The sequence below is a fragment of the Neofelis nebulosa genome, chromosome 12 (genome assembly GCF_028018385.1).
Source record: "Neofelis nebulosa isolate mNeoNeb1 chromosome 12, mNeoNeb1.pri, whole genome shotgun sequence".
NCBI classification, from domain to species: domain Eukaryota; kingdom Metazoa; phylum Chordata; class Mammalia; order Carnivora; family Felidae; genus Neofelis; species Neofelis nebulosa.
In genome coordinates, this window is record NC_080793.1 from 19,400,925 (window position 1) to 19,689,282 (window position 288,358).

At 40.2% G+C, this 288,358-nt stretch overlaps 1 long non-coding RNA gene and 1 pseudogene across 1 annotated transcript; one reads left to right on the forward strand and one right to left on the reverse strand.

Annotated features, from left to right (window-relative positions):
* The first annotated feature begins 13,178 nt into the window (after nt 1-13,178).
* LOC131491436 (uncharacterized) lies at nt 13,179-136,132 on the forward strand. The gene is made up of 3 exons (XR_009251454.1): nt 13,179-13,366; nt 31,165-31,276; nt 134,566-136,132. It is a non-coding gene; the product is annotated as an uncharacterized LOC131491436 (long non-coding RNA).
* A 131,409-nt stretch (nt 136,133-267,541) lies between these two features.
* On the reverse strand, nt 267,542-267,623 carry LOC131492309 (U4 spliceosomal RNA; annotated as a pseudogene).
* Between the last annotated feature and the right edge of the window lie 20,735 nt (nt 267,624-288,358).

The window sequence follows — 288,358 nt, forward strand, 5'->3', positions numbered from 1 at the left end:
GCATTTTTTCATGTGTCGGTTGGCCATCTGGATGTCTTCTTTGGAGAAGTGTCTATTCATGTCTTTTGCCCAATATTTATTTATTGTTAATGTTTAATTTTGAGAGAGAGAGAGAGAGAGAGAGAGAGAGAGAGAGATAGCATGTGAGCAGGAGAGGGTCAGAGAGAGAGAGGGAGACACAGAATCCAAAGCAGGCTCCAGGCTCTGAGCTGTCAGCACAGAGCTCAATGCAGGGCTTGATCTCACGAACTGTGAGATCATGACCTGAGCCTAAGTCTGATGCTTAATCAGCTGAGCCACCCAGGTGCCCCCAAATCTGAAATCTTTAATATGCCACACAATGCCATGTTTGATGTCCCTGCTTGGGGAAAAAAAAAAAAAAAGTCAGTCTAATTCTAAGCTACCCTTTACTATCTCAATCCCAGTGACTTAGATTTTATATGTAGTTTCTGGTTATTTGATTAATATTTGTCTCCTTCATAGGGGCACCTGGGTGGCTCGGTCAGGTAAGTGTCTGACTTTGGCTCAGGTCATGATCTCACAGCTTGTAAGTTCGAGTACCATGTTGGGCTCTGTGCTGACAGCTCAGAACTTAGAGCCTGCTTTGGATTTTGTGTCTCCCTCTCTCTGCCCCTCCGCTTCTCGTGCTGTGTCTCTCCCTCTTAAAAATAAATAAATATTAAAAAAAATAAAAATAAATATTTGTCTCTTTCACTAGATCTGAGCTCTATTTGTGTAGGAAGTCTTATATGTTTTACCTGCCACTGTGAACCTAAAACTGAACAGAATTGCTGACAGCTAGAAGGCAGCCAATAAACAGGTTTTAAATAAGTGGAAGAATGAAGGATAGTTGTGACCATCATGGTAGATATTGCTGTCCCATGCAGTGGGAGCACTGAGAGGGAAATGGCAAAGTCTGTTTTGGGCGGAAGAGGCAGGGAAGACTTACGAATAAATAGGACAAGCAAACTTGGCTGTAAAGCAACCACCAAAGAGTTATCCAAGCAGAGAAGGTTTGGTGAGAAAAAATCCCAGGAGCTACTAATTGCTCAGGCCTCATTTTTTTTTCCATCTGTAAAATAAAATTGTTGATACCTATCTTAATAGAGAAAGGTTATGAGTATCGACTGAGATAACATGATGTGAAATTCTCCAGCAAATGTACATAATGTACTATGATCAGTACCTACCTTGCTTAGGGATCCTGTTTTACATTGTGAGGATCTCAAAAATGGAAAAGCTAAATAAAATAATAATAATAATAATAATAATAATAATAATAATAACAACAACAAAAACAGTAATTGCTCTTAGTTGTCTATTGTGTACCTAGCACTTGATGTACATTATTTTGATTCTACCACTGTCCCTCAACTGTATGCCCTTCATTTTGCAGATGGAAAAACATGTCCAGAGAGTTTAAGTGGCCTATCCAATATCAGAGTAGTAAGGAATACACCTTATGATGAAATTTTTTTTTTAATTTTTTTTTCAACGTTTTTTATTTATTTTTGGGACAGAGAGAGACAGAGCATGAACGGGGGAGGGGCAGAGAGAGAGGGAGACACAGAATCGGAAACAGGCTCCAGGCTCCGAGCCATCAGCCCAGAGCCTGACGCGGGGCTCGAACTCACGGACCGCGAGATCGTGACCTGGCTGAAGTCGGACGCTTAACCGACTGCGCCACCCAGGCGCCCCGGTGAAATTTTAATACAATGGCCAGAGATAGTTATTCATCAAGTGTTTATTGAGCATCTACCGTGAAGCAGTCCATTGTTCTATGTGCTGGGGATGCAATGTGGATAAAAAAGACAAACATTCTGCTTCCATGGGGCACACAGTCCATTATGACAAAGCATATTGCAGAGGTCTGGCTGGTGGTGATTGAAACCACACTGGGAAGTAGGGCACCACTTTTCTGCACTTAGGGGTACTATTCTGGATAGATGGCCACTCGTTTTGTACTCCATGAATGTCTTGCTATTTCACCTTGGGACTTGATACCCTCATGTCATGAAGCCTGAGTCAGTAGGAAAAAGGAGGAATCCAAGACTAACATGGCCAGTAGGTGAAACCATTAGCAGGGTGACATTAGCCATCCTCCGGTTCTGCTGTCCAGGTAAGAATGCAGAAGAGAGCTGGAGATGGACTCAGGCACTTCAGCTCTTCTTCAGATCAGTCCAGGACACGTTGGTACTCAATATGAACTTGTGAGATGTCACTGCAAGACATTAGACTAGTGATGTGCTCCATTGTGCACATTTCTTCCCAACTCCACTTTCAATAAAATAGGCATGGAAATTAGCAAATATTACAAGTCAGCCTGTTGCCACCACCACCCTGAGCTGCTTGTTAAACACTTACCAGTACACCACGGGACAAATAGCATCTCTCTGAGTCAATTTCTCCACCTATAAAAGGGATAGAAGGATAAAATGATTTAAAACCCTAGAAGCATGGGTTGTGTATTAGGAGAAGCCATAATTAGGAGCAGTACAGACTTGGATTAAATTTGTTAACCATGGAATATTCAGCTGATTACTCACCTCTGAGCCTTAGTTTCCTTCTGTGTAGAATAAGACTACTAATTTCTACATCCTGAGGTTTTTCTGTGCATTAAATGTAATAAAACATATAAAACATCGATCATATAGAAGCCAATTAGTGATAGATTTGCCCAATTTTTTCACCTCCATGAGATATGAATAAAAGAAGAGATGAATATATGAATATTCGTTCTTTTTTCATAGTTGCTTTACCTCTCTCCTGATTGGATCACTTCTAATTTCTTGGGGTTGATTAATAAATGCTATTATATACTGTTGAATTTGTTATTATTACATGTTCTAAATTCTTCTTATGCAAACATAATATTTTTAAAAGCTCTTCTAAACCCACAAATTGAGACCAATATCTTTTGGAAGGGACAAGTGCGTATGCATTTATTCAACAGCTATTTGATAGCTGGCTATTTGTTGGCACGTTACATATTTTGTTCATTAATCCTTCCAATAAGATAGGAGTGGGATCTACATCTCAGAGATGTTTTCTTTGGATATCTGTAGAAACCTCCTTGAACCACCAGGGAGCAGTAAATAGCCACTCTTCAAGATTTTGAAAACCAAGTACCCACTATCAGATAACTGCATTTCTCTTGGGATACAGCATGCTGGCAAATATTGAGTAAGAATCCCCTGGCCAAGTCGTCACCTGAGGGTATATGGTGAAGGGAAGGACCTGTGAGTCAGAACAACACAGGTCACCTTTAATTGTAGGCATGAAGCCTTTACGAGCTTCAAGGAATTGAGTGAACAGGGATATAATTTTCCAAATGAGCATGGAGATAGTCTGTTCATGCCACTGCCTTTCAGAAGAGGGGAGACTGAGGCTGAAAGAGAGACAGAGATGTGTCCAGGGTCACCCAGTGAAGTGGTAGTAGAGCCAGGGCCAGAACCTGTGGACACCAGGTGCACATGAACTCACTCATTGACAAGAAGATACGGATGTGTGAAAGGTTTTTATATCACTCTTATCCCATATGGTCTAAGAGGAGACTGTGACTTTTCTTCATGGTGGGTCTTTCCACCCTCTTGTAGAAGGCTTTGCTCATGGTACTTCCATTTTTATTGTTGTTAGCCAATCCTGAGTTTATTGCTTCTCTATAGAAGATAGCCAGAAAGCCAGATAACATGTAAGTGGATTTATCAAAAGAAAAGTCAGATGTCTTTTTCAGGAATATAATTCTGGTGGCCACAGATAAAGGGCCTTTTTGATTTCGAACATGGTTCCCAGAGAGGACTCTAGCAGGGGGCTGTTGCATTCATTCATTCTTAATTCTTTCATTAAATAATAAGTAAATCATTAGATTCCAACTCTGCATCAGCTTCTATCTTAGAAATAGTGGACATAGATAGAAATAAGATATAATACCTAATGGACGTAAGCGGGATATAAATCCTGCTCTGAACAAATCCACGGGCTAGTGACAGGTCCTGACATAGAACTGGATGGTTGCAATGCAGAATCGTATATTTTACTATGGTGTGATACATGCCAGAGATTAAATTTTCTTTCCTCCTCCTCCTCTTCCTCCTTCTCCACCTCCTCCACCTCCTCCTCCCCACCTCCTTCTCCCCACCTCCTTCTCCTCCTCCTTCTCCTCCTCCTCCTTCTTCTTCTTCAGCAATCCACTTTCCACTCACCAGGAGCAGTCTTTTTAGCCGGGAGGTGGGGACAGAGTAGAGTACCTTGAAAATATGGATGCATACGTAGATACATTGGAATCACTTGATCATTGGAAAAGTAGACCACTCTTGAGTTGCTGAGGGAGTTGAGAAGCAAGGAGCATGTCTCTTGGGAGGATGAGCATGTAACTTCATCATACAGGGAAGGGACAGTCCGATGCTATGTGCATGAAAAACTGCCTTTTCTCCTAAGTAGATTTCCAGGAAGAGAAGGGAAGAAGGATTCTAAATTGGAGATATATCAGATTTCATCATCACTTTGACCAGAATTCTCAAATCTGGCTGATAGCCTAAGGGAAGGCTGGGTATGTACTTGAAAGAACTGAGCAGGAGGACTTTCTAATGGGGAGCCAGTGGTGGGGGCCTCTTGGCCTAGCTTGGTTCAGAGGATGTGAACTTACTTTCCCTTGAAGAACCATAGAGGGTGGCACAGCAATTGGACAAGTGAGACTCTGGGGAAAGTTGAGCCTATGTGGCCCGTCAGAGCGGCAGTGAGGAATTTCCACTGTAATAGACTTGGTAGTTAAAGACAATGGTAGACAGAGTGGGTGGGAGAAATAGGTGATGGGGATTAAGGAGTGCAGTTGTGATGAGCACCAGGTGATGTATAGAAGTGTTGAATCACTATATTGTATGCCTGAAACTAACATTACACTGTATGTTAGCTAACTGGAGTTTAAATAGAAACTTAAAGTAATGGCAGAAATTTTTCTCTCTGATACCATTCCTCTTTACTTTTGGATTTCATAAGCTCATATTGTTGTTGTTTTACTTGTTTATTTTTAACAGTTTTTTGGGGGAAAGAGTACTCTAAAAAAATTGATCCTGTATAGTAATGAAATAATATAATGGAATAATACACAGTAAGGAAGAAAATGGGGATCTGAGAGATTAAGAAAATAAAACACATGACCATATTTTAACTCCAAGTTCAAGAAGAGATTCATAGAGGTTACAGTGATGTTGGAGATACAGTCTGCTGTGGACACAAAGAGGAGGAATCCCAACTACAGCTGCACCAGGTGTCAGGAAAGGCTTCCTTTCCCAGGGGAGGGAGGCCTGCAAATGAGTGCAGGAATATGTCAGGAATAGGATCAGAAACATGAAGTGTACACAGTGGGAACAGCCAGTGCAAAGGCACAGATGCCTGAAACCATATTCAAGTCTCAGGTCTTTCTCATTAACCTTGTGTTAGTGGTCGTAGGGCTGGCGTGGTGACCAAATTTACAGACAAGTAGAGGGAATCATGTTATTTTGTTTGCTTTGTTTATTTGACTTCATTTTGTTTTTCCCAAGCCAGATTTGGAATTCTGCATGGCCATAGTATCAGGTTCATGATCACAATGAATAGAAGAGCCTAGTGACCTTGCCCAATGAGTTAAAGACTCAGAATATTCCGAGGGGAACCCTGTCAGGAAAAGAATCTCTTGGCTTCTGAAGAGTAAAGCCTCCAGGTATTGAGGCACTGAGGGGCTCTCCATCCTGAGCTGGAGACTTCCAAGGGGGGAGTGGAGCAGGAAGGGCACAGCCATTTCCCAGACACTGAGGATTTGATCTTCATGACTATGAGGTGCACAGGCAGGGCTGTTATCCATTTACAGCTGAGGAAGTGAGCTCCCAAACAGGGGATGCCTGTCAGTGAGGAATAGAAGCCAAATGCACACCAGCACCCACAGGTGAGAAAAGCAAATTGTGTTCTCCTCATGCTTTCCATCATTTCCCCCTCTTTTCTCCTTATTGCTTCTTGAGCCAAACTTTGTTATAGACCGTGGCTTTAATCAGTTTGCTGAATTGGCTTCAAACAATTTCCCCCATACATCACCTCCTGATACTCATGACATGCTGCCCCACCCTGATGTCTTACCTAAGTCACACTTGAATTCTTTGCAATTGTCTTGAGCATTCTGAGATGTAGCCCTCCAACCTCTGCACATTTTCAGTTTATCCAGAAAACTGTTCTTTCCATTCTCATCTCTATTACTATAGAATTCGTTTCCTCAGGTCTTGGCTTAGATATCACCTCCTCCAGAAGGCCTTCCTGGACTCACATGCAATGGCATTTGTTGCTGTGTCCATCCTGTGCCTCCACAGCACACTTCCCTTCTTCCGTTACACCTATCGCAATGTGTTGTCATTGCCTGGCTATTTTCCTGTGTTCCTCACCAGAGAAAGAGACTTTAGTGACTGGTAAGCAGGGTTTTCTTATTCTCCATCATCTCTCTGGCGTGATGCGTGACATTTGACAAATGATGCATGCTCAGGAAATATGTTGATTGGATGAGTTAAATTATGCAAATTATCTACACTGGTTTGCTCAACGAATCCTGGGAGAGATCAGAAAAGGTGTAACAATTCTCCAGTGGAACACCTTCCCATGTTTCCATGGCAGCTTGGGGCACCTCGGTTCTGTCTCTCTTAGCCATATTCCCACATTCTGCCCCTGCTCAAGAGGTCAAGCAAGGTCTGCTCAAGCAGGGAGCCCATTTTCCTCTGGAAAATATTCACTGCTTCTATTTTGCATTCTTTTGACTCTGATGTTGTCCGTGAAGCCAGGAGCTTCTGGAATCTCTATTAGCACCAGGCTGTGTGAACAAACTCCAGGCCAGAGCTGCAGCTGGGAAGAATGCCCCTGGTGTGAACAGAGTTGATCTGAGTGTGTGTGTGTGGAGAGAGTAGGCAGCATTTGTTTTTGCTGTGAGTGGCCAGGGTGGTCAGGTGTAAAGCAGAATGAATGAGTCAAATACGTGTTGAGTCCCTCAAAGGCATTGGGACACTGTAGAAAAGTGAGCTTGAACTTTGGAGGCACACATCCCATAATTAGAATGCAGATCTGCCACTGTCTATAAACTTGGACAAGGAATTTAATTTTCCTACCTCCAGCTTCTCATTGTCAAATTAGATGAGTATCAGTACCTAAGGCAGGCATGTTCTAAGGATGAGATGAAGTGATTCTGTTGGGCCTCTTAGATGAGTTCTGAGTATTTAGGCCCTGTCACTCTCTCTCTGAGTCAGAGTTCTCTGGAAAAATAGAACAAATAAGAAGGAGAGAGAGAGAGAGAGAGAGAGAGAGAGAGAGAGAGAGAGAGAGAGATTTTTAAGGAATTGGCTCCCTGTGATTGTAGAGGCTGGCAAGACTAAAATCTGAAGAGTGGGCTGGCAGGCTGGAGACCCAGGGAAGAGTTGATGTTGCAGCTTGAGTCCAAATGCAGTCTGCTGATGGAGTTCCCTCTTCCTCGGGAAAGGTTAGTCTTTTTCTGACAGCCTTCAACTGATTTGATGAGGCCCACCCTCATTCTGGCTCTTACTCTGTTTTACTCAAATTCTAATGATTTTAATGCTAATCTCATCTGAAGAATATTTTCACAGAAACATCTAGAATAACGTTTGACAAAATATCTGGGTACTGTGACCCAGCCACGTTAACACATAAAGTAAACAATGACACTATCTATCACATTAGATATGTGAATGAATGGGGATTCCTCATCTTTCAAATATAGTGTGATTCCACAATTCTTAAAATTAGCACAGCAGCAGGGGCTTCCATTCTATTTTAATCTTCCACTATAAATATCCAGGAGACAGTGACTTAAGTCTCCAAGCCAGTACCAAGAACACTCTGTTAAAGGGGTCGACATATTACTAGGTCTCTGTATCTAGAAGATGCACAACAGTATCCTTGGAAAGAAAAGCTAATCTGGTTATCTGAAAACGTGGACAAATAGCAGCCTGTGCAATAATTGTACCAGTGAAGGACTGTCTACTACCAGCAATGGTAATGCCAGAGAAACTCTGATTATTCTTCCTTCTCATCCCACCTTCATTCATCCAATCAAGGCTGTCATCTCCCAGAGATAGCACTCTGATGAGGTGGGGTACTTAGACAAGTATACAGGTAGCACTCTGCCAGCTGGAAAGCCTGGATGCATGTCTCAGTAGGCAAGCCCAGGCCTCCACTCTTATTGGCACATGGGTATCCAGGGAAGCTGTCCATGCCTTGAGCCTCCTCCAGGGCCAAGGCTGGGGGTGCTGCCCTGGGCTAGCTAGCTAATCTACTTGGGTTTCAGTCCTGCAGCACACGGCCCATCCCCTTTCCTTCCTTGGATGTAATGCTGCCAAGGTTGACTTCCTAGCAACTGAATTTGAGTCATGCCAAGCTTTCTGTAAATCCTGCTAAAAATGTATTTGTATTAAACAAGAGACATCCCTCAGATCTAGACATTAGGTGTGGAACTGACTAAAAGTCTCCATTTCTAACTCATTCAGTTGTTGTAGGGACACAAACTAAGACATAATTTCTACATTAGCGACGATGCACCCTGAGCCTGGCACCCTGTGGTGACCATATTTTTCTCTTGTCCATTCTGATTGTACAACCCCCTTTGTCTGGTAATAGCACCCCCTTTCCTATGGTAAAATTGTTCCTCAGTCTATATGATCCTGATGGGAGAAGGAAGCTTGTCCTTCTGGCTTCCAGTTACCCAACTATAGGGAGATCCAGGGTGAACCATTCATAATCCTGGATCTCACTGAACACAGAATGGCCCAAGGAGTATGGTGGGGAGAGAAAGAGAGAGAAGGAGGAGGAAGAGGAGGTCATTTAAAACTTAGAACCTGTAGAATAGAACACAACTGAAGTCAGTTACACTCCCTGGGCAGAACAGTAGAGTGTGTATGTATGTGTGTGTATTGGGATTATAGATGATTTATGTTTTCTGTGGTTTTGAATTTTTTAAATAAAAAGAAAAATGCAAACAGAAAAAAGATAAATATATTCCAACATAAGGAATTCAATGTTTCAATTCAATATATGCTATTTATACTATGAAGCTAATATTAAATAATACTGATGATACACAGTAAGCAAAAAAAAAGGAAGGAAGAATCTCACAAACATAATGTTGAGCTAAGGAAGCCAGACCCCAAAGAGGACATGCCACATGATTCCATCAATATAAAGGTTAACAACAGGCAAAATCAGTTTACCAGAAGCTGTTTATCAGAAGTGAGGAGAATGATTACCCTTGGAGCATACTGGAAGGGCATAAGAGGAAGGCTTCTGGGTGGATGGAAATATTCTCTCAGCTGGCTGCTGGTTATGGGTACATACGCAGTTTGTGAAGGGAGATCAAGCTGTGCACGGGTGATTTGTACACTTTCCTGTTTGTTTTACTTCAGTGGAATGTTAACTTTTTTTTTTTTTTTTTTTTTTTTTTTTTTTTTTTTTTTTTTTTTTACAAACCTTGTCCTGTATCACCTACATCAGTCGTTCAGGAATGATGGCAAGGTTGTTCTGGTATACTTAAGGGGATGTGTCCCATAAGTTTGTTGTATTTCACATCATCTTTTTCAAATTCCAGACTAGTTCTTACTGGTTTGAAAATTAATGACTTTTGCACTTGCACTTCTTCAGTGCTTCCTTGATTTTGCAATTCTCAGCAAAATGCTCTGCATCTGCCCTTCTCACAATTTACTGTGGCATTGAAGGTGTGGTTTTCTGGACCTTGTCTGTGATTCACGTTCTGAAAGGGTAAAGAGAAGCCAGCCCTCTCTGCTTTCTCCAGATGATAATGTAGGCATGCCCAGTGGTTTATGGAAGAATAGAGCGGCAATTACTGAGCTGCACATACGTAAACATTCCTAGATTTTAGATGTAGTATATGTAAATGTAATTAGTCTGGCAAAATATTATGGTTTTAACAACCAGCACCAGTTTCCTCTTTGAGAGTAAGTTATCTTTTATTGGACAAAAGTTCCCTAATACATCTCTGTGATGGAAATAAAGATCCCAAGGACCTGGCCTGGGTGTTGGTTGATTTCAGGGTTTCAGAGAAAAACAGGCAAAGTGGGTCTTCATAAAAATGGGGAAGGAATGGATTCTTTGGTGTAAAGGAAGCTAAGAGAACAAAGGCATTTCAGGAAAGATGAGTGGAAGTCCTTAGTGTGGTGAGGATATTTTAAAAATGGAGATACTAGCATATTTTATTTCATTTATTGAATTAATCTGGTACAAATCCTAACTGTAAACTCCACTGATTCAGTGGTTGCCTTGTGTGAACGAGATTTTAAAATGGCACCTGAAGACAGGGCCGAGTTTCTCATTGAGATTGACATCATGCATGTTATCAGAGAAACAGAGACCAGGGAAAGAAGGAGCTCAAGGAGGCAGATGAGGCCCCAAGGAATGAGCCTCTGGGTGTGTGTTGAATATTGTCGTTAGGCCTTTGATTTCCATAGCCATGGAAATGCACAGGTCAAGGGACTGGGGAAGGAGGAGGACATTCAGGCAGGGAACCCAAATGATAACTAAGTTACATAAATGTAAAAGTGAGTTATCTTGAAATCATTCTTCCTACCACATTGTAAGTGGAATTTTACAGTACTTTTATTTATTTTTTTTTTTAAATATTTATTTCCTTTGAGAGAGAGAGTGAGAAAGCAGGGGAGAAACAGAGAGGAGAGAGAATCTCAGGCAGGTTCCCCGCTGTCAGCACAGAGTCTGATGTGGGGGTCAAACTCACAAACTGTGAAATCTTGACCTGAGCTGAAACCAAGAGCCAGTCACTTAACTGACTGAGCCACCCAGGCACCTCAGTACATTTAAATATATGCAACAGCTCAATAGTCCTCAACACTTTTGTAGAAGAGTAAGTTGTGCTTTGTTTTACAAAGCAATAACTTATCACAGATTTGAGAGTTTATGACATGCACCACCCCTTGTGCTATATGCGTTGAGCAAAGCAGACATGGCCATGGCTTGTGTTTAGACTTACGGTCTAGCAGAGGCAGCAGAAATAAACAAATTATTATAAAAGCATTGTGTCCAGTGCAGGAAGTCAAGATCCTATGGGAGTCTATAATAAGAAGTGCAAACTCATCTGGGGAAAAAAAAAAAAATATCTCAAGGATGAGGATCAAGAAGGCAGGCTATGTCAAGTTGCCTTAAAGATCAATAAAAAAATGGTATAAAAAGATAGAGGCACCCAACTGATATACAAACCTGGCTCATGTCAACCCATTTCAGCTAGCTATTTAATATTCCTGATAGCCCATCAGATTTCCCAGTAAACCTATCTGTATGGAAAATACAGAGGGAAGTATATTGAATTTGAGTGTTACATTTAATTAGTTTAAAAGTGCTCTCGAGTTTTATACATGATCCCTTTGAAAAGTTATTCAAACCATTAACTTTTTCTTTCTAGAAACAAAATGTCATTTAAAGAGTGGTTAAGAGTGCCTCTGCTTTAATATAAAGGCCAAAGAACTGAAATTCTGTGATTCTACACCTTAAGCATCAAATCTTATCAACAGATAACACAAATGTGATCTTTAACATTAGAAAGTCTATGTGTTTAAAGAACTAAACATAAAACCGTAGAATGATTTTCCCCATTAAAATAGAAATATTTAAAAAATATAAAAAATAACCAGTCATGGCAAGATAATTTCCAAAGAGAAACACTGGTTGAGAATTTAAATCAGTAGCCTTTTTTTTGGTGGGGGGAGGGAGTAGGAAAGAATTTGTAAAAAAGTTAAATTGTATCTTTCCTTTACTTCAAAAATCTTATTTTTAGGGGAATGCTCAGATTTATTTTCACATTTACATACACATTATGTATAAGAAAGTTCTTATATGGTAGCAGTGTTGGTAGTTATTAAAAATAGGAGCACCTGGGTGGCTTAGTCAGTTAAGCATCTGACTCTTAGTTTTGGCTCAGGTTATGATCTCATGGTTCCTGAATTTGAGCCCCGAGTTGGCTCTGCACTGAGCAAGGAGCCTGCTTGGGCTTCTCTCTCATGTCTCTGTCATATCTCTCTCTCTCTCTCTCTCTCTCTCTCTCTCTCTCTCTCTCTGCCCCTGCCCCACTCATGCTCTTTCTCTCTTTCTCAAAATAAACAAATAAACTAAAAAAAAAAAAAAACCTGGAAACAGTCGAAATGCCTATCATTTGGGGAACTAGTATAATATAAAGCATAGTTTATCCAAATAACCAAAGATGGGATAGCAGGCAGCTATCAAAAGCTATCATTTTATAAGAACAGTGGATAACCTGATAAGATGTTCAGAATATATTATGTAATGAGTAGAAGCTCCCAGTTGCGATGTAGAGCAGGTACTCGAGTTGGTTGCTAGAAGAGGGAATCTTTCCCCTTCTTCCATTCCACCATCGACCTGTAAACATTCTCAACTTGGAGAATGCCAACAGGAGCACTTTCAACCATTTTAGGAGGAAAAGCGGCTATTTTGTTTTCTGAGTGTAATGAAATATCTGACTCCATTTTTTGATGTTTGGTAATGGCTCTTAAGTCTCAGCCTTCCCTCTTTCCCATCTGCTCCACATCTAAGCAAGCTGGTAAGAAAGCTGATGCTGCCTCCTGTGGGTACACTGGCAGATTCCAACCAATCAAAGCCCTGCTCACATAGGGTAGCCCTCACCCCGGCCTATTCCTGGGCCACAATAACAAACCCACACCAGTCGCCTTTTACTGTACTCTGGAGCTCATTTCCAGACCAGCTGGGGAGCCTACCTTGCTCTCCCCAGAAAATTAAGTACATGAGTAATAAGTCTTTTCAAAGCTTCTCAGTGTGTGCAAGTAGTGTATCTTGTGTCGTCAGTCTCTACATCCCAGCCACATTTTGGGTGGGGGGGTCCATCTTGTTTCTGCAGAGTGGCTACATCGCTGACTTTCATGTCCATTTGGCTGTGTCCCAATCTCTTAGTGAGTCTTCACTCCAAAGCACCTATCTATGCTCCGTACTGTGATTCTGGGGACTAGGCTTTGCAAACCACATCCCTCCTTTGCCACTTCTCCTCCCATTAGGTTCTAGAAATAGCCTTGGTCTGGAGGAGAGTGAAGGGGCTTATTCCTCTGGATTACTTACTTTTCTCACCAGCCTGGCTTGAGGAGTGACTCCTCCCCATGTAGTGGCAGTTAGCTCTAGCTTCCAGACTCTTCCCAGCACGAAGAACCAGTTCTGTCACGAACCCTTAGAAAGACCAGCTCCAGCCAGACTGTACTTCTTGGAGATCTAAGTCATAGCTCTATGAAATTCCTTTTGCAAGCTCCTGATATCCCAATATCTGCTGGCTGGTACCCACAGGACCACTTTATGCTTGGAGGTATGGATAATCCCAACCTCCTTTCTTTGTTCCTTAGACCTTGTTACCTGCTTCTCGAAGTTACTCCTTTATAACCTATTTCTTTTTGTTTTCCTTTTTCCTTCTCAATTCCCTCTATTAAATTCTCTCTGCTAAACTTATGGGTATGGTTTCTGTTTCTCTGATTTGATCCTTCCTACTACAAACAGAAACTTGTACTAATGGGTGAAGCTACTTTACCTCTGCCTTGTAGATTTGAAAGAAGAGCTTGGGTTTCTCTTTGTTTTTCCTGCTTCCAGTTGCTAAGAACACCTACAGAAGTGCTTAGGGTCAACCTCCTAGAGCTGAGCCCAGATTTCCATGATTCACTCTTTTTCCTCTGCTTTACATTCTTTGTTTGTGAGGTAGGCATATTTTCCATAGAGCTGACTAGGTGAGTACAGTCCGACATAATTCTCCCCACAGTAGATCTGAGGGCATAGGTTTGGCAAATGGGTTATTAAGAGGACCTCTTTTTAACATGAGATGTCAGCTACATTCTCTAATCTTGCCCTAGAAAAGACACCCACAAGTTTGAAATTATTAAGCCTCTGTTATTATTACCTCCACATTTGACACCTTGTTTCTCTTTCCAGTGCTTGTTATAACCTGGAAAGGGGGAATATTAAATGAGTGGTACCCTTAATTTCCAACAGGCAGAAATCAAACAGAAGGAGACTAAAATAGTATTCCCCCAAATACGTGTAACAACTGTTATCTCTGGATGGTTTTTATAGTTTTATATCTTTTATATCTCTCTGAATTTCACCTATACTGAACTTGTATCATATTTTTATTAAAGAATGATTATAATAAAATTTTTAAAAAGAAACTAAATCTAGAGAGAAATTACACTATGAGAGGAAAAATTGAACTCTCAAAAGCATGAGATTTATAATCAAGTCATGTTGTCTCAGCCATGCCCCCAGTTTCTTGTGTATCCTCCCAGCCAAGAGGAGAAACAATGGTCCAAAGAGTGCAAGAAGAAACTAACCCAAGCAGAGGCACATAAAGGGCTCATTTTAGAAGCATAAGCGAAAGAGAGTGATTAGGTAGGGGATGAAAGTAGATGTGCAGTGGACAAATAAGGGTAAAGTGGAGGGAAGAAAGAGCCCAGGGTTTGCACACAGTGGCATCTGATCTACCACCATCTATGGAGATTTCCTCAGAAAAGGAGGTTGGCTCCTGGCCCCAGCTGGCAGCTTCTCCAATCTCGCTCTCATGTTAGACATCTGTCAGCACTCTGTGAGGACCATTGGAAATCAAGGCCATTCACAGTTTGTCTTGGACCTCTTCAAGTCTTCCCACCCCTACTGGCTACTGAAAAGGAAAGGGGAAAAAAGTTATAAAGTTTCTCTAGCCACAGTGAGAATAGCCAAAAAAAGAAAAGAGAACAAGACAGTCTTAACAAAGGAGAAGTGTTCCCAGGACGCCTCATTGTCAAAGGCTCCATTCATTCATTCATTCCCCCAAATGTTTATTGAGCATAACTATGTGCCAAGCATGGCAGTCAGCACTGGTGACACATTATTAATGTCAACCTGAGCTAGGCGTCCTTTATCTTGCCCTATGTTCTTCCGTCAAACAAACTAGAGCTCCTCCAGCCTCAACTCACTTCCACCCCTCTTAAGATGTTCTCTTTCCCCTGAGAGCAGAATATAGATTGTACCTATCACATGCCTAGATATCTGGGAAAGGGGAAACAAGACAGGGGAGCTCATCTTCAGTTGAATACCCCAAAGGGGCACATATCTAACCAGTGATGGCTTCATCTGCTTTCAGTTGACTCTGAAACTTTAAGCTCAAGAATATATACTTGTACTAGGTGTCAGTCTTCAAAAGTACAAACATACATAAATGCTTTTTACATGTTGATACCTTTGTTCATGCTACTTTTTCTGGATTTTCCTTTATCATTTTTCTATTTGCTGTCAAGTTCCTACATAATTTTTTGTTTTTTTTCTTATGAAATATTCTATGTCATGTATACAAGATGTATATCTAATGTGTGTTGTAGATAGATGATAGATAATATAGAGAAGATAGATAGGTAGAATAGATAAAGGATGGGGCACCTGGGTCCGACTTCAGCTCAGGTCATGATCTCATGGTTCATGAGTTTGAGCCCCAAGTCAGGCTCTGTGCTGATAGCTCAGAGTCTGGAGCCTGCTTCAAATTCTGTGTCTCCCTCTCTCTCTGCTTCTCCCCTGCTCACACTTTGTCTCTCTCTATCTCTAAAATAAATAATAAAAAATTAAAAAAATAGATAAAGGAGCACTAAGAAAACAACCGTGTATACTCCATTCGACTTCAAAATTAGAACATTACAGAACCATTCAAGCTGCCTGTGTGCCTTTCCCTGTATGCATTCCATTATCCCACTCTCAGCTTCCAGAGGTTAACCACTATTCTGAATTTTGGTTTTATTATTAACAAATCCCTTGTTAACTGTCCCTTATTTTTATTTATTAACTATCCCTTGTTCTTCTGTACTGAATTCTCTACAAATTTATGCCTCTGTTTACCGTATCTGTTTTATACCTTTATATAAATGGAATCATACTATATGTATTTCCTCATGAATTACTACTTTCAATCAATCTTATGGTTTTAAATTAATCTATGTTAAATTTTGCACTACTTTTTTCTTTCTGCTGTATAATATTCCACATAATGACTGTACTGCAATGTATCGATTCTACTGATTACAGGAATTGGAAATGTTCATGGTTTATTGCTAGTAAAATCAGTGTTGCTGGAAACATCTGAATAGATTGAGTAGGAATGTCTCCTACTCTATATGCACAAGTTTCTCCTAGGCAATATTCCTAGAAATATAATTGCTGAATTTAGGGCTTTTAAAATTTGGGAGTTAATACCAGTGTACTTTCACTGTGTTTGGATCAATTTACATTCAATTGGCATGATATGAGAGTTGCTGTCGCTCTATGCCCTTTACAACAATCAATATTATTAGACATTTCCAATGCAAATTGTTATCTTATGCTGTATTATTTGGCATTTCCTTTTTAAATGGGCATTTTTAAAAATGTTTATTGGTTCTTATGTTTCTGCTTCCATGAAATATCTGCCCACAACTTTGTTCATTATTACATGTAGCTACATGCTCTATAATCAATATATTTTATTTTTTAATTAAATTTTAATGTTTATTTTTGAGAGAGGCAGAGTGCAAGCATGGGAAGAGGCAGAGAGAGACAGAGACACAGAATCTGAAGCAGGCTCCAGGCTCTGAGCTGTCAGCACAGAGCCCGACGCGGGCTAGAACTCGCGAACCGCAAGATCGTGACTTGACACTTTAGTTAGACACTTAACCGACTGAGCTTGGTGCCCCTAATCAATATATTTTAGATACTAATGCTTTTTATTGTTGTTAAATGCCTCAGATACCTTTTCCAAATGTGTGGCAAGCTGTAGTTTCACTTTCTTTATGCTATTGATGAACATAGCTTCTTAATTTAAAAAATGTAATTAGCTTTATCAGTCTTTCCCTTTTTGATTTGTACTTATTTATCTTTTTTCATATTTTTTACACTTCGAAGTCACATATATAATCCCTTTCTAAAATTTAAATTTTAAATTAATTTTTACATGTAGTATAAGGAAACATGTTCTTTTATTTTTCCAATGGCAGGTTCCATGTATTTATCCATTCTTTCCATCTTTGCTCTGCAGTGTCATTTTTGTTGTCTATTGCTTATATAAATGCCTATCCCATCATTTAACTTTCTGTTTGGTTCCATTAGTTTGCCTATAGCTGCAGCAATCTAAAGAGCCTTAATTAGTAGAACTTCAAACAAGTCCTACTCTGTCCCTAGGCAAATTCCCCTGTCGTGTTTGTTTTTCAGGAGTATCTTAGTTTCTTTTTGTCTTTTAATATAAATTTCAGAATTAGCTTGTCAATTACACACACACACACACACACACAAACACACACACACACACACAAATCTTACAGAGATGTTGATTGATATTGCATTAAATCTATCAATTTAGGGAGAATCAATATCTTTAATAGATTGAGTATTTGTGTCTATGAATATTTCATGTTTCTCTACCAATTAAGTATGTAAATTGATAGTCATTATGGAAAAGAGTATGGACATTCTTCAAATAACTAACCATAGAACTATATTATCCAGCAATCCTGCTTCTGGATGTGTATCTGAAGGAAACAAAATCAGAAAGAAATATCTGCACTCTCATGTTTATTGCAGTATTATTTACTATAGCCAAGATATACAAACAATCTAAGTGTACATGGATGGATGAATGGATAAGGAAAATGTGATATATTACATATATAATATAGTATATATATAATTATATATTTATATAACATAATAATATAATATCATAAAATACATCATATCTATTATATATAATAGAATATAATTCAGCCATGAGAAAGGATGACATCTTCCCATTTGTGACCACATGGACAAACCTGAGAAGACATCATGCTCAGAGAAATAAACCAGAGAGAAAAAGACAAATACTGTATGATCTCACTTACATATGGGATCTAAAAAACAAATACAAAACAGTTGAACTCAAAGAAATAGAGAGGGATGCCTGGCTGGCTCAGTCTGTGGAGCATGCAACTCTTGATCTCAGCGTTGTGAGTTTAAGACCCGCGTTGGGTGTTGAACCTACTTAAAATTAAAAAATAAAAATAAAAGAGGGATGCCTGGCTGGCTCAGTCTGTGGAGCATGCAACTCTTGATCTCAGCGTTGTGAGTTTAAGACCCGCGTTGGGTGTTGAACCTACTTAAAATTAAAAAATAAAAATAAAATAGGGGTGCCTGGGTGGCTCAGTCGGTTGAACATCTGACTCCAGCTCAGGTCATGATTTCACAGTTTGTGAGTTTGAGCCCTGCGTTGGGCTCTGTGCTGACAGCTTGGATCCTGGAGCCTGCTTCGGATTCTGTGTCTCCTTCCCTCTCTGCCCATTCCCTGCTTGCGCTCTGTCTCTGTTTCTCAAAAATAAATAAATAAATGTAAGAAAAAAATTAAAAAAATAAATAAATAAAAGAAATAGTAGATTGGTGGTTGCCAGGGGTGGGAGGTGGGGGAAATGGGGCGATGTTGGTCACAGAGTACACACTTCCAGTTACCAGATGATTAAGTTCTAGGCATCTAATGTACAGCATGGTGACTATAGTTAATACTATATTGTATACTTGAAATTAATTAAGAGAGTAGCTTTACCTGTTCTTACCACACACACACAAAAAGAATAACTATACAAAGTAATAGATGTGTTAGTTAACTTGATTGTTGTAATCATTTAACAATGTATATGTATATCAAATCATCACTCTTTACACTTTAAATATGTAGAGTTTTATTTATAAAATAAATAGTTATAAAATAGTTATACCTTACTAAAGCTGAAATGTGTGTTAGAAAAAAAAAAAGTTACTGTCCTCTTAAGAATTGGCATTGTTACTCACAAATAGAGGTTAAACTGTACTGGATATTTTTTCCTGCATCTATTGAGATTACTTTTATCCTTAAATATGACAATATGATAAAATATCTTAATAGATTTTATAATGTTGAATCAACTTTTCCATCTAGATTACAGTGATAATGGAATAACACTGGGTTTAGATTATGACTCTATCACACTATATGGTTGAATGTTTACCTACTAATTTTTTAAGTTTATTGTTTTACCTCCCAAATCCCCTTGTATTCCACTAGTAGTACACATACTTCACTTTATGAAGTGTTGGGCTAGATGATCTTCCAAACCAATCTAGAATTCAAGGGTCCAGGGAGTGGTACAGATGAATGCTGAGCTCAAAAATTAGAGGGCTTCCTGGTAGCATTGGGAATTCTTAAGGAAGTCATGTGTGGGAATAGTAAAGAGGTGAGATTTAGATTTTCTGGGACTTTCTAGCTGAATTCTAGCACACGGGCTGGCATGACACTAACTTAAAAACTATTTATATGATGGTTAAGTTCGCCAGGAGGCTTGATCTGAGTTAGGTACACCCGAGGTTCACTCTATAAATGATAGGCTACTAGATACAACCAAGTAATCAGTTTCTACATTCATAGCATTAGTTGGCATCTGATAAGAAACTCAACATGAACTTACCGTGTGCCTGCAGTTACCATCTCACTAGTATCAATGTTGTTTATGAGAATGCAGTCTGAGTTTTATGGTAGAGTCATTAGGACGAGGGCATTTCTCCAAATAGTGGAGTACCTAAAAAGCACACTAAATATATCCTAAACATCCCCAGTGCTTGCTTACCTAATAGACAAAATATGCAGAAATCCAATGGGCCACTCTTTATGTGGACCTATACAGTCTCTTGTGGGTGGGTAGCTGTTTGCATGGCTAGCTTTGCTCAGGAACAGGGGATAGCTTGCTTTTTGCAGTTCCTGTTTATTTTGCAGCAATTGAAGTCCTTCCAAATAGCAGTTAATGAGAATTACAGAGATATTGCGCTGTCTTGAGAAAGTTGTACAATTCCACAGGCTATCTGAGTCAAGATTTCAAGCAAGCAAGTGCACATTACAGTTTTTGAAGGGTACCTACCCCACCTGAGCTCACCCAGGCAGCATCTTTCCACGTCGCGGAGTAAGAGACATACAACGGGAGACCTGGTCTTCTTACAGTCTTGGCTATTAGGTGCAGTAGAAGTTTTTAAAGTGGTTATTAGTTAATCCAAAAACATCTGACCCTTGAAGAATCTGTTTTACTAATCAAAGAAGAGTTGTTCTAGATATTGACTGTTCACTTTTTACAAGTCTCATGTTTCTAGTTTAAGATATTTGAATTAGATTTGCCAGTAATTTACTGTATGGCTTTGGCTACTTATTTATTCACCTGGATCTCAACATACCTATGATAAAACATTATTAAAATGAAATAAAACAAAACTACAAAACAAAATTTGGATTGAGTAATCACCAGAATTACTTCTGTTTAAAAGATGTGTAGTTCTAGAGTGTGACTGACATCCAGCAAGGATTTTATCAGCTGTAACTACCTGAGAGTCTACTCCCAGGAGTGTCTTCTGTAGGTATTGATTCTCAAAGACAATCTGATTCATGCTTAAGACACAAGAGGGACTGGTTGACATGAATAGATACCTTGGGAAATCAGTGAGCAAGGTGAAAATAGGATATTGAGATATTACCCAACTCAGCCATCAATGCAGTTCCAAAGCCTTTACCAATAAGTTACAGAGAGGGAGGGAGGGAAACTATAAGAGACTCTTAAATACTGAGAACAAACTGAGAGTTGATGGGGGTGAAGGAGAAGGGAAAGTGGGTGATGGGCATTGAGGAAGGCACCTGTTGGGATGAGCACTGGGTGTTGTATGGAAACCAATTTGACAATATATTATATTTAATTTTTAAAAAGTCAAATTTAGAATACTCAAAGAGCCTTTAGTCAAAACAAGGACAGTCTTTTTTCAACATTTTTTTTTTTTTTTGGGACAGAGAGAGACAGAGCATGAACGGGGGAGGGGCAGAGAGAGAGGGAGACACAGAATCAGAAACAGGCTCCAGGCTCCGAGCCATCAGCCCAGAGCCTGACGCGGGGCTCGAACTCACGGACCGCGAGATCGTGACCTGGCTGAAGTCGGACGCTCAACCGACTGCGCCACCCAGGCGCCCCAGAAACAAGGACAGTCTTTATGGCTAAATAAATGGGGTGGCAAGGGCCATTTCAGAGTTGAGAATTTTAGAGAAGCAGAAATCGTGGCTTTTATTTTAGATGGCTGAATACTAACATTTGACTCTATTAGTTACTGGTTTTGTGACACTGGGTGAGTTGCTTAACCAGAGCCAGCTTCTTAAGCATGTGACCTGTGCAGTCACATAAGACCCTACACTTAAAAAGGTCTCATGATTGGCTTAATATTTTGCTGCTGCCATCTTGAAATTCCCGGTAACTTTTGAACAAGGAGCCATGCATTTTTACATTTCACTGGGTCCTGAAATTATTTAACTAGTCTTGAGCTTAACCTTTCTGAAACTTGGCTTTTCTGTCTATGAAATGACAATAGTAATGCTTGTTCAGAATCACGGTGAGGACTGAGTGAGATAATTATGAAAGTTTCCAACAAGCTCAATGTATGTGTTTGCTAAATAAATGATAAGTCTTGGTCCATTTCTAAACCCAAATCTAACTGTTCTTTAAAAGGAGACACAAGACTCAGTTTTGTTCATTTGTTTTGTTTTGTTTTTTAATTTTTTCCTTACTTTACATTCACAGACTGGTGCAGTTCAAAAGTGGAAGCATAAAACCATCTTGAATAAAAGCTATTTTTGGCCAGCTTAGAGATATTAAATATAATAAAATTTCTCATGTGTTTATAGTTGGTTCTGGGGCTTCCCATGGATTGATAGTTCTGATAAGGCTTTTGAGAATGTCAACAGTATACTGCATTTCAAACAGTACAGTGTGTCCATATCAACAATTAACATGGAGTTTGACCCCTTACATGTCTTCTCTGGACAAATACGCCCTTAAATGGCCAATATCTTACTTCAGTAGATCTTAAGTTGTGGGGACAATGTGAGTTGTTACTATGGAGAAGTTATGTCATTTATCTCCCTTGAACTCTCCGTTCTGAACACATTATTAGTTTTTAAAGAATATGAATTCTTCAGTTTCAAAAGAGGTCTTCTCCTTTCACCTCTTGCTGAAGAGATTTTGATGAATATCTTTTGTTGTTTGATTTTGTTTCCATTTACACATTTTTTCTGTATTTTAAAAGAATTTGATGTGATAGTCATAGACTTGCAATTTTACCTAGAATGGAATGGAACAGAGAGTCAAGGGATTTCTAACAAAATAAATAATAAAATTGTAATGATAGCTCACATTTAATGAACTACATACCGGTAGTCTCAAGAACTTATCACATCTGTTATTTTATCTTCATAACAGCCTTATGAGATATGTATTTCCCCATATGTAAATATAGAAAGTGGGGTTTAACACAATGAAGTAATTTGATGAGTCACATTAGTTGTAACCCTAGACTCAGATCCATGTCTGCTGAATTCCAAAACATGCATATTTAACCTTTATGGTATCCAAAGCAAAAATATCAGATAAGTAAAGAACTTACCATAAGGGAGGAGAAAGTCAGTTGGTATTCATTCATTCATTCACTCGTTCATTCAGAGGGAGGCAAACCATAAGAGAGTCTTAAATACAGAGAACAAACTGAAGGTTGATCGTCGGGGGTGGGGCGAAGGGGAAAATGGGAGATGGGCATTGAGGGGGCATTTGTTAGGATGAGAACTGGGTGTTATATGTAAGCGATGAATCACAGGAATCTACCCCCAAAACCAAGAGCACACTGTATGTTAGCCAACTTGACAATAAATTATATTAAAAATAAAATAATTAAAAAAACCAGAAATCCAATATATATTCATTGACCATATGATGAGTCAAACACTATTCTAGGCAATGGGGATATAATGCCTACAATAAATATAAGGGGCTTAAAAAATGAAAGGCAGAGCCATCCAAATAAATTCATTATTTGAATTGTGCTAAATGGTACGAAGGAGAAGTGTAGGATATTTGGTGAGTGTGTAATAAGAGAATGGATCCCAATCTTGTATGGCCAAAAAAAAAAAAATAAGTCTGCTTGAGGAAGTGATAATATGATAACATATATTATCATTGAATTATATAAATATTGTACATAAGTAAACAGTCCAGAGGAGAAAAGTAACCTGCTCAAGATCACACAAAGTCAGTGGAACATTTGGTAACCCTAGTTTGTATTCTACGGTTCTTTCCTATGTAGGGGGCTCTGCACAATCATAATGGATTCCAGTTTCTCTTAGTAGGATCACAGGACTATATGCAGGTGCAAAATATCCTTTTCACTGATGAGAACTCACATCTAGAGAAGCACTCTCTTGAATGTCTGAATCTTCTTTCATAATCTCTGGATACTTCAAAGAATACCGCTACCTTGACCGAAGCACATACACTCACATCTCCTTCCTTAAATGTTCACATGTCTCTGGACATTCCTATCCTGTTTATCATAAAACCAAACAACTTTCAAGATCTAAATATGTGTAACTTCTTTAAAGGTTAAACATGTTTCTTCCTCTTGAGATTTATGTGTGTGTACACTCAGGGTTTCCAAGCCTTGCCATTGCCTCAGGGAATAAGACAGCTTGTTTTGGCTATAGTTTGGGAAGAGCTCAACTGAAATGTTGCTCAGATAAATGACACAACCCCCATCCCTGATGTCATGGCTTTGCTATGGAGCTGGTGCAAAGAAGTCCACTGAGGTTATTGAAAAGGAATAAAGAGTCACTCGTTATCTTGGGTTTTTGAGAATTGAACCTTTATTATATAATCTCATTATTTTAGATAACTTGACTATGACTGTAGTTCAGATCACTTTCAGAAATACACAGTGTCCACCAGGCATGGTGTTTGGTGCTAATAATTTCGGAATGAATAAAACATTACCTGTGATATCCCTCCTTTCTCTCCTTCTCTTTTTATTTGCTTCGCTACTTCATCCTTAATTTTTTTTGCTGCTTTTAGTCACTGAAAGACAGTATATAATTTGGAGGAAATACCCCTTAATTACTAGATTTCATGAACTCCAAGAAAGTTCCATTTCAGTTCTAAACTTTTATGAAGATAGTAAGTGGAAAGCTGGGTGCAAAAGGTAATTACAAGATAATATTTTTAAGATCTTGTGACAAAAATAGATTTAAAGTATATTTTAATTGGGTGGTAATTAATTGGATGACTATTGTCTCAATGCCTTTTTTAATGTCTAGAGTACTTTATAGTGTTGTGATAAAGGTAATAGTAACAAAGCAGTATGAGGGCCTAAAGAAGAGTTCTTGATTCAAAATGGAACAGAGAGTGTGGGTGAGGATGTCTGAAAGGGAAGCGTTCCTTAAGAAGGCAATGCCTGAACAATCAGAAAGATGACTTTAAAGAGGAATGAAGAAGAGTAACATTCCAGGCAGAGAGAATCCTTTGGATAAATGCATGATGGTGTAAAACAACAGAGTGTTTTTAAGTTTCTCCAAGGCCAACCCTACCATTTTATAGAATTCATAGCCTCTGGAAAGACAAGGTTTGTGTGGAGCACTTGTCTGATGTGTTAGTGTCAGAGCAGGTACCAGAACACCAGCTTCCTGACTCCAAATCACTGGTTTCTATGCCAGTGTGAGATCTTTGTTCTGTATGTTTAGACTACATTCCAAGACCTCACTGTTGGTCAAAGTTCCTATAAACATTCTGGTTATCCCAAGCAAAATTCCTCAGCACAGGTTGCATGAGAGTGAGTCCAAGATCACCCTCTTTGCTAGATGAAAGATTATTGGAGTTTGTTATGAGATGAACAAATTGTGGAATGTCTCTAACTTTCTGACAGGGATGGGTCTTACTTAATGTTACTTTGAAAAATTCTCTCAAGCGACTTTGTTTTGACCCAAGTGGGAATTCGAATGCACCTACTCTCCTCCTCCTCCTCTCTTTCCTTTTCTTTTTTCCTCCTCCACTACCTCATTCTCAAAATTTTGTTTCTCTAGTCACTGAAAGACAATTTATGTTTTGAGGGAATCATATAATTTAATTAGCATATTTCAAGAAGCTCAGGAGAGTTTGAATTCTAACCTTTTGAATTCTAACCTTTGAGACCAGGTTAGGAATGCAGAAGATAAGCTGTTTGACCTTGAGCAAACCACTTCTTCTGTCTCCTTCTTCTTATCTGTCCACTGAGAGGGATTGGACTGGCTGGCTTTTCACATTCCTCTCAGCCCTAAAGTTTAACATTTTGTTTTTCTATGTTGCTGGCAGAAATACTGAGTTTCTTGCAACTTGTTTCCAAAAATTGTTTTCCAGGAGTTTGATGAAAAGGAGAGCTAATTTCCCAAGCATGAGTCTGCTAATGGCTTGCACAATCTCCCCCTAGTTCTTTTAGCCAAAAATCATCACTGACTTTTCCTACCTCTTGAAGCTCTTTCCGTTTTTCTAGCATAGCTTCCTATTATGATTCTTGGATGATTTTCCATGTTTCTCCTGTGGCCAAACAAAAATAAAACAAAACCAAAAACAGCATTTCTACAAACTTGTGGAAAGAAGTCATCTGAAACACAACTATTAATGTTTCGGTGATCTAAAACAATTAAATTCTCAAAGAACAGTTTGCCATGTCCCCCCATGCCCTGCCTTTTCTAGCATCTGAGGAAAAGTGTCCCAAGTAAATGCAAGGCTAAGATGTAAGGGTGGAATTAATTTCCTCTTCCGGGATTGCTATAAAATGGGATTTTTTTTCTTCTCTCATCTATAAATGTGGAAATAATGTTCTAACAAAGCTAGGTGGAAAAAATGTTGACATCTCTTCATTCCTTAGTTATAAGATCACCAACACCCTTTGGAGAACTGATAACACACATAAATTAGTTCCCTCACACTAAAAGAGAGCCTGGTTCCCCAGTGGAACAGTGAAGAAGGTCTGGGAAAATGCTTACAGAAAGCTGTTATACATGCATGCTATAGTATAGTTGTGACTGGTTTCCTCATATCATTGCCTATGAGTTCTTACCTTTTCCTTATGTTCCTATAACATTCTGCTTGGGGTTTCCCAAAGACCTACAATATGCCATGGCTTGTCCAAATTTTTCCGTCTATGAGAGATGCCCCTTTTACCACCTATTCATTCTGGCACACCCTGGAAGAGCTCCTCAGATCACTCTTCCTGAGAATCCTATCCTAACATCCATGAGTTGGATTCTCATCCTACAATTACACTTCCATCATGACAGTTCTTATATTACACTCCAATTACTTTTAAGCATCTACCATGCCTGGAGGATAGGGTCTCCATTTGATTTACCTCAAAATACTCAGCACATGGGCAGCTAGGTTCTGAAGAGTACTGGATAGCACTGAACTAAGCTAGTGAAGTAAACTCTGATAAATATATCTTCCAAACACAGAGATAAACACACGGTGGGCTTCAAACATGTGTTGAAATGATTAATAAACTAATTTTAAGTAGAAGAAGAGAAAATCCATTGTTTTGTAAGGGTGTGACATTTTTGTTGGGTACTTTAAGAAAATGTTGACTTACGTCCATTCAAGATTGTCAGGGTTTTTATTTCAGAGCCATTTGGAGTCTCTCTAATTAAGGATGGTTTTTTCAATGGATGTAAAGTTTCTGTTATACATGATGATTAAGTTCTAAAGATCTGCTGTTCAACAGCAGTGTGTGTTCTCACCAAGAAACACATACATATACGCAGACACCAGAATACAAGTAAAGTTTTGGAAGTGATGGGTATATTTAGTACCTTGGTTGTGGTGATGGTATCATAGGTATATGCGTATGTCCAAACCCATAGATATATGCATTAAATGTGTGCGTTTGGGGGGATATCAATTGTACCTCAGTAAAGCTAATTTAAATGTAGGTTTCAGGGTAAAGAAGGAAGCATAATTTCCTCTTGATTTTTCCAAGATTTGATTTCCTATACTGAATGGGAGAAAGAGCTCTGGAGCAAGGGTCGGCCACCTGAATTCAAATCCTAGCTCTACCACTTAATACTGTATGCAACTTAACTTCCTCACTAGTAGAAAGGAAATAAATCACCTGAGAGTGTTCTGACAACTGAGCAAGGTAACACTTATGAAAATATTTTGTAAATATTAAAGCAATTTACAAATATTAAGTCAAAGTGGCACTCCCCTTTTCCTACTGAGCTACCTAATCTATTAGTATTTTTCTTAACCAAAGGAAAATTGAAGGATGTGACCAGCAGAAAAGTACCACTTTCCTCTGTCCCTTTCATTCCAAAGCTCTGCCTATGGCTAACTTTTCTTTAGCTTTATTGAGATATAATTGACAAATAAAGCTGTATATATTTAAAGTGTACAATGTGATGATTTGACATCCATATATTTTGTGAAACAGTTACATTACTCAGGTTAATTAACACATTCATCACTGTACAAAGTTAACTTTTTTTTTTAATGTGGTGAGAACACTAACGTCTGCACTCCTAACACATTTTTCTATGCCTAAATTTTTAGATGTAAAAGATGGTTATAATGAGCAGTTGGCTCACCATTGCATTGCAAGGCTTTGGCACATTGTTGGGTGTTTTGGAAATTATTAATTAGAATTTGATTTAAACCAATTATTAATTGGGATTCCAAGCATTAACTGTAATTGATAGATTTGCTCTCTAGTTACATGAATTCCATTTATTAATTGCAATAAGCAGATTTGCTTTGTAGTTACCCAGGAACATTTGATCTTGTTTCTTTCTTTGTGACATGGATGAAATACCATCTTACACATCCCTCCCTGTATATTTCCTCATGATTCACAGTTCTCAAACGCTGTATATTGAAAATGGACTGTTAAATTGCAGCTATTTCCCAAATTGTTTATATGCCTGCATGTGTTAGTGTTTTTATGTTAGCATTGAATAGTGGAAGGCAGAGGACCTAAGTATGAGTCCTGACTCCCTGACTTTCTGGCTGTGTGACAGTAGTGAAGAAGTTTCAACTCCTTAGATGAAAATAATACTTGCGCTGATCCAAATATTGAGGCAAAGGAGAAAAATAATACTCTACAACATCTTCAAGTCAGCCTATTAATCACTTATTGACATATTCTTTCATTAAGCAAATATTTATTAAGGGGTCAAGTCCTATATTGGGTATACTGTCATGAGCAAAGCAGATATGGTCCCTGGAATATACTTAAGGCCCACCTTATATCTTGGTCACTGGACAGGGTCCCAGATTAAAAGTAGTGTGTGACTTGATGGGGGGTGGGGGAGAGGGGAAAGTGGGCGATGGGCATTGAGGAGGGCACCTGTTGGGATGAACACTGGGTGTTGTATGGAAACCAATTTGACAATAAATTATATTTAATATAAAAAAAACAAAGTAGCCCTTCCAATGGTGGAGCAAGATCTGCCTAAATTCTTTCAGTGATGAGTAACCCTATCCTTCATATTTCTCAAGGAACCAGAGTGTTTTAGATAGCCCTTTCATTTTGTGAAATCAGTCTCCTAGGGACTATCTTCATTTTGTGGAAACGTTAGCGCCTGGTGTCCCACAGAACAGTTTCCGCCTGGCCATATACCATGTATCTTTTAATTTTTAGGAAAATTTGAGACAAAGGAAACACGATCCTGGAAGTCAGTCAAGATTCTGACACAAAACAGGTTTGTTTTCAAAAATATCCTGTGATGGTTAATTTTATATGTCAACTTGACTGGACCACAGGAAGTCCAGAAATTTGGTCAAACGTTATTCTGGGTATGTTTGTGAGTGTATGTCTGGATGACATTAACATTTGAATTGGCAGAGTAAAGCACATTGCCCTCTTTAATGTGGATGAGCCTCATCCAATCAGTTGAAAGCCTGAATGGAACCAAAAGGCTGAGTAAGAAGGAACTCCTTGTGCTGACCTCATTGAGCTGGGACGTCATTCTTTCTTGCCTGAACATCAGCTCTTCTTGGGTCTCAAGCTCGCTGACTTTCGGACTGAAGCTTGCAACATCTGCTCTCTTGGTTCTCAGACCTTCAGACTCAAACTGAAACTATACCACCTGCTTATCTGCTTCCCTCAATCTCCAGCTTGCCCACCGTAGATCTTGAGTCTTCTTAACCTCCATAGTTGTGTGACTCAATTCCTTATAATAAATATCTCTGTGTATATAAATATTTTCATATATATATGCAAGACAAGATTGGGAGTGAACCAGTGCCCTGGTATTTATGAGGAGTGTGACAATGCAGCAATGTCCATACTGGGCAGGGGAAGGTCTGTTTGGATAGGAAAGTTATGGGCTTGATATTAGGCTAAGACATCTGGACTGTCTTCTCAGGAGCATGGAAGCCTTTGGAAGGTTTTAATCAAGGAATAGACGTGTCTGCTTTGCATTTAGAGACATCATTCTGGCAATTATGTGGGTTATGGATTGGAGGGGACCAGACCAGAGGCATTGGATATTCTACCTTAAATACACTGATTGATTGGATATATCCTGAACACCGGTTATGTGACTGGCATGTTGCTGAGTGCTAAGGTTAGGCCAAGGACAAAGAATGGGGACACAAGAATAAATCAAATGATTTTCGTATTTCCCATGGATCTCACAGTCCAATGTGGTATCATAATGGTGATGTTTTCAGGAAAGATTTTGATGTTCTTTCCAGGCTTAATTCCAGACTCTATAGCAGTTCTTCAGTAACATGTGTGAACTAAGTGATTAAGCAAATGACTGAGTAAATGAACGCGTAGCTACCAGTCACAGTCCAAACTGTTAAGTGAATCAAAATTTTAACTGACAATCTTAAAACCTCGTTCTATTTACAAAGAATTTTCTCATCCTCTACCTTATATAATTCTCACAAAGCACTGCAAAATAAGTGATCTTTTTGATCATACACATATATTACATGAGGTAATTGAAGCTTTAAAGAAGTTCTATTATTTATTCATTACATAGCCAAGAAGTGTAGACTTGAAATCACATCCTCTAATTTCGAATCCGTTTTTATTTTCATTAGTCTCTCTGTAGCAGTTAGTAATACACATCCTCAGAAGGTAATTTGTAGAGAGATTCGAGCCCTGTGATAGTCTCCCAAGGAGACACAAAGCAAAAATTAGTAGAAGAATTCACTAGTCAGTGAGATAACCCACATGCAAGTTGCTGAATCACCCTGGCACCAAGTGGGGAGGTAAGTGATGCATCTTGCAGGAGTGTATATGGCTTCTTGACATAGACTCTGTTCATGGATTCCCATGGAGTCATTCACTTGTTCGTTTATGTGTTCCTACATTCAGGATGTCTTCCAGCATATTAAAGCAGGCCAGGTCTGAAAGGATGATCTCACCCTGTCTGGGGAGCTCAGACCCTGGAATGGGATCTGGCAGGGATTTTCTCTCCTGTAAATGTGGGTCAGGAGGCCTGGGAGGCAGCAAATCAGAGGGCTACAGGCCAAATAGCCCCTCCTGGGGGCAGGATGGCTCTTTCTGAGGCAAACATCTGCATCATGTGTCTGTCTGTCCCAAGCCTCCTCTGGCCCAGGGAACTGTGCCTGTCTGTTTTAAATTCTAGAAATAGGAAAATCAACTCAGATTCCACCTTCCCTGCACTGAACAGAGAAATTTCACATAATATATAAATTCAATCCAATCTCCAAAAAGATCCACTGCTTTCCAATCCAGTTATGTGAGCCCAAAAGTGACATGTTAATAATGAAGGAAATTGGGCTTTCAAGTAAGAGAAAACAGGCTTCAAATCCCATACTAAACTTGCTGTGTGAACTTTACCAAATGAATTAGCTTCTCCAAACTTCAGTTTTCCCATTTGAAAGATGGAGAAAATATTAACCTCACAGGATAGCTGGTAATATTAAGTGGAAAAAATTAAAAGGATATTAAGAACAGAGTCATTTGTTGCGTATGAGGCCCTGTCCTACTTAGAATTTCTGACTCATCACAGAAATCCTGTAACTGATGAACCAGAGCCTGAAGGCTGATACATGTCTTTCCTGAAGGTGGAAATACCACATAAGTGGTAGAATCCAGAGTTCAGAGTCAAGCCCAGTGTGTCTGACTCTGCATTCCTGCCTATCAGCTTGATGATATATCATCTCTGTGATCTTCTCTTTTGACATTGGGTATCCTTCTCCCAGATCCCTTTCTCGACCTTTGCTTTCTTCATCAGTGAAAATAATCAATTTGGCTTATTTACAGATAAAGACACCTAGACTTGTCATCTGAACCCAGTACAGCCCAACACCAGTGTTCTGTGGTCCTTCTACTCATGAGTCACCTAACTCAAGTCCTGTCACATATTCAGTGCACAGTAAGTGTTCATTTTTATTTCTTTACAATTGGCTCCAAAGTAAAAGCACCTCCGTGACTTTCCGTGGGATACCAGTAGCTATGACTTGGTGCAGATGGGAAGACCTTCTCTCCCTGCGATGGAGCACGTGGCTGCAGGTTAAGTGGTATCTGAATGCTCACTGCAGGTTGCATGTGTGTTTCTGGGGGTGGTATTTTCCACCTGCTCTCTCGTCTCCAGGTTTGGTTCACAGCCAGCAGAGGTCTGGGCAGGTACCAATACCAGTCTCTCCTCTCATGCACTATAAACTAAAAGAGAATGGAGACCCAGCCTCCACCCCCACCCACACTTAAGGAAGCAATTAGAGACCTGCTGGAGAAGGTGAACTCTTTGGGTAGTTTCTTCAGCAAAGAGATTGGGATGACACTTCACATCTGTTGTAACTCTGCTGCCAAACCCTGAGAACTGCACTCCCTAATCCTTTATCAACGTCCCTGGCTCTCCAGGGAAGCCTTTTTCAGAGTGTGAACAACCGGTCTTCAGCACGTTCTCTTCCCATCTGGTAGACGGGTCTTAACCGATTTTATCATTATTCCCTGCGTCCAGACTTACAGTGTCATTGGAGAGTGAGACTGAAGAATGAATATGGGTGCCCTAGCAATAGGCAATGGCCTGCCAGGGACTGAGTGTGGAGTCAATTAGAACCAGGCTACCTGGGGTTGACAGTTCCATCCTATAGGCCTATATGATGCTTCCAATGTCTGGAATGCTATTTATTTCCTTTTCGTTGACTAATTGTATGGATCCATCTGCCTTTTGCATTTAGGGTGTTTGGATGAAATGTAATTACAATCTAATCATTGCTAGGTTAGTTTCCAACATAAGCTGAAGGGCCGTCCCTTACACAGCTGTATGCTGGGAGTTCTGTGTCATTCACTATGTGTCATATGATGGTACTACCTGCCACAAGGTTAAAATGCCAAAATTCAAGATAGCAGAACCGTGATTGTTGCTTATGTGGCCCAAGTCCATTTAAAATTCTACTTTGAAGTGGAAACTGTCTAAGAGGTGTGAAACTTTAGGGACAGAAATTTTAGCCTGGGCCAGCAATTTCAGTTTTAGAATCCTCAGGAGGCACTGTGGATAACTCTCTCCCCTTTTTAGAGGGCAAGTGTGTATCAATTTATCTCCCTTGGAAATATTTTGTAATATTCACAGTAAATAAATATGGGAGCTAGTGAAAATATGTATATTATAGAAAGGGTAAAATAACTAATTGCTTTGTAAAACACTGAGTCAGGTGTTTGTAACCACAATCTAATTTTACTTTCATGATGATGCATGAGAAAGATGTTTCCTCCATCAATGTAGAAACAGTCTCAAGAAAACTAACTTATTTGCTTGATTTACCGCTAGTCTAGAATGTCTCTGAAAACCTATGCTCCTGCCATTTCATAATATTCCGTATTGATGGTGGCTTTTCTCAAGGCCCTGTGCCTTTTCAAGACCCTTGAATTTGTAGCTCCTTGTACAGAACGGTAGGGAGGCAGAGAATTGGGCTGCTTTCCAGATGAATACTCTCAAACAAAGAAGTTGCCAGCCAGTTTGGAAGTAGATATCTCCTTGTATCAAGTGGCCCCACCTCTTGGACAGAATCCAGAAGTCTGGTCCGTTCTCTTCTGTGATGGTTTCCACCCCCTTGATGACTGGGTATGTCCTACCTTGTCAAAAAGACATCTGGGCACAATGAGTGCTAGACGTGCTTGTCTCTAGAGCCTGAAATTAGTAGCCATCCGGTGAACAGCACGCCTCAGTGGCTACTCTGAAAGGAGCTCCAGAGGCAGGGGAAGTGGGGTAGGTCTTACTGGACTGCAAAGAAGACAATGCATCTCACGTCATCCTGTCACACTGCGCCTCCATGTTAGCCAGCATGCTCGTGTACCCGCTCGCCCTTGGCTTTAGTGGGACCCTGAATGGTAGCCTTCTGAGGTGCTTGGCAGGTCTCTCCCCCTGTGCTTGGTTGCTAGGAAGTTGAATCCTGTCCCTCCACAACCATGTGGTCTCTCTCTCCCTGGATTTTGGAAACAACACTATTAACCTTAAACTGTTTTTGTTTTGTTTTGTTTTGTTTTTGCCTTCCCAAAGATTCATTAGCTTGAGCAGTTTGTTGGATAATGCTTGTAGCCCTGTTCAGAGCCAAATGACTCCAGAGGTTTTATGTGTGGCCCAGATTTTTAATTTGGGTTTTGAAAGCTGTTCTTGTCTGGACCCTGTATACTAGAGGGAAAGTAGAAAGAATTTTAAGTATGATTTTCTGTTGGAAGAGACCTACTATAGGCAGACAAGGTGGGGGGGGGGGCAGCAGAAGGCAGTACTATGTGTTGTTATGTGACAGAAGAACAGGGTCAGAAGACACCCTTACTCAGGACAGCTGGCATCATGCCTGTTTCTGACTCTAGCAGCGGAACCAGTTTTTGCTGGCATCAGGAGCTCACTGTCTTACTAGGGAGAAGAACAAGATCAAGTTCACATGTGTATTAGCTGTGGAAGCAAAGGGTCAGGAGTATTGTGAGAACTCTCTCTGGGGACCTAGGGACAAAGCAGATTCAGTATCCGTAGTTTACAGGTGAAACAACTAAGGATCTACACCAAGAAACAAACAAACAAACAAAAAAATGGTCTTTAAAAGCTGTGCACTCATATATGAGGATTGAATAAGCCTCTCCCATATTTAACTTATTCATTCACCCAACTTATTAGATACCAGTGCCCCAATACTAATACAGGTAGTGCTGAGATCCAACAGTGAGCAAGACAGATGCATTTCTTAGAGTCCAGTATGGGAAACGGGCAAATAAAAATGAACAAATGAATAATAATCTCTTATTATAGTAATTATTATGAAGGAACAATAAAAAACAGGGTTTGAGAGAGAATATTGGCGATGAAGGAAATATTCCAGACTGAAGTTTTAATGGAAAGTCTCTTTGAGGTTTAAAAGATGAGAAAAAAAGACCCATGTGAATCTCAGAGCAATAAACATGCCTGAAAGAGGAAACATTTTGTACAAAAGCCCCAAGGGAGAAAGAACTAGGAAAGTTCTAGGATCTTGGTGGAAAAATACCATCTGGCTGGTGTGGTTGGAGTGTGCTGCATCACAAGGCAGTTGGGGGGAAATGAGATAGTGGAACCAGAGGTGTGATCAATCGTGGCCTTGAAGATGATGCATGCTAGTTAGGATTGTACACTAAGGGTTGTAAGTCTTTGGATGTTTACCTTATCTTTGAGTAATATGTACATTCATGTGGCTCACACATTTAGAAATTTAAGAAAGTATACAATGTAAAGATTCTCTTCCATTTCTACCTCATCTGCAATGTTCCTATCCCCCAACTGGCCCTTCGTAGATAACTGTTGTCATTAATTTTTTAGGGATCTTGGGCATAAAGAAAACAGGCACACATGCTTCCTAGGTATGCTTCTAATTTACACACGAAGTAGAATACCCTATACCCTACACCCTATACCGCTGCTTGCTTTTATCAGTTAGCATATCTTGGAATTCTTTCACTATAAGTGTAAAGAGATCTTGATTTTTTTTTTTGTATAGGTAGAAAGCACTTTATCTTGTAGATATGCCATAATGTGTTTAACCAGTGGTTTGGGGGTTATTTTTAATCACTAACTGTTACAAACAATGCCAAAATTAATAACTGTGGGAGGACATCATTTTGCCATGTACACAGTACATTGGTGGTATAGACTCTTAAAAGAGAAATTTGTGAATCAAGAGGTATATGTTTTTGAGAATATCATGAGAAATGGCAGAATAAGGAGTTCCAAGAATTGATCCTTGTACTGAGTGAACATAAGCTGGTGAAAACTGACAGAAAAATTTTTTTTTCAGAACTTGGAAATTTAATAAAAATCTTACAGCAACCAGGGGTGTGCTTAATGAAGGAAAAGGCTGCTAAGTTTTGGTAAGAAGGTCTTGTGGTACGTTTGCTTACCTGTCTACCATCCCCCATCCCCCAACTTGGTGGCAGCCATGGAGGGTGGCCCACATTTCTGGTGCAACTGCTAATGCTAGGACAATGGGAAACAAGCAATACAGACTTTCTCCCTCCACAAACGGTGTATTTTGACTTATATAGCATTTCTCTGAAGGACCATTTCAGAAGCTTGCCCTTATTTCACCCCCTTGAGTCTTGTTGGCATCTGTTGAAAGCATTAAAGATATATTAGCCATGGCTGCCTGGGGCAAGGGATGACATAATGGGGTAAGCTGCAGACCGACCCAAAAGCCTGAGAAAGAGGAAACTGAGAAGGAAGATTCTTGGTGTGTGTAATGATTTGAAAGTCTGCTGTATAGGTCAGGGAATTGAGAGCACAATGTGCACACTTGGGACTGGATACATACTCTGAAATGTCCTGAGAGGACTGTGAGTGTGCATCTCTGGCTGACGTTTCGGCTCTCCACAAGCAAAAGGTGAAGGCTGAGGCAGAGTTGTAGGCACACTGGCAAAGCATTGAAGGAATGTTCCAGTTTAGAGCCAGTCTGCAAAGGAAGACCAAAACAGTATTTTTGACTGTTGGCTTTTGGTTCCAATCATTTTAGGAAATCTCTGACCACTAAGGCAATGAAACAGGGACTTTAGAGACCACACATAACAAGGAAAATAGTCTTTACAAAAATAGTTTAGAATAGTCACTAAACAGATGGATGACTGCAGCCCTCGCCAGGTAACAACAGCAAACCCTAAGGAGGGGGAGAAAGATTGGATTTCCAGAGTGACCACATTATAATACTCAGAATGTTGAGTTTGTAACAACAACAACAACAATTACAAGGTATACAAAGAAACAAGAAACTGTAGCTCCTTTACAGAATTGAAAATAGAAACTGACCAACTCTGGGGGCACCTTGTTGACTCAGTCGGAAGAGGATGTAATTCTTGATCTTGGGGCCATGAGTTTGAGCCCCACGTTGGGTGTAGAGATTACTTAAATAAATAAACTTAAAAAAAGAAAAGAAATTGAGAAAAAAAACTCTGAAGAAACCCTCATATTGGACTTGACTATGCTGTGTATTTAGCCATGTGATTATTTTTACCAGCTCTTTCTATGTTTGAGTTACTGTCTAGTGCTTTCTTATTTTTGCCTGAAGAACTCCACTTAGCATTTCTTGTAAGGAGAACCTCTTAGTGAAAGACTCATTCAGCTTTTCTTTATCTGGAAATGGCTTCATTTCTCCTTTCATTTTGAAGGATAGTTTTGTCAGATATAGAATTCCTGGTTAACAGGATTTTCTGTTTTGTTTTATTTTGTTTACTTTCAATGCCTTAACTATCTCTTCTGGTCTCTGCAGCTTCTGCTGAGATATTGTCTGTTAATCATATTGAGGATCCCTTGTACACAATGATTCACTTTTCTCTCTGCTTTCAAGATTCTCTGTCTTTTGATAGTTTTATTATAATGTGCTTCTCTTTTGATTTACCCTTTTTGGAGTCTGTTGAACTTCTTAAGTGTGTGAATTTGAGAGGTTTTAGGCTCTTATTTCCTCAAATATCTTTCTGTTCCTTTGTCTCCTCTCCTAGAGCTCCCATTTGCATGGTTGTACATTTGATGGTGTCCCACAGGTGTCTCCAAAACTTCAAACATTCTCCAATCTTTACAAATACATTGTGTGGAAGACTCTTCCCTGCAACTGACAAAATGACTAAGATCTGTAGCTAGAATGAGGTGTGCATCAGGATGCCACATATGGGGATATAGGAGTGCCACATGGGAGACTAGTCCCCTAGAAGTTAACAAACTGGGACAAGAGCTCTGGGCCTCAAAAGCTATGGTGCTATCAGGGTGTTCTTCTGAAGTCCTCTGGTACTCTGAACGACGGAGGGCTCTTTCTAATAACTGAGCCTTGGTGGATGCTCCAAATAAAGTTGTGAATGAATGAGAACCACCTAAAAAGTCTGCTCAATAAAGTAGACAGCAGATGAGTTCAAAAAGGAGGAGGAGTCTCAGGTCTGCTGAAATCTAGTACTAAAATGACTTATTGAAAATGGCCAAGGGGTGCCTGGGTGGCTCAGTCGGTTGAGCGTCCGACTTCAGCTCGGGTCATGATCTCACAGTCTGTGACTTCGAGTCCCGCGTCAGGCTCTGTGCTGACAGCTCAGAGCCCGGGGCCTGTTTCAGATTCTGTGTCTCCCTCTCTCTCTCTAACCCTCCCCCATGCATGCTCTGTCTCTCTCTGTCTCAGAAATAAATAAACGTTAAAAAAAAAAAATTAAAAAAAAAAAAGAAAAGAAAATGGCCGAAGCCCACGCGTAATTTCCAAAGCCCTGGAATAAGCCTGGGGGAGAGGAACTAGACCACTTTAGGTGATTTTGGTCACCCCAGTACCTTTTCATTGTCTTGTCTGTTTCTGTGTGTTCTCCTCTGTCTTCCTTACCACAGTACTGCCTGTCTGTTCACTGACAGCTTAAGTCTCTTTGCCTGTATTCCCAGATGTGCCAGAAAGATGGATACTCTCATTAGCAAACATGAACTGACTGAAGTTACTCTAGGCTAGGCTCCATGCTGGGTACTGAAGATGCAGAAATGACTGGGGTATAGTCCTCACCATGATGAAACTGAATTATAGTGAGAAAAATCTCATAAGGATACACAGAATGTATACAAATTTAAGGCTTCCTTGAGGAATTCGAAAATGTTATTCATTCTTCAAAGCTTTATTGGACACCTAAAGGGGAACAGGCTCTGTTCTAGGACAAGAAATTCACTGAAGGACAAAACAAGCAAAATCCTTGCATTTAGGGAGCTTTCTTGTTTTGTATGTTTTAGGAGGTGAAGGAGCATACACAAATCAAGTAAGTGGGTAAATAAAGCAATGTTAGGTTATGTGAGGATTATGAAGGGGATGTATTATGTGTTTTTTTTTTATTTTTATTTTTTTAACGTTTATTTATTTTTGAGACAGACACAGAGCATGAACAGGGGAGGGGCAGAGAGAGAGGGAGACACAGAATCTGAAACAGGCTCCAGGCTCTGAGCTGTCAGCACAGAGCCCAACGCGGGGCTCAAACTCATGGACTGTGAGATCATGACCTGAGCCGAAGTCGGATGCTTAACCGACCGAGCCACCCAGGCGCCCCGGATGTATTATGTTTTAATATAGCTAGAGAATAGCATTAGTCTGATGGAAAAAGAGCTACTTAATGTAAGAGGGTTAAGTCAAGTTTCAAATGGAGTCTTAGCAGGAGGTGGCTGTAGATAAGTCCTTATGCTTGTGTTGACAAAATAATTCAGAGCTATCATTTACTGTTTGTAAAACAATATAGTCCCTTTTCCAAACCATGTCAGCTCCATTATTTCCATTTGATCCCCACAGCTAACACATTATAGTAGTTCCATTATGGAACTTTGATTATTTACCTGAGTAATTTGGATTTTTTAAAATAATCATCACTTCCCCTTCTGGAAATGAAAAAGGTCAGTGACTTCTCACCTCACAAAATTGTTTGAGGATTCAAATTAGTAGGATGCAACATACAAGTGCTTACCATTGGAATATAATTTATTTCAATAAGTGAGGGTTTACTCTTTTTTTTTTTTTTTTTTTCAACATTTTTTTATTTTATTTTTGGGACAGAGAGAGACAGAGCATGAACGGGGGAGGGGCAGAGAGAGAGGGAGACACAGAATCGGAAACAGGCTCCAGGCTCCGAGCCATCAGCCCAGAGCCTGACACGGGGCTCGAACTCACGGACCGCGAGATCGTGACCTGGCTGAAGTCGGACGCTTAACCGACTGCGCCACCCAGGCGCCCCAATGAGGGTTTACTCTTAATCAGAAGAAGGTTACTGAGGGTCAACTGTGTGTTGGAAATTATGGTAAGTGTTGGACCTTAGTTTCCAGAAATACCCAAATGGATGTAGGATATCCCCATATCAGAAATACTACAAAAGAGATTCCTATGTTGGGTTGGGTCACTAGATTGAAAGTTCTAAGGCAAGTATCCACCTGACTTTTCTCTTACATCATTTTCAGGACCCAAGTTAGATGCCTAACTATGGATATTTATAGTAGATAATCAATCATGATGGATAGAATGAGTGGGTGTGTTCAATAACTTTGAACTTATTTGATGCCTCTGACTTCCCTACCACTATTACTCTAAAATATGATTGCTAGATTCTTCAACATTTTTCTCGAGCCTAGCATTTGGCAAAATCAGTGATTCTTCACTTTTGAAATCAGGTAGTACCTATGCTAAGGTTTACTCTGAGGGAAGTGCTCTGGGACACCCACTGCCTCTCAACACAGTGAAGTATAGAGAATGTATATGTCTCAATCAAGATACTTCTAGCTTCTGAAGGCCTCTAGAAGATTAGATACTGATTAAAATGTACCCAAAGAGTTTTTAAGAGCTCTTGCCAAGCACGCCTAGGAGCATATGAAAATAATTAATAGAATATATACCAAATCTGACCTACTCTAGGGATTAGGTGTTCTCCAAGAAAGAATTCCAGGATAGTTGGTTTGGGATAGTTTTTGTTCACTTTCTGTAGAGGAGCACTGTTTGTAGTGTTATTTGTTCTGTGAGAGGCAAGGGCTTGCCAAGCAGGACTCAGAGAGGAGAATTATGCACACTTAAAGCACCAAAACTGCAAAATAATCTTCAGTCACCATATATTTCAGTCTCCTGATGCTCACAGCTTTCTTGTATATTTTCTTAACCAAAAAAAAAAAAAAAATATTAAGTGGTAGTCTTTGAGCAAAAATAGAATCATTTTCTTACCCTAAACTTCACACTGCTTTTCATAAAGTTCACATCAGAATAGCAGAGCTATTCCAAACATTCAGGTGGCCTTCTGGAAGGACTTGCTGGAGGATGAATTTATTTATTCCTACTTTTATCATCCCTACAGAAGCAATGTTGTGTGGATAGAGAAGCTCTAGGCATATTTTGCCAGGATCTCTCCCTGGGGCACAATGTCGGGTTTTTTGTTTCTTTGTTTTTTCAAAGTCTTTGTTTACATTGAGAGTGTATTGGATGATTGAAACCAGAACTTGCGATGGCTACTTGCTGTTTGAAGAGGCCAGACACCTGGAAACTGAAGGCTTGGGCTCTTGCCCTGGGCTCACCACTCCCAGCTGTTAGATCCTGGATACAACTCATCTCTCACAGCTGTTGTGCCCCCTTAACCATTAGCATGATACTACCCACCTCACAGAAATAACTGATTAATAATCATGGAGGAGCTTTAATAAAGCTGAAACAAAAGTCAAAGCTACTCATTCTGTTATTTAAGAATTTTGAATTAATGGCTCACACCTAGTTTGTTTTATGCTCAGGATTCAAGATTTTAATCCAATCAGTCTGCATGCCATTGTTCTCTCTCTCTTCCATACTTTGCACATAAATGAGACTCATCCTAATCTTTGAACCTGCTGTTTCTTCTATCCTGAACCTGCCTCTACACAAGCCCTACATGTGCTTTGAATCTTAGTTTAAATCCCAGATTTTCATGACAATTTGGGATTTAAATCTAGAATAGAGAAATAATTTGCCCAGTCTAAACAAGTGATTTAGCCACATGTGTTGTTGCATATACTTGCGATTTTCTTTGAATTTTCTGAATGCAATGGCTCCATATGACATTTTGAAAATTAGAAATCCAGTGGCAATGAAAATCTTTGGAAGTTTATGGATTTTGCTTGTCAGTGAACCTCTGTAAAACAGTTAAACACTGATATTCCTCAAAATACTAACTAATCTTCAATATGGGATGATGTTTTAGGGAATTGTATACGAGTTCTTTTGAAAAACATTTTGCTACAGATATCCACCAGTATAATTTCTCTTAATATTTAGGAGTCATTTTTAGTCCATACCTCAAAAGTGAACCCTCAGCCTTGGGATGAGGATGTGTCCCCAAAGAACAACTGAAACACAAAACTCATTTTGCATAAGTATCATAAAATGATGCTATCAGGGATTGTCTCTGCAAGGAACTCAACTAGGGCTGATGTGAGGACAGTGACAACACTCTCCACAAGAGGACAGCCAGTGTAGGGGCGCCTGGGTGGCGCAGTCGGTTAAGCGGCCGACTTCAGCCAGGTCACGATCTCGCGGTCCGTGAGTTCGAGCCCCGCGTCGGGCTCTGTGCTGACAGCTCGGAGCCTGGAGCCTGTTTCCGATTCTGTGTCTCCCTCTCTCTCTGCCCCTCCCCCGTTCATGCTCTGTCTCTCTCTGTCCCAAAAATAAATTAAAAACGTTGAAAAAAAAATTAAAAAAAAAAAAAAAAGAGGACAGCCAGTGTAGAGCTGGCTCTCTGGGCCTGGTTAATCCAAATGCAAGGTGACTTGTAGCACTTCAGACATTGCTTTTTGTCCTGATGCCTGGCAAGATTCCAGGTGGAGAAGAAGGGAGTCACTTACTTCTGCATTGTCCTGACCACTACAGAGACTATATCCTGTGTTGATTTTGTCCTAAAAAGAGTCAAAGTCCAAAACTTCTCATTTCAGACTAAAGTCTGCAGAGGGGAAGTGAGGAAGTGACCTGGCTAAGGACCCACCATTTGTTAAAGTAACAGGACTGAAATCTACATTTTTAAAATATCCATTTTAAGACTGGAGATATGAAATGTATTTCTTTTTTCCCCTAAAATGTAATATGAATTATATGTGTTCAAAAATTCCCAGAGGCTTCCTTTTCCTCATCACATTCCTGCCTCCACAAAATCTTAAGTTCTTAATGAGTACCGTCACAACAATGACATCCTACCTCCAGATCACAACTTCCCCCAAAGTTTCTAACTATGTCCTTGCCTCTGTTCTTTTGATTTTGTCCTTCTCTTGGCCTGGATGACCTTACTGGACAATATCCTTTAATTATCAGCTCTGTTACCTTACCGAGTTTTTCATAGCTCCTTTAGTTGATTGGGTTATTATCCTTCAATGATGGTTTATATTTTGCTTCTGGCGATAATCCTATTTCTCTTTTCCTTCCCCCTAAAATAGGATCATCCAGAATCTGAGAACGCTGTTTTCTTCATCTTAAAAACTCCTGGCACCAATAAGCTTCCTATAAATGTGTGTTTAATTTGAATCTGCCATTGCCCAAAGTCATAGATAAACTAGTAAAAAAAAGAAGTAGAGCCCAGATCTTCTGAGCCCCAGTTCCTGTTCTCTTTCCATTCTAGCTTAAAAGGTGACTTTGACTTTAATTTTGACCTTGAATGAGGACATCTCTCCTGTCCCTCGCTTCACACTGGATACTCCAAGCCAGCAGTGTATGCTGGATGTATAGTAAAGGGTGAAATCATCCTGTGCTCGTCCTGGAATCTTGGGAGGTCTCACATCCAGCAGTCCCAACTATGAAGTCCAGACGCTCCATCTGCGAGTCCGTCTGGTGTTCTGAAATCCGTAAATGTCTTTGTCAGCCCAAACTTCTGCTGGACTAAACATAGTTTCTGCGCCAAGTTGCCCCTGTAATCCCACCCATCAAGTCCTCAGAACAGTCGTGGAGCAATAATGGTTTCACCCACTGCGTCAGCATCTGAGATTTAATCATGCCCAGGTGGCAGGAGCATGCAGAGCAAGACGCAAGGGCAAGAAGAAGACACGAGGACCTGCCCCAAGGTCCGGTCCCTGCAACTCCAATGCCTAAACGTCAGAAACTCTAATCAGTTTCTGCCTTCCCTTCCAGGGGGTCATGAGGTATTGACATGAATCACTTGCATTTTGAAATCCAAAGTTCTGCAGTTTCCAGTGGGAACCGTTTCACTTGCCTGAGAGCAACAGGAGCGTCATAGACCTCATGCTGGAGCTTCCTGGACTTTGCTGGCTGGCTAAAAGACAGGTTTGAAAAGATTTGTGTAGGGTCCTTAGAATTTTCTACCTAAACTGGGGCTTCTTGGCAAACCTGGAGGAAGCTTTTCCACTCTCTAATACCCGGCTCCCCAGAAGGACCTGTGGAGAATACTACTCTGTGGAATAATAATAGGTGTTTTGAAGAGAAAGCTAATACTGCTAAATAAGTTTGGGAAACACTAGATTAAACCAGATAACTCTCTCTGTTGCTACTTTTTAACTGAGGAAAACCTTCATGTTCATAATATACTTCCTAATTGCCCCAGAAGACAGACTGTGCGGCTCATTTGACCATTGAAACACTTTTTCCACCAACACTGTGGTAGAACTAATGGTAACTGGAATTCATTTAAAAATAAGCAAAACAAAATAAAACAAACAAAAAACCCCTAAAGAGACCAAAAAAGTCTGATCTAGTCCTGCTATTCTTTTCTTTTCATACCAGCCGTGTGTAGCCACCTCTTTTACATTTTCTTCTCTGTTTTACTTCCCTTTAGTTTATTTATTAATTTTATTAGTTTATTTATAGAAACTATCTGCCAGTTTCTTCTTTTAAAAAAAAAATCTATTTTTAACATTGCCTCCATGTGTTTGGAGTGGAAAGAGCAGGGGGCTTGAATTTAACCAAATATGATTTTGAGTCTTTGCTCTGAGTCTTAATTGTGTGACCTGGAACAGATCTCTTTATTTTTAGTGCCTTTAACTTACTCCTCTGTAAAATGAAGAAGAGAATATACTCAGCTCCCAGGATTATTTCAAGACTGAGATAGATAGATAGATAGATAGATAGATAGATAGACAGATTGATAGATAATAGATGAAGCACAACAGATGCTTATAAGTATAGGTGAGGCACCATATATTATTGCTATCGTATTGACATCAATATTTGCAATAGAAACAGAACTCAGATGTCTTTGAAACACCTTACCACATACATGTAATAAGATTTATCAGTGCTATTTTAAGTCACAAGACAGAATCAGAAGGTTTTATACTCTCCACCTGTCCTCCTAAAAAGTTATTCTAATTGTTGTTGATTATTTAATGCCAAATTCCCCATCTGGGGGGCTGTAGTTACAAGTCATGTGGGGGTACTCTTGAACCCCTAAATTTTTTGTGCTGGCCAGAGCCCTGGACTTGTCACTTCTGTCCTCAAGGCAGCCTCTCAGTTAACTTTGTGTTTTGCATAAATATGACAGTTATTAACTCAAGGCACCAAGATATAAAGCCATGTTATGAAATGTACTGGTTGTTGTCATGATGTCACAAACACAGTCATGATGGTACAACCAATTCTTGACAAGTGATCAATTTAAATACTTACATTTTATTCACAATCAACCAAGGTTCAAGCCAGGACAGGGACACTGCTTGTTTGGGGTGTGCTATATTAGGGAAGAAGGTTAGAATAGTCGTAAAGACCCTTTAGACAATGAGATAACTGGATTTTGTAAATTGACTCCAACACCTGGCTAACTGCTTGACCCTGAATTTTGCAGTCTCTCCTTGTTCTACTTTATTACTTAGAAACAAAGGCTAGAGCCTCTTCCACTAGCATCAGTTTCCCCCTCAGAGGGAGTTGGAGGTCCAGCAGGCAAACTGTGAAGAAAGTTAACGTCTCAAGGGCACAGGGAAGTGGCTGAAGGGCTCTCTAGTTCCTGTGACTCTGTTTCAAGGGTTTTAGAACCAGAAAGGTTTAAATTAAAATCCCAACTCTGGGTCTGTCCCTGAGCCCTGGTGATCCATTCACTAAATTGAGACAGTGAAAGGAAGGAGTCTGATGATAAATGCGGAAAAACATTTTACAAATGGTAAAGTGCTGTGAACATGTGAATTGTTGTATTCTACTGGTCTGGATCTGGAGGGCTGGTTTGGGCAAATGGAGACTGAGCCAAAAAGGCAGCATTTCCAACTCAGGCCTTACTTCTGGCCCCCTGCCTTTCCCATTTTCACATTCGCACGTCGGGGCTCAGACTGAGGGGAACGTGCCCTAGAGACTGGTGGTTTCCATTAGAATACAAGCTCTACGTTCCACGGCAGGATTTCCAGCCTCAGCACATGTTGGCCCAGACTCTGCAACCCCCCTGCCCCACTCCCCCACATTGCTATCAGTCCCCCTGGGGACAGCTTCTTGCAACGTGTTGTTTTGTCTGTCCCCTGTTGCTACAGCAATCCAAAAAAGATTTGTGTTTCCAATTCCCTGAAATGGAGACATCTGCATGCAATTTTGAAAATCCTTGTCAGGGTCCTCGTTTACTGTTTTGATCAGCTCTCTCTGACATGTGGGCAGAGTCTCCAGAGAAGTTCAAAGGGAAAAGACCCTCCAGGCAAACAAGTGCTTCCCATAAGGGGAGCCTTCCTATGGATTCCTTTCCCCTGTGGAATAAAAGCATGAGGCAAAACCATGAACGCTCAGAAGCTAACTCCAACCCCCACTCTCCCTGCCCAGGCCATAAGGAATAGGGGTCAAATTAAAAGGCCCAGATTAGAACCCCCTTGAAGTTCATTTTTGTGAAGCAGGTTGTGTCCTGAATTTCCACGTAAACCCATAGAGTCCTAAAATTCTGCCGTTTACACATGCCCTAGTTTGAGAGGTGACAGACGTGATGTTTAGTACTGGACAACAGAAATCCTGGGTTTTGCTCCTCATTCCAATTAACCATGTCATCTAAAGTGTCAGAATTTCATCTGGGCTTCAGTTCTCTTGTAAGTTGAGTTGGTTGGATGTTCATGGCCTTTTTCAAGTCTAAAATAGGTCAAGATGGGCCATGAGAGGGGCTCCTATATACCTGTTGACTCTGGGCAGAAATAATTTATCATTTTAATCACTGGACTATCTCTGGGATAAGGTGGGGAAGGAATATTGTTTTTTAGCTCCACAATGGAGTGGAAGATTCATCTAGATCTGAGAGTCAAATAGACCTAAATTCGAGCCCTGGTATGCCACTTTTGGGGAGTGGGAGCTGGGCTAATTTATGTAAGGCCTCTAGGATATTGGCAGCAACTTCACAGATACCGTGACAAATAGGTAAAGTAATGTATGCAAACTATAATGCATGGTACATAGAACAAGCAACATTTATATAATTTCCCATTCCTCTACTTTTTGCAATCTATCAGCTTTCTTCCCTCAAAGCTATTCCAAATCCAAGCATAAACAGTCATCTAAAGCCCTTAATGCATATCTACACACAAGCATATATGCATATTACATCTGGAAAGTCACCCATAGCATACCCATACTATGACTTCTTAGTTAATTAGTGTTAAAACTTGTGAGAAACAAGGTAGGTTTGTTTTTTAAATGTAATTTAACCTCCCCCCACTGCCACCCCGGGGACCTTATGAAATATATTCAGTTCTTTCTTGAGTACCTGAGCATTCCAAATTCCTGTTTTCTTCTTGGATCTTCAGAAACAGCATTTATAGTATTTTATTACTTTTAATATGTGTAACATATGGATGCTCTTGTCCATCCTCTATGGAATATTCCATATGAATGAGCTCCGGGAGATGTTCTTCCATATCCCTCCACTTCACCCAACTGAGGCAGAGGGCTGTTACGCCTTTCACTGCTGTCAAATATTTTTCCATGAGAAGCCCTTCCCCCTATTCCTAACATGATGCCTCATGTTTATGGCAGTCCAGGTTGGTGGAATTTTTGTTAAGACAGCAGTTCATGGACTGTGGCACCAGATAAGTTTGGGGGCTTTAGTTTAGTTTATAAATACCATTTGCTTGAATGGCTCTGAAGCCTTTTGTTTCTTTTCTCCTTTGCCATATCCCAGATTTGTGAGATTACTAGAGAACAGAGTCCTGGGTGGGTTCATTTTCACCATATTTATGGCTCAAAGCCCATGAGTTTTAAGGGCTACAGTGTTTCCCATTGCTGCTGTGACAAATGACCACAAACTAAGTAGCTTGAAATAACACACATTTGTTATACTATAGTTCCAGAGCTCAGAAGTTTAGAATGGGTCTCAGTGGGCTAAAATCAAGATGTCAGCAGGACTGGGTTCCTTTAGGAAGGTCTAGAAGAATCTGTGTCCTTGCCTTTCCCAGCTTCTGGAGGCTGCTGCCCTCCTTGGCTCAAGACATCCTCCTCTATATTCGAAGCTAGCCACATGTGTATTCAAACCTCTTACTTTCTGCTTGTCACCGCAGCTTCTGTCTTCATATCAGGTTCTGTGACTGACTCTAGCCTCCTTTGTATAATGGCCCTTGTGATTAAACTGGGCCTGCCAGCATGAACAACCTTCCCATTTTGACCCTTAACTTAATCACATCTGCAAAGTTCTTTTTGCCAATTAGATACCGTAGTCATAGATTTTGAGGATGAGGGCACGGACATCATTAGACAGCCTTTATTCCCCACCAATGCAGTTATGAAGGTAGGATTGTCCTGAGTGATCTCTATTCCAGTGCACTCCCTCTTGTCCACCCAACCAACTTAGCATCCTGGGGACTGACCTTTGGGAGACTTACCTAACTAGACTGGTGTTTCTACTGGGCCAGCCAAGAAGACACTTCTGCCTCTCCAGCCATAACAGTGTGGGTGCCTGACTTCTTTGGCTCAGCATCCTAAATTTGAATCTACTCCTTCCAGTTCTTGTAGAAAACTAAGCAGTTTTTCCCATTGACATCCATACCAGGCATGTCTAGATATGGCATCTAGATTTGGTACCTGGCTCTGTGGCTGGCCCAGAGTGGGCAGACAAAAATACTACCTTTTCCCAAACTGGAAAAAAAAAATGGACAAACACCCCAGAATTGGAGACTTTGCTACTGGTGACTGATCCAGTAAGACACCTATAACTGGGGAGAATAATCCAATAGCTAATCTTTACTAGGTTGTTAGTTTTTTGCCAGTTACTGTCTTGGGTGTGGATACATATTATCCTTTTACTTCTATCCACTCCATGAAGTTTTTACTATCATTAGTCCCCTTTTATATGTAATGAAACAGAGGCTTAAAGAAAAGAGTTGACCAGGTTCAGACAACTAGAAAGATTTGCTTCTAAGATCCTCCAGTACTTCCTAATCTTTCAGAAGATTGACTACATCTGGTCTTTGTCCACATACCTGTTCTTTATGCTCACTCCCTAGGTGATGGCACCAGGTCCAATCACTTTAAAAACTATTTATATATTAAATATTCTTAAACTTAAGTCTCCAGCCTGAATCTCTCCAAGGAACTCCAGACTCATGTCCAACCACTCATTTATCACCTTGATTTCAAGGTCCATTAGACATCCTCAACATATGACCAAAACCATGGGGCACCTGGGTGGTTCAGTCAGTTAAGCGTCTGACTTCAGCTCAAGTCATGATCTCACAGTCTGTGAGTTCGAGCCCCACATCAGGCTCTGTGCTGACAGCTCAGAGCCTGGAGCCTGCTTCCGATTCTGTGTCTCCCTCTCTCTCTGCCCCTCCCCTGCTCATGCTCTGTCTCTTTCTGTCTCAAAAACAAATATAAACATTAAAAAAAGTTTAAAAAAAAACATATGACCAAAACCAAATGCCATTTCTTATTCTCCCCCATATGCTCCCCACCCCAAGTGGCTTTCATCTTAGAAAAATGTGACCATCATCCAGTGGTCACTTTTTACACCCTTACATACCATCCATCAGCAAATTCTATCCTATCTACTTTTGTAATATCTACAGAAGCTGAGCACTTTTGACCATCTGGGTCTAAACTGGGATGTCCAGGGGCGCCTGGGTGGCGCAGTCGGTTAAGCGTCCGACTTTAGCCAGGTCACGATCTCGCGGTCCGTGAGTTCGAGCCCCGCGTCAGGCTCTGGGCTGATGGCTCAGAGCCTGGAGCCTGTTTCCGATTCTGTGTCTCCCTCTCTCTCTGCCCCTCCCCCGTTCATGCTCTGTCTCTGTCCCAAAAATAAATAAAAAACGTTGAAAAAAAATTTTTTTTAAAAATAAAAAAAAAATAAATAAATAAACTGGGATGTCCAATAGAGATATAATGTGAGACACACATGTGATTGTAAATTTTCCAGTAGCCACATTAAAAATGTAAAAAAACAAAACAAACAAAAAAAAAACAACCCCATTCAATAACATATTTTAATAACACTAACACATTTACTAATGTTTCATTTGAGCAATTTTTAAAGTTTATTTATTTTTGGGAGAGAGAACAGGGAGAGGCAGAGAAAGCGAGAGAGAGAGAAACAGAGACAGAGACAGAATCCCAAGCAGACTCCACTCTGTCAGCACAGAGCCCAACATGGGGCTTGGACTCAGGAACTGTGAGATTATGACGTGAGTCAAGACCAAGAGTCAGATGCTTAACCGACTGAGCCACCCAGACACCCCTGAGCAATTATTTGAAGAAAACATTATTTCCTCCACATGTGATCAATACAATATAAATATTATTGAGGCATTTTACATTGTTTATTTTCTATGAAGCCTTTGAAGTTTGATGTACACTTTACACTTACAGCGCATGTCAGTTTGAATGAACCCTGTTCCAAGTGCTCAGTAACCATATTTGGCCAGTGGCTTCTGTGTTGAACAGTGCAGATCCAAGATCATAATCCCCCTAGAATTCTGTCACAACCTCCTGACAGTCTTTGGTGCTTCTGCTTGAATTCCCAAGTGTATGATTCACACAGCAGCTTAGTTGATCCCTTTAAAATGTAAATCACATTATGCCACTCTTTTGCACAAAGTATCTCCAAAGGCTTCCCATTACCAATAAAGTAAAATTCCGCAGTCCTTCCATGACTGGTCCCTGGCCACCTCCTTGACAGTTTTCACACCCTGCTCTTTCTTACTCTGCTCTAGTTCGCTGGCTTTACCAGGCACAGCTGATGCTCCATCCGTATCCCTTTGAGCCCCTCTGTTGGTTCTCTGTGCTCATCTTCCACCCTTGGAGAGCCATTTCCTTTAAAAGATGACCCTGGAGACCTTTTTTAGAGGGCTGCCTTTGTGTGCCTGGAACTAGCCCTCTTGCCTGTGCAGCCAGAGGCCAGGGGAGTTTACTTTCTCCCTGGCTCCTTGGCGTGTATAGTATAATCTCCACAAAAGATCAAGCTGAGGCTGGGGCTTGGCCTGAATTCTCAAACTTTCCTCCCCTACCTTCCTGACTCCCTTGCAGGTTACTCCTGAGAACACTTCCTTAATGAATCATTTATAAGGAAACCAGAGCAACCCAACCTAAGCTGCTGGCTGCAGACCCTCTGCTACATCAGGGCTGCCTTTGTACTTGCTGCTCCTCAGCCTGCACCTCTCTTCTCCCGGAGAGAAACATGGCTCGCTGCTCTCACTTCATCTGGGTCTCCGCTCAAACATTGCTGCCTCTACAGAAGACTTCTCTGGCACACCTGTGTGTTTCTCCCTGTCTCCTCCCGGCTTCCCTTTCACATAACATTCATCACCATCTGTCATATATTATATAAGTGGGGTTTGTTCTTGTTGCTTGGGGTTTGCCTGTTTCTCTCACTAGAATATAAACTTCATGAAAGAAACAACTTTGTTTTGTTCGCATACCAGCCCCAATATTCAGCGGCTTGTGTGCTCACCAACAGTGATAAATATGTATTGAGTTTGGGGCGCCTGGGTGGCGCAGTCGGTTAAGCGTCCGACTTCAGCCAGGTCACGATCTCGCGGTCCGTGAGTTCGAGCCCCGCGTCAGGCTCTGGGCCGATGGCTCGGAGCCTGGAGCCTGTTTCCGATTCTGTGTCTCCCTCTCTCTCTGCCCCTCCCCCGTTCATGCTCTGTCTCTCTCTGTCCCAAAAATAAAAATAAAAAAACGTTGAAAAAAAAAATTAAAAAAAAAATATGTATTGAGTTAATAAATGAATGCATGAGCGACTGAACTAGTGGAGACAGGACCACACTGGACAGTATAATTCTAGAGTTCACACCCATGTGTTTAAAAAGCCTAATCTACAAAGAGTGTTCAAACTATTAGGTACATATGTTCCTCAATCAGCATTTGGCATCACTCATTATCTGTGCCAACTGCGGCACCTTCTCCTGTCTCTGTACCAAGGGAGATGGCCCTATTTCTTAGGGCAGTGAGAGAAGAAGCATACATTATTCTCCTGAAACACTACCAGCTCTTAGGAATCTTAGCTTCTTACTTTCCAAGCCCAATTTTGGCTCTAACCAGTAGTGCAAACAACATTAACCAATGTCAGACTGAATCCATGAAAAGTCAGGTTGAATAAATGAAATAAATGTGACATGCCCAGCACAGTTCCTGGCACATAGGATGCTCTTTAGTCCGAGTGGCTATAATTATCATGGCAATTATCTGCACCCTGACATTTTACTTCAAATCTGAGTCTGTAACTCGGTTACATCAATGTGAAAGAATGAGGTCTGGTAGGGAACAGAACGGAGACTCAGGAGGGGGAAGCAGATAAAATATGCAGTGCCACGTTTCTAGGACTTTGCGTGCTAAGCATTGACCCCTGGAACCTGCACAGCAGAGGCGAGAAGTAACAATGAAGGGGAACATATGATTTCCCTGGAGGAAAAGAATTATCATCTCTGTGGCTTTAGGAACAACGCTGCTCAGTAAACTTTGCTGGTAGTTTGCAGCCTGTCTGAAAAGACTAGCACATTCTTCCAGTGCCCCAGCCAATATTGCTTTTGGAATAGAGATTATTGGCAGATGTGAAAAGACAACTAAAATAGCTTAGAAATGAGCTTACTCCTGCACGAATCACCCCAACCTTTTCCTGTTTCAGTACATCAATGCAGGGAGCACGTTCTCTGTCTTTAAATGTCAATGAGATTAGGAGTCATTTGATTCACCAAGAAAATGCAGTCAAATGATAAATGATGATCACATTAAAATCATTCATATTAATATCAAAACTGCAAGCAACATAGCAAAATGCCATGACATTCCTGAGAAATGAATATCAACCATGTTCCTGCTCTACCAAGAAACTGTGCTCCTGGGAATGAGTTCCAGAATACGCACTTTCCTTCAGTCCCCTGATGTCACAGTCCTCAGGATGTGGTGCTAGGGCTTGGAGGGAGTGGTGAAATGGGCAGCTCGAGGCTCATGTGTATTGTCTGGTATTGTCCTATTGCTGACGTAACAAATGGCCACAAACACAAACAAGTTTTAGTGGCTGATACCAACAAAAATTAATTATCTGACTCTTCTGGATGACAGAAGTTTCAAATGAGTCTTGCAGAGCTAAAATCTACGTGTCAGCAGGGCTGTGTCCCTTCTGCAGGTTGTAGGGGAGAATCCATTTCCATGCCTAATCCATCTTCTGGAGGTTACACTCATGTCTTTGCCCTGGCCCCTTCCCCATCATCAAGGTCAGCAGCATCTTAGGATCTCTCTCTCTCTCTCTCTCTTTCTGCCTCTGTCATCACACTTCCCCTAACTTTGGCATTCCCTTTTATAAGGCCCAGCTAGATAATCTAAGATGATCTACTCATCTTAAAGTCTTTAACTTAATCATATGTACAAAGTCCTGTTTTCCCAGTAAGGTAACATATTCACAAGAAATAGGATATTTATTCCCAGGTTCCAGGAAATAGTATGTGGACATCTCTAGGGACCATTCTGCCAACCATACTCCCCACTATAATACCTCCCTTATTTATTCTGTGTTTTCTGCTCCTTCTTCTGCAAATTGTGAACTCTCCTACACCACAAAGGAGTTGCCCAAGCACTGTGTTAAGATATTTGACCAAATTTTAACTTGGCTTCCACCTGCACTAGGCTGTGTCCGTAAAAATGATCCCAGCTCTCATGCTGAGCCTTAGCTCAAGAAAAGCAAGACTGCCAAAAATGTAAGATGTACATTGTCCAAACCCTCTGTCAAGCCATTTTCAGTAATTCTGTACTGACCCACCTTTCACTTTCCATTTCCATATATGTCCCTTGTCCCCCCCCCTTTTTTTTTTTGCCCCTGTCCTTTTTTGATTTTGCTTTTCATGTCTCCATAGTCCTCTTTTCCCTATCTATTCTCCTTTTTAAAAACCTTAGTTACCTTTGTCTTAGTTGGAGTTAGGCTCGGTCTGTACTGCAGTCTGTCTCCTCTACTACAGTAGTCTGGATAAAATCTGTCCTTCCACCTTCAACAAGTGTCCAGCTCTGTTCCCGCCCCCCTTTGGCACCTCTATCACAGCAAATATCAGAAAGAGATGTAACATAGGCCTTTTGCACTTCTGTGTGATATAGAAGAATCACATAGAAACTGTATTTTCACATAGAAACTTGGGTCTGAGGTTTTGAGCTGCTGAGAAATCAAGCAAGCTTACCAAGGAAGAAGGAGTTTTCAGGGGGATAAAACCACACCACATGACTGATATGCCAGGAAGGGGGATGATGTGTATTGAAGTCTATGGAATATTATCAGAGAAACTTTGTGGAAGAGATGGGTTTGAGTTAACACTAGAAAAATTATCAAAATCTCCTGATGGGGGAGTGAAAACAAAGGAATGGAGGAATGGAAGGGCAAGAGAGCTCTTCATAGTGCATCTGTTATTCTTCAGTATTAAAATTCAAGAGATTCAGGAAGCACATGATAACCTTCTATATGAGGATACCTGAAAAACTCATTTTTTTCAATTGCCATTTTCTTTGCTAGTCAGTCACTTTTAGAACCCACCCTTATTCTCCATTGTTCTATTGCTCATTCCTTCTTTATTTCATCTTTGCAAGGCTTCCACAAGCGATTGCTTATACTCTTCACCAATATACAGTGTCTAGTGGCCTTGCCACTATAGGGACAGTAGTCCAGTTTTCCATTACCTGTGCTGTCTTCCTCCCAGTGTGAGTGATCAAAGTCCCCAGACACCAATAACCTGTAGTTAAAGGTCCAAAGCAGCTTTGTTTCTACTGTTAATAGTATTTGCTACACCTGGGATTTCAGAGCTAGAACGGATGATGAACTCTTTGCCTGATTTCTTCTGGATATCTATATTTCTGTCAAAATATTCCTTCCATGCTCACAAGCAGAGTGGAATGCTAAATGTTACAAAAGTAGGCATGACTCCTTCCTTGAAGGCTAATCCGCTTCAATCAGGACTTTATATAGGAGCAAGGCTTACTAACAACCCAAACCCATGGGTAACATGGAATCAACCTTCAGATGAATCCTTTACAGCTTCTTACAGCTTTACAGTCTGGCCACCAACAAAGACCCCAGTCATGCATTGTTAATTTCTTAAAAAGCCAAAGTGTCTTCTCTAAAAATGCTCTCACATCTGAATAACAGCTAGTTATCCACAAAGAAATACATATTGATTAAATTGTTAACACATTAGCTAGCAAAGAACCAAATCTGCACACAAAAAGAGAAATGATAGTATTAATTTCCTTCTCTCCATAGTCTGTAAGGGAATAGTGGTAAAATAAATATAATGCCATACTTTTATAAAAGCACAATGAGAAAACAGGAAGAAAATCACCTAGGTAATCAAGGAAGGTATAACAGAAGAAGTTCGAGTTAAAGCAGTTCTTCATGGTGAAATGGTATGAGTTTGCTTAGTATGGGATTTTGAGGGGAAGGGCATGATGAGACAAGTGAATAGAATTACAAAAGCCCAGAAAAATAAAAGAGTATGATGTATTGATGAAATGCCAGTAGTTCAGTGCTTTGGACTTTGGGTACAAAGACGCTCTTGGTGAGAAGCAAAATTGGCAAAGGAGAACAGGATAGATCATGAGAAACTGCATATGCTGCATAGGCGATAAGAAGGTACTTAAAAGACTTCACTGAGCCACTGTGCTGCTTGTGCTGGGCACAAAGGATGACTGTACCTGGATTTGTAACTGAAATGATGGCCTTGGCAAGCAGTGTGAAGGATGATGAAGAACACAGTGAGACTGAACAGTGAAGCCAAGAGACTGAATTCCAGGCTTGTAAAATAGCCTCAGCAATAGTCTAAACACTGGAAGTGTTCATAGTGAAGAGGAACTGAATATTCAAAAAAAGAAAAACAAATTTAGAAAGTAGAATAGACTGGACATGGAGACCAGTTGATGGTGAGGAATGAAAGAGTGGGGAAAATTTTCGGTTTGAGTTACTGGGAAACATTGGTGTTGTCCACTGAAGGAGAGGCAACAGAAGTAAAGTTTTCTCCAAAGATGTGTTCCACCATTGACTTACAGAGTTGGTTGGAAGTAGCTCTTACAACTAGGTATATCTCATAGCCATTGGAAGGCTGTGACTTCTTGCAAAGCTCCCCTGTAGGAAGCAGGCACCTCTTTGATGCCTACAGTACTTAAATGGATGGAAATGCTCAGATTGTCTGGAAAATATTTCATCATGAGAAGTGATCTAAGTGTGAAAGTGTCTATTGGGAACCAGCCCCAATTCCCAAACTCCTTGAAGCCTTTTCCTCTCAAGAGGAAAGTGAAATAAGTAGTATTTACTTCTCCCCCGCAGGGTCAGGAATTTTGCAAGAAGAAATGCTGGGAATAGTTAATTCATCTAAGAAAGTGAATCCCAACAAGGACGGCAGTGGGCCATGAATCACTGCTTCTAAAACTGAAAGAAAATTGGAATGGAATCTGGCTGGAGTATAGGCTTCCACTGCCCTGATAATGTGAATCCCCCTGATTGGTGACTCTGAACCAGACAATGGGAAGAAAAGAGCTCGGCCAATTGAGTGCTGCATTTTTTTCTGACCCTTCTAAGGTATGTGGATTCATTTCAAAGTGAGAAATAACCAAGCCCCAGGGCAAGGTCAAAGCTTAGAGATGATCTCTAAATCTTACTTCGTAAAAGAGAAAGTTTGGAATTTATGAGATATTAAGAGGCTTGCCAAAGATCGAACAGTAATTTGGAGGTAGAATCCAATTGATTCACATGATTGACAAATTTTGAAGGACTTGAATTAGCATATAACTGGACACCTATGAATGAGTAGCACTCATTTTGTACTTGCCCTATGTGAGGGTGTATTCCAAATGCAAGACATCTCAAGTAACAATGATAAGTTCAGGTCTGTTCTAGAATACAAAATTATTCAACAATAGGTGGGGTATAATAAAATTTTCACTTCTTACATCTATTTTTATTATTGAAGACTCTATTCATCAGTTCTTCAATGTGTCTCTCTGCAACAAAAACGGGAGCCCTTCAAAGAGCCTACAGTATCCTTGGAACCCACAAAATTACCACCAGCACCACCACCACCACCATCATCATCATCATAATCACTGGTAATGATTATTTCGTGTTTTCTGCATGGCAGGAGCAGCACTAAACATTTTACGTCCACCATCTCATCTAATCATCTAATTCTCACAATTATCCTGTGAAGCTTGTATGATTATTATCTCCATTCTACAAAAGAGAAAATTAAACTTAGAAACAAGTAATGTCCAGTGTCACATAGCAAGGCCTGCATTAAAGGTTGTAAGAGAGAGGACTTTGAGGTCATATTCGCCAAACCTCTGCATACTTTTCAGCCACAGGATATTAATCCAGTTCCTGCTTGAACTCAGTTTGGGATGGGGGTTCGTTGCCACCATATACAATTTATCTTCATTTCAGACATCTGTAACTATTTTTCTTATAATTAAGCAGAACTCAGGATCCTTGCAACATTTAAGCATTAGTCCTGCTCATTTTCTCTTGATACCCACAGAAGAGTTCAAATGTGTGTTCCATCTGGAAGTTGTTCAGATGTGTGAAGACACAGTCTTTTCTCTCCAATATTTAGTTTCTTTCAGTTATCTTGTATGTGTCCTGACTCCTGGATCTCTTACCATTTCTCTTATTCTCTCTCAGAATTTCTCTTTCAATCATCAGGAATTCCAGAAACTCCAGAGGTAGACCAACGGTCCTGTGTAGAGCAAAATTAATAGCATGACTTTAAATTTGTATTAATGTTTATTTATTTTTGAGAGAGACAGAGACAGAGCATGAGTGGGGGAGGGGCAGAGAGAGAGAGAGAGAGAGGGAGACACAGAATCTGAAACAGGCTCCAGTCTCTCAGCTGTCAGCACCAAGCCCGAAGCAGGGCTCCAACTAGGACCAGTGAGATCATGACCTAGGCCAAAGTCGGATGCTTAACCCACTGAGCCACGTAGGCATTGCGTGACTTTAAAAGAGTCTGCTTAGAAGAGAAAAGGTATTAGGGTTAAATCTTGATTTTGTGTTTTGCTTATGTGAGTTCTTTACCCTCTCTGAACCTCAGTCCTCACCTGTTAAATAGAGATAATGATATTTCACCCATTGTATAATAGGAACAAAATAAAATAATGTATACAAAGAATATCATGTTGCCTAAAACTGCTCCAAACAAATCAAGTCTAAGAAAGAAGAATATCGTATTGTGTTTGGAGGTAATAAAAATTTCAAAAAAAATAATGGTTTAAAATTATTGATAAAGGACTTCACCTGCAGCAAGATAGACTAGACCTAATTTTCTCCTAATAAGTACAACTAAAAATTCTAGACATTATACATAAGACAAACATAACATTCTGAAAGTTGAAGATGAGAAGGCAGGCAAACCAGGGACCTCAGGACTCAAAGGAACAATAGGATGATGAATACGCTGGATTTTCTTTTTGCCTCCTCTATATGAAACTGGAAGATGAAGAAACCAGCAACCTGGAAATGCCAATGGACACAGACCAGACAGCCCCAACAGAAGCTTATTCTCTCAGTCAAGGGACCAGGAAAGGGACAGGAAAGCAAGATGTAAAGATTTTCGGCAATAACAAATCTACAGCCAAACACCACAGAAAAACTATGGCACACCGACACCCACACCAACAAATGCCAAGCAAGGAGCAGCCTAGATTTCCATCCTCATAGTACTGTAACAAAACACCCCCATCTAAGTCTGGGGTGATATCAGAGAAGGCCTTTCATCCCCCACCATCCAATTAAGAGCCATCCTACTTATGTCTCTTGGGACCATGCAGGAAGCCTGAATTTCTCCACCAACTCACCATTCTCCTCCCTACCAGGATAATGCTAGAGGAAGCCTAGTGGGGGGGAGTCAGGATTTTCATCACCCAGCATAGTGAAGGCACCCCCACTGAAGTTACTATGGAAATAGCATAAGGAGCCAAATTTATGCCTAGCAATAATGATGAACCTCTCAAATCTTGGTTATCAACAGAGACCAAGTGGGGAACCTGGACTTTTACCTCCATCTGGCAGTAACAAAGTTGTTACTCCTCTCCCTCCCTGGCCAGAACAGTATCAGATAAATCCAGTTATTATTTAAATAAGACCCAAATTTTACAATGTAATCTCCAGATTTCAATTGAAAATCCTCTTCATACCAAGAACCAAGATGATTTTAACTTGAATGAGAAATGACAATCAATAGATGCCAAAATTGAAGTGACAGAGATGTTAACATTATCTGCCAAAGATTTTAATGCAGCCCTAATAGAAATACAGTAATGGGAAATTAAAAATAGTCTTTAAACAAATGACAAAAGAGAAAGACTTAGAAAAGGAATAGAAGTAAAGAAACAAATGATAATCCTAGAACTGAAAAATATAATCCTGAAATGGGAAGATCAGGGGATAGATTCAAAAGCAGAATGGAGAACACAAAGGAAAGAATCAGTAAATGGGAGATAGAACAGTAGAAATTTCCTAGTCTAAACAGCAATCTAAAAGGAAGGAAGGAAGGAAGGAAGGAAGGAAGGAAGGAAGGAAGGAAGGAAGGAAGGAAGGAAGGAAAGAAGGAAAGAAGGAAAGAAGGAAAGAAGGAAAGAAGGAAAGAAGGAAAGAAGGAAGGTGAATAGAGCCTTACGGACTGATGGCACTGAAAAGAAAAATAGACAAATTTGTAACTAAAACTGAAGACTCAACACTTCTTTTGCAACAAGTGATTGGTCAAATAGAAAATCAGGAAGCATATAGAAGAATTCACATAATCAAACAATAATATCTAATCAACATTTAGAGAAAACTCCAACCAACAACAGCAGAATAGGTATTATATTCAAGTACCCAAGAAATATATACCAAGATAGACCATCTCCTGGGACAAAAACCAAACCCCAACAAATTTAAAATAATTGAAATCATTCAATTTTCTCTTACCAGGGCAGAATCAAACTAAAAATAAAAAGCAGAAAGAGAACTGGAAAATCTCTAAAGACCTGGAAAATGAATGATACACATCTAAATATTTCATGGGCCAAATAAGGAGGTCTCATGAATATTAAAAAATATACATTGAACTGAATGAAAATGAAAATATAGTATATCAAAATTTGTGGGACACAGCTACAAAAAGGCTAAAAAGGAAATTTATAACATTAAATGAATACATTAGAAAAGAGAAAAGGCCAAACTGAACCCAAAGGAAACAGAAAGAAGGGGAAAAAATAAGAACATATCAATGAAGTTGAAAACTTCAAAAATCAAATATATGAATGAAGTTGAAAACAGAAAAATAGTATAGAGATCAATTAAAAATCTTTAAAAAAAAAGTCCAATAAAATTAGCAGGACTTTAGCAAGATTGACAAAAAGAGAGAGAGAGAGAGAGAGAGAGAGAGAAGACAAATTACAAATACCAGAAATGAAATGGGGGATAACACCACAGAACAAGACAGAACAGACATCAAAAAGATAATATAATAAAGGAAGGCTATAAACAACTCTAGACACATAAATTAGTATCCAAATTATTATCCATTGTGAAATAGATAATTTGTGGAGCCTTATAAACATTCAGAAAGTTAAATTTGTGCATGAAAAAATCAGTATCATTAGCAACCAGGGAAATGCAAACTAAAATCACAATGAGGTATCACTACATATCTATCAGAATAGCTTGAGTAAAAATAATGACAATATCAAATGCTGGCTAGGATAAGGAACTAAATTGCTTATGTATCGCTATTGGAAATATAAAATGGCTTAGTTATTCTGGAAAACATTTTGGCAGTTTCCTAAACAAACAAACAAACAAACAAACAAACAAAAAACAAGCCTTAAAACCCTAAGCATTTAACTACCATTTTGCCCACCCATTTCACTCCTGGGCATTTAACCCAAAGATGTGAAGACTTAAATTTATGAGAAAAAGAAAAGAAAAACCCTGCATACTAATGTTTATAGCATCTTTATTCATAATAGCCTAAAACTGGAAACAATCCAGATGTCCTACAACAGGTGTATGTGTAAACAAATTGTGGTATGGCCACATAATGGATATTCATCAGCAAAAAAAAGGAACACACTATTAATACATGAAACAATCTGACTACAGTTAAATTATGCTGAGTTTAAAATAGTCAATCTCAAAATATTATATACTGTATTATTCCATTTTGTTATGACAAAATTATAGAAATAGAAAACAGATTAGTTGCCAGGGATTAAGAAGGCAGAGGTGACTTTTTATCTTTGCTGTATCAATGTCAATATCTTAGAGGTGATATTGTCCTATAGTTTTGCAAGATGGTATCGTTGAGAGAAACTAGGTAAAGTGTACATGTGTCTATTATTTCCTACAATTTCATGTTATAACTGTAATTATCTCAGTATAAAGCAGTTTATTAAAATTTATTGATAAGAATAAATTATATCATAATTCCTTGAAAATTGATTATCTGTGACATGTGTTCGATGTTAATATGAACAGGTGTTTCCCACTGTGATCTGGAGGGTATTTGTAGCTATTGTATAGGAGAAGGAATTTGTCATCATATGAATTTGGAAAGTGTTGGCTTATATATACTTCTCTTTTTCAAGAATTTTCAGAACCTTTATTATACTTTTCTGTCTTGTGGATTTTCAAGATATTGGTAGAATAAACAACATTCTTCCTAATATCTTGATCACTGAGACTTAGTTCCTCTTCCCCTTCTCTCAAAAACACATGCTCAACACATCAGAAAAGCATTTATGAGACTGGTGTTCCATGGAATGCACTTTAAAAATGCCAGTGTCTACAGAATACACTATTTGTTACTCTGACTTAATAACAGAAGTAAGGAAATTTTAAGAAGAAGCAATAACTTATAAGAAGTCATAAAAGCATAAAAGAATATAGACTTTTAGAGTCAAGACTGAGGACATAGGAATGTGCAGAGAGCTTGCAGGAGGTATGTCTGGAGGGGTGTCAACTGGCCAGATCATGAAGGGACTTGAGTGCCAAGCGAGGGAGTTTTTTTTTTTAATTTTTTTTTCAACGTTTTTTATTTATTTTTGGGACAGAGAGAGACAGAGCATGAACGGGGGAGGGGCAGAGAGAGAGGGAGACACAGAATCTGAAACAGGCTCCAGGCTCCAAGCCATCAGCCCAGAGCCTGACGCGGGGCTCGAACTCACGGACCGCGAGATCGTGACCTGGCTGAAGTCGGACGCTTAACCGACTGCGCCACCCAGGCGCCCCGCGAGGGAGTTTTTACTTTGTCCTGGAAGCCATAGAGTCTCTGCCAAGACCCCTAGGCCCATCCTTTTGTTCTATAAACAAGGGCACTGAGACAGAATTGCCTGAATGGCCCATTTAACTATAGCTGTTTAGATTTGACTATACAAATTCTAAAACTGTGAGTAGAACATACAGACTATGATTAGTCTTTGACTTGGGTAATTACAAAGTACATATAGATAAGCTTAAATTCAAAACATCTCTGCATATATTCACAATACTCTGTATATAACCAGTAACTGTGAAGTCATTCTTTCTTAAGTGCCCTTATTTCACTGATGGGGCAACAACCCCAGAATAACAGAAATGAGATAAAACCCACTCTTCTGTCTCCCAGGACAAATATCTGTATTCTCTATCCTTTTTTTTCTGAGAGGGTGTTTTAGCCTGCACTTAAACATAACCCTTCAAGAATGTGACCTTGCACCTGAACTTCTGGGAGAAGGAGCAACCCTGGGATTAATTAAAATCCTACACACTGATTAAAAGCATCCTAGCACTTCAGGCTCAGTTATGAAAGCTTTTCATCTTGCAACCTCAGTTAGAAAAATTCAGTAAACAGCCCTATTTCCAACCTGTATTTTGAGAACAAAAGAACAGATCCATCAGGAGGGAGGAAGAATGGGGGCTGGCAGTGGGGATTGTTTTTCTGTGGCTTCAGTATTAAATAATCTGGTTTGAATTGTTGTAAAGTACAAAAACAAATGGCATTCAGTCATGGATCTTAACTCACAATATCAGTATGAAAAAATGTTATTTTCCCTTACAACTCAATGGAGCATCGTGTTTGGCAGCTGGGCCCCATTACTGGGGTCCCCACAAGGGAAATGTCAGGTCAGGCATTATTTACAATCCCAAGTTTATTTTCTCGCTAAGGCCTCTGATGGTTCTATCCACATTTCAAGTGACAGGCATCCCATCCAAAATCATTTATGCTCTGTTCTGTCATGTCATGAGCTTTCAAATCTTAACATCTTTAATACCAGAGACTATGAGAAGTTTTCTCAAACAAAATTCTAATTAGATTCCTGAAGATTTCTATTGATTTATGTCCTGGCAAGGAACAAAGTGCACGGGCTAATATTCATTTACCCAACGTTATTATAAATGTTCAAAACACAAATACAAATGATTGCAAATGGGTTCCTGCCATATAACTGGTGCCAGATGATACAAGTGTATGCCATGGCATTCCTATGTCTGCACACAAGACCATCTGAACATACTAAGTGTGGAAATGTCCACTGCTCTGTTCCTATCCAAGTTTGGCCTCTTTGGATAATGAGCTAGATTGATCAGCTTCCACTAGAAGATTGATCAGCTTCCACCAAGCCTCTGGTACAAGGCTGTGTCTTTATGAGAACGTGAGAATCAGGTTTCCTTGAATGCCACTTCTTTCTCTGAGATATTTTTAATTCCACATAGCCTGGAAAGGGTCGAGAAAACATGATTATGTAACCAGAAATGCCTACTACAAGTCCTTACCTTTAGCAATGGCTATCTTTGGGCAGGTTACTCTAACTTCTGTTTTATCTCCTCACATGTAAATGGAGACAAGGATGTCTGTTTTGGTGAGTCATGAAGAATGTGACTATATTTGTAAAATTGGCTTTATAGTGGATGGTCAGTAATATTCAGCCCTTTCCTTCCATCCAAATTACTCTGAATGAAACTCTTACAAAAATTTTTTTGTCTGTAATTCTCCTTATGTTTCTGTTGTTCGTATACATTATTTAGGCAGTACCCCATGAGCTTCTTGAAGACAGGTGGTTCATTGGTAAATGATGCAGTAGATACAAAGGTTGTTCTTCCTTACTTCAACCACATTAGGTCTCATACAATAGAAACTCAACAAATGGCATAAGTAATGGAAGGAATTGGAACCATTCCATCACTTCTATTCTGTGCCTTGAGTTCTAAGATTCCTGGAGATAGGGGCAGTATCTTACTCATCTTTGTACCCTCTATGCCTGGCATAATGGTCTGCATAGTCTTGGAGATCAATAAATGTGTTGCCTTGAATAAAACTTACTTGGTATTTCTTAGCCCCAACCGCTGAATCTGTGCTGGGTGTATAGGAAAGTACTCAGTATAACTCAGCAAATCATTTTATTTAATTCACTACCAGAAGCTCCCTGGGAAACCACAAATCTTATCACCTGAGTAGTGTGCCATTTGAGTTATATGAACACACCACATTTATTTCTCCTATCTTCAAACACACCCAGTTTCTGTTGCTTTATTTTATAGGTTAGAAGACAGACCAAAATACACACTCAGAGTCACAAGTAAAACCTTCCTATGGCCTGCTATGCTCTTCGTGATTGTTCCCCTTACTGCCTCCTCACCCATCTGCTCTGTGTTCTGTCTGTGCTTTACTCTCCTGTGTCTGTGAACTTGTAGAGCAATTTCAGTTGCTTGCAGTTCCTCATGCTCTGTCTGTAGAGAGCCCTGTTCCTCCTGCAAAATATGACATGAGTTGCACTTCTGTGAAATAGTCCCCCAAATTGCTAAGCAGAGTTAGGTTCTCCTCTACTCATCATGTCTCTCACATCACAGGTCACAGCACTTGTCCTGTTGTTTCATAACTTCCTCTTTAGTACAGTGATAAGCCGTCATAGACTCTGGGTCTGGAGTTCTTTCTTGTCCAGCAAGAAAGCGGGATGCAGGATTAAAAATGCGAGAGAGGCTAATGTTTGGGGAAGACAAGAGCCCAGAATAAAGGTCCTTGTTCTGTTTTTATTAGTATCAGAAGGCTTACAAACCAGCACAAAGAGACAGTGAAATCGTGAACATTAACTCATGGGCCTGAGGGAAAGAGGGTTTTGAAGATAGGCGGTGTTAGGGGTTTGGGTTAATACAAACCAAAAAAAAAAAAAAGGTTGTTTATAGCAGACATGAGGCCCCACCTCTGTTTACCTAAACTGGTTTAGGGGACAAGAAAGACAGAGCTTGCTACCTCAGGGTCAACAAGGCACCTTTCTTTTGCTAATTAGCTCTGTTATGGGCAACTTTGCCCTGCTGAGGTCTATAGCCCTATTTAACTATTTACCTAATTTGGTCCTTCCTTCTTGTGACAGAAGCTTTCTGCTATAGTACTAAGTTGGAGTATGTGTGTGGGGGGGGGGGGGGATGCTTCCGCCCTGAATACATAATCTTGTTTACCTCATCTTGGATGTTTTCATACTGAGATCCCTATTCCTATACCTTTGTCCTGTACTGGGACCTTTGCCCTACTTTACCTATTCTCATTTACTTAATCTTGTATACCCAAATTTGTGTACATCCTATGGCTTTCTAATTCTTTATGCCTTGTTAACCCATCAGTGCAGGCTCAGGGAATTCCTAAGCTTATTCCCCACAGTAAGCTACTTGAGAACTTTAATTCTGGAGCACGAAAGAATTCTTCAATTCTCTGTGCCTGGCGCATAAAAGATGGCTGGTAAGAATTTTCCAGATTCAGTGAGAAAGCATGAGGGAGTAGCCAGGAAGAGGAGGAAGAGAAATTGGCTCAGTAAAGAAAAGAACATGTAAATGAGGGGATGTATTTTAAAACTAATTTCCCAAATGCCTTGTGTGATACATAGTTTCCTCACTGATTTGAAATAATGAAATAAACATATACCATTTACAAATAGATAAACTCCTTGGTTAAGGGAGAAAAAAATCTTTACCTACTAGCAAATTTCACCTTTTGAAATAAAAACTTTCTAGAAAAGATTTTTAGCCTACTTGTAAATAGTTTAATCATGGCAAGGTGGAAATAAGAAAGCTAACAAACAAAACAACGCTATGTAAAAAGTGTCTATCAGACCAAAAAAACAAAACAAAACAAAAAACAAAAAGAACACTTATGTCTGCAGTTTATTTTTACTTCTGTACATGTTTCAAGAAACTTTCAAAACCACCGAAGGAGAACTCAAATCTCAATTAGTCCACATATTCTGGTTGCGATTTCCAAGTTTCTAGTTCTAGTAATTTGTCAATGATCTGGAGATAATAAACACGCATACATACACACACAACCACTCATGAGTCATCCTCAGCTGGAGCACAGTAGCCATGGGGATAACACTTTTTTCCTGTCTTTGACATTTTAGTTCTTGACTTTAGAAATCTGACTGCAGTTGGATTAACTTTATTTTCCACCACTTCATGCAAGAAACATGTCTCTCCTGAGTTTGAGTAAGTCTGATTGTACTTAACTCTTGTGTTCATTCGGGGAATTCTCGCATTCCTTGGCAGAGACGGGGAAGGAGAAGTGTCCTACCTGAGATACGAGTTGGAGGGCAGGGTGGGAGATGGGTCAGCCAGCAGCACTACTTCTTCATGAGTGAATTAAGGTACATTAAGGTAGAAAGAGCTGAATGGGAGATTTTAGAGATGTTGTAGACAGCATTTTCCGGTGAAAAAATGGAAGGGCGGTCATTTCATTGGGCATTGTATCTTTAGCGCCTAAATTCCTCCACATACCAATTGCTCAAAAAACATTTGTTGGAAAAAATAAGTGATGGGTGATACTGCCTCACCAGGTAGAGGTTAATATATGCAAACGGCAGGAACTTCAAGAAAAAGAAATCTTTGCACAATGGTGGGAGCTATCCTTTTATTTTTCCACCAAAACATGCTTTTGAAGAGTACAAAAGTGAACTGTATCTCTTCTTCCATAACATGAAACAACCCTAGAATTGCTGAGGAGGACTTAGTCCAAAGGTCATTGCCCTCCTTGCCTTCCCTTCCTCTGCTTGTAAACATCATCATCCCTGCACCAGCCACACCAAACAGCTCTGAGACCTTAGGCAAATTCCTTCAAACCACAGAATCTTACCTCTCTTTTTGTAGGTGGGGAGGTAGGCCTTTTTCTGTCTTTGTACCATTTATTTCCTCCTGTCCTTTCTGATTGTGAGACTTTTTTTAAGTTAATGACACACCAGGGTTATGCTTATGGGAGGTTATTAATATAGCACTAGAGAGTTTCATTTATATTGTCGGTAAGCCAGTCTAAAGAAAAGAATTGAGGACCTAGGCTAAACCTGAATGAGAAGCCTGAAAACAGATGTTGTTGATAAAATGTTTTGGGGATGCTGAAGGAAAAAGAAAGAGGAAGAAGAAGAAAGAGGAAAGACAAAGAAGGTGAGATTTACCAATGCCCAACTCAGGATGATCTACAGAGAATAAATAACTATAGTACCTACACTTGCTTGTGAATGACCATCCATAGGACTGGACTCTTTCTGATACTGAGCAATGCAGACATTTCAAGGAGGCATAGAGGTATGCAAAATGGAAAATAAAAAGGTACAAGCTTGCTATAAAAGAAATTACTAATGTTTACCATATCTGATTTTCTTCTTTCTGAGAATGCAGGAAGATTTTTCAGATTCTCTTACAGTTAGGCTGTCATGTGATTAATATTGGCCAATGGGCTGAGATATTTACTCTGTCATTTACAAACTTGGGATTAAATTAAATTAATTTAATCTCCTAGGCTTCAGATTTTTCATCTGTAAGATGTGGTGGCAAGAGGTGTGGAGGAAGGGACAAAAAAATTGCCTTGATTGGATCAGTGTAATAATAAAAATTAAATTGCATGTGCCTAAAAAATTCTAGGCCCTCTGTATAGATCAAAGTACTAACAGTGAGTAGTATCCAATTAACATTAAAATTTTTCTGATTACTATAAATCAGTGTGAAGGATGAAAATAAATAACTAGTAAGTATATTGTTTTTGTATTATCCTATGGAAAACAAAGAGGAGAAAAAAGTGAGAACCAAAGTCAATAGAAGGTTCTGGTTATGATCCACGTTACAAGAAGTTTAAGAAGGAGGGTTGCTGTCTTTCCATTGATGTTTCATTGGCCAAGTCCAATGTTGACATTTCCTAGTTAAGAATATACTCTGAAAATTGAATTATATTTAGGCAATTAAAAGCAGTCTAGCTGAGTGATGTGAATAAAGATTGTCCTTTAGGGCCAAGATGTAGCTGTCATCAATCATAAACAGACATGAGCCCAGGATGGAGTGGATCTTTGCAGAAAATATTTATGTCGGTTACTATGCACTTGGGTTTTGTGGGATATGTCTATTTTTCCAACAGTTAATGACATGTGGTATTTAAAGTGCTCAGGTTAGCTCTTGAATGTTTTCGCTCTCCCCTTTTTTTCTTCCCTTTCATATTCTCTCTCTCTCTCACCCTTCCTTTCTTCCTTCCTTCCTTCCTTCTTTATAATGACTGGCTCCCATATATTTTGCCTAACTATCCCCAATTTTGGATACGTGGTATATCTTATACTCTTATATTCCCTCCTTATCCTCATCTCAATCCTGGATTTGCACTAAAAGAGAGAGAGAGAGAGAGAGAGAGAGAGAGAGAATATGAAAGAAACTTTATAAAGTGTCAGGATGATCCCTAACATCATCTGCTTAGTTGTTTGTTTTTACTATTCCTGGTTGGTATTCAGCTCTAGCCCTGGATTCCAGAGCAACTTTTTAAAAACTTTGTCTTCAACTGATATCTTAGAAACAGTGAATAAAAAACTTTGGGAAGACTTCAGAGTTATTTTTATAGATGTGGAATCTAACTCATTTTATGTGATCCAGGGCTACTGGACTGACAGAGCCAAGACTCATCCAAGTCCCAGGATTCCAGTGACCCCGTTCCTAATCATAATTAGCCATACCTACTTCTTTCACAGGGTAAAACATGTTTTAAAATGCAGGCATAGAGGAATTTAAGAAGCACTGTTTTCTTGATCCACCTCTCCAAGTAAGGTCATGTGGGTTAGCTCAATGACATCATCATTCTTCAACTTAATACCTTTTCCAGTCGAAAATGAAACTCCCTTGGGATTTTTCAGTCCTTTATGTCTTGGCATGATTTAATTTTTATCGTCTCAGGAGAATATCCCCGATGGGGAAAGAGCAGACAAGCACTAATCAGGGAGGTAAGAGAAAGTAATAAATACCGAGTCTTTGAGAAGAAATACCAAGAGTAAACTTTCTCTATCACCTTTTGCCTAGAGCCAGCCAAGCACATTTATAGCCATATTCATATATGCTTTTATTTATTTATCAAATTTTTTTTTTTCTCCTGAGTGAAAATCACTATCTTAGGTACTGAGGGTAAAGCAGAGTTTAGTAGGGGCACCTAGCTGGCTGAGTCAGTGGAGCATGCAACTCTTGTTTTGATATTGGCATTGGAAGTTCAAGCCCCATGTTGGGTTGTAGAGATTACTTAAAAATAAAATCTTTAAAAACAAAACAAAACAAAACTGAGTTTAGTAGGGAATAGTTACAGACATCTGGGACCTTACAGCTAAATAGGTGGTCTTTCTCATGTCATTTAACTAACATACTGTTTAAACAGAACAAAATACTTACAATAAAGGTATCCACTCAACACTCTGATGGAGGAGAGAGATTGATTTTAATGCAGAAATGGTGAAAATGGGACAAGGTTCCTTGAAGATACTAATTTTACACTGGACCTTTTAGAGTTAGCAGCAAGGGAAACAATTTTGCATCTGAGGGAATGTCATACCTAAACATCCAATCAGCATCTTACAAATATTCTGTGCACTCTTTGTTAAGCCCAAGGATATAGCAAAGAGGACATAGTCTCTGACACAAGGAGTTTTCTGACTCCTAAAAGTCTTTGGAGAAAACATTAATTTATACAAAGTGGCTCAAAGTGAACAAAACACTCTGAGTTGGCTTATTTAGCTCTAGGCAAATGGCCCATTCATTCTTGGATTGTATTTGTATTTTTTATTTTTTTCAATAAAGCTAAAGGAGGCAGCCTGCAGGGAGCAGTCTTTCTCCTTCAGTATCTGTTTTTTTTTTGTTTTTTTTGTTTTTTTCTGTTTTTTCTTCGTATACTCTTTCTACTCAATGCTTGGGCCACAAAGGTGACCTCCCCTTTCTACTTTATGGTTGGGCCACAGAATTGACCTCCCCTCTCTAATGTGAGTTTCCTAGTCCTTCTTCTGTCAAAGACTATCCACCAGAGTTTTGATGGCTTAATACTGTTGGGAAAAACTGTTTCCTGGAGCCCCACATCATGTGCTATCGGTGAGATATTATTTAGGTACTATTCCTGAATACCAGATCCCTGTTACATGGTTTTACAGCTTGGCCCCTTGGAATAGCCTGTGTCTTAATGCTTGTGACACCAGAGAAGTCACCATACCTCTCTTTGAACTTCAGTTTTCCCACCTGTAAAGTAGAGATAACCTGATATACTTCAAGGCAAAGGTAGTTGCTTCTTTCCTGTGTGTGTTGGGGAGGGGGTGTTGTGGAGGAAAGGTAGCTGCTCTGAAGATTAGAAAATCTCAGATCTACCCCTGGCTGCATCCCTATTTTGTGTTGGGAAAAGTATGTTATGCTTTGTAATGTCCCAGTCTATTTAAGGGGAAATTCATGAAGATTAAATGTAAAACTGATCAACAATATAATCAACTAACTCAATTTGGTAAGGAAGGGAGAGTAGAAATAGGCCAATTGATTGCTTGGCTAAATGATTATGTGACTAAGTTGACCAGACAAATCGCAACCATCAGTCTAGCAGCCAAGGGTGTGTGCATGTATCAAAACAGTCTCAGAAGAAGACTTGGGAACATCTGCTCATTTGGAGCCTTGTAGAAAAAATATAGTTCACTAAATGTTTTGATATATTCTAATCCTAACTGAAACTCTTAGGGGGAAAAAACGATATAATAAAATCATGGCCGTTATTAAGCCTAACAGAGTTGATAAAATTGTGTCTGCATATTTATTTAAAAATGATGATGTCCCTTCCATGGTCCAAATACCAACCTACTCGTGTGTGTTTCCTTTTTTTCTTTCTTTCTTTCTTTCTTTCTTTCTTTCTTTCTTTCTTTCTTTCTTTCTTTCTTTCTTTCTTTTCTTTCTTTCTTTCTTTCTTTCTTTCTTTCTTTCTTTCTTTCTTTCTTTCTTTTTCTTTCTTATTTCTTCTTCTTCTTCTTCTTCTTCTTCTTCTTCTTCTTCTTCTTCTTCTTCTTCTTCTTCTTCTTTCTTCTTCTTCTTCTCCTTCTTCTTCTTCTTCTTCATATGAGAGGAAAGGGACCATGACCCTAATAAAGAGATAATGAAGAAGAAGCAAAATGAGAAGCAGGAGTAAGATAACCAATAACAGGACTTTGTATTATTTTAGACTGGGAATTGCACATTTTATGGGCACAATCTCTAATTCTCAGCACCATGATGGGATATATTCATGTACTCAGTTTTAAAAGGAAAGAACAAAACTCAAGTGAAATACATATTATATTATTTAGGACTCCTTTAGCTACAGGTAACAAAATTGTAACAATAATAGCAGCAAAACGCTACCAGTTAAAACAAAGAAATAAGGAGGTGAACTTTGTTATAAGCATAGAAATAAATGTGTTTCATGGAACCTAAGGACAGAGGCCCCATCCAACCTCATAGATGTCCAAGAAGCCTTCTCTTCCTTTCTCCTCCATGTAAGGTGTCTTATCTCATGCTCCTTACTTTGTTTCCTCTCTCCCCACCTCCTTCTTCCAGACAAACTGTTGGGTTTTTCATATCCTGGAAATGAATTCATCTCTTTTTCTTTAGTAACTTTCTAAATCCCCACAAAGGTACTCTGAGTACTCTGATGACTCAGCTTACATTACACCTTCACCTTTGGTTCCATCATCAGTGATCTCTTGACTAAAGTTCACAGCTGTTGGGACCCTTAGTGTGTGGGTAGAGAAGAGAAGCAGGGGTGAACCCACAGCCTAAGACATACTTACTACAAGTAATTTGACTCTGGTTACAAAGCAAATTCACTGCAGAACAAGGATTTGAGCTCAGAAGTCCAAGATACCTTTACCACACAAAGATGCCATCACACTTTGTAGTTTGAAGAAAGACCATAAAAGTTTGTCAATACCTAATAGGTATTTAGACTTTTTCAATTTAGAGAGACTCAAGCTAAACCAAACATAGACTAGGTACTCACTGAGATCACAGTTATTGGGTTCCTGGTTAATTAATAATAATTATTATAATAATAAAAATGATAATATTAATACTGATAATCTATTTATACAGTCCTTACTATGTATCCTAAATTCTTTATGTGCATTAATTCAGTCCAGCCTCTCAAACAAACAAACAAAAGATCAGTATTATCATATGATCTCCATTTTACAGATGAGAAAACTGAGACACAGTGAGGAGAGTAGAAGCTATCAGGCATTTTCATCTCACTGGATCTTTTATTGGAAGTTCTACAACACTTGATAAATGAATTGTAAATAAGACAAAATAAAATATGATGCACTAAGTTCGGTTGCACAGAGAAAGGCTTTAACAATTGCCCTGTCGGGGCGCGCCTGGGTGGCTCAGTCGGTTGAGCATCCGACTTCAGCTCAGGTCACAATCTCTCAGTTCACAAGTTCGAGCGCCACCTTGGTCTCTGTGCTGACAGCTCAGAGCCTGGAGCCTGCTTCAGATTTTGTCTCTTCTCTCTCTGCCCTTCCGCAGCTCTTGTTCTGTCTATCTCTCAAAAATAAATAAAAACATTTAAAAAAATTAAAAATTGCTTGTATATAGTGCTTAAGATTCACTATGTGCTTATTAAAAAAAAATAAAAGTCATACCAAAAATCTCAGGAAAAACAGAAAGAATACCTACTCCCATTCTCTGACAAAATTATTAAAAACTGAAGTCATTGCCCCCACATTTGTGGAATCTTAAGCCTATAGCTTAAGTATTCCTTCACATTTCTGGAGGCTTGAGATCACAGTGTCAGCTGTCTCTATGAAGGCTCTAAATGAGGATCTTTCATTGCCTCTTTCAGCTCCTGGTGGCTCCAGGCATTTCTTGGCTTGTGGCCACATGTTTCCCCTCCATCAAGGGAGGTAGTACCCACTCTGGTAATTTAGGATGATCTTATTGCACAGTCTTTAACTTAATTACATCCACAAAGAGCTTTTTTCAAACAAAGTCATATTTGCAGGTTTGGGGACATGGAAAAATGTTGTTGGAGGCCCCCATTCAACTCACTGCAAATAATTAGAGAAGTTTTTTCAGGTTTTTAAAAACTGTTTCTTTATTTTGAGTGAGAGAGAGAGCACACATGAGTGGGGAAGGGGCGGAGAGAGAATCTCAAACAGACTCTGTGCTGTCAGCACAGAGCCCAACACAGGCTCAATCACAGGAATTGGGAGATCATGACCTGAGCTGACATCAAGAGTCAGATGCTCAACTGACTGAGCCACCCAGGTGCTGCTTTTTCAGGTTTTTATAAGAAATTTAGTAGTATTTAAGATACAATCCTAAATAGTTTGACTTACAATGGGGCTGATTGTCTTGTGCTTCACAGTGAATGTCCTGGGGCTATTATCAAATATAAGACTCTGACCCACAGAGATAAGTGATTTTGAGCTCGAGAGACTTGCTTATGACTTTAACAGAGCAGGAATAGAATTGACTTGTAAACTTCCACTTTCCCTCTCTAAAATAAAATACTAACTTTCTTAACTACAACTTTGAATTGGCAGAACACTCATTTAAACTTAATTAAGATCGTATGTTTTAGTTTTCCCTCCTTTGACAGGCTTTCAAATGTCATTCAGATGTTAACTTGGCAACAAGAGGAAAATAAAACTGTGGAGAAAATGAGTAAAAAGTTTTTTAAAATGAACAGTGAAATAAATTTTAAGGAAAAAGGTAGATTTGTATATTACTTTTAATATTGGAACATACATCCTCACTTACCTTTTTACATTTATTTTAGCTCATAACTGTTGAGTATCAGAAACCTTAAAATCTCAAGACATTTTCATCCATTTCAAACTTGTAATAGCTTGAGTCCTCAGATGGGACTTTGGTTGGGGGAATGTAATAATGCCTTTGAGAAATGAATGACCTGAAGATTTAACTGAATATGTTTGCCATAGACTGAAGGTTTGTCTTCCCTTAATTCATATTTTTAAATCCCAGCTCCCAGTGTAATGCTGTTAGGAGGTGGGGCCTTCTGGAGCTGATTATGTTATGAGGGTGCAGCTTTCCTGAATGGGATTAGTGCCCTTATACAAGAAAGCCCAGAGAGATCCTTCCCCCTTTCCATCATGTGCAGACAGGAAGATGAGGCCATCTATGAATCAGGAAGTGGGCCCTCACTATATGGAATCCACCAGCACATTGATCTTGGACTTCCCAGACTCCAGAAATGGAAGAAATAAATTTCTGTTGTTTGTAAATCACCCAATCTGTGGTAATTTGTTATGCAGCCTGAATGGACTAAAACATCTATGCATATCAGGTTGGAATGGTTGGTTACCCAGCAAGGAGAGCTTGGCAAGATTCCAGGGCATTGTTTCTTGTCCAAGGAAAACAGCATTTCCTGGAGTGTGGCCTATAAAACAGCTGCATAATATTCTGTTTCTTAATTCTTCATTCAGTGCACACATACTCATCCTGCATTTTAAGGTCTCTGAAACTAGGCTACCTGTCACACAATGTGAGGTGATGTTTGTTAGCCACGAGGCCTTGCCTGCACGAACTAAGTTGTGCATGGAGAAGGCCCTTTCGTCTGACAACCACTTCAGTCAAGTTATTTGCATTCCTGTACCTCCTGAGGCTAAATTTAACTCTGGTCCTCAATTTTTGCTTATAAGAGATTACACTTCAATGTTGCATTGAAATGAAACATTTTTATGAAAGCAGAAGATTGACAGTCACAAGAAAACTAATCCAATTTAAGGTAGTAGACACTGCCAAATCTCTTGAAGTAGATCGTAAAATGTTGAAAGCTAGAAGGAGTTGATGTGATTTATATAGGCATTGAACTGTTAGCTGTCAAAAGCTTCCAGCTGAATTTCAAGAGAAACAGATTAACTTCTAGAGATACATACTTAAATTAAGTATATAATAGGAAATGCAGATAAAACTCTAAGAGTCTTTCATATAATGTAGAATTATAATGTCAATCCTGAAGACCCTAAAGAAATAATATGATGAATATAATTTATGAAAAACATGTCAATGTGAGTTATACTGAGTACCTTAGGATGATGAAAATCTTCCTTTTAGGATCTCTGAAGGTATCTATCTTAGGTTATTAAAAGTTCTTAAACATACTATAATAGAGAAATCTACCTAGCTTTGCTTTTACCATTATTTCCAAACATATGAAGAAAGTAGAACTCCCCCTACCCCCACCCCCCACTGCCAACACACACACACACACACACACACACACACACACACACACCTACTACTGTTTGTCAGTGCTGCATACTAGTGAATATACCACTGAGGTATGTTACCCTAGGGAATAGATTATCATGATAATTTATCCATTCATCACTTTTGTAAATGGTAAAGTTACAGATATAATCAAAAGGATTAAACACTGAAATTCAGAAAACCTTACTACTATTTTTTCATTAACTTGCTTTATGACCATGAACAGGTCCCTTCCCCATCTCTGAAATGATTTCCCCATCTCTTCAGTAAATACATGGTACAGAATAATCCACAGTCCCTCTTATTACCCTGCCTTTCAATGCCTGCAATGAGGTCTGTTTGATGGGGGAGAGAATATCAGCTTTGGCTAAACAGACACTTCTCTCATTTGTAAATATTCTTGCAAAACATAAAACCACAACTTATTTTGTGGTTTTCAAGAATAATACATTAATTTGCTTGATACTTAACTCTTTTTTAATGTTTATTTATTTTGAGAAAGAGAGAGAGAGCAGGGGAGGGACAGAGAGTGAGGGAGAGAGAAAATCCCAAGCAGAGCCTGATGTGGGGCTCAATCCCACAGACCCACGAGATCATGACATGAGCCGAAATCAAGAGTCAGACGCTCAACCGAGTCACCGAGGCACCCCAGTGCTTAACTCTTGTAGGTCAGTCACCCTTCTAGTGCCACATTCGGGGAGTTCTGTAGTAGCCATCACAAGGAGAGCCGTGCAATCAAATGTACCACTAGGTGTTCATGTATCAAGTTCCTTTCATGTGCTGACCTGATTGCATGGAGTAGAGTCATCTGAGGCCACAGAAGAGACTCTTGAACTCTTGGCTGCGTATTCCACTTTGGTGATGGTGGTGTTGATGGTGGTGGTTCTCCTCCTTCTTTGCTGTCATCCTTATCACTATGCTGTCTCATTTCTAATCTACTTTCTATATTATTTCCTGAAGATTTGACTCTTGCATGCTCCTGCTAAACACTTCAGACACTTCTCATCCATTCAGAGATGAAGTCCAATCTTCTTGTGTGGTGTAACACACCTCTTATAGTTTATCAGACCATTTATATGTTGGGCATGGAGCCTACACACACACACACACACACACACACACACACACACACACACATTTAAATATAAATATTTACCAGACCGCCTATACCTTTATAGTTTATTAGACCGTTTTCCCTCTCTATCATCATCGCTTGCCATTTCCCACCAACCACTGTATATTCCATTACCGCATGACCTTTGTTCAGTTCCTTAAATGTGTCATGCTCTTTTTTTTTATCTCTGTGTCTATACATGCTGTCCCTTTATCCAAAGATGTTGTCTTCACCACCCCCACCTCCCTCCTTCCACTGCCTCCACTTGGCTACTGTGTTTTTTTTAACTTTTTTTAAACATTCATTTATTTTTGAGAGACACAAAGAGACAGAATGCGAGTGGGGGAGGGGCAGAGAGAGAGGGAGACACAGAATCCGAAACAGGCTCCAGGCTCTGAGCTGTCAGCACAGACCCTGATGTGGGGCTCCAACCCAGGGACTATGAGATCATGATCTGAGTTGAAGTTGGATGCTTAACTGACTGAGCCAACCAGGCACCCCATGGTTACAGTTTTAATGGGTAATGCCTGATCATCAATACTGAATTAAGTAGTCCTCCTGTCAGCTCCAACAGCACCTCCTGCAAACCCTGGTACAGCACTGTCAGGACTCTGTTGTAATTGCCCTCTTCCTTGTGTATCTCCCACTAAATTTCAAACTCTGGGACTGCTTTTCAGGTGGATCATTTCAGATAGTATAAGGGTCCTGTGGAGCTTCAGAGCTCTATCCAGCAGTCTGACCAAGTCTGAAGTCTACTGTCCTAAGCAGAGATCTGAGAATATGAAGGATGCATTCTGTTCAGTGTCATTGTGGGTGACATGACCTTTTCAACACCACCAATTTAAAGTAAAGGCAAAACAAATGTCCCAACAATGTACTAGATACATAAAGCATGAAACAACTGTGACAAATGTTTTACTTTGGAAATGATCCCCAGTTGCCTAAGGAATGGCTTACACTCTGGAGTACTCTTAGGAGATCTAAAAATTTCTCTTCATTGTTCTAGCTTTCCTCTTACTCACATGTTGACTGACCACATACTTGCCCAGCCTGGGGAGTGATTTTCTTTCTATCTCCTACCTTCTGTTGAAGCTGTGCATAAAGCTAACTTCCTGGCAATGTGATACTGTAACCATTAGGCAGTATGTGTGAAGGCCGCTGGATCTAGAAAGCAGGTCTTTTTTGTAACTGCAACTTATTAATTAACTAATATAAAAATGATGATAAAAAAATCAAGAATTTTTAAAGAGTCCAATGTGATTTCAGCACCTTGAATGCATTACATAAGTTAATCCTCTCAACAATCATGCAAGTAGGTCTTATTTCCTCCATTTCAAAGATGAAGAGACAGAGGCTTCCAGTGGCTTAATGGCTTGTCCAAAGTCACGGAGCTGTTAAGTGTCAGAGCTCATGTTAGAAGTCACATCTCTCTAATTCCAAAGCCTGCATTCTTTTCACTCCATGAATATGCTTCTCAGTTTTTCACTACAGGATATCCAGTACTTACAGAATCAAGAAAATAAAAATGGTGCATTTGGGAACACTTGCTTTTGGAGCAAAAGCATGGAGTAAAAGATCCTCTCTCAACGCTGCGCCTGTTCACTGTGCCCTGAAGTGAGGGACTGCTCAGCCAATGTCGCCACATAGGATACATCTGTGGCAGGTGGGGTCACTGTGGCTCAGTGTCCTCTCTTCTGAGGATAACTCCTTGAATAACCTTCCTATCTCCACTCAGACAACTTCACTGTCACATTGTAGAAGCTGACAGAGCACTGTAGCTGGTGTTGGGCAGACCAGAGTTTCAGTCCTGACTTGGCCACTTACCACACAAGTGAATTGGGTGACAAATTACTGCATCTCATGAGGAGGGGATGGGGCTCCCACAAGATTGGAGAGGGACCCACATGAGTGACATCATGCCTCTGAGAGAACCTTGGGAACAGTAAAAGTGATGAATGTATATAAGGCAGTATTATTATACCCTCCAAACCAGTAATCAATAAAAACTTCAGACATATTGTCATCTAAGTTTGTGAGCACAAGAAGGGAGATACAGTCCCATTGTTCCTCTGTTTGCCTCTCCTTGACCTCAGGGCCTTAAACAGAAGAGCAACTCTTTGATGGTTATTCCTTGAGACCTTCTTGGTCTTTGGTGGTGATCATAGCCCTACCCGTTCCCACCCCAAGCTGTAAGGAAGTGGCTTCTAATGCTCTGAAAATATTCACTGTCTGAAATCCTCATCTGCACTTTGAATCCCCTGGCTTACTGTGTTTTTGGGTTTTTTTTCTGACATATGCATAATAATGTTAACAGTGAACATTTATTAAGTGTCTAATTTGTGCCAGGCAGATTGTACTTTATGTACACTATCCAATGTAATTTTTACAGCTATCTCACATCTTATTGTATAACTATTACATTTTTGCATGTGAGAGCACTCAGAGAAGGCAGCCCCTTTGTTTGGATCATGAGGATTCCCCAACAAACAAGGTTCTGAACTCAGGACTCCCAGGGACCAGAGCCCTTACACAGCCTCTATATTATGCCAGTGACTTTGCTAAATTCTGACTGTCGAGTCCGAGAACATGGCTTGACCATGTTTGTTTTCTCCAAGGGACCAGAAACCTGCATGGAACAGTTGTTATATTGATACTCTCAAATTCCTCATCTGAAAAAGACAGTAAGGATCCCTACTTCATGAAGCTGTGTGAGGATAAAATGATACCATATATAAAATGTGTAGCAAAGTGTCTCCTATAGATAAACATTCAATAAGGGAGTAGCTACTATGATGTATGGTCTGAATGTCATTTTCCTATTCCCCTCCCTCCCTTGCTGCGTAATGTCCTCAAGCACAGTGTCAATACTAATGTGTCCTTTGTTTTGGGCTCCCATAGAAACCTACACCAGATCTGTAACACACAAAAAATGTGAATGGACAGGATGTAAGATCCTGGGATCCGACTCACAGGGCAGTTTGGGGATCAGAACCGATGACCAGATGGGAACAGTTTCTCATAGGCAGACAACACTCTACAGTTTAGAGATAAGCAATACAGAAGAATGTTGGTGACATGGACTATGGAGTCACTCTGAATTAAATAACAAAAGCTGGTACTTTTTTTTTTTTAAACGTTTATTTATTTTTGAGACAGAGAGAGACAGAGCATGAACAGGGGAGGGGGCAGAGAGAGAGGGAGACACAGAATCTGAAACAGGCTCCAGGCTCTGAGCGGTCAGCACAGAGCCCGACACGGGGCTCGAACTCATGGACTGTGAGATCATGACCTGAGCCGAAGTCGGATGCTTAACCGACCGAGCCACCCAGGCGCCCCCAAAAGCTGGTACTTCTATTGATTCAATAAATACCCATTAAGTGCTCCCTATGTGCCAAGCACTGGGAAACAAGTTTCACACTCACTAGCTTTGTGAGCTCATGCAAGTCAATAAATTCCCTATGCCTCAATTTACTCATCTGTAAAATGTACATAACACAACCTATCTCAGAGTGTTGTTGGCTTTATAGGAAACAATATACGACAGTTCTGAGAACAGAGCCCAGTGACAGCAGTTCTAACTTTTCGGCCTCTGTGTGTGAACACTCCACCTCACGTGATTCTCACAACAATCCTGAGTGTTATTTGTTATTGCTGTGATCCCCATTTGGAAGGTGAGGGAATCAAAGAAATTCAGTTATACTCCTCACCTATTCTTGTGGGTAGAACAAGGCAGCTAAATGGCAAGTGTGGGTGAAACAGTCCTTCCTGAGGGAGACCTAAGGACAACTGAACTGTGTACGTTGCTCAGTGGCTGCGGAGGAGAATATTATCCCAGCTGTGCCTACATCTTCCCACCAGTGAGTCCTAGAGCACTAGACATGGCCACGTGAATCTGCTGGGCCTCCAAGAACTGAATGGAGGCAGGACATCTGCCAGCCTTGGCCTCATCTCTAGGAAAGTTCTGCCACCCCTTGCTGCCAGCTCAGACGGTTGTCATATTATTCATGCATGTGGTATCATACCCAAGAAGTCGTTGGCTCCCCAGTGGCTGGCATGGATAAGGAAGTGATGGAAGCCCAAAAATCCAGACCAACAGTGGAAAAGTCTGGCATGATTTTGGAGACCTGCTGGGCTCATCAGTGTGTCAATTCTGGGCAAACCAAGAATGGTCTCCTAAGGCTGGCATCCTAGGGGCCAGTCTGTCAGCCACGCCGTGGAAGCCAAGCAGCATGTTAGACACTGTGGGGAACAGGAAGGGAGGTGTCTTAGTCTGCTCAGGCTGCCATGACAGAACACTGGGTGGCTTAAGCAACAGAAATTTATGGAGGCTGGAAGCCTGAGATTAAGGTGCCAGAATGGTCTCTTTCTGCTGAGAGATCTCTTCCTAACTTGCAAATGGCTGCCTTCATGCTGCCTTAACGCATGGCAGCAAGAGACAGTGTGGCAAGCTCTCTGGTGTATCTTCTTATAGGAGCACAAATCCAATCATCAGGGCCCTGCCCTCTTGACCTCATCTAAACTTAATTACCTCCCAAAGGTCCCATCTCCAAATAGCACCACATTGAGGGTTAGGGCTTCAACATATGAATTTGAGAGAGGATAAATCAGTCCATAACAGAAGGTAAGCATTTGATTGCATTTGGAGTCTGGTCACTTCTGGCTAATGTGTTTAAGAGGATCAGTGCCAAACTAGGAAATGCAGAACAGATAAACCATAATAGGAAAGGATCTTAAAATCACATTATATAGGAAAAAAAGGAAGGAAGAAGGACGGACGGAAGGAAGGAAGGAAGGAAGGACGGAAGGAAGGAAGGAAGGAAAAGAAAGAGAGAAAGGAGTCGTAAAGGAACGTCTGGGGGGCCTGTACTAGTGTAATAGAAAACATTTACAAAAGCACACGTTGCTACGGTGCCTAAAGAAAGACACTAGAACCCTGATTGCAAAATTACTAATGTGATGGTTAAATTTAAGATGGTATCTATAAACATTTAGTATTTTTGTTTTAATTTTAGGATACACGTTATATGGTTAGAGTGTCAATTACAAATGGTATGGATGATCATTGCAAAAGATTAATGCACTAATTGAGTAATTAGCAAATTACAATTCAACACTCTGGTGAGCCCTTTCAGTAATATTCAAATGACTTGAGCAGAACTTTTCATTCAGTCTGCACTCATAGGTGAACAATCATATAATGCTACTATTCAGTATTGACCTTTTGTGGAAAATAAATCAAACCCCAAGTGAACCCTGATATCAAGGTACTTTACTCATTTGGTTGGGGTTAAGGACCTACTTGAGTAGCTGAGGAAAGTCATAAACCCTTTGCTCAGAAAAATGCATTCATGGATAAATCTTGACATATAGTTTCATAAAGTTAAGAATCTAAGATCTAAACTGTATCATAGTTAGTACTCAGTGGTTATATGCCAAGTGACTTAATGAGTGGTGGAATGAATAAATATTGAAACCTATTTTATCACCCTTTTAGTGTAGTTGGATACTTCTCCCTTCTGAGACAGAGGCTTTTCCCAGACATTTCCAGGCACACTTTGTGACATTAGCTGGGCTCTGTTTGGTTCTGCTGGATTTAGCTTCTAGCTGTAGGTCTGGGTCAGGTCTGCTCTCCCTGTCTCATTATGAGCCCAGCCTAATGGGGCAGTGGACACCCAGGCCATGTGTTCATAGTGATGACAGAAGCAGAAGGTGGCATGCCCTGGCATGTTGATGACAAGCCAACAGCCTGAAGTTGTGGAGGAGAGCATATGCTTCAGCTGCCGTGAAGCCATAGCAAGGTTGTGGGAGGTTAATACTGATCCAGGAGAATGAAGAATTGAGACCGATAATACAATCGGCCAAACTCTCTCCCTTCCATTTACTTCACACACTTTACAGAGCTAGGTTTGGAAGGACAAGCTAAAAGGGGATAAAGAAAAGATTTCAGACAAAGGAAACAAAGATGAAAGATTAAGAATAAACAGACGGATAAACAAAGGGAGAAAGAGAATGAGAGTGGGAATCTGAAGGAACACACTGGGGGGATGTTTTTGATAAATAGTATCAATGCTTGAGGCTTTATTTTTGTTTGTTTGTTGTCTGAAAATGTCTTGAAGTTTTGAGACTTGGATAGAAAGGAAGCCAGAAAGGATAGAAAGAAGCCAGAAAACCAGAATTTAGCCCCAGTTCTAATATGCTGAGTACTTACTTAGTCAAAGTTCATCCCTATTCAGTTTGTTTCTCCATTTGTAAAGGTTACTGATTCCCCCAGGTGAAGTCAAAAGGCCCTTATAGCTCTGGGAATGATTATTCTGGGTCCACCTGGAACAGAAGGCGCTATGCTGGAGTTCCCCTCTAGAACTTGGAGAGAAGGAATGAGAAAGAAATTAACTGGTGATGCATCTACCAGCATAGCACTGGGGACAACCGATAAATCGGATTACACGTTCCAAAAGAGAGGACAGCCAGTCTGGGAAATCCACACTGGAATGTTCCCTCCACGTTGGCCTTGGAAATCCCTGAGGGTAGAGCATTCTTACCTCCAAAACTGAAGGGGCAGGGGGAGGGCAAGCCTGTATCTGATGCCAAATACATGAAGGCCCTTCCAGTTCGTTGATGGAATCCACAGCTTGAAAAGAAAGCAACTTGTTTTTGCAAGCATTTCTAGGGAGCCAGTTCTTCTGTTTCCATTCACACCCAATAACCCCAGGTCAGCAGAATATGGAACGGACGACCTTGGCCAAGGCTTCCAATAGCCATGGCTAATGAGGCTCTAGGGAAAAGGCCTTCAAAGAGTCCACAGATATTACTTACTGTGTCTGCCAGTGAGACTTTTGACCAAAACAAAGCAGGACTGCTAAGGCGGGCCAGGCAGTAGGAAGTGCGAAAATGCTGTGCTAATGGCCACTCACTATGGACATTTCTACAAGCTGCTTTTTGGCGGTCTGACCTGGTTTAGCCAAGGGGCTGTGCCAGGGAGAGCCACTTTCATCTAACTTCTCTGAAGAGTAGAGAAGCCAGGGAATTTGACAACCTGCTTGTCATCACCCAGCAAAAGGTGTCTCTGAGAAAGAACTGAGTTCGAGCTCTGAATCAGCTCCCCACCACCACTGACTCCTGTGTGATCTTGTACAGGTTATTCTACCTCTTTGGGTCTTGGTTTTCTCACTGTTAAAAGTAGGAACTTGGCTTAACCCTAACGCTTTGGAAACACAGAAAAACAAGCTTTGCTTTAAGCAACCAATATGTGGCAGAAATGTTTATTTATTTTTTTAAGTTTATTTTTATTTATTTTGAGAGATAGAGAGAGAGCAAGAGTGGGAGGGGCAGAGAAAAAGGGAGGCAGAATCCCAAGCAGGTTCTGCGCTGTCAGTGCAGAGCCCCATGCAGGGCTCAGACTCAGGAATGATGAAATCAAGACCTGAGCCAAACTCAAGTCAGATGCTCTACCAACTGAGCCACCCAGGTGCCCCTGAAATTTTTACTTTAGATTGCTCTGTGTGTGTGTGTGTGTGTGTGTGTGTGTGTACACAGCAACTTTATAATGGAGTTTAAAAACCAAGGCTATGAGACAGGATTTCCTAGGGTCAGTTCAGTTGAGTAAACATGGTTTACACATATTGCTAAGTTCAGGAGATAGAGGAATGAATAAGGCTCAATTTCCTTCTCTTGAGGACTTCCTAATTGGTGGCAAAGCAGACCTGTTGAAAGATAATCTCAGCACAATGTGGTGGGAGCAACAAAGGACCTCATACAGCTGCCTGGGAGAGACAGAAATAAGGCAGAGGCAGAAGTAGACCATCTTCCAGTAAGTGGTGGGAAGGAAGATTGAAAGAATGCTTGCCAGTAGGAAGAAAAAAGAAAAAAATCCTTGCATTGTCTCCTTTGATTGTGGATCTGGTCATTTTACTTTATTTATTTATTTATTTATTTATTTATTTATTAAAAAAAAATTTTTTTTTTAACATTTATTCACTTTTGAGAGACAGAGACAGAGTGCGAGCAGAGGAGGGGCAGAGAGAGAGAGGGAGACATAGAATCTGAAGCAGGATCCAGGCTCCAAGCTGTCAGCACAGAGCCCGATGGCAGGGCTCGAACTCATGAAGGGCGAGATCACGACCTGAGTTGAAGTCAGACACTCAACCAACTGAGCCACCCAGGCACCCCTAGATCTGGTCATTTAAAAAAATAGTAAGAAGTGGTTGGAAGAAAGATAAAGGAAGGCTTTCCAAGACAAAAGGCAAAGCATAAGGCATGGGAATGTAAAGGAGGTGGCATAATCTGAGATGGTAACTGGAAACCATCTGTGTAACTCAACATTGTTGGAGGATAAAGTAGAAGAAAATGGCACAGTGGGTAATCTGGGATCAAGCAAATATGTTCTAAAAGCAAATCCATCCTTTTTTTTTTGTTTGAAAATACCTTATGCAATATTTTGATATACAAAATGTTGTAAAGAATAAAATAACACCAGTATACCTACCATTTCCTCTGAGAAATAAGACATGGCCAACGTAATTACAGAGCCTTGCATTCCCCACCTGGAGCATACCCATGGAGACTGAATTTATCTCAAGGTTGGCCTCACAGTAATTGAATTCTCAGGAGTAGGGTAAAAGTTGGAATTGTGTTTGATTAATTTATATTGTGAAATCTGACTGTCACATGGACTGGAATATGACCATCCCTGAAGTCAGTACATTCCTTCCTAGTACCAAGCTAAAGGGTACACCACATCTTAGTCAAAAGCCAATTTATCAGTTAACAGTGAGAAATTCCAGGCAGTCTGACCAGTTTATTCTTCCCTACTGGCTAATTCCTTATGAAATGTTAAATTGTAGACATATGTTTTTTTGGTAAAACTGAAGTCAGATGAATCAAGTCAAGTGGTGCAAAGTTAAGGTAGCCTGATTCATATCTTCTTCCATTCTCCCTTGCCCCCTTGCACCTTCTTCCCTTCCCTTCCCTTCTCATCCCTTCACTTCCCTTCTCCCTTTCCTTCCTTCCTCCCTTCTCCCTTTCCTTCCTTCCTTCCTTCCTTCCTTCCTTCCTTCCTTCCTTCCTTCCTTCCTTCCTTCTTCCTGTGGTTGCAAGATAAAATACAGAGTACCTAATTAAATCTGAATTTCAGGTAAACAACAAATGAAATTTGAATATACGTATGTACCAAATACTGCATGAGATATACTTACATGAAAAAAAAGTATTCATCGTTCAATCTGAGATTCAAATAAAACTGGGCATTCTATATTTTTATTTGCTAAATCCTGTAATCCTATAATCCTTCCTTCCCTTGACAGATATTCAGAATCAATGATGTATTAGTGAATGGGACTTTTTTTTATACTTTCTAGCTACCAGTACCTTTTACATTTTTGGAAATTTCTGGCTTTCTGAATCCTGTCTCATAAAGGTAGAATGGAATGAATTCAATTCCCCGGGTCATCTGGTTCTACCAATGAGATTCACATTTACTAAACTTTGACGGGCAAGTCAGCAACTATGGAAGGAAGTACCACTCAAAATCCTTTTTGTCTACTGTGTGATCTCAGAGGCACCCAGTTTTTGGTAGTGGGATTATTTTCAAGATCAAGTCTGGTGGTTTTCTTTATGGAAAAGAGGACAGCAGTAGGAACAGAGGTATGCTTGTCATCCCAGTTCTGTGCCATGGTTTGGAGCGTTTTTTTCTGGAACTTCAGGCCTGAGCATGATTTTCTAGCACCATTCCTGTTCCTGCTTAATCTCCAGACTTGGTTTCTGTTGCTTCCATAAGACTCCTGTTTATACTAATTGCTCTACAACTAATGAGCATCACACAGGCCTTGACTACATGAAACTTATAAATTTGGGGAGGAGGCAGACATTAAATAAATACACAATTACAAATTATGGTAAGTTGTAATTATCTCTATGAAGAAAAACTACATCTATAAAAGTGTTAATACGGGGAACTCACTTCAGTATTAGTCAATTCTACGGCAGCCCCCAGTAGATGATGCAGAATGAATATGATATTTCTTCTGAGGACAGTAGGAAGGCATTGAAAGGTGTCAGATAAGAGTGTTACCTGATCTCATTTTTAAAAATCTATTTTATTTTTTGAAAATGCTTATTTATGTATTTAAAAAAAATTTTTTTTAACGTTTATTTATTTTTGAGACAGAGAGAGGGACAGAGCATGAACAGGGGAGGGGCAGAGAGAGAGGGAGACACAGAATCTGAAACAGGCTCCAGGCTCTGAGCCGTCAGCACAGAGCCCGACTCGGGGCTCAAACTCACAGACCGCGAGATCATGACCTGAGCCGAAGTCGGACGCTTAACCAACCAAGCCACCCAGGCGCCCCAACTTACTTATTTTTGAGAGAGAGAGACAGAGAAAGTGAGGAAGCAGGGGAAGGGCAGAGAGAAGGAGACAAAATCTGAAGCAGGCTCCATGCTGTCAGCATAGAGCCCCTACACAGGGCTTGAACTCAGAAATTGTGAGATCATGACCTGAGCTGAAGTCAGAAGCTTAACTGACTGAGCCACCCAGGTGCCCCTCATTTTTTTTCCCTCAATTCACTTGGTGTATATAATGGATTTTCATTGGGCCCAATGGAAGTAGTTCCCACCCCCAGTTCACACCACCACCACCTGAGTGTGGTCTGTTCTTAGTGATTCAATCACCTACAAAGAGTATCGAAAAGGGAAAAATAGTAACTTTACCAGGAAGAAACCTAGAAAACCATTTCCTTAACCAAACTATCCAGGTTAATGTTACCAGCTGCTCTAGATTAAATGTTTGTATTGTCCTGAAATTCATATGTCCTCAATGTGGTGGTATTTGGAAGCAGGGTCTTTGAGAGGCAATTAGGTTATAAGGGTGGAGCCCACATGAATAGAATTCATGACTTTATAAAAGAGACCCCAGAGAGCTCCCTTACCGTGGGAGGAGGTAGCTGTCTATGAACCAGAATGTGGGGCCTAATCATATATTGAATTTATTTACCAGCACCTTGATCTTGGGCTTTCAGTCTTTGTAACTGTGAGAAGTAAATTTCTGTTGTTTATCAGCCATTTAATCTCTGGTATTCTGTTATGGAAGCCCAAACAGACTAAGCAGCGATAGGCCATGCGATAAGTACCTCTTGATATGTGTGTGTGATAAACGGGGAACTTCACTTCTGTGGAATTTTTACACTAAATTCATAACCTTAGTTGAATCATGAAGCTATACATCAAAGAAACTCAAATTGAGGGACATTCTACAAAATACCTGACCTCAGGTACTCCTCAGAACGGTCAAGACATGAAAAGTAAGGAAAGACTTAAGACACTTTGTCCGCAGAAAAGACTAAGGAGACATAATAGCACAATGTGCTATCCTGGATTGGATTCTGGAACAGAAGGAAAGACGTTAGTGTAAAAATCATTCAAATCTGAACAAAGTCTGCAGTTTAGATAATAGTAGGTGCACCAATGTTAGTTTCTTAGTTTTGACAAATGGTGCCATTAGGGGACACTAGGTAAAGAATCTACAGGAACTCTCTTAATCTTGCAACAGTTCTGTAAATGTAACACTATTCCAAAGTAAAGTGTTTATTTTTTAAAAGAAGCAAGAAAACTCATTAACTGGTAACTGCACACCCTTGTCTGAGCAACGGAATGGACTTTGGAGAGGGCATTAAGAGGTAGAATTAAAAGTTCCAGTGTGTCCTTCTCGCATTAGGGGAAAGGTGTTGGAAGGGTAGAGGGGAGCAAGGCCTAGAAACAAAAGCCTCACACTGGTCAAGGCTTTAGTTAGTCACTGTCCCAGCAATACACACCAGATGTGTGCATGTCCCAAGTCCTGACAGATTTCCAATCCTCTAATTTCCATGGAGAATAAAATCTTTTTTTTTCCCCCTCTGAGTCCCAGAAGCCCTCTCCCTAAGCTTCTTGTTTAGCTGATTTATAAATGTTTGGTTTTTCATTTGCATCAAATAAATCGTTGCCAACAGTGAGCTGGTGATTCAGCCTGGGTGGGAAGCTCTCTGTTATCCTAGGGCCATGTGCTTGCTAATTTGTCTTGCTGAGTTTATGGCTTTAGCAATCCCTTTATTTATCCTGTAGTTGACTACAGTAGTCCCTCTTCAATTGTTAAAAGTCTGGGTGGAACTGAAGAGCAGGTTTTGTTTCTCAGCTCAATGTGGTTTTGATGGGTAACCATGGAAGGAGACTAGGGGGCAGGAAGAGGTGTGCATGGGCAGGGGTGGGGAGCGCTAGGAAGGGCTGGGGAACTATATTTGGGAAATTTCCCTCAAGCCCAAGGTTACTGCCTTTGGGGAGTTTGCAGGTTATTATGATGTTTGAGCCATAGAATCCTGCATGGTTACTGGATATAAAAATATGGGGCCTGACGGCCAGGAACAGTGACATGTTTGTGAGTACAATCTAAGAACTAAAGGTAGAGTAGAGTGGTGGACCTGTGTTTTTGCCTCCTTGTTCCTCCCTTCCTTATCCCTATTCTATGAGGTTTGGGTGTGACTGACCCCGGTCCTGTATACTCTACCTCTGGAATACTTGGATACTTTTAATTCCTGTGAAACAGTCTTTCTCAGGGATTGAGGAAACATTATACAGTATTTACTTTTTGTTAATGTTTATTTTTGAGGGAGAGAGAAAGAAAGCATGAGAGAGCGAGGGGCAGAGAGAGAGGAAGACAGAGTATCGGAAGCAGGCTCTGTGCTGACAGCAGAGAGCCCAATGCAGGGCTTGAACCCATGAACTGTGAGATCACAACCTGAGCTGAAGTTGGACACTTAACGGACTGAGCCACCCAGGCATCCCTGGACAGTATTTTTTTTTTAACCAGCTAGTGGAAGGCGTGTTATAAGAAATAAAGGAAAAGGAAGCACCTGAAAATAAAGAATGGTTGAATTGAAACACAGTTTGATAGGTTGTGCAAAATACACAGATAATGGTGCATTTTGTAGAAAAAAAAATTCTAAATTATTATTACAGTTACATTGTATTTTAATAACAAAATTGATACATATTTATTATAGTATAGGATGGTGAAGCTAGGAGAATATGTTTGTAGAGGCAGAAAACTACTTAAATCTCAGCTCCACGACTCCTTATGCAAATAATGAGCCTCTCTGAGCTTCAAATTGCACATCTATAAAGTGGGATTATTGTGACAGCATCATTGTGATTAGGAAAAGAATGTAAAATTGCACTGAATCAATGTGAGTTATGTAATGCCCGAGGTCGCGAACCCCCCTCAAGAGACCGCCAGAGTCGTAAGTCAAAGCCAAGCGGCAAGGGTCATTTATTGCAGGTTCGAACCTGGACCTCTGCGCACTCGTCGCCAGTGACGCTGAGAGGCCCCGATCAGGGTTGGTACAGCGTTTTTATAGACAGAGACAAATAGCATAGGGGAGGTTTCAGGTTATGAGGGGCTTGATTGGTTAATTTTAAAGTAAAGACATTTGTTGTTCTCTGATTGGGCGTCCTTTGTCTGTCCTTTGACGGGAAGGCTTTGTCCGTTACTTGTGGTGGGAGAAAAAGGGGGAAGGGGGAAGGGGAAGAATGTGTTAAGCAAGCAAGATTACAGAAGCGAGAAAATGCTGGTTAGTGAGTATTTTCATAATCTTAGGGTATAGCAAACTAAGTCTAGAAAAATTTAACGGTGCTCACATCGAACAATAGGCAAGACATACAAAATTTTAAATTCATTTTCTACAAGTTGTTACTATTACAGAATGGAATTCAGAAACTTCAAGAAAATTTGAAGAAGGAAATAAAAATTATCCTTTATTCTACTATCTAATGCAAACTAGAATTAAGGTCATAAGTCCTTTTTTTCCAGGTCTATATGTATTTTGGGAAGGGGAGTTCCATTTCAGAGATAGGGATTTATTTAGCATCTAATATATAGTTTTTTAAATACTTTTTTACTGGACTGCATATTATACATCTTTTTATGTCTACAAATGTAAATGTAATTCATCATTTTCATGGCGGAATTTTATTCTATGGCATGGCAACAATGTTTTACTAATGATATTACTTATGATATTTATATTTTTACTTTATTTTTTTAAGTTTATTTATTTTGAGAGAGAGAGAGAGAGCGTGAGCACACATGCAGGGGAGGGGCAGAGAGAGGGAGAGAGAGAGAATCGCAGACAGGTCTCCATTGGCAACACAAGGCCCGATGAGGGGCTCGAACTCAAGAACCACAAGATCATGACCTGAACCGAAACCAAGAGATGGAGGCATAACCGACTGAGCCACCCAGGTGCCCTTACATTTTTACTGTATGCTATTATATTTTACTATTATTCTTGTAAGCACTTATGATGAGGATTGTGAGAAGTAAGGGAGATGATTCATTTTCAGAAACACCAAATAAAAGCTGTGCTGTCTAGTTAACAGTAGGTTTACAACCTATTGGAAATATTTATGAACCTTCCTCCCTCCATAATGGAGTCCCAAACCCTTAGACACTTCACTTCCTGCTTCTTCTTACCCCTGTCATTTCATGAGCTCATTTTCGTGGGCTCTGCAGTGAGCATGTGCCAAAGAACAAAGGGAGGAGGGACTGAAAGTCTCTGCGTTGCCTCAGGGAATGCACATTTGTTCCAGTCAGACTACTTTTTGCCTTACAGGGGCATAGGCAATATCTGGGTAAGGCAGTAACCTCTGTAGTACTCAGCCCCTGGGGAACCAGGGCAGGGACTTGCATGCAAGATGAATTGCTGTAACTGCCCCGAGTATGCCTGTCCCTCAGAGACCTGCTCTTGCAAGAACTTTGATTAAAGCCTCACTTCACTGTGCTTGGAGTCTCCTTGTCCCTCCTTTGATTGGGTCAGTAGGCTTATATCTCACAAGGATCACTAGAGATGTGCATTTTTAGTATCTGTCCTATTCTTTGTAAAAATATAATATGTTTTGTTCAACATCTACGCTCCTTCATGTATATGAAAACTATCATCAAAGTGCCCTCCAGAATTTATACTTTTTGCGTGCAATACAAGAATGTCTGGAAAATGTTCCATTTCAGGCTGGGCATGTGTCTGAGCACAGAGGCTCTTCAAGCCCTGATGTCTTGAGGTTCAGGTTGCATATAGCTTGGTCCAGCTACCTGGCCTGGATTGGTGAATATATATCCAAGTCAGAGTTTCCACTGGATGTGTGATTCTAGATAAGCTTCATCCTTAAACTTAGTCCCTTTACTTGTAAAATGGGAGTGAGATGCATACTGTGGTTGAGAAAATTAAGAGGAATATAATAACATATATAGTGCCTGATTCATCACAGGCACTTAATAAATACATGCTCATTTCCTCCATTCTTTTGTAAACTGTGAGTTTTTATGCAACGGTGCCTTATAAAAGTAGGTGCTCACAAACTTATATCATTATTTTGAATCCTTTTACTCCTGAAAAAAATGTATTAGGAAGTAATGGATCAAAGAGGATATCTGTGGAGTTAACTAGCCTTAAAGACTGGAGGATGAAGAGGATAGAGGTGGAAAAGGGGGGAAAGCAGGGAGGATTGGGACTGGAATTTGAAGACAAGACACATCTAGGGTTGGATTCTAGCCCCATCACTTACTACCTGTGTGAATTGGGATTTTGAGTTAACCTCCTTGAACCTCAAGTCCTGATCAATAATGTGCAGTTAATGACCTCTCTCTCAATGTGTTCTTGTGAGGATTAATTGCAAGAGTGCAGGTAAAGTGATCAGAGTGCTTTCAGACAAAGACGAGATGTCTAATAAAAGGTCATTCTTATTTATTATTGCCATCATTATTTATACTGTTGACACCATTATTCCATCATTATGTCCATTATTGACAATATTTAACTTTCTTCTTGTGATTAACTCTCAAGAAACCCTCATGGCTTAGCACAGTTAATCTATTATGGCCCCCAGTGGTCCAATTGAGTGTCATTTATCCACTCATTCATGGGAAAGATTAGAGCCACACATTGAATTTCTGTCTCAGCTGATCCACAGCTTTTCAGGTGGACAGAGACTGACCAATGATACATGCTATAGACTTAGGGATCAGAGAGCCCGGCATGGAAACAGGGCTTCTTTCTATCTTTTGCATTCTTTGCTTTGCTCGTCATTCATTGCTAACAGCCATCATTCTATATCTGTATCTACATCTATCTATCTATGTATCTAATCATCTTTATATATAAGTCATATCTGTTCCTTCATTTTTGTTTTTGGTTTGCTGGTTTGGTTTTTGTTTTAATATTTTGTTTGTCACAAAAGGAATAAAGAATGTAAGACCAGATCTTGAAGCCAAACTAGACCATGGTAAACCCACTCCACTCACTGTAAAAGCTGGTAATAAAGGAAATCTGTGGGGCAAGTTCTTTCTGATAGCCACACCATGATGGACTTAAAGAGAAGAAATGAAAAAGAGGAGGTTTTTTTTGTTTGTTGTTTTGTTTTTTCGTTTTGTTTTTGCATTGCCTCTGACTGCAAATTCACCATGCTATCTAGAATAGAAAACAATGTCAAGATATAAAACATGCCATATGGGTCTTCCAGGTCTCGGTCTTCCATAGTTCCAAGTTGTACACATAGAGGGAAGCCCAGTAAAATGGACAGAGGAAGCTCATGCATACCTTCTCATAGACAGAGACCCTTCTGTTAAGTGATAACTGAGGCTTGACACCCTCTTTAAAATGTCCAACATTTTAATTTTTTTAAGTGTCAAAAATTTTTAAATTTTATTTTTTAACGTTTTTATTTATTATTATTTTTCTTAAAAAAATTTTTTTTTACATTTATTTACTTTTGAGAGACAGAGACAAAGCATGAGCAGGGGAGGGGCAGAGAGAGAGGGAGACACAGAATCCGAAGCAGGCTCCAGGCTCTGAGCTGTCAGCATAGAGCCCGACGCAGGGCTCGAACCCATGAACTGTGAGATCATGACCTGAGCTGAAGTCAGACGCTCAGCCGACTAAGCCACCCAGGCGCCCCTATTATTTTTCTTTTTTAAAGTTTATTTATTTTGAGAGGGACAGAGACAGTGCGAGTGAGGGAGGGACAGAGGGAGAAGAAGAGAGAGAATGCCAAGCAGGCTCAGTGCTGCCAGTGCAGATCCCAGCCTGGGGCTTGAACCCATGAAACCATGAAAGCATGACCTGAGCTGAAACCAAGAGTTGGACACGTAACTGACTGAGCCACCCAGGCACCCCTGTTTTTATTTATTTTTGAGAGAGAGCAAGGGAGGGGCAGAGAGAGGGAGGCAGAGGATCTGAAGCCAGCTTAGTGCTGAGAGCAGACTCCAGAGTGGGGCTAGAAATCACGAACTGTCTAATCACGAACTGTGAGACTCATGACCTGAGCCGAATCTTAACCAGCTGAGCCACCCAGGCGCCCCAGTGTCAAACATTTCTAAGTAAACTATCGTAGGCAAAAGTCAGTCTAAAATAGTCTGTGCACATCTCTGATGATCCTAAACTTAAGTTTTCATTGGTTCAGCAACCCAATGTTATATCGTGGGGGAGGTAGGTCTCTTTGTCTGCTTGGCTCTTATTTTTTCCTCTCCTATTTTCAAGCTGTCAAGTCTTCTATTGACATTTCACTGTTTCTGCCAACTCCTCTTCCTTTTCTAAATCATTATATCAATCTGTTGGGGGAATAAAGAGAGAGAGAGAGAGAGGCAAATAACAAAGCTTGGTACCTAAAGTGTATTTAATAAGATTTCATGAGACCTGGTAGGAGAGCCAGAGGGTTTATGCCTCTTCATTCATTAAATTCCATCTACAAATATTCACCAGACTCTTTGTGTAAAGCCTTGTGATAATCCACAGGCTACAGCTTGCCCTGGGCAGCAAAGCACATTGTCTTGGAGCTGTAGTTTTTTGACAAGGATATTTCCATTGTCAGGAGCTTTTTCAAAACGTCTGAGTTTATGGCTAAACTGTGGATGGCCAATACTATTAACTTTTGACCTCTGAAGATTTGATTAATTATGGAACTACCCTGCCTATATATGTGCTGTCCTCATGTCTCCTCCCAAAGCATAATCAAGCATTTTGTTGTTGTTGTTGTTGTTTTGATCCTGCATTTGAGGTAAGCAAGTTCAGAATGTTTATACACTACTTAGAACACAGGGAAGAGAGGCTCATAAATTGTGAGTCATTTCTAACCCTTCAAAATATCAGTCTAGAACGGGACTGTCCACTAGCTGAAAGCCCATTCCCTGAGCCTTTGTTCAAGCCTTGAAGGCCTTTTGATCTCTTAGTGCCACGCCTAAAATCCCATGTTGGGAAAGCGCTGGCCCAGGAATCAGGAGATTTGGATTCTAGTCTGAAATTTGTAGGAGACTCGCAAGCAAACATCTCTAGGCTCCAGGTTTCTCTCTTTTCCTCTGTGAAATGAGGATGATCCTATCTGTCTCACAGGCTGAAATGATGACATATTTCAAAACACTAGTATTAAGCCAGGTATATCACCAAGCCCCTCTGCAGCTTGGGACCTAACCAGAGATAGAGCAAAATCTTCTCCTCCATTTATAGCAGGGCCCACCTGATGATTTACAGACCTCCCTCCCTGTAGGAGGTATCAGCAAAAGCCTAATGATAATAGAGACACAAAGAAGCTGTCTACATACACTGTCCCTCTGGCCTCACCACTTTACTATATTCCTTCCACAGGAGGCTGGGAAAGAGGGGCAGTTCTGGGAAAGACTAGTTGTTCATCAGTGGCCTCCCTGGGAACCTGGTGTGTTTCTCTCTTGAAACACACGCACAGAGAAGAACACCAGCTCCAACCAGACTCTTGTTACAAGAATTTCAGTGTTGCGTGCTGAAGATGAACAGATGTGCGCTTTCTCCTCCTACACAGTCTAAGGCCAGACACAGGCTCTCTGGATGTGGGGCCTCTCTCCTGGGTCCTAACAGCAAGCGCTGAAAGCCCCACTTGCCACAGCCTTTGCTTTAGATCTGGAGTGATAAGGGTGGAGACTGGAGTAGACAAACCTGGGTAGATTCTGGGCTCTGACACTTCTGAGCTGTGTAATTTTTCCAAAGCACTTCCCTCATCACTAAACAGGAGATAGTCCCCTTTTGTAAAGATTTAATGAGATAATGTAAGTAAGATGCACATTAGTGAGTGGCACTGAGGAGGAAGCCTGGGGAAGCTGAGGGCAAAGTATAGGCTAACAGCACCCCTCCCCCTAAGATGGGATATGCATGACATTCCTCAGGCATTCCAGGCTACCCAAAAAAGGGGAAGGACAAAAAAACTAATGGTTAAACTGATAAGAGTCTCTTCCAGTTTACAACAAAAAGGCAATCCCATCCATGGCCTTAAGTCCAGTAACTCCCTACTGTCTTAATGTTAATGCTTTGCCAGAGGGAAAAACAACCTTAGCTTGACAATAGCTAGGCCTCCAAAAATCTGTGAGTCTTTAGCATAAGAAACTCTCTTTGGAAACTCTTGACTTTATTTCTCCTGACTCTACAAAAGGATCACCCCCACAACCCCAGTGCAGCTCTTCCTTCCCATGGGTCCTGTGTCCATGCTTTAATAAAATCACCTTTTTGCACCAAAGATGTCTTCAAGAATTTTCTTGGCTGTTAGCTCCAAACCCCACAAATCCCACCATCACCCCCAAACCTCATCAGCACTAAGCGCTAGCTTATAATTTATTATGTGTATAATTTATTAGTTCCCTTTCTTCTTCCAACCTACCTGCCCGATGCAATGGAAATCCCTGTTTCCTGTAAGAGGTACAATATGTGAAATTGTTATGCCCAGAATTCGTGATCCCCAAAGACCACTAGGGAGCTGAGTCCGATGCAAAAGCAAAGAGCCTTTATTCGAGCTAGCTTGAGCTCAATCCCCTACCTGCACCAACACAGCGGTGAGATACCAGGGAGAGAGAGAGAGTTTCAAAAGGACAAAGGTTTTATTGGGGCCTAGGGGCAGTTGGTGAGGTAATGGCTATGGCCTCAGCCGATTGGCTGGGGAAGGGTCCTGGGGAAGGGTCCGAGTCCTGTTAGGCAGGTAAGGGGGGGGGGGTTACTCAAGGGGAGGAGGTGTGGTCAAGGTGAAGGACACAGAACAAGATGGAGTCGGCGTAGGCCCGCCCTTTCAAAATCTTTGAGGAAGATCATTTCTAACACCACAGAGTTGACAGAGATGAAGATGAAAAACTTGGGGGTTTTAGTTGTTGTTGTTGTTGTTGTTGTTGTTGTTGTTGTTATTATTATTTTAGGTTTTGTTTGTTTGTTTTGTTTTTGCGTTGCCTCTGATAGGAAACTCATCAGACTACCTATGATACATAACTGACCAGGCTACCCTGGCTGTCATGTGCCTGTCTTGCCATCTGTCCATCCCTGGCCATGTTGGGAGGCAGGAGGATGTGTGGAGAGGACAAGGCTGCTGCTCCCTCCCATACCCACTTATATGAATGGAGACAAACTCAAGAGATGGCCAGGGGTGGCCTCCTCTCTGCCTTCAGGAACCAGCCCACCTTCCTTATCTGAACCCCTGAAGACCCTTCCTTGCCTAGCTCTGTTATAACCTTCAGCAAGGAGGACTCACAATCACTTCCTGTTGAGAGCATTTAGCAGATGCTGGGGTTGTAAATGTGATGTCTTACAGATCTACAAATGAAATTAACAATGCCCTTGGGATGCTTCTTTCTGAATCAGGAGATAGTGGCACTAGAATAACCACTGTGGTTACAGCTTGAGTTCTTACTATAAGACAGAGTATTGTACTAATAACTTTTTTATAGCCATTACTGGTATTTAAGGACACAAAGAGTAAGAGGGATTAAGCAGCATTGTCAAGGACTACAATCTAGAAAGTGACAACAGCAGGCTCCACACCCAGTTCTAGCTGAATCCAGACTTTGTTTCCTAAACCACCAGCCCTTTGTGCTTCTCTCACTTGCTCTGGGTGGTTTTGCAGTGTCAGCCTCCAGTCTCACCAGCTTAAAATGAGGCAGTATCTGCAGTGATGTGGAGGTTCTTTGTGACCCTCTGTCCCTCAGAACTCTCTGAGCTGTGCCTGGTGGCATGGTGACACTCAGGTTACTTTGAGTCTATTAACTCATTAGTCAGAGGGAGATGCTGCTATAGCTCTCTTCCCTCCTCCTTTTTTTAAAGAATTTTTTAATGTTTATTTATTTTTGAGAGAGAGCATGAGCAGGGGAGGGACAGAGAGAGGGAGACAGAGAATCCAATTAGGCTTTGTGCTGTGAGCACTAAGTCAGATGTATAGCTTGAACCCATGAACTGAGATCACAACCTGAGGCGAAGTTGGGTGCTCAACCGACTGAGCCACCCACGTGCCCCTATGACTCCCTCCTCCTTAACCACCCACCTGCTGAAAGTTATCCCAAAGTGGCTGATGAGGCATTTTATTTATTTATTTATTTATTTATTTATTTATTTATTTTATTATTTTTTTTAACGTTTATTTATTTTTGAGACAGAGAGAGACAGAGCATGAATGGGGGAGGGTCGGAGAGAGGGAGACACAGAATCGGAAACAGGCTCCAGGCTCTGAGCCATTAGCCCAGAGCCCGACACGGGGCTCGAACTCACGGACCGCGAGATCGTGACCTGAGCCAAAGTCGGCCGCTCAACTGACTGAACCACCCAGGCGCCCCTGATGAGGCATTTTAAATAATACTTTCGGGGAAATACCTGTCAGACCGAAGGCATATGAACCTTCATTCCCCTTTCCTATGTCCAAAGGGAGAGTATCTTTGGGCAGAGTTTACTGTTTGCCTGTCATTAGGCCAGTTAGATTTATGGCTTTAAGAATTGTCTAATAAATGATATTTTATAAAATATCATTTTATAAAATCACAAAATCGATGGAAGATAAAAGAAGATAAATAAGTAGATGGATGGACATATGTAGGTAGGTAGGTAGGTAGGTAGAAAGAAAGAAAGAAAAAGGCTAGCAGTCAGGTGTCTAAATATTTTTCAGGGATTGAAATAGTGAATGCTCTATTTAAACAATGCTAACAAATAGTAAAAACCCTAAAATGTTTAAGAAAACACTGACACAAATTTAGCTTTTAAAGAAAAAAGGAAAAGTAAATTTGTTTTAATTTAGTTATTTTTGTTGTTGTATTGTTGCCTTATTTTCCACATCCAGCATTTCCCTAAGTGTGTCAGGTCACTGCTGCATGCTGTGATGTTGAGAAGTGTGCAGTACTGGTGTGATTTTGAGCAGGTATTACTGAGAGGAGGAAAAAAGTACAGCCAATCTGGGCACAGCACTCTTGTTTTAGAAAATCAAAACAGGAAGTAAGTCTAACCATCACTAGTCACAAGGCTGAAATAAATAGAATGGGACTGGGAATTCTTTGTTCTTTTTCATACTTTCCAAACATACTCAAGTCCCAGTGCAGTGTGGTTGGTGTGGGAGGAAGCAGCCATGCTCCATGCCTTCATTGAGAACCCAGGCTCCTTCCATCTTACACTGCTTCTCTTCTCAACATGGGGTCTTCATGAGTGCTACAGAAGCAGCAGAGTTTGGAACATCATATGTCAGATTTTAGGGCAGGTGTGGAAGTGGTGCCATCACATCTGGACAAAACTTGATCACATCATGTGCTAACCTTACCACAGAGAGTAGAGAATGTCTTCTTGTGTGTCTAGGACAGACTTGAAAGGTTTCATGAACATATTTCATTGTCCTTGCCACATACCTCCTTTGGATTTCTTGCTGTGCTCTTGCTCCCCTTAAACCTAATCTCAAACCAGAAGCCAATGGAATCATTTAAAAACAAAAAAATAAGGTTATGCCATTTCTGTGCTCAAAACTTTGCAGAGGCTCAGACATTGTTGCAGAGTAAAAGCTAAAGTCTTCACAGTGACCTACATGGCCCCCCAAGACTTGGCCCCCATCATCTCACTAACCTCAACTTCTGCTACTCTCCCTCTCACCCACAGGCTCCACCCATGCCAGACTCCTCCTTTGCTATGTATGTGCTCTGCCTGGAAAGCTTCTAACCCAGATAACTCTATTCATTACCTCCTTCAAATTCAAATTAGCCTTTTCAATGAGATCCACCATGATCATCCTGTTTAAAATTTAATTTCCCTTCTACCAATACTTCTAATCCCCTTTACCTTGTTTCTTTTTTTCCAGATCACTTACCACCTTTTATCTAGTATTTAAACTCATATTATTATTGTCTGTTGTCACGCCCCACCTAGACAATAATCATGCTGATTTGGAAGTCACGTCGCACAAGAAGGTGCATGATGGTAGGGGAGACGTTGTACATATTTTATTCTGTATCTGGCTGCAGAGACAGATGTTTCAGTCCATCTTGTTCTGTGACATCCCCTAAGTGCCTAGAACAGTGCTTGCAATGAGGCAGGTATTCAAATCATAGTTGCTAAAGGAATGAATGAATGAGGGAATTATGTGACTGAATGGAATCCATGCAGTTAAAATGCCCTGACACTTTGTGTATATTTCAAAACAAGTTCAAAGTCCTAGAGTTTGCAACAGCTCTAGATCTTGGTAGATTCATTTTGCCTCAGCAGTTCATTTTCTCTTCTGCAAAATGAGCATTTTCACATATCTATTACATCTGCTTTTAAAGATTGCTATAAACACTGGAATATGGTATGAAATATTATATGAAGGGAAATAATTTTAACAACAGAAGCGCTAATTATGATATTTATCTAGGGGCATGGTTTGGTTACTCTGCTTCTTATACAGAAAATATATGTTACTCTGATTTGATTTCTGATTAAAGATTAGCAGGTATCCCTGGGGCAGTTGTCTGGGGGCCTGCTGTCTGTCCACTGCTTGCATGTGGCTACTCCTGATAAGAGCCAGACTGCACCTAGTTGGTCCTATTGAGAGGCCGTACAGAGGAGGATTGAGAGCTCTCTCGTGACACAGCCAAGGCAACCAGGCCTGTACTGCTGTTCTTGTACCTGCTGAGACCTTCTGTTCAAAGAGTTGTCTCCTCTCTGATCAGGAAACGAAGAATCCTTAGCCTGTCTGACATTTCCACTTACACTGCCCACAGCTTGAACTGCCAAATCTTGTCTGGACTGATAAGAAATAAGACATGGTAATCCTTAAGGTGTCATTTTGGCTAAGAATCCTCCCCTTTGCTGCCTGTTGTATCTCTAGTGAGCTCCAGGGGGTAGCATTGGAGACTGAAGCTTTCTATACTTTATCCATCCTCTGTGAATTTGTGTCCTCATGTGAAAGTCTGCCCACTAAAGCAGAACAAATCTACTTTAACTCTATCCTAGAACTTGAAGACTAACCCTTAACGGGAGGGCACCAGTGTCAAGGATATAGGTGGGAAGTATATGACTACTTGCCACGGTCAGGATTGTTTGTAACTGATTAGATAAGGATTGCTTGTACCTTCTTAAAACTGAATGAGTGCCTAAATGTGCTTGAAAAAATGTATTCTTTCAAACAAGTTTATTTTTTCCATATGGTTCTATTAATCTTATTGTCTGATGTGGGAAAATTATCATTGTTATGAAGGAGCCACTCAAAGCCACATCCTATCTGAGTGATCATTTATGAAAGTGAAATTAGAAAATTTTCCTAAGCATATGGTCATCCCCAAATTCCCACTTTTACTATGATTTTTTATGTATGGTCTGTTCCCCTATTTCAACCCCATCCATTTGCCTTTAGCAAATTGCTACTCTTTTCTCTTGCAATCTGTCCTTATTAAGGAGAGTTTAGAAATCCCAAGGGAAGTTTTAAAAAGGGTCTCCAGAAGCTATTTATAAAAATCACTGAGTCTAATCAGTTGATTGAATAGGAAAGTTGGCATCTTGCCCCATGACAGACTAAGATAAACAGGGGCAAGGTGGAACAGAAACTGCCCTCCAGGACTAAATTCTAGCCTGAAGATCACTTCAGTGCATCCAAAGCTCTGAGAACATCCGAAAAGGAAGACTCCCAAAGAAATAAATGTTCCCATCCCTGACTGCCTCATTCCTGGCTCCTTCTCGGAACCCCTGCACTTGCCACTGAAAGCCCTGGAGAGTCATATCCAGAGCTGTGGACAAACTGATTTCAGGGGGTTTCCTTGTTACCAGAGTGACATCTGGGCAACAATAGACGATTTACTCAAGGACATGCCCCTTTTTCCTGTTATCTTCACCACTCTGTTTTCCCAAATAGAACCAAGTGTGGGAACAGAAGACATAAATCACTCCCTCAGCTCCCCCCAGCACTGCCTTAACTCACAAACCCACTCCCGCTCCCCATGCTCTGACCTGGTAAGCCTTTATTAAGCCCCTGTGTGTTGAGTTCCTGCTACAGAATAGGCTCTGCACTCGGAGACTTGCATGCACGCCATCACTGGATCCTCACATGCCCTATGGAGTAGGTTCTATTATTAATACCATGTAACACCCAGGAAGCTGAGAGTCAAAAAGTCTAAGGAACTTATTTGAGGCTGCACAGCTAACAAGTGTCAGGGATTGCTTTATAGAAGTACATACTTCTTTTATTTTATTATTGAAGTATAATTAATATAGTGTCATATTAGTTTCTGGTGTGCAATATAATGACTCAGTAATTCTGTACATTACTCAGTGCTCATCATGGTAAGTGTACTCTTAATTCCCTTCATCTCTTTCAACCTTCCCCCTACCCACCTCCTCTCTGGTGACCACCAGTTTGTTCTCTATAATCTTTTTTTTTTTTTCTCTCTCTCTCTTTTTTTGTTCATTTGTTCTATTTCTTAAATTCTACATATGAGTGAAATCATATGGCATTTGTCTTTCTCTGACTGACTTATTTCTCTTAGCATTTTACCCTCTAGATCCATCCATGTTGCTGCAAATGTCAAGATCTCGTTCTTTTATACACACACACACACACACACACACACACACCACACGCGTCGGGCTCTGTGTTGAGCTCTGTGCCGGGCTCCTTGTTGGTCTCTGTGCTGACAGCTTGCAGCTTGGAGCCTGGATCCTGCTTCAGGTTCTGTCTCATCTCTCTGACCCTCCCCTGCTCGTGCTCTGTCTCTCTCTCTCTGTCTCTCACTCTCTCTCAAATATAAATAAGTATTAAAACATTTTTCTAAAAAAATGTTCAGAGGACCTGAAAAGAATTTTTCCAAAGAAGACATACAGATGGCCAATAGATACATAAAAAGATGTTAAACATCATTAATCATCAAGGAAATACAAATCAAAAAACCACAATGAGATACCACCTTACACTTGCCAGAATGGCTAGAATCAAAAGAATAAGAAATAACAAATGTTGGCAAGGATGTGGAGAAAAAGGAACCCTCATACTTCTTTTTTCTTATCTCTTTTCTCTGAACTTCCTTTATCAGCTACCTCATCAGTTCTTGGAGGACATTGAGGGGTCCAGAGTATGTGACCTCAAGCAATATCTTCTTCTCTAAATCTGTTTCCCTTTCTGTAAAATAAAATGAGGGGGTTAAGCTTTGTTCATTCTTCAAAATCCTTGGACTCTAAGGATGCAATTAATCACAGCAAATGATTTGCTGAAACATCTCAGTTTGTAAACTCTCACATACCTGCTTTTATTATACTTATTGAGAAGTCACCAGCTGGCAATTCTATGTGGCTCAGAAAGAGGAGAGATTGTGGACAACTCAGCCCACAGGTCAAGGTAAATAAAGCCAGATGCAGAGTGTGGTCACTAAACATTTTTTTCTAATTTTTGAAAATGTTAAAAAGATCACTGGCTGCTCAAACAAGTATGGTGTAGATTCTAGAATTTAGGAGACTCTGGTTCATATTGTGCCTCTGTTACTAACTTACTGTATTATCGTGGGCATGTCATTAACTCTTTGGGAATCTGTTTCTCCAACTGAAAATGGAGATGCTAATAGCCATAACTATGCTTTCCTTCCAGGATCATTGAGAGGAACGAAGGGGCCCCATAGATTAGGGTTAACCTCTGACTAGCCCATCACGGCATGTGCAAGTCAAAGTTCAAAAATAGATATGCAAAATGCTCCCTTCTTCAGTCATAGAGGGTTGACTTCTTATGGGCATAACTCTAGCAACAAAAATAGTCAGAAAAGGATAGGAGATGATTAGCTTTCTTCCCCAGCAGCCTGACCATTAATGGAATTAAGCAAGAACAGAACTTCTCATCCCTCGTACTTGCTTCTCCAAGCCACTGAGACTCAAGAAGTGACGCGTATTGAAGACACTGATTGTGTTTGTTGGCCAGTGGTTTTAAATGCTTATTCGATGTTGAGCATTTTAGCTTTGGGCTGAACATTGTTTGAAAGTTCCAATTAAATTTACTACTCTCTCCTCTCTTGAAGCAGATTCCTCTTTGGATAACCTTGAATAAGAATGGCAAACAAAGACGTATTCAAAAGCCCTGTTGTACTTTCCAAAGTAATGGCTCCTGGTGGGACAGTAGTCTTGATTTTTATTTGAATATGTGTCTCTAGGCACAGAGGGAACATGCACCCAGAAATGTGCTTCCCCAGCATGCTTTTCTCCAGGGTCATACCCTTTTGGGTATTAGTCATTCTTAACTCATAAGATCAAAACTAAAGCTAAATAAAATCTAAAAATGGATGATTTGTCACCCAGCAAGCACCAATAAAATGTAACCACATGGAAAGATGAGTTAAGTCAAGCCTGCCCTACTCTTAAAGATAATTTCCTCTAATGTCTCATGAGTTACTGTGTTTGTTTCCCTACAAATCCTTCCTGACCCAGATAGCCAAGCCCTGCCCTTCATTCCTCCTTTATGAGCCCACTGGCTTTTTCCTCACAGGAAAATGTTTCTTTGTGAAGGCTTTCTGATTTGGGCAGGTGCCATGATTCTGAGTGGACCAGGACTGGGCCACCCACCTGAAGCAGCCCCACACATCCAGCCAGCACATTTGCCAATCTTCTTCCTAGGCCCCCACCTCCTAACAAGACCACCCCAGATGACTTCTGATACAGCAGTAAACTCGAGTCTGGTTTGCTGAGGATTGACCTTGTAGAGAAGATGAAACCTGGTCCTGGTCCATCTTCTCAAAAGATTATCTCAGCCTGCCCAGCTGTTGGTCTTCACCATGGGAATATCGATCAGCCTATGTATAGATTTTGACACAGGTATTTTATCTTCTGTATTACTTAATAATACAAACACAAATAATAAGAACACTGACAAAAATACTTAGAATAATCATCAACTAATACTAAATAATATTGTTAAGTAACACTAACAATAAATTTATGTTATAATTTAATGACACTAATAATACTTTACTAATAATAACTCTGATACACATACTTCTCAACATTGTAACGCTGATAAAGTGATGAGAGTAACATACACCATATGTTGAAGCTCACTTACACATTTCTCTTGTACGATCTCCAGGTTGCTATAAGTAGAACATATAACCTTATTTTATACATAAAGAAACTAAAGTTACAAAAGGTTAAATAACTTGCCTGCATCCTACAGTTAACCAGGGCCAAAATGAATGCCCAGGGCTGACTGGGAAGCCCTTGCATTTAACCACTCTCTTCCTCTTCTCACCCATGTAGTCAAGTAAACCAGCCATGTGAACAGGGTCAGGTTTGGTCTTCTGTCTTCATGGAAGAATCATCATTAGGGAAGATTTGAGTTGAACCTACAGCCTCTAATTCTGTTGGGTTTGACTATCTTCCCTTCACTCTCATCATTGCACACCTGAACCATACTGTTGTAAATAGTCCTGGCTGAATGGAGGAACAACTAAATACATATGAACCAAATAAATAAGGTGTCATCAGTAGGCATATTAGGAAAATGCAAGGGCTTGGACTGCATGAGATTTTCAATCTCTTCCTTGTCTGTCAATCTAGGAATCTGTGGAAGGAAGGAAGGAGGGAAGAGAGGGGAAAGGAAGGGAGGAAGAAGAAGGAGAAGGAAAGCATGGCATTAATTTGCATTAGGAGTTAACGTTTACTAAATCTTTTTCAAGTGCAAACATTGCACTAAAAGATCAACATATGTAATCTTTCCAACAACCCTAATGCAAATGAGAAAGATGGCCCCTGCTGAAGTCAAGAAATTTCTCCACGTTCACATGTCTGGTAAGTGGTGGAAATGGATTTCAGACCTAGATCTGGTTGCTCAAGGAAACCTCACGCTTTACTACAAGGCTGCCATGCCTTAATGTGCTGGACACTTCACATCACACGTGAACACTGCTGCCCCACTTAATCCAGTAAGTAGTGAGGTTTCTTTTCCTCCTTCAACCCTTTTTCATTCTGATTCTTTAGCATCATACCTGAGGCCCTTTATGACCTGTTCTTTGCCTAAATCTCCAGTCTTGGCTCCTACCATCCACCCAATCCTCTAGCTGTTTTGGCCTCCTTATAGATTATTTTACCTTTGGTTCATTGTCACATGCATTTTCTTCTTGGAGCACCTTTCCCTGTCTATTCACTTAGCTCATTCCTTCTATGCTTTCAAGATTGGGGCTTGGGGTCAACTCATTCAGGAGTCTTTCCCTGGGTTGCTCTGAGCTTGGTTTTAATGCCTCTTATTTGTACTTCCTCCATATCCTAAGCTTCTCTCCATCGTAGTAATCATTGCACTGTACTGTGGATGTGTCTGCTCCTTGTCTCCCCAAACTTTGAAGATCTTGAGTACAGAGATTGTATCCTATACTACATTACATCCCCACCACTTAGCAGTGTCTGATGAACAATAAACATTCTCAAAAAAATTTTTTTTAACATTTATTTATTTTTGAGAGAAAGAGACAGAGACAGAACCTAGGCAGGTGAGGGGCAGAGAGAGAAGAAGACACAGAATCTGAAGCAGGCTCCAGGCTCCAAGCTGTCAGCACAGAGCTGACGTGGGGCTCTAACTCACCAACTGTGAGATCATGACCTGAGCTGAAGTTGGACGCTTAACCAACTGAGCCACCCAGGTGCCCCTGAACAATAGACATTCTAAGGCTGTTTCTGAAATGAATGAATGAGTTCATGGCTCACTGGCAGGATAGTTGGATGGAAAAAAAAAATTAAGAATTCTTGCAATGAGTTGTTGTAGTTGCTAAAAGTAATATAATATGCCATGACCCCTGACAGCCCTAAAGACTACAGAGAAGGAAGCACAATCATGAGCAAGTCTGGTTAGGAAACAAGAGAAGCACATTCTAAAGAATAGCAAAGAAACATCTACCTCACAGCTCATCAACTTCAATCTTCTTATTTTACAAATAGGGAAACTGGGGCGTGGAGAAGGGGTGTCGTCAGATAACGAATTATAGCCTAGTATAAAACGGAACCGGGTCTCTTAATTCCCAGATCAGTGTCCTCTATCTTTCTCTCATCCTGAGATGCATGGAATGGGATACTGCCCCCATAAAATACTTGTTCTAATGAGGCTCCTCAGATGTAAATGGATTCCTCTTAATGACAGGAAGTGTGTGGAATGCCAAAGCCAGCAGAGTTTGAGCATAAAAGGGAAATAAGGAGAGCTGCAGCTAAAGTTAGGCCGGGGTGATAGGAAGTGCACCTAATTCCCTGGAAAAGGAGGAAGATGCAGAAACTCCTAAATACATGACACACCATCACGAGATCCTCAGAACTCTGGGTGACCTCCCTGATGACTCTTGGTTGTGACACATGTATATAATTTCAGACGTGCACAAGAAGATGCATGAAATTAATGAGGAAGACTTGATGCCAGTATATTGGGCTTGAAAACAGTAAACTCTGATGTACATGTCGAATAACACTGAGGTTTCTCTATACTCCAGACCCAGTACTGGGTCTTCAGTCTACACCCAAGAAACTTTACACTACAAGTATTTATTTATTCATGGTCTCAGTGCCTTAGTGCTTCCCCTACACCCACATATTCTCCACAAAGGATCTTATTAAAATATAAAGCGGATCTATGTCACATTGCTTTTTAAAACCCTTCATCTGTCATACATAGAATGAAATTTGAACTCCTCATAGTGGCCTGCAAGTCCCTTAGTGATCTGACCCGGACTACCTCCCTGTTCCTCTGATCTCCTTCCTTACTAGGCTCCAGGTACTGGTCTGGTTGTTTCTTCTCCTTCTCTTCCTCCTCCTCCCCTCCCCCTCCCCCCCCCTCTTCTTTTTTTTCCTCCCCTCCAACACACCAAATTCTTTCCTGCCTCTGGGTCTTTTTTTTTTTAATTTTAATTTTTAATGTTTATTTAATTTTGAGACAGAGCAGGAGTGGGGGGCAGAGCAGAGAGAAAGGGAGACACAGAATCCAATCCAAATCTGAGCTGTCCTCACAGAGTCTGACGTGGGGCTCAAACCGATGACCTGTGAGATCAAGACCTGAGCCAGTTGCTTAACTGACTGAGCCACCCAGGCATCCCTGCCTTGGGTCTTTTAACTTGATGTTTCCTCTACCTAGAATATTCTTCTCCCTTTTCATAAGACTGACGCTTTCATTTTTCATATTTAATGTCAAGTGCTAAGTCATCAAAGAGGTTTTTCTCTGACCACCCTTGCAGAAGTGGCCTCCTAATGCCCATCCCAGTGATTCACCCTCTGTTTATTTACTTTATAATACTCCTTATCTGACCTCACTATTTCTGTTATCTTGTTCATTGATTGTCTCCTCTAAGCCAACATAAGTTCCTAAAAGGCAGGGACCTTGTAAGTCTTGGTCACTACTAAATTTCTTAATGCCCAGAAGAGTACCTGTCACCTAGAAAGCTATACATTATAATCAGCTAATGAATAAATTAAAAAAATCGTATAAGAGATTTATTGAGTTGTCTACTGTGTGCAGGACATTATAATGGGTCCTGTGGGAGACAGAGAGATGCACTAATCATGGCATCTACTGGTGAGGATTTTATAGACTTATAAAGAAGGTGATTCTGGTGGTTGGTAATGAACAAATATAACTCCAGTGCTATATATTTATGACTGGAGTCATTAAAGGCAGATAAAATGGCGTGGGGTTAAACTTACACAGTGTTACATGTAAAATGTATTCAATAATTTTAAAAAAATGATGTGGGTGATTGTTTGGGAGAGATTAACTCCAAATAGAGTCAGAGCCAGAGAAAGGGTAGGATTTTCACAAAGAGAACCATAAGGTTGCCTCATGGACCTGAGATCAAGGAGGACAGGGGTACTGACTATGGTATTCATTGTTTTATTCCCAGAGTTAAGAAAGGTGCTTGGCACATAACAAGGATTTGATGAATATATGCTGAACAAATTAACAAATACATAAATGAGCTTATTGCAATAACTATTTCTAACATCTATTAAAATATGCTTGTATCCATTTAATGGGAAAAGTGATCTTCCATTCTTGTCATAGTCCATGTGTAGTAAAAGTCTCCTTTTGTTTCTGTTAAAATAAAGAAGCACTGTCTTCCTCTACTTGTACCCACTCAAATTCCAGGATTATCATTTGGGAGATAAGTTAGCATTGTAGGAGAGGTCAACACTCATCCCTCCATGTCCTGTCACCAAAGAAGAAATGGGAGCTAAAAACCCTGGGTGAGAAAGGACTTTCCTGTGGCTGTAAAGAGAAATGAAGATGCCCATAAGAGAGGAGTGGAGAGAAGCCTTTTTTGATTTCTGTTCTACATAACTACTTTTTTAACAGCTTTATTGACATTTCATTTACTTACCATAAAATTCACTCTTTTCAACTGTGCAATCCATGACTGGAGGTAAATTTACAGAGGTGTGCAACCATCACACAATTCAATGTTGGGACATTTCCATCAGCCCAAGGGTGATCCTCATCATCAATATGGTCACTCCTTGTCCACGCCCCCTGCCCCAGGAAGCCACTAACCTGTTTTCTATCTGCACACATTTACCTTTTCTGGACATTTCAAGTAAATGGAATCATGCGCATTTACATCATTAATTTCTATGTCAAAATTTTGTACCTGTCTACTATCTGGAGGCAGAATTTGAGCCTCTAATAATCCTCTTCCTATTCTTTTTGTTCTTCAGTTTCTTCATCTTTAAAATGAGATTCATAATGCTCCCACATATGATTAAAGGCATTTAGTGCAATGCCTGGTTAAATACTACATGCTCAATAAATCATACTTTGGTATAATTATTATTTTATTTATTTTACCCCAGCACAGCTCAGCAAGGCCAGGATAAAGAAATGAAAAATGGCACATTAAAAACGGAAAATATTTCCATTCAGGTTCTAGCAGGGGGAAGCCTGTCTCTTTTCCAAGGCTTTCTGTTCCTATTTCTTCTTTGGGGGATGGGATATGGATGGTTGTGAATTAGCCATCTCATTCACTACTGATTTACTGCCAGAGAAATGATTCTGGAACCTGAGTAGATGTAAGAGGAGGGAGAGGGTGTTTTTCTGTTTTGCTAGAAATGAAAGGAGACCTTTAATATGAGTTCCAAGTGACAAGGACAGGGAACTGGTATTTCCATTAGGCAGACATAGTAGTGTTTTCATGTCTGACTATGGCATATCCATTAGCAGAAAGATTGAAAAAATCCATTTCTGTATTAAAACCCCAGTGGAAATGAAGGTGTGTGTGTGCACGCATGCGTGTGTGTGTGTGTGTGTGTGTGTTTCCCTGAAGGAAATGATTTCTTCCTCTTCTCAAGCTAAAAAGAAAAATATATATAATTCCTGATTTCAAGTCAGAGACTAAGGTGCTAGCTCCGTCCCTGGAGCAGTTAACTGAGTAAATGAGTTCCCCTTTGTGGACCTGTTTACTTTCGCTGTTAAAAGGAGAGGTTTGACCTCTGAATCCCTCCTCTAAAGTAATACTCTGTGGTTCTAAGGCTGTGGAGTTCTTAGAGTAAAGGCAGGGCTGCAGGTGGTTGGGGAAGAGCTCAGAGCCATGTACTTTCCTACAACATCATGCATTATACGGACCAAAGGTTTGTGTTGGAAGAAACTTACTTTCTCATAAATCACAGAACATTTACAGTGTCTTTAATTTAAAGCAGGGGTGAGTGAACTGTGGCCTGTATGCCAAATTCACCCTACCTCCTTTTTTCGTAAATAATGTTTCATTGGATTACAGCCACAACCATCTGTTTACATATTGTCTATGGCAAACGCTAAAATATTTACTGTCTGGCCCTTTTCAGGAAAAAAAAAAATCTGGTGATCTCTAGTTTAAAGAATTGATTGGCTTTGTGAACTACTCTAAATAAAGGTTGAAAATAAACACCATATATAGTTAAGCAATTTTAGAAAGCCTTATGTAGTGGCAAATGTGAACTGGCTATGGTCATAGAGCTAGTAAGAAAGAATAAGAAAAAAATAGGCAGTAAAGGATGAGGAGGAGAAGGAGGTGGCTGAGGTAGGAGACTTATTGAGTGTTCAAGGATGCAAGATAATGATCTCAATACTTTATACTAATATATAATTCTCACAACTGTCATCTTGTTATCTCAACTTCATAAATGAGAATAAGGCTTAGGAGTGTAACAAACTTGACCAAGATCATAAAGCTAGTAAGTCACGACTTGGAATATAGGATTATACGGTCTGGTATTCTGTTACGAATGGGAAAACAGCATTCCAGAAAAGGAAGGAAGCTTGCACAAAATCTTTTATGACAAAGGGAAAGGAGTCCCCAGGCTTCATGACCCCATAACCAGTATTCCTATCATCACACCATGTACTAGTCCACATCCTAACTTATGGGAGATTTCTGTGTCTATATATTGCCCATCCATTTTACTGACCACTTCCAGGCTATTAGGTCTATGAAGATAAAATCACATCTTCTATGTCTTTTCCTAGAGCCCTGGCATCTGACAGGCATGCAATAAATGCCTGGTTATAGTGATAGCAAGCGTCTGTTGATATAGCATGATGTTACAAGAAATTATTTTAGCACTTTGCATGGATTACTATAGGACCTACCACTATTAGGTCCTTAAAACAGTCCTGTGCTAGGCACTCTCGTTATCTGTGAACATTATATACAAATGTTTAAAATAGGTATGTGTCTGTGGTCTCATAGCTGGAGGGTGGTAAAGCTTGGATGTGAACTTGTACAGGTGACCATGCTCTAAGTCCTGGTCACTCAGTGTGGCCCATCAGTTAGTGGGCATGCAGTCACCTGGGACTAGTTAAAAACGCAGAATCTCGGGCCTGTTGGATCATGATCTGCATTTTAACAAGATCCTCAGGTGCTTTGTACACACATTAAAATTTGAGACTCTTTGCTCTAAATGAGCAGGTAATGCCCTCTGGGATTGAATAAGAACAGAGTGAATGAGTGGTTGCTTTCTGTAAAGTGGCAAGAAACCAACTGATCTGATGAGTCCTGTGCTCCAAGACAAAGGACCCAAGTGTCCACTTCTATAAATCAAACCTATTCCCGAAACTAATGCTCTTTCTTCAGATTCTGTGCTGATATTCTGCCCCTCCAGTCTCCTGAAACCTCCTCTCTACAAATGTCCAAGATCTATATTTATACTCTCAGCTGCATGATAAATACAGAAGCAAATGCTTCAGGACTGAGTAATAGAGCTATAACCAGGCGGGGCTTTGCTTGTGACGCACCCGATGTGTGTTTTTAGGCAAGAGGCAGAGGGGAAATTGCCGTCTGCTCAGTAACCTGTGAGCTACTATTTCCCGAAAATCTAAGTTTTCCCCAATTCCTTTAACGTGAATTAAAATGCAAACTTGAGGTGACAGTTTAGTTTTGCCCCTGGAAAATGCTCTGACTTCTTGGTATCATCAGATGTGGCAGGGGCCACATTCAAGGTGGTACAGTTACTTTGTGCTTGGTTATCATTTTTTTTCCATATTTTTAATAAAAATTTTCACCAAGTAGTCAAAACAAGTTGTTCCATCCTAAATCCTCTTTTCCTCCCCAGGCCATGGAAATGTTCTTTACCGCTTCAGGGAGATGGGAATTGGGGCAAGCATCTTACTGCCACTTCAGTTGAAAGGTAGCAATTGTTTCCCTCTTTTGTAACCAAATCCTTTGTGTCTCATGCTGGTAGTAATTCCTCTGACCCTCAGTTGTCTCAATGGTCAAATGAAGATAGTGCCACCTACCATTACTGGGTCTTGATGAAGGTTATTTTCCCTTCTTTACACTGAATTGTTCATTAAGCCACTAACCTAGTGGTTTCTAAACATTCATGAGGAAAACAATACCATGTGAGTTTGTAAATCTTCAGATCCCATCTCAAATAGTCCAATGAGATAGGTTCCTTTAGATAGTGAGAAGACCCAGAAATCGGCATCTTAAAGATGTTTTCCAAGTGATTTAATTCAGATGGTCTCAAAACCAGAATCTGAAGTCTGTCTCCAGTGGTTCCGTGCATTTCCTTAATACAAATTCCAACTCCCTAGGCAAATATGATTCCCCAAAAGAGGGTGAGTCCAAATTTGAGATAATGCCTTAGCCCCTAGGAGCAAACTCCATGGTGTGCTCTCCAGAATATCAAGCTGGGCTGTAACTTACAGGGGAAAAAAGTCACAGAGAGGCAGGATCAAGGCTTGAAATGCTGTGCTTGGGGCTGGAGTGCTCATGAGTTAAATGCACCCATTTGAGTCTCAGATCCTGACCCAGCTCACAGGTGATGGGGCTCCCACCCTGCTGCAGCACTGTGCAGGACATGTGGAACATGGCCCACCGTACCAGCCTCGGGGACTTGGCTCAGCATACCCAACTATTATGAAAATAGTAGCAGACTGAACTCAGTTTGTTTCACCTTGACTTGTTTTTGTGAACAGTTTTTCACATGTCTGTTTTGTGAACAGACATGATTGAATTCCTTTTCATTTGCAGTGGTAGCTGCTTCTACTTCTGTGACCACTCTCAGTGATTTGTTCTCATATACACAGTAAACTCCTACTAAACACTAAAAAGAAATTGCACTAACTTCTCCAAGACAGCTTGCATCATTTTCAGATCTTGCCTATTTTGCAGTGGTATGGTAGCATATTCATTTATTTATTATGTAAATGCAGATCTCAGGTCTGGGGAATATCTTATCACTTATTCTAATGCCTGAACTGTGTTCAGATATCTTTTTGTCTTTCTTTCTCATATCCAAGACCCCTCCTGTCCTAATCAAAATAAAGTATTCTGAGGACCAGTTGATGCCATAGATATATTTCAGATCCAAGATGAAGAGTTTGTTTACTGTTGCCTCAACAGTTCAAATCCACCAACGCACGCTCCCTACTTCTAGACTGCAGGTGCTTATATCTGCAGTGATATCAAAAGTAAATTTTATTTTATCAATAATATTAATAGATGTTCTAAATTATTATCAATAAACCGTTAAACAGTTTCACCCATTATGTGATTAAATTTTACAACAATCTCACTAAATCATATGCTATTATTCTTGTTAATAACTTGAAATTAAGAGGTAATTATCATAAATCAGTGGCAAAGTCAAGGTTTGAAACAAGGGTCATCAGAGACCTGAGGCTGGGTGTTTTATTACCACTACTTTGTTTCTCCCAGGGGGGAAGAATGTGACACCTGAACTTGATGGGGAGATCAAGCTTCAGTTGGGATTGGCAACATAATGGACTGCTACCTTACTGGATGTGTTGTGACAATCCCCTCCCCTCCTGGGGCCCTCGGGGTTTATTTGGATTGACCACCAATACATTGATGGCTCTAATATAATATGAACCTTTAAGATAACTCTACCACTACTCTGTTGGAAAAGCTTGATAACTTTTGGTCTTTTTGTGACCCCAAAAAAGGGATAAAGTTCTGCTATAATTAATGATCCTACATATATCCAAAACTGAGAAAGATTTGAGAACGAAAGAAGATACTATTAATAATTATCCCTGAGCATTAGGCAAAAGCCATGAGTGTCCTAAGTAAACTAAGAAGTATGATCATCATTGCTTACCTTATGATATACTTATCTCTCTAAATTCTTAGTTACTAGTTGAATGTGTTCAATAATACAAAAGATGATTGTCTCTAGAGAAAAACAAGGATGAGGGTAGAAAAGAGACTATTGGATGGATCAAAGTTAACATTACTGCCAGATCAAGATGGGAGGATTGGGGAAAAGAGACTGCACACAGTGAGAGGTGACACATGCAGTGAGTATAAGAAAACAATTCCTAATTTCCCCATTGTGCATTAGCTTGACACTGGACCCTGGAGCCTCTATTCATAGTGGTGACACACACTCAGAGCAAGATTTTTCAGGTTTCTTGTAATTCTATCTCTAGGCATTGCTACTGCTGCTAGCCTGCCTTTCTCTTTGAATGAAGAGTCTGTGGGGCTGACAGATGTGTCAGCTATGGGCAGGTCATATCTTATTTCAGAAATGGAAGGTGACAGCTGACCCTGTTCCAAACAGTTCCCCAAGCCATGAGGCCACAGAGAACATGTCTCTGCTAGATTCTGCTGTTGGAATGCCATAGCTTAATCATTAACCATGGCTTATGTTTTGTTATCCTGACCTTTCGTATTCAAGACAGTAGCTCCCTTTTTTCAAGAAAATGTGAATTCTTAGGAGAAAGAACATACACGCAGATACTATCTGCTTCTTACCCCTACTTTCATCCATCCTTTGAAGAATTAAGCACACATGATAAGAAGATAAAGTGGGTCAAACCTTGTGTTGACCTTGGGAATTCATTGGTGAGTAAGACATGGCTTTTGCTTTTGAAGAAATCAATTTTTATTTAACGAGACAAACTGATATATAGTAAATCAATATGTCACCATTTTTTACAGAAATTTATCCCATCCCAGACATTACACATATATCCAATTTAATCTCCATTCCAGCACAGTAAGGTAGGCTCTTGTATGCCAGTTCCCAGTATCCCAAGTTACAGAGTCAGAGTCAAGATCTCATCATAGGTCTGTTTCATTCTATACTCACTTCTCTGTTCATGATCTCCAATGGCTTCTCATTTTATTCATGAGAAAAGCCAATGTTTTTACTATGACCCAGTGGCTGTATTGTCATTTGCCAAATTTATAGATTTTAATCTAGACACATGATAGGACTTTGCTTCCTGATTTCATAGGTCAATCTAAGTAATCCATTCAGTCCAGTGAGTTATGTTGGAAGTGATGTGTTTCACTTTGAGGCTGAGTATTATATTGATGATGCGGGACCCAGCACGACCTCTTTTTTTTTTTTTCCCCTTCTGCCAAGGCTACCAGCAATATTACAGATTTTGGTTGCTCAGTCAACCTGGATCCTAGAGTGAGGAAGACAGTGAAGATGTGGAAACGTCCATGATGGATATTAGCCCTGTAGAAGAAGTCATTGAGATCTCAGACTTGTTTATTTCTGCATCATAATTTGGCTTCTCATGATTGATACAGCTAGTTTTTTTTTTCCTTCTTCAAATATACCTCATCTTGTCATATACTATACTTATTTATCATGAAATTTTCTAAAATGTTAGCTCCATGAGGGTAAGGTCCCTTTTTATCACTAATCTGTTTCTCATGCCAAGAACAGTATATGTCTCATTGTTGGATCTCAATAAATCCTTAACTGAATGCATCTAAGAACAACGCTACCTCATTACACCCATGAGTGATGAGTTAGAGTCAGGTTCAGGGTATTTTCAGAACACAGGACCGATTCACAACAAGGCTGGACTCATGTGTTTCCCTTGTACAGCTCCAGTGCCTGGTGAGTGCCTTCAGCATGATGGGAAATCAATATACAATTGTTGAGCTGTTATAGCAAAGAGCTTCCTGTGGTTCTCATGACCACATGAGAAGCGGCTCAGCATGCACACATTCATTAATAAATCACTCCCACTCTCCTAGTGGTGAGACCTTCATCCATCACCCTGGAGGTCCTAGTCATGCCTCAGTCATGACCAGTGACTCAGCTGCACTTAGCTTTTCCCTAGTGACATTCCTCTCCTCCTTGCTCAATGTTCACTCTCCTCTCTCTCTTTTAATTCACACCTCACTCAAGTGTGTCTTGGACATTTAGCCCCAGTGACACCTGCTGCCTTTCAGAACAAAGTAGCTCTTTTTGCTGCCATGTCAGTGGAGGTATTTCTTACAGATTTCAGCCTCAGGAAACTGTTAGGGGCACACAGGTCTATCTGTCAGAGATTCCAAAGGAATCGTTCTCTCATCACCAGAATATGTTCACGCACTGGAAATAATGCTGGCTTTTCTTTATGTCTGAATGAATGTGCTTCCAAGGGTTGGCTGCCCTGCTGACATCTAAAGCACAAAATTTCAAAGTAGAACTCGTATCTTTCTTTTACTGAATTCCTTCCTTGTTTTGGTGTAGACACCACTTCCAGATACCCACACTCTCTTTTTACCCAACTTGCTACCTTCACCTGAGGCAAGGAAGGAAAATGATGTATGGGTTATATGTATGGAATTGGCTTGTATGATTGTGGGGGCTACTGAGTCTGAAATTTGTAAAGCAGGCCAGTAGGCTGGAAATTCAGGCAGGATTTATATATTACCATCTTGAGGCAGAATTCCTTCTTCTCTGGGAAACTTCAGTTTTGCTCTTTAGGTTTTCAGTTATGTGGGTGAGACACATTATCAAGGGTAATCTTTATTTGAAGACACCGATTATAAATGTCCATCATATCTACAAAATACCATCAACCAACATCTAGACTATTGTCTGACCAAGCAGCTGGGCACCACAGCCTAGCTAGTTTGACATATGAAATTAGCCATCACATGTTTACATTTGTAAATGCACAGCAGACATTATTAATCAACCACAGCTAAGTTCAGATGAGATTTCCTGATTCCTCTCCCAAAAGCACTGTGGCAGCCATTACCAGCAGATCAAGTTGAAAAGCATCTCTGGCTTATATATTTAAAAAACAGTTCTAATCACTTTTATCTCCTGCTTAATGGCTCTTCATCGCCTAAGATTCCTTACACAAAACATGTTTCACAAGACAGTAATCTTACAAAATACTCTGTGAAAGAGAGATTTATGGTCAAAAAGGTTTACTATAATTGACTTCCCATACCTGTCTCCAAAAATCTCGAGAACTCCTATAGGAATTAAAACAATAACAACTTGATAAGCCAGCTTTTCAAAAATCTGCCCACTCAAGCCATTCTTAACATTGTACTCACTAACAATGAGGAAAACACATTTTGGGAAATGCTTGTCACTCCAGGCCTTTCCATATCTCATATCAACTGTCTTTCCAAAGCAAATGTTTTTGAATCAAAGTGTTCCTTGAACATCCCCTACACTGTCTACATCCTGCTTATCCCTCAACTTGCTCAATTAGCAATTCCACAGTATTTATGTCAATATCCCTGACAGAAACAATGCTATGTGCTCAGTGAACCTTCTGTCCTGAGTATACAGGAAGAACACATTTCCCATTCTCCAGTGCAGTTATTTCAGGGCATGTTACTGAGTCTATACACTGGAATGTGAGTGAAATGAAGTAAGCCTCTTACAGGCCTGGTCCCTCAAACTTCTACCCCATCTTCCACTCTCTCTGTCTTCCCTGCTCACCTGGCTGAAAGCATAGGACTCTCAAAGTGAGCCTCATGATGCAAGAAGCCTGTATCTTGAGTCACTGTGTAGAAGAAAACACTACTTAACTCTAAAAAAAATTGAGGAAGACATTCTTTTGATGTTTGATGTTAAGCTACAAAAATTTGGGGGCTGTATGTCACAGCAGCTAGTGGTAATTATCCTGACTATTACACCAATCCATCAAGTCTAATATGATGCCTTGACTGCAGTAGGTTTTCTTTCTCAGACTGTGTAGTGCTTTGGTACACTCATAATACTTATCACATCCTACCTCTCATCAGAATGACTTATGTTGCTATTACATGTCTATTCCTAGACTGAGCTTCTTGAGGGTAAGATTCATATCCATTTCATCTCTATATCACTCCACCTCACTTTGGAGAGTGGACCATCTATGGTCATCATCAAGGATTGTTGAATAAAAGATGACACAAGAGGTATTCCCATTCTAAAAGAAAATTAATTGCAGTCAGACAAAGCTGTGAGCTAAAGGGAATTTAGGACATATAGCATTTGTCAGGGACTCTCTGTTGACAGTTTTGATGGGCTGATCACATTAGCTCGCTCTCATCCTTATATAATTCCGTGGTACTTCCTTATGTAGAAAGCCAGACTGAAAAGTCAAAAATGCTCTGATTTTGGAATTAGAGAGTACTTGGCTGAATCCCAATTCTCTCCCTTGTTGCTTTGACTTTGGACAAATGACTTCACATTCCTAAGCCTCAGTTCCCTTGTCTTTAAATCTGAGAATAATCCCTACCTCATGGGACTGCAAGGTGGATTAAATGAAATCCTGAATGTGAAGTACCCGGTAGAGAGCCCGGCACATGAGTAAGTGCTCAAGAAATGGCAGCTCCTTCTGCCTGGGCTGGGCGGCTGCTGCTGACATGTCAGCAGGGGCCATCCTGGCCTGGGGAAGCACGCCAGAGCCCTAAAGGAAATTGGATGGCTTTTAAAGCAGAGTTGATTAAATATGATTTTGCAGCTCCTGCTGAGAGACGAGTAGCAAAGGAACAGCTGTGTTGTGTTCTTGGGGAATCGAGAATTGAGTGTCATATGAAGTCCTCTTACAAAAAATCTAAAAAGTTATTGATGCCAACGAGAGGTTTGTTTAGTAAGTGATGTCCTCTCTCAAACAGCCATGGCTAAATGGTGAGGTTAAAACAAAATGTAAGTAGCAGTTTTCTTTCTATATTGGCCCTGATAAATTAAAACATACATGTATTAGTGCGACTGCTGCTTCAGGCCGAGCTCATGCAACACTGATGCCGCTGTCTCAGTGGAAAAATGACCAATTAGAGTAGAGGGTAGCCTAATCTTTTATATAAACATGTTAGTAACCGGAGTCCCTGAATGGCAGTCTAAGATGGAAAAGTAAGTTTATTCCTGTAAATGCCATTGTTCTTCATTTGGAAGTGGTCATGGAGAATGGAGGGCTGATGAGGTGGAGACATAATTGCTTGGGCTCTGTTTTTCCTTTTTTTTTTCCCCTCTAGAAATGTCTGCAAAATGTGGCAGAAAATGTATCAAATAGACCTGGGTTCAAGTTCTGGCCTGTCCACTGGGTCATGTGAGGTAAATCCCTTCCCTTCTCGGCCTCAGTTTCCCTGACATGGGAAGGAATCACATCAGGCAGCTTCCAAGCCCTCCCTGCAATTCCACTAAGTGTAGTGTGCTAGGATTCCTTTTCATACATTCCTTGTACTGGTGGGGAGAAATAAATGGTTACATATGAGGTGGAACTGAGAGACTTGGTTTGAAAAGGAGCATTGGTCTGGAAGGGAAATAATCAGAACATTTGGTTCAGTTCTCCATTAAAAGATAACTGTCAAATTTATAGTAGCCAAAGGAAACAGAAAGATGGTTTTCCAGTTTATTGAACTTCCCAGTGCCCATCAAAGTTATTATTCATTGTACACATGCAAAGACCACGGCAGGAAAGATCCTGACCCAAACCCCACAAATCCTGTCTCCTCAGATGAGTAAGAGCTGGCATTTATTGAGCCCTCATGATGTGCAGGCACTATGCTAAGTGGTTTATAAACTTCATTTTATTTTTCCTCACCACAGCTACAAGGAAGTAGAGATATTATTCCCCACTGCACTAATTAGAGACAGGAAGTCAATTGCCCAAGGTCAGGACAAGTACTAGAATGCAAAACCAGCTCCTTCAGTGGCTCTCACAGAATAACTGTTTGATTCTGTTTTGTGCCTCCTGCTGTTTTTCACATATTCCTTCAACAAATGTTTACCAAAGGCCTGCAATGAACTAGGTACTGGGGATTGATTCTTGTAGGGAGACAGAAGGGGCTACTGTACATAGAGAACTCATGTTCTAGCTAGGCAGTGGTGGAAAATAAACAAAATCATAAACCAAAACACAAGGAAAATACCAGATGCCAGCAAATACTATGCAGATGATATAATCTGCATAACAGTGAAGGAGGAGTGGGTGGCTGCTTTGTATTGGGGGTGTGAAAGCATCTACCTCTGAAGATGTGACATTTAAGCTGAGGCCTTGGGAAAAGCATCTGACCTCTCTGGGCTTCAGGTTTCCCATCTGTAATGTGGGGAATAAAATGAGTCTAAGCAACAGGATGTTGGAGAGGAGCAGATGGCACTGTGAAGGTTAACAACTTAGTACACAGTGAGATCCTTGCAAATGGAAGCCTTTGACCCCCAAGTGTTGTTTCCCAATAGGAGGCGATTTTGCACTTAGCAATTTAGGATTCCTTAGCGTGTGGTTGAGCCAGAGTAATAATAATAATATGACAACAACAACAACAACAACAACAACAACAACAGTAATAACAAAGGTTTAACTGAGTGCTTACTATGTGCTAGGCAGTGTTCTCAATACTTTACGTGTATTAAGTCCTCTCAACACCCCCATGAAACAAATAGTATTCTTAGTTTCATTTAATAAATGTTGAAATTAGGGCCAACTTTATGCAGATAGCAAGCAGTAGAGCCAGGCTCAGACCTAGATTGTCTGGATTCTGGGGCCATATCCTTAGCCATCACACTTTGATGTTTTATACATAATAGTCTTTGGCCTCAGATCTCCAAAATCCCTTCTCATCCTACCAGGAGTGAATAAAACTGCTTGTGAACCCCATATTGTTCTCTCACTATTCAGTTTTGCACCAGGCATGATGACCCCGCCTAGAAAGTGATCTGTCTGGAGGGCAAATACAGAGCACTGCAGATGATTTGAGATCCTCCCAGCACTCCATGGGCTCTAAGACTTTACTACATGATAAGAAGCACAAGATACTAGTAGCAGCCAGATTTTTAAAGTAGTAATCTCCCTAGCACTAGAGGTATTCAAATAGAGGCTTGATGCTCCTTTGTCAAAGGTATTGCATAATGGAATTGCACATTAACTAGAGCAATTGGTCTAGGATCTCTTCAATGCTAAAATCCCAGCTTCCCATAAAGATTATACAATAGTGGTCTCCTCTGCCTTTCTGTGCCTATAGATGAGGTAGGAGGCTGCCTATAAAATAACTGTATAGTGCCACCCCTCCCCTCTCCCCAAATATACAGTCTGCATGTGTCTGTTTCCTTCAACCTGGAAATAGTTGCTTCTCTGATTTAAGGCACAAAAGTCTTCAGTCAGAATGAAATTGTGATCTCCAGAAGGAGGCAACGTACCAATGACAGATATCAGAACTGCCAATTCCTGTATCATTTAAGAGGGGACAAGGGCAGCTTTCTGGGATAGTGAAAGGGTCAAGGTCCAGATTGGAAGCTAAGGATAGAAATTTAGAAGTTGAGAGTTTAAAAAAATTCAGGGTATTTAATATTCTGCCTGAGGCCACCCTCATAATTCTAAAAATGTCTCTAAAGCATAGTAAATGTTTTCAGATATAAATTATAATCTGGAAAAAAAGTAGAGTCAGAGGGAATAAAGAAAGCTCCTTATAGACATCCCTGCCCATTCTAAAAGAAGGACCCTTGTACTCATAGTCCAAGAGGGAAGGAAAAACACAGCAGTTATATTTTCCACACATCCAGGAAAGGCTCCCATTTATAGACTAGGACACGTGGTTCAGAATGAGATTTTCACTTTCTTTTATGTGTTAATTCACAATGTCAGCCTATGCATGACCATCAAAATGAAAAATAAAAGTTGAACATAAATTCCTGGAGCCCATGAAGAAGGGGCTGGCTCTGCAATGTGAAGGGCTGAGCTGAGAAGGCTCCTTTTCGCTGACATAAGGGTCAGATCTAAGGTGATACTTAAAGATCTGGCTTCACGAGAGGGCGTGAATGACCCAGCAGTGTGCAGGGTCCCAGAGGAAAAGTGAGGGGCCCTGCTACTAGAAACCCGGGGTTCCAAGGTTCTGTTTTCTTGAACGAGTTGGAGATTCTGTGTGTAGGTCATTTCCACCCAAAGGATCAATTTATCAAATCATAAATAAGAACAACATGGACCAGATTTACATCTGGGACATTAAAGATAGCATCATATAGTGGAAAAAACAAGTAAAACAGACATGGGTTCTTATTCTTCCACTACTTGGCCAAGTGGCTTCTGCTTTCTGAGCCACTTACATTATCTATAAATATGAGAGAACAGTCCAAACTTTATTCTTGTGGAGTTTGAATGAGATAATGTGAGTAACATGCAATGCCTAATACAGTATGAACTTTTAGTAAATTCTGTTATTGTTAACATTGTTTTATAATTCATATTATATATATTTATATCTATATATCTATATACTTATGTTTATGGTTAGGAGAGATTTCTCTTACAAATAGCAATAGTATCTTCTTGTGTATCTTCAAATCTGAATCTTAGTGGTAGTCTGTCTGAATGGATTAGTTAGAAAACATCACCTTTGGGTCATGAGCCAGTGGCTGTCATGGGTCACATGGCCACTTATAGTCCAATCAGAGACACAGAGAACAGCCTACAGACGCTTTTGTGAATCCAGACTGTGAACATGATGGTTCAAGTACAGGCAGCATTAGATTGATTTGTCCAGCTCATCAGCTGAACCAACCCCATGTATATAAAAAATCTTACTAGCAACTGGACCCTCTACACAACTTGGGAGCTAATCAGAAACATGAAATCAAGGGTAACATACATATTCCAACTGGAGTAGTCACCATTGGCTGTTGGATATCATCTTTATCATAGATTCTTGATGGATTGACATCAAAGCCCATTTTGCCCTGCCCTTTTATTTTCATGTGGGAAACCTAAGTTCAGAGAGAAGTACTTGGGGAGTCACACAACAATCTCTTCTTTATTATCCAAACTCTTCCCAGCTTTAAGACTCAAGTCTCCCCTCCTTTGAGCAGACACTCTTGGCCTTACATGGAAACTGTGTGTGTATCTTCTCCCTTAATATTCTCATTGTTCTCAGTATGTGCACTCTTCACTTAGGACTTAATCATATTCATTCACTCACCTTATGCACACGAGTACTCTTGGGCACCTACAATGGGCCAGATTCCATATGCAGAGACAAACAAGACACTATCCCTTTCTTTAAGGGGCTCACAATCCAGATCAGTGCTGTCCAAAAGAAATAATAGGAACTACAAACCTAACTTTAAATTTTCAAGAGGACGCATTAAAAAGTAAAGAAAAAAGATAAAGTGAATTTTAATATTTTTATTTAACCTAGTGTATCCAAAATAGTTTAATTTTGACATGTAATCATTTATAATTATTACTGACATTTTACATTATTCTTTCTACCAAGACTTCAGTGTGAGATTTTTACACTCCCAGAACATGTCTCTTTGGGCCACCATATTTCAAATGCTCAACAGCTGCCTGTCATTACCATATCGGACAGCCAAGTCCAGATGAAAAATAAATAAGTGAATTCATATACAAAAGACAGGTATATAGAGTGTTTGAGGAGGACCAGTTATGATTCCTTAAACTGGTAGTGTGTGTGTGCACGTGTGTTGTTGATATCTGCTTGTAGGTACCTGACTGTATGTGGTAGAGTTAGGTAAGAATGGGAGTTCATCAGAAAAGAGTTCCCAAAGTTTGGTTATTTTTAATAGTATTTTGAGATATAATTTACACCCCATAAAATTCACTCTTCCCAAAAGATTTGATACTTAAGCTAAATCATAAAAAGTGATGTCATTATGTGGACAAATAGAGTAGGGCATTCAAGGCTGATTATTTATTTATTCGAGGCTGAGTTACTTATTTGCACAAGCTTAGGTATGTGACTAAGTATAGTTTATACAAGAAAATTTAGTTGTTTTTTGTTTGGTGGTAAAATGGGGATCTGAAGAACAGCACGATATAGGGCTGGATAAGACTTTGCACATCTTCTAAGGCATTTGAACTTTGTCGCTAAGGCATTGAAAACCCATCGAAATTTTTTGATTGAAAAAGTGGTAAGAATAGATCACGACAAGTGTACTGGGAACCAGAGTAGGCAAGCTTGGTGGCAAGGGGGCTTATCTACTGACAACTTGATTTATTTTGAGAAAGGGATTGATATTTGGTCTGTCTTGTATTTTAACAAATGGTACATTTCTGTGCTGTATCAAATAGTGTGCCCCCCCCAAGGGCAGTGAGTGTTTATTATGGTTTTATTGTTGTTGTTCAGTGTTGTTGGTCACTTTAATTACTTTAGATGTTTTCAGCACAGCTCTAATCTGTACTGTGACCAGAATAAGGAAGCCTTAATTCATACCATCTTCTGAAGACAAAAGACAAGCAAGTTTGTAATTTAATAAATGTGGTCAAATCTGACCTTTGAGATGAACAAAAAACATCTTGTAGGCTGAAATATAGTCCTAGGGACTTGCCAGGGACATTGGATAATATGATAACCTTGATTCTTCTGCACATAAAGTCCTGGGCATGCAATTTCAAAATGTGTGTCCTGAGTCTTTCCATAAAAGATAATTATGGAGTTCTTCCTTCTAAGATCCTAAGATAGTTACAATGATGTCTCATAAAAAGCCGTGGCTTGTCAAGCTGGGTCCAGTTAGGTTAGGAGCTAGCTTACCGTGATGAATTATATGAAAAGTAACTTGGGACTGGCCAGATGGAAGCTGTCACTTAATGCTTTTACTGTTGTGGAAGAGCTGCCTAAAGGAAGAAATTTAGTGAGCAGATTATGGAAAACTTAAACCAGAGTCAAACTCAAGCCCCACTCTTGATAAATGACAATACAACATCTCCCTTGGATACTAAGCCCTGTAAACAAATAATAGCACAAACACGCTAGCACTCACATGCATGCCGAAAGTGCTTGTGTGAGCGTCTAACGTACTCTTGTCCCACCTCATTTGTGAGTTAGTGTTTAAAATAATCAGAGGAATTAGCTAAGTTGTTTAGGTAACCTCTTGAATAGTTTGGTGCTTGTCATGACTAGTTGAAACCTCTCTTGTTTATCTCTGTGTACTTAAGAGAGACAGCAAGGAATAGTGTTGTTCTCATGCCTGCTTTGTGTTTACCTGCTTGAGAACTTAAGGCACTTTCTCCCACAGAGCATCGGTCTCTCTATCTGGGTAATAATTCACACTTTAAGCTCTGAGGATGACCTCCACATAGTTATGGAACAAATGATCCGTCACTTTAGGTGACCTCAGACTATCAGATCCAGTAGCTGAAAAGTTCATTCTAAATGTAAATGTTGCTTCAAGACAATCCTTGGGACTTTTAAACTTAGGTTCTCTCATCCTAGAAAGAGATGGCTGAGTACACCTTGGTTTACTATTTACCATCCATTTCCCTTTCTAAAGGTAACAGTTCCACAGATATGCTTTGGAGAACTGACCCTCCATAATTCTTAGCTATGCATCTTAGGTAGAATTGACTCACACCCAGCTCCAGAAGTAGGCCTTGACTGGTATATATACCCATATATCAGTAGATGGGTAGTGAAGCTCATCTACCTGCACGTGGTTAGTTTATAGACTGGCATGTGACCCAGTTTAAGCCAATGAAATGCAAGGAGGCATATGCTAAGGACTTCTGGAAATGAAGACATCTCACTCTTTAAAGAAAGCTAATGGGAATGAAGCTCTTTTGGTCCCTATTTATAAATAAACATGAAGACCTAAAGCCTCTGGCCATTATCTTATGTTCTGAGATGATAACAAAAAGGTAGAAAGGATGGAGAAGAAAAAACAAAACAAAACAGAAGACAGGCCTTTGGTCATAATGTTGAGGCACTGGAGTAATCTGTACAGAAAGTCTGCTCTACCTCTGAACTTTTGGATACATCCCCCAATAAATTTCCCTAATTATCTAAACAACTTTGATTTGTTTCTCTTACATACGACCAAACAGTTCAGTGAGTCCAGTGATGAAGACTAGTTCATACCTGAATACCCTTTCCTGCTTGTCAAACTCCATGGCCCCACATATTTTTTCTGTTAGGAAATCAGTTGTGTGGACAGATCCCAGATGCTTCAGCAAGTCTCTTCACGTTAAACAGAGTCCTGTGTTTCTTTGTGTATGGAAGGTGATTCTCAGCTAGATAATGAAAAAGTGTTTATACAATGCCACAACTTATTCTAGCCAAATCTGGATGACTCAAAGAGAGGCTTAGGCAAAACTGTAGTTTGGTGATTTGTAATTGTCTAACAACACAAGATAGAATCATTTCTTTTTTAAAATTTAATTAATTTTTAGAGAGAGAGCATGAGTGGGGGAGAAGGGAAGAGAGAGAGAGAATCTTGAGCAGGCTCCATACCAAGCACATACTAAGCCCGACACAGGGTTCAATCCCACGACCCTGGGATCATGACCTGAGCTAAAATCAAGAGCCGGACCCTCGACCGACTGAGCCACCCAGGTTCCCCCAAATAGGATTATTTCTGATCCAAGTGTCAGGGGTCTGGTAAAATGATTTAAGATTGTTCCAAAAGACAATGTGCCTGAGACTTCAGCTCATGACCCCATGACACATCACATCAGGGTTGCCAGATCCAGAGACTTCACATGTGACATTTTGCCATTTTATTTTTTAGATGCTTGATTGTTTCTTGATAATATAAGAAAGCATTTCAGTCCCAGGCCCTGGAACACACAGCCTGGGTTTCAGTTCCAGCTCTGCCACTTCTGGCAGTGCATCCTCATGTGAACTCAGACTTTCTTCCTCTGTGTTTCTGTTTTCTTCATTATAAAATGGGGATAATAGAATTCCCTGTCTCAAAGGGTCTTTAGACAGATTAGATCAATTATTACTTTAAATCCTTAGAACAGTGACTTGCGTGACATAAGCTCTCAATAAATATAGTCATTCTTAGTGGTATTTTAGAAAATATCCAAATTTTGTGATGGTTTCTCATCTTAAATGATCTGTTCTAAGTATCTTAGCAAAAGTATGGGCACTATGATAGGAATTTTATAGGTAAAAGCATTGTATATAAAGGCATTACTGACTCACAACAGCACTGTACCAGGATATTATGGCTCCCTCTTCCATATGAAGAGACTGGGTCTCCAAGAGGTTAAAGCCCACAGATGGTAAGGGACAGAGGCAGGATTGGAACCATCCTCTCTTAAGACTTGCTTAAACCACCACAAAATCCATTAATTTTCTTATCCATACTGGTTGACTTGACAGTCTCTGCATTTTGGGAGGCTTGACGTAGATCTGTCTTGCTTAGTCTGTTCCCAGGAATGAATCCTCTTCTGTCTGGCTTCTTCTCCTGATCCCTCATATTCCCAGCGGTTGCAAGATGTGGAAGAAAACCGTTCCTCTTGTGTCAGTTCCCCATACGAGGCACTGGGTGGGTCATTTGTTTTCCTCAATCATGCATCACCTAACACAAATCAGAAGTTAATTTAAAATCAGTTAAGGCTCTCCGTTGCCCTCAGGATAAAGTTCATTGATACGTTTAGTCTTTCAACAAAGTTGTACCAATGTTCCAAGCACTGTGCTAGTTCAGATTCCTTAAATGACCTACAAGCTGTCAAGATTTGCCTTTTGTTTGTTTTTCCAACCTTGGGTCTTGCTACACCCAACTTAATGCATCAGCCTTCATAGATTCTTTGCTATTTCTTATAGTGCCATTCTCTTGCTAATGTCTGGGTCTATATAGGCTGTTACTTCTGGCTGAAATACATCTAAAAGGCCCATGTCTACTTTGCTTGGCTGACATTTACTTGTCCTTCATACCTCAGTTCACACAGCTCACCCTCTGTGCTCTGGCCCCCAGAAGGAGGTACGAGCCTTGCTTTGCACCCCAGCTCTGTCCCTGTGCCAACACCCCATCTGCTCCAGTTTATTAAAAAGTCCTGTCTTCTTATCTAATCCTCCACTGGAAGACAGCACTCATAAGAACAGGGATGATGATTTATTCATACCTAAATCATTAGCACTTAACATAGTGCTTAATATATGGTGTAAGCCCAATAAACATTTGATTAATGAATGAATCAGCATCGTGATCCTTAAACTAGTGAAAGTGGGATTTAGAAGAAAATGAGATGGTGCTGGGAGTCACCACCTACCTCTGGTAACAGAGGCTGGGATGAGCCTAAAAGATAACAAGTTTCAAGGGATCTCAGCTATCAGTTCATTTCAACTGAATTCCTGATGCTTGACTGCCTGATTTAACAACACCACAGCTCTCTTATTTATAACTTCCTAAGGAATCATGTGCTCAGTTGCAAACTCAAGAAAAAGGCTTGATTTAAGATGTCCTTTACGGGGAAAATAATCTTTCCCTCTGACCAAATTCCACACCAGTGAAGAAAGTGGAAACTTCAAGGGGGAAAGAATCAGTCTTCAGGGAGATGATTTGAAAGAATGAGTAAAGCTTTCCCCAATTCCCATGAGTTGTGTAATAACTTTTAAGGTCTTAGTTGGAAACAACACCTCCCAAACCTAATTGTTTTAGGAAAGTTATACATCCAAGAGCAAACCCAACTCCACATCACAGAATTTCATTTTCTTCTGTATTAAGTTCATTAAATCAACAAAATTTAATTGAGCATTTGCTATGTGCCCAAGAAACAGCATATTGTGTACTTTCTCTATGCTAGACATTACATGCTTTTCATAAGTTAAGTTTTTCCCTATAGCAACTGTATAAAGTAAATATAATCACTTTCCTCATTATAATGAAGAGAAACATGAAGCAGAAAGAGGTTTAGTAGCTTAGATCTGGGATTCAAACCTAGGCATTCTGGTTTCAGACATTTCCCTCTTAACCAGTTGGCCATGTCCCCTCACTTTCATATATATTGTGTCACTTAACTGTCACAATTGCTTTGCCATGTTATAAATGCAAAAATTATAACTTACCAAAGAAGATATATAGATGGCAGATAAACATATGAAAAGGTGCTTCACATTAAATATCATTAGGGAAAGGCAAAATAAAACAATATGATACCTATTAGAAATGGCCCGAATCCAGAACACTGACTACACCAAATGCTGGTGAGAATATAGAGCATAAGGAACTCTTATTGCTGGTTGGAATGCAAAATGGTACAGCCATTTCGGAAGACAGTTTGGTGGTTTCTTACAAAACTAAACAAATTCTTACCAAACAATCTGGCAATCATGCTCCTTGTTATTTACTCAAAGGAATTAAAACTTTGTGTTCACACAAGAACATCCATATACATATGGATATTTAAAGCAGTATTATTCATAATTGCCCAAACTTGGAAGCAACAAAGATGTCTCTCAGTAGGTGAATGGATACATAAACTAGGATACATCCATATTATTTAATATTGTTTAACAGTAAAAAGAGACGAGTTTACAAGCCATGGAGGAAATTTAAATGCATATTGCTAAGTGAAATAAGTCACTCTGGATGATTCCAACCATATGACATTCTGGAAAAGGCAAAACTATGGAAATATTAGTTGCCAGGGTTTAGAAGAAAAAGGGATGAATAGGTGGACCACAGAGAATTTTTAGGAGAGTGAAAATACTCTGTACAATAATATAATGATAGATATAACCTGTAGTTATAAATTTGTCCAAGCCCATAGAATGTACAAGACCAAGAGTCAACGCTAATGTAAACTATGGACTTGGGTGATTATGACACATTGATGCAGGGTCATCAGTTGTAATAAGTGTACTACTCTGATTGACAGTGTTTATAGTAGGAGAGACTATGCATGTATAATATCAAGGGTATATGAGAACTCTCTACCTTCCTCTAATTTTGTGTGAACTTTATACTGATACTGCTCTAAAATTTTAATTAATTAATTTTAATGTAATTGATTACTAATTTTTAAATTAACTAAGTAATTAATTTTTAAAATATCCAGCTTCATGAATTCAGCCGAAAATTTACAGGAAAGTAGCTCTATAGGGGCAAAGTCTATGTCTTTTCTTTTGCTCTGCTATACTTTTAGCTTCCAGTATCATATCTGCCACATAGCAGGTACTCTGTACACTTCATTACTTAATGGTCTTTGCTTTCATCCCAGTTAATACCATCCCAATAACTCAATGGTGTCTCTTCATGGGAATTGGGAAGGTCAAAATGTTATTTAAAAAAAATTCATGAGAGTACTTAAAAGTGAATCTTTAGAGAGAAATTAAAAGTAAAAAATAGAAGATATCACTTGTGTCTGTATATTGAAAACATCCAGTCAAGGAGACTTCTCAGATTTTGAAAAAAATATTACATAATTCTAGAAAGCTGTAGGGTTGGAGACATCTGAAGAAGTGTCTGAATCTTGTTCTCTTCCACTGGAAATATAGAAAGTAGGTGCATGTCTTTCTTACATACTTAATTACTTTCTTACTATATAGCCATAGTGAAGTTTTTCTTTTTTCTTTTCTTTTCTTTCTTTCTTTTTTTTTTTTTTTTTGTAAGTAAATAAGAGGGAGGAAGTAGGGGAGAGGAGGGCCTGGTTCCTATTCTCAAAATGTGAAAGTTTTATTCTGCTCCCAAGACACCAGTGAGGCCAAAGTCACCATTGAAGGGATGTGTCTGTCAGAAATTCCTTCAACCAAATCCAAGTCTGGAAATTCAGCCACCTCCATTCCTATAGGGACTTACAAAGCCCCACTATTTCAGCAAAGTGTCCTTCCATGAACAGACACAGCCCATTCCTGCCATTTCTAAAAAAAGCCCCTCTCTTTGAAATGAGACTAAAGGGTGCCCTCAACCCAGAGTCTTCTCTTATATAATAAAACTAACATGTCAGCACTGACAATAAAGCACATAGTTTTATGGGCAGATGAATAATGGATTTGTTTTATCAACCCAGAAAGTAACTGTCTGCTCACCTGGTAACTGTAAAGGCCTGCTGACATGGAGACTCTGGAGAGGCATTCCTTGAATCCCAGCTTGTCTTTCTAATCTAAGAAAGTATTTCCAACCAAGTCTCCCCACCTGATGGCACAGTCACAGGGATAAGAGATAAATCCTGGTTGGGGGGGAAGGAGCAAAGAAAGTTCACATCCTTTGAGAATATTGTGCCCTTGAGTATTCAGGTGCCACTGGCAGTTGTACCTTCCTTCCATCTTCTGGCAAAGGAAGCTGGAGAACTAACATGTATTAAGTTATATTATGTGTTGGACACTGTTCTGTCTGTGCTGTACATGTGCTAACTATTTGTACTCATTACAACCTGTTAGAAAGATATTTTTCACTTCATTTCACAGGACATTGAAACCCAGGGAGGAAATCATTCATGGTCACAGAGTAAGTCAATGGTAGAGCTTGGATCTGGACCAAGATCCAACTGGCTTCAAAACCCACACCCTTTCCAACATACCTTTCTGTAAGAAGAAAATGAAATGGGAAGCAAACATCTGATCTGGCATTAGAATCTATAACCCTTAGTGTCAAGATCAAGACAACAGGAATTTTAAGCATGAGTCCCAATCCTGGCTTTGCCACCAACATGCTATCACTTTGGGCCAGTGCTGAATTTCCCTGGACCTCAGAAGTGAGTGTTAGGTTTGCATGGAGTAGGCTGACTTCCTGGGGAATAATGGATAATTGAAGGATAATAATTACTGGATTATTCCTTTGCTAACACTCAGTGGTATTTTAATAATGACAGTTTTAGTATGCTTAAATCTAAACTACAGTGCATATTATGCTATATGATATATTGGAAGGTTCTTAGGTTTTGCTGTAGGACACTTATGGAAACACATTTTTGTGCTGGACCACTTCTTATCCTTCCTACAGCTTTCTCATGTATAAAAGGTATTTCTGGAACTACATGTTAGTGGGTTAAATAGGATAGTAATAGGGGCACCTGGGTGGCTCAGTAGGTTAAGTGCCCAAATCTTGGTTTTGGTTCAGGTCATGATCTCATGGTTTGTGAGTTCGAGCCCTGCATCGGGCTCTGTGCTGACAGCATGGAGCCTGCTTGGAATTCATTCTCTCTCTCTCTCTCTCTCTCTCTCTCTCTCTCTCTGCCTCTCCCCTGCTCTCTCTCTCTCAATATAAATAAATAAACTTTTAAAAAATTTAAATAGGTTAGTGTAAGTAAATGCTTGTGTTGAGTGCCTGGCAAAAAGCAGGTGCCCAATAAAGGTTAGCTAAGGGGAGGATATGGGAGGATTATAAAATTTGGGCAGCCATCTGATGTTATAGATGGAGAGTCTCTTCAGGCCAGAGTTATGAAAAACATTGCAACATATGTTTAAGAACAGAAGAATATGGGCATTCTTCTCTAGGGATTGCAGAATTTATACTATGACCTGCTTTCTCTAGGAGGAGCTCCTGGAGTTACATGCTCTTTCCTTATGGTGATCCCTCCCTTCCCGCTGCCTCACACCATTGCCCAGTCACTACCGGGTTGCTCTGGGTGTGCTGAGTGGGAGAGGACTTTGTGATTTGCTCTCAAGTTGTTTCATTTTTGCATCTGCATCTCAAAAGGCAAAGTAGAGGTCAGGGCCTGACTTCTGTTATATATTTAAGAAATTGCAACCTTCTTGGAGGAGGGAATCTGTCTTGTTAAGTTCTACCCATATTCTTCCGTGCAGTAGCACAAGGCATGGTATAGTATCAAGACCCAGTGGAACGTGGATTCAAAGAACAGATGAATGATTCAATACTCTCTCAACTGTGCATCACCATCCACATGTGTTTGCTATCACCTGCAGTAAAGAGCTCAAACCCCCAAGGCAAGCATGAAAACCACTTTGTGATGTAGCCCACATCTGACCTCTGCGATCTCATCCTGACCATGCTCTGAACACTCCAGGCAAACCAATCTGTTTACACTTGCCAAACATATGTGCTGTTTCATACCTCCTTTTTTTCCCCCTTCTGCTCATATCATTCCCTCCATCTACATTTCCTTCTCCCTAACCATATCTCACCCTTGCATACCTGACAGAAGCTTTCTCACCTTTGGGAAGCTCTCATCAAGTTTCTTCTCTAGAAAACAGTTCCTGAAAGCTATTTACCTATTTCAATTCTCTCTCTCTCTGTCTCTCTCTCTCTCTCTCTCTCTGTCTCTCTCTCTCTCTCTCTCTTTCCTTCTAGTAGTACTTTCCACCCCACTCCCCCACAAGTGACTGTTGGCTCCATTAAATCAATGGCCATGTATGCATTTTCTCTGTATCCAGATAGACCAGTACAGAACCCAAAACACAACAAGTGTACCCTAAAAGGATCTCAGCCATTTGCTTGTAAGTATATTTACTGGCAACCTTTTATGTGGCAGGGATTATGCAGGGGCTGGGGAAAACAAGGCCAATCCATTCTGGAATGTGCCTTGTCTGCAGATAGTAGTCAACTAATCACTCAAAAATGCCCAGTTTAAATTGTGAAAGATACAAAGAAGGTGAGATGGAAACCTCCAAGAGAGGATTTGACCGTCAAGGGAAGTAAGGAGAACCTTCCATGAGAAAGTAACAATTCTGGGGCACCTGGGTGGTTCAGTGGGTTGAACGTCCGACTTCAGCTCAGGTCACGATCTCACAGTTTGTGGGTTTGAGCCCCGCATCAGGCTCTGTGCTGACAGCTCGGAGCCTGGAGCCTGCTTCGGATTCTGTGTCTCCCTCTCTCTCTGCCCATCTCCTGCTCATGTTGTGTCTCTCTCTGTCTCTTAAAAATAAATAAAGGTTAAAAAAAAACAATTGAAGTATCAGTAAAAGACATCAGTTAGGCAGGGATCAGAGAGTGAATAAATGAATGAGGTCTTCAGGTACCCAGGGCAGTGTGCTTTCTTCTGAGATTCTGAGTCTCAATTTCCTCCATCAGTGTCACAGGGAAACAATCCTTAACTCAATATGTGGTATCTGAGGATAAAGTGAGAAAATGTATTTGATGTGCTCTGCAAAATCCTTGGCATAGAGTTCCTGCTTGCTAACTGCTAATGCCCCTAGTCATCTTAAAAATGGTGGGAGATAGAGCATGTGGCTACTCGATAGGATAACCCAAGGAATTGGCTTGCACGGAGACATAAAAAGCTCACTACTCCCTCTAAGTATGAGGGTGGTTGACCTCTTTCTGAATACTCTCTCTAGACTTATTGTGTTTATTTGTCTGTTTATTTTATTGGATTAGTTCAGGTGATCTAGATTTTAGCCTTCCCCATTCTCCCATTTACTTATAGGTAAGTCCAGAAGTTGAACCTAATGATTGATACTGTTTCTTTCATGTGGAGTTCTTCCCTTATTCTTTTATACTTTTTCCCATTCCTTCTTTCCTTTTCTTACTCCTCCTCCACCTCTTTTTCTCCATCATTACCTGCTATTTAATAATACATTCAGTCATAGATACTGTGGGTCAGTGCTAGGCTAGGTACTGGTGGTATAGGGATGACCAAGGCAGATATGTCCTAACCCTTGTATAGCTCACAGACTAATGGGGGAATTATACTATTGCAGTTGGGATAACCACAATGAAGAAGATCAGGCTACCAGGGAAACATGTAACAACAATCTTACCTAGCCTGGGAAGTCAGGGAAGTTATGTTTCAATTACTAAACATGAGTAGAGTAGGATGAGTAGGAGTTAGCCAGGAGAAAGATAAGGGGGCAAACCTTTCCAGGATGAGAGAATAGCATATGCAAAGACTTTGAGGATTAAAGGGACATAAAAATGGTGGTCAGCCGGGCTAGAGAAGACAAGAGTAGCCCTGGAGGAGGCTAGCAAGACAGACCATCTCATGCCCAGCCTAGTGGGCCATATTAGGCAGTTTTAACTTTATCCTAAGAGCAATGGGAGTGGCATGATGCTGAGATCCCTTTATCTCTTCTTCAAAAGTAGGCTTTTATTTTTCTAAAAACTCTAGCAATAATTCATGGAAACCATTTCCTTCTTTTTCCTCACCTCTCCCACTCATACCTCCCCCCTTGCCTCCATCAACAGGGTATGATTGTAAGGAGCTTGGAAAGTAGCCGTTTGGAGCCTGGAGCTGCAACTGATGCTGCCTACCACATTACTGACCCAAATGTGGATCAACCAAGAATTATTGGGTGAAGCCTATCCATTGGCTGTGCCTCCAGCTATGTGGTCACAGCAAGAGAACTGGCCCCTTGAAAGCAATCATGCCTGCCCATCGAGGAATAGCTGACTCAATGGCCCCATTCATGGGCCTTCCCACACCTTCCAGCTCTCCTTCTCTCCAGAGATATATGGCAGGATATCCATATATGCAGCTGTCGGTGGAAAACCATGGAATGGGTGCGGTGGGTGGAAAATACCTTTCTTTTTGCAAATTTATGGAAAGCAAATATTGCAGTTTTCCTCCTTCATGATGCTAAATATAGCAGGTAACAGATCCTCCTTTAAAAACTTAAAACCGACATTGATTTTTTTCATAAAGAAGGAATAGCAAAAACACAGGAGACAGGCAAATCTGCTACAATCATTGAGTATTGATACAAAAGCCAATTCTTTCTAGTTAGACCCAAAAACCACCCATGCTAAGGATGGCTGGCATGCAGTCTTAACTCAGAACTTAGTATTAACAATGGCATGTACATGTTCAGTACATTCCTTCCACGGCTGTAAGTCCTACCCCAAAGTATATTCCTTTCCCCTTCTTCCTGCATGGCCAACCCATTTATTTGTGTTCTCATGGCCTCTAATCTCAGTCCCTTCAGACATGATAGTGCTACTTGATATTAAAGTATAGATAAAGATACCATTTTATAAAGATTAGTAACTGTAGTTCATTCCACAGTTTCTTAAGCTCGGTGTTATTGACATTTTAGACCAAGTAATTATTTGTTGTGGGGGATGTCCTGTGCACTGCAGGAAGTTTAGCAACATCCCTGGCTTCTACCCACTGGATGCCAACAGCGTCCCTTTCCTCTTGCACTCAGCAACTAGACAACCACAAATGTCTCTAGACATTGCCAAATATCCCCTGGAGGACAAGGTTGCCCTGGGTTGAAAACCACTGGTCTATTCTCAGGCTAAAAATGGTAATAACATCTTCTAGCACCCCCAGTGAGGTAAAGACCACCATTCTGCTCCAAACTGCTGAAATTTCAACTGCCACTGCCTCCAGTTTCTACCTCCTAACTAAATCTGGTAGTTTTATATTCTCTTCAATCTCTCTTCCACATCAGAGACTTTGTGGGTTTTGTTTATTTGTTTTTAGTATCTCCACCTAGACTCCTTCTGACTTAGGAGGCAATAAGCACAGTGGTTAAGGCACACCAGACTTTGAAATTAAAAACAACTCTAAGTTTGACTCTTACCTCTGCAATTTAATTTCTATAAGACCTGTAGCAAGTGAGTTAATATCTACAAGTCTCAGTGTCCTCAACAACCTGAGGAAAAGAATATTTACCTTTTAATGTTGTATCTAGAATTATATAATGTGGGTAAAGCAGTTTCCAGAGTCTGAAATATAGTAACTAACAAATAAAAGTTGATATTAGTTACCTGCAATCATTATTATTAACTCTTGTTCAGATGTCTCCCTCCCATTTCCAAGGTTAGTCTTCCTTCTCTGCTTATTTTTCTTTCTGTATTTACACATTCTCTTAAAATTGATCCATCCCTAAATTGAGAACATGCAAAAAGATTCCCTACCCTTAACATTTCCCCTCAATACTAGCCCTCTGTTTCTAAATATCCAGAAAATGCTCTACCTGAATGTCATGGAATTATATCCAAAGCAGAATGTCAAAAAACAAACGCAAATGTATCAGTGATGAATTAAAAGGTCACTAAGGGGAAGGAAGAAGCATTCACTATTTAAGTGACTCAAATTAGGCCATGGTTCTCATCAAAACAAAACAGATATCAAATCCCTTGAGGGGCAAAGTCAAGATTTAATTTGATCAGAGTGACTTTGGAAATACATTAATAAACTTTGGGGAGTCTAGATTAAAAAATCCAAATTGAAGGGACGCCTGGGTGGCTCAGTCGATTAAACATCTGACTTCGGCTCAGATCATGATCTTGTGGTCTGTGAGTTTAAACCCCACATCAGGCTCTGTGCTGACCACTCAGAGCCTGGAGCTTGCTTTGGCTTCTGTGTTTCATTCTCTTTCTGTCCCTTCCCTCTTCACTCTCTCTCTCTCTCTCTCTCTCAAAAAATAAATATATATATTTTTAAATCTAGATGGAAGAAGGATCTGATGAGGAATCTTCAATCCAAACCAGCTGATAAACATTCACTATTAAAGTCTAATTGCATATGGGAAGTTTAAATTGCCTACAGTGCAATGAGCAAAGTACCATATCTCTTAGTGGAAACAAGTGTCAGGGAAGCCACATTTAACTGGTATCATTTAAGTACAAGTTAAAGGATGACACATGTTAGAAATTACTGAGTTGTTTCAATTGGAAAAAAAGAGATTTAAAGGAGATATGCTCATTGTAGCCCAAAGATTCTCCTTTATTAAAGTATTTGAACTTATTTAATGTGGTTCTATAAGGCAGAACTAATTGCAATGAGCAGAAATTTCAAGGAGTAGATTTCTGCTGTTTCCCTTGCAGCAAAGGGATAATTAAGTTGAAATGGGTTGTTTACAGTTAGTTCTTTCCCAGGCATCAGAGTTTAATTAGAGACTAACAAAGTCTTTATCACAAGTGTCTTCTTAACATCTGCTTGAGAGATGGGAAGTGGATTCTTGGTTAATAGATGAAGCTTTTGAGTTGGTTACATTTTTCACTGAAACTTGGACTCTGCCACTCAGTAGTCATGCGATGTTGGTTACAAGTGCTTCCCCAATCTTAGCTCCAGTTTCTTAATCTGTAATGATACGATGATACTTGCCTCCTTGAGATGGTAACAAGATTAAGTTAGTTAATTTTCATAAAGCACTTAGCATAGTACGTGGAACAAAGCAAATGCTCTGTAATTGATACTAGTTGTTTTAATCATGTTAGAGGGAATCTTGCATAGGGTAGGATCGGACTAGGGGAATAGATGGAATTCAAATCATAGTGAGTTTTTTATCCCCTAATTCCCTCCTGCAAACAATCAAAGCATAACCAAGACATTGAAAGATTGGGACTCTGAATGTTATGTGGGGCGGGGCTGGGGGGCAGAATTCTGCTCTTTTCCCCATTGCCCATTCAGACATATTCTGGAATGTCAGTTCTTCTTCTGTGACTGAATATAACATTGAATTGGCTCAATGGTTTGTCTGATTGTTCTTCGATAATATAAAAACATCCCCCAAACAATTCAGTTCAGTGATTAATTCAGTTCAGTTCAGTTCAATGATGAACATATTCAATCCTGTGGAATTATAAGAATTTTAACTTCATTTATCACTTAAGATTCTTCCTTCCCTAGAACAGGCCTCCATGAGGTTTGATGCTCATAGTTTCCTTTCTCTTTTTTCCTTTCATTCCCCTCATGAGGATTGAAGTGGAAGACTGAGGAGAGGCAAAGACCAGGAATATTCTCTCTTTATCAGTGCTGTTATAATCTGGCATTGGTTTCCTTTGGGCATAATAGAAAATAAAAACTGAGACTAGGATCAGTGAATGTTCCAAGCTGTTACTTTTTTGTAGTATACTTCTGAGTTCTTTAGGAACAGTCCTCCTACACTCTTGGATATCTTAATATGCCTTCTGTTCTCCACACTGCAACCTCCCGTATGGCTTCTGGCAGTCCCATAGAGACTTCTTTACTGGGATCCCAACACTCATCCAGACTCCCAAAAGACTTTTGGGAAAGTCTTTTAAGGATGACTCTTAGCTTCCTCTTTTCTGGTGACCACCATCTGGTCCATTAGAAACATCTATTTTTTGTTCCAATGAACTCTGGGAGGGTAGGTCATTCCCGACAGAACTGCCCTCATCATCTATCACCAGAACAGCTACGAGGCACTGTTTTTCCTCAGTTAGGCTTTAGCAGGCATGCGTCCATTATCCACCACTGTCAGCTTACAGATTTCAGTCTTCTTAAAATTCCTTTAACTCATTCTTCCTGCAATGAGATAAAATGAGCTCTTGTCTCCCTCCATGTGCAAAAACCACATCTCTAACAACTTTTTGCAGTTAAAACGTTTCTCACTTTTAAAATCTTCTCTTCACTATTTTTTATACCCTCCAGGTGAATATTGGGCTAATAGTCACATTATCATTGGCCCCATCTTTTACAAGGAATATATGTGTCAGCTAACACCACACTCTAGAAGGTAGAAGTAGTTGACACTGTATATTCTGAAAGTAACCCACAAATGATCCTATTTTAACATCTCATTAAGGAAAGCAATCTTTCAAAATACCAAAGTCACCATTGCATTGAAGTCTTTAAGTGCCCCCTGGAGTTGTGTGATGAGTCAGCACCATCAGGAGGATAGAATCCAAACATTCCCACCCTTTGGCAGACCAAGCTGAGAGCTGAGTAGAGCGTATATGGAGAGCTCTTTTCCAATCCATGAACCCATTATCAAAGTGGTGTGAGTGGCCAAGGACCTTGGCTTGTAATCTTTTATGTTTTTGTATCTTAAGATATAATGTCTTCTAATATTTTTCCTTCTTTTCTTCAAACTCATAATATATCAAAAGGATCATCATCTATGGCAGGTCCAAAGTCTAGTGTAGACTGTCAAAGTGTCACTTGACACTCGAAGAAATATTTCACAATTAGAATTTCTACTGTCCCTTTCTCCAGAGCTTAGGAAAGCAAGTATGGTATAGCAGAGAGTAGAGTGAGTTTAGAAGTTAAGGAATCCAAGGATCAAATTCCAGTTCTATAGCTCCCTTGCTAGGTGACCTTGGGAATAGGGCTTAATATCCGTGTATACATCATTTGTTAATTTACTCTATTAATAAATATTTATTAAGTACTGCTATACAACAAATACATTACCAGATTCTGAAGAATGGTGAATGAGCATACAAAACCACAATCCTCAGATTATGAATTTACAGTCATCAGAGGGACAGATGTCAGAGTCCAAGGATAGAACTCTTGAACAAGCAATATAGTTCTCTTTAGTTACAAATTGCAGAAGATAGAAGCAGATTCTATCAAATGTAAGTCCTGATGACTTGATGACCTTTGCAAATGTTAAATATATAGGAAACTTGTATTTTGAATGCAAAGGGAATATTAATATCAGGTGTAAGAAGAGTCCTATAAAGAGTTGTTTAGCTCTGCAGAACTCACAGTTGTGACACATATTTCCTACAACATTTTCCTTTACTATGGATGTTGGCTTATTTTTGTGTTGAGTAGTCCAAAGGCATAGTACATGGTTTCTAATTTCTGATCATCATCTCTTCTTCTTTCTTTTTTTCTTCACTTTTACAGATTTTCATTTGAACCGAATTCTATTTGTTAGTCCACTGTTTCATTAGCATGTCTACTTTGATTAAGAAGAAAGGCACAGATAAATACATTTTTGAAACCATACATTACCCATGTATCACCTCTGAGTGAGATTATAATCACCCAGTGTAGATCATTTTGAAATACAAAGGATTATGTTCAAGTTTCTTGAATGTAGCAGAAACCAAAGGAGTTATTGAGTTTTAAATAAAAGTTTCTTTACAAAAATAGATTCCATTTATGAAAACTCCCTCTAAAATAAAGGGGGCGACATTATTTAAAACACTGACATTGGGGACATTTTTAAAAATTATATGCTTCCACCCTAAACAGTATCTCTTGAATCCTTGCTTTTCCCCTTTTCTGGATTTAAATATTATGTTTTTATTCTCAAGCTTTATAATAGTTTTGTTCTTGGTAACAGTAACACTCAGAGTCATTAATATTAATTACATATTTAAATAGACAGTGTTCACCAATTTTTTTCAAATGTTTATTTTATTTTTGACAGAGAGCCATGTGAATGGGGGGGTTAGGGAGAAAGGGAGACAGAGGATCCCAAGTGGGCTCTGTGCTGACAGCAGAGAGCCCCATGTGGGCCTCCATCACACTAACTGAACCATGAGATCATGGACTGAGCCAAAGTCAGATGCTTAACCGACTGAACCACCCAGGTGCCCCTCACCACCACTACTTTCTTACCATGTCTTCTCTACTCCTAAGTGTTTTAAGTCTACTCTTGTCTCTTCATTTCTTGCATTCCTTTACCTAGCGTCTGTTCTTTTAATCCCAAGAAAGGTTTTGCATGCTGTATATTGAATTCTGCATATATGAGGATATAGATATTACCTTCATATTCCAAAGACAAACTATTGCTGGATATAAAATTAGTGAGTCCAAATTCCTATCTTCCATAAATTATGGACCCTATTCCACTGTCTTTTGTCATTACATGTTGCTGTGGAAAAGCATTAAGCAGGCCTGGACCTTTCCTTTTTATATTAGTTTTACTATTGTTGCTGTTAGTGGTAACACTAGTACTGGAATATAATAAGTTTACCAGGATTTTTGCTCATTATTCTATATAAAAAATTTTGCCATAGGATATAGTGATGTTTCTTTCTATTAAATCACCTTTATTTTATGAAACATTTTCTTTTTTTGTTGTTTCAGAATAACCTAATTTATTTTTTATTATTTTTTTGTATTTTCTTTGGCTTTTATTTTATTTTATTTTTATTTTATTTTTTTAATTTATATCCAAATTAGTTAGCATATAGTGCAACAATGATTTCAGGAGTAGATTCCTTAATGCCCCTTACCCATTTAGCTCATCGCCCCTCCCACAACTCCTCCAGTAACCCTCGGTTTGTTCTCCATATTTAAGAGTCTCATGTTTTGTCCCCCTCCCCGTTTTTATATTATTTTTGTTTCCCTTACTTTATGTCATCTGTTTTGTGTCTTAAAGTCCTCATATGAGTGAAGTCATATGATATTTGTCTTTCTCTGACTAATTTCGCTTAGCATAATACCCTCCAGTTCCATCCACATAGTTTCAAATGGCAAGATTTCATTCTTTTTTATTGCCGAGTAATACTCCATTGCTGTTGTTGTTTTTAACGTTTATTTATTTTTGAGATACAGACAGGCAGAGTGCGAGTGAAGGAGGGTCAGAGAGAGAGGGAGACACAGAATCTGAAGCAGGCTCCAGGCTCTTGAGCTGTCAGCACAGAGCCCAATGCAGGGCTCAAACCCATAGACTACGAGATCATGACCTGAGTAATAATCCATTGTATAGATATATCACATCTTCTTTATCCATTCATCGACATCGATGGACATTTGGGCTGTTTCCATACTTTGGCTATCGTTGATAGTGCTGCTATAAACATTGGGGTGCATGTGTCCCTTTGAAATAGCACACCTGTATCCCTTGGATAAATACCTAGTAGTGCAATTGCTGGGTCGTAGGGTAGTTCTATTTTTAATTTTTTGAGGAACCTCCATACTGTTTTCCAGAGTGGCTGCACCAGCTTGCATTCCCAGTGAGGGAAACTCTTTGAAGGAGGTAGGCATCTTTATTTTGTTCATTTTCTAGAACACTTTCACCCAATTTAACTTTGCCATTGCTGGGGGCATGTTTCCATCCCTTTTGTTGTAGGTATTTGGGAGATCAGGTTGGATTCCATACAAACTCTATGTTACAAGCCTGATTTGTGATCTGTAGATCACTGTTTTCATTCCACACTTTCATTTTTCATTCTCAGAGATGGAGTGAACAAGACTAGGTGGGGAAGGAGGAGTGGGTGGGCTAACTCATGAATAGCTACAAATGCCATTGTAGAGAGCCTGCTTCTGGGCCAGTGGTTTCCCATAGCATTACCTCTGTCTTCTTCCTGAGCTGCCCACGATCTTAGATTTCCCTGTTTTAATCAAAGGATCACTGAGTAGTGTCTTCAGGATTGTGACAATCTTAAGAAAATCTGCATCCACTCCAAGGTTTAGGCAGGTAGATTATGTTCTCCGGCCCCTTGCCACAGACCACATTTCAGCCCTGGGTAGGAATTTATCAGAGTCTTTGGTTTAGGTTGTAACTATTTCCCCTTTCACCAAAGATAGAGTAGATTTTATTTCTCCTTCTATTTTTCTTTCTTTTTCTTTTTATCATTTTCAGAAGACCTAAAGGATGGATTTCCCTATCTTTAAGTCAATCTTTAAACCCAAGTGTCTTTTTTGAATGCTCAACAGACCTATGTGGAGAAGGAACATTAGGGCCCTTACAGTTGCCTTTGCTCTGCTTCCAGCTAGAGAATAGCCAGAATGAACATGTGAGGCAGATACAAGATTGCACCTATGAGGACAGAAGAGATGATAGAATGAATCGTGAGGATGGAAGAGATGATACAAAGTTGAACTTGGTTCTTAAGAAACAAGTGCCCTGAATCACTCTTTCTCCTTGATATGATCGTTTTATTTACTTGCCTCTTTCAATGAAATAGGGTTATTTTGAAAGACATATTCCCCTGCTGTGTTTATTTTTTTTTTTTTTATTTTTTAATATATGAAATTTACTGTCAAATTGGTTTCCATACAACACCCAGTGCTCATCCCAAAAGGTGCCCTCCTCAATACCCATCACCCACCCTGCCCTCCCTCCCACCCCCCATCAACCCTCAGTTTGTTCTCAGTTTTTAACAGTCTCTTATGCTTTGGCTCTCTCCCACTCTAACCTCTTTTTTTTTTTTTTTTCCCCTTCCCCTCCCCCATGGGTTTCTGTTATGTTTCTCAGGATCCACATAAGAGTGAAACCATATGGTATCTGTCTTTCTCTGTATGGCTTATTTCACTTAGCATCACACTCTCCAGTTCCATCCACGTTGCTACAAAAGGCCATATTTCATTTTTTCTCATTGCCACGTAGTATTCCATTGTGTATATAAACCACAATTTCTTTATCCATTCATCAGTTGATGGACATTTAGGCTCTTTCCATAATTTGGCTATTGTTGAGAGTGCTGCTATAAACATTGGGGTACAAGTGCCCCTATGCATCAGTACTCCTGTATCCCTTGGATAAATTCCTAGCAGTGCTATTGCTGGGTCATAGGGTAGGTCTATTTTTAATTTTCTGAGGAACCTCCACACTGCTTTCCAGAGCGGCTGCACCAATTTGCATTCCCACCAACAGTGCAAGAGGGTTCCCGTCTCTCCACATCCTCTCCAGCATCTATAGTCTGCTGATTTGTTCATTTTGGCCACTCTAACTGGCGTGAGGTGGTATCTGAGTGTGGTTTTGATTTGTATTTCCCTGATGAGGAGCGACGTTGAACATCTTTTCATGTGCCTGTTGGCCATCCGGATGTCTTCTTTAGAGAAGTGTCTATTCATGTTTTCTGCCCATTTCTTCACTGGGTTATTTGTTTTTCGGGTGTGGAGTTTGATGAGCTCTTTATAGATTTTGGATACTAGCCCTTTGTCTGATGTGTCATTTGCAAATATCTTTTCCCATTCCGTTGGTTGCCTTTTAGTTTTGTTGGTTGTTTCCTTTGCTGTGCAGAAGCTTTTTATCTTCATAAGGTCCCAGTAATTCACTTTTGCTTTTAATTCCCTTGCCTTTGGGGATGTGCCGAGTAAGAGATTGCTACGGCTGAGGTCAGAGAGGTCTTTTCCTGCTTTCTCCTCTAAGGTTTTGATGGTTTCCTGTCTCACATTCAGGTCCTTTATCCATTTTGAGTTTATTTTTGTGAATGGTGTGAGAAAGTGGTCTAGTTTCAACCTTCTGCATGTTGCTGTCCAGTTCTCCCAGCACCATTTGTTAAAGAGACTGTCTTTTTTCCATTGGATGTTCTTTCCTGCTTTGTCAAAAATGAGTTGGCCATACGTTTGTGGGTCTAGTTCTGGGGTTTCTATTCGATTCCATTGGTCTATGTGTCTGTTTTTATGCCAATACCATGCTGTCTTGATGATGACAGCTTTGTAGTAGAGGCTAAAGTCTGGGATTGTGATGCCTCCTGCTTTGGTCTTCTTCTTCAAAATTACTTTGGCTATTCGGGGCCTTTTGTGGTTCCATATGAATTTTAGGATTGCTTGTTCTAGTTTCAAGAAGAATGCTGGTGCAATTTTGATTGGGATTGCATTGAATGTGTAGATAGCTTTGGGAAGTATTGACATTTTGACAATATTTATTCTTCCAATCCATGAGCAGGGAATGTCTTTCCATTTCTTTATATCTTCTTCAATTACCTGCATAAGCTTTCTATAGTTTTCAGCATACAGATCTTTTACATCTTTGGTTAGATTTATTCCTAGGTATTTTATGCTTCTTGGTGCAATTGTGAATGGGATCAGTTTCTTTATTTGTCTTTCTGTTGCTTCATTGTTAGTGTATAAGAATGCAACTGATTTCTGTATATTGATTTTGTATCCTGCAACTTTGCTGAATTCATGTATCAGTTCTAGCAGACTTTTGGTGGAGTCTATCGGATTTTCCATGTATAATATCATGTCATCTGCAAAAAGCGAAAGCTTGACTTCATCTTTGCCAATTTTGATGCCTTTGATTTCCTTTTGTTGTCTGATTGCTGATGCTAGAACTTCCAGCACTATATTAAACAACAGCGGTGAGAGTGGGCATCCCTGTCGTGTTCCTGATCTCAGGGAAAAAGCTCTCAGTTTTTCCCCATTGAGGATGATGTTAGCTGTGGGCTTTTCATAAATGGCTTTTATGATCTTTAAGTATGTTCCTTCTATCCCGACTTTCTCCAGGGTTTTTATTAAGAAAGGGTGCTGGATTTTGTCAAAGGCCTTTTCTGCATCGATTGACAGGATCATATGGTTCTTCTCTTTTTTTTTTGTTAATGTGATGTATCACGTTGATCGATTTGCGAATGTTGAACCAGCCCTGCATCCCAGGAATGAATCCCACTTGATCATGGTGAATAATTCTTTTTATATGCTGTTGAATTCGATTTGCTAGTATCTTATTGAGAATTTTTGCATCCATATTCATCAGGGATATTGGCCTGTAGTTCTCTTTTTTTACTGGGTCTCTGTCTGGTTTAAGAATCAAAGTAATACTAGCTTCATAGAATGAGTCTGGAAGTTTTCCTTCCCTTTCTATTTCTTGGAATAGCTTGAGAAATATAGGTATCATCTCTGCTTTAAACGTCTGGTAGAACTCCCCTGGGAAGCCATCTGGTCCTGGACTCTTATTTGTTGGGAGATTTTTGATAACCGATTCAATTTCTTCGCTGGTTATGGGTCTGTTCAAGCTTTCTATTTCCTCCTGATTGAGTTTTGGAAGAGTGTGGGTGTTTAGGAATTTGTCCATTTCTTCAAGGTTGTCCAATTTGTTGGCATATAATTTTTCATAGTATTCCCTGATAATTGTTTGTATCTCTGAGGGATTGGTTGTAATCATTCCATTTTCATTCATGATTTTATCTATTTGGGTCATCTCCCTTTTCTTTTTGAGAAGCCTGGCTAGAGGTTTGTCAATTTTGTTTATTTTTTCAAAAAACCAACTCTTGGTTTCGTTGATCTGCTCTACAGTTTTTTTAGATTCTATATTTTTTATTTCTGCTCTGATCTTTATGATTTCTCTTCTTCTGCTGGGTTTAGGCTGCCTTTGCTGTTCTGCTTCTATTTCCTTTAGGTGTGCTGTTAGATTTTGTATTTGGGATTTTTCTTGTTTCTTGAGATAGGCCTGGATGGCAATGTATTTTCCTCTCAGGACTGCCTTTGCTGCGTCCCAAAGCGTTTGGATTGTTGTATTTTCATTTTCGTTTGTTTCCATATATTTTTTAATTTCTTCTCTAATTGCCTGGTTGACCCACTCATTCGTTAGTAGGGTGTTCTTTAACCTCCATGCTTTTGGAGGTTTTCCAGACTTTTTCCTGTGGTTGATTTCAAGCTTCATAGCATTGTGGTCTGAAAGTATGCATGGTATAATTTCAATTCTTGTAAACTTATGAAGGGCTGTTTTGTGACCCAGTATATGATCTATATTGGAGAATGTTCCATGTGCACTCGAGAAGAAAGTATATTCTGTTGCTTTGGGATGCAGAGTTCTAAATATATCTGTCAAGTCCATCTGATCCAATGTATCATTCAGGGCCCTTGTTTCTTTATTGACTGTGTGTCTAGATGATCTATCCATTTCTGTAAGTGGTGTGTTAAAGTCCCCTGCAATGACCACATTCTTATCAATAAGGTTGCTTATGTTTATGAGTAACTGTTTTATATATCTGGGGGCTCCGGTATTTGGCGCATAGACATTTATAATTGTTAGCTCTTCCTGATGGATAGACCCTGTAATTATTATATAATGCCCTTCTTCATCTCTTGTTACAGCCTTTAATTTAAAGTCTAGTTTGTCTGATATAAGTATGGCTACTCCAGCTTTCTTTTGGCTTCCAGTAGCATGATAAATAGTTCTCCATCCCCTCACTCTCAATCTAATGGTGTCCTCAGATCTAAAATGAGTCTCTTGTAGACAGCAAATAGATGGGTCTTGTTTTTTTATCCATTCTGATACCCTATGTCTTTTGGTTGGCGCATTTAATCCATTTACATTCAGTGTTATTATAGAAAGATACGGGTTTAGAGTCATTGTGATGTCTGTATGTTTTATGTTTGTAGTGATATCTCTGGTACTTTGTCTCACAGGATCCCCCTTAGGATCTCTTGTAGGGCTGGTTTCGTGGTGACAAATTCCTTCAGTTTTTGTTTGTTTGGGAAGACCTTTATCTCTCCTTCTATTCTAAATGACAGACTTGCTGGATAAAGGATTCTCGGCTGCATATTTTTTCTGTTTAGCACACTGAAGATATCGTGCCAAGCCTTTCTGGCCTGCCAAGTTTCAAAGGAGAGATCAGTCACGAGTCTTATAGGTCTCCCTTTATATGTGAGGGCACGTTTATCCCTTGCTGCTTTCAGAATTTTCTCTTTATCCTTGTATTTTGCCAGTTTCACTATGATATGTCGTGCAGAAGATCGATTCAAGTTATGTCTGAAGGGAGTTCTCTGTGCCTCTTGGATTTCAATGCCTTTTTCCTTCCCCAGTTCAGGGAAGTTCTCAGCTATAATTTCTTCAAGTACCCCTTCAGCACCTTTCCCTCTCTCTTCCTCCTCTGGGATACCAATTATGCGTATATTATTTCTTTTTAGTGTATCACTTAGTTCTCTAATTTTCCCCTCATACTCCTGGAGTTTTTTATCTCTCTTTCTTTCAGCTTCCTCTTTCTCCATAACTTTATCTTCTAGTTCACCTATTCTCTCCTCTGCCTCTTCAATCCGAGCCGTCGTGGTTTCCATTTTGTTTTGCATTTCGTTTAAAGCGTTTTTCAGCTCCTCGTGACTGTTCCTTAGTCCCTTGATCTCTGTAGCAAGAGATTCTCTGCTGTCCTGTATACTGTTTTCAAGCCCAGCGATTAATTTTATGACTATTATTCTAAATTCACTTTCTGTTATATTGTTTAAATCCTTTTTGATCAGTTCATTAGCTGTTGTTATTTCCTGGAGATTCTTCTGAGGGGAATTCTTCCGTTTGGTCATTTTGGATAGTCCCTGGAGCGGTGAGGACCTGCAGGGCACTTCCCCCGTGCTGTGGTGTATAACTGGAGTTGGTGGGCGGGGCCGCAGTCCGACCTGATGTCTGCCCCCAGCCCACCGCTGGGGCCACAGTCAGACTGGTGTGTGCCTTCTCTTCCCCTCTCCTAGGGGCGGGATTCACTGTGGGGTGGTGTGGCCCGTCTGGTCTACTTGCACACTGCCAGGCTTGTGGTGCTGGGGAGCTGGCGTATTAGCTGGGGTGGGTAGGCAAGGTGCACGGGGGCGGGAGGGGCAGGCTTAGCTCGCTTCTCCTTAGGTGATCCACTTCAGGAGGGGCCCTGTGGCAGCGGGAGGGAGTCAGATCCGCTGCCGGAGGTTTGGCTCCGCAGAAGCACAGAGTTGGGTGTTTGCGCGGAGCGAGCAAGTTCCCTGGCAGGAACTGGTTCTCTTTGGGATTTTGGCTGGGGGATGGGCGGGGGAGATGGCGCTGGCGAGCGCCTTTGTTCCCCGCCAAGCTGAGCTCTGCCTCCCTTTGTCCTCCAGCCTTCCCGCTTTCCGAGCAGAGCTGTTAACTTCTGACCTCCCAGACGCTAAGTCGCGCTTGCTGTCGGAACACAGTCCGTCCGGCCCCTCCGCTTTTGCCAGCCCGACTCGGGGGCTCTGCTTGGCCGGCGAGCCGCCCCTCTGCCCCGGCTCCCTCCCGCCAGTCCGTGGAGCGCGCACCGCCTCGCCGCCCTTCCTACCCTCTTCCGTGGGCCTCTCGTCTGCGCTTGGCTCCGGAGACTCTGTTCTGTTAATCCTCTGGCGGTTTTCTGGGTTCTTTAGGCAGGTGTAGGTGGAATCTAAGTGATCAGCAGGACGCGCGGTGAGCCCAGCGTCCTCCTACGCCGCCATCTTCCGGAAATCCTCAGAAAACTTCTCCCCTGCTGTGTTTAAAATAAGATGAGAAGTGGGGCACCTGGGTGGCTCAATTGGTTAAGCATCCGACTTTGGCTAGGGTCATGATCTCACGGTTCGTGAGTTCAAGCCCCACATCAGGCTCTGTGCTGACAGCTCAGCCTGGAGCCTGCTTCAGATTCTGTATCTTCCTCTCTTTCTGCACCTTCCCGACTCACACCCTGTCTCTCTCTCTCTCCCAAAAATAAATAAACATTTAAAAAATTTAAATAAGATGAGGAGAACTCTGACCTAGTGTTAGGTCATCATGCCCTTCTCTGTACCAGTTCTGTACTGTGGACAAACTCCCCTATCTCATCACTTAGAGTCTATCACTTTCCTCCAGTGCAGGGGCCCCTGCAGAGCCTAGCACAAGGCACAGTGCCCAGTGCCACTTGAACGTTGGGCAATCGAGAGAAATAATTCAAGAAACTAATTGTGCAAAGCAAATCCCACCTTTTCAGACCCAAGGCCTATTTTTTCCCAAATCTCTCCCTCACTCCCTACAGCTTCCCCATACAGATTCCCCTTTTGAAAGATAACTGGAGCAGTAGAATCTGGCTTGCTGTGTGTGCACAAGCAGAATTATGTGACATAGTCAGAGTGAAAGGGTTTCCTGAGACTTGCAGTTTAAAGCCTTCTCCTCTTTTTCCATTTTTGTTTACAATTCAATCGTACAACCTTACCCAAGCCCAAAGCAAGAATGAAACACCGAATAAAAAATTTAAACCGCTGTACTTGGAATCTCCATCCCATCTCTGGAGGCAGCCCCTGGAAAAACGTGTGTCACCTTTCTGAGTAAAGCCATCTCTCCCTCCTTCTTTTTCCTTCCTTTAAGGCTCTGGATCAAGCTTTGGGTGGGGCCTTTCATCCCCCAAGAGATGAAACTTGTTATTTTTCATGGGACTTTATGATTCAAAGGGTCTAATTCTGACTGGCTGCATGTTAACTGGAATCTTAGCCACAAGGAGTGACTGTAGACCAAAAGGGAAGCTTGCCCTTGACGAGGTCTTAGAAGGACACCTAATATGTAGGTGTTTCTATACCTAGCAATCTGGTTCAGTTTTCAAATCCTGGATCTCCTGCTTTCTAGCCATGTGGACTAAGACAAATTACTTAGCCTCTCTTAAGCTTCATTTTTCTCATCTGTGAAATGGGCTTAATAGAACCATTTCACATGATCTTGCATGCATAATAATTAGCTTAGTTTATACCATAGAGAGTAAGCATTCCATAAATGCTAACTCATATGCACAAACTTTCCCTCTCTCTCTCTCTCTCTCTCTCTTTCACACACACACACACACACACACACACACACACACACACACACACAGTGATCATTCACTGGTACCAACTCCTGGAATAAGTGCTGTGCCTATATCCTTGGGCCAGCTCTATGAAGCTGGTATCCAGAGATATTAAGTAAGGTGCCTGAGTAGTAAAGCAATGAAGCACATTTGGACCCAGATTTATGACTCCAAAGCCCATGATCTTAAATGTTTTGACTGCTTCATTTCTTATCACCCAGGGATTCCCAAAGTCTCTCCCCAACCCAAACTAAAGTTCGCAAAATGCCTTCACATCAGGTTGGCAAATGGAGATTGCAAGAAGGCCCTCATATTGACCAGTCACTGGATCTCTCCATGGCCTTATGCAGGAGGGTCCCTTTCCTTGGATGTCTCTAGCTGAGCATTTCAACCTGTTGCTCCCTGTGTGAAGGATTCTCTGACTCCCTCTATCCCACGGTTCAGAAACAGTTCCATTCTCTTCTGTTGTTCCAAAGTTTGTCGTCTTTTTTCCATCTCAATTAGTGCTTCTAACTCATTGGGTACGGGTTTCATATATCTCTCTCCTCTTCTAAACTAGTTCCTGAGAGCAAGCTCAGTGACTTATTGGTATGTTTTCTACCTGGTGTCCAGAAGATCAGAGTAAATGTGTGTTGAGTAAAAGATCATACAAACAGCTCTATTTTAACAAAAAGTAGTCATATAACAGATGCTGGGCCACCCACTTTCCATATATTCTCTGATTTAATTCGTATAATCATTCCACAGGGTAGGTACTATTAATTGTCCTCACTTTATAGGGGTGGAAGCTGAGCCTCAAAGTGATGAAACAATTTGCCACATTGTATTTCAATGGCAGGGTAGGGAAACACACCAAACTATGCCCCCCTCCAAGGACATAATCTTTCCCCTACTCCAAAATGAATGAAGAAATTAGCCTTCTCTGTGATATACCTCATCACTTCACCCCAAATATCCACACATTCACAAAGGCACAGCTATACTGAATGGCATCCTGTAAGTAGGGCTTCACCTCTCAGGATCAATGTGGTTTTTCTATACAACCTAATCTCTTCTTAAGGCACACAGTTCCCTTCTTCTCTGCAGGAGCATCACCATAAATCCTTGTCAGTTGTTTCTTTAAACAAAGTCAAGAACAAAGAATGAGGCCTGGTCAGTGCCCAGGAAGAGAAGGTGCTGGAAAACAGGAGAGAGGACTGGAAGGAAAGCAAACACTATGGAAGGATTGAGGATTGAGGGCAGCTCCCACCCTCCCCACCATTAGCAGGCAGCCCCAGGAGCTGTGACTGTCAGCACCAGAGCTAGCAAGGCCAGGGCCCTCCCTGTCTGTCTCTGAGATCATTCCCCAAGTACTCCGCCACCCTGGCGTGCCAGGGATTAACCCTGTCTCTCAGGAAGGCACTGCCCCTGCCCGGATCTGTGTCCTGGTCCCAGACGCTAAGCCAACCCCAGAGCTGACTCAATTATCCTCTCCTTCCAGCTCCTTGCATGCTGGGTGTGAGCCTGTCCTGTCTACTTGTCCATTTACCTCTCACTGCAGAGAGGAAGGTCTGTCTCTCCAGCCCAAGTGCAAAACCAGAGCCTGACACAGAGTGTATGCTCAATAATTGTTTTCTTAAGAAGCCCTAAGGTGTGGAGAAGAAGGTTTCAGAGCCAAACACAGCTGGCTTTTGATACTGATCCTGCCGCTTAGTCTCTGCGACAACTTAGGCAGTCACACCATCTCCCCAAGCCTCCTTTCCTCATTAGCAGTTGAGAATAATAATTCCTCTGATTCAGCATTGCTGTGTGGACCATATGAGATAATCCAAGTAAAAATAGTTTATAAACTATAAACTACTGACCAATAAAATAATTCTCATCACAATCTAGTAGTCCAGTATTCCACTATTAGAGCTGGCATTCTTTTTCTAACTGGGGACCCATTCTGTAGGGTTAAGGTACACAGGCCCCCTGAAGATTTGCCTTATGTCTCTGTGTGCTTGGAGGTGATTCCTTATGTCATCATTGTAATCAACTGCATTCGTTCATGGTTCATTCATTTGTTTATGTTATTTCCTTCAGAAAATATTCATTTATCACTTACGATTTTCCAGGCTGTGACAAATTCAGGAGATGCCACAGTGAACAAAGTAGTCATGGTTTTTGTCTCTTGGTGCTTATAGATTAATGAGAGAGAAGGGTATTATGCAAATAATCATTAAAATATTTTATTGTAGTCATGATAGTGCTGAAAAGATAGGACAGGAATCAGTGAAGTGTGTAATGGAGAATGCATTGTGTGTGTGTGTGTGTGTCCATCCATGGTACTTGAGCTGGGAGGCAATGCTTTAAAATAGTGAAGGCTTTCCTGACGATTTGTCAGTTAAACAGCCTGAAGAAGGAGGGCATAAGTGGTTAAATATCTATGTGTGTGCATAAAGACACAGTTATGGGGAGGGAAGCAAGGGTAGCTAGACAAAATCCTTCTAGAAAGAAGGATCAGGTTGGCAGGAAAAAGACTGCTAGGTAGGAAAGCTTTTGGCACCTTGAAAGCTATTTGGGGGACAGACAGGAAAACAATTTCTGTAAAGTCTGAAATCTGCCGCATTCTTTCCTATTGGGTTATAACCAATGTTCCCAGCTCCATGAATAGGAGGAAAAGGAAGGGAAGAAGGAGAGAATGGAGAAGAAGGACAAGAGGAAGAGCAATGAGGGAGAAGAGGAAGAGGAGAATTTCACAATCTCTTACAACTCAGTAGCATTATTCTTTATAGGATTTGCTACCTCTTACTGCCTGGGTTCCCTGTCTCATTAGTGGCTTTGCTTCACTCTATCATTTGGGATAAAAACATGGGAGTTATCCTGATTTTCTTTCTCCTCTTTACCTTCAGCATCCACTTACCACTGCTTCTACCCACTAAATATATCAAATCTGATGTTGCCTCCTTCCTGTAACTGTTCTTTCTGCTGTCGGCCAGACCCTCTCACCTTAATTATTGTACCACCTTCTCCATTGACATCCCGTCCATCAGTCTCCCCAGAAGCAACTTGTGACTGATGCTTCTACAACTCAAGTCAGATCATGTTTGCCTCTGTTTAAAAATCTTTAATAGGAAGCTCTTGTCCTTAAGAAAAAAGCCTAAACTCATTTTCTTGACTCCAAGACTGGCTACAGAATTTGCAGGGCCCAGTGCAAAATAAAAATGCAGAATTCCTTGTTAAAAAATTATCGGACATTTTAAGACAGAAACAGCAAAGCACTAAAGAAGGCACAAAGCCTTTCTAAGTGTAGGGTATGTACAACTGCATAGGCTGCAAGCCCAGAAAACAGGCCTTGCCTGGCACTGGTGGCCCTCCATGAAGCAGCCACTGGCATCTCTCAGTTGCTGCCCAGACTGCATGTTGCTCCTTAGTAAGCCTCACTATCATGTTCCCCCTTTTAGGGTACATACTACTCTCCCTGGACTCTTTTCCTTCTGAGTTAACTACTTCTTATCCACTAAGATTCCCAGATACCCTCTCCTTCCTATGTTTCAGGATATATGGCCAAATTCTGGGTTCCCACAGCCTTGACCTTTCCTTGCTAATAACAGTTATTGCACTTCATTGAAACTGTATTTCACATTCTCCACCAGATCTTGAATTTTCTAATGGGAGACACAAGAACTTCCAACACTAGACCATGGAGACCTAATATTGATAATTTCTGGTATCTGTTGAGTATTTGCTTAATACCCTGAACTGTGCCAAATAATGTATATGTATAATCTCATGGGATACCTATTATTATAGTGGAAGTACCTTACCCAAGGTCACATCTAGGAAGTGGCAGAGAGAGTAGTCAGGAATAGGTCCTTCTGACTCCAAAGCCCATATTCCTAATCCATATATTTTATCAACTCTCAAAGCACAAGGCAAATGCATGAATGCAGGATGCACTAGTCTGAATAACTGCCATGTAAAAGATTTCCTAATACTTCGAACCCGTGGAAAAAATATGGCAAAAAACTTATATGGCAAAACAAAACTTATATGGCAAAAATAAGTTTTGCAGATGTGATTAAGTCAAGATGTGATTGAGATGGAGAAATTATTCTGTATTATTTGAGTGGGCCCTAAATGCAATCACAAGTGTCCTTGTAAGAGGGGAGCAGCAGGAGCTTACAAACAGATGCAGTATGACCATGGAAATATAGATTGGAGTGTGATGTGGCTACAAGCCAAGGAATGCCAGCAGCCACTGGAAGCTAGAAGAGGCAAAGGAACAGATTCTCCCCTAGAGCCTCCAGAGTACTGATTTCAGCCTATTGATAAATTTTGGACTTCTAGCCTCCATAACCGTGAAAGAATAATTTTACATTAAATCACCAAGTTTGTGGTAATTTGTTATAGCAGCCACACACACACACACATGCACACGCGCGCGCACACACACACACACACACACAAACACACACACACTGTTATACAGAATAAATGAATATTTAGAAGAAGGAATGAATGAATGTTGAATATGTAGAAGAATGCAGTGGATGATTCTTATCAAATACACACACACACACATACACACACACTTCAATCTGCAAGGTAACCATTGCCCCTCTTGTACATATAAAGAAATTGGAACTAACAGCTTAAATGACTTTTATAGAATCATCAGTTAATGGAAAGAGGATCTAGGAGTAAACAGTAGACCTTCTGACTCCTACTTATGAGCCTTTTCTACTCTAACCCATTTTTTTCCTTTCTCAATAAGAAAAACAATCATCTTAAGAGAGAACCCGTAAATAAAATTTTCTACCTCAAACTTTGAATCTCTGTTTTACTCCATACCTATGCCCACCTGGTGTATAATTGGTGGGAACACAGCCCACAGATCCTTAGCTACCACAGCTGTGAACCCCTGAGGGCAAGGATCACCTCTTCTTTATGACATTATTCCTAGTCCCTGGAACAATATCTGGCACCTAGAAATATTTGGTGAATGTTTGAAGAAAAGAAAGAGTGAATTGAAGACATAAAGTACCAGACTTAGTAAAAATTGTAATTGAGGGCCTTTTTTTCCCCATTTCATTATGATTTTTGATGCCCAAGTCACTAAAATGTTGGTAAAAATAATCCCCAAACAAATGGAAAATATTAGCTTGTAGCATATAGATGTGTCTGTCTTCACTACTAGCTGGGAATGCTTTGAGAGGAGACAACGGGTTCCCCTGGCCCTGTATCTATCATCTCATCAAAGGTGTTCAATAAACCAATACTTACCGTAGCTAAAGACATGATAAGGCCCCTTCCTATCCCCAGATCAGGCAAAGCTTGCATGCTCCGGGGACACAAATCTGACTGTTCTTTTCCTATGACTTGGTGTGACATTTCCAACATGAATATAAGTATCATTTATATCATTTCAGCAACAATGCATCTCCATCACAGTATGCAATTGAGAGCTAAGTCTGGATTCCTCAGGGAGGAATTACTTATGGAAGATTCATGCCTTTGGGATGTGGAGTTCCCAGTTGAAAAGCCTCTGTTAATTTATAGGAGGTCATAAATCAGCAGGGAAAAAAACATTGGCTCACAACCCATGGAAGGATAATATATCCTCCAGGACCAAATGAAAACCAGGCCACAGGCCTAAGGATGATTTAGGACCCTGAGCTCAATGATCTGTCCCTGGCTGATTTGGATTCCTTGGGACTTCTCTGTTTAGGCCAGGAGAAAAGGTTTTGCACTGACCACTGACCATGAATGAGAGGGCCAGAAAATGTTATTCAGCTAACTATACATCACCAGCGGTGCCATTCCTGCTCAGAAGAGTAATGCCATGCATTGCATCACTCACCATGATCCTGCCAATTGGCTCAAGCCATCATGGTCCCACAGGCCAAGGTTTGTACTTGTAGAAGATGGCTCCCATTCAGATATTGATTTAGAACTGGGATTCTTAGCCTTGGCCAAGGTGTTTAGAAGACTGTTCTCATGGGATGGAAACAAGGAAGAAAACAGGTGGGAAATAATCTGATTTGTTTGAGGCTATAGTTACCCCAGAACATACAGAAGTCAAAACTCCTCTAACTCAATATTTCCAAACTGTATATTTTGTCATATGTAAAATTATAAGAAAATGCCAGTGAAATTGTTCTGGAAGCAAGAAGATGGTTGTTTAATTATTAAAATCAAGTTCCTGGAAATGTAACTATATATAGTTTGTGATTTTTGATCAGGGCAAGAAATATTTCCTGAGAACCTGCAATGATGTGTTAAGATCTGTGTTAAATGCTACAGATAGGAAGTCCCTGCCTTCAAGGGGCTTCTTGGCCAGAGGAAGAGGCAAGTCATGTGAATAGGCAAGATTGAAATAATCTGGTAAGCGCTGTAATGGGGGAAATGAGAGAGGGGCTATGGGAATGGAGGTGACATATTCATCCCCCTTGGAAGTCCAGGGTACATTTCTGAGGCTTGAAGGATGAGTAGAAGTTTCCCTGTCAAAAGTTGGGGAGGGAAATTATAGTATAGAAAAGAATATGAGCAAAGGAGCAGACAGTAGTGTGAAATAACAGTTGTGTGTTGTGTGTGTGTGTGTGTGTTATCATTATGAGTAGTTGGGATGGAAGAGGGTTCTTGGATCAAAAAGTATGAGGTTGGAGAGGGCAGTCAATGAGACTGGAAATGTTAAGAAATAAATTTTTTCCAGATGAGAATTTGTCTCAGCTGAGCTAACGGAAGAAAGCAGACTAGAGGCTGTATCCACATTTGAGAGGACATGGGAACAGGGAGTATTATTTTGTTGTATTTTAGCCATTGACATGGTAGAATAAGAAAAGAAGACAGCAAAGACAGCATTGCATAGAGATGAGTGAGTGAGGTGGAAACTAGGCGACCAAGGTTCCAGGCCCTTCTTTTCCATGAAACTCACTGGGACTTTGGGCAGATCTCTCCCCCTCTGAGTCTGTCTCCTTGCCAGTCAGTTGGAGATAATGGTAGCTACTTCACAAAATTAGAATGAAATGCAGAGCTACGTTGGGTGAATCACTTTGGATATTGTAGAGAGATTTTTTTATAAAATTAATGAGGGGAGCAGGAAGGAGTTTACATATAAAAAAGAGCCCATCAATACCAAGTTAATTTCGAGTTAATTTCGAGGGCCCTGCAGATGACTCTGTGATTGACATACAGAGCAACATTCATGGAGATCTGACTGCCTAGTGGAGGCACAAATACATGAAACTAGACTTTCAGAGAAGAGTACTATGAGCATCCAAGAAAGGAAGGATGCAGCATGGGGAAGCATGGGCTGCTCAAGAGCAAGGACAGGGAATATTTAGTGGGTTGATGAATTTTGTGAACTTTCTACCAGGTTCTCACAAATTTCCCCAGTGTGGTGGGACATTGGAATCATGTCACGTTCCCTGCTTTGGGGCCTTCACACCAAGTTGGAGGCAGGGCTCGAATTCCCTGGGCACAGTCCAGGAATGGGCATTGCATTTGGCACCGCTGAGTCACCCACAGGATATTAAGAAACTTTGAGTACCTCCCCTATGCCTTCACTGACCCGTCTTAATGCTCTGTTGAGACTCAAATCCTGTTTGTAAATGGAAGACCCCCAACCCTCACAGGGGTCCCCCACTGCTGTTCTGTGGGAGCCATCCAGCCCCGTCCAATTGATTGATTTCTCCGGATACGCGGAGGGTGGTCCTGGGGGGAATGGGGTCTTGGCAGGATATCTCCCCATATTCTCAGCTCATTTGCCACTGTGTCCTTGCCAAGTTTTGCTTCCCGTTGCATTTCATCAGATCATTCCTTAGTCTGTCTCCTTAAGGCACATTCAAAGAATCTGAATTAAGCTTCAGTCAACCCCTGCCTTCCCCCAGAACGCGTTGTTAGGGAACTTGCCTACAAAGGCAGCCCGGGCGCTGTCCCAGACTCCAACCTCCCTTTCCTCTTCTCCTCATCCTCCTCATCATCATTCAATTAATCCTCAGCCAGTTTTCCTCAGTGGCCTCTACTCTCCTGGTCACTGGGCAAGCCCTTGTATATCCTGAACAACTATGCCAAGAATCTGCCCATCATAGCCCTTCTTTTCTGCTCACTGCAGCCCTGAGACTTTTGTCTAATTATCTCTGGAGTTGGGAAGTAGTTTCATTTTCTGGAGAAGAGCATATGAGCTCTAGTCTCCAGCTTCCCCTATGCCGAGGACAGGATCCCTGGATAAGAGGGGTTCTATAGATGCCTCTTGTCAAGGGTTACCACTACCCAAAACAAATCCTGCTCTGAGATGAAGAAAACTAACTTGAAATAACTTACTTGTAAGTCATACATCAAAGGAAGTAAGTACAACCCTTGTTTGTTTCCACAGCTTTCTCCAAGTTGAGAGATTGTTAGCAAATATTCTCTGAAACATCAACAAGAGCTTTTATAATGTGGTAATTGGGAGCAAGGGGAACATCTGCCTGTCAGAACAAGCCAAAATAAGTCCCCATCTAAGTAGTTATCTCCATACTCCGAGCTTTCACTCTATCTAGTCTAGGCCACCATTATCTTTTACCTGATCAGTACAGGAGCATCATACAATATTCCCCTGTTGCCACTATTACACCCCTACAATCTATTCTTCACTTGGCAGCTAGACAGACTCTTTAACAATGTAAATCACATCTCATTTTCCCCTCTCCTACTCCCAGTCAAAACCCATTCAGAATAAAAAATTAAGCTCTTTAGTCCTGCCTACAAAGCCCAGTGGTTTGGTTCTTGCCAACTTGTCCAAACTTGACTTCTTTCCCTCTTTGTCTTACCCACTCTGCCCCAGCCATAGTGATACCCTTCTAGTTTTTCAAATTCCCAAACTAGTTCCCTCCTATGAGCCCTTACAGTAGAAGTTTCCCTTTTCATGGGATAGTGGGATAGTCTCTCTTCAGATTTGTTTGTACCAGGCTACTTTTTGTCATTCAGATCAAAGATTTTCAGAGAGGCCTTCCTTGACCACCTAATTTAGATTACCTGACATACAGTATTAGGTCGAGCCATTTGAAATGGCTGTTTTGTAGGTTTAATATTAGAGGTTTCATAAGGTTCAACCTAATAAAAATTCAATACATATTTGTCTTGCATGAATCGCGAGTGTTTATACATGTTGTTTACACATGTTTGTGTTGTTGTTATATAGGACATAGCATTATATCTTATACATAGTAGGTATTTAATAAAAGGTAGTTGCTATCATTTTTGTTGTTGTAGTCATCGTCGTCATCATCATCATCATCATCCTAAATCATGAAAGAAGATGTGTAAGATGAGGAAAATGTAGGAACAGAGGAAACCTCAACATTAAACTGGTTTAGAATATGGGAGATAGGAGGTCTGAGGTTGTATCTTCTACTGCTGCCAAACCATGAGATCTTGGATAAGGTAGTATCTGTTGAAGATAACACAAGGGTTGGATTCTCAAATTGGACTCACAAGAAACAAGTGTTGTACCAGGTATCAAGATTTATGAATGATTTCAAAGCTGCAAGTAAACAAAAGGCACAGGGGAAGCAGGGAGAAGCTCAGGACTGCCCAAACTACTTCCCAGACCATTTCTGGTCACTTTAGGACTTGCTCTGACCCAGATTTGACATACAGGTTTCTAAAAGAGGTATAAAAGCACATCACTTACATGAAATCCAGATCTTTTGGTCATGAAACATCTCCATTTTATATTCCAATAATTGCATAGCTTACATGACATTTTTCAGAAAGCCATGCCCCATGAATCTGTCAATTCTAGGTTTATTGACCATAAGCCATAGAGTGATAAGGTACATGCTCTTCACGGTACTCCAAAGGTAAAGACTCTGCTACTAAGAAATACCACCGGTGGTTTTCCCTCGAATCCTTAACAGCATTTTTATAAGGAGATTTGACCAACTCACATCTCTTCCCCCAGGACAGCCCCCAAGAAAAGGGAAGAATGTATTGCATTCTCATTCCTTCATTCTCTAGACTACACTTCCTTCATGTGTAAAATGAAAGCCTTCCTTACCATATCTGAATACCCAAAGAATTCTAAATCTCATTGGACCCATGATAATTGAGGCTATTTCCTATCACTACATATACCAGGCAGAATCAACATAAATAGCATATAGGGAAAAGGAGTCTCCACCTTGAGTTGAGTTGATATTGTTAAACTCAACCCCAAAAGCTCCTTCCTACTTAAAGATGATTGGGCAAGCAGAGTGTAATGAAAGGAGTGTGAGCTCTGGGGTTAGAGAGATCTGGATCCAAGCTTCAACTCTAGAATTCAGTGACTGTAGGTCTTTGGAGAAGAGTCAGAATGTGTCTCAGTCTCTGTTTCCTCACCCATTAGATGGCAGATGGGAATCACGAATTTAAATGAGATGACACAGGTCAACACCAACCACAGGAACTGGCATAAAGTAATTGGCAATGATGAAGGCATTAATTCACCTATGACATTGTATGCATCTCTGTCACAGGGCCTTGCTATGTACAATGTCCAGTGTACAAAATAGAATAAGATGATAGGAGATAGGTTCACTCTAGTGGGATGCACAGATAGACCACTAGCCATGCACACCTCTCTCCATTCCCACCATCTTGCCTCTAGCTCCAACTCCTTGAACATGCAGCATCCACAACAAACTTCCTAAACTACAGATCTCAGCCATTGCTTTGCTTAAAACCTCCAATAGCTCCCAATCATGTTAACGGCATATCCTAAACTCTCCAGCCCCGTGAGCAAGGCTCTCAGTGACTAAGCTGATATTCTACTCTGACTGACCTCCAGGATTAGTCATGAAGACCAAGTAGTAGGACAAATAACCCCCAAATTTTAGAGAATAACACAGGAACAGTTTTTTCTCATGTATGTAAATTCTAGAGAAATTCTCTAGAAATTCTAGAGAAAAAGCAAGCATATGAACAAACCACAGTGACAGTGTGTAATATGGGTCACCTGAGAGAGGGGTGATTGCCCTGGGCAATAATTCAGAACCCTCTTTTCCTTTCACCTTTGGGTCACCCTCCTTCTCTGGGTTCTTAGAGCTCATTCTGAGTGCCAGAATATTGGGAAAGAGAGAAAGGATCACTCATGGAAAAGTTTATGCTCCAGACCTAGAAGACATGCATTATCACTTCCTGTCCCATTCTATTGGCCAGAAGTGAAATCATACTATTGCTTCACCTTAACTACAAAGGAGGCTGGAAAATTAGATATTGGTGATCATTAGCATTCTCTGCCTTATTCCCTTCCACCTGACCCTGAAACAACTCTAGACTCCTGTACTTAACCATTCAGCTCCACATCTCTGTGATTTTGACCCTACTGGTGTCTCTGTCACTAATACTTTAGGTAAACTCCTTTTTATCTTTCAATTCCTGTCTAAGCATTACCTTCACTTCAAATATTCCTTTATTAGGCCCTTTATCCCAGAGATAAAACTAGTTGCTTATTCCTCTCAGTACACCTAGGCTTTACTCACACTGTCACTGTGGTTTGTTCATATGCTTGCTTTTTCTCTAGAATTTCATTTTGTTCTGAGCAGAGGCCTGTGCCAATGCATCACTGTGACCCCACCATCCTGCACACACCCCAGTACTGAGTGAGCTGCTCAGTGGGAAATTGCAATGATATTCGGTGTTCTTATAATGAATATTACAAGCCAGATTCAAAGACAGACCACCTGTTTTTGAAGCCTCACACTATTGAATAACCTTGATCAGATTGCTTGCTCTCTGATCCTCAGACACCTCATCTGTAAAGCCAGAAGAATATTAGCTCTCCATATTGTATGGTGGTGAAGAATTCATGAATTAATGTGTAGAGAGCTCTCAATGTCGTGCTTGCTATACACAAGGAACACTCATAAAATGTTAGCTGTTACTCTTATCATATCCTTCTAACCTACTTTGAGGATGGAAACAAAAATGCTGTCCCCTGACTTTGAGCAACCCTGAATTAGGACAGAGAACCTTGTGCCGTGGACACGTGGCCCCCAGGGAGTGATTCAGGCAGGCCAAGGCCTTGGTGAGCTCCCATGGCCCTGGAAGCGTTCCTTGAGTGAGGTCTGGCAGGGGCAAGGAAAAGCTGACAGATTAAATGATTTAGTCTGTTCAGCAAAGTAAACGTGGCTAGAGGATGTTAGAAGTAATTCAGAATGGAAGCTCCAACTGCCACTGGGTGGAGTAAATTTTTTTTCCAAATTCAATTTGTTTTCACTTGACTGCTTCATTTCATCAACACAGCTCTTTGGAACATTGGCTAAATTCCCTGAAAAAATCTCCCTTTTTAAGTGTTTTCTTAATATGTTCTCTCCTCTTAGTTCCTCAAATGCAAATGAAAACTAAACACTTAGAAACCTAGAGAAAGCCCCCCAAAACACCAGGTCAACATAGATATGCACCAAGTCTGTGCTTGCAGATTGCTTGGTGAAGGTGGGACTGTGGGTTTGGATGTAAAGTTGCTGTAAGCAGCTGTAGTTAAATCATTCACCAAAATGGCTCTGGAGTTGATAAATGGCCTTCTTTTCACAAAGACTCTTTCATCCAAATCAGTCTTGTATGAGGCCCTCAGTGCCTCCCCATTTCAGCCTCAGGAGGAAGGAAGAGAAAGAAGTAGACAGTCATCTGTAGCACAGAAGGTTTCTCAATCAGGAGTTCAGGTTGCAACCCATTCTTTGCTTATGCATCTGGGCAACGGACACTCACTCCACTGCTCCACCAACATGACCGGGGCAGCGGCCCCAAGCCAGAACATGTTGGGGGAGTTTCCTTCATTATTACCTGGAGCTTCTTTGAAAAGAGAATAATAACCCAGAGAACCCTGCTTGTACTGGCCCATACAAGATTCTGAGATGGCCTAACCCTTGTAATTCAGAACCAGCTAATTCCAGACTAGCTTTGGTTCCTTCTGAGTATGAACCATTCCAGTTTTAAAGTTTTAGTTCTCTCCATTGGAGAGGAAATATATAATGTCAACAGCAAAAGACTACATAAAGGATATTTTTCTTTCTTTTTTTTTCCTGCTACCTCTTTACCTTTTTTTGTTTTTATGAGGACTTAGCAGAGCTGATAAATTAGGCAGATTTTTCCACATGGAACATAAGATTTCATTATAAACTATATGCAGGAGTTAACATGATTGTGGTGGATTAATTTAGAAAGATAATTTACTTATTTTTTTCTCTAAATTATTAGGTACTTAATGTCTGCAGATGTGAAAAATTATCTGCAAAGGAGTAACAAAAGAATAAAACACTTTTATTGGTATTTTCTAAGAGATCAGTATTTTGTTGTAACCCTCACATGATCCTGTAATATTTCTTTGTTCAAGACAAATTGAAGCTCCTAGAAGTTAAGAAGTTTGCTCAAGGTCCTACAGGTAGAATGTGGCAAACCCATCAATCAATCAGATATTGACATATCAGTCTTTAAAGCCCTTTCACGCCTGCAACTACAAATCTCCTTTCCTCACTATCTCCTTATTCAAAATGGCAGTATGAACTGCCTCTTGGAGTTGTTATAAGGACTAAATGAAATCTATTTGAAGGAATCTATCTGTACTTTTTATGTGGTTGTATATGAAATGCTACTAGCTTAGGGCCTGAAGCCTCAGTCATTTGGAGCAGTTCAAGACAATAGAGTGTTGGGGAGGAGAGTTCAAGGAGTCCTCCCAGACTTCCCCACACACCATTTTCACCCTCTGCTAGGCTGGAAACTTAACCCTGCCAATGAACTAACCATGTCACAGGACTAGTGATAGGACTTCATTCTTGGACTTCTCTCAATGGCTGTCACATGACATCTCAGTAAATATTAGTTGAAATATCAGCTGGGGTCTTCCTCACCTTTAAGACTCAGCAAAATTAGCTTCATGCTTTCCCCAACTCTGCAGCCTGTGGACGTCCAAAACCTTCTCCAGTACTCCAGCAAATTCCTTGGAACTCTGGAGCCTCCTGCCTCTGAGGGTATGTTTCTAGATGCGTCTCTCTGTCCTATTTCAAAAGACCCAGCTAGGGGTTGGGATGGGGCATGAAACAAAACTATTTCTTTGAGTCTCCAAATACCCACTCACGCATGTATGAGAAAGGTAGGCCATACTCAATACTAGGCAGAGGGGCCCCAGAGGAGAAATCTGTCACCACCATGTAAACAACTATCAGTAGAACAGAGTATCACATCAAGAGATGTCTTCCAGACAACTGCCTAACAAAGTTTTGACAAACCCTTCCTCACACCCAGTTCACTCTCCAGTTCACTGACTTCTCCATCCCCTTCCTCCTTTCTTTCATCTCATTACTCATCTCTTGTTCCATTTAAGGAGCAAAACCGATAACATGCTCATACCCATGGAAAGCTGACACTCTCATTCATGATAGTTTGGCATCTAGGAACACCCACAACTTGAAGACCCCATCTACCTCAAAAGGATTTATTAAGCTCCACCTGCCTCTTTTCCTAGCAGGCATTCCAATGCTGGTTGCTAAGATAGATAATACAAAAAATGTCTGTAGTTCTTATGTTGCATGAGGCACTGTTTTAAGCACATTGTATTTTTTAAAAACATTTTTTTAGAATTTATTTATTTTTGAGAGACAGAGCATGAGTGGGGGAGGAGCAGAGAGAGAGAGAGGGAGACACAGAATCAGAAGCAGGCTCCAGGCTTCGAGATGTCAGCACAGAGCCCGACAGAAGGCTCAAACTCACAAACTGTGGGATCATGACCTGAGCCAAAGTCAGACGCTCAACCGACTGAGCCACCCAGGGACTTAAGCACGTTGTATTTTTATACTAATTTAATCCTTCGAACAGCTCCATGAGATTGTTGTTTTTATATTCTCATTTTACAGATAGTAACTGAGATACAGAGAGATTAAGCAACTTGCTCAAGGTCACATAGGTAGTAGTGGACCTATGATTTAGTCTCTGACAGTCTGGTTCCATACTGTGCTATTAACTTCTATATACTGATAAGGTAGATAGAAAGATGGGGAGCCAGATATTTCCCCTTGCCCAACTCATTACAAAATAAAGGAATGTATTTATTTATAGAATTAATGAATAAGGAGAATTTGAAGCAAAACTTTGGGGTTTTGGAAAATGTATGAAATGTAAACAACAAAAAGTAGGCCAAAAGGAATCAGGGTTAAAAAAAAAATAGTAAAATCTAAGAGGGTAGTTTCAGAAGGAACAGAGGAAGGCCCTGGGGCAAGTGATCATCAGGAGCATTGACCAGGCTCCAGGAAATTATGTGTGGGGATTAAGTTGGGTCAGGGAAGGGCTGTGTTTTAAGTCACATAATCTATCCTCCATACCTGCAAGAAAAGCACCCTGGACACTGAGCGAGCTGCTTCCTTTTGAAGGCCCTTGGGGGTGTTGAGATAGAGATTGTAAAGAGACAGGAGCAGAGAGTCCCTACCCCCTTGCATGGAGACACATTGCTTCAGAGGAAGGGCCCCTCATCAGAGGAATAAACTCAGGAAAGTTTCTACTTCCAAGTGAAGTGATCTTTGTTTCCTACTTGGAAACCACCGTAGTGTGTCTACATCTGGACAATGATGTCTGTTATAAGAATACAACTCTCTCATCAGAATTCACCAGACTGCGTAAGCAAGGCTGGGGCGTCTAAATGAGGTGTGGAAGTTACAGCTCTCTCCCCACCAGCTCTCCTTTCTAAACACTTTGCTTCTGTCAACAAAGGAAAAGTTAATCATCCTGGATCTCCAGACCCACTATTATAGAAGAGTAGGAAAATCAACCTGATGATTAGATTCTTTGATTTTGCATATTGTTTAATTATCTATCTTGAGAAATAAAGGTCTCATTCACTGAAAATTTTCATCTTTTCCATTTGGCAAATTCTCATACCTTCCACTTTTCCTTCCATCCAGATTCACTGAAAGGTTATCTCATTAAGCACAGTACTTTCTTTTTGGACTCTGGCATCACATATACCCAGAATTATAATGAAAATAACAACAGACTTATATTAAGTACTTACTATTTGAATACACCATTCTGTTTGACAAACATCATCTTATTGAAGTTTTAAGACAACTCTGATGTAAATAGTATTATCCTTATTTTATGGTTGAAGAATCAGATACTCACAGAAACTCCCATGGTCAGTGAATGACAGAATTTGGACTCAGCCCAGGCCTGGCTGGTTTGGGAGCTTTAATTAATTCACTGATGGCTCTAGTTGAGACACAGCCCCCACCATTGATGCAGAATGAAGCAGAGCTCACTGCTTCCACCAACAGGCTGTCTGCTCATTCATCCACCCTGAGAGGCTTCCCAGCACCAAGAAGCCTCTGATTATCCATGTCAGTTGCAGTGAGCCCAGAAACTTCATGGACCCTACCCATTCAAGCCAGAGATGACACCTCAAGTGGAGGCTGTTCTTCCTCCCATCTCTCATGTTGTTAAAGGTTGGGAATTGGTCCTCCTTAATTATAACAACTGTTTCTGGATTAGGTTTTCTCAGTCCTATATGGTTCTCTCTCATTTAAGGTGTTACCTTGTAGTTCTGCCTTGCTGTACTCCTTCTTAGCACTGTTGCCGTTCTATCCTGGACACTCCCCCTAATTCTTTGAAGACTCACCTCTGCCTTCCATTTTTCCCCCCACACCTGTATTGCTATCATCTTTGGTGACTTTAGCATTGGATAATCCTTTCAACATCCTGGCATTTAGGATTCCTTGCCCTCTTTATTTCCTATCACCTTCTCTGTCTCTCCATGTAGACCACATTATCTCAATTCACTTATCCCAAATATACCATTTTATGCGCCTTCTAGAAACTTCCAGTTTACAGACCCACCTGTTTTTTCTTCATTTCCCCGGACTTCTTTGTTTTCATGTCCTTCATCATCTAGGTGCCATTGACCATCACAGCAACTATTTTTCTCAAAATCCTCAATTTCTTACTAATGATCTTATTGTGAGTCCTGTGTAGAACCCAAAACCTGAATGAACTCAACTCTATCTGCTTCACTCTTGCTCCTGGATTACTGGGTAATTGTGAAGAAAAAAAAAATCACTCTGAATTGGAAACAATATTAATTTGTGATCTCCGACCTTAACTTGGCCCTTAATGAAATGTGCAGGAGTCCCATGTGTCTGTGGATAGTTTTCACCTTTTGTGAGGCAGCAATTTCAAATTGTCTCCTCTGCTGTAAAAGGCAGGACCCCCACTTCTCCCTTAGTCTCCATATGACCTTGACTCCCACAGAAAAATAGAAGACATCAGCAAAAAGTCCCTCAACATCCTGCCATAAGACTTACATATTAGCATCTTCACTTATCCCCTCCTCCTCCCATCTTGATGGGCCGAACAGACATTCTTTATCATACTGAAAACTGGATCCCATTCTCTGGATCCCTTCTCTTCTTGCCTTTTCAGGAATGTTACTCCATTAATCTCTCCCTCTCTACTGACTGCACCTCTGTAGCATGTGGACACGGCACTGCCTCCAATCCCTAGGTCCTCCCCCAGATTCCAAACACATTCTATGTTCTTTCATGGGGAAGGTCTGTCTTAAATATCTCCATTTCATCACCTCCACTCACTCTTCAGACCTCTGTATCTGGCCTCCCCACCTTTACACCACTGAGACTATACTTGAAAAAGTGACTCCTTCTTGCAACATTGCATGTGTACTTTCCACCTTTTGTCTTACTTCTCTGTGATTTAATACCGTCAGTCACCTGGAGTATTCTCTATCCTTGACTTGTGGGACATGATGTTCTAGTTATCCTCCAAACTGTCTGGCTCTTCATTCATTTCCCTATCTTGGACCATCTTGTTTCATGTTTCCCTATCTACCTATTTGATCTTATCCTTTCTTGTGATAACTCCAGAATGTTCATGCCTTCTAGATCTGCGTGTCTGTTTCTGGTTAATTTTATGTGCCACAAACTTTTGTATTCAATGCTCTTCTACAGATTGCACTGGGATCTCTCACAGAACTTCACTCTCAGCATTCATTAAAAAACACCCTCAACCTGTCACTATACCCATTCTTTTTCCTCCTACATTTTAGTTTCACTGAATAGTGCTAGTTTCTCAAGCTAGGAAAGTAAAAACACCCTTGTCCTCTTGCCTTGCCTCAAGTCCCATGTGTAACAGGTATTAAATTCTATGAATTCTGTTTCTCATCTATATCCTGAATATACCTCTTACATGTAGTTTCAGTTTCACTCACAGAAAACCACCTGTTCTCTTACTCCAGTTTCCAGCTGTGTGACCCCCTCCCCTACTCCCTCTGGACTATTGCCCACACATCCCATTTGCTTAGCTTGCTCATATTCTTCCATCAGATTTGCCCTCTGATATTACCTTTAATAAAGAGCTTTTCATAACCCCAAGACTGGATTGGGTGTCTCTTCGCAGTGCATCTATAGCATCTTGTGATTATCTTCATCATATCAGTTATACTGTATTTTAATCAGCTGTTCACTCACCTGTTTTATTTATATGCAGTTTGTAACTTTGTTTTGAACACTTAGCCCAGACTCTGGCATGTAATAAGTGATCATTCAGTATTTATTCAATGAATGATCTATTTTTTTTTTAATTTTTTTTAACGTTTATTTATTTTTGAGACAGAGAGAGACAGAGCATGAACGGGGGAGGGGCAGAGAGAGAGGGAGACACAGAATCGGAAGCAGGCTCCAGGCTCTCAGCCATCGGCCCAGAGCCCGACGTGGGGCTCGAACTCACGGACCGTGAGATCGTGACCTGAGCTGAAGTCGGACGCCCAACCGACTGAGCCACCCAGGCGCCCCATGAATGATCTATTTTTAAACTATAACTTCGCTTTCTGTCAGTTGTGCAGTGACCTATGAGCATGTATTAATAAGTGTATGACCATTCTTTTAAAAGTCAGCTTTATTTAGTTATAATTTACATACAATAAAACTAATATGAAGTGCAAATTTCAGTGAGTTGTGAAAAAGGAATACAAGTGTATACCAAACACTACAGTCATAATATAGAAAATTTATATTGCTGCTACCCTTCTGCAATAAATCCCTTCCTCTCCCCCAAAACTGCTGGTAATGATTTATCTGTTTTTATCACTATAGTTTTGCTTTTGCTAAAATACTGAAAAATTGGAATCATATAGTGTATAGTCTCCTGAGTCTAGTTTCTTTCACTTAGCATAATGTTTTTAAGATGCCTGTCATGATGCAGTGCCTATCAGTAGTTTATTCATTTTTATTGCAGAATTGTATTCTGTCATGTGCATACACCGTAATTTGCTTTCCATTCACTGAATAATGAATATTTAGATCATTCCCATTTGAGTCTATTATGAAGAAAGCTGCTATGAACATTCAAGTGCAAATCTTTGTGTAAACAAGTTTATATTTCTTTAGGGTAAATGTATACGAGTGGAAGTACTAGATCATATGGTAGGTATAGTTTTAACTTTATAAGAAATTACCAAACTATTTTCCAAAATGTTATGCATTCCCACTGGAAACATTAAAGCTTCCAACTGTTGCACTTCTCAATAATGCTCAGTGTCAGTCTTTTTAACTACAGCCACTATAATAGTGATTATCTCCTTGTGGTTTCAATTTGTCTGGTGACTAATAATGTTGAGCGTATTTCCATAAACTTATTGGTCATTTGTGTCTTCTTTTGGGAAGTGTGTGTTAAATTTTTTTGCCTATTTTATTAAGCTATTTATCTTCTTTTTTTTTTTCAGTTGTAAGAGTTCTTTATATATTCCAGATAAAGTCCTTTGCTGGATATATATATATATATATACATATATATATATATTTATGTGTATATATATATATGTACGTATGTGTGCATATATATGTGTGTATATATGTGTGTGTGTGTGTATATATGTATATATATACACACATACGTATATACATATATACACGCGCATACATATACACACACATATGTATATACATTGAAAATATTTTCTCTTAGTCTATAGCTTGCCTTTCCATTTTATTAGCCATACATGTATTTTGAAGAGCGGAAATGTTTAGACAAAGTATAATTTATCAATATTTTTGTATTTCATACTTTTTGTGTCCTTAGGTCTAAAAAATAATGTCTTACTTCATGTAGCAGAATTTTTACTTCCGTATTTTCTTCTAAAATATTTATGCTTTGAGCTACTACATTTAGGTCTATGATCCATTTCTAGTTAGTTTTTGTATAATTTGTGTGAAGAGGGTTAATTCATTGCTTCCCATATGAATATCCATTTGATCCAAATCCTTTGTTGAAAGTCTACTCTTTCCCTAAATAATTACCTTGGCACCTTTTCATAAAAAACAATTAGTATGCATATTTATTCATTTGGGATTTTGGGGGGGCTCAATTCTGTTCCTCTATGTGTCTCTCTTTTTTTTTTAGTTTTTTAATGTCTATTTATTTTTGAGAGACACAGAGTATGAGTGGGGGAGGGGCAGAGAGAGAGAAGGAGACACAGAATCAGAAGCAGGCTCCAGGCTCCAAGCGAGCAGCAAAGAGCCCAATGCAGGGCTCGAACTCACAAACCAAACCGGTGAGATCATGACCTGAGCCGAAGTCAGCCACTTAACCAACTGAGCCACCCAGGCACTCCTCTATGCTTCTCTTTATGCCAAAAATAATGTATTAAATAATGTTTTTGATAATAAGTATTGAAATTTGGCAGGGTAGATCTATCACTATTATTCTTTCTCAGAATTATTTAGGCTATTCTAGGCTTTCCATTTCTTTATAAATTTTAGAATCTTCATATAAATTCTACCAAAAAGACCCCTAGGATGTTGATTGAGACTGTATTGAATCTATTGATCAGTTTAAGGAGAATTGATATCTTATTAAGATGCCTAATTATTATAATAATATTCCTCTCCATTTATTAGTGTCCTTTTACATAAAATGTTCTGTAATTTAGTATACAGACCTTGCATGTATTAGCTTACATTTAGCCTTAAGTATTTTGTGGTTTTGATCCTATCGTAAATGCTAGTTTTTGAATTTCAAATTCTAACTATTCATTTTTTAAATTTTTATATTTTTTGTGTGTTTTTTTGTGTTTATTTTTGAGAGAGAGATTGAGAGAGAGTGAGAAGGGGAGGGGCAGAGAGAGAGGGAGAGAGAGGACCCGAAGCAGGCTCTGTGCTCACAGCAGAGTTCAATGCAGGGCTTGAACTCACAAACGATAAGATCATGACCTGAGCCAAAGTTGGATGCTTAACTGACTGAGCCACCCAAGTACCCCAAATTCTAATTATTCATTGATGTTACAAAGAAATAAAATTTACTTGTTATTTTATAACATTACTAGATTTGCTTTTTAGTTTTAGTACTATTTGTTATAGATTGCTTAGAATAGTATATGAACTCAAGCATGTTGCCTAAAAATAAATATAATTTTTCTCTTCTTTTTTTTTTGATAAGTTTACCTTGTGTTGTAAAGAATAATTTTGTTACTTAAAATGGAGTTTTCTGACCCTCAGTCATGTGCAGACATGGAAGAACGCCACAATGAGAGATATGTGAAATTAAAGGATTCATTATATTCACAAATACCAGAAGAGGGAGGCATGGCTCATCACTGAGGGGGCCATATGGAAGGAGTTCGAAGGGAGAAGGCTTAACCAAGCAGGTGGAGACCAGAACCCATGAGCAAGTGCTTCTATTGGGGATCAGGTAGAGGACAAAAGCAAAAGGCACAAGGAGGTTTTATTGGTGCATTTGAATGTCACTAAATCACAGTCAGGGGAAAGCAAGAAGGGTACCTTGTGACAGAGACCAACCTTATCACACCAGTGTGCTAGTCACGTAAGTGGGGTGCTCATAGCCTGTTTGTGGGAATGTCGAAGTATCAGTAAAATATAAATTTTTAAAAATCTGCAATATAACATTTTATATATTTTTTGCCTTATTTAATTGCATGAGACTTCCAGTGCAATGTTGAAATCATGAAATAGAAGTCATCAAAGTAAACAATCTTGCCTTGTTCCTGATCTTATAAGAAAGACATTAAATCTTTCATCATTAAATATGAGGTTAGCTGTAGGATTTTCTTCTAAATTGCCTTTATCAGATTGAGAAAGCTCTCTTCCATTTCTAGTGTTCTGAGGGTTTTTATAAAAAAAAAATACATGTTGAGTTTGTTCAAATGCTTATTCTGCATCTGTTGAATTAATCTATTAAGTTTCTTTTTGTTTTCTCTGTACATATGGTAAGTTTTGTTGTATTATTTTGGTGAAAAAATTAACATTGCATTTCTGGGATAAAAATCACTTGGTCAGGCTACAATCCTTTTTATAGTTTTCTCTATTAAATTTGTTAATATTTGTCAAATATTTCTGCATATTTGTTCATAAGAAATATTGATTTTTTTTTTTAAATCATGAAATGGTAGCCTATCAGAATTAGTTTGGAAGTGTATTAGTTATCTATTGCTGCTTAACAAATATCCCCAAAACGTAGCAACTTAAAGCAGCAAATACTTATTATCTCATAGTTCATGTCAGAAATCCAGGACTAGGTTAGGTGGTTCTTCCAGGAACTCTCAAGAAGTTGTAGTCAAACTATCTTCCAAGGATGAAGTCATCTGGAGCTGGAGAATTCACATCCAAGCTCGTTCACATTCTGAGCTTATTCACAACTGAGACTGGCTGAAATGTCAGATACCCCTCCCCCACCTATGTGGGGCTTTTTGTAAGCCCCCTGAGTATTCTCAGAACATGGAATTTGGCTTCCCACAGAATGATTGATGAGAGAGAGAGAGAAAGGGTGGTGGGGGGGGAGAGAGGGAGGGAAATTTATCTTTTATAATCTAATCTCAGAAGGGACATTAAAAATACCATCACATCTACCGTATTTTATTAGTTATGCAGACCAAACTTGATGCAGTGTGGGAGGAAATTATACTCCTCCCAAAGGGTGAATACTAAGAGGTGGGGCTCCTTTCCTTTTGCCTGAAGAACTTCCTGTAATATTTCTTACGAAGTAGGTTTGCCAATAACAAATACTTGCGACTTTTGTTTTCTCTACAGATGCCTTTATTTCACCTTCATTTTTGAAGGATAGTCTGTCTGGGTATAGAATAACACAGTTAGCCTTTTCTTTCAGCCTTTTAAAAATGGCACTCCACTGTTTGCACAGTTCCTTTTGCTCACCTACTTTCTCATTGGATGTCTGAAATTAGCCCTACCTTTGTTTTATGTGCACTGTACATTTTTTTTCTGCTTCAAACTTTTCCCCTTTAATATTTATTTTCAGAAATTTGATTATGATATTCCTTTTTGTGAGTTTTTTGTATTTATCTTATCTGAGGTTTGTTGAATTTCTTAGATAAATGGGTTAATAGTTTTTGTCAAACTTGGAAATTTTTCAGATCTTGCTTCCTCAGATCCCTTTCTTAGATTCCAGTCACATGTGTTTCAAATCACTTGATATTTTCCAACAGGTCACTAGAATTCTGCTCATTTTTTAAATTTATTTTTTCTTTCTGTACTTCATTTTCAATAGTTTCTATTGTTATGTCTTCATGTTAACTAATTTTTTAGAAGTTTTTAATCTTCAGTTTCTACCCTTCTGTGAAACTTTAATTTTAGATATGTTTTTTACTACTAGAATTTCCATTTGGTTTTCTTTTATGCTTTATATTTCTCTCCTCATTATATTTATGCTTTTTTCCCATACTTGAGCATATGATGCATATTTATGAAAATGTGTTTAATGTCCTTATCTGCTAATTTCATCATCTTTGTCATCTCTGAATCTGTTTCTATAGATTGATTTTTCCCTGGATTATTGGTCCCAGTTAGCCTCTTCTCTGTAAGTGTAGCGTATTTGATAATCTTACATTTTTATGTTCCTTTCAAAAATGCTAGATATCCTTTCTTTTCTTTCTTTCTTTCTTTCTTTCTTTCTTTCTTTCTTTCTTTCTTTCTTTTCTTTGAGAGAGAGCATGAGTGGGAGAAGGGGCAGAGAGAGAGAGAGAATCCACCCTCAGGTGGGGAGGAGGTTCCAACCCCAGCATGGAGCCCAGTCTCACAACTGTGAGATCATGACCTGAACGAAATCAAGGTTTGGATGCTTAATCAACTGAGCCACCCAACCTCCCCGAGAGTGCTAGATATTCTTAAGGCAGGTAGTTAAGCTACTTGCAGATTGGTTTGATTCCTTTGAGTTTTGTTTTATACTCTTTTGTGGTGACTCTAGACTAGCCTTTCCTTTAGAGTTAATTTAACTTAACTTCTATGATGTGACAATTCTGGGATTTCTAATGAATGCTTCATGCATTCAACAATGTCCCTCTTCTGTGGCTTGTGGGAGCTTGAATGATGTATTCAAGAATCATTTGGATTGAAATTCCACAGTAGGTTTTTTGCCCAGAAATTGTTATTCATCTAAACTTGACGTTTTTACTCTAAGCCTAGATAGGTTGGTGTTCGGGCAAGGATTCCATGGGACCCCTTTGCAGCTGATACTTTTTTTTTTTTTTTTTTTTTTTTTTTTAGCTAAGCTTCCTCCTCTCTGGAAACCTTACCTATAAATCTTAACCACTTTGACCTCCCCAAACTCCAATATCTGTCTTATCTACTCAGCAAGACCACTCATGCTTTCAAGGTTGCCCTTCCCTATGAGACATTCCGGAAATTGCCTCCAGGCAGAAAGCCTAGGTGATTGCAGGGCTTACCTCATCTGGTTCCTACAAGAAGAGAATAGTTCTACATTGTGTGTTGGCCAACGTCTGAAAATGTTTTTTCTATATTTGTTCAGTATTCTAGTTATTTATGATAGAAGAGTAATTCTGGATTCCACTACTCTCTCAGAAGTACTAATTTATTTTTTAAATTTAAGTAAATTCCCTGATAGACATTTTCTTCCAGATCAAGACAATGGGGATAGGAGGGGAATTGGGAAAGAAATGAGAATATAGCATTCTATTTAGATCAGAGTGGAAAGGGAAATCCTTATTTTGTACCAAAAGAGTGGGAGAAGAAGGGGCTGTGGTGGTGAGAAAGAAGAATGAACGTATGGGTGTCCCAAAGTCCTTTCTTTGTAAGATGGAAGATTATCTAGAATACACTGTCAAATTCCTCTCTTTTCTATGTGATATGAATACTGAATTGAAAGTCAACAGACCTGTTATGCACATGGATTCAGAGTAAGATTTCCCCAAAGCTGAGACTGTAAATAGAATAAATCATGATCCAAATGGAAACCATGAGAGAGTCTCAGAGTGTTTGTACCAGTAAGATCTAAGGAGAAACTGAATCAGCAGGAGGTATCAATCTGAGTCAAGAACGAGATTGTTAGACTTAAGAATAAGCCAGGAATAAACTGAATACCCACTAGAAGGCCCCAAAAAGTAAGGGACCAATTCTACCTCAGTGAATACTGTTATGGAAACTGGTCTGGATCACCCAGCAGAAGAACCAAACAGCACTTGGAGATCTTGGAAGGCAGATGGTTTATTTTATACCGGTGGACTCAGAGGAGATCATTGTCCAGAGGTCTGAGCCCAGAGCATCAACAGAGGGGACAATTTATAGTGTTACTTCCGCATTCCTCATTAGTAGTAATTTAGCCCCTACGGCAAGCAGGGTGGGAAGAAGAACCTGGAAGGGGAGTCTTCAGACAGGGACTGGAATTCCCTTATCAGTCCTGTGGGCCATCTTATAACAGATTTTTTCCCTATCCATACTAGCCCAAACACTAATAAAAAGTACTATGAGGTCAGGTTCATTCCTCCAAAGCCATTAGTTTTTCCCTTTTAAAATCAAGTAAGAGAGGAGTGTGGGGGGAAATGGAGGAATCTGAACGACAGTAAATATGTAGAGAGACTGAAAAAAAATGCTAAATGTTTAAATTATGTGATCAAACTAAGTTACAAATTAATGTGGGTCAGATTCAATTTACTTTCTTTGTTTGGAAAGCAACAGGAATGAGATCAGTCTGATGAAAACAGCTATATCTTCTTTCCATGTCTGAATTTCATTGTGAGTAACTGTGTGTATATAAACATAATATATATTCCTTATAACTATATGACCATCCTAGAAGGCAGTATTATGATTCATACTTTACAGATGAGGAAATTAAGGCTCAAGGACGCAGTATTTTATAAACGTTTTCAATGTCCTTATGAAAAACCCTGTGGCTCTGTTCCTAAGATCATGAAATTTCTTATCTTCCTCTCCCATTCCTTTTTTTACATACTCTTGCTCCGGGACAGAGTTTCTGTCCCATTGACTCATAATTGAACTCAAATCTCTTCCAATGCCCTACAGACTGATGCTTTGGGTTGAATGTCTTTTTTGTCTTATAACTACCTCTGAAGGCTATATTTGGAATTATACTCAATACAATGACCTACATCCCACTGGTGAACATTGAACTTCTAATTGCAGTCTCCACAATACTCAGCCCCTCAGCCCTCAACTCTTAGCCCTGACCCCAGTCCACCTCCAGAACCCACTGCTCAGAGTGGATTCAGAACTCAAGCCAGGAGCCACCTTGAACTAAAGCCCATGATTCTCCCTCTCTTCACTTTATTTGGAAGAGCTCTTCTCTGTCCCTAACATGTTGTATTTATTTAAGCATGCTAAACTCACCTCCTACAACCTCATATGTTTTGATATACGTGTCATTTTAACCAGAAACACAAGGCAACAGGAATAAATGAAGTTCTTTGTCTTAAATCTCAGACTACAGTTTAGGAGATTTCTATATTCAGTTTGTAGTAGATAAAACCTCAGCGTATGCCAGTGCCAAGGGAAGAATGCCCCCTAGCCTGTGAGAAGGGTGCAATGAAGACAAAGGTCTCAGATTTTCTAAGCAGACCAGAGATCTGTCCCTTCCAAGGTTTTCCTATAGCTGTCTCAAACAACTCCTAGATCACAGACAACTGCTTAATGCAGTCATGTTTGGAATTATTCTCACCTATGTAGCACCCCTATGTGACATTGCTATTTGTAATATTTATCTATTTGATCTGCTTCACAGCTCTGAAAACTCTTGGAATTTCCTGAGGCGTAAGAGCAATGGGAGCATCTTTTGTTCTATTTGGTCTCTCGTCCTCAGATCCTGCAATGCTTCTGGAGCCATAAAGGTGAAATGGGTACCTTGTTATTCATAACAAGCCTCATTCCACCATAACTGAGTTTACCTTAATAAGGGGACTTTTGAAAAGTACTTAAGGATGGGGGCTGGTTGCCAAGGGAACCAACCACAAATAGAAGGTTGGAACTTTCTGCTCCACCCCCTGATTTCCCAGAAGGGGAGAGGAGCTAGATCTTGAATCAGTCACCAATGGCCAATGTATTAATCAATCAAATCCACATCATGAAGCCTACATAACAACTTAAAAGGAGGTTCAGAGAGCTTCCAAATTGGGGCAGTAGAACACTTTCACATGCCACCTACCAGGCCCTAAGCTCTACAAGGACAGGCTCCTTTGTATGGGACTTCACTCTATATATCTCTCTTCATCTGGTGGTGGATTTGTATGCTTTAATATTCCTTTGTAATAAATTAATAATCTGGTGAGTAAATGGATTTCCTGAGTTCTGTGAGCCATTGTAGCAAATTAGTCAAACCCAAGGAAGGAGTCATGGGAATTTCTGTTTGATAGCTGGTTGGGCAGAAGTATAGTTACCAACCTGGACTTTTAATTAGCATCTTGAGTTGGAGAAGTTTGTTGGAACCTCCAATTTGTAGCGATAAGTCACAAGCACAACCTGGACTCGTGGTTGGCATCTGAAGTATAGGGCAGTCTTGTGGGACTGAGCCCTTACCTATGAAATCTGATGCTAATTGTGGATAGAGAATGTCAGAACAGAGCGGAATTGAGTTGAATTCTCTGACATTCTACTGATGTCCAAGAATTGCTTGTTGGTGTGGGTAAGCTTTTACACACACACACACACACACACACACACACACACACACACATTGGAATCAGATCCAGGAACCCAAAAAAACCCTACCAGTTAAGGATAAGACCAGAACCAATTAGAAACAGTGGAGGGTTTTGTTTGTTTGTTTGTTTGGTTGGTTGGTTGGTTGTTTTTGAGGCCAACAAACAGGTTTCTATATAGCCCAGTTAATTTCTTTTAAGGCTATTTCCTTCCACAAAGAAGTATGCTGAAGATTAAGTGAGACTGTATATGTGAACCCAGAGCACAGTTTTGTCACAAGTAAATGCTCTGAACACGGAAGTTCCTTTTACTCTGAGTGTGTGTCTGTTGAAGTTGTGTCTGCCTTTCATTCTATACGAGGCTGGAGCCGACAGCCAACACTAGATCAACCTGTCACAGCAGCCACTGACAGGAAGTCAGCTGAGCACCTAGCACAACAAGCCACAGGCATCTGCAGCTTGGAGGCACATGGGTGACTTGCTTTGAAAACGCTGACATGACATGTACTCTCAAGAGGAAACTTTGAAAAGACTCACTTCACAGGAAACAAGCATCTGCTCTGCTCTGCTCTGCTCCACAAGTACCCTTAGTTCCTGCCACTCTAAAGCTTCAGCAGACCCCCAATATATCCTACTGTTTCAGCCTTTCACATCTTTGCAGTATGGATTCTCTGAGTAGAAGTATTATCTTAAAACTCTTGTCTAGTCACCACTTTCAGGGAGACTTCACTGACTCTGAACCTGAACCACATGCCCTACCTTTGTAATCCCGTAGTGCATGTCTTTCTTCCTCACAACACCTACCACGTTCTACTATAGTTACATAGTTCCTTATTTCTTTTTCTCACTGGATCACGAACACCAGGAAGGCAGGGAGTGTATTTTGCTCATTTCTGGATTCCCAGTTCCTAGTAGAGTGGTACAGCTTTGTGATCAAAATGTGAATTAGGGAAACCAAGATGATAAATTAGAATAATACAGCAGATGGGAAAAGAAATGAAGATGAAAGTAGGTCAGGAGAAGGAGAGAAAAAATAAAGGGAGGAAGGAAGCAAGGGAGAAAGAAAAGAGAGAGGAAAAGGGGAAAAAAGTAAGGAAGAGAGAGTAAGGAAGGAAGAAAGGAAGGTTGCTCCTCATCTTTCTATTCAGGAGAAGCCAACCTTTAGGAGTCTACAGTTCTGGAAATTTAGTCCTTCTTTACAAGTTGGGAATGACATTAGATGAATTTTTGGCACCAGATAACTGTTTTGAAAGCTGGAAATGCAGAGTTGGAATAAAAAATAATAAGGGTGGGTATAGAGGAATGAAATAATAAATTTAGAATGTTCCAGAAGCACCATTCCAGAGAGAGAAATTTCATGCTATTTCACTAATCTTATCTACGGAAGTGTGGCATAGGAAGGTGGATTTACCTGGGGTTCAAAGGCTAGATTTTCTATTCAGCCATTTGTCAAAGACTGATTTCCTCCACTAGTTTTCATCAATTTCATGTCAACACCACTCTGTAGAGTATGTTTTTGGCCTCTGGATACTATCTGTCAATACTAACCAATATGGGAAGTAATCCAAACCATAGAGATACAGAATCCCAGAAAATGTTGTGTGATAGAAGCTATTTGCCTGTACTTATAAACCATGTGAGTTTTGACAGATAAAGGACAATTCTTTTAAAATCAAAATTTCAAAAACTGAACAATGCCAACAGAGTTTGAGTTTCCCACTCCTACCAAGTGATTTTATTTATATTTTATTTCCCCTGCTGCTTTCTTTAAAAACACAGATTTGAATCTTTTTCCCCCCTTGCTTATAAACCTATTCTTGGATCCCTAGCCTAGATAAAATGTAAGTTGTATAGTTTGACACTAATCTATATTTTGGACTTTATCTCCTATTGTTTTCTTTCTTGGATAATACATTTTCACAAAGTGGCCTGTCTAGTATATTATTTAAAATATCTGTATGCTTTTTCTTCATACGGCTTCCTCTTCTTGAATTACTCTCCTTTTGTCTATCTACCTAGTTCTCTGCAATGTTTACTCTTCTCAGAAGATCGTCTGGCTTAGTGTATTTGGAAATATGAACTTTAGAGTCAGTTAGCCTAGTTTTCAAACCTTCTACTTAATCATTGTATGTTCTTGGGGAATTTTTGGAGACTGCTGTAGCATCAGATTGTTCCTTTCCAAGATGGTGATAAAATACTGATCCCAGAGTTGCAGGCATGATCCAATAAAATAATATCTTTAAAACCTAGTTTTACAGTTTTACAGGTTTAAACATAGTTTCCTGAAATTATTGTTTACTATTACATTGTTTATCATATTATTTTTCTTATCATCATCATCATAACTACCATTATCTCAAGGTTGTTGAGTTGAATAGAATAATTCAAGTACAGATGTTAGTACTGAGATTAGCACAAAGAGATCAATGAATCTTCATACTTATAATTACTCATTATTATCATACTTATTATTATTACACTTAAACTCCGTTGTTATTAATCAACACTTGTCATAAACTCTAGGCCTGGAGTTCTCTCTTGTCCAGGAAGAGAGCAGATGCCAGATTGAAATGCGAGAGAGGCTAATGTCCTGGAGGAGACAAGAGCTCCGGGTAAGGGTCCTGGCTCCATTTTTATTAGGATCACAAGGCTTACAAGCATGATGGGCGTGCACAAAGAGACAATGAAACCATGAACATTAACTCATGGGCATGGGGGAAAGGGGGTTTTAAAGATGTGCAGTGTTAGGGGTTTGGGTCAATACAAAACGGAATTCTGGTGCTGGGTGGAATGCTGTTTATAGCAGACATGAGGCCCACCTCTGTTTACCTAAACTTGTCTAGGGGATAAGACAAATCATGCTACCTCAGGGTCAGCAAGGCACCTTTCTTTTGCTAATTAGCTCCTCTCTAGGCAACTTTGCCCTGCTGAGGTCTAAAGTCCCGTTTTCCTGTTTTTGTCCCTCCTTCCTGTGAAAGCAGCTTTCTGCTCTTGTACTAAGTGGGGGGGGGGGGGGGGGTGTTTCTACCCTGAATACTTACTCATGTTTACCTCATTTTTGATGCTTTCATCCTGAGGCTTGTCTATTCCTATATCTTTGTCCTATACTGGGGGCCTTTGCCCTGTTTACCTAATCTTGTTTACCCAAACTTGGGTGTGTTCATCCTGTGGCTTTCTAATTGTTTATGCCTTGTTAACCTATCAGTGCAAGCTTGGGGAATTCCTAAGCTTATACCCCACAAACACTCTTCCTGTGTTAGTCTTACAGACGTGATTTAATTTTCTTAATGTTTATTTATTTGAGAGAGAGAGAGAGATAGAGGGAGGGAGAGAGCGCGTGTGGGAGGGGCAGAGTGAGAGAGACACAGAGGATCCAAAGTGGGCTTCATGCTGACAGTAGAAAACCCGATGAAGGGCTTGAACCCATGAACTGTGAGATCATGACCTGAGCCAAAGTCGGACACTTAACTGACTGAGCCACCCAGGTGCCCCTTCACATGTGATTTATACATACCTTTACCGAGAGACTCATCATAACATTTCATAACTATTTATTTGTGTATCCTCTTTAGCCTATGATTTACTCAGTGGCAATCCATGTTCAAGTTGTAGCTATACAGCTTAGTACCAAATGAGCTCTTAGCAAATTCATGTTGAATGAGTACACAGAGTTAATGTTACACACTATGCCATCTCCATTGTTTTCTTTTGTTTTGCCTATTTACAACATACATCATTTATTTGCTAAATGGTTGTCTAGAGTAAGGAATATAGTCTATGAGCACTAAAATGGGACAGAGGGCTCAAACCATTGGCTTTAATAGCACCCTGTTCTCAAACTGAATTAAATACGCCCCCTCAAAAGTCATCTAGAACTTCCAAACACCCTCAGAAAGTTCTTGACTGCAGCTAGCAGGATGATTTTGGAGAGACTTGGAGGCTACCCATGAGTCTTCTCCAAACACTCATTACCAATTCTGGGATGAGTTCATAGAAACTCACCACTGGTCATTAAATGATTCCTTCAGTATTTCAGGACTTGGAATCACCATCCTGCTCCATGGAAAGTTTTAGAGGAAATTAGATTATTGTTGGGAACATTGGCCAAATAGATGAAAGGGAAATAAGTGTATTTAATAAATACTCCGCTTTGTGGCTTCTAGCTTAAGTCCAGGTTTCATCTTCTATCAAAAAGGGGAAAGTATTAACTCCTTCAAGACCTTGTTGAACATTGTCTCAGAGCTGCAGTTTAGGCCCATGTTCCATACCAAAATACAAAATGAGGCCTCAAGATAATGCATGGTAAGATATTTTTTAAGTACCACCAGTATAAGGTAGATGCCACACAAATCTTAAATTTTACTTCCTGCCTCAACTTAGTGTATTGTTCTCAAGAAGGAAAACATTACTGAAATTAGGAAGAGATTTGGCATTGGGAAGGCCTGATTTCAAATCTTGGCTTTGATACTTGCATAGATTATTTTGCCCATTAGAGCCTAATTTTTCTGACCAATGAAAATGGGAGCAATGCTTTTCATACCATTGTGATGAATAATTGTGAAATGTTGGTAAAAAAATGCTTACCATAATGCATGCATACAAATGCTCAGTAAATATTGTTTTGTTTCTCATTTTCCCTTCCCTCTTCGGGTATTCCTAAAAGTAAAGTCTTAGGAGTTTGTGCTGTGGAGAATCTATATGTGTACTAACCCATTTCTACATTAATTCATAAAAATGTAGAAACAAATTCTACAAAATGGAAGAATGTCATCTATGTACACCCATCCCTGACTTTAGTGACAACTGTATTTGGTGGTTTTTTTCTTTTTCTTTTTTTTTTTCTTTTGAAGAAGTATAAGATTATACTGAATACGTGATACTCAAGATATCTGAATATAAGCATGACAAATTACAAGGGATTATTCACTTTCCAAAAGCCTCCTTTACTTTATACAAAAGGATTAACCACATGATTCACTTTACTTTTTTAATTTAAATCCAAGGTAATTAGCATATAGTGTAATAATAATTTGAGGAATAGAATTTAGTGCACATGATTCACTTTAGTAGTGAGTTCCCCCAGGTACCTAGAAAATAAAGTACTTTTTAAAAAAATTAATGCCATTAGGTAGCTTTCAAAAATGAAGTTCCTGTATAAAACAAAATACTTTATGAAATTAACTCAAATAAAGTCTAATAGGGTAGCTAAGTGCCCAAACAAGGCATGCTAGATAATGTGACAGATTACCCTGGTGAAAATCTCCTAGGTTGTATGTTTAGTGCCATCAAAAGGTAGGTATTTTCATCCTTTCCACAAGTGCTGTTCTTTACATGTACTAGTGATGGTAGAGATAAAGAATAGAGAAATCATAGTTATTATCTCTCCTGTGCACCAAGTCTAATATATGTGTGACATCATTGAATTTTCTCAACAGCTAGATAAGGCAGGTATTATTATAATTATGATTATTTTGAATATTATCATTTTGCAAAAAATGAAATACTGAGATCTCAAGATCACCCAGCTGGTTAATACTTGCCCCAGGATTTAAACACATTCTGGTCCTGCTTCAGTATTTAAATCCTCTCATCTACTGCATTGGGTCTTATTGTGCAAGATCAAATGAAATGGCTCAAGTACAAGTTTTCTGGATGTGCAGATTAAAGACATTAGTGCAATTTGGAAATGAAGGAAAAATTCATAGGGACGTGGTATCTGAACTAGGTTAAAAGAAAGGGGAAGTGTAAAAGCACACTTTTTAAATTTCCAAGCATACTCCCAGTAGCTAATTCAGGTGAGGTCACAGATCCTGAACTTCAACCAACAAAAATCTAGATTCATTGGCTGGACTTGAGTCCCAGGGATATTCCAAGACTATCAAATAAAAATCATCATTGTTGAGGGAAACATCAGTTTAAGGGCAAATTAATCTGTTAAAACATAAGGGGGGAAATGTCCCATGTAAACAGTCCATTTCTATGGCCTCTAATAGCCCTTGAAGCTTTCCATTTCTCCAGAAATTTCTCTCTTCTTATTCAGATTGTTGGCATTAACGTCAAATCTTCAGCCAAAGGAAAGGGACTGACTAGACCTCATTAGGCTGTGAATTCAATTAAATATCATAAAGGAAAAGAGAGTTGACAGTGAGTAGGTTACAGAAACAGGAAAACATTTACCACTGGGCAAGCAGCTCAGCCTTCATGTTCTGTCTTATGCCTGGCTAGTCAAAGAAACCCTTACCCATTGACAAAATTGAGGCACATTGCCTGTTAGGGAGGCCCAGGGTATGGAAGCATCCAAGTTAGTTCATAAGAGTGCTGGACTTCTCTCAGCTTAAGCCACCAACCATACTCACAGGCATCAGAAAATCCAGTATCAGCTTCCTGCCTTGGAAGCATGGTAGTCTCATACAGGACAATTTCTTTTTTCTTTAAAAAAAAAAATTAATGTTCATTTATTTTTGCAAGAGAGAGACAGAGACAGAGACAGAGTGCAAGTGGGGGAGGGCAGAGAGAGAGGGAGACACAGAATCCGGAGCAGGATCCAGGCTCTGAGCTGTCAGGACAGAGCCCAATGCGGGACTCAAACCACGAACTGTGACATCATGACTTGAGCTGAAGTTGGACACTTAACAGACTGATCTACCCAGGTGCCCCTCTTTTTTCTTCTTTTACAATTTTTTCCTGAATTTTATTTTTTCTAGTATAAAAGTATAGAAAAATCAATGTTCATTAAAAAGAATGACTAGACAATGAGAACACTGAAGGTGTGGAAGAAGATATAGAAGAAAGAAGATGCCAAAGCATGAGTAGATGTTTCTTTGATGTAATGTAAGAAGATGGGAAAATGAAACATAACTAAGATGAAACAAAACAAAACACCAAAAAGTGTATGTCTTGGAACTGAATTCCTTTCTGTTCATCAGAAAGCTAAAAGATAAAAGATAGTTAACCAGGAGACTGTGTTGAGTTACTCTTGTTATGTGCTGGCATGGAGTTATCATGGATGGCATTAGAGACCTTGGTGTAGACACAGTGTAGCAAATGGTTAAGAGTATGTGATTTTGAGTCAGGACTGGATGAAAAGCACCATTTACCACTTTTGTACCCTTAAGTTATTTAAACCCCATCCTCAAGTTTTCTCACCCTTAAGTTATTTAAACCCCATACTCAAGTTTTCTTAATCTCTAAACTGAGAATAGCACTACCTATCCTATATGATTTCTGTAAATATTATATAATATCATGTACACAAAATGCACCAGTGTCCTGTAAACAGTAAGCTGCCAATTTAATTAATTATCATTAATGAATTGTTACTGTGAAAGGAAATATTTCCTTGATTTATCTGGGAATGTCATGATTAGTCATTGCTAAGATTAGTAGGCTAAATGAATACCTTTATTTTTTTCTACATAAGAATTTCAGTTATTTTTCTTAGAGCACAATTGACATGGCAAGCAGGCATCAAAAAATAATAATTTGTTTTACATTGAGAAAAGTGCATATATAGGTATACAATCAGAGTGCAGTCCAGGATAGAATATGATTTTTTCAAGATCTAGTATGTGTGGGGAAAATAATAGGTAAAATAGTCTAGTAAAGAAGAACTATATAGATTGAAATAAGAATGTTGGAAAAGTCAGGGTGCCTGGGTGGCTCAGTCAGTTAAGTGTCTGACTTCAGCTCAGGTCATGATCTCCTGGTTCACTAGTTCAAGCCCCACATTGGGCTCTGTGCTGACAGCTCAGAGCCTGGAGCCTGCTTCAGATGCTGTGTCTCCTTCTCTCTCTGTCTCTCCCCAGCTCGTTCTCTCTCTCTCTCTCTCTCTCTCTCTCTCTCTCTCTCTCTCTCTCTCTCTTTCTCTCTCTCTCTCTCAAAAATAAAAACAAAAAAATAAGAAGAATGTTGGAAAAGATAATGACATTAGACACAAATCTTCCACCCCCCCCCCCGAAATTTAAAAGTATGTACAAGAAAAGAAATTTATTGGCTGCAAAAATCTTAATTTTAAAAATCTTAAATAAAATACTAATCTTAAATAAAATACTTAAAACATCTTAAATAAAATAAAAATTTAAATGCAATAAGATAAATTTTAAAATCTTAAATAAAATATTTTTTTTTTCAACGTTTTTTATTTATTTTTGGGACAGAGAGAGACAGAGCATGAACGGGGGAGGGGCAGAGAGAGAGGGAGACACAGAGTCGGAAACAGGCTCCAGGCTCCGAGCCATCAGCCCAGAGCCTGACGCGGGGCTCGAACTCACGGACCGCGAGATCGTGACCTGGCTGAAGTCGGACGCTTAACCGACTGCGCCACCCAGGCGCCCCTAAAATCTTAAATAAAATATTAGCACTACTTAAAACCTAACAAATATCATCATGGCCTAGTAGAATTTATCATGTAAAGGCAGATAGGATTCATTGAGAAATAAAAAAAATCTGTCAAGGAATGATGTATTCAACACATAAGCAAATTAAAAAAGAAAACAAATAGGGGTGCCTGAGTGGCTCAGTCAGGTGAGCATCTGACTCTCAGTTTCAGCTCAGGTCATGATTTCACATTTGTGAGATGGAACCCCATGTTGGGCTCTGTGCCGGGCATGGAGTTTAGGATTCTTTCTGTCTCATTCTCCCTCTGCCCCTCCCCCACTTGCTCATGCACTCTCCCTCTCTCCCAAAAAAATTTAAAGAAATAAATACCACAATTGATACATAAAAAATGTTATGCTTATTCATGATAAAACTTAGCAAATTATCAAGAGCAGAATACTTTCTTCATTTGATAATAATCATCTGTCAAAAATCTACTGCAAATGTAACACTCATTTATGAAGCCTTTAGAAGCATTTCTATTAAAGTCAAGAAAGTATAGTAGTACAGAGTCCCCACAATTACCATTACTAGTCATCTTAATGTCCCAACTATGCAATAAACAAGAAAAAGAAATGTCACATAAGAATTGAAAGTTGTCATTAAATATGCAGGGATTATAAGATAATCAACACAGTAAATCAAGAAAAACTATAATTGAATTAAGTGAACAACTTTAAGACCTTGGAAGGGTTGAATAATATATAAGGGTGTACACAATCAGTAATAATAGAACACAAGTATAAACATAATAGCAAAAAAAAATTCTAAGGTTTCTATAAATAAATTTTAAAATACATGTGTAAAACCTTATGGAAAAAATTACAAAAGAATCTTAAATTATAAAACAAAATATATGCAGAGCTGTGCCATTACCATAGATGGGAATGTTAAAAACCACAAAATGATTAATGTGACCCAAATTCTAGATATAGTTAATGATGTTTCAAATGAAATCCCAGCAAGATTTTTCCCCTATAACTCTTCACACTTATTCTAAAATTCGTCTGTATATGCAAACGCCAAAGATTAGGCAAGATAATTGTGGGGGGGAGAGAACAGAAAAAAAAAAAAAAATAGGAGGTTAATCCTTAACTACCTATCCATTAAGACATTGTAAAGCTGTAGAAATTAAACAGTGACGTCAGGCTCTGGGCTGATGGCTCGGAGCCTGGAGCCTGTTTCCGATTCTGTGTCTCCCTCTCTCTCTGCCCCTCCCCCGTTCATGCTCTGTCTCTCTCTGTCCCAAAAATAAATTAAAAACGTTGAAAAAAAAAATTTAAAAAAAAAAAGAAAAGAAAAGGGGCGCCTGGGTGGCGCAGTCGGTTAAGCGTCCGACTTCAGCCAGGTCACGATCTCGCGGTCCGTGAGTTCGAGCCCCGCGTCAGGCTCTGGGCTGATGGCTCGGAGCCTGGAGCCTGTTTCCGATTCTGTGTCTCCCTCTCTCTCTGCCGCTCCCCCGTTCATGCTCTGTCTCTCTCTGTCCCAAAAATAAATTAAAAACGTTGAAAAAAAAATTAAAAAAAAAAAAGAAATTAAACAGTGATATTGGAGGAGGGAGAGAGAGCCAGTTCAATGGCAGAATTCAAGGTCCTTAAATAAGCTCAAATATATGAGAAAACTGGCATGTGGTAGAGGTAGTATTATAAATCAGTGGGAAATAAAAGAAAACTCAGTCGATGGCATGATTTTTCATTTGGAACTCTGCATACACAAAAATAACAAAATTGTAAATGGGAAAAAAATTAAATTGGAAGAAAATGTAGGATAATAACGTTCGGCCAGAAGATAAGAACCAGATTCCTTGGAAAACTCTCAAATCAGTAGTTTATAGTAAAGCATTGATAAAACTGATTACATAAATATTTAAAACTATTCTCCTCTACAAAACACACCGTGAAACATGCTAAAGAAAAAAAAAATGACAGGCTTAGAAAAGATATATGTAATAGGTAAGACCAACATGGATTAGAATCCTGATCAGGTAGGGAAGTTATATATCAGTTTAACCAAACCAACAATATAACTTAAAAGTGGGGATGTGATGGGAGCAAACAATCCAGAAGAGTCAATAAACCTATGAAAAGATAATTATCCTCACCAGTGATAAAAGTAATGCAAATTAAAACAATAGTGAAACACTATTTCACGCCAGATAATTTGACAGGCATTACAGAGTCTGTCAACACCAACTGTTGGTAAAGACATGAGAAAACTGAGCTCTCATACCCTGCTGGTGGGAGTGTAAATTAGCACAATCACTTTGGAAAGCAATTTGGCTGTAGATAACGAAATTTTAAATGTGCATACCCAATGACTTAGCAATTCTAGATTAGAGAAACGCTTGCTCATATGTCCCAGAGGATCCAAGTTGTTCACTGTAACATTTGTTGCAATGGAGAAAAATTAAAAACAACTTATGCCCTTCAACAGGGAATGGGTGAATAAATTGTGATATTTTCATACATTCACTCTAATAATAAAAATAAAAATGAGTTAATTATACCTGTGTGTCTAGTGGACATGAATGTATCTCAAAAAATGCAATCTTGAATAGAAAAGGAGAGGACAGTAAGTTGTTAAAAAGTATTAAGTATGAAATCATTGTGTAAAAAAACATTTTAAACAGCAACTACCTATATTATATATGGATACATTTCATAATAAACATAGACATTAGGGCCTGCAAAATTCATATTGGGGATTGCGTCTAAGGATGATAATAGAAGAAAAAGGAACTCCAACCTTATCTGTAATGTTCTATACCTTTTTCAAAAATCAATCGTGTGGTGAATACATATTAACAATTCTAGCTGGGGAGGACTTCAGAGCATCTGTGCTATTAAAAAAGTAAGCAGCAGGAGGAAGGGAGTGATTATTTTTCTTTCTGTTCTCAGATTATAGAAGGCACTTAATCACTGCTGGTTCTCCTCTCACATGTATTGAAACCCAGGGCATTTCCAGGATAGAGGGAAATACATCATAGCAGTAGACCTTAGGCATCACACAGACACACACAGACACACACGCACACTGCTTGTGCACCACTATAGTGCTAAGTTGCCACAAGCCATAGAGCTAAGGTTCTTCCAAGGCTAGAAGGATGTTACCTTGTTCCTTCAATCTGGGATCCCTTTGCATGTCTGCTTGACCTGCTTACACCAACACTGTCCAAGGCAGATCACCGCTTCAAATCACCTGCTTACCTGTCTTCTGTAGTCTACTTGAATGCTCTTCAGACCTTCAATGAACATTTCATGAATTTACCAGGCTCTCTAGTAGGTATTTTAGATATATTTTATCTCTCTTAACCCTCAAAAATAGATCTGAGTGGTCAGTATTTTAACCTCATTTTATAGGTAGGAAAATCACAACACACACAAATTAGATTGTTTTAGCCAAAGTCACAGTTTATAATTGGTGTGAAGGAGTCCAAACCTAGGTTTGAATGACCCCAAAGTGTAGCTCTGTAAAGAGACCTGGGAATACACACGCTGAGTCAGCTTCCTCAGCCACCACTTCATTCAGAGCTTCGAACCAGACATCACGGAAAGAATAAAAAACAAGTAAAATGCGGTCTCTGTTGCAGAACAGTTTGGGATCCAGTGGGCTTACCTCATCCAGGATATAAGAACCCTCTATATACTGGGAGGCTGTAATTAAGCCATCTTATAGTCCCCTTCAGGCTGAAAAAGTCTGCTGCCTTTTATCTTTTCATATACCACTTATGTTCCAGGCCTTTGCAGTTCCCACCAGATTCCCACATCCATTTTGGATTTGGGGACCAAGAATTGATCACAGCCCTGCAGTGAGGGAAAGACCTGTACTGCCTGACTCCAGCCAAAGGTTCTCATTTGTGATGTAAGGGAATCCCCTTCTTGGTCCAGCCTGGAGGTCTCAGTGCAATTAGCGTTTGCAAGTTGCAAGAAGTAACACCTAAAGCCTCCCTGTTGACGGCCAAGCACTGATGAATTTTTCAGATGTGCTGGATTATTTTTCCTCATGTATCCACATGCAGTGTCTGCTGAGCTCATCTGTAGCAGGAAGTGGGATCAGTGAAAACACCAGGAGAGAGGGTAGAGAATGTGTCCTCTGAGCATAACTGGAAGAGTAAAACTCAATTTTTGGATGTGTTCTGTCTACTAAAACTTTGAGTTTAAGAAAGGTTGGGTTTTTTTTCCCCTTTCCTGTATTGACCACCACCATACTTGGAAAAAAAACAACCAACCCTTCATCTCTGTGAACCACAGGAGCAATTCATTATAGAGTACCATGGAGAAAGATTAATGATATGTCCTTTAAAAAAATAAAAAAAAAAAAAAACATGGCAGGGAGTTGGCCTCAGTGCCAGTTTCGTAAGGGGCAATCATCTTGGCTTCTCCTGCCTGCCCAACCTGTGTGGTGGGTGGTAGGAGGGGTTTGGGGCGGTAGTGAGGCTCCTGTGGTTGCTGGAATGTAGTGACTGGAGGCCACTCTGGATGTCAATGCCAGCTTACATCTGCAGAGTCAGCAGGAAGGGGAAAGAACTGGGCAAAAAATACATTCTGAGATGTTTAAGATGTAAGAATCCTCAGGGATCTTCTGATCCATAGGCCTCCAAACCTGCAGAATAGCAGAGTCGCCTGCAAAACTTCTGGAAATACTGATTCCTGGAGTACACACCAGACCTACTGAATTATAGATGTATGCTGGGGAACCGCTGTTGAATCTGATACTCTTGTGATACAGCTGGAGAAGCTAAAGCTAAAGAGGGAGCATGATTTGCCCATCCTCAATGACAATGTGGGTCAGAAGCCAGAATTCCCTGGCTGAAGCCTTTACTCGGTCTAAACCCATTGCCTCTACTTTCTCTACACTTCCTGTCTCAAGGAGTGGTCCCGCCAACCACCCAGAACCCAAATAAGACACTTGGAAGTTAGAATCATTCTCTTTCACCCTCCACATGAAACTCGGGCCCAGTATTTCCAATTTTCCTAATTAATTTTGACTGTATAGGTCCCTTGCCCCTTTTCCCACGTACTTCCCCTGTTCAACCACCACCATCTCTCACACAAACTACTGCAGTAGCCTCCTAACTGGTATCTCGGCCTCTGGTTTGCCCACCCTATCCATTCTGTACTGAAGCCAAAGAAGATCTTCATAAAACATTAAAGTATGACTCTGATCTTGTCAGTCCCTACATGATCTTTCAATGGCTTCCAGAGAATTAAGATTTTAAGACTTTACCAACCTTTCATAATTGACCTCATTTTTTGCTATTCTCCAACTACCACCTCTCATCTCCTGGCACACAAAACTTCTATTTAATTACCTTTATGTGCCATGAATTCCCTCTATTGAATGTGTTTACTCTCTCTCAATCTCTCTCTCTCTCTCTCTCTCTCTCACACACACACACACACACACACACACACACACAGGCCCACACACATATTCACCACATCTTTATTCTATAGGACTTAAACTCTATGTCCTCTATGAGAAGTCTTCCTCCATCCCAGACATCTGACTCTTTCTCTTTGCCTCTATAACATTCCATGATTTCCCTCATTAAACCTTTACCAGGGAATTATCAGATTATATTAAAAATGTTTCATGTTAATTGTTTCCATTTCTCTCTATGGTGTGAGGCTCCCTAGCACAGAAGTTCATTTCTCTATTCTAAGAATGAAACACATGACCTGGCATTGTAGGGACTTAAAAGTATTTGTTTGATAAATCATATTCTCCTGAAATAAGTTGATGAAACTATTTGTTTTAAGTTTATTTATTTGTTTTGAGAGAGAGCCAGAAAGAGTGAGCAAGAGGGGGTAGAGAGAGAGAGGGGGAGAGAGAATCCCAAGCAGGCTCTGCACTGTCAGCTCAGAGCCCAACGTGGGGTTCAGATTCATGAGCTATGAGGTCACAACCTGAGCCAAAATCGAGTTGGATGCTTAACCAACTGAGCCACCCAGGCACCCTGATGGACCTCATTTTTAATTACTCCTCATGCAGGTTGTTAGTAACCCAGCCAACCTTTGGCCACTAAACTGGTCAGTGCAACCAGATCTGCTATTCCTAGCTGCCCAGTGTTCTATCTGCTGGATCGCAGGTTTACAAGCAATGCACTAGAATTGGACAAATAATACCTCCCACTTGACTAGACACTCTACATATATGTGATTTTTTTTTTTTTTTTTTTTTTTTTTTTGGGACAGAGAGAGACAGAGCATGAACGGGGGAGGGGCAGAGAGAGAGGGAGACACAGAATCGGAAACAGGCTCCAGGCTCCGAGCCATCAGCCCAGAGCCCGAAGCGGGGCTCGAACTCACGGACCGGACCGCGAGATCGTGACCTGGCTGAAGTCGGACGCTTAACCGACTGCGCCACCCAGGCGCCCCCATATATGTGATTATTGAATCCTTACAAACATCTGAAGAGGGAAGTGTTATTGCGTTTATTTTACATTTGAAGAAATGGGCTCAGGGAAAATATACCTAAGACTACATAGCCACTGTAGAGCAGAGCGAAGATTCCAGTCAGATCTGTATGTCTTCAAAGAGTGCATATTACCAGTTGGTATCACGCCTCTCTGGCTAGTATATGTCTGGTCATAGGAAAGATCAGAAAACAAAAGATAACCTCAATAGGTGAGCCAACATATCATCCACCCTAGAGGTTTCCAAAAGATTTGGCCTAAAGCTCCAATGGGTTTTCTTCTGTCTGCTGCCTAGGTCCTATTGGGCAGGTATGTGTAGAGGGAGGGGACATGTGAGTTCAAGCCAGTACATTTCTCTTGCAGAGATCAGCTTATATAGGTAGTTAACTGGTAATGAGGATCTTAAGCAGCTCAGCTTTTGAGAGTAACAGCTTAAGCTATGTACCCATTCAGTGATGAAGAAGGAAAAGGTTGTTTTCTTTTCTCTAATTATTATTTGTTTTTATTTTAAGATTTGTTTTCATTCCAGTTAGTTAAGATACAGTGTTATATTAGTTTCAGGTGTACAACATAGTGATTCAGCATTTCCAGTGCTCATCACAAGTGCACTCCTTAATCCCCATCACCTATTTACCCATACCTCGCTCCTCTCTGGTTAATGTCAATTTGTTCTCTATAATCAAGAGTCTGTTTCTTGCTTTGTCTCTCTCTCTGTGTCTTACTTTTTTCCCCTTTGCTTATTTGTTTTGCTTCTTAAATTCCACATATAAGTGAAATAATATGATATTTGTCTTTCTCTGCCTGCCTTACTTCACTTAGCGTGATACTCTCTAGCTCCATCCATGTCATTGCAAGTGGCAAGATTTCATTCTTTTTTATGGCTGAATAATACTCCATTATGTACACCACATCTTCTTTATCCAGTCATCAATTTATGGACACTTGGGATGCTTCCATGGTTGGGCTATTGTAAATAATGTTGCTATAAACATAGGGGTACATGTATCCCCTTGAATTAGTATTTTTTGTATTATTTGGGTAAATATCCAGTAGTGTGATTGCTGGATCATAGGGTAGTTCTATGTTTAACTTTTTTTTTAAAATTTTTCTTTAACGTTTATTTATTTTTGAGACAGAGACAGAGCATCGGGGGAGGGTCAGAGAGAGAGGGAGACACAGAATCTGAAACAGGCTCCAGGCTCTGAGCAGTCAGCACAGAGCCCGACGCGGGGCTCGAACTCACAAACCGCGAGATCGTGACCTGAGCTGAAGTCCCATGCTTAACCGACTGAGCCACCCAGGCGCCCCTATGTTTAACTTTTTGAAGAACCTCCATATTGTTTTCTACAGTGGCTGCACCAGTTTGCATTGGGCGATGGTTATTTTCAACTGCAATTCACACATGATCCTTTATAGTCTCTCTCTTTTCTGCTGTTAGTTTCCTCCCCACACATAGCCAAATAACATGTAACAGAGATTCTCCATACTCAATATATAAATATAATTTAAACTTACAATTCTAGTCATAAATTTGTCAGTTCCTTGCCTTGTGACCTTCCGTGAGAAAAGGAAATTAACTTTTTCCTTCTAGGTTCTTTTAAAAAATAAAAATACTGGGGCGCCTGGGTGGCTCAGTCAGTTAAGCATCCGACTTCGGCCCAGGTCATGATCTCACGGTTTGTGAGTTTGAGCCCCGCATCAGGCTCTGTGCTGATAGCTTAGAGCCTGGAGCCTGCTTCGGAGTCTGTGTCTCCCTCTCTCTCTCTGCCCCTCCCCAGCTCATGCTCCCTCTCTGTCCCTGTTAAAAATAAATAAACTTAAAAAAAATTAAAAATATATATATATAAAATAAAAAATAAAAATACTGAGAACTGAGGATCATAGAGGGAAATAATTCTTTCACGCATGAGATGTAAGGATTTGGTGCAACCCTTCTGGGGGGTGACTTGATAACACCTAGAAAAATGTAGACAAGTATGTACACTTTGACTTAGCAATTCTACTTCTGGGACTTTCTTAAGGCAGGGATCATCAAACTGTGGTTCATAGGCTGATCTGGCCTCCTTTTGTAAACTTTTTAGAACGTAGCTACCCACCCGTTCTGTTACATATCACCTATGGCTGCTTGTGTGTTCCAAGGGCAGAGCTGAATAAATACAACAGAGACCATGTGGCCCTCCAACCCCAAAAGTTATGTGGACCTTTACAAAAGACATTTGCTAATGCTTGCTATAGCGTTATGAAAATGTCACTGGTTCACGGCTGATTAGGATCTCTTGTATGGGTCACTCATGTACTTCTTCAAAGGATAGAGCTTCTGCTTCCTTAGCCTCAAGCCTGTAGCTGTAATGTCTTTAGGTTTTCAGACCCAGAGATCACCAAGCTCTGCTTTTCCAGCTCCATCTGGAGCCAAGCGCCAAACCCTTCCAGGTGTGCTGTGTCTGAAATAGCGGCTCAGTCATCTGCTCTCCGGTTATGCAAACTTCTTCTCTATTCTGCAACTTCTCACAGGAGTCTTGTTTGTTTCTCCCACGTAAATACGCAGAAATAAAAGTGCTCATTCCCCTTCCTTCCCTGAACTCTTTGAGACAATCCAGATCACCATAACAGAGAAGAACAAGATTTGCCAAGCCTATTTTTCCTATCAAGGAGCACCAATTGCCTCTGGTGGCAGACGTCTCCTTCCATTTTGGGAAAAGGAGTCACAGTCTTGTCTCAAAAGTGAATCATTCTTCCAAAAATGACCATGGTAGCTTCTGTATTTTTTTTACCAGAAGAAAACAAAAAGTTAAATATTTAACATGGCACCCTGATATATATGTATTCACTTTACAATTAAAAAAGCAATAGGGCTAGTAAAAAATAAGAAGAAAAAGTCTAGTTCATAGGTGGTTTTAGGACCCCATTAAGATCATGCCAACAACTAGCTTTTGTAAACTCTAACATACTTCATAGACATAAAGTGGAATTATTATAAACAAAATTTGATATTCCAAAACAGTAAGTGGGGATTATTACTCATATTGCAAAAGTTATCTATATAACATGCCATAAATTTATTTTCAAGGATTAATCTCACCCAAAGCAAATCCCTTTTACAAAAGGGATAAACCATACACATAAATAAATGTATATGTATGCAGCATTTCTCCCCAAAAGATAGCTTATGAAACTTTAATGAACCTCTAAAACATACCTGTTCTTTTGAACACAGCCCTACTCTCTAGGTACCCCAACTTGACTGAACTGGCCCACAGGGAATCTCAGAAATACCCCTTGAGTTCTACAGAATTAACAAAAAGAAGGAACTTCCATTTTTCTAAATTATGGAAAGGTGACCCTGGAGGAACACATAGGCAACATTTTGAGCCTATTTCTCATTTTCTGGATCTGGAACTGACTACAAAAGAAGAAAAATACTTGGCTCACAGCCACAGAAAGCTCATTTATGAAATTCAAATTTAGATCGTCTGCCTCCAAAATTAGACTCTTCTCTACCCACTCTCCCCAATCCCAACCCCCCAAATACTAGAAACATACCTGAGATATAAAGTGAGATCCACCTGGAGAAGGCACAGATCTTCTGTGCCTGACCCTCCTGAGAGCTTTAAAGAGACCAGTTCACCCTACACTAAGCGGGAGGCATCCAGCTGCTCAAAGAGCTGCCAGGCCCTCACACCATTCATCACTCCCTTCTGAACCACTTTCCAGACCTACGCTGGACTCTACTTCCTGACAGGTTGTATATCGTTTCCGTCTCTGAGCTCAGAGTTCATTTTTCTCCCATTTATGGCCCTGCTTTACCCTTTGGCAAAGCACTAACCATGCTTCTCCCACTTTACCCAATCCAACCCAGTCTGTAAGCATTGGCACACTCATTCCCTATGGGTGGCCCCAACAAGACCTTTACCTTCTGAGCAGGACTCTGGCAAGACTGAGAGCAACTCTCTCCTGCAAGACCATTTATCTACACTGTGCAAAGGAGAGGTGCAGGCTTTATTGCCTCACTCCCTAAGGGCACCCAGTTACTGAATTTTGCCCTCACAGCTAGAGAGGCACGCACACCATCCCAGAAGATGATTCATATGCATACACATAAATTCAGGCACCTCTTACTCTGCTGGCAGGAACTGCCCTCATACTAATAATTAATATCACTTGGCACTTACAAAAGATCCTTCAGCTTTGAAATTGCCTCACAAGCACATATTAATTGACCAGACTTGCCGGCTCCAAATATTTTCACTCTGCCTCCCAAGCCCCTGGGTATTTATCCACGCTACACCCATGCTGCCTACAGCAACATCAACTCTGTCTTGGGAAGCTGACAAGAGCTCGGGGTATCCCAGCTTATCCCAGCTTTGTCTGGAGCCCCATAGATCCAGGCCATGTGACTCCCTCTAGCACATTCTCAAAGGAGCACAGTTTCCAGGAGTTTCAGAGACACGGAGACAATATTCATAGAATTTTAAATTCAGAAATATTAGGACTCAAAATCCAGAACACCCACTGAGAAAAATACCTACTTCTGAGCCACAAGTATTTCATAGGTAAAACAGAGATAGTAATACCTGAATGGGCTGTTATTAGGATGAACGATGAAGAATCTGATGGTTTCAGGGTGATACCCAGCACATAAGAGGTTACATTGATCATGTAATATTTTATGTGTTACTCTGGTCTAATTGGCTACTATCAGTTTGAAGATGAACAAACTGGGGCGCCTGGGTGGCTCAGCTGGTTAAGTGTCTGACTTCGGCTCAGGTCATGACCTCATGGTTCCCGGGTTCAAGCCCTGTGTCAGGCTCAGTGCTGACAGCTCAGAGCCTACAGCCTGCTTCAGATTCTGTGTGTGTGTCTCTCTCTGCCCCTCCCTGCTTACTCTCTGTCTCCTCTCAATAAACAGTTTTAAAAAAAGATGAAAAAACTGAGGCACAGAGAGATTTGAGTAACATGTATTAGACCTCATGGAGAGTAACAGTTGTGGGGAGTTGGAATTTGAGCCTAGGCAGCTTGGCTGCAGAGCCTGACCTCTGATGATCACACTGCCCCACCTTTGATAGTGGCACTGATGGGTCACCGTCGCATGAAGAAGGGTAGGCAAACTCTTCTGAGTTAGGGATCCAGGTGAGGACATATCCTGTTCTCTACTGCCCTATGTGTGATCTGTTAGTGATTTTCTTGCATTTAGATCCACAAAAATCTTATATGGGTTTTATATTTTCTGGAAATAATAATAATAAACTATCAGAAATTTTGTACTTTTTTCCCCCTGTTTTCAATAGTTTGGGGCCATTTGCAGAAAGAGAAATTCTTGGAAATGGGCAATCTGAGTTGAGGCTGAGCTCCTCTCTGCTCTTCTCCTGCCCCTTTGGATGGAAACTGTTTTCTCACCTGTAAAAATAAGACCATATCATCTTAACTCAAGGGAGTGCTGGAAAGGAAAAAGATGATGTTAAAGTTCTCTGTCAACTCGAAGGTTTTCAGAGTCCTTTACTGTGTTATTTGTGACAACTAACAGAGTGATTTACTGAGGCAAATGCCCACTTGGAAGAAGTAGACATAAGCATTTCATAAATTCTCAACCCCACAGGGTACTAGATTTACCCAAGCTCCCTGAAAAATGGTTCGATCTCTTTCTTCTCTTTGGCAGAAATATTACAGTTTTTAACTTCTTCAATTAACCTGTATGGCAGCACTCATTATTGCCAGATCCCATGTGAGCCTACAAAAACATCAAGATGAATAAAACACAAACCCTGTGAGGGAATACTCCAGCACATAATCGATGCAATGATGGCAGAATTGTTGCTTAGGAAATATAGTGATATTCTGTGAGGGGCATCAGGAGAGATTTCAAGCAGAAGGCAAACTCCGGGCTGGATTTTAATAATGGAATAGGTTGGACAGGGGTCGGGGTGGTAGTGAGGGTCCAGAGCTGGGAAGGAGCTTCTGAGCAGAAAGAGCAGAGTATGGGAAGGTATGAGGGCATGAAGCATCATGATGTGGTGGGGCAACTGCTATCCTTTCCATTTGATGGACCCAATTATGCCTGCGAGGGTGGGCACAGCCAGATCCAGAAGAGCCATGAATGCCAGAACTCAGGAGCTTGGGGTTACATTTCCTCCTGTATTCAGAATGTGCAGAGATGTTGCCTGGGCCATGTCCCTCTGGATCCTAGAAGTCACCTGTCCTCATACACCTGGTTTTCTGACAAGATACTCTCCCTTTGTGGAGTAACCCCCCTCAGGTCCTGAGTTGGTTCGGCCCTTCCCTTCCGTCCACCCCCACCCCCACCCACAAGGTACTGGAAGTGCTTAGGGCAGCAGAAAGTGGGAGCTGCTCCCTAGAGCAGTGGAAAAATAAGCTGCTGAAAGGTTTATTTCCCTGCTCAGAATATTTTTACAAAGCAAATGCACAAGGCTTGTCACCACACACTCAACTATTTTTAGGCTTCCTGACCAGATCTTCTGGATAGGCCTTTGGGGACAATAAATGGCGGCAGGGAGGTGGGAGTTGCTCTTGGCTTTGGGGAGTCTGGGTCTTCTGGGAGCTCTTGAGTTTGGTTTGGCCAGAGAACATTTCTGGGGGAGGCAGCAGGGGTGAGGTGGAAGCAATTAGCCCCCTTGTCTGCTTACCCTATTCATCTTCTGTGACCAGCAGGAACTCCAACCCCTTGCTTTCCAAGGGCACAGGAGCCACTGGGAGAAATGAACCAGGGTTTCACCTCCCTCAATGCCACTGTGTAATGGATTCAGGCCACAGACAAGAGGGCCTTAATTGGTTTTGCACCATATGCTAGGCCTGGGTCATGACTCAGCCGAACAGATTCCTTTCTCTTCTCCCACACTGACCAAAGCTTTGGCCAGATGGGGCTGGTGGGCGGAAGGCTGAAAAGCCAGAAAGGGCAAAGCTGTGTGGGTGACAGGGCATTCTCAGAGTTTCCAACAATGATGTTTCTCAGCTCCTGAGGTTCCAAAGCCAGTCCACATACAAGGCCAAATGAAAACGCTCAAGGATTTGCTGGGAACTACGACTGACTTTGTCACATTTTTATCTAAATGGCAGTGAAGTGTGTGTTTGTAAAAGAAAAGAAGTAGCAGTACATTCTTCGTGCAAAGCAGGAGTCCTCAGATTGAATTGGTACCACGATTTCAATAACAGTTTCTCTGCATGTTTTAATAGGGCCTACCAGGTGGGTGTCGCCTTTGTGCCTCCAAATAACCTGGTTCCTCCTCGTTTTACACACAAGATAACTTAATGGAAACATCTAAATGTTCCAGAGCAAATGTCAAGATGTGGATCTTCCGAATTCTAGACAAGATTTTGCAAATATGTATGGTACAAAGTACGCTGAAGTTTTTCAAAAATACGCTTAGTGATAGAAATACAATGACTAGGATTTCTCTGAGACTCAAAAAGTGAAATAAATTACTAAATGAAACAAAACCTATAAGTGTCACAGCCAAGATTTCAAACTCCGTCTGTCTGGCACAAAATGTGTTTGGTGTGTGTGTGTGTATGTGTGTGTGTGTGTGTGTGTGTGTGTGTGTGTTTTCCCACTTATCTATAGTGCTTTCCATTGTTATAGTGCTTTATTGTTGTTAACATTCAAATGGAATACTTTGTTCTCTGACTGGCCTACTTTTGAAGACTGCAGGGATGTGGGGTGCTTACTTACTCTGAGTTTAGTTCTATCCAGCTTTTGCTTTTTATTCCTGTTCCCAGCTTCTGCCCCATGGCTCTGGCCATCTTGTCACCACTTCTCATGCTGCTCTTGCTTATTCTTGTCTTTTCCTCTTCCATTGCCCAAGCTCCACCCATACAAGTGTGTTGAGTGCACAGTATTCTGCAGTAACAGAAGGACATGATCACCTCTGTGGTCACTTAAAGTCAGGGGCAGATACCACTATTCTGAGAGGTCATAGGCCATTACCGTCCTCAGAGCTATGTCTCTCTGTGTCCCTGACCCTGCCCACCACACTGCTTCTGGGTCCTCTTCTTTCAACCCTCTCCTCCTGTCCTCATTTCTGGACCCCCAGTCAAGTCTACTTAGTATTTAGACATTTCAGCTAGATGGTGAAAATGACCTGACTTTTTTTTTTTAATATTTATTTATTTATTTATTTATTTATTTATTTATTTATTTATCGAGATAGAGGGAGAGGGAGAGAATTTCAAGCAGGCTCCACACTGCCATCACAGAACTGGATGTGGGGCTCAAACCCATGAACCATGAGATCATGACCTGAGCCAAAATCAAGAGTTGGACACTGAACTGAATCACCCAGGCATCCCAGAAAATGACCTGATGTTAGTAAGCAAACCACCTTAGGTTGCTTTGCTGTGTTGCCCCTCCCCCCAGCTCCTTATCTCTAATCAGAAGGGAAACATTTCAATCTGTTGCTCCTTCTTAGGAACAAGAAAACCTTTTCAGAGGCCCCCCAAAAGCTTCACAATCTGGTCTCATGTCCACCCCAAATCAATGCCTGGCAAAGGGAATGGACAAAAAGTGACTAATAAGGATTTTCTTCTAGACCAAGAAGAAGGATCATCCTCCCTAAGCCTTATGGGGGAGGGGTAACATCTGAAAAGATCAGAGCTGTAGGTGCAAGAAAATGAGGAGGATACATTTAGTCGACCTGTATTCATCATTAGCTTCTGTACAATCCATACATCTTTTTTTTTTTTTTTTTTTTTTTTAGAAAATTTATTTCTCATTTACTCCAAGGGTCTGATGTAGGCATGGTGGCTCTCTTAGATGGCTCTTCCCCACACAGTGATTCAGGAATCCTGACCTTTTTCATCCTATGTTTCTGCCAACACAAAGCCTGTCCTTCCAACTGCAGGGATGATGGACTGAGGGGAGGCACACTTGAGACTTGACCACTTCCCTTGACAGCGACCACATTACTTCCACTCATATTTCATTGGTCAAAATGAGTCACATGGTCTACCCCAGTGCAAAGGAAGCTGGAAAGTGTCAAGGAGAACATGAGTATCAGCAACACTAGCAAAATATGGCACAGTGTGCAATTCACAAAACTTTGAGTATGTTTCATTCAGTAAGAGGGTAATCTAATGCAAGTCTCCACTCTTAACAAAACAAAAGCCAGTTAAGAGGTCTGACATTATAATCTCTTCTTAAATCTGCAACAGTTCCATACCACCTTTTTAGGTCAGGTTCAATGTATATTACCTGTGCTTCTTTCCTGGCCCAAGTCCATTCCTCCAGCATTTAGTTAAAACATAAATTATGGTGTGGCAAACAGAGATCTTTTTTTTTTCCATTACCCAAAGAAACCATCAAGAATTAAAGCTTCTTTTCTTTATTACCCTCCCATCTCCCTTTATCTGCTTTGATTTAACATCCTTATATAAATTACACACTAATAGATCTTCGTTTCAGAATCCCATTTCTCTAAGTTAAAAAAAAATCCTCCATGCTGCCTTTTTTTCTATCAAAATTCTTCTTCCTCATCATTATCTCTGTTTTGGAAGACATACAAAATTCACACCATAGCTTTGTGGTCTTGGTCTCCTTGACTGAGGCCTGCTGAGAGGAAGCTAAAAATGAGGAAATTTGAATGGTTTCCAGTTGAATTCTATGGTTTTCTTCCTGTGTTAGCCTTTGCCTCCAGAAAATTCTGGGGAAATTTGGTGTGTGCCATGGCGGACAAGAAATTAAAGGTTCCAATTCTGTTCCCCACTAGACAGCAGGCCTTGTTGCTTAGTCATAGTTAGTGGAGAGGAACACGTCCCTTTAATTGGTTTGAAGACCCAAAGACATTATCAAGCTTGGAGACCAAGAACTGGAGATAGGAAAATTGTAAGAAACAGTTTTTGATTCAAATGAGTTTTTCTTTAGTGGATTTTTGAATTTTCCAAAATGCCATTTTTAATACTTCTGTGTCATAATAGAAGTTACCATTTATTTCCATGAAAAGAGCACAGGCCCTAATGTCAGGCTGAAGTTAATTAGGAGAACCGCATTTGTACCCAGCTTTGCTATGACTAGCTCTGGGACCTTGAGATGAATAGTCCCCTCTCTGAGTCTGTTCCCTCACTAAAAATTAGATGAATTTAGGGTCCCATCCAATGTAAGGGGCTGTGTCTCATTTACCTTTGTGTCCTAGAACTTGTCACATGGCATAATTTTCAATAGTATAATTAATCATTATAAAATGATTAATGAATGAAATTGCATCAGTCTGCCCAAGCTACAATAATAAAATATCACAAGTTGGGTGGCTTAAACAACAGAAATTTATTTTCTCACAATTCTGGAGGCTAGGAATACAGATTAAGGTGTCATTAGGGTTATTTCTGGGGGCGGGGGGGGGCTTTCTTCACAGCTTGCAGATAGTCACCTTCTCACAATGTCCTCACATGACCTCTTCTCTTTGCATGCACAGAGAGAGAAAGAAAAAGTTCTCAGGTGTCTCTTCTCTTCTTATAAGGATACCAGTTATCAGAGCCCACCCTTATGACCTTATTTAGCCCTAACAGCTTTCCTACAAATATAATCACATTGAGGGTAGGTCTTCAACATATGAATTTGAAAGTGAAAGGAAGACACATTTCAGTCCTTAACAGAGATCTATGGGTTTCTCTCTTTATACCTTCTAATGGAGAAAAACTATCTTAATGCATTACATTTCTATTATAGGCTTCACAATCCACTCTCATGATTTCTTACTGTCAGCATTGCCGAATGTAAATAATTGTCACTGCAATTAAATCAGAAATATTTGGACAATTGAGCTTTAAAGACAAACTTAATGCAATTTTCACTGTGGAGAGGGTCTCTAGTTTCTGCTAGCCTCCAAGTACGATAAACCTCTCTCACAAGAAGTTTGTTACAGAACTTGAAAGTAGACACCTTGGTGTAAATGCTGACAAAACAGTTTTTATATGCTTGAAATAATGCATCTTAAAATACGTAGAAGTGTTTCTTTGATACCTGCAATTGAATTATGAAAGTTTGTAATAACCTTGGGACTTAACTGAAATTGAAATGTGCGACAATTGAAATTGATGCAGGAGGACCTTATGTTTGTCCAGATCTTTTCACCTCCTATTCAGGTGTAGGTTTCAAGACACAACTAATGTTGCATAAAAAGGAGGAGAAAGAGAGTGTGGTATGTGTATATGTGAGAGAGACAGAGGCAGAGAGAGACATAGATGAGACAGCAGCAAAGTCCATTATTCATCCTATTGTGAAGACTACCTGTGAAATTTAAATGCAGGTCTCATGTCCTTAGAAAGCTATTCTGATATTGATCAAAGTTGCTTATATCACTTGTATTGAGGAATTATTTAAATGCAATTGAGAGCCACAGGTGCAAAATGGGATAGAAGACCTATCTTCACTATCAAATGAAGGTGATGAAGGTAATCATATTAATATAAAATATATAATTATTGTATTGGGATTTTAATGTAATATACTCTAATCTTTAACATTTATATAATAGTAATTCAGTTTCTTTTTTTAAATTTTTTTAATGTTTATTTTTGAGACAATGCGAGAGATAGAGTGCAAGCAGCGGAGGGGCAGACAGAGGGAGACACAGAATCTGAAGCGGGCTCCAGGCTCTGAGCTGTCAGCCCAGAGCCGGACACGGGGCTCAAACTCATGAACCGTGAGATTGTGACCTGAGCCGAAGTCAGACGCTTAACCAAATGAGCCACTCAGGCACCCCAGTAATTCGGTTTCTTATTACCATGACAAATCCTATTTGAGAACTGGCTGCATTTACTGAAAGTCTACCACATATTACATGCATTTCATATGTCATTAGGGACCCTAGCTGAATCTGCTCTCCAATTATTTTGGCAGTATATATTCTACCTTAATGATAAATGCATTACTTTTCAAGTTCATCTAAAATTAGACCTTCAAATTCACTTTTGAGGGCTGATTGTGGCTTTGTCTGTTGGGGGGGGGGGGAGCAGAAGGAGATCCAATATATTAATGAACATTTTGTTTCTCAAAGGTAAGGTCAAATCCCATTTTATTTCAATACTACAAAATAATAGTAGACTGCTCTTTGCATAATAGCATGCAGTTGACCATCGTTGTGGATAGATATGTAGCCCTACAGATTATTTCTCCTATCATGAAATTCATTGTGTAATTTTCCTTTCTTTGGAGCTTCAGATGAGTTCTGGACTAAAGGCAGGGAGAATCATGCCAGCAGTAATAGACCCTCATATGACGATTCCTTGGGCCAAATAGTTTATTAATTGTTTTGCACATTTTAACCCAATTAATCCTTGCAGCAACTTTATGAGACAAGCACTATTATTATCCTTGCTTTACGGAGGAATAAATGAAGACACAAAAAAGCAACTGCCTAGAGTCACAGAGCTAGTAAGTAATAGAACCTGGATTCAGATTCTGAGATCTTGGGGAGGGAGCACTCTCACTGGGAAGAGATTAGGTGGCTTTTGCATGACAGTGACCCACTGAGACTAAGAGAGCAGGTGGAGGGGGGTGGATGGGGGTAAAAAAAAAAAATACATATAGCCAATTGGGAAAACAGTTGAAGGGATTTCCAGTCATAAATGGTCTTGGGTAGGCTATGACCCAGCAATAGCACTGCTAGGAATTTATCCAAGGGATACAGGAGTACTGATGCATAGGGGCACTTGTACCCCAATGTTTATAGCAGCACTCTCAACAATAGCCAAATTATGGAAAGAGCCTAAATGTCCATTAACTGATGAATGGATAAAGAAACTGTGGTTTATATACACAATGGAATACTACGTGGCAATGAGAAAAAATGAAATCTGGCCTTTTGTAGCAACGTGGATGGAACTGGAGAGTGTGATGCTAAGTGAAATAAGCCATACAGAGAAAGACAGATACCATATGGTTTCACTCTTACGTGGATCCTGAGAAACGTAACAGAAACCCATGGGGGAGGGGAAGGAAAAAAAAAAAAAAGAGGTTAGAGTGGGAGAGAGCCAAAGCATAAGAGACTGTTAAAAACTGAGAACAAACTGAGGGTTGATGGGGGTGGGAGGGAGGGCAGGGTTGGTGATGGCTATTGAGGAGGGCACCTTTTGGGATGAGCACTGGGTGTTGTATGGAAACCAATTTGACAGTAAATTTCATATATTAAAAACTAAAAAAATAATTAAAAAAATAAAATAAAATAAAATAAAATAAATGGTCTTGGGTAGGGTTTTAAATTGGCCCACATTTTACTAAAATCCATCCCAAGGCTGTGGCACATATTAACAAGATAGCAAAATTTATTCTTCTATGTATCAAGTGCTTAGCTTGTGCTAAGTTCTTTACTTATATTATCTCACTTATTCCTTGGAACAATGTAGAGATCCATTAAAGAAGGGTATCAGAGATCAATACGCAACGAAGCATGTAGTGTTTAGGCCTTAGGGCTTGGTGCAAGAGGAAAGAATCCAGCGAATTCAGACAAGGGTCTGAAAAGGGTTGGAGAGCTGTGAGGTGGAGAGAAGTGAAGATTCATGACGCAGGTTAGAAAGAGGTGAATGTGTTTTTGTCACACTCTGACAATGTGGATCACGGTAGTCTTGATACATTTTAAGGACAGGACTGAACCTCCAAAGTTGATCATATGATCTGACCAAATGCTTCATGTCATGGTGGAATAGGTTTGGCCTACTTCATGGAGGAAGAAAATACTTCCAGGGACAGTTGTCACAAAAAGCGTTGTTGTCAGCATCAACAGAGGTGACACTAGTCAATTTCGTTATATCACCACCTAAAATGGAGGCTTACTTTAAGCATCTTGAAAGAAAAGGCACAATGAAGGGAACATAAGATAACATCTATTTAAAATTAGGAAACTGAAACAAGGGTGGGAAGATCACAAGATTCTAAGAACTCTCTTTTTCAGATCTTCATTAAGATAATATCTCAATTTAATTTCATGCCAGAAAAAATCAGACTTTGTGGAAATTTTAAATTCTGATTCCAGAATATAATATACTTTAGATATCCATATGAATTAAAGCTAAAAGGATGGAATAATAAAATAGGAAGTTAACAAACTAACATCATGACACTCAAGTGATTTTTTTTTTTACTGAACTATACTTATTATACATATTTGAAAGGAGACAAATGTAACTGTTTTTCCCTCTGTGGGTATCATGTCTATACACACACACACACACACACACACACACACACACACACACACTCATTCATACACATAGGTACACTAAAATACATACTACTGAAAGTCAGAATCAGATCAACTAGGCCCCTACCCTTAAGGGCAACAGGTAATGGTCTGGCATCCAAGGAGTTGCTAGGCAAGAGGAAAGGGAGTGGGTAGGAACAACAACAGAAGGAAAAAGAAACACACACACACACACACACACACACACAAAACACCTCCTAATGGCAAATCTTCCACTGCCACAACAATGTGCCAAGTTAGAATGTTTGGAGAACACTAAGCTTTAGATAATGAACCCATTGTATTTGCATCTCAGAACACCAGCCTTTCATGGGGTAACTTGAGCTCCCTAATTCTCCTTGTGTAGAAGAACATGAGCAATTCAGCATCATTTTAGACAGACTTGGGTTTCAGCCTGTCTTCCTGAGCCCCGCACTTTCCTGGGACACACAACTCCAAGTTCTATGAACTACCGCTTGTGTTGGTGAATGATCTGTGTTCCCGTCTTTGTTCATTTTACCCTGCTACATTCCTCTACATGACAAGCTCAGCAAATTGTTGCCAAATGGTTTTAAGTTTGCTATTCCTCTGTAACTCCTAGAGCCACGATCCACCTCCACCTTCCACGAGCTAGATGTCTCATATGAGTAGCAATAAGTAGGGGTCATTGCTACAGACCAGATACAGAAAGATGCCTCCAAAAACTCAGATACCGTATCACCTCTTCAGAATTCCACTAAAACAAAAATGCACATTTATTATTAATAAGGCATACAAGGCATTCTTGTCTAGCCCCTATTTATCTTTCCAGCCACATCTCTTGCAACTCCCACATACATACATGCTATCTTCCAGCCAATCTGGGCAACTTACACTTTCCTGAATACATCACACCTTCATGTTTCCTCTCTCTTCACAAATATTACCTCTGTCTTTGGTGCTTCCTCCAGCCCGTCACTCACCTGGTTAACACATATACTTCTCCAGTCCTTGGCTCAGGCATATCGCCTGTTCTTGGAAGTATTTGTTCACCACCTTGATTTTCATTCTTCCATGTTCTTCCACTTGCCTCCCCACCTGCACTATGGAAAACATCTATGATGAAATTTAGAATAGTAGACGCTCTGTTATAAAATTCAAGTTTGGTACCATTAATTCCCTTCTCTGTTTCTCCCCTAGCTTTGATGGACAGAATATGTCTCATTCATATATGAATCCCTAGGCTCTGGTATATGACTTGGCTCAGAGCTGGGACTCAGTGCATACTTACCAAATTAATGGAAGAACAAGATGATATGTGAGAAATATGGTTGTGGAGACTGGAGAAGCTCCCAATTCTAATCAAGATGAATGTAATAGATCCTCTGAAATGAAACATACCCATATGTACTTCAGATCATTTACACCGTGTAGACAGGCTTCCTCAAAAGCATAGATGTTTCCATTATACTCCTCGTAGGTTTTTATGATCTAAATTTTCTTTCTAATCTCATCTCACACTCCACCTACCTGTCTCTCAGAAAAAATTTCGGTTAAACTGAATTTCTTTTAGTGTCTGGAATGCACCATCTTTGTGTTTCCTTCCAGCCTATGTGTGTGTTCCCCATTCTACCTAATGCTTCCTTTCCTCCATTATTTTTTGAAGTTTCAGTGTGGACAAGGCTTTCTAGAGAATAGTAGCCTTATCCAATGCTACAGACCAGAGTTGGTTTCATTTTCTCTATTTTCCTATAGAATCCCATTTTCTTCCATAATGTTATTCATCGCACTGTATTATAATAGTGCATTTGTTGTGTTTTTTTTGTTTAATATCCTCAACATCTAACAGAGGGCATGTCATATAACTGAAGGGTATGCAATATTTTCAGAAGGCTAGATGATAAAAATAGGAAGGAAGAAAAGAAGGAAGAGTAACAGGATATTTCAATGGGATGCTGCCTCATTTTCAGCTAGGTCCCAAAAATGATGGGAGTCAAAGATTTAGAGATTTCAAAGTGAGATGCTTGCTCATCTATGTAGGGCTGGCAAAGGAGGTGACTTATAACCTACCTTAAAGGAATAAATGATTTAAGTTGGACATTAGAGATGGATTGTCATAAAAGCATGCCTTGAGCCCTATCCCTACCTTCATCCCATGACAGGTATTAATCTTCCCTCCCCTCAGGCTAAGTGCATTTCAAGAATCAATCAATCAAAGTGAAAATCAAAGTGCCTACACATTTTCCCTGTAGTGTGAGGGAACCTCAGGGGACTGGTGACTAACCAGACTGACATGCCCAAGAAATCTAAAGAAGTAGTTGGCCAAAGACACTGAGTAGAGGAGATTGGGAAGTCATTGCTCACTGACTAATGATGAGTCCAAGGAGCAAGCCAGCCAGGCAGGAGCCATCTGAACAGGCTTTTAATACAGGTACCAGGAGCAATGGTGAAAACCCAGCAGAGATTGTGCAGAAGATGGTGACCTCCTAAGTGACTAGCTAGAGGAGATGCATTTGTCCCTATCTTTCATGCTGGAGAGAGATCCCCAGAAAAGAGAAAGGGGCAAAGAGAGGTCTTCAGAACACTTTATAAGAGAATTACCTTTAAACAACTGCCAAGGCCAAAGTGTTCTGATGCCAGCTCACAACAGTGCTAACTAATCTCAAAACCTTTCCCTGTCCAGCTCACCTCTTCATCTCTGACTCAATTTTTCTCTTGAAGGAATCAGAAACAGAATTTTCTACAAGGGTGAAATATAATTAAAAGTATAAAATGGTTGGGGTGTCTGGGTGGCTCAGTCAGTTAAGCAAGCATCTGACTCTTGATTTTGGCTCAGGCCATGATCTCACAGTTTGTGAGTTTGAGCCATGTATCTGACTCTGTGCTCACAGTGAAGAGCTTGCTTGGGATTCTCCCTCTCTCTCTCTCACTCTCTCCTCCTCCCCAACTCACTCTTTCTCTCTAAAATAAATAAATAAGCTTAAAAAAGTATAAAGTGGAGAAAACGAATAAAAACAACTCATCAAAGAATACTCACATTTACACCCCATACCTGCTATGGGCTTCCTGAGCTGAGAATGGGGAAAGCTTAAATTTTAATGAAGTATATATATCATTTTAACTTCTAAAGGGGACTGGACATTTTAATTGTTCAAACAAAATTATATTATGGCTTAAAATGGTTAGAAGGCACATTTCTTCTAAGGTTGAACAGGTGAGCTATCTGGCTGCCAGGGATTTTCATCCAAAGGGGCAGAGATAGGAGAGAAAAGATACAGCTACTTTCTAAGTGCCCCCCACCTAACCTGCTCATGTGACATTCTAAGAACAGAAGAAAGGGAGGGGAGGGGGAGAAGTGTTTCGGCTTAGATGACATCTCATCAGTGTGAACAATTGTGGTTTTGTTTGTTTGTTTGTTTGTTTTGTTTTGTTTTGGTAGTTTTGTCTCTACCTTGAAGAAGGGCAGCCAAGAAATCATGGCTCTTTTCACATTAGCCAGCAAGAGCCTTGAGTTGACCCATTTTCCATTGAATATCTTCTAATCATGTTCTCCCTAATAAACATTTGGCCCCCCCCATCCCGAAACCTTTCTATGTTCAGTGGAAAGAATCAGCTGACCAGCTATAATGAGCACTCAAGCTCATGGGCTACTCATAGGTCTTTCTGGGTATGAGTGAGTGAAGTGCTGTTCTGCTTTAGACTTCAGTCACCTGCAGACATGTTGGGGACGAGTGTGCTCGGCTGGTGGCTTCTAGGTACACTGACAAAATGGAACAGGCATAGAAAAGCTGGACTAAGCTCCAGAACTCACTTGTTTCATCCCATTGGGCATCTTTCTGAATCTTGATGGGTCTCCCTCTTATATGGGCTCTACCTTTAAAGGCTCCCCCTTGCCGCTCACCTAAAATTTTTTCACAATCTGGTGTGTGTGTGTGTGTGTGTGTGTGTGTGTGTGTGTGTGTCTGCCTCTTTAAAGTCTCTCCTTTGGCAGGTACTTTGTGTGTTATCTCTTAGTTGGGCATTAACACAATCTTATAAATTATATATCAGTGTCTGTTTTACAGATGAGGCAAAGGGTCAAGTAAACTTCTCTAAGAACTCAGTAAAGGATACAGCCAACAGTCAACCCTAAGTCCACTACATCCAGTTCTCTATCCTCCATGAATTGTCCCATTTGGCAAAAAAGAAGAAGGAAATTTTCTGAATTATAAAAAGCCCTCTTTTTTGAAGTCTGGGCTGTAGAAAACCTATACCCACCTAGTCATAAGGAATGGTCTCCCAGCCTGTCCATCCAGCTCTGCAACCTGTCAAAAAGCTATTTCAGCACTTGAATAGAAAGCTGTGAGAGCTGCAAGGTAGATCAGTTCCAATAGCCCATGTTCATTGTTCAGTGGAGAGCAACTTCTAGAATCAGCTGAGGCTGGCAGGTTGTCCTTAACAAACAAACCCATAAGGCATTAGAGATGCCCAGGATACCTTGGCCCAGTCTACCTGGATACAGAACTTTCCAAAAGAGAGCAAATTTGCCTTGTTTGACAAGTAGGAATAGGATTCCAAGAGCTCTCACCATAGCCAAAATAATTTGGACTCCAGCTAAGAACACTGCCATCATACGAATCCCATGGCATTACACTTGAAGGAATCCCCTGCCCTGAGAAAGTCCTAGGGTCAGCAGGACCCTGTTCAAGGAGCTACATGTTTCTGTATCTAAGTTGTTAATTCTGCTAATGTTTATGGATTCTCCTATGACCCAAATACCTATGAATCATATAGATTGCTGACTTTCACAACTTTTCAGTGGATTTAGGCTGAGCAACTAATGTTCTTTTTCAGCAAATAATGCTTTCTCAAAACACAAAAAGACTTCTAAAGATAAGTCTGTAGGAGGTCCCATCAGAAAAAAAAAGGATGCATTACTTTCCAATTCAGATTTTAGAGATAGGAAAGATGTTTTTTTTAAAAAATGACTTTTTAATAAGATATTCATGTTGGGGCTGGAGTAAATTTAATCTTCAATGCCTCTCAGAAAAAAATCAGAGATGTAGTATAATCTTCCTGTGAGGTAATGTTTTTATAATCCAGAGCACCATGGAAACATAAATCTATGCATTATAATGCCCATTTATTTGTAATTTCTCACCCACTAAGCTTAATACCTACATTAAGCAATGCTGCTTCCAGAAGAAAAGACCCTTGAGACTAAGAGTCTATAAGACAAAACAAAACAAAACAAAACAAAACAAAACATAAAACTGATTTTAGGCTTTTACAAAGAGTTTCAAAATGGCAGTGTTTTCTTTTATTTCTCCATGTCTGGAATATTCTCTCCCATGTCATCACTCATCAAGATCACGATTAGATCTTCCTTTTATAGAAGTATTCCCTAAGTACGTCCCCATCTGAAGAGCTCTTTCCAGGTGGGCTTTCTCCCTCACTTCTTTCCTTCCTTCCTTCCTTCCTTCTTTCCTTCCTTCCTTCCTTCCTTCCTTCCTTCCTTCCTTCCTTCCTTCCCTCCCTCCCTCCCTCTTTCCTTCCTTCTTTCTTCCTTCCTTCCTCTCTTTCTTCCAAATATTTAATACATACTGACATATTGTCTTTCCAAATCATTTCATGTCAGTGAATCTATAAGCTTCTTCAAAAGCAGAGAAAAGGGAAAAGCATAGAACTAAGAGTGAAGTCCAGTTTTCTCAGTGACTTTCCATGTAATTTTAAATAGATCACTTCTTGGCTATACCATTTGTTCTCATTTATAAAAAAATTATTTGGTCTCCAAGGCCCCATACAATTTTAATATGCAGTGGTTTTATGATGAACTATACCATACGAGCCATTTATCCCAAACTCTCCTTACAGGATATATAAAGCATAGGTTCACTGGCTATAACCACTATGAAAGCAGTGACACCATGTCAGACTTTATTAATTCCAATGTCTGTTTCTGTGTGACATGCAAAAAGAACTCAGAAGATATTCCATCAAAGGAATGAATACTTACTTTGTAAATTGCCTGGCATTTATTAAGCCCATAGACTGTTCCAGACATAAAATGTGCCTTGCCTATGTAGTCTTCTCAACACAAACAAAATAGACACAGTAATTCCAATTTAACTAAGAAAGATGATGGAGGTTCAGAGAGAATAGGTGATTTGTTCAAGGTGCCACAGCTGGTGGCCAGCTTGGCACCCAAGGCTGTCTGGCTCCTTTGCATGCACTTTCTCTGCGCCACTATACCACAAGTCTCTAAGCCTATCTGAGAAACAATGTGCACACCCATGCTGCTATATTTCATGCTACTATAAGGAAAGGGCTTATTTATGCTGATCTGATCAGGATGGCAACAGTACTCAGCCCTAATTTGATGAACAAAGAATTGGGGGAGAGGTTGGGTTTCCCACCAAACCCTCCCAGGCACATCGGCAAGCCAGAATGAAGTTGCAAAAGGGGCTGGGAAATAGCACGCAAGATGAGATGATGGTGCTTTAGGTCTGTGATCAGGAAAGCCTGCGGCTCCTGCTATTGCTGCCAGGCCTGCAGATTAAGCTTCTTTCTTTCTTCCTTTCTTTCTTCAAAAGCAAGAATGCTGGGACCCTAAACTTGTTTTCTTTTAAATGCTATAAGCCTTTCAGGAAACAGCTTTCTCTGGGAACCTGCTCATTAGAGAAAGCCCCTTGAAGAAGTGCCAAAATGTAGTTAGCAGGGAGGGGGAAGGGGAGGGGAAAATGTTGGGTTGATTCAGCAGAGCCATTTGATGGTGAAAGTGCTTTTATCAAGGGAGCAGAGAATAGCCTGGTGCCTTCTCAACCATGCAGAGCACACAGACTCCTGGGAAAGGAACTCACATTTAGGAGAACTGTAGCTGGAAACAGAGATTTCTGAAACTTATGGAGATATTAAACTTAATAATTACAACAATAGCTCCTATATACTGAGGACTCCAGGCACAGGGATAAGAGCTTTCTACTGTATTTAATCTCATAGCCACTCTGTGATAGATGTAATTACCTTTATAGAGGAAAAAATTGAATATTGGAGAATAGAAAGGACTTGCAAATCTCACATAGGTAGGACATGGCCAAAGCATTATTTGAACCCTGGTCTGCCAACAAAGTACACATTGCACTGTTTCATCTTTCAGTATCTGAGGAAAGGAAACTCTGGATCCTTGAGGCCAATTTAAAACAAAGTAGAATCTAGGATAGAGAAAGTGGAGGAGTATTTTCATGAGTTAGGATTTCACATGTGACAGCCATGCAGTCAGTCCCTTTTAACACTGAAAAGGAAAGACCTGGAGCCCTTAGGTACATATCTGTTGCCATCCCCATGTGTCAAAGTTTATAGGACATCAGCAAGGAAGGTGCCACTTCTTTCTGAGCATCATCCATGTATATAGGCATCAGGACTTGAAAACTTTATTCTTGGAATCATTTCTTGAAAAGTTGCTTGGGAAAAAATATGGGAGGGCAAGGAACCATTAGTGGAAAAGCAAATATCTTGGGCTTTCAAATTAGACAGTTCTAGCTGTGCACCTTGGCTGTGACATGTATTAGTTCTCTGGTTATGGTCAAGTGGTTTAACCTTTTAGAATCTTGATTTCTTCATTTGTGAAATGGGTCTAAGAAGTGTTTACCTTGTAGGGCTACTGTGAGGTCAGAGAACATTCTAAAATAGTGGTTAAACAGAGTAATCTTTGCAGAGCAATCCTGTGATTATTGGTGGATTTCATGGCTGTTATTGATGATGTTGATATTATTCTAGGTATGGTTGTGGTTGTTGTAATTATTATTATTATTATTATTGTTATTATTTCTATTCAGGGAAAGAAAGCATATAGGCACACTGACATGGATTGATTTCTCAGACTAAGTAATAATTAATGACAATTTAGAGCAGTAACTAATCAAAACAATTACCTGTAATTACTGGGTGATTGATATGTGACAGGCTTAGTTCTTAGTACTTTCACATGCTTTGCATCATGTAATCCACACAGTCACCATATTTGGCAGTGAACAAAATGTTATTCACTTTGAAGGTGAGGAAACTGAGGCATGAAGAAGTCAAGTAATGTCTTCCAAAGTCACAGAGTTTGGGTGAGACTTCATACACAGGAAGTCTGAATTAGGCACGTTTCCCATGGGCATTTACAACTGGGAATTGTCTATATCATGTATTTGTAAACTAGGTTCTATAGATCCCTAGGAGCTGCCAAATGTGTGAAATAATCCACAGGAGATGGGCTCCATGGTCTTCATACCCATATAAGCAGAGTTGCTCTTATTACTTTTATATGTAGAATTTTCACAAGAGATCTCATTTAAATAAGGATTTTGTGGCTGACAAGCATTAAATAACTTGGCGTGGATAGACTGTGCTTCTTGGGATAGAAGTTCATGGGGTTCTGGCACACCTGGGTCAGTGAGGATCCTAGAGTGATAGGGAAGGACCATATTTAACACTGTGTTGGCTTTCACTTAATTTCTTCAAGATCTGATCCTATTTACATTGGAACTAACAGGTGATTCTTTTCAGTTGGGAAGGAGCCTAGGGATAATTTGGGTGTGACAGACTTCACTACCACCACCATCACCATAATCCCAGTCTGGGCACTAAATAGCCTAAGAGTTCAAGCACTGTCTTTATGAACAGCAGCCCTGCAGCTAAATTCCTGGATGCCTTTGTCTAATGGAGGGGAAGATACCTGGGGCTGCAAAGATGCTTGGTTGGCAGGCATTGCTGTGTGTAGCTAGTTGGTATAATTAGAATAAGTAATCATTATATCGTATTTATTATTCTCTTTTAACATACACATAATTTTAAATTTTCTATACTTCTGTACTTCCTGAAATTTCCCCCTAAAATGCCCATTATTAAAAAAAAAGAAGATAAGAGTGAGTTCTGTGACAGGGAATGGCTTTAAAGGAATAGAAGAGTGTCCCTCAAGTACTGATCTCAAGCGTTCTCTGCTATGTCAAATGATATCTTAAAAAGTCAAAATGACCACCATATACATCTGAGATCCACATTTTGAGAAATCCAGTCTTTCTTTAATTTCTAAGTGCTTGTTCAATGGATAGAAAGCTGAGGGTCACAGGCATCAACTGCAGCACACCTCGATTAGCTCATTCAGAGAAGGAAGAATTGATCTCTTTTCTCCTTGGTCCCTGGAGACAAAGGCCACTCTGCCTGGATGATTCTTCCTCTGGGTTCACAAGAGGAGGCAAGGGCCTGGAGTCATTTCAAAATTATCCTTGTACTCCCCAACTACAGAACTACTCCTATTACAGTATAAGGAGTTTCAGGTGCTGATCATTTACTCATTATGTGGATATATTACTATCTCTCCAAGTCAGTTCCTTCCACCATGCACTTTTTTCTCAATAAATGGTACCATTCTGATCCTAACAGAAACCCATACTGGATAGAGCCTCCTCAATCTCTTCTCCTTTACCATCTATATCTAACTGGTCCCCTGGTCCATTCTTCTTCCTTGGCTTGTCTTTTATCACTCATTGACTGTAATTGTTATAGCATCAAGGTTATTTTCCTTGCCTACAGGCTTGTTCTTCCTACCCATTCTCCAGGCTGCAATCATAATGAGATTTCCCAAAAATTAATGTGACAACTCAGTCCCATACATAAGCACTGCAGTGACTGTCCATTACCCAGTGCAGTGCTTTACAAAATTTTTAGACTGTGGAATCTTCCCTTCAAGTGCAAGTTATAATAATACATAATACAAACAGAAAAGAGATAAAATTAGAACTGGTTTAAGTTAAAGAAGACAAGTAAAGTACTAACCAACACACACACACACACACACACACACACACACACACACACACACACACACCAGGGGCCTGGTCCAGAAAAGCTTCTAGGAAGCTGAGGAAATCAAAGGAGTTCAGTTTAAAAGTGACTATCCTATGGATAATACCTGAACTTTCAAAGCTCATAAGTAAGACAATACACATGATGTAGCAGGCTTCTCTGGTGCCCATCTTATCCTCTCGGCTCATCTGTAATTGGAGTTGTCACCATGGTAGAGCATTCCCACTCACCTGATACTACCTTCTGGGACCAATCCTCAACTGATGAGGAAAGAAGCAATTGGATACATGTTGCAGGCACGCATCTGTGAAGGGAATTCTGCAAACTTGTCAAAGGCCCTGATAAATTGGAGTCTTATTGATTCATAATGCACCCTTACATTGGCTTTTCTTTCCTGTCTGTCTCCCTTTGCCTGCTCCCTGATCATCTCCTCTCATCCCCAGGATAGTTTTCTAGGGACTATGCCAGTTTTAAAACCAAAAGTCCTGCATCCCAAGAGCTCCCTCCGTTGTGCCCAAACCAGGATTATTGGTCACCCTTACGATTCCCTTCCAAATATTCTCACCCAAGTCTTTGTCTTGGTCTCTGCCTTTTGGGCTTTCCACACTAAGATCTATTAAGTCATGTTGGAAATCAAGTCCTGTTGTTAGGACCACCAGAACTGGGATCAGTTGGAATCTTAAGCACTTAACAGCTGTGTTGCCAGAAGCAAGTAACCTGGCTTCTATAAACCTCAATTTCCTTATCTGTAAAATATGGATAAAATATCTGCCTTTAGTAAGTACAACTATTCATTCATCTCTTTTCCATATTATTAACTGAGCACATGGTTGGAAAATAAATACTACATTCTCTGCAACTTGATAAGGCCATGTGACTAACTTCTGGACAACAGGATGCAAGCAGAAATATTGTGAGTTAGCTTCCAGAAAGACTTCTTAGAAAACCTCTAATGTGCTCCCATGACCCTCTTTCTTTTATCCTTTCTTCCTTGCTGCTGACAAGAATACCAACAAGATACCTAGAGCTAAAATAGCCAGATTTGGGTTATGACATGGCCTGGGGCATGGAAATTAAGGAGCAGTAAAATAGAAGCCCAGGTACCTGACATCCTCTTGGAGAGGATCCACCATCATACCCCTGAACTCCAGACTTATACATGAGAGAAAAACACATTTTTATCTTGTTTACGTCGTTATTCAGGGATGGGAGAAATGCAAATATTATTCTCAGCCAAATTTAATCCTAGTTGAAACACTAGTTCCTTCTGTTTTTGTGAGGATTAAAAGATACTTAGTGTGTAAAGCATATAGCATGATACATAGCACATAGTTGGCATTCATTATTGACTGTTTTCCTTTATGGCGGTGAGAATGATGTGGCAGAGGAGTGAAGCACATTGAGGATACTCAGCTGTCAACAGTTTTCCATTGTCTTCCCTTCCCCAAATCCACCCCCAACCAATTTTTCCAGTCTAGTCTGGCACTTCTTCCCAAATACAAGAGACTATTCACATCTCTTCATTCCCCAAATATACTACAAACACCTATTCTTCCAGGTATTTACAATTCTCTTCACTCTTCCCAGGCTATACTTTCTTGTCTGTCCATCCAGTGACTCTGATTCAGCCTTCATGACTCTGCCAACGTCACTTCCCTAACTCCCTGGGAAGCACTAAGCTCTCGTGTCAATGCTCCTACAACATGCTGCTCATCAACTCCCCAACCAAACATCTGCTGTGTTGGATCCCCATTAGCTATGAGCTTTCTCTGTCTGGAATCATTTCCTCTCAACACAGCTTTCCTCACTTCCTGGACATCACCCCAAAGTCTGTCCGTTTTTTCCTACTTTATCAGAATTCACGTTGTGAGTATAATATACATCTTGTAATGGTGCACCTAGTCCAAACACAACTCATACCAGAAAATTCAATGTGCCATGATCATATTGTAGTGTTTTTCCAAGAAAATGTGACCTTCAAAACCTAATGAGCAGTGTCTCTGAGTGTTTAATATTTTGAAAGTACCATAATTCTGAAAATGCCACCTTGCTCAGAAGAGTTGCTTTTGGGATGAAACCCAGTAGATGAAGATAAGCGACTTTAAGCTATTTTTTTCTCACAACACTTCAGACACTAAATACTTTGTGTTTTTTCCAACACCATTTCTCCAACTCTCCAACACCAGCTGGGTGTCCTACAATTCGGTTCAATTCAATTCAATCCCTATCTTCCTGGAGTTAGCATCAGATCCCATAGTGTAAGTAACTGAGTCCTACAAAGCTGCCCCCAAATCAAATGCCAATAACAAGTCCCAGTTGTCATCAGTACTTTTAAATGGCCAGCTATAAATTCAGAAGGTTCCCACAACGAACCCCTTCCTCAGGTTCAATAGTTTGCTAGTGTGATTCACAGAACTTGGGAAAGCATGTTGCTTACTATTACTGGTTTGTTACAAAGGATTCAACTCAGGAACACCCAAATGGAAGAGTTACATAGTGAAGGGTGGGGTGCAAAAAGCTTCCATGCCCTCTCCAGATGCACCACCCTCCCAGCAGCTTAATGTGCTCACCAACCCAGAAGTTCTTCAAGCCCCATCATTTAGAGGTTTTTATGGCGGTTCTGTTACACAGGCAACATTGATTAAATCATGGGCTGTCCGTAATTAACTCTATCTCCTGCCCTCTCTCCTCCACAGAGGTTGGGAATGGGAATGAAATTTCCAACCCACAAATTATGTTTTGGCCTTTCTGGACACCAGCCCCCATACTGAAGCTATCTTGAGGCTCCCAGTAACTCCTCATCTCATATTAGCATACAAAAGATACTCTTATCATCATAGAGATTCCAAGAATTTTAGGAGCTGTGTGCTAGGATCTAGGAACAAAGACCAAATACATATTTCTTACTTTTTGCAGTGGCTTACTTCTCTATCTTGGTCAACTAGTATAAATTCAGAAGAGTGAAGACTCTGCTCAAGGACAAACAGGTAGTAAAACTCAGAGCTAAATTTATAGCCAGGGCTTTCTGATGCCAATGATAATACCACATCACAAGCCTGCCTGCAAAGCAACTCACATCATCATCACCACATAATAATGATGATAAGAATGACAACCAGAGCTAATATTTATTGAATGCATATTAGATGCCAGAAAAGAAGCTAAGCACTTCGTAATGATTATTTCATTTTGTTCTCACTCTGTATACATATCTGTGGCCTGAACTCTTTCTCTCCCTATTTTATAGATAAAGAAACATATCTGGAATGTTTAGTGACTTGCCTACAGTCACAAAATGAGTAAGTTGTGAAGTAGGAACTTGAGCTCAGATTCATCAGGCAGAAAAGTAAAATTTCTTACCATTTTATCAGAATGAACTTTTCTGGATGTAATGTCCAGCTCAAATTTAGCTTTCATTTTTAACCTCCTCCAGGGATAATTAATAGTCCCCTCCACTCTGTTCACACGGTGCTGGGTACACCCCTTTATAGCCTACTCACCATGTTATATTATAGTTATTAGTATAAATATCTGTGCCTACTGAATTACATTATGCATTATTTATATGCCCAGCGCCTGATTGAATAGCTTATATAATAGTCATTCATTCAATTTATTAAGTAATAATAGGCACATAATAAATTCTTCTTGAATTGAAGTGGACCTTGATCTCTCCACCTGTAAAATGGGGACTGTTCTCTCCTGTGGAAAGAGACAATTCCCATTCTTTGATACTGGGGAATGCTCAAGATTTCATGAGCCAGTACATATGTGCAACTGGCAAGGAACATCTTGGGAAAATGCTACCCTGTTATTACAAGGCACTATTGAAAAGGGACCAAAAAAGAAAATTCCTACCGTCCTAACATGATCCAGCTGCAAGAGACAAGTTGTCATTACACCAACAGAAAGTTATTGCCTCTAGACTGGAAACTAGCAAATTGGCCTGAAGGCACAGGATATAATCTTTATTGCATATCACTATAAACTCCAGTCACACTGTGCAAATACATGCTCTCCTTGTGGGGGAGAAGCTGCCATTGTGTCTCACCGCCAGGTATGTAATCAGTGTCTGGTGGGCAGAGTGCCAAGTTGGCCATCTGTGTTGTGCTTGGTTGCTAGGGCACAGGCAGAGCGCTATGTAGTATCTTGCTTTCACCCTAGCCACAAAAGCCTGGAGCAATGACAAAGGCTGCTCAAACTGCTGGAGCTCCAAGGAAATGTACATATTTGGCTTAATTCATGGAACTTCTATTGAAGGCCAACTCAGAAGGCTGGGATTTTTGTCCAGGCTTTGCTGCTGTGGCACCATAGATTAGACATGTACTTCCCTAAGCATGCTAAATCCTCTAAATGAGAAGGGCCCAAAGCTCAGTGTGTCCCAAAGAGGGTCCATGTACCACTGGCAGTATATGAAATGGTTATAGGTGCTAAATGGACAAACTTGTAAACACTTTAGCAGCCTTGAATTATTGCATTGTGCACTACAAAATAATTATCCTATCAAATACTTGGTATCACATAATTGATTGGAATGAACATAAAGTAAATAATTTAGTTTTCAAAGAATCAATGTTAGAAAATATGAACACTGGCAGAGGGAGTATGTGAATATGATAGACACTGAAAGTGGGCAGCACATAACTGGGGTTGGAGGAGTTGGATCCTACAGTCCAGAATTTGACTCTGCATTTCTATCACCAATGGCTAATTGGGAAAATGATCTGGATCTGGATGGTGCAAAACAAAAGTAGTTTATTGTGGGGAAAAAAAAAAAAAAAAAAAAAAAAAAAAAAATATATATATATATATATATATATATATATATATGTATATATATGCCAAGTCTATCCAAATAAACATTCTCTAATATCTACAGGACATCAGACACTAAGCCAGGCATTATGGTTATGAAGATGAAGAAGACAGGGTCTTGGCACCATCTGATCAGGGACACACTTGAGAAAATAAGTATCTTTAATTTAGTGTGACATTTAGAATAGTGTGAAGTAACTGGGAGCCAAAGAGAAAAAAACAATTCTGAGGAATAGTCAAGGGAGAGGTCTTCACAAGGGAGATGAACGTTGAGCTAAGCCTTGAAGTCTAAGTAAACATTATCTAAACATATAAGAAGGAGAAGACATTTTGGGAAGACAAAAAGCCTATGAAAAAGTGCTGACTGACAATGTTTTCTTACTTTATATTTTATGTGTAAACAAGACCAGCTATCTATTTTGTATACTTCATAAGTGAGAGAACCAGGTGTTGAATGGAGTTATATACAATTCCAAACCCATGGTGTTTCTACTAGATCATATCTTATTTGCCATTCATATCTGAAATTTCACCACTGCATAGCTATTAATGATATTTCCAGCTCATTTATTCTTAACCCACTGAGGGTGAAATACTAATCAACAGAAGAAGGGGTAGTGAGATCTGCTTCTTAAAGGTCAGTATCCTCAGTTGCAGGCAATTTCTGTTCTTCACATTACCTTTCCTTTCTACAAATATTCTCTGTGGAATAATTCCCCAAGACACTTTGCATTTGTTATTTGAGGCAAAAGCCAAGTCTTTTCAGAAAGACTCTCCCATGTCCGCCTTCCAGTTTATAGAAAGACCTATTTCTCAGAAGGAAGGATAATGGAAAGATCCCATTCCTGGAGGAAAATTTTGTTACAGTCTAAGACAGGAAGGATGCTGCACTATGTCATTGATTAGTAAGGTCCTGATGTTTAGGGATTCACAGTTGAGGAAAGCTCCCTGAGAACTGCATTCTAGTGACTGACATTTAATGCAATCAAGTTAGAGAAACACAGGACCTCCACAGTTCCTTCTCTTACTCTTTCAAGTTTTAATGTGAACAGTCAAAACAAATGCCATAAATTCTCTACACTCAACTTTTAAAACAAAAGGGCTGATTTGATGGGGCACCTGGGTGGTTCAGTCGGTTGAGCGTCCGACTTCGGCTCACATCATGATCTCGCGGTCCATGAGTTCTAGCCCTGCATCCGGCTCTGTGCTGACAGCTCGGAGCCTGGAGCCTGCTTTGGATTCTCTGTCTCCTTCTCTCTGCCCCTCCCCCACTCATGCTCTGTCTCTCTGTCAAAAATAAATAAACGTTAAAAAAATTTTTTAATAAAAAATAAAATAAAACAAAAGGGCTGATTTGAAAAGAAAAAGACTACACTTTTGCTTTCCCTATTTACAAACCACCAGCTAGTCAAAGTTAAACCAGACATTAGCTGTTTACTTCAGGTAGGTACATTTTATCTGTGGGAATGGGAAGGAAATTGCATGGAAGCCAAATATAAAAAAAATGCTTTGACCTACAAGTATGGAAAAGCCAAGGAGGAAAATAGGAGTTGAGGGTATTCCCATAAAAAAAAAAATGAATAACTTTAGCTTAATATGTTCCACATCAGAGAAAACTCCAAAAAGCTATGAATTTGGAGTCAAACAAGGAAGAATTTTAATTCTACTGTGTCATTTACCAACTATGTGACCTTGGAGATCTCCCTATCTCAGTTTTCTCTTATGCAAATGAAGCTTGTAGTATGTACCATAAGAATTGCTGCGAGGATGATGATACAAGTTGTGAGAGTAGTTGGTAGCAAGAAGAGACATGTTATATATGCTAAGAAAATGTGGTGGTGGGGAGTGGGCATGTCCATGCTTAATTCCAGTCAGTTGACAGTGATACTTGGGTATCTGATGGATGGTAGGGCTGCTGGATATTCTGGATCTCTTCATCAATGGTTTTGCTTTGGTTGTTTTGTTTAATGTACATCATTAAATTTTCTATCTACTTAATGCAGGTATCTAAAAAAAAAATTTGGCTTTTAGTATGTTTAGCCTGTATCTGGCCAGTTTCTAAATTGTCTTAATCTATTTTAAAATCATTTTTACTAATCATCTTTGATTCCCCAAGTATAAAATCACATTTTCTAAATAATAATTAATTTATATCTTTTTCCCAATATTTATTTCCTTTCCTCCCTGCCCCATTGCATCATTTCCTCTTGTTGGATTTTAATTAATTCAAACAAGACAAGCTCAATTTTCTTTGTAATGAGATAAACAACATAGTGACTTGATTGGTGTTCTAGGTTTCCATGATGATAGTTGAGGAGAGATTTCTACTGTCCTTTCTCAAATGGTACGTGTGTCAACAGCATCAAATTAAGACTGCACCAGATCTGTGCCATTGAGTAAAACCAATTCCGAAGCAGTAGAAAGAAGTTACAGTATAGAAATGCTGCTAGTTCAGAGTAGGGTTGGGCTTTGCCCCAGGAGATTTTGTTTCATAATCTCACTGAAGAAAACTTTTATGTAGGTATAGCTACCATTTTGGTTTAGAGGTACGAACAGCCTCAGGTCTTGAGGTAGACAGCTTCCTGGCCTCTACTCTCAGGTCTATGAAACATGAGTTCATTTTATCAGTAAAATAAAGAAAATTCTGGTTCATGGATCAAACTCAGTATAGCCTTCAGAGAAGAAGGGTCCACCCCACGGTCCATTCTCATAGGAAGAGGTATTTCAGAGGCATGGATTCATAACTTATGATTCTCTCTGCCCTGAAACCATTAGCTTGTATCTTTTAGTTCCCATAACTTTGGCACATATTTATCTCCTTTAGTTAGCAGAGATATCTTTGCAGTACTTTTATGTGACCCATATATTTTCTTCATGAAATCAATAATGGCTCATACTTTTCATTTTAATATTAATATCCCTATCACCCCCCTCCCTCAGAATTTAGCATTTTGTGCCTTTGTACAGAGAATTTCATCTGTAATGGTCCTTATTCCCTTTGTATCTTCTGTGCACAGTAAACTCCTGGTTAGGGAAGACAACACCTCCTCCAGACTTCCTCTGAGCTCTTACTATGTACTATGTCTTTCTTATAATAATATTTAGTTTGATCTCATTGAAATATTTATTTCTTATTTCCCTCTGTATTCTCACTTCCGGGGACTGAGCCCAGTACATCTGTTGTCTGTATCTATCAGGCTGTTTTTAGCAACAAGTAACAGAAAATCCAAATCAAATTGGCTTAGTTAATAAGAAAACATACTGATTCAAATAATTGAGGGTCAGAGGGGGGGCAAGCTCCAGTTCTGATTTAATGCTGAGGTTATGGCTCTAATTCCTCTCCAGAATCTCTTTTACCTTCAGGAAGGTAGCTAGATGGCCACAGCAACTGTGAGCCTTATACCATGCACAGTAATTTATAGAAGAGACACTGATTTTTCCCATGACCAAATTTGCCTTCCACATCATTTCCAGAAGTGGGCCTTGTGCCCATCCCTAAGTCACTAACTATAAAATGGAGTGGGGCTATCTTAAGATCAGTCAGATCTATCCCTGGAGCTATTGGTGGGGTCACCTTCTCCTGCAACACACAGGCACTGTTCAAGTTGGGGTTCATTTGAGAATGTATTCAACTGAAAGTAACTACTAGACTTGCAGTGGTTAAATTAATAAGGGTTTACTTTTCCCACATAACAAAATCTATGGGTCTGCTGGTATTAATTCAGTCACCTGACGTTATCAGGACTGGCACCTGTGAGGTTCTCTAGGTCTTCCCTTTATGCATGTTTCAGTATGGCTTATACACAGAAGGAACTAAAAAAGTAAAGAAGTATATTGAAAATTCCCTGAGTTTGGATTTCACTGATAGAGGAGGGACTTACAAATATGGAAAGGGGTAAGATTCAAATAAATCCTGTGACACAGTGTAGATTGAAATAGAAAATGATGAGGCAAACGCAGTTTTTAATTTACATAATTAAATAAATGGAGTGTGTGTGTGTGTGTGTGTGTGTGTGTGTGTGTGTGTGTTATATCTCTGTCAATCAAAAGGACCTAGAAATGCTGGCATCTCTTTCACAATAAGCATGTCTAGCCCTTGGTTTCTATGTACTATTTTCCACAAAAGAAACTAGAGCCTCGGGGTGCTTGGGTGGCCCAGTCAGCTAAGCATCTCACATTGTCTCAGGACACAATCTCATGGTTCGTGAGTTCAAGCTTCACATCAGCTTCAAGCTTTGGATCCTCTGCTTCCGTCTCTCTCTGTCCCTTCCCTGCTCATGCTCTCTCTCTGTCAAAAAATAAATAAACATTTAAAAAATAGAAACTAGAGCCTCTAAGAGTAATGGCTTATCCAGAGCCGGAGAAGGGAAAATTCATGTTAGGTCTAGAACATCTTTTTTGTGTCCTAAAGCAAGGAATTACATTAAAAAGATGGCAACAGGCCAAAACACCACAGGAGCCATTTTGAAGGGGCTCCACTGGCCAAATCTAGGACAATTTGTGCATCAAAATAATGTTTACAGGCTGTAATCATTTAAGTAAAATAGAAATCCATCCAATTCATCTATACTAGTATAAATAAATGGGGGAGAAGGAAAAACTCTAACTTATAGCAGGAGACTGAAGTATCAGTCCTCAAAATACATTTTTTATTAATCATTAAGTGGTGAGCACAGAATACTTATTCATTAGCCTCACAGTAGAGAAACCTTATAGATACCTAGTATCTAGTATCTAGTATCTAGTATAGATAACCAAGTAAAGTTATTATCACCTGTAATGAGACAAATCAGCATTTGGTGCCTAACAGTATGATGCCATGAAAAGAATATTAGGCAGATATTACTGCTAAAAGATTGTAAATCATGAAAAAAACATCATACAAACTCAAACTGAGGGATATTCTACAAAGCAACTGGCCTGTCCTCTTCAAAAATGTTAGTCATGAAAGATAAAAGACTGGGGAATTGTTTTAAATTGAAGGAAAATAAAAATACATGGCAACTAAGTGCACACATAGTTGCATAGTTCCTGGATTGGATCCAGAACATAAAAAGGACGTTATTCAGGCATCAGAAACAGTCCAGTTATGTATAGGTATTAGAAAGCAATATTGGGTCAATGCTAACTTCCTGATGTTATAGTATCATTGTATAGAATGTCTTTATTTTTAAGAAATACAAACCGATGCAACTTTTTTGCAAACAGTTCAGAAACAATAGTATATGAGTCTGTATGTTGTGTGTATGGTGTATGTGTAAGAGAGAAAGAATGCTAAGATTAATGTGGAAAAATGCTAATTGAGGAATCTGGGTGATGGAAATATGGGAGTTCTTTGTACTATTTTGCAACTTTTCATAGGATTTTAAATTAGTTCAAAATAGCAAACTTTTTAAAAGAGGAAGAATAGGGATATGGATGCTGCTTAGCAACCAAGTGTGTTTATGGTAACATACGTCTCACAAGCCAGACCCTACCAAAAATATTGCACTTCTTTGCATTTCCAAAGTATAGGGGCATTATCCCCCATGCAACTCAAATATAGAAAATTCATTCTTTTGCCATACTCCACCAAGTATCTCTGGGAATCTCCAGGACACTTTACAGTGTTCTGCAAATATGTCCTGGTTGTCACTTTTTGTATACACCAGTCATTTGTCTCCTGACCCCCATCTGCTGCCCTGCAGGTCACTCCTTTCTCTACCAAGATGATTTCATCCAAGTTGCAGCTGCTGACCTTCATCTTCCTTGTATGGCCTCCTCACCTGCCCATGAGATCACTGAAATCATAGCTTGGCTGGACCCAGCTGTCCTCCACTGGAGCTGCAATGGCCCCTGGAATTTAGAAGGCTCTTCCTTTGGCTATTGCCTCCAGTCATAGCAAGTGTTTATTTTGAAAGTTCAACCTCACAGACCATTCTCCCCAAGAACTTCAGAGATACCCTGCAACACTGATTTCAGCCCCAACTGACTTCCAAGGGTATGAGATAAATAATTTCTTTTTCCCAAGAATAGTGGGTGCTTGCTTTATATCTGTAGCAGAGGTTGACAAACTATACCACATAGGTCACATCTAGCCTGATGCCCATTTTTATATGGTCTGCATTTTTAAATGGTTGAAAAAAGAAGAATATTTTATGACCCATGAGATTAATATAAACTTTTAAATTTCAGGGTTCATAAATAAAGTTTTACTGGAATATAGCCATACTCTTTCATTTATATAGTGTCTAGGGTTACTTTCGTGCTATAATGCCAGCATTGAGCGGTTGATAGAGACCACCTGGCCCACAAACCCTAACATATATACTATCTGGCCTTTCCAGAACAAGTCTGTCAACCTCTGAAGTAATGATTGAGGGGGCCTACCAATGTGATCCCTCTTCAAACAAGAACAAAAGACACAGTCTCCTCCTCCTAAAACAAGTCCACATCCCTACCCCAGGAAATTATAAGTCATTTATAACTACTTAAATGACATCTCTTTTATCTTAAAAATTATCTCCAGTTTTAGTTGCTGGGACTGTGATATATTCAACTCCAGGTAATCATGTATTGAGCCGAACTGAGCCTTTAGGAGTAGGGGTGCTGGGACCTGGCTCCCAGCCAAGCCTTTAGTGCTTCTCATATAATTAATCCAGGTCAGACCAGGGGCTTAGTGAAAGACACTTAAGCAGTAGAAGCCACCTAAGTGGTGGAAAGAGAAGAGCTATAGGGGTGATAGGAGAGGAGAAGACGGTATTGTGGGGGCAGTAAATGAGGTGGTAGAGTAGTTCCAACTGAAGACCAGGGCATTTCTAATTGAGCTCAGGCAACTCTCTCACTATCAGTACAACTTGTGGACCCATACACTAAAGAAAAAAAATGTCAGGTCATCTTAATTCTATCTTGGTCATTTCCACATGATAAATTTCTGACATTCTTAGTATTTGGTTTGAATGTAATAGTCAAATGTCTACTTCAAAATTGGTACCCATATGATTTTTGAGCAAATTTTAGTGCTTACACTTGAAGAATATTATGTACAGTGTTTTCATTTAAATGGAAATGGATTCAGAGAGAAGACATTTAAATCTTCTGGCAGTCACCCAAACATTGGGGTGTCTCAGCCATCTAGCCACAAGGAAATAAATTCTGCCAACAACCCCAATGAGCATGGAAATGGGTTCTTCCCCAGTCAAACCCCCGGATGTAAACTCAGACCAACCAGCTCTTCGATTACCACTGTCTGGGACCCAGCTAAGCTATTCATTGACTCCTGGTCTACAAAATTTGTGTTATAACATCTTTGTGCTAGTTTTTAGCTGATACATTTGTGGTGATTTGCCACACAACACTAGAAAACTAAAACACTAGGCAACATTCCTGTGTCCCTTTTTCCCTTTTCTAAGATGGTAACTTTCTGTTGCTATGACCAATATTGTTCCCTCTGGAGCCATCTGTGTGAAAAAAAAAGAGCCCTGGAACTCTTCTGGACTGATTTACCAAGGCTTTCTTCACAAGTCAGCTATAGAGCCTCATATAATATCCGCTACTTGAGTAGAGGGCAAGGATGGAGCTTGTATGTGTGTTCCTTCCCCAGTCCTTGCCACTACCTATCCCTGAACAAACATAAAAGAGCAATAGAGACCATCCTGTATGTATGGGTGACAGTAGTAAGGGCACAAATGACCTTACGTGTGTATAAAATCTGACACACAAAAATTGCAAAATATATGCCATCAATATGATACAGAAGGAAAACTATAATGTTTAGTGTCTGAACATTTGAGCATTTCACGACTTGGCTGTGCTACTTATTATATAATTAAGGCCTTATTACATGAGGATTCTGAGTTTATTCTTTCCACTTATAAAATGTGGATCATCATCATCATCATCATCATAATACCTGAAACCATTCTGCCACAAAATATTTACTGCACAGTGTTGATATATACTAGGCATGATACTAGAAACCATGAATATGGAAACAAATGAAACTTGGCACCTGCCCTCAGACTTGGAAGGGACTATTATGTAAAAAATTGAACTGCATGCAGGAAATTGGAATGTTTCCTTTCTCACCATAGTCAGTAGGTCCTGGGACACACCAGTGTGTGTCTTCTGAGTGTGTGTGTAGTGCAGAACACTGTTAGCTTAATAACTGATGATTATTTTGTACTTAGGGATGAGAGTGGCTTTTAAATGTTTTTTTTTTTTTTTTAGTTTTATTTATTTTTGAGAGAGAGACAGAGAGAGAGAGACAGAGGCAGAGAATCCCAAGTAGGCTCCATGCTGTCAGTGCAGAGCCCGAAGGGGGGCTCAAATCCACGAACCATGAGATCATGACCGGAGCCGAAGTCAGATGCTTAACTGACTGAGCCACCCAGGCACCCCCAGAGTGACTTTTAAGTAGCGAAATCACTTGAGAGTTATTTTGTTATTAAAGTGTAGTATTGGCCAGGTCAGATAAACCAGCTTAACTGTGCTACCCAGCAAATAAACCAGAATATTGGAGAGGGATGTTTAAGGTGCTAGAAAGGAGGAGGGAGGAAGAAAAATGGTAAGACTGAAGGCTGAAGGCTGCATCTTAAGTTGTAAAGTTGCATTCTCTCTCCCCCTCCCTCTGTCTCCTAAGGTAGATTATCAGTAAAAAGTAAAAATATATTTGCAATCCCCATATGGGAGTTTGGGGAGATAAATTAAAAGGATAAATTAAAAGTGTTTTCCAAGCACTGATGCTGGGTGGGAGTAGCTGATTGGGGGAAGCAACAAGATGGAGAATGAAACTAGAGCCAGAGAAAAAAGCAAAAGCAAAAGCTCACCTCCTGAATCCCACAGGTCATCATAGGACACTTGGGGTCTCACCATTTGTGAAATGGGGCTTTGAGCCAACGTACATCTTAATCATAGCAAACAAGGTGATCCTTGCAAACAGAAGAGCTAGGACCTGTGGGACCTGACCCTGAAGAAATGAGTGAATGAATGGACAAAATGTCAACAGCATGAGAGGAAAATAGACATGATCTGTCTAGGGGAAAGGGAAGAATTTACAGTTCTACTCTTCTCTGCAGTGAATTACTTTAGAGAGTAGAAAGAAAAGCTGAAAAATATTTCTTCCCCAGGGAATTTGGAGAAGGAAAAGGAAAGCTATTAAGGAAAATGATGGAGTCAGAATTTCAGGGATCAGGTCAACACCACAATGGGCAGGAAGAACTCAATGGGCCCTACTTTCATAGCTCCCAGACCAGAAACAGTCTGGGGGAATGAGGGGCAGCTGGAGGTAGAGAGCCAGCCTCTCCTTTCAGGCATAACTGTGTCTCTTCAGAGAAGTATTTGCTTCACTTCCCTTTCTTTCTATTTAAATCTTTACCTAATGCCTGAGACCTGACCCTTCTACTAATTCTTTTTACTGAAGGGCCAGTGAAATTTCTAAAAGAAGATTGGAAGATTAGTTGACCATACATTTCTGGGTCCATTTCTAGGCTCTGTTCCATTGATGTATGTGTCTGTTTTTGTGCTAGTACCATACTGTCTTGATAATTACAGCTTTGTTATATAGCTCAAAGTCTGAAATTGTGATGCCTCCAGCCTTGGTTTTCTATTTCAACATTACTTTGGCTATTCAGGGTCTTTTTTGGTTCCATACGAATTTTAGGATTGTTTGTTCTAGCTCTGTGAAGAATGCTGGATGGGCTAAATGGGTGATGGGCATTAAGAAGGGCACTTGTTGGGATAGGCACTGGAATGAGCACACATAAGTGATGAATCACTGGGTTCTACTCCTGAAACCACTACTACACCGTATGTTAGCTAACTTGAATTTAAATAAATAAGTCTTTAAAAAGAAGATTGAAAAAACAAAAGATAGAAAAAAAGAAAGAAAAGAAAAGGAGAAAAAGCAAGCACAACATTCATGTGGATGTGAGCACGTTTACAGGGGTGCAGACCCATCTTGGAAAATGATTCTTTGGAAGAGGCCTATGATGCCAAATAGTTGAGCTGCTGCCAGTCTTTTTATGACTCCTTCTTTATCATTTCCCCTCTGATGAGGCAGATCAAGACAAATCCGCATTCCTTCCCTTATGTCTGGGGCTTGCTCCTAGCCTTTGTCAGCTGCTGGTTTGCTGAGGCTCTTGGGTTTGAGAAAACCCGCCTGGCAGCTCCATGTCTGTTTGCAGTGGTACTTGTGCAGATGGGGTGTCATCTGGGAGCCATGGTAGCAGAAACACAACAAACAAAAGCAATCTACTGGCTTCCAGGGACGAACAGTGAAGTCTTCCTTTGCTCCCCAGCACTGCTTATGGAGGCCATATATACCTGGTACCCCAAAGCCAAAGTGGGAAGCTGTTGCAAATTCTTCCTGAAGGACTTATACCTAAAGTAATTCAGGCTGAGCTTGAACATGAGACCATGAATGTCTTCTGTTTGCATTTGGTAGCACTATCCTCGCTAATGTATCCTTCCTTTTCTTTTCTTTTCTTTTCTTTTCTTTTCTTTTCTTTTCTTTTCTTCTCTTCTCTTCTCTTCTCTTCTCTTCTCTTCTCTTCTCTTCTCTTTTCTCTTTCTTTCATTAGTTGAGCAAATGATTGATGCTAGATCCTGGGACTAGAACTGAGAACAAAGCAGAGAAGAGAGACACGGTTTCCATCCTCATAGAGCTCAGAGCTGAGTTGGGGAAACAAACAGACACATGACACATTACCAGTAAAGACTGTGATAATGCAACAAGTTGAGAAAGAGAAGAGTGATTCTGCCATTAAGTCAAGGGCCTTCAAAGAAAGCCTCCAAGAGATAGTACAATCTGAGCTAGGCTTTGAAATAACCAGTTAACAGAACAGAGAAGTGGTAGACAGACATCTTCCTGGAAAGTGGTACAGCATGTGCAGACAGGGAGGACCAAGGAAGCACAAGACTCTTTGGGGAACCCCACAGCAGCTCAAGCTTAAGGCATATATGGTTGAGTGTAAGAGATGGGGCTGTAGACCCAGGCAGGATTTCAGACAGGTGATTTAATCTGCATTTCAGAAAGATCTCTCTCACAGCTAGCAGCATGAAAAAATGGAATAAGGAGAGGATGGCTGAAAAGAGAAGGACCATGCATGCAGACCTCTTTTAAGTCACCAGCAGAAATGTTCAAACAAGATAATGTGAGTGTTTAGAACTGAAGGCAATAACAGCGCTTGAACTAATAAGCATACGAAAAGGGAGCATCAGCTACCTTCACGGTTAAATTTTGATCCATTTTCTCATATATGAAGGGAATCAATAATGTCAACTTCATTCAGTCCTTCAATACTGCTCAACTTAATTTAATTCACATTTACTGGGTACCAAATTTATACCAAGAACTGTTAGAGACATAAAGTCATCAAGATAAAACAGCTCAAGCTTTGTACTTTCATGACCTAATAATTAGCAACTATTTGTGGTATTAAACTATAGTAATCAATAACTTCATTTATTCACTAATTTTCCCCTTTATATAATTTGTTTTTATTTGCAACAGCAGATTACAGGAAAATAAAAGAAAATTGAGAAGTTTACTGATTAACTGGCAGATTAAGTTAGCAATGGAAATACACGTGGTTTCTGTCAAGTCCAAAGTAGCTGAGAGAGAGGCTAATGAGAACCAGGCTGAGCACTTAGTGAGAAAGGCCATGTGTTCAGTTTCTGCTTGCTGGTGTCCTCTGGTTTGGATGGAGTTCTGGGCTATGGGCAGATGGTGATCTTGGCCCAGCTTTCTGCTATGTAGAGCAAGGTACAGCTTCTACAGTGGGTACTGGAACACCCAGTTAGGCCCCCCAAATAATATTCCTTGAAAGAAGTGGCCACAGAGAGTTTTGCTGAATTATTCTCTCTCTATCTGAACTTACCATTCAAGCCCACAGTCTCTGAGTTTTAGAGAATGCTCCACTCTGCATCTCTTTCCTTCTGTCTGATGAATACACATTCATTTTCTAGCACTTTTTCTGAATGGCCTCCCCTGAAACCAAGAAGAAAACTACTAAAGCATTTAGTACATTTCCCATGTAGTATGCAGTATGGTGCATATATAGCTTAAAATAATATGCAAAAATATATTAAAAAATGATATGTACTTTATATACTATATTATGTAGTATGTATTACATATGATGTTGATATGATATAATAATATGATGCTGTGAATCCTCGTTTCCTTGACTACATTGACCACTAGACTCTGAGCTATTTGACTACAGGGTAGTGGCTTATTTATCATTATATCCTTGGGACTAGCAGCATCTGGCAATTAGTAGGATCTCCGGGTGTTTTTGATGAAAGAAGGAAAGGAATAGAAAGGAAAAGGTGATGGAAAGGAGGAAAGGGGAAAGGAAACAAAAGAAATAATTATCTTGCCAAGAACCAAAGTCTAGTCTTTTTTTTTTTTAATGTGTTCCCTCTCTCACTAACTCAGGCTGTCTCCCTTTAAGGGCCCTGGAACTTTTTCAACCAAATATCAAGAAAAAAAATAAGAATGCATGTTTCCGGTCTTTACACCTTTTCAAAAAAGGTCTACATTTTCTTATTTGTTTATTCACTCTCCAGAAGAGTAAGGTAAGGAGGATAATAATTATACATAAAGGTAAGTGCAATTATTCAAGTGTGTGCAAGGTGAGATGTAGGAAGAGAGGTGGAGAATAGTTCATTCCACCTAACAAGAGCAGGGCAGGAGGAATATTTGAGATGGGTTTGCAAGACTGAATAGGAGATTACAGCCTGGGAGAAAAGAGTATTTAAGGGATGATGAGCCTCACCAGAGTGAATCCTAAAGCTTCCCAGCATTTGGGGACTGTTGTACCAGTTAATAAGGGGGAAGAATTTGAATATTTTCAGCAGCAGTCACACTTGTAAAGATGACATCATTTCTTCAAAAACTAGGTCCTGAGGATTGATGTTGATGGAAGTTTTGATTCATGAACTGAGAGCTTAAAGTCCAATTTGCCCATTTTATAGAAATCTAAGGAACAAGAGGTAAACAGACTTGTTCAAATTTATTCACACCTGTGAAGAGACAGGGCCAGAAGCAAAGAATTTAATTAAGATACCTTTAAAACTGCAAAAAAGTTAACAATCCTCTAAGAGGGATCCCCCATCTGACCTAGTGTGTTGATACATATGTTCTCTATAGCTGCTGCTTCCTCTTCTGCATACCTTCACCCTAAAGTGAATTTATTTGTAACCAAAGCCAAAATAAGTATGCTCTTAGAAGGAAGATCCAAAGCTCTGGGGAAGAACATAGACTCATTAAAAAAACACCCAAGTGTGCACCCTGCCTCTGCCACTTTCTGACTCCGTGATCCTTAACAAAGTCTCCTCCTCACCTGTAAAATGAGAATATTCACCCATAACTCATAGACCTATGAGAAGTCCATGAGATACTGTAGGTAGGAAAATCAGTACAGTTCTTAGCAGTAGTGGGCTAAATGATGATGCCCCAAAACATACACCCATAATCTAATATCCAGAACCTCTGAATGTAACCTTATTTGGAAAACAAATTTTTGAAGAACTAATTAAGTTTAGAATGCAAGATAAGGAAATAATCCTGAGTTATCTAGATGGGCCCTAAATCCAGTGACAAGTGTCCTTATAAGGGATACACAAAGAAGAGGAGCAAAGGTGACCACAGAGGTAAGATTGGAATGATGTGGCCACAAGCCAAAGGTCTCCTGGAGCCACAGAAACTGCAAAACATAAGAAACGGACTCTCCCCAGAGCCTCTGGAGAGAGCATGGCCCTTCTGATACCTTGATTTCACATTTTTGTCCTCCAGAACTGTGAGAAAATACATTTCTATTGTTTTGAGCCACCAAACATATGGCAGTCCCAGGAATCTAATACAGTAACCAGAAACTAGAATATAGTACATGTTCAAAAACTATGCAGAAGTTTTCATCTCCATCTGCCAGCAAGATCATTATGAAAGCACAGCTGATGCCTTTCATCCTTTCCTTTAGCTTCTTCTTCAGCAGAGCAGGAAGAGGGATGGGACTATGGAACTTTTTCTCCATAAGCTCGGTCCTGGGTCCCAGTATGAGCTGTGATATGCTTGTAGTTAGGCACCAATGGCAAAAGTAAAACTGAAATCTCTGTGAAAAACCCACCCGAGAATGGGCAAGCAGAGGAGTGACAGAGGGGAAACCCATCATGTGCGTGACCTGCTTTATTGAACTCTAATATTGAGTCAGGGGCAGGGGATAGTAATTTTTTCTGCACTTTTTTTCCCCTGAGGATGACATGGTAGAAACATTGCTGGACTGGATGTTGTGAACCCCAGCTGTTCATCTAGACGCTGCCACCAAATCATAGTGTGGTCACTGCTTATAACTGCTCCTTTTTGAGCTTCAGATTTTTCATCAGTAAAGTGAATATTTTCTGCCATATAATTATCATGGGAAAAATAATGAGACAAAGATATTGTCTACTGCAAACTGCATCTGGCTAATTTCACTCCCATCCATCTGAACTTCAAATGCAAAGACGAAAAATGATTCATCCAGTTATATGGATATTTGTTTTATTGTACATCCTACTACTCCCCACTTTGGGTAATGGTGACATGCCCATTATTCTAGCATTCAAGACTCTGCACAGTCTCCCAATTTATTTCTCAGAAACATTATGTTTCAGCCTCATTGAATGATTCTCCAATTGACACTGTTTTCCTATGCAGAGATAGAATCTTTAGAGATAACCCCAAAACAAAACATCAAGTAATATCAAATATGTTGACATAGGTTAGTTCTTTCTTTTGCCCTGACTCCCTGTACATCCCAAGAAACCCAATGCAATCATAACTTCCAAGAAATAAGAGATGCTTATGGGAAATTTAGGGTCTTAGCCACAAATTATTCAACTGCAAATACTGTATGGTGATTTCCCATCTCATAGTTCCAGTCTGATCAGTTTGTATCATAAAATGTTAGAATAGCATGAAAAATTATAGTCTATCTTCTCGTTTTACCAATATGGAAAACCAAAGCCTAGAGAGGAAGGAGGTTTCCAGCCACACATCATAAGTCAGTGATAGAGGAGGGACTAGACCCCAAAACATCCTGAGTAATATATTCTACAGTCTTTTTCAACAGTATGACTGACTGACTGACTGACTGACTAGGGATCTTCAATGTAATGAGATGTGTATAGTGGGGGGTAGGGGGAGGTTAGTTACCAGGTTGTAAAACCTGGTTCAATGCCAGCCAGTCAGCATGCCCTCCATTCTTTGGGACTAAGGGTGAAGAATAGAGAGGAATGAATTACTACTTAGCTGGGATTCATTAGTATAGTTCTTCTCAACCAGGAGTGAGGAGAGATTTTGTTCCTTAGGAAATATTTGACAATCTCTGGAGACCTTTTTGATTGTCACAAGGTGGAATGCAGGGGGATTGAGCACTATTGACATCTAGTGGGTAGAGGCTAGGAATGTTGTAAACATTCTACAATTCACAGGACAGTCCAACAAAGAATTTTCCAATCCAAATGTCAATATTTCCAGTGTTGAGAACCTTGTACGAATAGGATTTCTCTCCTATCAAAACAGCTTCTTAATGGGATCAACATTCTGCTAACTATCTCTGCCAAAAATTGAGAAACACTCAAGGGTTTTGGGTGTAATTAATCTAGGCTTTCTACACAAAGGCTCATTGTAGTCATCTCTACAAAAGTTAAAGAAACTACTGTTAATAATGATAATCTATGATAACATTTTTTTAATCTGGTCAGTGTCTTTGTTTTTTCTTTTCCATTCTGGTAATATATCTCTTGGGATTAATATTATGAGTTACCTTGTCTGGGCCACAGGGTGCTTAGATATTTGGTCACACATTATCCTGGGTGTTTCTATAAGGGTATTTTGGATGAGATTAACATTTAAATCAGCAAATGAATAAAGCAGATTGCAGCTTATAATGTGGGTGGGCTCATCCAATAAGTTGATGCCCTGACTAGAACAAAAAGGCTGACTTTCTTCTGAGTAAGAGAGATTTCTTCCTGCCTGACCTTCTTTGAACTGGGACATTGGCTTTTTTCCTGTCTTCAGACTTGAACTAAAACAGTGGCTTGTGCTTGTTCTCCAGCCTGCTGCCCTTTTGTCTAGGACTACACCATTGGCTCTCCTGGTCTTTAGTACTTCAGACTTGGGCTGGAATTACATCACTGGCTCTTCTAGGTCTCCAGACTGTTGACTTTCCCTGAAGATTTTAGAATTTGGCAGCTTCTGTAACTGGCCTTTTCCTTATTAAAAAACAAAAAACAAAAACCTCTCCCTATAGATACAGATGTAGATGCAGATACACATACACATACACATACACATATACATATACATATACATATACATATACATATACATATACGTATACGTATATGTATATACATATACATATACATATACATGTACATATTCTATGCTTCCATTTCTCTGGAGAAACCTAATATAATATCCTTCTGTCCCATGTTAAATGGAAAGGGTTATGACTGAGCCTGAATAATCTTAGTAATCTATCCTCTTGTACCCAGTGATTGTCCCATTGTTAGGCAGGAGATTAAATCAGGATCAATCAGAATCCTTCCTTGGAGTGGATATACAAGAGGTTATTGGGAGATTTTCTCTCTTTGTTGGCTTGGAATACTGAAGCAATACGAAGCTAGAATCTTGGCATCATCTTCCTCATTACATGGAAAAGGCCTATGAGGAGAGGGAAAGAGTCTTAGCCAGCAGAGATGACATACAGGTGTAAACTGTGTATTTGAGTTATAATGAGCATCAGTTTGGGTTCCCAAAGTCTGGTTTTTAAAGTTCTTCCTTTGGGACTGTGAGCTACCCTAGAATCCAGTTGCAAGAGCCAATAAATCTTCTTTTTTGGCATATACTGATTTGGGTTGGGTTTTTGTCACTTGTAGTGGAAAGAGTTCCAACTATAAACTCACTTTTATGGAGCACTTGAGAGTTAGCTAAGTGTTTTCACATTTGTGATCTTATTTGAGCCTCACAAAAACCTATGCTATGTAAAGAGAGAAAGAGAAGGGATAACAGAGCATTATCTTAGTGACATGTGTGAAAATTGAAACCCATAGTGGCTGAAGTTGAATGACCATTCTAACACCACCCCCAAGATGTTGAATCCTATGGAAACCTTTCCTAGAGAAAAGAAACCTGTACATTCTTAGTGTCAGAATAGCACAGTAAAAGTTAGTATAATAAAAATAATAGAATAGTAGTTAACACATACAGAGTGCTTATTATATGCCAAGCTCTACTCTAAGTGGTTTGCATATATTAACTCATAAGTGCTCACAACAACTTCATGAAAATAAGCACAATTATTTTCTCTAATTTACACTAAGGAAATCAGGCCATTTGAAGAAATTGTCAACACCCTCTTGATAATAAGAGACCAAACCAGGATCCAAACCCAGAGTCCACAAGCTCAACCATTGCATCCTATTGAGTTACAGAGAGGTTATGAAATTTGACCCAAATCCTCCCCACACATGGTTGGGATGGCATAGAACCAGAGTCCAAATCCTGATCTAACTCACCTAAAGGTCATTGTTCTCAATAGGCACCCAGTACTCCTCTCGTTCTAGATAGTTGCAATGCCACGATTTAAACCCACATCTTCATATTCTAAGGCTAATGTTAATGTCCTCTCACACATTCACTTAATACACATTTAGTGCACACTTACTATATGTCAAGCCCTTTAGAAATATTTTTGGAATGAGGAATGGAGTAGATGCCCAATGTGACTTACACTGAATTGCAAATCTGTTCGTATCCTTGAAGAAGATGAGATTCATATTCAAACACAGCTTTGGGGATTTAGGCGCTTGGCAAGGAGAGTCATCTGCATTTTATTAGGGAAAGACAAGAAAGCCCCCTTCATCAACCTCAGGAGCCAAGTTGAAAATATGCTAGTTCACAGTTCATAGCAAAAATTGGATCCGTCACACCAAAATCCCTTTTGTTCCAGGAGCACATGTGGTGAGGGTGGTGAGACTTGTTTATTTCATGGTTTACTAGTAGTAAATGTGGGCTGAGGGTTTTTGTTCTGTCCCCCTTTTTATCTTGCCCCTGGAAAAAAAATCTTTGGGTTCAAAACAGATGGCATTTATAGAGACGAAAAAATTGTGTATCCTACTTTACAGAAACAGGCACTAGTTAAGAGTGAATTGAATTTCAAAACCTTTGGAAATGGGAGAGAAATAAATACAAAACAAATATTATTTCAAAAGCTTTCATAAATTTCAAAATTCTTTCTAGACCATCTTTATTCTCAAGACTTTTGAATTTTTTGATGTGTATTCTCAGCAGGAACATCTCTACCTCTGGGATCCTCACACTGTGATCTGTCACTATGCTACCAAGACTAGGCACAAAGAACATCACGCATGGATGTATATGAAACCCAAGGGCCAATCCTGGGGTGGGGGGTGGATTTTCCAAGGCTTAAGATGACCAACAGAAGCAGAACCTCTGATTCATAAAGGAATGTTTGTCGGCTTTGAGATAGAAGTTTGTTTCATTGAAGTTAATGTAAAGACTGTTCTAATGAAACAAGTTTGGTAAAGCAACACCTTGAGTTCCTTGGGCAAATTAATCTTTCCCTGAAAACCAGACATGAGTTTCCCATTCTTAAATGAGATGCAGAAGTTGGTGCTCAGGAGTCAAACAGGTAGTAATAGGTTGAAGATGGGTTTTTCCGTTTCCTCGAGGCCCCTCACATTCATGGCTTCTAAAGCTGAGCATATTGTGTTGCCCCAGAGTGGCACCTCCTTGTGTGTCCCCTGTCTTGTTGTGGGCAGCAGTGTCCATGACTAGACCTCCAGGACATCTCATCTCCCTGTTTCAATCAACTGCAAACTCCCACAGACCCTATTTCTGTACTCTCCTTGGCACCCCCTGTCATCCTGTCCCCTGTGTCTACCTAGAATACTGCCAATACCTCCCCTCTTGTCTCTCTCCTGTAATCTTGCTCTTTTCTTCAATAAAATGTGAATTCCACAGCATCACTATCTACCTCAGAGCCCCTAACATACCTACATCAGCTACAGCATGAAGTACAAACTTCTGGGCCAAGCACACAAGGCCCAATCCTTCTGGTCCTGCCTTACCTCCTCAGCTCCCAGGACCCCAAGTTACTTGTGGTCTGCTCCCATGCACTGCGATGCTTCTCATCACTGCATGTTTGCTCAGTTCCTCCACCTGAGTTCTCTAGCTCCTACTCTTCCTCCGTGTGGTTGACTCTCCTCATCCTTTGAGGCTCCACTTAGTCATTCCTTTCTATTGTGTGTGTTTTCCAGAAAGCTTTCCCTGAAGCCCTAAAAGCCCCACCTATAGGGTCTAATACTTGCCCATGCTTCTCATTATATTTACCATATTGATTACTGTGATCACTTTATGCATCTGTTCCAGAACATTAGCTCCTTAAAGGCAGCAATGATCTTGTTCTCGACCAAATGCTCCTAACAGAACAAACCCATGGTGAGATCCCTGTCACCTCCCTTGCACAGAATCACAATCATTCCACTGGGAAAATCTCTTCTGTGTTTAAAGCACACAGTGGCAAGTTGTGTTCTGTGTGAATGGAAAAAGGGGAAATAAAATGACAGGAACAGCTCAGCCTCTAGAACTTACCTTAAGTATGTATTTCCTAAAGTCATTTGGGGTGGGGGTGGGAGAATAGAATTACCGAAGATAAGTCTCCCTGGATTTTGCATTTTTCTGAATCCCTTTGCCTGACATTCCTTAAGTAAAAGCTTTCGTATATAAAATGTCAAATCCATTTTACAAGGTTCTTTATTTTTTTACTCTTTCTGGTTTTGACTTTCTATTACCTAAGTAATAAAATGCAAAACTCCTTTGCCAGGCATTCATGGATCTGCATCGTGTGGTTCAAAGCCACCTTTCTAGCCCTATCATCTGCCATTCTTTCCCTAGGAATATCCCGTATCATCCCGGCCCCATGCTTTTGCTCCCAGCCCTCTCCTCGTTACTTCCCTTCTTACACAAATAACAGATGTGTACAGGGGTAACATTGAGAGGGGGAATTCAGTCTACAGTAGGAACTCATCTGGTCATCATATCACTCTCGTCTTCTTATAAGGACAGAAAAATAATTCTCCACATAGCATTGCTCGGATTTTTCTCTTAAATACTCTCTTATTATGAAATCTACTATATGGCCCAGGCCAGACTTATATAATGCTTTGTCCTTTCCCCATATGTGTATGAGAACAGCACCACTCTCACTTGGAGAAAGAGAACTAAGATTATCCTGTCCTACTCTGTGCCAGATGTAGCACACAGCCTGTGTCATTCAGTATTCCTAGCAACCTTCATGATTAGGTGTTAGTCCTCTTTTACAGTAGGCAAAACTAAAGCTCAGAGGAAGTTAGGTAGTTTTTCAAGTTGGAGTCAGGGTTTAAATATGATTACCTGAGTCCTAAAACATGTTTCTCCTCTTAACAGTGGACCAGTGAGGTTGTAGATGGAAAAAAAAAAATCTATATCGATATAGATATAGATATAGATATATAGTGGCTGTATGAAGCAGTTAAAGCTTCCTATAGCCTAGGAGAAGACCATAATAGTTAGAAAGAAATCCAGGGATTTTGATCCAACCTCGGAATGAAGGGATGAGCAAAAGTGGTAGAAAATGAAGAAGAAAAGGAACTGAATCCGGAGATGGGACATGTCAACTTCTGGCGTTCTCTTCCCCAGGAATGGGGTGGTAACACGTGAGGTGGTGACACGTGGAGCACTGCAAGCCTGGAGGAGCAGGGTGTGGCTGCACATGGCAAGGGGTTTGGCAGGGTGGTCTGAAGAGCAGCAGGCTTTGTAGTAAATGGCTCCATTTCCAAGTATCCAAGCCATGGGGGCATCTGGCCCAGAAGATGTTCTTGGAACCAGGGACTGCAGAAGGAGGCAAAAAATAAGGAAAAGCTAAAATAAACCATGGGCTCCATGTGTCAGGACTCACAGGAATGCTTTGACTTTTTATACTGGCACCAGAATTTTCCACAGAGGTACTATCCCAAGCTGCAGTTTCTTACTCAAGGGTTAGTAGGAACCATGCTGGAAATGGGTTACAAAATAGGGAGACCGTATTTTGCCACATTACCTTGGACGCCAATTCTACGTAGTCTCTCTTTATGGGTTGAGTATATGTCAGTTATTTACCCAGAGTCTGTCAGCCGTAAGGCTCTCTAGTGCCATCTATACTCTGCCAAGTGGGAGCTGGGAACCTGCAAACTACATTTCCCAGAGTTCCTGTTGACTCATGTCCCGTTAGGGTCCCTTGCCACTAGAAGGTGGCAGGATGAAGTCTCTCTTCCTATTCTCAGATCCTCTCAGACATCTTCCAGAAGCAAGATACCTGGTTCCAGCCTCTAGCTTCTTTCACCACTCCCAGTACCTGCAGTGGGATGCCTCACTAGAAGCACCTGCTGCAGCAGGCCCAGCAGGTTTGAGCTCAGACATTAAGCTGGCATTCTCAGAGCTCTGGCACTAGCCAAAGAAAACCCCCTGTGAGGTCTGAGTATCAGCCTCGGGGGACCTCACTGGATATCTGAGTACTAATGACAAGACATATCCCCTCTCAGGAATATGAGAATCTGCCATACAGGTATCCTTCTCTTAGTTCCTAAATTCTCCTAACACCACCTTTTCTTTTTTGTTCCACGTGCCTAAGGGATGGCAACTACTTCCTGCAATTAGTAGTGTGTGGATTATATGTTTGCTGGATCAGCTTGCTAACACAGGGGTAGTCATTTTCTTCTATCAAGGCCTTTCCATTTAATTTTTAATGTTTGTTTATTTTTGAGAGAGACAGAGCGCAAGCAGGAGAGGGGCAGAGAGAGACACACACATACACACACACACAGAATCCGAAGCAGGCTCCAGGCTCTGAGCTGTCATAGCATGGAGCCTGCTGTGGGGCTCGAACTCATGAGCTGTGAGATGGTGACCTGAGATGAAGTCCGATGCTTAACCAACTGAGCCACCCAGGTGCCTCTTCATTTAAAATTCCTATAGTGCTTTAGGACTTTTATTTTACTTAGCATTATACCCTCCAGACCGACCCATATTATTGCAAATGCCAAGATTTTATTTTTTTTTATGGCTGAGCAATATTCCATTGTGTGTGTGTGTGTGTGTGTGTGTGTGTGTGCATACCACACCTTCTTTATCCTTTCATTGATGGATGGACACTTGGAAGCATAGAATCCTGAATCAGCAAAGTAGGGGTGAGGCTGCCAACATAAACAGCATGTGCATGGCACTAAAGAACACACATATAGTCTACCAGATCCAGAAGGCAGCGTCAGGTGAATGTCAACAGTCCCATCTGTCCATCTGCACTTGACATTATTGCAAATGCATTTTTGTCGGTGTGTGTGTGTGTGTGTGTGTGTGTGTGTGAGAGAGAGAGAGAGAGAGAGACAAAACATCTTCAGCATTGTAAACTTGACAATAAAATATTCAGTGGAGGGGTGCTTGGGTGACTTGGTTGAGCCTCTGACTCCTGATTTTGGCTTCATCATGATCTCATGGTCATGGGATCAAGCCCCATGTCAGTCTCCACACTGAGTGCTCTCCCTCTCTCTCTGTCCCTCCCCCACTTGTGTTCTCTCTCTCAAAATAAATAAACACTGTCAAAAAAAAAAAAAAGAAAATTCTCAGTGGGATGGAGGGTACAGAGCCTCACTGGAGTGAGCTAAGGGGGAAAAGTGTGGTGAGGAGGTAGAAATATGGAAAGAAGATATGCTTGACTAAGTACTAAAGTATTGGCACAAACTCATGGTCTGGTAAGAGTTTAGAAAGGATAAGTTCAGTGGGAGCACTAAGGAGAGGATGTGACACTGAAGAGAATGGGAACAATACCCTCTTTGTCATAAGAAAGGGGTCTGTCAGGGTCCTTTCTATTCATCAGACATGGAGGCAGGCCAGCCTCAATTGCAGAGCAATTACTTTGTAAGAATCTTTTAAAAATAAATCATAAGTCTTCCCAAACTCCCAAGACTTGAGATTCCTCTAGGACAACTCTGTTTTATTCATTTCTGTATCCCAAAGTCTGATATCAAGTAGGCATCAGAGCAGCCTTTGGAATGAATTAAGTGATAACATGATAAATTTACAAGAGATTGCTCTTTAATATGTTGATGGTTATTTTAACTCACCAAAAAGAAGACATGGTATAAAGACATACATATTTAAACAAATGTGGGATACTTTGATGGCAGTCTGAAACTTGTTTCTTCTGCTTACTAAATCACGTGTAGTGTTCTCTGTCAGCTCAGCACAGCTTTGAAATCACAAAATTAAAAAGCCAGAGAAAGCTTTTGAGATAAGACAACACTACATATCACTACATATTTGGACCACTCAGGTAATGGCTCATAGAGCCACCCCTCAAAGAGAAAAAATGACTTTCCCAAGGTCACAACACAGTGACTTTACAGGAAAACGGGGTCCTCCTGTTGGGTTGTCCTGACTTCTCCCAGAGCCTCTGCCACCTGTCCCCATCAAGGCCGGGAAAGGAAGAGTGACTGTGTGTAACCACCCATGGCCAGACTCCAGAACGTGAGAAAGGCCCTTCTCCATGGTGTGTGGAAAAGTGAGCCCAAAGGCAGAGGTTTATTTCCACACTGAGCTTTTCAGAGGAGCCTGTGCGGTGACAAATCTGCTGGTTTGTGCAGAGCAGTTCAGCTGTTACCTGTGCAAAATGTGGAGCTTTCATTTGCCCAATTAGTTTTGGTTGCTGTTTCCCCATGAATCCACTTCAGTGAGCTCTGAGGATGCTAAAAGAATTGTAAGTGACTCAGCAGGACGAGGCAGGGTGTCAAAGGGCAAAAGGAACTAAGGGACTGAGCAGGTGCCATTGAGACGGGAGTGACTGCATACAGTGATCAGTCATCAGCCCTGCCTTCAACCTCAATGCCACGGAGGAAAGAAGCTGACACCTGCATGCACACTCAGGATTTTATCCAGTACCCTTTCTTTCGGAAAAACAGATCATCACCAGCCATCCATGAATGCCCCTCCATTTTCTTTCTTTATCTATCTATTTGCATAACAATGTTGCCAGAAAATACTGCTAGGGTGGGATGTGGGAGAGCTCATGGAAGGGGGCGGATCAACATTGGAGTCCAGCCAGGAGATAATACTGGCTTCAATCAGCCTCTTCCCCACAGGTTGCCGGCAGCCAGAACCTCAGGTTTAGACCTCTCACTGTGGCCTCCTTTCTGAGGGGCCAGAAGGGCAGCTGTTAATTTGAGGGTGGCTAATAAAATTACTAAGGGTGCCTGCTGCATGTTCCCCACTGTGTTGAGCCACAAATGTTGCAAAGAGGAGAAAATGTAGCGATAGGACAGAACGTTATTTTTTTATTTTAGTTTGACCAAGCAATTGCTTGGTCTGTGCCTTAATTCCCACATAAATTTAATTTATTTAATTCTCTATAAAATGGAGTCAGCTTTTACTCCTCTTGAGGGCTTTTGTGAGAATCAGTGGAGAAAATTTAAGTAAAACATCAACACTTAGCAGGCACTTTGCTAATAGTTCCCTGTGATATTGTGATTTATTATAAGAAATATGATTTTGTCTCCCAGTTTTTAGCACAGAGCTCCTAAAGCCCTGGGAATTTCCTTAGAGAAGAGAACTGTCTTTTGTTATGTTAATAAGATGACTTGGAAAGCCTTTAGGTAACATAAGGGTGGGGGCTGGTTGCCAGAAGAACCAACCTCGTGATTACAGGGTTGGAGTTTTCAGTCCTGCCTTCTGGCCTCCGGAGAGAGAGAGAAGCCAGGGATTGAGTTCAATCACCAATGGCTCCATAAAAACCCAAAGGCAAGTGTTCAGAGAACTTCCAGGTTTGGTGAGCACGTGGTGGTGAAGAGATGCCCTGGACAGAGCATGCACCACACCCTTTTCCTTTGCTTTGTTCTATGCATGTCTTCCATCTGGCTGTTCCTGAGTTATATTCTTTTATAATGAGCAAAATGTTTCTCTAAGTTCTGTGAACCGCTGTAGGGTATTGTTCAAACCAGTGGAGTGGGAGATCATAGGAACCTGATTTAGAACTGGTGGGTCAGAAGCACACAGCCTGGGGTGGGATTCTGGGGTGGGATAGGTAGAGGCAGTCTTGTGGGACTGAACCCTTAACCTGTGGAACCTGAAGCTATCTCTGGGTAGATTGGCTCAAAATTGAGTTGAATTCTTGGGCAAGAATTCCTTGATGTCCAAGTGGTATCCAAGAATTGCTTGGTGTCATGTGAGAAACTCCCCTACATGTTGCAATTCAGTCCAGGAACCCAAAATAGTAACCTATTCTCATTCTTGAGTGAACTAACCTAGAGAATAGCAGAGTGACTACCTAGGAAGCACTTCATATTTTTAGCAAAAGAGTAAACAGTTTATTCTGAATTTTAAAATCATTCAAATGCTCACAACTAAGCAAGCATTGGGAATGTGACAGTGTCCAGGTTAAAGATCTTGCCTGTTAGAATGTAGTCAAGGGGAGAATGACAAGAGGCAAGGAGAATTCTGAATCATAAGTACTTTGTTTCTAAAAGTAGCAACTCCTAAGGGCACACAGAGGAGAGTCACCTACTTTATCTCCCAGGGTTAAGGGTTATGGAAGGTTTCCTAGAGGACGTGATGTCTAAGTGAGGAGCTGAGAGATACACAGAAGTTAGACATATGAAAGGAGGGACAGGATAATGACAGATGTGCATTCATTCAATCATTCATTCAACAAAGTCCTGAATATCTAACATGTTGTAGAAACTATTCTAAAAACTGAAGATACAGTATTGAACAGGACAGCCAAGATATTTGATCTTATAGAGTCAATCTTCCAGCTGGTCAATCAATAATAAATGATTAAAAAAAGAGAGAGAGCGATCCATGCCACGTAGAAAATAAAACAGACTTTGGTTTTAAAAAGTCTCTGTTTTAAAAAGAGCTATTTTAGACTTGGTGATCATAGATGACCACTCCCCAGGAAGTTTCATTTCAGTTGAAAGAAACCCCAGAAAGAAGAAGCCAGCCATACAATGTAACTAATGGACAACTAATGTGCACACAATACAGTGCTAGTGCACAGATCTTAGATTTAGACCTTGGCATGTTCAGGGCGCAAAAAGGAAGTCAACAATCACTGTCATAGTGCAAAGAAGATATGAAATGGAAGAAGGGGGGCAGGGCCAACTTTTGTAAAACCATGTAAAGAACAGTAAGATGTTTGAATTCTATTCCATGTAATAGGAAGCCATTGGATGTTTTAAGCAGGCAACCGTTGTGGTCTGATTCACATATTTTTTTTAAGTTTATTTACTTATATTGAGAGAGAGAAAGAGAGCATGAGCAGGGGAGGGACAGAGAGGGAAGGAGAAAGAGAATCCCAAGCAGGCTCTGCACTGTCAGCACAGAGCTTGATGTGGGACATGAACCCACAAACTATGAGATCACGACTGTGCCAAAACCAAAAGTAGGATGCTTAACTGACTGAGCCACCCAGGTGCCCCATGACTCACTTATTTAAAAATCACAAGTTTTTGGAAGAGCATAAAAAGCAATATATGCAAAAGTTCCAGATAAGAGAAGACATGGTCTATATGAAGGAAAAAAAATGGAGGAGGAGGAAGAGGAGGAGGAGGAGGAGGAGGAGGAGGAGGAGGAGGAGGAGAAGGAGAAGGAAAAAACCCACCTAGTCCAGTAACCGGGAATGATAAGGGAGACAGTAACCAGGGAATGATCCCAGAGAAGTTAACTAAGAGCCTACCACATGCTAGGGTCTTGGGTGCATGTGACAAGGAATTGGACTTGAATCCAATGCAATGGATGTTACGGTAGAATTTACAAAGAGAAGTCAGGTTTCTGTTTTAGCAACACACCGGTGACAATGATGCCTCTTGAAACCAGAGTGTGACTAAAAGCCTTCTGCCCTCAGGGTGAGCATCTCTTGTGTAGATAACATATGTGTACCGTAGGAGAACACACGTGAACAGAGGAGGGGCTCTGCATGCGGAAAGAGGGGAAGCTGGATGCATGCAGCTCCAGAGAAAAGTCAGAAAGCTCCCAGCAGGACCCCCATGGCACCCCCATGGCTCGCCTGGCTGTGGGTGCTCAGGGAAGCTACATCCCCCTCAGAAGTGTTTCTCAAAAAAACCCACACATCAGAGCTGGGAGAGATGGGTGGTCATTATCTCGTACAGGCCTATCATTTTACAGATGAAATTAGTCTCCTTATCCGTATTCCCATCAGCCATATGGCTCTGAGGTTAGTTTCTCCAGGGCTCAGCCACAAAGACTGGCTAGAATTTTTTTTTTTTTTTTTTTAAGTCTGGAGATATGGGCTAAAATGACTGTCTCTGTCCCCACCACAAATAATCTGCTTTGCCCCTCAGTCTGTGAAAGGCCCTGGGTAATATATTTGATTTCCCATGGCATGACTTTCTCCTTCATTAAGCCCATCCCCAGTCTGCCTGCACGAGGTCATATCCTTTCCCAGTAAGTTAGGCTGGGAAACAGCAGGTCATGTCTGCAAGGCACGATGTCCTCCTTGGATGGATCTACTGCAATTCACTGTTGCTGGTGTTTGTTTTGGGGTGAAATCTATGGAGCACTGAGTTCACATGTTCACACTGAGTCCAGAGACCAGTTTGGACACCTTTTTATATCAAATATTATCTATTTAGTCATCTGCAAAACATCAGTGGAGCACCTATTAAGTGCCAGTGTTTCTGTTTGCCGCTGAAGACATGATGATAAAGATAGGGTCAGATTTAGTGATTTCAGAAAACATGAAACAAACATTAAAATCCCAAAATACGTGAACCTCAAGCTCAACCTTTCTTCAGAGATCCATAAATATTTTATAACTAATTTTATACTATCCAGGAGAACAAGTATAGTTTTAGCTCTGAAAGAACTGAAATTTTGTTTAAGACAAAGAAATGCTTTGTGTTTTTTCTTCCATTTTGAGTCTGAAAAGTTTCTTTATTCTTTCTTTGTGTATTGAAGTGTAATTAATATAGTGTTATATTAGCTACATTAGTGTTATATTAGTACCATCTGATTCAACAATTCTATACATTTCTAGGTGCTCATCACAGCGAGTGTACTCTTAATTCCCTTTGTTTATTTCTGTTTTTAAGAGTCTGTTTTTTTGTTTCTCTCTTTTTTTCCTTTGTTCTTTTGTTTTGTTTCCTAAATTCCACATGAGTGAAATCATGTGGTATTTGGCTTTTTCTGACTGATTTATTTCATTTAGCATTACACCCTCTAGGTCCATCCATGTTGTTGCCAATGACAAGATTTCATTCTTTTTTATGGCCGAGTAATAGTCCATTGTATCTTTAACTGTTCATCTATTGATGGACAGTTCGATGCTTCCATATCTTGGCTATTGTAAATAATGCTGCAGTAAACATAGAGGTGCATATATCTTTTTGAATTAGTGTTTTTCATTTTATTTGGGTAAATACCCAGTAGTGGAATTACTGAATCATACAGTAATTCTATTTTTTAAATTTTTTTGAGGAGCCCCCATACTGTTTTCCACACTGGCTGCATCAATTTGCATTCCCACCTCCCACCACAACAGTGCATGAGGATTCTTTTTCTCCACATCCTCAGCAGGATTTGTTCTTTCTTGTATTTTGATTTTAGCCATTCTGACAGGTATAAAGTGATACCTCAGTGTGGTTTCAATTTGCATTTCCCTGATTATTAGTGATGCTGAGCATCACTTCATTTGTTTTGTTTCTTAAATTCCCTGTATGAGTCAAATCATATGCTACAAAGAAATTCTTAAGCAGTGAGTCCTTCGTCCTTGGTTACTAGCACACATCTTAAATGCCCAGTGATTGCCTGTTGCTGTTATACATATGGCAGGCCTGGCAAAAGGGAGAAGGGTGCAGTGGAGAATTAAGTTTACATATAGGAATAATAATCACATCCCTGATTTTACTTTAACCATCACTGTCAGCCCTATTTTATTACAAGGGGACTAAAATCTTGAGAGAGTCAGAAGTCTAACCAAGCACATTACTTGATTAGTAATAATTTCCCTCATTTTCAATATTGTCATCGTGTCATAATTAATGTAATAGATAATTATTACATATTATAATAGTGGTAGTAGCCATTCATTCTTTTATTTATTGGCAATTGACTAAGACTTCATTCCTGATATCAGGGAACTCCCAGCTCCATAAAGTAAGAAATCCATTCATCAATTGCAAAATGTTATATTATGTCACCTCTTTACTATTATGGGTAATACTCTGCTATGAACTTTTGTATGCAGGTTTTTCTGTGGACATATGTTTTCATATGATGGAATATTATTCAGCTATGAAAAAAGACAGAGGTACTGATACATTCTACAACATGAATGAACCCTGAAAATATCATGGTGAGGTAAAGAAGTCAGACACAAAAAAAGGCACATATTATATGATTCCATTTATATACAATATCCAGAACAGGCAAAATCCATAGGTACGGAAAGCAAATGATTGGGTGGTCAGGGGCTGGGAGGGAGGTACAGGGGAGTAACTGCGAATGGGTGCAGAATTTATTTCACAGTAACGTAAATGTTTCAGAACTAGGTAGTAATGATGGTTACATAACTTTGTGAGTATAATAAAAACAACTGAATTATACACTTTTAAAGGAAGAATTTTGTGCTATGTGAATTATATCTCAATAAAACACATAAATATGCTTAAAAAAAGTGTGCTATGGAGGGGAGTCCCTTACATATTTTGGGCATTAAGCCCTTACAGATACATGGTTTGCAAATATTATCTGCCATTCTGTACATTGTCTCTTCACTCTGTAGATTGTTCTTCAGTGCAAAAACTTTTTAGTTGGATTTAGTCTTGTCTATTTTTGTTATTGTTACTATGTTTTTGGAGTCATAACCAAAAAAATCATTGCTCAGACCAATGTTGAGAAGCAATTTCCCTGTTATTTCCTAGTAGTTTTATGGCTTCATGTCTTACATTTAAGGCTCTAATCCATTTTGAGTTGATTTTTGTGTATGGTGTTAGATAAGGATCTAATTTCATTCTTCTGCATATGGATACCTGGTTTTTCCAACACCATTTATTGAAGAGATTATCCTTTCCCTACTGTGTGTTCTTGGCATCCTAGTGGAAGATCGGTTCACTGTAGATGCATGTATTTATTTCTGGGCTCTCTATGCTGTTCCATTTGTCTATATGTCTGTTTTGATTACTATAGCTTTGTAGTATATTTTGAAATCAAGTAGTGTGATGCCTCTGGCTTTTTTTTTCTTTCCCAAGATTGCTTTGAATATTCTGGTTCCATATGAAATTTAATACTTGGGTTTTTTTCTATTTTTGGTAGAATGCCATTAGGATTTTGATAAAGATTGTATTAATCTGTATGTCATTTTGAGTAGGATGGACATTTTAACAATATTAATTCCACCAATGCATGAACTGTAGGATGCATGTGTATTTATCTTTATTTATCTTCTTTAATTTCCTTCATTAATGCAATATAGTTTTCAGTGTATGGATCTTTTACCTCTTTGGTTAAGTTTGTTCCTAAATATTTTATTCTCTTTATTGCTATTGTAATTGGGAGTGTTTTCTTAATTTCCCTTTCAGATAGTTCATGGTTTGTATATAGGAATATCAGATTTTTTGTATGTTGATTTTGTATCCTGTGCCTTTACTGAATGTGTTTATTAGTTCTGACAGTCTTTTGTTGAGCTTTTAGGGTTTTCTAAATATATAATCTTGTCATCTGCAAAAAGATACTTTTACTTCCTTCTTTCTGATTTGAATGCCTTTTATTTCTTTTTCTTATCTAATTGCTCTAGCTAGGACTTCCCATAGTATGTTGAATAGAAGTTGGCCAGAAATTATTAAGCCCATTTTGTAGATAAAGAAAGTGAGACTGTCAGTTGTTTAGTAAGCTCAGTTAGTATGGGCTGAAGCTGGGTATTTATACAGGTTGCTGACTTAAACTCCAAGGCTCATCAAACTTAATCAGCTTCCACTTCAATACCATAAACTGGTGAGAGTGCCACCCCAAGCTCCAACCTGGACTGGCTTTTTAGTGGACTCACTGAGCAGATCCATATTCCCACTTTCTTCCTCTTCAGGAACACTGGGCCATCCCTCTCTGTTGCCATGGCAAACCATGGGCCATATGGCCACACTGACAAAGGGCTGCTGTCCCCTCTGACTAAATCCTACTCCCAAAGACTGATTACCACATGCAAACCCAGTTTGAAAAGACTCCCTGAAAAATTAGCCAACTGTATTCATGAGTAAAGTTTTTTATTCTAATTTAGCATTTTCTTTTATTACCAAAAAGAGCATATTTCCATACTCTGGTCCTCACTGACACTCCCTTAGAGACTGTGCTTTCTTCAGCAGTTTTTTCACTCCCTACAGTCTGCTTTCCTGGCCGTGTGGTACCAGTCCCCTTCGTCCTCTCTGGGCCTATTCCGTGACTTAGCAAAGATGTAAAGATGCCTTACTGAAGGTGACAGGTAGTAAGAAACAGTTCAGGATGCAGTTTGCAGGTAGGGCCGGCAGGTGCTGTGGGTGGAGTGGGAATAAGGCAAATGGGCAACCAAGGAGAGAAAGTTGCCAATCCCTAATAAGGGAACAATGGAGGGAAGAGCAAGCTTGGGGCTGGTAGAAATCAAGAGGTCTGCTCAGCTCAGGTTAATGTTGGCCTACTTAGTAATACCCAAGTTGAAATATAGAATAAACACTGAAGCTGTCTGTAGCTCAGAACATCATGTGAAATAAAGACAGTCATGAAGCTAATGAAGTTTTGAAGAAGTATAAATATTTTGGCATGTCTGAAATGTAGGATATGTAGGGAGACACAAGACAAATCAGGTTACAAAGGGTTCTCCAGGGTCACTGGAAATCTAATGAAGGTCAATTTTCAGTCACCTTATAGCTGCATACATAATCCATAAGTAAATTGTAAAGGTTTAAAGCATTACAGATAAACTTTTTGAATTTTTATTCTGACCTCTTCTTTATCTACCTAGAACAACAGGGCTTCTCAGCCTTGATACCATTGACATTTGGGGCTGGATCATTACTTGCTGGAGGTGGCTTCCCCGTGCACTGTACAATATTTAGCAGCATCCCCGGCCTCCACCTACTACCTGTCAGTAGCATCACCCCATCTCCAATTGTAACAACCAAACCTATCTTCCGATACTGCCAAATGTCTCCTGATATTGCCAAATGTTCCATGGGGGCAAGATCACCCCCAGTTGAGAACCACTGACCTAGCAGTTACTAGTGTTGTTTATTTGCTATAGAAGTTCATGGGCCTATTTCTATATATTTACCTGTACATATATTTACCAATATAGTGTGTTCTTTTTTTGCTTTTTCGTGTACGTCCTGTCATATTACACGCATCAATTTTTAACTTGCTTACGTCACATGACTAAGTGTTTACAATATTTAAACATGCTGGTACGGGGAAAGCTGTCAGGTTGTTGTTGTTGTTTTTTAACATGGCATAGTATTCTATAGTGTGCATATATCATAGTATATCTATATCTATGTTACTGGACTTTGAGTTTATTTGCTTTATATTTCAAAGAAATTTGCAGTGAATGTCCTAACACATATTTCCTTATGCACATGTGTAAATTTTCTCTCAGGTCAGAGAAAAGTGGAATTGTCAGGTTACAGACTATATGCATTTTTAATTTTAATAAACTGTCTTGCATAGATTACTTATAAAAATAGCTGCAATAATTCCCTTCCTGAATCCAGGCTGCCTCGCAATAACACTTTAGGGCTCCTCCCATCGTGAGGTGGTGTCCTTTTCTCTGTCTCCTAACTTGGGCTGGCTCTATGACTCACTGACCAATGGAATGAAGTACTGTACAGAATTGGGGGCATGGAACTGCCTTAGGTGTAGTCTTGCCCTCAAGGTATTGCTTATAGGAGATGAAGCATTAGAGGATCTAAGGTAAGTATTTAAGATGTTATAGGAGGAAGCATCAAGGAAGTAAGTCAGGGGAGCAAGGAGGTTAATGTGTTTCTCAAGGGAAGCCAGATCTTGAAGGATGGGAGGGAAATTGCTCATCAGGCATGCCACAGGCCTGTGCAAAATGGGAACCTTAAAGTACAGCTTCTCCCAGAACAAAGCTAATTAATCCCAAAGGCTCTGGCACTCCTCCCTGTGGATATATTACAGGGAAGGCCGTGGGATACTAAACACCCACTAATGGCAGGGAGATAAACAAGGACGAGATTATAAACTAATTTCCCATGGAGGAGTCCAGCCCTGTGCCAGCCTATCAGCCCATGAAGGAAGGGGTCTATTGAGGGTATAGATGTATATATTCTCAAAACATAAGACGTATCTCAGATAATTGGCTTAAGTGGGAATTAAAAGGACACATTTCTTTGGGATAAGGCATATTGGAGGCTGGTTGGTTTTGGCTGTGGATCAAATCAGAGGGTGGGGGGCAAAGTCTTGAGAAACTTTGGGAAACAAATCTGGAAACTTCATCTTTCTCTCTCCCTCCCCTTGTGCGGGGATGCCTCCTTTGACATCTGAAGTACCCTGTCGTGCTATTCATCTCCTCACCAAAACATTTTTTTTCCCCCCTGAACTGATACGCAGCAACACTTTGGTCCCAATCAGTGGAGTGGCTGGTAAACCCCTCTTTGTTTTATTCATTTTCTCCTCTGCCCTCCTCTCCTTTGCCCCCTTTTTTCTTTTCCCTCTAGGGTTGTTTTCAATAGGAGAGAAGCATTTCCCTAAGAAGCACAAAGAATCTAGTTAATGGCGTAGTAATTTTGGAGATGAATAACAACAGCAAGCCTGCCTTGTATCCTGGGTACAGACCTCCATGTGCTTGAGGGAATATGTGTTACAACATTCATTGCAAAATTGTTTAAAATAGAATAGAAAAGAAGAAACTAACAAAATAAAGGTTCAATAACATATATATAAATAAATAAACTGTGATATATCCCTACTATATAATATTATGCCATTTAAAAAAAAAAAAAAAACCTGACCGCTTCCTGTGTACCAGCATGCTTAGATATCCCAAACTAAAAGGTATGTGAGAGCACATTAAAAATGGATGCATGTAAACATAATAATACATATGTGAAAAAGAAAAGCAGAACATGAACAGAAAAAGAAGAGAATGTGTAAATATATGGACAGGTGAATATATAGAAATATGTCCGTGAGCTTCTGTAGCAAATGGATGACTGGTTACCGCTAGGTCAGTGGTTCTCAACTGGGAGTGATTTTGCCCTCGGGAGATTTGGTAATGTCTAGAGAACATTGGTGGTTATCTAAACTGTTGGGAAGATAACTACAGTTATTTAAACTGTAATGCTACAGGCATGAAGTGAGTGGAGGTCAGGGAGACTGCTGAACACCCTACAGTGCACAGGACAGCCACCTCCAGTAAGGAATTATCCAGCCCAAAATGTCAGGAGTCCCAGCGTTGAGAAACCCTGGTTCTCTAGGTAGACAAAGAGGGCATAAGGATTAGATAGATGTCAAAAAGAAATTTATCATTAGTGTCTTAGACCTTTCAAATAAAATATAATTGTGCATTACTTATGTAATTAAAAATTAATTAAAAATTAACTTTCAGTAGATTTCCATTGTTATCAAGTAGAAATGTAGAGGACCCTTTGTTACCTGGTTCCTGCCTCATCTTTTCCAGGTCCCTGTCACACGTCTTGCATTTTAGGCATACCAAAACATTTATAATCTTTTAAGGTTTCATATGCTTTACAATTACCTTTTTCTCCCCCCACACGATGACCCTTTAGTTCAGAAAGCCTCTCTCCTCCTTCTTTGCCTCCTGAAATCCTGTTCATTCTCCAGAACCCAGCTCTGCTCCTCCCAGGTAAAGCTCCCCTCCCCCTCATCTCTGCCATCTCCTCAGTGCCTGGACTGGTGGTGTTATAATTAGACCTTAGCACTTTGACCTGAGGAGAGCAAGCCCTAATCCAGCCGGCAATGGGGGACATCCTGGCTTCCCATACACTTCCAGTAACACCCTCAAGGGCATGTCATATGTCACACGAACTTGAACATACCATCTCCTCCCTATAGAGAATCAGGACTTATCTCAGTATCCAGCCTCATGTTAGTAGAGGGCACACACTCTAAAGCACACTGGAGTGTTAGATACTGCAAATGCATGCATGTCAAGGGCCCTCTGCCAAATGAGAGAGCCTGGCTCCACCTAGAGGGTCAGACTTGGCTGTCTCCAGTTTGCTGATTATTGCCACGTAGAGGCCAACTGCCAAATACTCAAAATCAGTAGGAAGTTCAGAATTGTATTGTACAATTTCTCAGTTCTTAAAGTTTAGTATCTAAATCAAAACTCCATAATTATTCTACAAGCAAAACAATAATGCATCAAAAGATCAGATTTGTGTTAAGGACTACTGATCTTTAAACCCTGAATTATAACTATTCACAAATGGAATCACTAAGCTGGATAAATAAATTTAAATTATAGACTAATATCAATTATAGACTAATATAGACTAATATCAAGACACATGAGAACTCAAAAGAAGTCACATGGCGCACAATCTCTAACACAGAGACCCACCCTACAGAGAAATATGGACAAACAGAACTCAGACCCTTGTCACCATGAGATAAGGACTCCCTCTCCTGTGGGGATGGGTAAGTGAAGGGGCTAGAAAGAAGAATCAATTATTTCCCCCTAGAAGTTCCCAGATGGGAGAGGTTCTTATTTTATGACTCAAGGTGGGTGGGAACAGAAGAATAAGAGAGAGGATGTTTTCTCCTACAATGATGATATTAAATTGGATTCCCTTTAAATACGGTTCTGTGATACCATGAACTGATTGCAAATTCCCAAGTCTCAGGCTTGTTATATGACCAATAGACAGACATCCCAGAGGACAATTATTCCAGCCTCATGTATGGAGTTCTCCTTGGTACCAGCTGTCTCACGAACCACACTCTTTAAAAAACAATCACAATGGACAATGTCCAGATGATCTTTTCATCTCATGCCCTCAAAACCCAGCCAAAGCTGGGAGCCAAGTGAGAACAGGAAAGGGGTTGGGCCTCAATTTCTGATTTGCCACAATCATGCCAAGTGTCTTTAGAGCAGACTCCATTCTCCTGTGTCTCCAGTGGGATCCATGGTTTCAGGAGCTTGGACTCTGGCCTTAGACATTTCTCTGTCTGCATATCTCATGGAAAGAGGGGACTGACTCATGGTAGAGCCCATTCTGACAACTAGGAAAGGAAGTAACACATGATCAGACTTTCCTGACAAGGGGAGGCAGTAAGGTACAACCCCTTCACATGTAACACACTGAAACATACACCTGTTGCCATGGAAACACCATAATGCAGGGTGAATAAATGCAGCTTGAATAGATCCTGTCCAAAATGCTCGCTGAGCCCGCTGCTTTCAGTCCCTTTCATCACCCGAGCCAGAGTCCAGCTGGAGCCAGAATTAGTGATGGGTAAAGAGCTCAAAAGGCTGCTGGTCCCCTTCCAGGGCATCTCCAATTTATGTAAAGTCTCTTGGGTTTGGAAGACTTGAGTGGCCAAACTGTCCCGTGAGAGTTGCGGCTCCTCTCTTTCTCTCATCCTGGGCCACAAACTAGCATCTCACTCTGTGTTTGGGGGGGAGTGGTGTGGAAGCTAATCAAAGCAGCTTTTTAAAGGCTTTCAGAGTTTGCAAAAAAGGGTGTTTGGGGAGGAGAACAGCACACAGTTTTGCTCCCAGCCTGTTTTCTCTTTCTTAAATACACACAGATTGAACTAGGCTCTATAACAATAAGGTTGGAACAAGCAAAAAACCCTTTAAACCAAGACTTTAAACATGATTTTCCTTCTCCAGAGAGAATCAGTAGCTATGAGCTATACATAAATTCAGAATGCCCAAAGTTCTGTTCTGAAGACTTTATGTTGGAGTAAATAAAAACAGTTTCCCCCTTTCCTTTCTGTAGATATGTCCAGTCAAGTTGTGTAAAGAATGTATAGTGAGCCAGATCCCACCAATATAGCTGAACTATATTTCTACACTCCTAGGATAAAATAAGTAACTAACAGAAGAACAAGAGGCCATTTAACACAAAAAAATCTCTGGAGTGATCCATCCCGTGGAGACAGCTAATGTCTCAGATCAACTGGACTCAGAAAAGTGAACTTGCAAAACTTTATTTGCTTCAAAACTGTAATGCCTTCTCACATTCCCTCCCTTAAATGTCATTATGCTCCTCATACAACACTTACAGCTTTGGTCCATCTGGATTGGGGCAAGAAAGAGGCACCAAGTATCAGAAAATCAATAATCATTTCCTTTCTTCTGCGGTGTCTTACCATTCCTAAATTTATACAACACAGAGGAGAAAGGAAATTCTTCACTTTTCCCATTCTAAGTCTTGGGGAAGGGAGTGTTAAGTTCTAGAGGTGTCTTTGCTTAATGAGGCCCTCCAGCTCAATTGGAGAATCAAATACAAAATAAAACCAGTGTGCAGATGGATGGCTTTCCATAGCCTTCTGCTTTGAAGGGTGCCATGATTTCCAGTGAGGAGAGGAAGTGGGCACTTCATCACCAGCACTTCACAGACCAGGAGACTGAGACTTGGAGATGGAAGGAAGTGCTTTTGTGAAAGTCAGGCAGCTTTGTCAGCCCCTTCCCACGTGTGCTGAGGCATAGGACAGCATCTGTTAAAGGCTTGTCTCTCCTATTTCCAGGAAGATTTGGAGACACAAGTTATCTGGCCAATTTATATATTTGAACATTGGAGATATGGATGAAACACTAAAATGTCTGCTTATACTATTGAATTTGTCAGCTAAGTTACCATGTATATTTAAAGTCCTAAAATGATAAATATATTCAGTCATTTCTTTTTCTTCCAACTCAGTTTTCATGAACCTATTTTATACAAATTCCTGACATGGAGCCATCCGTCATAAGTCATCTAAATGCTTTCCAGAGCTTGTCACCTTTGCATTTATCTGATTCATCTGAGGTCTAGTCCTTTTTTTTTTTTTTTTTCAGGTCTAGTCCTTTTTAAATCCACAAGCCCAGAGGACTTAACTTGCCTAAAATAGAACACTATTTATTTCCTTTGAAATTTATTCTGAAGACATGTATATTCTTGTACTGCAAACCATCCATCAGGAAAAATTGCAAAATGTAATAGATATCTTTGCCTCCTTTTTACCATTTGGTCAGGTGATCTCTATAAACATATATTCAAACCTCACATTGGTTTTAGTAGGTCAATGTGTTTTCCTTGAGTAATATTTTTGTTATTAAAAATAAAGCAACTGTGGGGCGCCTGGGTGGCTCAGTCGGTTGGGCGGCCGACTTCGGCTCAGGTCATGATCTCACGGTCTGTGAGTTCGAGCCCCGCGTTGGGCTCTGTGCTGACAGCTCAGAGCCTGGAGCCTGTTTCAGATTCTGTGTCTCCCTCTCTCTGACCCTCCCCCATTCATGCTCTGTCTCTCTCTATCTCAAAAATAAATAAATGTTAAAAAAAAATTAAAAAAAAAAAGCAACTGAGAGCTTTGTCCATAAATCTGCTAGACTTGTCAGACCTTATTTATAAGATTATCTCTTTTTCCCAAGATAGAATTTTTATAGACAAAAAGCCATTTCCTTATATGTGGGCATACACAGCTCTGTGGCAGAGCCAGGGAGGGATGGCAATCCTTTGGCTTCTGGTTGGGGGTTAATGCCACTGCTCAATACCACTGATGGACTGCAAATTTCTGGAGGGCTGGACAGTGTCTTATTTATCTTATCCAGGTACCAACACAATACCTGACATTGAACTGCATCTCAGTAACTACTGAGTCAGTCTAAACTGAAGGGCACATTGTTTCATTTCTTGTGACAATTCTCTGCGGTTTTATTTGGACAGACCCATAATTATGACATATCAGAGTTCAGGCTCACCATCCCAGCTCATGCCATTTTAAAAGTAAGATAGAAGAAACAGCCCATAGCCAATCCAACACTTAGTGGCCATAGTAAATGGTCCAGGAAGGCTGATGCCAAGGATGTGGCTTGAGAGTTCTTGGTCTCATGGATGGGAGAACAAACCCTTGGTTCTGGTGCATTGTCAACTACAGCCCTGCTTTCCAGTCCTCAGAGTGCCCAAGAACCCAGTCATCTCTCCATACTGGAGCTGGCACTGCCTATGTAAGAGCCTGCAGCTGTGGCCTTTTCTTGGCTTTGCTCCACTGTGTAATGATGTAGGACTTGGTGGGAAAGAGTTAACCTACAGAGGAAGTAAGACAGGCAGGGAAGTTGGGAGCACAGTTTCTGGAAACAAAGCTTCTGATCGCTGATGTTGTTTGGACTTTAGCATCCAAAAAGCCATTCTGGGATCATGGTGTTATTGAGATGTGAGAACAGGGCACAGAGGAGAAAGGGGCAAATCCTGCTCTGGGCAGTTGTGAAACAGGTCAAGTTCACAAGAAGTATTTTTTTCTCTCCCTTCAGAGTTAGCTCCCACCTCCCACAGGGGTCCTACCACCATCTGCTGCCAAGAACAGAAAGCTTAGGGGACTCACCAAACCCACCACACATATTATCTTTTCCTGCTTGTCCTGAGTCTCTATGCTGGTCCAGAAGAAATGCCCAATAAATTCTAGTTTTCTTGTTTCCTTTGTGTAATTAGCCAATTAATACCTGGTTCAAAGCACGCTTTCACAGCCATTTTATTGAGAGATCTTCATCATAGTCTTTTAGGGTAGGCTGGGCAGGGATAAGAATGCCCATTTTAAAAGAAGAGAAAATTTCTCCTCAAAAATTCTAGGATACTATTCATTTTGCTAGGATAACCTGCTAGCCCCTTCTTGTCTGGCCTCTCTCTCCCTTTCCAGCTTCTCTTTTTGTGACTGTCTCCTGTGCTGCATTAAAGTTAAGCCCTACGACTTGTGGTTGCTTGAACCTATCACTGTTTCACATCATTCCTTGAGTCATGCTTTCCCTGATCCCTGGAATGCCTTTCTACCATCCTCTGGTTGGTGGATACATCCTGTCAAACGCTTTACGTGCTTCAAGATTCAGACCAGATGTTGTCTCCTACAGGGAAGACTCCTATGGCCCTTATCCTCTCCCAGGCTGACTGAAAGTCCCTGGTGTTTCCCCACATCATACCAACCATCTCTTTTCAAAGAATTTGCCTATTCACGTGTCAGCTTTTCCCCCACATAAATGTGTTTCTAAAAATCCAGGAATATCTTGTTGCAAACGAAAGTAAACTTAAATCAACTTGACCTTAATTTGTAGATAAATAAATAAATAAATAAATAAAGAGGGAATGTGTTGGGGAGCCTGGGTGGCGCAGTCGGTTAAGCGTCCGACTTCAGCCAGGTCACGATCTCGCGGTCTGTGAGTTCGAGCCCCGCGTCAGGCTCTGGGCTGATGGCTCGGAGCCTGGAGCCTGTTTCTGATTCTATGTCTCCCTCTCTCTCTGCCCCTCCCCGTTCATGCTCTGTCTCTCTCTGTCCCAAAAATAAATAAAAAACGTTGAAAAAAAATTTAAAAAAAAAAAAAAAAAAAGAGGGAATGTGTTAGCTCAATACCTCACTGCAATGCTAAGGGCTCAGCTGGTTTCAGCAGCTCAAACAATATTACCAAATTCTATTCAAGCTCCACTTTTTTCCTCTGTAGATTTTATCCTTAAGAAACATTTGTCTCCACACAGAGGCTCTTAGAATGGAATAATCTAGTGTAAATAGGGCACAAATAAGTTTCTAGAGAAAGCCAAGAGCAAGATTAAGCAGAGCTGGGTGGTCATGTTAACGGTTTTGGATTTTATAAATGCATCGGGAAGACTTGGGTGTGGAGGTGGGGAATAAGCACAAGAAATGGACATCAGATAAGACAATCTCTGTTTTTTCTATTGGAGAAAATGAGTGGGAGAAACAAGAGTGGAAGAGGAGTCAGCAGCTATAAGACTGTTTAAAAGACCAGGGAGCAAAGGTGGTGGCCTACAAGTAAGATAGTAGCAATGAAGATGGAAAAAAAATGGACACAGCCAAGACGTATTTTGGAAATGATAATTGGGTGATTTTTATCATGGGTTGGATGGAGAAAGTGGTTATAGAAAGGTAAAAGCCAAGGACAACTTTTATATTTCTGACTCAAGCAACTGGTGATGCTAGTTTCTAGATAAAGAAATAGGTTGGTGGGAAGGGGATAGCAAAGAGGGGAGGTGGCAGGTTTGGAGGGCAGAGGCAACAGCTCCATTTGGATATGTTAATGGTTCATGAGACATCCAGATGGACTTCAGTTTGATTTATGCACAGATCTGTCCCAGATTTGTGTCCGAAATAGTGTATCTAGTTGCTGATGAGGGAAGAAAAGGATACAGAAAAAGTGGGTAAATACACACTCTGTGATTGACAAATAAGAGGTCACCTTTTAAGTCTGGAAGTTTCCATTGTAGAGATTTGGACGTAAAGACAACAAGATCTGGGTTCTATTAGCAGCTCTCTTGCAGTCTAACTGTGTGATCTTGGTCTATTCACCTTCCTTACTGAATGTAAGCCTCAACCATACATGGGGATAATTCTTTGTCCCTCATTTTCAAGGCTTTTCTGAAGACCTACATGTTAAAGGGATTGCAAACTGTAGACCAATAAATGCCGATAAATCAGAATTAGGATCATTTTAATATACCCAGATATCAAAACCAGAGGAGTTTTTCAATGAAAGTGAGCCATGTAAGAGAAATTGGGTTCATTCCTTTTTTCAAACCCTAAGCCTTTGAAACAGTCCCAAGAACAACCTCAGCCTTCTGGTGTCAATGAAACACTTTGGTACTTTGCTATTTAAACTCCCATCACCCCCAGTTAGTTGCTCACAGCTTGTCCCCTGTGGCTGATGCTGAAATGTATTTCTCTCCCTTTACGTCCTAGTTTCTCAGGCAAAATCCATTCCATTTGGCCGAAGGAACGGGCCAGACGATATCCGACATGCCTTTCCTCCCCCCAGTCACCAGGGAGCTAAGAGATGATTTCCACTATTTTGCCAACAAACGACCGAGGGCTGAAACAACCACCTGTGAACTGAACATTGTAGGTTTTACTTATTTATTTATTTAATTTTTTTTAACAGCAAAGCCTGGGAATGCCCAGGAAGGGGATGAGATCATCTGTCTCGTCTGTGAGCAGTATGGTCTGCAAGTTTTCTCATTCCACATTACGTCATGCTGGAAAGAGAAGGCGTCTGGACATTCCTTACGCAATCTGCAGGGGTGCTAAGTAAGGGAAACACGGGCTTGCTGGATCATCCTGCTTCCCCGATTTTAGTCACTCATGAGTATCCCTGCTCATTAATTCTGCCAACATGTATAGGATGCCCACTCTGTGCCTGTGATTTTTTATGTGAAAATCATCTTGCACACTCATTAACTTATTCCTTCATTAAACAAATGCTTATGGCACAGGATTATGGGTGCTGGGGATACAGAAGTGAACAAAACGGATCAAATCCCTACCTCATGAAGCTGGTATTCTGTTGCAAGAGATGGCCAATTAACAAATCAACATGTAAATATATGATACAATGTCAGATAAATGCCCTGAAGTAAAACTTAACCAAGATAAGTAGATAGAGATGGCCATTTTTTGGATAAGATAACCAAGGGAAATCTAAGGAGGTGACATCTGAGCAGAGGCCAGAATGAACTTTAGGATGCACTAACAAACATCTCCGAAGGACAGGAAGGGATCTCCAGACAGGGATAACAGTGCAAAGGTCCTGAGACTATAAAGTGTTTTAGTAGAGACACTACCATTTTTCACATTATCTTGGAGCATTCCTATAATTCCATGCTATCCCCAGAAGTGATTCTTCCCATCATACAGATGAGAAAACTACATCCAAGAGGTTGTCCATTCACCTCCTTGGTAATCAAGTCCACGGATTCAGTTTTCACTCTGCTCTGCTCTTATGTAATTCTCACATGTGCTTTCTGTTAGGCATTCTTTGTATAGAAGTAAATTAAAGCAAGAGTAATGTGATTGAGGTTAAAAGCAGAGAAAAGGAAGAGGAAAGAATCCCCCCACTTCCTTTCTGGTTTGCAGAATATAAAATTTGCTACATTTGAAGAAAAAAATTCTAGGATAATCTATCTCGTTATGTCCTTGGTCATGTTTAATGTGCCAGCCAATTGAGAGTCCATTGTGGTGCCAAGGATGTCATGAAACCACTGTCCTTTCTGTGGACCAAAATGACAGGCCAGCTGCTGATAAGTGCATATGCATTCAGTTCAAAGAGTTTGCTCCTAGCAGACCTGTCTCAGCCTTTTGTTTCAGGCCTTCATGCTCAGGAATAGATACCATTACTCAAGCAGTTATTGAAAGCCATTTTCAGGAGGTACTTTTCCAGACAGGCACTGGGGAAGCCTTCAAACACATCCACTATGCTGATAATTAGGATCCAATTTCATGAAGCTTAGTGTATTGGGACTCTGGTTGGATTCACAGGAAAAAGTAGAAAGTGGTAACAGAAAGCAAATTTGAGTTAAGAATGGAGGAAATGGGAAAAAGAGTTAACATTTATTATGTACCAGGTACATTTAGTCCTCAGAACCTTACAAGGTAGATATCTTTATACCTATTTAAAGACAAGCAAGGTGAAGTTTATTGAGATTCTGGAACCAGAATGCCTCAGTTGGGATTCAAACCCAAGTTCAGCTTCTCTATGCTTGTCTATTTGCCACTGCCTTCATTGTCTTTCTGAAAAGTCAGAGGGAGTCAAAAAATATCTGACAGTTCTGCTAATCTTTTCATTCATCAAGACTGACATTTTTGCTTGGTTCCCCCAAATATTTAGCTATTCCAAATTTAAACAGAGGATAGCATCCCTCTAAAGCAGTCTTTCCAAAAAGTTCTGATCCCAAGCTCCTGGCTCCCATTTGAGGTTGCTTAATAGGGATCCTAGAATAGATACAAATAGCATTGGGTAATCCATAAGGCTCCTTGCTGAATGACCACTGTTGCAGACTGAGGTTTGGATGACACTATCACAGAAGTATTGGAACCAACTGGTCCTGTGCTCCTTGGAATGGTGGTTTCTTTACAGAGGAAGTAAAACTATTCCCACTAAAAGGATTTCACAAGTTACTCTGATTAATCACATAACTTGCCATGTGTGATTGATGGTTTACATATCTGACTTCCCATTTGGAGTGTTGGCTGCTCTTTCAGAACAGGGACCATGATTTAATCACCTCTGTGTCCCCATAGCATGCCATATTGTTGGCACTCAGTCATATTTTAATAAACATATGTGAGTTATCCAATGCTAAAAAGAAAACCACTCCAAAACCCTGTGGCTTAAAACAACAACCATGTATTTAGCTCACAATTATGCTGGTCAGCAGTTTAAGGCAGGCATAGCTGGATAGCTCTTCTGATTTCTGTTGGGCTTACTCATGAGAATGTGGTTAGCTGTGTTCAGCTAGGCAGACCTGCTTCTGAGTGTGGCTGTCCACATGTGTCTCTCCTGCTATACTCTGGCCCAGTTTTGTTCCCATGGCGTGACAGGGATGTAAGAGTAAGCAAGAGAAACTGAAACATATGAAGCTTCTTACAGCCTAGACTCCAAACTGGCACGTCATATCTTCTGTCACATTATGTTGGATGAATTAAGACATAGGGACAGCCCAGAAAAAAGCAGAGTAATAGATACTCTCTTCATGTAAGAGCAGCTTTGTCACATTGCAATGGATGGGGGATGAGTAGAGAATGAGGGCCATTTTTTCAACCTTCCACAAAATATCTGTGATGAATAAAATGCATGGCATATCAAAATATGATATAAAACCTATTTTTTCACTAAAATTAATGCCTCCTTTATAAATAGCTTACTTTCTAACCTGGAAGAAAGAGATAGAAGTCACCAACCAAGAGCATGAGATGGCCCATGTTCTATAAGAAGCAAAGACCAGAACATGGGACTCAAAAGGGTTGATGTTGCAAATTAGAATATTGAAGTTCATAGTTTTTGTTTCGTTTTGGTTTGGTTTTCCTGAGGGGAGGAGGGTCTCCTGACTAATTGTCTGCATGCATTTAAATTAATAGTGTTCATTTTCTGCTTTGCCCTGAAAGGCAGTTTAAGATGATTTGGTGAAAGAATATATTTTTTTGTTTGTTTGTTTTTGTTGGTTGGTTGGTTGGTTGACTTTTTTTTGAAGAATAATATTTTATGTATGTACCATATTTTCTTTATCCATTTATCTATCAGTGGACACTAGGTTGTTTTTTATTTATTTGTTTGTTTGTTTATTTATGAGTGATTGAGAGGGCAGAGGGACAGAGACAGAGGGAGAGAGAGATTCCAGTCAGGCCCCATGCCCAGGGCTTGAACTCTCAACTGTCAGATCATGATCTGAGTGAAAATCAAGAGTTGGATGCTTAACTGACTGAGCCACCCAAGTGCTGCCCCTAGATTGTTTTCATATATTGGCTATTATAATAATGCTGTGGTGAACATGTGGGTAGGTATTATCATTTCCTTCAGATGAATTGCCCAGAACTGGAATTGCTGGATCATATGGTAGTTCTATTTTTAATTTTTTGAGGAACCTCCACACTTTTTCCCTAGTGGCTGCACCAATTTGCATTTCCACTCACAGCACACAAGCGTTCCCTTTCTTTCTGCATACTCTCCAACACTTGTTATTTCTTGTCTTTTTTATAATAGCCATTCTAATGGGTGTGAGGTGATATCTCATTGTGGTTTTGATTTGCATATTTCTGGGGTTAGTTCTTAAACTTGCAATAATCATGCCTCCTATAAACTCATTGACTATGATACTGCCCCTGCACAAAGCTTTTCTCTGATTATTAGTGATGTTGATTATTTTTTCATGTACCTATTGGTCATCCATACATCTTCTTTACAAAAATGTCTTTTTCAGTGTGGCCTTTTCTCTCTCTCTTTAGCTGTGGAGTTTGTTCTGTCTGTCTTCAGGTCGACCTCTGGGGTATTTAGGATGATTTGATAGTTATCTAGTTGTGTTCATTGGACAAAGCAAGCCTAGGGTCCTCCTGCCACTATCTTCCTCTCCTCAAAACAGCACATGCTTTAAAGTCAGACAGACTGAGCTTCAAATTCTGGCTTCTGCATGTTCTAGTCATGTGACCTGGTATGTATTTTTTTTTTTAATATTTTTTGTTTTAATTGCAGTAGTCAGCATAGAGTGTTGTTTTAGTTTCAGGCGTACAACCTACTGATTCCACAATTCCATTCCACAATTCCAGTGCTTATCACAGCAAATGCTGTCTTTAATCCCCTTCGCCTGTTTCACCCATCCCTCCATTGGTAACCATCTGTTTGTTCTCTATAGTTAAGAGTCTGTTTCTTGGTTTGTCTCTCTCTCTCTTTTTCCTTTGCTCGTTTGTTTTGTTTCTTAAATTCCACAGATGAGTGAAATCATATGGTATTTGTCTTTTTCTGATTGACTTATTTCACTTAGCATTATACTCTCTAGCTCCATCCATGTGGTTGCAAAGATTTCATTCCTTTTTATGACTGAATAATAATCCATTGTGTGTGTGTGTGTGTGTGTGTGTGTGTATTTACACCACATCTTCTTTATACATTTATCTATCACTAGACATTTGGACTGCTTCCATAATTTGACTATTGTAAATAATGCTGCAATAAACATAGGGGTGTGTGTATCCCTCTGAAGTAGTGTTTTTGTATTTTGGAGATAAATATCCTGTAATGCAATTACAGAATTCTATTTTTAACTTAAGGAACCTCCATTACTGTTTTCCATGGTGGCTGTGCCAGTTTGCACTCCTACCAACAGTTCACGAGGATTTCTTTTTCTCCATGTCTTCCCCAGAACTTGTTTCTTGGTTTTTGTTTTAGTTATTCATACAACTGTGAGGTGATAGCTCACTGTAGTTTTGATTTGCATTTCTCTGACGATGAGTGACGTCGGACATCTTTTCATGTGTCGTGTTTTCTGTATGTCGTCTTTGGAGAAATACTATTCATGTCTTCTGCCCATTTTTAGTTGGATTATTTGGTTTTTGGTTTTTTGTGTGTGTGTATGAGCTGGTATAATTTAACTTATCTTTCTGGGTTGGTTTCTTCATCTGTAAAGTGGGGATTAATAATAACAACTGTGCATATCTGTTGTGATTATTAAGTAAGATGGTATAGGTATAACATTTAACATAGTGCCTATCCAACATAAGTGACAGATAAATATGAGTCTCCTTCAGGCTTTCTTCCCTTTCCCTCTGCATCGCTGAAGGGTACCTTCCCATGAATCCAGGGTAGGAAGGTATTTTGCGAGCATTGATATAAAACAGTGTTCTCAGAATTACTCACATCCAGTGATAAACATCAGGCATCATTTAAAAATTTTTTCTTTTAACGTTTATTTATTTTTTGAGAGAGAGAGAGACAGAGCATGAGTGGCAGAAGGAGAGAGAGAGAGAGGGAGACAGAGAATCCGAAGCACGCTCCAGGCTCTGAGCTGTCAGCACAGAGCCCGACATGGGGCTGGAACTCACAAACCATGAGATCATGACCTGAGCCAAAGTCGCCCCTCAGGCATCATTTTAAATTGGAAATTACAATAAGCTAAGAAATTTATTATTTATCTATCTATTTTTATTTGGGCATAATTGCCTAAGTGTCCATTAATAGATGAATGGAAAAGGAAGATGTGGTACAGGGGCGCCTGGGTGACTCAGTCAGTTAAGCATCCAACTTCAACTCAGGTCATGATCTCGTGGTTCGTGAGTTCCAGCTCTGACAGCTCAGAGCCTGGAGCCTGTTTTATATTCTGTGTCTCCCTCTCTGTCTTTCCCTCCCCTCCTCAAAAGTAAATAAACGTTATTTATTTATTTATAAAGAAGAAGTGGTACACATATACACACGCACACACAGGACTGTCACACAGCCATAAAAAAAGAATGAGATCTTGACATTTGCGACAACATGGATGGACCTAGAGGGTGTTATGTAAGCGAAATAAGTCAGACTGACAAAGATAAATACCATAAGTTAAGAAATTTAACTGAACAGGAATTTGAACAAGTATTTCATATTAAAACAAACATAAAAATTAATTCACATTTAGTGGGTATTTGATTAATAAAATGTGTGGCCTCAGAGAAATTTCCAGTGTATAGTGCTCCACTTTAGGCCTACTATATGTATGTCCTTATAGTTGCAGAAGAACTGGAGGAAGAAGTTTGAGAATCAAGCATAGGGTAATACCTATCTAGAGCCCTGCTTGCCACTGGGATTCCTCTTAATGCTGGTTTCTTTATTTCCATGCCTACAATTAAGGAAAAATCCCTCTCTTTTGTCTACCATTCCTGGCCCTCATTCTTGGAAAGAAAACCCATTGATACCATCTCCCCCTTTGTTCTATCAATATTGCACCTCTCAGCTGAACCTCCCCCCCCCCCACACCCAACACTTACTTTCCCCTTTTCCAGCATTCCAGAAGAATACAGTGTGATCTGCTCAGCCTTTATATCTAAGCTTTGACCACATGAACACTGTCCGTAAAAGGGCCTGATGGAAGGGGAACGCCAGTGCATGAGGATTCTTTCTGCCTAGCAGAGCCCCAGCTTTCCAACAGAGTCGTATATTACTTGCAGGCCACCTTCTCATGTCATTAAGTTGCAGCCCAAACTCCCAGACATCAGTGCAGACCCATCTCAATAACTATGATCACCTCTGACAGGGCATGCATCCTGTCCTTTCAACACAATGAGGTCACCAGAGACTAAAAGAACTGGATGAAAAATAACAGCTTAAATCTACTCACACAGACACCTGTCCAGAGCAGGAGGTTCTGAAATCAGCCAACATGGGAGTGTGGTGAGAAGCTCAGCGCATCAGGACCCAGGGCTGTATTGGTTCCCATTCAAGCCCCTCATCCCACAGACTAATGTGTGGCTTTGAATAGTCACTTCATTTATCTGTGCCTCAGTTTCCCCAATTGAGCAACGTAGATGATAATGTTATCCACTTCGCAAGATTGTGACGGGGTTTGAATGAGTTAACCACATGGAATATTTCAAAGGTTCTGACATATTCACAGGTTTGCTTTTTATTAATATCTGCCATTCTGATGAATTGATTGCTATGTGACATGGACAGGTTAACAAACCTTTCTGTACCTCAATTTGCACATCTATAAAATGGGGATAATAATATTTGCCTCTAGAGATTATTGTAGAATGTAAGGTATGCTAAGTGGTTACCATGACACTCAGAAAGCAGCAGCAGCTATTATTAGTAATAGCAATAATCATCGCCACCATGAAGTCAATAATCAGGGTAATAATTGCCTGAGGCAAATGAGGAGTTATTTTAAACATCAAATCATATTTGTAAATTATGTCTTAGGGATCTATTATGTAAAGAGACAGCTCAGGGAAGTGAAGACACTGGAGTTGACAAACGGGATTAGAGTTGCTAAATCCACCACCCAGTAGAAGCAAGACAATGAACATGTTATTTGACTTCTCTGTGTTTCTCTTTCCTCATTGGAATGACTGGAAAAATACCACCTACCTTGCAAGACTGTTGTAGGATTAAATGGGATACTACATAAAGAACTTGGCACATTGTTAGAGCTCAATAAATGGCACCTATTCTAAATCAAAGGTCTAAGGCAGAAAAATGACCCATAATTTTGATTAATATGAAGTGAATTAAAAAAAAACAACAACTCTGATTTATTCTTGTGAGCTTGGCTCTGGCTAAGTTAATGAAGATGGAGGAGAAAAGAGGAATGGGGTTAGGAGGGACTGGGTACACAGAGTGTGTAGGGAGTTTTGCTGAGGTTGGCTATAAGGAATTTGTGGTTTAATTCAAAAGACTTCAGTTTTATGAGGTTTGAGGGCCTTTTTCAAAAGGAAAACCAGATGTATCAATGGAAAGTTCATGCAAACAGTGCTATCTTCAGCAAATGCTGCTTTGAGTCTAATTCTGTTATACTGGCTGAGGGTGCCGTGGAGAGAGATCCTGAGGTGTTTTGTAAAACTCATTTGGTTCTGTCTTGCGACCCCTCAGTGATATTCCCAAATGGGTCATGAGACCAGAACTTGTAAGCAAAAAGCCCCAGAACCACAAGCAGAGGAATGATTCCAATATAGCCCAGAGAACAGTAGCGTTTCCCATCTCAAACTTCTGCTTTGAATCTTAAAAAAAAAAAAACAAAAAAAACCCCAAAAAAACAAAAAAACAAACAGATTTTCTTTCCCCATCAGTCCTACAGCTCCAGACCCAAAGCTCTCCTAGCACAGTCAGCAAGGCTGAGTTATTTTCCTAAGCCCCACACTCCCTTGACCCTAAGGATCTGGGAGGTAAAGGAACCTCATGAGACCATAAATAGCATTAAATTTAAATAACTTCACCATCCAGACTGCAAAGACAATACCTTTTTCTAGTGGGCTTATCAGACTTGACTGGCAGACCTCATGAAAAGGCTTGGAATTATTTAAAACATATAAGGAAAAATCATCAGAAGATCATGATATAAATACACACTGCTTGGGTGCATACTATGAGGCATGGTTCCCCACATTTTCCACATACTATCTAACCAATTCATTATATGTTAGGCATTATCTCCTTTCATATATCAGGAAAGGAATGTCCACGGAGCTCTAGTGACTCATTCAAGCTTAGATTTCGATTTCTCAGTCTTTGTTCTTATCCTTACACCAGTATTCGTCTACATGTGGCATGCTTAGTGCCGATAACATGTGAGACAATTTTTGGTGGTGAGTGGAAAAATACATTCCCATTTCAGCGATTATGTATGAGTTGCATGTGTATCAAAATATATAGGCATATCAGAGTTGTGGTTTCATGAAACTAATTGCTTTGGACAAGACGACTTTTACCAGAGTCTATTTAAAGAGGAATATTCAGAATTTGAAACAGATTCGGAAAAAGTTGTGAAGAATGAGCAGAGTGTGGGAAATGCCATGCTAGGCCAGCCTGCCCTCTGTCTTTTATAAAGAATGAGGCCTCAGGCTAGAGTAAGCAGGGTTTCTGAGAAAGCCCTGATCGGTTTGTCAGTCACCTGCTCCACTTGTGCCAGCCTCTGATGACTCCACCACCCTCCCTGAACCTGGAGCTGGAAGTACAGAAATCGTCCCTTTCCCAATCCTCACAGTCAGTTTGGGCTGCTGTAACAAATATCACAGACTGGGTGGCCTATAAATAGAAGACATTTGTTTCTCACAGTTCTGGGGGCTGGGAGTCTGAGGTCAGGTGCCAGCACGGTCAGGTTCTGATGGGGACCCTCTTCGGACATGCAGACTGCACACTTCTCCATGTATCCTCACATGGTAGTCCCTTTTATAAGGACACTAATTCCATTCACGAGGCTTCACCCTCATGACCTAATGACCTCTCAAAGGGTCCACCTCCTAATACCGTCACATTGGGGGTTAGGAATCCCACATAAGAACTTGGAAGGAAGATGCAAACATTCCATCCATAATGCTAGTCAAGTCCTGGGGACACTGGCTCCTCATCATCCATTGTTCCTTGGCATCCATACCCCCTCTAATGCTTATGTTCATATCCCTTCTCTCTGTCTTACAGTGGCATTTTAACTGGTCTCCCAACTCTGTTCTCACCAGAGTGATGCTGGAAAATCCCAAAATAACCATGTTACTTTCTGGCAGGCTGAATAATGCTTCCCCTAAAGATGTCTACACCATAATCACCAGAACCTACAAATGTATTACGTTACATAGCAAAAGGAATTTTGCAGATATAATTAAATTAAAGATATTGAGATGGGGGGGGAGTGGGGGGGGGGGGGGTCCTGGGTGGCCCAGTCAGGTAAGCATCCGACTTCAGCTCAGGTCATGATCTCACAGTTCATGAGTTCAAGCTCAGAGCCTGGAGCCTGCTTCAGATTTTGTGTCTCCCTCTCTCTGCCCCTCCCCTGCTCATGCTCCATCTCTCTCTCAAAAATAAAAAAAAAATGTTTAAAAATGATCTTGAGGGGCGCCTGGGTGGCGCAGTCGGTTAAGCGTCCGACTTCAGCCAGGTCACAATCTCGCGGTCCGTGAGTTCGAGCCCCGCGTCGGGCTCTGGGCTGATGGCTCGGAGCCTGGAGCCTGTTTCCGATTCTGTGTCTCCCTCTCTCTCTGCCCCTCCCCCGTTCATGCTCTGTCTCTCTCTGTCCCAAAAATAAATAAAAAAAAAAAAAAAAAAAAAAAAAAACGTTGAAAAAAAAATTTAAAAAAAAAAAAAAATAAAAATGATCTTGATATGGGAAGATTATCCTGGATTATCTGGGTGATCCCACTGTAACCACAAAGGTCCTTATAAGAGAGAGGCAGGATGGCCAGAGTCAGATAAGGAGGTGAGACAAGGAAAGCAGAGGTTATTCTGATGTGGAGCCATGAGCCAGAGAACATGGGCAGCCTCTGGAACCAGAAAAAGTGAGAGAACAGATTCTCCCACAGAATCTCCAGGAGGAATATGGCCCTGGGTATACATTTTAGACTTCTGACCTCCAGAACTTGAAGATAGTAAATCCATGTTGTTTTAAGGCACAAAATATGTGGGAACTCATTACAATAGCAATAGGAAATAAATACACTATCCTATCTGAAGCCCCTCTTCCCTTTGGCCAAAATCTAGCTTCTTCATCATAAAATAACTCTTCATGATATAGACCCTCCAGCTCCTCAATCTTAACTCTTTATGCCCCAATCCCAAAATTAACATAATTGGCAAATACTGCTTTTACATGTATTGTATCCCAAACACTACACCAAATATGTATATATTATTTTATTTGATCCTGACAAGAGCACACACAATAGGGATTGTCATTATCCTCCACCCTACAGATAAGACACAGGGATAGTTACACAATTTATCCAAGGTCCAGAATTAGAAGTTGTGGAGGAAATAAGCAAATGTGGGCCAGTCTGATCACATAATCTCTGCCATTAAATAAGATGCTGTATCTCCAGGATTCTGGAAGAGAAGGAGCAGAAGGACTTTAGGAGAATACAAGGTAAACAAAGTGCAGGTGGGTGGAGGATGGTGAGGACTAGGTGAGCTAACATTAATCTGTGCTGTGCTTTTCTTCATGTGGAGCACTAGACATACTTCCTGGGATAGGAATCAATTCCTAAAGGGGCTACATGAATGTAGATAGCCAAGTGAGTGCACTCAGGGCTCCAAGCTACATTCTGGTATCTTCAAGTCCACTGTGCTGCCACCACCTCTTAGGGACACTCATCAAAGCTGCTGTGACCACTTCTCTCACCTTACTTGAAGGCAGACAGCTTAGGGAAGAGACAAAAATTAGCAAAAGACTCAGAAAGAAGGCAATATGTCATGGTGATTAAGAAGTCTGACTCTGAAATCAGCCTGAGATGAGTACCATAGCTGAGTTTTTTTTTAATTTTTTTAATGTTTATTTATTTTTGAGAGAGAGACAGAGCATGAGTGGGGGAGGGGCAGAGAGAGAGGGAGACACAGAATCCGAAGCAGGCTCCAGGCTCTGAGCTCTCAGCACAAAGCCCGATGCAGGGCTCGAACTCATGAACTGGGAGATCATGACCTGAGTCTAAGTCAGATGCGCAACCGACTGAGCCACCGGTGCCCCCATAGCTGAGTTTTTAATTCAAATGTTTTTGGTCCTGAAACACATGCTCTTAACCAATTACCTCTGTGAATATCCATAAAACAATACATGTTGACACCGCTAACGTGAATAACATGAATGAAGAAACTTCCTCTTTCCTATCCTGGCTCTGTAAAGCATCAGAATAAGAAATCTGATATATCTGTTTGAGGTCAAAAGTACAATGAGCAGCATTTTAAGTCAATGAAGGATGCAATCCAAGCCACATTCATATTATGGTCCATTCTGCATATCCAGGCAGGTTTGCCCAAACTTGAGTATGACTCATTTGCTGAAAGAGACATATATCCACCTCTGACTCAATAGTGGGGCAATAAAAGTAAGACAGCGATTTCCTTAATTGGGCAAATCCTAAGTAACTGGAAGGGGGAAGGGAGAGCATCTTTCCAATCCCATAGATACCAGCAGCCTTAGTCTTGTATCTTCAGCCATATCCTTATATCCTTGTCCATCTACTACAAGGATAATGGAGTGATCTTTAAATTTCAGATCTACTTGTGGCATAGATGGCTAACTTTCCTAAATATCCATTCTCAAATACGCAACCTTATTTTTATGGCTGTCCACATAAAGACATTTTCCAGTCTTCTTTGTAGCTGGATATGGACATGTGGCTAATTTCTGATGAATGGAATAAAATCACAAGTGTCTTGTGTAAGCTTCTGAGACTCTTCTTTAAGACATTGATGAGGACTTTCAGCTATAATCTGAATGTTTGTGTCCACCCAAAATTCATTTGTTGAATTTTTAATGCCCAATGTGATAATATTGGGAAGTGGGGCCTTGGGAGGTGATTAGGTCATGAGAGTGGAGCTTCATGATTGGAATCAGTGCTCCTATAAAAGAGACCCCAAAGAGCTCCGCAGCATTCCCACCATGTGAGGACACAGCAAGAAGTCAATTATCTACAACCTAGAAGTGGGCCTTTATCACAGCTCAACTATCCCGGCACCCTGATTTTGGACTTCTAGCCCTCAGAATTGTGAGAAATAAGTGTGTGCTGTTTATGGGTCACCAGTATCCAGTATGTTGTTTCAGCAGTTCAAAAAGATTAAGACACTTCCCTTCCTCATTTATCACTGCTCCCATCTTGTTGCCTAGACTATGAGTTTGGAATATGAATTTGAAAGCCACATATAGGGCTGGGATTCCTGAGAAGAGCCACTATTGCAGTTCTGGACCACATTAACTCCAGACTTTTACATGAAAAGTAAACTTCTGTTGCTTTTAAAACCAGTATTAATTTGGAGTTTTCCATTATTACCTGTCAAGCCTAATCCTAAATGATGTGGAAAGTGTGTCCTTCTTTTGCTTAAATCCTATCCAAGGTTCCCAAAGCTTCAGAGGAAGAAGTAAACACCCCTTTGGCAAAATGTTCAAAGCTCTTGTAACCTGTATATTTGATATCATATTTTAAGCTTCCCACTCATGTTTCTACAAGCCACCAATACTTAATGATATGTAGTTCCTTAAATATCTGCAGTTTGTCCTGCCCATCTCTCTACACATATTGTCAACTTCTGCTTTGAATGTTAACTTCAATTTGACAGAAAAGTGGCACTTCCTTTGAAAAAACCATCTCCTGCCTTTTGGGAAAATTTGTGTGCAGCTTCTATTCTATTCATATTGTACCTCATCTGTCATCCACCTAACACCACTTCAACACAAAGGAAGAGTTTGTGTTTCTGATTCCAACACTAGACTGTCTTCTTAGAGAGGTGGAATAGTGTCATGGGCATCTTCAAAACCACATATGCTGCCAGGCACATAAGAGATGCTGAAAAAGTTCCTTTCAAGTGAAAGAATGTTGATCACCCAGCCATCTTCCACTGCTAATCAATTGAGCCCCTCAATATGACTTTGTTCATTCCTTTACTAAGCATTTGGAGTCCATCTTGATGTGAACCTAGGTTGTGCCACCTGCAAATTGCATGGGCGACTTTCTTTCCATTTCTGAGTATCCTTTAAAATAGGAGAGTAAAAGGCCTTGTATGGTATTTGGGGATTATTATGTACAATATAGTACATGGAATATTTAGCCTGACCCAATATTAACCCCCATTAAATGCAATTACTTATCATTGTTCTCTAAGAAAGTTTATATGGTGTACAGAAGTCACCCCAAAAGCCACCAGGATTCAAAACAAGAGAGACATGAAGATTGCATGTACAGAAGCCCACCAGAGGGACACCTGAGTGCCTTAATCCATTATGTGTCTGACTTCGGCTCAGGTCATGATCTCACGGTTCGTGAGTTTGAGCCCCGTGTCCAGCTCTGTATGGACAGCTCAAGGCCTGGAGCCTGCTTTGGATTCTGTGTCTCCCTCTCTCTCTGCCCCTCCCCAACTCATGCTCTGTCTCTCTCTCTCAAAACTAAATAAAACATTTAAAAAATTAAAAAAAAAAAAAAGAAGCCCACCAGGAAACTAATGACATAGGCAGCCAAACATAATGGAATGAGTGCTAGGCTGGCATTTTGACCTATGGAAAAGCCCTGACTGAGCCACTAGATTGCTGTCAGATGTTGAGGAAGTCACTTCTATCCCCAAACCTCGGTGCCCCCATATGTATAGCATTGAAAGTGTTCAGATGATGTCACAGGACCATTCTGAGTGTCCACCATAACTTTGAACAGCACTTCCTTTGGCCCAATTTCACAGTCCATATACCATCCAACCACACAAGTTTTGCCCTTAGATGGACTTCTCTGGCCAGTTTCTGTAAACCCCCCATCCCTTACTCACCCACTGTTTTATGGGAAGCGGGATGAGTTGGTTGCACCTTCAGACTGACCTGATGATACATGTTTGTACAGAGTGGGTGACTGGTTTCTTAACGACCACACAATCTGGCAGCTGGGGACATCTGCTTATACTTAGCACACAGACAAACTTTCCATAGTCAGGAGTCAGTGTGCCCTTGCCTGAGCAGGGCTTGGCCCCTCTGGACTGCCTAAGTGGGAGACTTAGACTTGTGTCCTGTACACACACGTCAGGAAGAATAACTAGACATGGAATAATTGGGGTCAGAATCAACACTCAGGCATCTCTGGGAGCATAAATTGCTGATGGAAATGGGGCAATTGGACAGGAAATGACATATTACACTGATGGGGATAGTTAAGAGAGACCTTGAAACATGTTTTTTTTCCCAGAGGGAAGTCCAGGCCTCAGGGATATTGACCCACATAGAAAGGGACAAATGTCTCAGAAATAGCCTCAATGTGTGACCCATTCTCATCATGGGAAGGGAGTGTACACTTTGTATGATACTTACCACAGACCTGGATTTTTGCTCCAATGAAATAGACAACATTCATAGGGGAAGGAGCACTGGTCTTGGAATTATTTGTGCCAGGTCTGTTTTCCAAGCCTTCTATTCACTCTGTGTATCCTTGGGCAAATCATGCTCCTTCTCTGAGCAGCAGATACTTCATCCCCCAAAGGAGGTCACTTAGGATAAATAAGATGCTCTGTGCAAGTGATTTGTCTGATGTGAAATATTATCCAGATCCAGAACTGTTGTCACTGTGACTATCCAAAGAATATCTCAACATTTTAGTGATGGAAGTGTATAGGTGTGTGTGTGTGTATATATATATACATCTATCTATCTATCTAAAATAAGATATATATACATATATTATTCTACAAGCCAGAATAGAAATTATTCTACAGGTCTCCTAAGAGATAATTCTCCACTTTTCACATCAAGATTTCATCTCCAGGGATAGGGGAGAAAAGACAGATTTGTGGAAAAATCACTTCTCTTCTCCAAGAATCATGGCGGTCCTGCCAAAAGTCCTGCCAAAGCCCTTCTCTTTCCCATATCATGGAAGAAAACTGGGTCTTCTTTCTATCCTCTGGAGCCTTTCTATCCTCTGGGGAACAAATGTGTTTCTGCTTTCACAAGAAACACCTGGAAATATGTAGAAACAGCAATAGGCAAGAAAAGGCATATACTTTACTGCCAAATAGCTCTGGGTTCACATCCTACTTTTCTATTCTTCACCTGTGAGACCTTGAGAGTGTTGGGTCACCACAGTAAACCTCAATGTCCCCTTCTGCAAAGGGGGTTGGCAATACTGAGCAGTGAGGGAATGGTGAGGATTAAGTCAGGTGATGTGTGGAGAGCCTGACACCATGCTTAGCATAGAGTAGATATCCAGGAAATGATAACTATTAAGCTGTCGTTATATTGCTGTTATTGACCTACTTTTGCTCTTATGACTTGTTTTTCTCACGTTTAACACATGTGACTCACTAAATGTTCAAATGGGCCTTTTCACTGGCTGGTTTGGTTCATTAACAAATCAATTGTTGAGCATTAACTGAGCATCTTCTCTGTCCCAGGCACTAGACCAGTTTCTTCTGAAGATTCAGAACAAAGTCATTTCCTTCATGAATGAGAAATAATATCAGACCATGCCATATTTCCAGAGTAACTGATATATAACAGAAATTTACACATGGCTTAGAAGTGTAATGGAGACCTTTTAGTTTTTGACATCTCTCCCCCTTTCCTTTTCCAATCGTCTGCAGGATTTCATGTTGAAATTACTTGATCTAGGGAGGGCCCATAAAAGGACTACTCACACCTTGAAGACCAACATGAAAAGAATTAAGTGACATCTTCAACTTCATAAATGTGATAATTTACTCTAGGCCCCACTCTACAGTGACAATCATTGCAAAAAAAAAATGCCACTCAATAACAAGTATTCCCTAAGAACTCAGTACAACTTCAAAGATGTCGGCTAGATACTTGCGATGTAAAAAATGGTCATGATGTCTCATGGTACCAGCATAAAATCCGAGTTCACTCTATTTGTGCCCTGGCTTCTCATAACCTTGCCTTGAATACTCCCGAGGTTCACTGCTGACCACGCTTTCCCCCTCTATATCTGCTCTTACCATTGACCAAATATGCAGTCTGGATTCCAGCTATGCCAACTTCCTATGGTTCCCTGAATAAGTTTTGCTTTTCTTTCCTTCTGTGCCTAGGCACAGGCTTACACAATTTCCTTTTCTTGGAAAACTTCTTCTCACTTCCTCTGCCTGCAGAACTTCCACACATTCTTCTTCAAGGATGATAGTTATCATCAATATTTATAAGAAACTGTCCTCAAGCACCTCAATCCTATTTGAGATTCTTTCACCCAGTCTTTTGGGGAACAGAGATCATGCCTTATTCATCTGTGTCATTTACAATATTCCATAAATGGCTTTGGGATGGGAGGACAGAAGCATGGATAGATGCTTGAGCAGTTTCTAGAATAATAGGTCAAAAGCACATCATCTTTCTTCTTTGAATAATAATTGCATAAGACCCAATAAATCATCCAAACCCTCTGAAATATCTTGGCCATAGCCATAAAGAAGCTCAGAATGGTTGGAATTGACCTGTAGATTGCCAGATTTAATCCTGAGTAGTTTATTCCACCTGACATATAAAAAAGAACAATTACGCCTTTTAATGTTTCATTTATGGCTAGACATTCCGAAGATTTAGCATGATGAATAGTCCTTTGCTACTCACCTTATATTATAACTGTTAATCCTAGCCATGTTCAGCATTCTACACTGTATTAAATCTTTTTAAGCAACAGAAAGTCTTTTTGAAAAAGAGAAAAATATATATAGAGAGAGAATGAAGTGGAGAGAGAGAGAAGTATGGCTTTATTTTCAATCTTTTATGGCAATATGGTACAGTTATCCAGACCCATGGAAACCAACTCCAACAGTTGGTCTTCCCCACGAACCTCTGTTGACTATTGCTAGGCTCATCAATCTCTGTCATTCTTTTGTAGAAGTCTGCTCTTGAATGAGAAAAAATAATCTTCTACTGAAATGCCATTATAGTCTGTCCAGGTGTAACTGATGCCTGGTGTGTAGGCACTAAAGCTAATTTTCTTCATGTCTCAAACACACGTGAGCTTCCATCCAGCTATATCTTTTTCCCTTCATGAACACTGCCCCTATGACCCTCCAAACCTAGCAAAAATACTTTTAATCTGAAGTCTCCAAATCATTCTTGCTTAAATAGCCTAGGCTAAACTTTTCTTGTCATCTCTGGACTGGGAAAGGATTTGACCAACAAAGATACATACACAAAGACCTGCACACATGCACAATAGTCATAGTGTGTTTCAAGCTACCTCATGAAAACAATCATGTTTTCCTTAGTTTGAAAATGCTAATTACAAAGCTCTCTCAAAGCAGAGCACAGACTTGATGGCTGCTTCCTCATTAGTTCATGCCTCTGCTCAAAGAGGTATTCTCTGTATAAGGCATCTTATCTAAAAGAGCCCCTCTTCACTCCACATCCCTTATCCCTGCTTTAGTTTGCATTATTGCACTTAAGTGAAGGAGGATCCATGAAAGTGGAAACTTTTGACAGTTGTGTTTATTGTCATATATCTTAAGCCTAGAATTTCTAACACATAGTAGCTGATGGATAGATAGAAAAATAGAGATATACAGATATATATACATATTAATATATGTATATTGATAGTAGATAGGTAAGTAGACAAATGGAAATAGAAAGAGAAAGAAAGAAAGAAAGAAAGAAAGAAAGAAAGAAAGAAAAGAAAAGAAAAGAAAAGAAAAGAAAAGAAAAGAAAAGAAAAGAAAAGAAAAGAAAAGAAAAGAAAAAAGAAAAAAGAGAGAGAGAGAGAAGCGGGAAGGAGAGGGGAAGAATCCTCATCTGGCTCTTTTGTGATTTAGTTTTTATAAGCTGTGTGTCTTGGAAAAAGACTTAATGCCTCCATGCCTCAGCTTCCTCATCTCAGTTCCTCCCAGAACCTATAGGACTCCATGATGGGTACCAGGAGGAAAGGAAGGACTCGGAGAGGAGATCTGAATGTCCCTGGTCAACCTGGTTCCTTCTGACCTCATCAGCCTCACCTCTTACTCTCTCCACCATCACCTAGTCACATGGGCCTTCTTTCAGCTTCTGGAACATACCAACATCTTGTCCACCATAGAGGTTGGCCTGGGGCAATCATAACACCTTTTTTCACCTGGCAAAATCACCTTACAGAGAGTCCTTCCCTCCATCTCATCTCTGAAGACCTCCATTCTCTCATTATTCTCTTTCTCATCACTTTGTATCCTTTCAAACAGAATCATTTTGTAGTTAATATTTTCTACCCACAGGACTATAGGCACCAGCACAGAAGGCATATATGTCTTGTCCAACTTTTTTGGATCCCAAAGGCTTAGAGCCATGCCTAAAATGTAATAGACACTCCATAAATACCTGCTGAATTAATAAACATACCTGAATATGGCCATCACTACCTTATAAAATTCTTTGAAAATTTAAACAAAATCATTTAGAATTGAGGGAGCCATGGAGGTAACATCCATGGCAAGGAAATTTCTCAGCAACGTGGCTGGAACATAGCATAGTATGTGCTTAAAAGTTCTAGCTGTTATGAGTACATTATTCTTACTATCATTATCATCTCTTCATAAATGTCTTCGGTTACATTTAGCTCTTCAGCTCAGATAACTACTCATATTTGAAATTTGAAATATTACATTAAAAATGTACTCTCAAAAGTTTTGCTATTTTAGAGTTTGGCTGCTACTGACAAAAGCCATTTTTCTTGATAGACGCTGTATAGTTGAGTAGTTGAATAAGACCCATACATTAGGATTTGGCTAGAATTTAATGACTTAGCTCTTTACTCTGATTTATGTTGAGATAACTGTGTATCAGGCAAAGTGTTACGATCCGAGCTACCTTTTCCATCCCAGTTTGGTGAAAAAGAATACAAGTAATAGATCCACCCTCATACCCTCCCTCTCAACCCTCAACTAATTAAGCACTAGATCCAATAAGAAAGAAGAATAGCACAAACGGAAACAGCCAATGAAATGATGTCCCTGAGGCTTTGTCTCTGATTTAGGTTCTGGGAGATATGTGTTCTTTTGAACACTGCATTTTAGGATCTCCTTGGTTCTGCATGACTCCTGCTCCCTGGCTGCTGGTACAAGAACCCTGCTTCTGCTCTCCTCTTGGTGGCTGACACAGTCTTGGCTCAGCCATTTTGAATTTTTTTTTTTTCAACGTTTATTTATTTTTGGGACAGAGAGAGACAGAGCATGAACGGGGGAGGGACAGAGAGAGAGGGAGACACAGAATCGGAAACAGGCTCCAGGCTCTGAGCCATCAGCCCAGAGCCTGACGCGGGGCTCGAACTCACGGACCGTGAGATCGTGACCTGGCTGAAGTCGGACGCTTAACCGACTGCACCACCCAGGCGCCCCTTAGCTCAGCCATTTTGATTTACTGACTCACTGGGTCTGACACCTGGCTGAGCAGATCCATGTGCTGACCCAGAAAGTAGTGAAGAGACTGTTCTGCTTCCAGGAAAGACCCGTGCCTTTGGACAGTGGGGGGAGAAGACGGGCTCAGAGAGGTCTGAATAGCCCTCAAACTGTACCATTTAGCGTTTGACAGCATTAACCTTTCACCACTGGGCCAACTTAGAGTTTTATAGGCAAATTGTAAAATGGATTCAAGTCTGAAACCTGAAGCAAGTCCTTTATCAAGAGAATTCTGCCTCCCTGGAATGTAATTGGTTTCTAGACTTGAAGGGAGGTAGAGTGGTGGGGGTGATCCATTTAATAGTTTAAAACTAAGAAGAGAAGAACAAGTAATCAAAATGTGCAAACTGTGGCATCATTCATACAGCCAACTAGTCCCCTGTCTGCTGATGACTCGCTCATTAACATCTCCTTCACTATGCCTTGGTGCCTCTGTGGCTTGGTCTCTCCTTTAGTAGAAAGAGAAGATCAGAACCTTTCAGTGTTTCAGTCTTGTGCTCCAAGATCTGCAGAATGTCTTAGGGAAAAGCAATTAATTACTCGCTCGAGTGGTCAGTGTTAAATAGGACAAAGAACACAACTAAAAAAGCCAGGTGTGTTTTTAGGTCTAGAAATAGCCACCACGCTATTTCATCAAAACACTGTAATGTGTTTGCTTTCCATCTGGTCTGACTGTTTTGTCACCCAGTACTCATAAAAATTCTACTTGACTCGAAAGAGAACCACAGGACTCCATGCATTCCTGTATATTAAGATATACTTTAGTCCTGGACAAATACAAGATGTATGAAGACTCAGAAGTATTTTTTTAATAGAAATTGAAAAGCGTGATACAGTCAAGTTGAGACATAGGGGCTGGGGAGTTGCCCAAGGAGTTAAAGAGGCTGAGAGATGTATGTTCACTTGAATGCCACAGTTTAGCATCTCTGTGGGGTACTGGAGCATTGTCTGGGGTTCATTTGATACCATGGGGGTATTACAGTATATGTGTGTGTTTGTGTGTGCACATACCCATTTATATATGCTCTTTCTTTTGTGAAGTGGCAAATATGATCTCTGAGTGGCTGTACCCTCCAGGAGGCTGAGGCGGCTGCCTCTCTATTCTTGTTTATTCCTGCCTGCACTGGTGTCTTCTCAACACCTCAGATCCCTTAAAGCTCCTTACCTTACAACCATTCACCAGGCCTCCAGACCATCCCTGACTCGACCATGCCACCCTTTCTTCGGGCCCTGATGGGCCGTAGTTGCTTAAAGAACCAGCTGGGGTGCAAACTCTACATGTGAAGAGGCCAGGAAACTGATTCTGTGTAGGCAGCATAAGGCATGAGGAGTCAGGAAATACAGGTTCTAACCCCAGCCCTGCTGACTACTAGCTGAGAAGTGATGGATGCATTTCGTCCCTTCTCAGAGCTTTAGCTTCCTGAACTGACAATATAGGGATAATGATCTTTGGACAGGTCTACTCTTTTGGTTACTACAGGAGCTCGATGAATGGGGCATAGCTTTTAAAATGGTATATCTTTTGGGGCGCCTGGGTGGCGCAGTCGGTTAAGCGTCCGACTTCAGCCAGGTCACGATCTCGCGGTCCGTGAGTTCGAGCCCCGCGTCAGGCCCTGGGCTGATGGCTCGGAGCCTGGAGCCTGTTTCTGATTCTGTGTCTCCCTCTCTCTCTGCCCCTCCCCCGTTCATGCTCTGTCTCTCTCTGTCCCAAAAATAAATAAAAAATGTTGAAAAAAAATAAAATAAAATAAAATAAAATAAAATGGTATATCTTTTAATGACCAAAAAGTATTATAGTGGTTGTAACACTTAAAAACTGGGGCAGGCTGTTTTACAGCACTTTATCGTAAGTGATCGCACTTTATACAAACAGAAATTATGTGCTATCTTAGGATGTTTGGGAACTGGATAAAAGCATAGATCTTCTTATCCAATTTTCCTAGAAGAAAGGAAAAACCATCACCACCAATATTCTTTTGCAGACCTGAAAGATGTTCAAGGGCATAGAAAGAGGGGGCATCTTAATATCAAATCTCATTATGAGAAAGTTATTCCCTGCTCAGTTTCCTTTCAGTCCTTTGGTTTATTTCAAAGACACAGACTCAGTCAGCTTGCCTTTAACATCCCTTAAACTCTTGTTCATCTCCCTTATTAACAAAGAAACAAGGTGCCTGAGGCTTAGAGCTTTCTGCAGGCAACATTACCTGGATAGAAGTTAGATTGAAAGAAAATTAACTTTTGAGTTTTGTTTTTTAACTAGAGATATTTATTGTCCATTTAGAATAAAAAAGCTTTTCCCGTTAAAATGAATTTATGCAAATTAAGAGAATAAACCATTTCAAGAAATGCGTTAATATGTAATAAGCATTTGTCACAACATACATAGACCTTGAGGGCATTACCCTAAATGTAATAAGCCAGATAGGGAAAGACAAATACTGCATGGTATCCCTTATATGCGGAGTATAAAAAAACAAACTAACAAAAGTTAAACTCAAAGTAACAGAGAGTAGAAAGGTGGTTGTTAGAGGCTGAGGGGTGGGGGAAATAGGGAGAAGTTGGTAGGATACAAACCTCCAGCTGTAAGATGAATAAAGTCTGAGGATCTAATATAAGACACAGTAACCCTGATTGACAACCTTATATTACATAATTGAAGTTTGATAAGGGAGTGGAACTTAAATGTTCACACACACATACACACAAAGATATAAATATGTCAGATGATAATGTCAGTAAACTAGGTGATGTGAATATTTTCACAATGTGGGTGTATATCAAATCACCACAATGTACACTTTAAGTGCTTACAATTTTATGAGTCAGTTATACCTCAATGAACCTGAAAAAAGATGTCATAAAATTGGTGGTAGGAAGGTATAGCAATAATCATGACTGTGTATTAGTTAATCTACCGCCATGTAAAAAAAAATAATAATAATGCAGAACTCCGTGGCTTAAGCAATGATAAATGTTTTTACCTCTCACCATCTTGGTAGGTTAGAAATTTGGAGTGCTTCAGGCTCCAGGTCTCTCCTGAGGTTGCATTAGGATGTCAGGCAGAGCTACAGTCATCCGAAGGCTCAGGTAGGGCTGGAGGATCTGCTTCTCAGGTGGTTCACTCCCATGGCCGACAGGTTGGTGCTGGCTGTTCCTCAGCATGTGGACAGCTCCACAGTGCTGCTTGAGTGTCCTCATGGCATGTCCGCTTTTGCACCCCATAGCAAGTGACCTGAAAGATCAAGGTGGAAACATCAGTGTCTTCTATGCAGCTGGCCTCAGAAGTCACATGCTGTCACTTCCACAATATCTCATTAGTCACATAAATCAGCCCTATTCAATATGGGAGGGGCCACACAGGGGTGGATAAGAGGAGAAAAAGATCACCTAAGCCACTGGCTACCACACTGTGATACACCCATGACTGAAGTTTGAGAAACGCTGATCCAGCTGCAGTTACAGTTTTACAGACAGGGCAACAAATGAGTGCCAGAGAAGGGAGACAATGTGGCCAAGCCCAGCCAAGCATTTTTGGCAGAGTAAAGGTTAGGATCAAGAGGGTCTGGTCCCCAGCACAGTATAATTCCCACCATATTGCACATGCAGACGCCACCTTTGGCTTCCAAACTTTTGGAGCAATCCAACCCTCTCTCAGGGCAAGGCTTTGCCTCCCCAGCCTCCCACAGGAAGCTGATATTGCAGCCAATTACCAGGCTCTCAGACTCCCCATCTGGAGCTGGGTCCAGGCATGTTGGTCAATTCTGAAGACACATAGTGAATCTGGGGTCAAAGATCCTCTACCCCCCCACTCCCACCCAAGGTTGCCAACTAACTATCCACAGGCTGGGTTCAGCCACAGATATGTCTGCTTGGAGTAAATAGGGCATTGCTAGGTTTTTTTGTTTTTTTTTTTCATGAGTTGTTAATTAGATGTGAAATCAGGATATTTCACATAAAAATCTAGATATGAGGTTTCCTTTGAAATAATCAGAAGGGCTGATGATGCCTGGTCTATGTTTCCCCACAGTAACCCTGTGCTAGGATTATATTTTGCGTACGCATGATCCCTTATTCACCGCGGTCCCTGCCACTCTTCTACTTTATTAAATTACCTTCTTATTCTCCACAAGCCATTGAATTGACTAGTCTTGACTTAACCCAGCTCTCCCATTCACAGGTAGGTAAACTGAGGCCTTATCAGTTGGTGGGCTTACATCTATTAAATGACTTTCCCCAGGCCACATGGCTGGTGAGTGGTAGGGCAAAGATCACTACAGGTTACTTTCCTATGTATGCTGACACTCTTCCCGAAACAAAGCTCTGTGTCCCTCACAAATAGGCTTCAAAATATCCACAGGATATTCTAGATTGCTCATCTAACATGACTCTCTTCCTCTCACTGCACTTATAGCCTGAAGAGGGTCTCATGTTGCACAGCAGAATAGGGGATATTTCAGGAGAAAGGAATCCTACAGCTCAATTCCAACTCATTACCACAGTATGAAAAAGAAAATGTGAAAGTTGACACATATCTCCATTCTGAAAGAAGGATAAC